General features: G+C 38.2%; 8 protein-coding genes across 17 annotated transcripts; 4 read left to right on the forward strand and 4 right to left on the reverse strand.

Annotated features, from left to right (window-relative positions):
• Positions 1 to 1254: 1254 nt before the first annotated feature.
• ksr2 (kinase suppressor of ras 2) lies at positions 1255 to 131900 on the reverse strand. 3 transcript variants are annotated; one of them, XM_084947452.1, is made up of 22 exons: positions 131200 to 131900; positions 118664 to 118804; positions 117689 to 117839; positions 102940 to 102975; positions 100668 to 101169; positions 72535 to 72707; positions 57429 to 57498; positions 56133 to 56216; positions 55705 to 55790; positions 54596 to 54616; positions 54258 to 54367; positions 49807 to 49975; positions 49339 to 49380; positions 41283 to 41352; positions 29273 to 29321; positions 27935 to 28296; positions 24042 to 24138; positions 23814 to 23947; positions 18566 to 18700; positions 16859 to 16988; positions 14374 to 14507; positions 1255 to 5831 (listed from the first exon to the last, which is right to left on the reverse strand). In XM_084947452.1, the coding sequence occupies exons 1-22, from the start codon at positions 131371 to 131373 to the stop codon at positions 5825 to 5827; spliced, it is 2877 nt and encodes a 958-aa protein (XP_084803578.1). In that variant the 5' UTR covers positions 131374 to 131900; the 3' UTR covers positions 1255 to 5824. The 3 variants fall into 3 exon arrangements, with proteins under 3 accessions (XP_084803578.1, XP_084803577.1, XP_084803579.1); XM_084947451.1 differs by lacking the exon at positions 1255 to 5831 and having other exon boundaries at positions 11246 to 14507; XM_084947453.1 differs by lacking the exons at positions 1255 to 5831; positions 102940 to 102975 and having other exon boundaries at positions 11246 to 14507.
• Positions 39278 to 40146, forward strand: LOC146376587 (uncharacterized). Its single transcript, XM_084947466.1, has one exon. It carries the CDS (start codon positions 39293 to 39295, stop codon positions 40133 to 40135), a length of 843 nt encoding a protein of 280 aa, XP_084803592.1. The 5' UTR covers positions 39278 to 39292; the 3' UTR covers positions 40136 to 40146.
• A 31-nt stretch (positions 131901 to 131931) lies between the features above and the next one.
• On the forward strand, positions 131932 to 138875 carry rfc5 (replication factor C (activator 1) 5). The gene is made up of 11 exons (XM_084947464.1): positions 131932 to 133574; positions 134116 to 134180; positions 134493 to 134629; positions 134742 to 134821; positions 134955 to 135028; positions 135530 to 135689; positions 136328 to 136409; positions 137304 to 137433; positions 137694 to 137771; positions 138182 to 138236; positions 138374 to 138875. The coding sequence occupies exons 1-11, from the start codon at positions 133528 to 133530 to the stop codon at positions 138471 to 138473; spliced, it is 1008 nt and encodes a 335-aa protein (XP_084803590.1). The 5' UTR covers positions 131932 to 133527; the 3' UTR covers positions 138474 to 138875.
• wsb2 (WD repeat and SOCS box containing 2) lies at positions 138834 to 145736 on the reverse strand. 2 transcript variants are annotated; one of them, XM_084947461.1, is made up of 9 exons: positions 145155 to 145736; positions 144770 to 144938; positions 142883 to 143085; positions 142659 to 142790; positions 142044 to 142144; positions 140599 to 140795; positions 140211 to 140300; positions 140007 to 140123; positions 138834 to 139423 (listed from the first exon to the last, which is right to left on the reverse strand). In XM_084947461.1, exons 1-9 carry the CDS (start codon positions 145192 to 145194, stop codon positions 139210 to 139212), a joined length of 1263 nt encoding a protein of 420 aa, XP_084803587.1. In that variant the 5' UTR covers positions 145195 to 145736; the 3' UTR covers positions 138834 to 139209. The 2 variants fall into 2 exon arrangements, with proteins under 2 accessions (XP_084803587.1, XP_084803586.1); XM_084947460.1 differs by lacking the exon at positions 145155 to 145736 and having other exon boundaries at positions 144770 to 145143.
• A 1791-nt stretch (positions 145737 to 147527) lies between these two features.
• vsig10 (V-set and immunoglobulin domain containing 10) lies at positions 147528 to 162245 on the reverse strand. Of its 2 annotated transcripts, XM_084947463.1 has the most exons (9): positions 161871 to 162230; positions 161486 to 161791; positions 157175 to 157480; positions 153712 to 153963; positions 149629 to 149913; positions 149275 to 149391; positions 149092 to 149101; positions 147741 to 147883; positions 147528 to 147654 (listed from the first exon to the last, which is right to left on the reverse strand). In XM_084947463.1, the coding sequence occupies exons 1-9, from the start codon at positions 161920 to 161922 to the stop codon at positions 147560 to 147562; spliced, it is 1566 nt and encodes a 521-aa protein (XP_084803589.1). In that variant the 5' UTR covers positions 161923 to 162230; the 3' UTR covers positions 147528 to 147559. The 2 variants fall into 2 exon arrangements, with proteins under 2 accessions (XP_084803589.1, XP_084803588.1); XM_084947462.1 differs by lacking the exon at positions 147528 to 147654 and having other exon boundaries at positions 147867 to 149101; positions 149275 to 149388; positions 161871 to 162245.
• A 1878-nt stretch (positions 162246 to 164123) lies between these two features.
• pebp1 (phosphatidylethanolamine binding protein 1) lies at positions 164124 to 165802 on the forward strand. Its single transcript, XM_084947465.1, has 4 exons — positions 164124 to 164352; positions 164649 to 164758; positions 164980 to 165080; positions 165466 to 165802. The coding sequence occupies exons 1-4, from the start codon at positions 164218 to 164220 to the stop codon at positions 165681 to 165683; spliced, it is 564 nt and encodes a 187-aa protein (XP_084803591.1). The 5' UTR covers positions 164124 to 164217; the 3' UTR covers positions 165684 to 165802.
• A 1212-nt stretch (positions 165803 to 167014) lies between these two features.
• Positions 167015 to 229983, reverse strand: taok3a (TAO kinase 3a). 5 transcript variants are annotated; one of them, XM_084947454.1, is made up of 21 exons: positions 229744 to 229983; positions 204832 to 204945; positions 197772 to 198011; positions 195320 to 195391; positions 194471 to 194572; positions 193800 to 193845; positions 192673 to 192769; positions 192073 to 192186; positions 191284 to 191375; positions 190995 to 191088; positions 188690 to 188771; positions 184592 to 184759; positions 183217 to 183414; positions 180819 to 180956; positions 175543 to 175779; positions 174540 to 174668; positions 173475 to 173678; positions 172637 to 172876; positions 172015 to 172227; positions 171360 to 171542; positions 167015 to 168403 (listed from the first exon to the last, which is right to left on the reverse strand). In XM_084947454.1, the coding sequence occupies exons 3-21, from the start codon at positions 197901 to 197903 to the stop codon at positions 168242 to 168244; spliced, it is 2703 nt and encodes a 900-aa protein (XP_084803580.1). In that variant the 5' UTR covers positions 197904 to 198011; positions 204832 to 204945; positions 229744 to 229983; the 3' UTR covers positions 167015 to 168241. The 5 variants fall into 5 exon arrangements, with proteins under 5 accessions (XP_084803580.1, XP_084803582.1, XP_084803581.1 ...); XM_084947456.1 differs by lacking the exon at positions 229744 to 229983 and adding an exon at positions 229466 to 229706; XM_084947455.1 differs by lacking the exon at positions 229744 to 229983 and adding an exon at positions 229278 to 229459.
• Positions 229984 to 233360: 3377 nt separating this feature from the next.
• Positions 233361 to 243078, forward strand: suds3 (SDS3 homolog, SIN3A corepressor complex component). Of its 2 annotated transcripts, none has more exons than XM_084946777.1 (12): positions 233361 to 233577; positions 235176 to 235245; positions 235373 to 235428; positions 236025 to 236096; positions 237286 to 237305; positions 237439 to 237595; positions 237813 to 237908; positions 238025 to 238086; positions 238184 to 238205; positions 238417 to 238522; positions 239330 to 239414; positions 242197 to 243078. In XM_084946777.1, the coding sequence occupies exons 1-12, from the start codon at positions 233466 to 233468 to the stop codon at positions 242293 to 242295; spliced, it is 957 nt and encodes a 318-aa protein (XP_084802903.1). In that variant the 5' UTR covers positions 233361 to 233465; the 3' UTR covers positions 242296 to 243078. The 2 variants fall into 2 exon arrangements, with proteins under 2 accessions (XP_084802903.1, XP_084802905.1); XM_084946779.1 differs by lacking the exon at positions 233361 to 233577 and adding an exon at positions 234130 to 234359.
• The last annotated feature ends 45280 nt before the right edge of the window (positions 243079 to 288358 follow it).

The raw sequence follows: 288358 nt of genomic DNA on the forward strand, positions 1-288358 counted from the left end.
ATATTTCTTGTTTTTTTGTTCATATTTCACACACTTTCTGTCATTAACTCTGTGAGTGGTAGTGGCTGTGTGTACCAGTTTGCTCACATTATCATAATGAATATTAAGCAGATGCAGTGTTTACCATATTCACAATTGCAAAATCAAGAGGTACCTTTTATTCTAAAGGTAAGCTAGCATTTCTATCTTTAAATACCTTATTTAAAGCACATTTCATAGATTAGATTTGACTTGCATTAATAAGCAAAAAACATGAACTTAATCTAACATTTCATCCTGTTGTCAATCTCCAAAATAATGCAATTTATGAAAAGGTTTATTGGGAACCTTTGGTCAGACACAGACATTAATTGTCCCAGTCTTAATAGCCTGTATGATGATTTCTGTCCACATCCATCGTTATTCTCCTTATTTCCTATCCATGTACACTCACACTTCTAATCCACTATTTAGTAAAAACATATGTTTAAAAAATGGGCTTTAATGTTTTCTTTTAGCTGTTTGAATACTGACCAACAAATTAAAGTTGCCCCCAACCTGCCCCCAAAGACTGAAACCTAGTTCAAATGGCACTAAACTAATTAGTATGGATGTATTGAGTTCTGAGGTTTTAACAAGCTAATAGATTTCATCATTACTGTTGCCTCACAGCAACAAAGTTATAAAGTAAATACTTTGTAGATAAACCCTTTGCATCCCTACGATAAATGAAAGGGTATCCTGTAGGTGATGGAAGAACAAATAGACCGTCAGGACTTCTGAACGTGGACAACAGCTTTTAAAAGGCAGCCTCGTAGCTGTAAAAATCCAACAGATGATTAACGAATTCAACAAGACCTAATATTAATAACTCAGCTTGTAAATTGCCCTGTGTGTGTGTGTGCGCACGTGTGTGTGTGTAAGTGTAATCCTTCAAATTACTGCCACGAGCTATAATAAAATAACATCAAATAAGTTCAGTTGGCCTTCCTTGGTCAATATCAAGAGAATAATAAATGAGCTTTCTAACTCTAATGTCAGTGCAACATAAGCTGCATTAATAGCAACGTTAATGATGTCTTGGGGCCTAACGTGAGTCATACTGTTTGCTCTTTTTTTTTTTCTCTCTCTTTTCCATCAATCTATTCTTGCAGAGCAAACAAGACAAAAACTTGAATAAATAAAGTCAGTGGACTTCAGTGGTATTCTTAAGGGCAGGTGCTTCGTCATATTTCACACTTTTAGATGTCAGATGCAAACTTCACACAAACAGCATGAACTTATCACTTAAATTTTTTATTGACTTTTTTTTTCCTCTTATGAACAGTAGAACAAACCCAAATGCTGCACAAAAAACACAAACTTTATATCAAGGCCTGCAAATGTATTTTTTCTTTGACATTCAGTTGAACAGCAGAAACTAAATCATTTTTGAAAGGGTAGAAAACTTTTATAAACTTTACTGTACAAATTATACAAATGAAGTTCCATTACAAGCTTGAATGATAGATAGGCTCTTTTGAATGAGGACAACATTATGTGTTTTTGCTGATGTTGTTATGAGGATGATAACGCTGATGACCACAAACAACATGACGGTGACTTTGATGATGAAAAAATGTATGATTTTTTTTTTTTTCATAATCAAAATCAGAAATCTGGAGGGGGGGGGGGAGGGGGGGGGGCATCAAAGTGTTGCATTATGACAGTTGCAGCCAAGCATTTTAAGGTAATAATGGCAACAAAAGAAGCAAAAAAGATATGCTTTAGAGTGACATGAGGCCTGGACAAAAATAATACTCATATACAACAAACAGTATCCACTCAAATGCTAAAGACAGATTCAGAGTACATTTGAATCAGCAGTATGAGCAGTTGTCATCAGAAAGGAGGTTGTTGTGTAAATTCAGGATAATATGTTCTCTCCTTTTGGAAAAGCTGCTTGTATTTGACATCATCCTGTACATTCTCAAGTTTGACTCATTTGATGACAGATAGTTGAGTTTAAATCTTTCCAAACAAAACTCTGGGAAAAAAATGACAGAAGTATTGTAAGAAGCCCTTTCAATGCACTCCCTGGTATAACAGTCAGATTGAAACACTTTCGTGGTGTTTCTCAGCATTCCTCATCACACTACAAGGCTGCATCATTCTCACATGTTTAGCCTACACATCAGCCTTATATGTATCCAGAGTTCCACTTCTCTGAGCCTGCCTTGTTTGTCTGTCCTCGATGCTCTCGACAGTGAACCATGAACAGTTCTCAGCAGCAAAATAATCACCTTCTCATTTTCTCAACTGCATGTACTCATCTGTATTTGTCATGGAAAGTTGGTTTACATGGATCACTGTGTTTTGGGTCACCTGAAAATATTTCATTGATCAATTAGGCATGCAGAGGAGCTAAGAACACCTCATTTTGCAGTCTGGTGCTGCCTTTCTTCTTCTGTGAATCATTTTTTGAAGCCCTGCCACAGTGTTTGATCTCCACGGTGCCCTATTAGCCAAGTGCATGTAGGAAGATTAAGAGGAACTGCTGAGAAATAGGTCTAATGGTGGTTGTCCTCTGACCACATTGTGTACACTCACACAGGATGCAGAATACTTCATTGTCTGAAAAGCACTATGCTAAATCAGCTTCCCCCAGCTAGGACTTTCAGACTTCTCACTAGTGTGGCTGATGTTCGCTTCACAATTTAAATTAATACCAAAGACATGGTGGAGATTTTTACATGAAAAATGGAAAGTATATAAATTGGTCTTTTTTAAAATCTTGGATTATTAAATAAAACTATTACCACAAGATAGGGAAGTGAGACTTGAACTAACAAGTATTTTATTTCTTGGAAATTCTTGATTGCTAGAAAAATAGACTCACCACATACATCCTTTAATGCCAGGACACACATGGAACAGAAAAGTTGTCATTTCTTTAAGAGATCCTGTTCCAGGTGTAAAACTAAGGCAGTGAAAAGGCAGTACAGCTCCAGGCAGGATGCACATAACATAAGAGCTTGTTTGTGTCTCTTGGTTGCCACTGCCTCAAGCTTTTTAGTGGAGCATACTGAAAAGAAAAAAAACAAACCAAACCAACAAAAAAACTTGCCCCTTTTATGTTCAGCCATCATTTCACTTTAACACACACACACACACACACACACACACACACACACACACACACACACACACACACACACACACACACACACACACACAAACATAATACATCAATCACAAAAAAGATTTCATTAATTGGGGAGGGGTGGGGGGTGCTGTCACAGTATGAAACCACGTCAAAGGCTTAATCAGGCTCATGCTTTGCTCACATTATTGGTAATAATGGCATTATTGTGTGCATATAAAAGTAGCCATTCAAACAAACAACTGCAAAGCAATTTCAGGCAGAACAATTCTAATTCATTTTGTCCAAGGACGGACAAGTTTACATTTGAATTCTTTGCAAAGGGAACAATAGAGCACTATGCCATATTTAGCTATGTTGTGGCCATGAACTGAGCAGTACAGCACCAATCCTTAAAAGTATTCTGCAGGCAGCCTCTGTAGACACTTATATGTTTCTAGTAGTGAAGCTTATGGTGGATGTGGCTTTAAGTGTTCTCACTAAAGAGTGCACAGGGAGGTCACTGAAAGCTCCATCTTAATTAGCAAAACATCATCCTTTGAGGATATTTGGATAATTGGATATAATCCAATTTTCTGCACTATGAAAAAAAGTGACACCATCCATCAGTTCTATGTAAATGTTACAGGTGTACTCAAAGACAAAAGTTGACTCTGACTGCTAAATAAATACAAAACACAAAACTGTCACTGATGATTATTTATGTCCATTGCTTTCATTGCATAGCTGTGAGGTCATTAGACACCTGCATGTGTGGGGAAAGTTTCAAATATTGTCTTGTCTTTCATAAACACAAATATAAATATTCTGTCCAAATAGCACATTTTTTGTTTCTGTAATATGCTCACATAGCATGTACACAGCTTCAAAAACATCTCTCATCACTCACAGATTCGAATATTGTAGAAGCAAATCTCTCAGAGAAAAGCAAAAACTCACATTCATTTCACTGGATGTGAATATCAGCAGAGGTATTTTAACATTCGTCTCGTGGGTATGGAGTTTTTGGAATTCATTCCATTCTTCTTCACTCACTTGGAAGAGATTAATTTGTCACTCCAGACAAATGGGTGTGTCGATTTCTAAGTTAGTAGACCATGTAATGGAATCAATTAAACTGAGATGCTCTCATTGGAAGGTTTGATTCCCTCCACCAGCACTGCACCTCTCCATTTTTTTTCAAAAGCAGTGACTTGTTCAAACTTGCCTGGTAAATTTGAAAATCTTGGATTAGATTTTGAAATGCAAAGCTTTCTTTCAATCTATAATTTCTCTGTGCAAGAAGAGAAATAGAAAACTGTCTGATGTGATGATTTCTGGTTTGTACAACCAGTAAAGTTCTCACATTTGGATTCAGATAGAAAAGCCGAAAATCAACTGGGACAATATGAGTGACAAAAAAGAGTCACCTTTTTGCTTTCCTAACCCCTGCTGCTGAGATGTCCTTGAAAAAGGCACTTGACCTCCCAACTGCACAGATACAGCTGCTTAGTGGCCACAAGTTGTGTGCAGAATGTTCAGACGTTTGATGTTAAGAATCACATCAACCCAGCCTCTTAGAAATTTTACATATGGGAACTTATGAAGCCTGCGTACAGGCAATGTCAAGTGTATGAAGCACTACATTTTGTAGTAGTGCAACATGTATGTACTGGCATAATCTGCAAGTGCTGTATGGCTGGGGTTGACGGTGGGTTTTGTTCTATAATTTATATTGCCGTTGTGATGCCAAAGGCAAGCATTTATGTCTGTATTTTAGCAGTGACAGCATGTGTGGTTAAATAAGAGCAGACCTTACAGTGGTTTTTTAAGACATTTTGCCCTTAAATTAAAACAAAACAGCGATCTTGAAACACTGACTAAAGCTTTGTGTCATACTACATCTGAGTTATTCATTCGCTGCAGACATTCTATTTCATTGTTCTCAGTATGTTTTATAGAAATGCATTTTTTGTGGCAAGTTTGAAACATGTTATTGGTATTTCTAGAGGCCAAGTTTGTTAGCTTAAGTGTGGGACTATTACTGGTTACAAGCACAGAAATCCAGAAAAAAATGAAAAATCAAGTGGTGCAGTGGAAATTATACATAATTTGGGTAGGGTTAGGGCCTTCAAAAATGATTTACAAATCAGTTTAAAGTGTCAGAAATATCAAAACAAAACAAACAACAACAACAACAACAAAAAACAACTTGCAAAATGAAATGTTGCAGTTAACAATTTTGTAGCGAGCTGCCGTGAAAATGTCCCCCAAGAGCAAAGCTTAAAAAGCTAAGAAGGATATGTTGCACAGTTATGATACTGGAGAACATACTTGCAGCTGAAAATGAGTTGCAACGTAGCATGAATGGTGGTGTATGGATTGTTGAAAGTGTTCAACAGAAAGACACAGGGTGTTTTAGGGAAGGGCTTCAGGCATAGAGCGGAGAAAGGCCTCTCTGTTTGAAAGTCTGCGGTGTGTTTTGTCACCCACTCTGGGAAAGTGGGCCAATACTGACCGCTAAAGGGTCCATTCAGGCATGAGGGGGAACGTGTAAGAGCTGGAGCAAGAAGAAGGAGCAGGAAAGGTGGGGGTTGTGGAAGCAAGGTGGGACAAGAGAGGGTGGGTAGGTGGGTGGCAGGGCAGGCAGGCAGGCGGTGGAGCAGATGTGAGCAGAGCTGAGGACGAGCTTCACACAAAGACACTGTCCCATCGATGTCTCCATTACAGCCTGGAGCAGGAAGGGGAAGGAAAACAAAAACAAGATTAAATTCAACGTCTTAACACAAAGCACAACAGGAGTCCACACTGTTAGATGTCAAACTGCTGTCATCTAACAATGCAGAACACATGGAAATCAAATTAAACACATCCTAGAACTGTATTCCAAACAGTCTCTTTCAAGTTGTCACATACTGACACTTTTCAGAATTGATGTAAGTCTTCAGATCTTGATGCACTGTCAAGATGTGAAGGTTTGTGCCTTCAGACTTGTAGCAGATTTAAAGCAGTTATTTCTATATGTTGTGCAGATAAGACATCCAAACTTTGCGTCCATGAAAGTGACAATGGATCTTTGTGAGAAGCACTGTTGTTACACATTATCAGCCAGATGGGCCAGCATAGGGCCTGCTGGAGGGGAAGACAGGGTCACATCCTCCATCCTTTGGATTATGTAAGATTTATTTTTGGGATCTACAGTTCAACCAGTGTGGGTTTGCCAAGTGGATGTCAGGCAGTGAACCACTCTCAGGCTCTTGAGCATGATGTGAAATTACCACAGTTTGACCACCAAAAACTTCTTCCCCAAACATGTCACACAGACTACCCTGCTGGTTGCAATTATTTAGATATTTTCACCTCATTTGACGGGAATATTTATGATAGAAGTTTTAAGTTTATTTCCCTACTGAATGAGTCCCACTTTTGCATGGGATTTAGTGCTTACACACAGGTGTTGCCAGTCTGTTTTGTCTTGGGGGGGGGGTTAAGCTTCAAGGCTTAATGAGTATTTTCTAACTGGCACGACTTTTGGCTCAGGCAAGCTAAACCTTTAGGACATCCCCATTGTATGGCACACTTTGTAGCTCTTCTGCTCTCTTTCTCTCTCACTCTTGCTCTCTCTTTCTGTTTGACTTCCAAGCCCCTGATCTAATGAAATACATCTCCAGCATAATAAACCATGTGGGTGTCTTTAAATGAATAAAGAGAGCCCTGCAGTCCTTGGAGGCTGTGTGACAGAGCTAATCTAAATTTGCTATTTTCGAAATATTTATGCTGTGTGTTTTTGTAGACCTATATTATATTTGCAAAGGTGAGCACAGAGTTGGCATAATTAGCCTCATTAAGCCAATGAAGTGCCAAGAAGAACATTACATGACAAATAGGCTTTGACGCAACTATGTTTGCACGTTTAGGTGCAACGCAACTGGTGGCTGGATCAATTTCAGTGGCAATATTTTTACTTTTTTACCCCTATTTTTAATGATTGAATGGGAAGAGTTTGGGGTGGATCGTATACCATATGTGACTATGTTTAGCCAAGAATGGCACGTTGGTTGAGGTTATGGAGAAATTGTTCTTGGGGCTAAATATAAATAAACACATTTTGCAAATAACTTTGGATTTCTTCTGCATTAACCCATACCACAGTTTTTCTGTATCCTTCTATGATAGCCAATCATTTAGGGAGAAAAATTGTTTTAGCTTATACACCAAAAGAGCAGCTACCTTTGCAGTGATTTTTGTGTCATTTTGAAACACATTCAATTCTCATAATACATCTTTGGTTACACCCTCTAAATCACTCTGCAATTAAACTTCATTGAAATTCTGCTGAGAATATAGTGTATAATTTTCCATTCCCTTTATTATAGTGCATGGTTCCTGTTTTGTGCTGCCATGAGGACCATCAATATTCAGTATATGGAAAGTATTTTTTAGTTTTATTACCTGCGGCCGTGTTGCTCTTACAGTATATTTTCCTTATGATTACCTCTGAAAGTACAACGATCTCAAAATGGAATAAATAAAAAATGAAGATGATGGACAAAATATTACAAAGACATGATCAAAGGTATCAACCCAATACAAACATCAGAAAAACATTTTATTTTAAATGAAATAACTTTACATTTATAGCAGGAATGTGATTTTTTTCCAATAATAAGGAATAATTTCCTAATTGAATTAAATTAAAAGTATTATTTTAATATGAAAGCATCCACTTGCTTTTATACAGTCTTGACAATAACTTTTTCAAACCTCAATATTTTCAGATCTTATTTATGAAATGTTGAGCACAGAAAAAATTACAACTTAGTATTTACAAGAACTTGCGTATCACTTTAGAAAGCTGTTAAGCCTGCAAATCCATTGTTCCTTTAGGTTTTGTTAAGGAGCTGTGTTATTATTGTTTCTTTTTTTTAATTAGGATTTTATCATGATAGCCATCAAGTGGATTATCCACAATAATCACAGCAAAGGAACATATTTAATTTAATGACCTTGTGAATCCCTGATGTTTTTATTTTTGCTTCTTATGTCAGTATATACTATAACAAGAAATGCACTGAACCTTATCAGGTTTTAACACTTTTAAGAATGTCGACAGAAACCAAACATTCATGCTCTGGTGGGCTTCAGGCCTTCCTGAGATTGGTGATGTGGATTTTTTACACTTCGGTGACTGAGGCTGGACTTTAATGTTGGATGTAGAGGAGGAGGGCTGGTTGTCCACCTATCTATCATTTCATTTTTCTGCTCCATGCCCTCACTAACTCATTCTGTCTATTCAACCAGTGAGTCACAGGTCTGACACTGTATGACACAGATACTTGCACACACATGCACACACTATCATCAGTATGCCAGTTTGTGCACGAAAGACTGGAAATAAATGAAAGAATTTTTGTACTATTGGAACAGCTTCACTGATGTGAATGCCACGATACATGTTCAAAGTAATTCTGACGTATATAAAGTTGATATATTCAATATTCAATTCAATTCAATTCAATTCAATTTTATTTATATAGCGCCAAATCACAACAAAAGTCGCCTCAATATCCTTGGTTTCCTTATGTTTGTCTAAAATGTGCTATGAATAAGCTTCTAACCAAGGTACACAAAAAAGTATCACAGAGATGTGAAAAGTTAAGATAAATGTTCATTGAAATCAATGACCCCATTTTTGCACATCGCGCATTGTTATATGATTATTATCTTGATATCTTCATCAAGAATTGTTGAAGTCAGATGTTAGTGTCGATGGGGATCTTTCATCATTGCCTTCCTACACCCTTTGAAATAAATGGTTTCTTTTCATTTTAGGGGACAAAAGACTTCAAGACAAGGACAAACTGATACAGTCTACTGTCCTTTCCCCAAAAAAACCCTCGTATTTCATTCACAGTAATTATAGAAAACATCAAATATTTCAGCTGAGAAAATGCACCAATATAAGAAAAATATTAGCTCAATTTAAATTTAATGTCAACCCTACATCTCAAAAAAGTCAGGATAGGAGAACAAAGCACTGGAAAAGTAAGTGGTACTAAAAAAGAAACAGCTGTAGCAACATTTTGCAACTAATAAGGTTAATTGGCAACAGAATGATGTGCCATCTTTGAGAAGAAAAGTTTCTCAGATGTAAAAACAGGCAGAAGTTCACCTATCTGCAAAAAAGAAAAAGAAAAAAAAAACCAAACAAAAAAAAACAACAACCCCGAACTGCATTACAAATTCTGGAACAATTTCAGAAAACTGTTCCTCAACATAAACTTGCAATGACTGTAAATCATAACCTACAGTACATAATGTCAATGAAGGATTTTGAGGATAGGGATAAATCTATGTGTACATGGGATAAGGGACAAATTAATACCAGATGCTCTTGAGTTTCAGTTCCTCAGTGGCACTGCATTAAAAACAGGCATAAGCCTGTCATGAAAATCATTGCATGGGCTCAGGAACACTTCCAGAAAACACTGTTTGTGAACACAGTTCGACATGGCACCTGTAAATGTTAAGCTTCATCATGCACAGAAGAAGCCATATGTGAACATCATCCAGCAACACTGGTATCTTCTCTGGGCCATATATGCTTGTTTAAAATGGACCGCAGCTAAGAGGAAAATTGTTCTGTAGTCAGACAAATCCAAATTTGAAATTAGTTTTGGTAAGCATAGACACTGCATCGTCTGGACTGCAGAGGAGAGGGATCATCTGATTTATTATCAGCACTCAGTTCAAAAGTCTGCGTCTCTGGTAGTATTGGTGTGTGTTAGTGCCTGCCTGCTGTCCACACATTTCACTAACTGAAAACATTTGGTGCATTATGAAACACAAATACAAAAAAAGACCTACGACTGCTGAATAGCTTGAATCCTAAGACATATAGGACAGCATTCCTCACCCAAAATTCCAACAATTAGTCTGCTCAGTTCACAGGTGTTTATGGCTGTTAGGGGATGGTAAACATGACCAAATCCCAGCTTTTTTGAGATGTGCTGCTGCCATGAAATTTAAATTGGAGTTTATGAAATTTGCAAATCACTGCAGTTTCCTTTTATTTTTAGTTATCTGAGCTCATTTAGAGTTGGGGATGTACATTATTTAATAATGGATTGCATTTATGTAGCGCTTTATAATTCCACTATTCATTCATTCACTGGTGCAGGCAAACCACAGCTGTAGCCAAGGCTGCCCAGGGGCAGACTGACAGACGCGAGGCTGCTATATCGCGCCATCAGCCCCTCTGGCCAACACCAGTAGGCGGTAGTTGAAGTGTCTTGCCCAAGGACACAACGACCAGGACAGAGAGAGCTGGGGGATCGAACCAGGACTTTTAATGAATTACCCATTTATTTTTGATTTTCTAAAAAGGGCAATGGATTGTGTTGTTATCTTACTGCATGCAGGCTGAGGCATTTCCACATGACAGACCCAGCTAAACTTAGTTTATGAGTGTCATGGAAACAGTTCACCGGTAGAAAAAGTAGAAATGAACCTGTAGATTTCAACTGATGTCTTTAACCTCTTAAAATAACGGCTCATTTAATAGATCTTGTTGTGGATGTGAAGTTGGTTTTAGCCTATTCTTACAAGATTTTCTTGAAAGAATATCACTTTAAATTTGTTTTCACTCCAATTATGTGCTGCTGATTGCTTCAGTTATTTTTTTTTTCCAAAGGATGGACAGCTGGGAACATTCAACAACTAGAGAATTCATTTAGCTTGTGAGCACCTGCAGAGTGGCTGCGTGCTTTGGCACTATCTCACTGCACAGCATCTTACAATAAAAAACAGGATGTTAAGAGTTGCGATGGTTCATTGGTATTTTATCTTCATCTCTGTATTATTTTTCCACCATAGAAACAGCACATTGACTAAAGCTACTGTTCTATGTGACTAACAGCCATCTTATAAGCCTGCAAATTATATAAAATAGATATTTCAATTTTATTATGACAGTTTATTAGAAATTGAGAGCAGATCATCGAAATCTTCATTTTACTTTTACTATATATGACTGAATTTTAGGAAGTGCATTTGTTTGTGAAGATGTGTTAAAAAATTGAACCAACATAAAATATGGATAAGGGTCGACTAAGATAAAAGATGTCATAAAAGAAAGAGAAAACGTCCAAAATGAAAACATCTTTTTATTGTCATACACTTTTTAAAGGATGAGTGCAAATAAAAGAGCTTGTGATCAAAATCTACTCATCACTAAGCCATGGACCATAAGGCATCATTAAATACAAGCTTTTTGGAGCTATCATCTACATTACAGGGATGGAATCAAGGAAAAGAAACAACACAGCATCAATGCTTATGCAATTAGAAGGAAAATGAAGGAAATAAATTAAAATGAACAGATAACAAAGGCAACAAAAAACACAACACAATTTATACATTCAAAAGAAAAAGTTCAAAAAGTTCACAAGGAATATTATTATCACGGCAAGTGACGATAAAACATTGTCTACAATCTGTTATGTACACTTGGCACTAATGTTATATCTTTGATTGTTGTCCAGTCGGTTTGTTGTCAACTTTAGCATGTGCACAGGTCGTAACTTTTTAAATTTTAATTCTAGTATAATCATTTATATAATCTATAAATATGCTGCAACAATCATTCTCTCGAACAAAGCTGTTGAAAAGTTTTGCAAAGCCTGATGTAAAATTTGAGATCAAACTGCTCAATGGACAACAGGTCATCAGAAAAATGCTCACATACTTTTTATATATAGTATTGAAGGATTTTTTTTTCTTAACAAGAATCAATCTTTGATAGTCCATCTCATGCACTTTAAAGTTGTAAACAGTACAAATATAAATGATCCACTTACAATATTTGAATCTGAGCAATTCCAAAATAGACAGACAGACTCCCAAAAACAGCAGCAGATTGTTTGTATGCATTTTCCAACACTGGCAGATGTGTATATAATGAGGTGAAAATGGCTATTTAACATGACTGGATTGTCTCCATCTATTCAACGTGGCTAGACAGAATCAAGCAGTGTACAGCTCAAACTATGCCACAGCTTCCAATTTCATGGTGATATGACTTAGCTAGTTCTCTATAACATACATTTAAAATATATTTTGATATACAGTATGAAGTAGAAAAATGGCCAGGGGTGGTCTTCAGCATCCTGATATGTTTTATTTATTTATTTTCCTGATATGTTAAAGGGAAAATTCAGCCAGATTTAAGTTACATGATTGCAAGTTTCAGATTATTTTTGAATGTGCTCCACAGTCAGCTTTATACCAGTGTTGTTGTCAAAAATAACCCATTCAAAGCCATCATCGTAGACGCAGATGGAAAAGCTGTTATGTCTAATTAAACAATAAACCTGGCAAAGAAGTTAACACTATCAAATCTTGCCAATTATCACAGCAAATAAAGACATATATTCATTTTCTACTGCTCCAGTTTTTCTTATCCTTTAGAACTTTTATAGCATCTGATGGCAGGTATATTTAAAACAACATCTAAGGGCAAACAAAGATTTTTAAGTCACCATCAGAGAGGAACATTACATTTTATCTTCTTGCATTCACAAGGAATGCCATATTTCTGTTATATTCATAAGGAGCAGGTAGCTAAAAAAATCACACTGACTCTGTATACCAGCTGAGAATGAACTAAAATCTTACAAATGATAATTTTTTTAGCAATGCAAAGAGCGGTGCAACCATAACTTACGGTGGCTGATATTAGCAAAAAGCAGATTTACCAATTTATGCAATACTGGAAGAAGTAGCTTTAGCATTATCTCGTAACTCCTCAACAACAGTTGCAAAGTCCTGCTTTAATTACCTACATCTTACAAGAATGTATCATTTGTATGCATCTCTTCTCAGATATGGATGCAGTCAAGCTGCCTGTAAAATTCATTTTGAACACACAGCTGATTACAAGATTATTTATTCAGCTTGGAAGAGTAGATCTTAAAACCTGCCATCCGAGAACAGTGCAGAGGGAGGGATTTCAATAAATATTTAAGATTAGGAAGAATTTATTTGAATTTTATTTTATTTAAATTTTATTTTGCTATTCAGAAGCCACATTTTTCTCAATCCATGTCCAACAGTCACTTCAGTGCAGAGATGGGGATTTTAAGCTTTTTAAATCTTTCCCATTGGATACACATATTGAGAAAACTAATGTGTAACTTGTAAAACTTTGTGATTAGGGTCTACAGCTTTAAAATAACTTAAAATTACTGTACCGACTACACTGTAACAAGCTTTGGATCTATATTATACTGTTATCTGCCATTATCTATTTAAAGAAAAATAATATACAATGATTTATGGGAACTGGGGAATGGTTTTGGGGGGGGGGGGCTCAGTGATAGCACTACCGAAAGGTAATTAGTTCAGCTGACGAAAACTACATTTCAAGTGTCAGCAATTTCACAGAACATCGTCAAGTAGGGGATTCCTGGTCTGACCGGTGGCTTTTTTTTTCTTTTTCTTTTTTTTCCAAAGGCTGTTATTGTTCAAACATCTAGCTTATGTTCACAGGCAATATTCAAAGCACAGGCTGATCAGAGAACAGTCTCCCATCAAAGAACTGGGCCAACACATCCCCACACAAACAGGGATGCTGGCTTCTTCACATTCAAATGGTACGGTGTAAATAAAAGGGCATTTTCAGTTAGACAAAACATTTGAGACAAAGATGAAACCTGGACATCCACACATGAGACAATGAGGTAACGCTGACAAAATGGTCTACACATTTGACAGACATAAGGAATGGCAACATAATGTTATGAATATATACAATATGTGATGTACAACGTTTACACTCATTCGAACCAAACGAGAATAAAACATGGAAAAAACACAAAAAACAACATTTGTTCAAAACTTTTTTTTAAGTCCAGGATGACGTGATCTGTTTGAAATTACAAGCAAGATACAGCCAAGAAATAAATATAATGACGGGAACAAGTCAATAGTAAAAGACAAAAAGATAAAGGAAATATATCCAGTATGGTGTGAATCAAACCAAAGAAAATATGAGTCCCGACTGCTTTGAGAAACTGGACAGTCAACGTATCTGTACACACACATGCCAACATTCCATGAAAATACACACAGCACGGGCAGTTTTCATCACTGGGCTGGCTTTTGGATTCAGTGCATTCTTTAAGGAGGTGGGTTATTTATGTGGAGTTATGGCGGCTGCTTTTTTATACTTGCTGATTGTTTGCCGTTTTATGTCCCTAACTTATTTGACATACTCAGCTGACTTCCAGAAGTGCCCTGGGTGGGAAAGGCGGCGGTTCCTTTTTGGCAACTTTTCCAGTAAATCTACCAGCTTGGAGAAGCTGGGTCGCTCCTCTGGCTTGTACGCCCAGCAGAGGAGCAGAATATCCTGGAAAGCAAAGACACAGAAAAAAAAACAACTAATTATTTGATCTTTTTCAGATGCTTATGTGATGAAAGAAACAGGTGTGTCCAGGTTGTCTAAAAACTTCATGAAGCTAGTTGGTGTAATTTGGCCTGATTATCTGATAGTGAACTGTAACACAAGCAGACCCAGCAATGGTTTTGATTACATTTCATACATGCAAACAAGGCTGGCTGGCATATGAGCTAAACCAAGAAGATTGAAATTTGTTCCTTAAGCTGGGCTACACAACCTAAGTGTGCAAACTGTAAAGAAATCTTTTCGTTCAAATGGCATTTGACAAACTTTACAACCACATAAGGGACTATCAAGACGAATGCAAAGACAAAGCCAAATAAAATCTTCAAACAAAGACGGACAGTGTTTCCAACCTGACTGTGAAATCTGACGTGACACCCTTAAAATATTAGCACACTGTCCTCTTTACAGAGATTTTTCAATTTCAATTAAAAGCATTCTTCAAATACCTTTTGTTGGTGTCATGTGAAAATCTACTTCAGGTGAATCCAACCTGCGATTGCTTGAGCAGTTTCTACACATAAACTCATTACAATGTGAGGAGAATCAGGACACTGTCTCCGGTCACCTTTCTCACATTACTGTAAACCCAAATAAGATGACTGAACTCAGATAAATTAAAGCAAATGATTGCCTTTAATTTTTCAAGTTGATGAACTTGAAAGTCAAGTGTTTATGCTACATGTAGTATTTAATTACCGTTTAATTTAAGTATTTACAAAGTCATAAGCTCTTCTCGAGCCCAACATATAACATTTCTCCCACATTTTGCAGATGGGAGAAATGTGCCTTTTAACATATGCTTTATATATGCTGGGAAAGACCCGAGTCTTAATTTATTGACTAAAACCTAACAAAATAGCAGCAGAAAAAGCAAAAGTAAAATAAAATGCAAAAAAGAGGGGAAAAAAAGAATAAGTCATCCCAGTTGGGACTCAAACTCTGATTTAAAGTCCATGTGATTAAAGTATCTGCCACCTCACCTGCCTCCTGAGGCAATGTTATGACAAGTTTAGATTTCCCTCACATCAGAATACTAAATGGATATCCCTAATCATGGAAAGGGGCTAGCAGCTGCATTAACATTTCAAACAAAGTGTCCATACATGCTAAGCTGGGAGTCAGAATGTCATGGAAGTCAACATTAATATACTCGAGTCAATAAAAATTTAACCTCATATATATATATATATATATATATATATATATATATATATATATATATATATATATATATATATACACACACATATATATATATATATATATATACACATATGTGTGTGTGTCTTTATTTTCTTTCTTTTTCTTTTTTATCTATTTAGTTTTTTACACTTAAACAATGTAATATTACAATTTCACTGCTTTAGGTAGACAAAAGTAATGTTAACTAATTAACTTCCTAATAAAATATTTAAAAAGATGCATTAGTCCTTTGACTGGCATGAAACTTTAATGGTAAGCGATGACTCATGCTTGACAAGCATCAGCACAGCAGCTTAAGGTTCACTTCACAGGTCTTCATTTTAGCACTGAGCAGAGTATCACTCTGTACATTACTGACTGTGCTAACATGGGGACCGTAATTAACCCAACAGCTCACTTCATTCATGCTACCACAGCATCACTATTCTAACAGGAAGAACTAAAAAACACAATTATGCAAATGAACTGTAAACATACTTTGCTCCGTTACAACAGAACATCTACTCAGGAAAATCTATTATTAAGAGACAAGTGCGGACTAGCAGACAGATAGCAGAAATGGTACAGTAAAATGAAGTTATACTTGGAGTTTACTTAATCTGCAAAATCACAAGTTCATTTACTTAACAACAACAGAAAAAGTGACAAAAACGTAATAATTAAATTCAAAGAATGTTTTGAAAATTTTTACACTACTTAATCTTTTTTCTAATTTAAACATTTTGGTTTACAATAGCACACAGCAGGAGAATTTTCACACCAAATGCATTCTCTGAAAATAGTCAATTTGGCTAAGGCAGGGGTGCTTCATGGGGAGACAATTACACTAGACAGCTACTTGCTCTCATGGGATCAATCACGCATTACATAAACTTTGCAACTGGGAGCCAGAGGAGTAAAGACATCTACACTTTTACATAAAGCTCTGACAGATGATGTACCGCATGTGTGAAAATAACCTTCCTGTCTTTATCAGGCAAGGTAATCTTTCAACGAGTGCTTAAACACGAAAATTATAAAGCAGCTGATTTTGAAGGAAAAGGTGATTCATAAATAGTGAAAAGTTAAAAAGAAAAAAAAGAAGCTCTTACTAATATCTCCTTCCCCATGCCAGTTTGTGCAAGATTGGGTTTCATCCCACTGCCGATCTGCCATATGATCACCTCTGCTGGTTGACTCTTGTAAGGCCATTCACGTGCGTGTAACTCGTACCAGATGGTGCTGAGAAGACAAAGAAGCAAAGTGGATCAGTGTTTTAAACTATCTGGTCATAAGAATAACAGCGTCTTCAAAAAACACCTATGGAGGATTCTTATCCAGGCAAGAGCAAGCACAACTATAAACTGACAAACTTTATTTTTACAGTTGAATAAGCAGCTGTAGATGATGCATAATTGGATCGTGATACGTGCAAAAGCATGATTTTGTGGATTACTTTTTGTCAGTTTAAATTTTTGAAAAACAATTAAGCTAAAAAACAGCACATTTTTAATTACTACTCATGGAAAATTAGCATTCACTACCTTCCCTGTGCAAATAAGGTGTTTTCATTCTGCTCCTGCGTGTCGAGTTTGAGTAGAATAAAAATAGCTCTTTGCCAGGAGTAAGGGGAAAAAGATGATGGCTGATTGGTGATGAATATGCAAAAAAGCCATGAGGGTCACCTCTAGGTAACACAAATGCTAACAGAGCAGCTGGACATGGTGCACCAGTGTTGCACTCTTCTTCCCTTTAGAATAATATAGTGATGAGACCTCCATATGGGGAACCATCTGAGAAAGCAATTGTGTTAGGAGTCAACAGAGCAGGGTCCACCCCCTCAAATGAAGCAGTAATGTCACTGGAGAAAGAACAGGAGCCAGGGGGGCTTTTTTAATCAAGTTAGGATGAATTTAAAATTGGGCTTCAGAGGAGGAGCTGGAGGACACCTTGGTTTGAGAAACCTAAGTGACACTCAGACAGGAAATCTGTATGTAATAATGGAAAAAATCAGTGAGATGTTTTCGACCAAAAGGAGCGCATGGAAAAATGCATCATGCGTCTGAGCACACCTTCAGTCACAAAACTTGTTTAGTTTCTCTTCTATTCAGTCCTCCTGCTTAGACAACTCCTTTAGTTTCTCACCATCACTATTGCAATTATTCAACCTGCAATTATTCAATCACTTTTGCACATTTGCAAAGGCAACCCCCTCTTGGTTCGCATTATTTGCTCAAATAAGGTTTTAACACACACGGGTGCACCAGTCGCTAATCAGTGTGCATTTTATACTCCAATTAGCTTCCCCAGTGTTCTGCTGTCTTTCAGCTGCTATTGCTTATTTGTGCATTACCCAGCCCATCTTTATCATAAATATAGATCCAATCACTCAGTATTTCAGTTAAATCACATAGATTAAGTGTTTATTAATCAGGTGAGCAATGCCAAGTGGAGTCTATGCCAAAATCATAATTTTACATAATTAGGTTTTAACACTGTTAATCCCATTTCCAGTAAATGCTTATGAAATGGATGTATAAAGACTGGAAATAGCATAAAAAATTCATTTATTATATCAGATCACTATATTATACATGTCTTTGTACACTAGTCTTTGTACAGCAGTAAAAAACCTCTATCTATAATGAGATCTTAAAAGTGTTAATGAGAGTTGCCTCATGTGGTGCAGAGTATTTATTAAGTTCACACACATATTTGGAGTTTGTAAACCCTCTTTGTCAACAGTCTGCTATAATCCTCCAGGCTCGGATGCCGTCTGGACAAACAAACTAGGGGGCATCTGGTAAGAGGACTCTCACCCAAAAGCAAAGACATCTGACTGCTTGGAGAAAGGAAGCTTGTCCTCTTCTGTTTCTGGAGAGAGCTGCTGGATGATTTCAGGGGCTAGGTGGCACAACCAGCCGTTGGGGATCCTCAGTTTATCTTCTCTGCGGCTGTAGAGAGAGAAAATGTGCAGATGGAGACTTGTCAGGGCTTACTGATCTACTGTATCATGCTGCCAAGCTATTACACTGATTCATTTTCATTATAGTACACTGTAGATACAAAAACCACCAATAAGATGAATCTGTAATGCTTTTCAATTACTGTTTCATATAGCTATGAGCGTTATTGTTGCTGTTGCATTACTGGTAAGTTGATGTAATTGCCATTCTATTTTATAAACATCATCTTTTACTTTTCTGTTTAACTGTTACAGTGGTTTTATCTTTGAAATAAATTGGTGATGTGTAAATGACAGTTTTCAAAGTTTTTGCAAGTCACACTGCAGGAAATTAAGTCTTGATCACAATCTGTGTTAAAGTTTTGAAGCGCATCAGATTGTGGATTTAAAATCCACTGAATTGCAACGCTACAATATAAAAACAAGAAAAGGAGATAAACAAAGACTTGTCATTGTCTTACTCTCAATGTACAGTTCTTATGTTTTAACAACACAAACAAAATATGCACAGCTCTTACCTTATTGGTGTCACTTGAATTCGTGAAACTTGTTATGATTAGTGTGTGCGTTACCCATGTTAAGATTGCACACTTATGTTACGCTGATAATGGCAATATATCCAAATGTCAGCAGATGTTGTTAGAATGCTAGTGAGTGAAATTTGATCATTATTCATAGTCACAGTGGTCAAAACTACATAAAGTGCTCTGGCTAGTATTTATCATAATTGTCCAAACAGATCAGCCAGCTGTGAGGGTGACAATTTAATAAAATCAGTGCTTCAAAACAAGTGACAGGGAAATAATCTTACTTCTTTTCACCAGTGTGCATTCTAGATATGAAGAATTTCAGCATATCTAAAGCTCAGAAATTAACTGAATCTGGCCTCCTTAGTCTGCACACAAACAGTGTAAAATTACTTTGCTTTTAAATGGGATGTTATGTATTGTAGCTAGTGACTGGCTGCAGTGTCCATGAAGATCTTTCACCACAAAAAAGCTCTAATTACATTCTATAAAACAAGATTATAGGTATTTGGGGGGTTTTGTTAACTTTGGGAATGACCAGCTTTCTCCAGTTTATGCCAAACTAAGCAGCTACAGATCGTAGCTTCATATTTATAATGCGGATGTCATAATGACATCATTTTGCTTCAAATGAGATGCCAAATAAGCTTATTTTTTCAAACAGAAAATGTTGATGTTGTTGCTGTTAATATATTGGCATTTGGTCTGCTTTTAAAAACACTAAATGTAACCACAGATTAAAAATGACTTATCCCTTTCAACTAGTGCAATTACTACAAGTGCAAGTACATCGTCGTAGTTTTGAACACCATATCTGTTTTAATGATAATGATCTCGCAGTAAGCTTCCAGTATTTATGCTATACAAAACTCATTAACACTTGGCTCTAGTGTCATGATGAATTGCAAATTTATGAGAGATGAACATGCAAAAATCAATATGAATAAAATGCTTTCATACACTCAGGTGTACGAGGTGGACTGGGAAGTTTTGCATAAACTTCTGCATAAACTCTGCTGTGATCAAATGTGCTCTACACATAAGTTGTGTTAGAACAGAATAATTTTTCATAAATTTAAAACTGTTTTTTTTTTCACTAACTACCCTTGAAACTTGGGTTCTCTTTCAGAGGCCTGGGAACATGAGGGTCCTTTGCAGCATTGCTGTTCCTAGGACTGTGCTCTTCTGGACAGAGATCTCAGATGTCATTCCTGATACCTGTGTGAGCCACTTGCCCAGTTTGGAGGCCACTGCTTTGGGTGTTCTGAGTACCACGAATACCACTGTTGATTTTACCCTCCTCATTTCCTCTAGCTCCTGTCTGTGGTATTTCTCAAGCTTCTTGTTGATTTTATGTTCCTTCTTCCTGGTATAGTAATCATTTGGTATAGCAATATCTATCTACTATGTCCAGTTCGTTAGTATCACCTGTTTGTCCGTCTGTATCTGGAAGTCCCACAAGATTTTAGCTCAGACATTCTTAACTACCCTAGGGGGCATGTCCCATTTTGATTTAGGGACTTGTCACAGATGTTCTTGTATAATATTCCAGCCTGGTGGTCTTGCCTGGTGTGGTAGACCCCAGCCTTTATTGACCTAGTGCTTAGAGCTTGTTCCTGCACTGCAATAATTATTTTTCTCAATTTTCTGCTGGGTGAGGTATTCACTAGGCACATAATCAGGTGTGGCCATCTTCCTGATTAATTCATAGATCTATGTTGTTTCATCATGGATAGTGGCCCTAAGACTTTCTCTAGTCCTTGGCCTTCTTCTTTCTGCTTAGCCTTAGTCTCAGAGTTGAGGGGTGACAACTTCCTTGGAGTTTTCTTGTCTTGATGTCAGTGGCTTCTATCTGCTGCTTTGGCTAGCAGGGTATCTGATCACTGGCACTGCTGATTGCCCAAATCTTGTTCTTCCCATTCAGCTAACTCCTCAGGACTTGCCTTACTCATGGGAGATATTTGGTAATTACAGCTTTCCTAGCAGGCTCTTCATGACTCCCATTTGCTTGTGGGATTCCCAGGTACTTGTAGCTGTCTTCAGTGTCTGCAATGTTCCCTTCTGGTAGTGCAATCGCCTCCATTCTGATTGCATTTCCTCTTTTTGTTACCATCCAACTACACTTCTCCAGTTCAACTGTAGATAAAGTATTGCAATTTCAGGAGCAGGAACATGCCTCCAAACATGCTCCTTCCAGTTCTCATCTATATAGGTTCCCTCAGTTCTACAAGCTGTTCATTCTCGTTTACGTGCCTCACCCTCCCTCCCCTTTTCAATCCTTTAACTTCTTCACTTCTATTTAGTACATGGGGATCTGCCAGGCCCTGGAGCCGCCGCCACTCCCCTTCAAGGCCTTTCCCAAACCGCAGCTCAATTCATGCCCAAGCCATTCAACTTTACCTACTAAAACGTTATCAAGCCTAAAATGAGGACATGGGCCCAGCTAGTGAAATGGCAGCCCAAATTCTGTAGATCCTAGTCGTGTGCATCGGTGGTATAGAGCTTGATGTCATCGATATAGAGAAGAAGGCTGACATTTGCTCTATGCAGTAGTCAGTATCCTAGTTAATGATTTATCCGAGGTTATTTAAATCTATGCAGAACAACAATGGTGACAAAATATAAACACACTTATGCAACTAGCTTAAGGTTTACCTCCAGTGTTTTTCGCCACATCCCCCACTGAATTCCTGTTGAAGGCTCTTAGGGTCCTGTTGATCAGTTCTAAGCATTCCAGGATCCATGTGTGAGACACTGAGTCATAGGCATTCTTGTAGTCAATCCAGGCAGCCCACAGGTTGGTCAGTCTGGTCTTACAGTCTCAAATGACTGATCTGCCTACCAGTAGTTGGTGCTATGCTGATTCCTTTCCAGGCCAAACTGATGAACTGAGCCATGTGCTTGTTCATCTCAGCCACTATGATGCCTGACAAGGCACTAATGCAGATTATCGGCCAGTAGTTGGATGGAACTAGGCCCTTCTGGGTATCCTTGACTATCAGGACTGGTTTTCAGTTAGCCATTCCAGGTGGGTCTCATCCATTAGCAGCAGCCAGATGTTCATGGACCACAGTTAGTTTCTTTAGTCAGTAGGTGTGAATCATATCAGGTCCCGGTACTATCCAGCTTCACACTTGAAGTTGTTTCTTTTATATCTGCCACTCTCATGGTTACTGGGTCCTGTTCAAGGAAGTTGCTGTGACCTTCTCTTAGATTTGCAAGCCACTGAGCATTGTTGTAACGTGTTGCAATACAATTCTCCCATATGCTCTTCCAGTATTGCTCTGTGTTCAGCCTTGGTGGGGTTGCTCTCCTATTGTCCTCCACCACTGAGAGTACACCTTGGATGGTTCAATGGAGAACAGCTAGTTTATTCTTCCGGCTTCTATCACTCTGGTATAACTGAAGATGTGCAGAGGTCAGTCTTTGGTTGGGTGTTTCTAAGGCCTCAGGTTGTTGCACTTCTTAGGTAACCCTTTTTTCATCACACTTTTACTATAGTTTTAATAATTTTGCTAACTTCCCTTTACTACCTTAAGCTTATAGCAAAGCATCTAAAGGACCACTGTTGGGATATATCAACTAGTTGGTTTTAGTGATGGTCGCAGTAGGGATTGTCTATAATGCTGCATTCACATCTCTTAGTAGACTTTCAGAGGGTACTTCATGTAGTCATGTAGTCAGACTCCAGGTTTCCAGCTTAGCCATGATCTTCTCTTTTAGGTCAGCTCCATTAACACCTCCAACCCACCAGTTCTTCTTGGGGCTCTGTACCTAATTTTGGAGGGTGGTAATGATGATATCTCCCCCTGGATCTGATGTCCTGGCTCACCAATGCTGTAGTATAGTATGTGTAGTAGTATGTGTTGTACCTTGTCAATCTCTAGTTACAATGCAATTGTTTCTTACAGATGTTGAAACACTGAGCTACTAGTTGTTTCGATGTTAGTCTAGATGTTGGGTGTCATACATATATATTTTTTCATTGGCATGGGAAATAATTTTGAGCATTTTAACCATTGCTGATGATTCACAGAACAAATAGTTCTGCTGTACTGTTTGTAAGGGCAAATTTATCCAGCCATTATTGAATTTATTTGCTCCTCCTTGACCTGGTTACTCATGTTTTCTTTATATCTTGGACATTTCTGTTTAACACTGTTTGAGTTCTTGAGGGGACAAGTGTGAAGCTTTTATGGGAACTGTAATTACTTACAGAAAAAAAAAACAGTTTTCAATTATTTGCGCATGAATGTAATCTTAATGACAACCGTTATGTAAATTAGACATGTTGCAACAGAGGTTTTCAAAAACAGAAAAGGAAGCATCACCATTCATTATAATTGAACAGTGTTAAAAAATGTATGCAGTAATAATAAAAAAGTAGGGTTTAAATACATAACAAGATGACATTTTCATCACACAAATGTGCAGCGTATCCACTGCATGGACCAAAGGTTTTGTTGTCTCTGCACTACACGTGTCAGAACTTTCAGTTTCTCTCCAAGACTAATTCATGTATTGCAAATGCTAACGAAAGCGTTCCTGTCCCATAAGTGTATTGAACATAATTACCTGCCAGCCTGCAGAACTCCAGATATGGTGAAGAGCCCAAAGTCAGTGATGACGACTTTGCCATTGTCATAAAACACATTCTTGGACTTCATGTCTTTGTGTAAGATCCCCTTTGCGTGGAGGTAGCCCATCCCCTGAGGACAGAGAGAGGGAGGGAGGGTGGGACACCTTGTAATACGTGGCGTTCTGCTGAAGTGTTTTGGAGAAATCAGTGCAGAGTTATTTTACCTTGACCATCTCTTGCGCAATCTGTCGTGTCTTGTTAACATCCAGGACAACTTTGGCATCTCGCACTACAGAATAAAGTGTCCTGCCTTTACAAAAGCTGGAAGAGACAGTAAAATTCAGGGTTTACAACAATGCCAATAGGTAATACAAATTTGATAAAATCACTACATGATTTAGATGTTACAAGTCAATCTTAAAAAATTCCTTTCGAAACTTTTAAATGAGTATTTTCAGCTTAGTTTGTCACTGGTTTCCTGTCATTCCAATATGTCTCAATCATGCTTTGTACATCAAAGTTGCAAAGAGAAGTGATTCATGAAGCTTGTAAAAAGCAACTGATAAGTGCAGGGCTAAAACCTCATATACAAAGAAGTTAAAATAAAGGACTCCTGTACTGCTCTCCTAAGAATAAAAGAAAAAAAATCATACAAGATAAGTGAATATGGTAAATGGACTGATACTTATATATTGCTTCTAACAGAGAACTCAAAATTGTTTTGAAATCATATTTTAAATGAAATGGAGCAAAGAAGCAGAAGAAGCAGGGAACTCGAGCTGCACTGTTTTACACACATATCGTGCCTTTCTGTCCTCATTTCATATACCAAACATGGCCTCCCATTTTGGTGGTCTAGTTAAGCTACAAAAAAATCTCCAATGTGTCCCTCTTACATGTCAATGTCCACTACCCAGCATTGCAGCCTACAATTTAAACCCCTCCACTGCCCCAGTATCCACCTGTAAACTCAGGGGAATAGTTAATTATAAACCCCCAATTTTACTTACATATTGATGAGTGGTGAGCTGGGTGCCTAGACTGTGAACACACACTATGCTGTGCTGCTGTAATTAATCATCAAAGTATCAACAAGCACCTGACATGTTTATAGTCTGAACAATGTGATGTAAACTTAACTGCAGGCTTGAATGAGTCTCTTTGTCATCCCTAATAAAAACAAATACATAAGAAATGAGACCAATACTCAAACAGTCCACAAAATGGTTAACTGTTAGAGTGCTCAATTTTCACCTCTCTCCACTTCATCTAATCCTCATCTTTTAAATGTTCAGTGTTACATAAAAAGAAAAAATACTTGTTCAGAAGTTCACGAGTGTGAATGCATTACTGGAGTTTGAGACACTGTTAGAGGATAAAATGCCATCCTATGAACTAAAAGGGAAGTTCACTGTAAGCCAGAATGGAGCTAGACTGTATTTCAGCTAGACAGTGTGATATTTCTGGAGGGGTGCCATCAAAATGGCATTTTAATAGGCAGCTCAACAAACACCCCCTGCCTCACACTTGAAGCCCTCAACCCCAACTGTGCCATGCAGGTGACCAACAAAGGACCCGAAGCTAACAGCTCATACATATTCATTCCTGAAACAATCTCATGACAGCCTCATTTTTTATATTTAAAACCTCTCTTTACACGTCTTTTATTAAACACAGAAATCTAACTAACAAATGCTGGCTGGTTAAATCTAAAGCCAGTTGAAATTTTTATGCAGACATTATGTCTTATGACAGTTACTTTTATACCTACGGCAAATATGATATGGATAATCTAGTCTAAGAAGAAAGGGTGTATTTAATGGAAGACAAGATGATGGAAAACTAATGAGTCCACCTTAACATTCTGAAAATCACCTTTGTGCTTCAAAATGAATTATGCAATTTACATGAATAAAATCCAGCAGTAATATCACTGTATCCTCTATGCCCAACAAAATCAACCAACATAACGGAAACAGTTAAAGGAAAACGTTTCAATCAATATTTATGTTCCTATTAATGCAGCCTGAAATCTTTAATAAACCAGTGTACTTCGTTTTGCACTTTGGTCTACATGAGTAATATCAAGACTATTTTGTAGTAACTTTTTTTTATCCTTGTGATGTGAGAAGCAGAGTATTAGTGGATAACAAAGCCACCTGTTGCACTGACATTCGCTATTATTTTCAGCAATCACCAGCGAGGATTTCTGAGAAGCAGCCAGCTCACCTGTTAGCTCCCCTGTGCATACAGCAATTTCAACTGGCATCAGATGCAATATCTCAGAAATCATACAACTGGTCATTTAAAACAGCAAATATGATGGAAGGGATTAGTGCATTTGTGCATGTAGCTTTGCTTCCCAAATCATATTTAAAGTTGTACATTTAGTAAGAGATAGACAGTCCCTTCAAAACAAATATATGCAGAGACAATGTATAAAAATTGCAAGACTTCCTTGTTGTTCACAGCCTATGTAGATTACAATAGGACGGGCAATAATTTCCTTCTGAACGTCATTAGCTCTGCTAATTAATTAAATGAGAGTACTCCTCGTGATGTTCTTTAACAAGAAAACAACCTTTCTCTTAATTGTTATAAGTGGCAAAATACTTACAGTACTTAAATCTGCCTAAATGTAAACACTAATACATGAAATAATTAAAGAGAGAGGAATCTTCAAGTCCACTCTAACCTCATATTATCTGCTGTTGCACTGTAGTGAAGACAAATGCACTATTGCAATGGTGAGTGGTTGGTTCATCTATTCAGCAACAGCAGCAGCCTGCTCTAATCATAACCTCTCCACATCCCATTGTCAGACACTCTAAACTCATATTTCTAAAGGAGGGAAGGTCTGTGGCTGATCTAGAATGAATGCTAGGTGACCAGGACTGACTGTCAAAGCCATAAAATGGTCATTCTCTCAAGTTCAGAAGCAGACCAAACTACACATTTTAGAGCTGTGAAAATGATGAACTCATGACCAATATTACCATACAATGCATAATGATTTTTTTTTTTACTGGAAAAGTAGTAATTCAACAAGCTATTTTCAACAGTTTTGACACTGTTTCAGGCCTAATCTACATTTGTTATTATACCACAGTAAAGTCCTCAGTCTTCCTACATTGTTTTTTAATTTTAATTTTACTGTTTTTATTTGTGTTTCAGTATCTTATTGTATATGTAATTAAACAAGTTTTACTTTTGACACTCTGAACTAAACACATATCAGACAGACAGACAGACAGATAGACAAAGACAGATGGATGGATGGATGGATGGATGGCTGGATGGATGGACAGACAGACAGACAGTTACGCTGGTTAGAGTTATATAATTTTTTTCCCTACAGATAACCCATATGAACATTTCTGCATTTTATCTGCGATGATCCATTTATGGAGTCTCATTATATTGCTTTTTATAATTGCACTGCACTTTCATTTGTTTTATGGTCAGCATTCTTTTCATTGCCATCTGTATATTATTTTTGCAGCCTGCTCAAACATGAAAGCTCAAATGAACCATTATGTACTATAACATATTCTAATATAGGGCTATTGACGGACACCATTATGACTGCAATTATAAAGAACAATAGAGGTCGTTTTAAAAAGTTCTTCAAACTCAACTTGTATTATTTTAAAGTGGCACTTTAACTGACCTTTTAGGCCATGCAAATATTGTAGTTTCCTTATTATTCAATATTATTTCTGGACATTAAACTATAAGACATGACATGTTAATTCTTTAAGGTACTCAGATTACTTTCTCGTTAATTCTGAAATTCAAGTCATTTTTTATTTAGTTTCTAAATTAAGTAATCTGTTGCTGGTAAACTGTTTGCTTGTATCCCTTTTTCTTTGCTGCCATGTAACAAAACAAAATATAAAATCCTCAGTGCATTTGTTCATGTTTCTCTCCAAGTCCTTGACAGGTAGCTACATTCAAGTGTTCATTAGCTGCTTTTTGTAGTGAAGCTCAGCTTGTGAGCCGGTAGAGAGGACAATCACACAATATAGCAAACAGTACTTAAGTGTGATCAGTGTCTGTCAGAGGTGTAGAGCTTTATCAGGGACACCTTAATTCAAACTTAGATCTTTATCCTTACCTGGTAATGATGGCCAGATGTGGTGGGCTCATGCAGGCCCCCATAAAGAGCACCACATTTTCATGGCGAGTGTTTCGGTAGGCCATCACCTCACGTTTGAAGGCCTTCAGCTGGTCTTCGTTATCACGCTCAATGTCAATTAAGCGAATGGCGACCTCGCCGTGCCATCGTCCATGGAAAACCTTTCCAAAGCGACCCTTACCAATCATCTCCCCAATCTCTAGTTGCTCAAAGGGGATGTCCCATTCCTGCAGGAAGATACTGGTCTGACTGGCCTTACGTGGGAAGTTTCGAGCCGACAGGAGCGACAAGTTCATCTCCTCAAACTCATCACCAGAGTCCTCATCATTGCCTTCCTCATTCTGTGATAAAGCAAAATTGAACTGTGGGTAGCTTGAATTTCTTACACATGTATGGAATCAAAATGCCATTATACACAAAAAGATAGTGTTAAATCATTCCAGCAAGATAGCAGATGGATGTTTTATTATTTTTTTTATACAAGTGCCATTTAAGAGAAGCATAATTATCGGCAAAAAGCTTCTCCAACCCACCAAGCTTTAGATGTAGCAAAAGCTCTGTATTCCCAGGATGAACAGTTTTTATCAGATGGTAATGTCAATTTTTCATTTTATACATACATAAATACATAAATAAATCATCTTTCCCTGTAACAATATATATTTTACAATGAGTATAGCATATGATGTGATATATTTTAGCTTAGAAGTGAATGTATTTAGTACTATTTTACTTATAAACAGGATTGTATATGAAAAAAAACAAACACATACTGTATGTCTGTGTTGCCTCTATATATAATGATTTTTCTCTGGCTGTTTGCACTTGAAATACTGACTGTTTAGACTGTTACCAATAAAAAATAGACTGATAAAAAAAGGGAAAACAACCACAGGGAAAAGTGGTTGATTTACTCTGATTTGATTTTAAATATAATGCACCGCAAGAGAGAAAATGACCTACTCCAAGGCGCCTGCTGGAATATCATTCAACGCAATCTGCATCACATTTTCTCAAATGATATCATTGTTATAGAAATAGCAATGACGAGCAGCGAAGATGTCTTTTCCTTCTTGTTGCTTTTGACGCATAACTTACCTAAAGGCTCCTCACAGAGCTGAGACAAATTATGCTAAATGAGAGAACAACGCAAATGACTGTGACAAGTGTTGGTGAGAGTGGTATTTAGTCTTCATTCGCATTCACCAGCAATTACACACTGATATTACTGACATAATTGTCAGTACTATCAGCAATGCAAGGACTGAACAAAACTAGATCCACACACGCTGAAAGCACAACAAAGGTCATACTCACGTCTGATGTAGGTTCAACTTCGATTTGAAGCAAAGGGTTGCCCTCATTGCTAAAATAAAAAGGAGGAAGAGAAGAAATATATTCATAAGGAAAAATATCTTTGCAGGTTTTAAATTCTTTATTGAGTGTATACGTTGATTGTGTAGTATTAGTATTAGTATAGGCATGTTCTAAAGCCATCTATATGTATGTGCATCTGAAACCAAAGTATTTCCATCTAAAGCGCTTTGAGATTCCGTGCTATATAAATAAAACTGAACTGAACTGAGATGGTTTTGCGGTAGATATCAGTAATGTAGCCTCTACACAGAGATGTGGTACTCACACGTATGATCAGACAGGCTGATTTTTATCTGGACGACTATTGTGTGTACACTGATGTGTGTCATTCCATATGATGTGTCACCACTATAACCTCTAAATCATTTCACAAACAGATAATGAATATGTCTGAATACCATCTGTGGATGGCAATATACTAACGCCTGTGTCATATTAAGTCATGACAAATGTTTAGGTTCTCACAATAGTTTCCAATTATTGAGGAAGCAGAAAAGTAAACACAAAAAAGAATCAAAGATTACTACAAAAACTACAACAAGAACTGCTGTTGCAGTTTTTTGTCTCTATGCCCAGTTGAACTGATTGCACCTGCACCTGATATATTCTAATTGGCAATAGATAACTTCTCTTGACACCCTTTCCCCTGTGTGTCTGTCACAAAGACTGAATTGCACTCTGTTTTACAACACCTGGTTGTCTCTGACTAAAAAGTAGGAATTTTCTTTGTTTTGTTTTTTGCTTTTTGTTTTTAAAGTTGCTATTAAAGTAGAAATGACTGAATGTCATTTGTGATGCCTTTTGGGTGCTGGAGCCCTCTCCATCGATTAAAATGCTTGTCCAGGGTTCACTGCTGTTTTGTTTTGTTTGTACTTCTTTGTACCACTTTCACAACATTTTTTTTTCTTTTACTGTGTGTTACTTTGCTGTCAGTCGATTCAACTTCCTACAGAATAACAGCAATAGATCAGTCTCGTGTTCCTGAGAGATTTTGTAGAGGCAAATGTGCATATCAGAACCAGTGATTTTGGCCAGTGTTCAACCAATCTCGGTACTTAGCATGAGAATGGCACATGAATATTTTTAAAAAGGTCTGAACCCAGAATCATTAAGCACCAATGAAGCTCTGAAGGTCTGAAATATTTGGTTTTAGTGATACTTTTTCTGCACTTTTAAACAATGCAATAAATATCTGCAGGCAGCTCTGAGACCTGCAATTTAAAAGCTGCACGCCACCTTATTTTCTGAGCCGGTAACCTTTCTATTGTGCTTTTACCTAGACACCAAAGAAGAGACATGCTGTAAATTCAGAATCCCATTATAACACATAAGGTCTTTTATAGAGGCCATTTCAATGACTATGAGATGAGCTGGTCTTTGTGAATAGCTATTTTGTTATTAGATTTGTCTTATTTTAAACATTAAAAACCAATATTTCTTTTCTGATATTTCAAAATACTAGATACAGATTTTTTTTTTTTTTTTTTTTTTACCTCTCGCAACTAGTCTATCTCGAGTGTTATTATTAATCGTGTTTCCTTTTGTCAGTGTGTTTTTCAGGAGTTACATTTTATTTTTGTATTTTTTTTTCATTCTTTAGCATAATTTTTCTTGGCAATGTGTCTTTTTTCACCTAAAAAAGCTATTATTTTTTTGCACACAATACAATAAAAAGAATTACTGAACCACAGGCTTTTATGCTGTGAATCATCTGCAATGTCTCAGGTGGCAAAAACACAATGATACTGAGACCATTTAATAGATAAATAACTACAATGTGAACAGGGGGGAATGTAAGAGAGAGGTCTTCTCATTAGTGGCAGCCTTTTTCTGACCCTAATTTTTATTTTCACATTCATTTTACGAGTTTTTAAGTGCATTTGCACCCTGTGCCCTTATTAATTTCTGACACAGGCGTGTACATTGTCACCTACAGCCACTCACATGACATAAATGAACCCGTTTCCCTTATTCCACTCAACCCCCACTGTCCACATAATCGTCTGTGTAACATCAGTGTATAACTCCCCACATTCTATGGTATATTAACACTTGTTCGCAGAGCAACCCTTGACTGAAAAGACCATAGGTGAGGCAGCATATAAAATAATGTGATTCCTGTGGCGCCAAGGGCTGCTACCACCGGTTCGATCTCTGCTCTAATGAGGGAATCCTGCAGGGCGTTCGGGTCTAAAACAGGCCCTCATTAACCCTGAGATGAAGCTATTAAGGGCAAAGAAATCTGCCAGCTGCCACTGTAAGAGCATACAAAGAAGGGACAGGAGGGGCGATAGCATTAATTAAATCAGAAGAATGTGGGTTTTATAACCACGCTTATGCGTTCCCATTTGTCAAAAAGGCAGGGAACGATGAACGGGAGTGAGAAAGGGGAAAAATGGAGAAAAGGTGCCAAAGATATGGGTTTTTAAATGAGTTTTGTCTTGCTCTTTTCTCAAGAGATTCATGATTCCTAAATATTTAGCTGTATGTGAATGCCCAAATCAAGAATAAATACAGATATATTATATGTTAAGAATCCAAGGTAAATTATGATGCATTTATTGACTGAAACTAATGGAGAAATTTTTTGGGGGCATTCAGGTCAGAGTGTGCAGCCTTATGAGTCAGCTAGCATTTCTCAGTAGTAGTTGTACATTTTGTTTTCTTAATTTACTGTAGTTCATGCCTTTTCATAACTTCCTACAAGCTGGCTCTGGTAGAATTTGTTCCCAAGTTATGAACATATTTCTATGAAAAGCAAAAATAAAATACAATGTCTCAAACCTTGAATGGTTAATATTGGGGGAACAGGTAATGACTCTTATCTATTTCCCCAAGAGAGAGTGCAAGGGGCTTTTTTTTGTCATTTAATTAGTGTTTTATATACAGTCTCCTGCTGCTCTGATTTCAATAAATGTTAAAACCCCGTTTTTCTTATTGACAAACAAACTAATATCCAAAGTGATGGGTTTAGATTTTATTATTGTCATTTGTATTAGGAAATATTTAACCATATATGCTTAGAGGTGTATAATCAATTGTGTAGTGATAGGATGTGTGATCTTTAACAGGCTGCAAATGCTTGGTGTGCATTCCACGCTGGAATGCACACCTACATCCTGGGAGCATGGGAAGAGATCGTACCTTGTTTTATTGTTTTACGGTAGGATTAACGTAGCTATGTCTGTTTTAGTCTAAGTGCTTTTTTACATATAGATGAACTGTTGGATTTTCCAGACCAGCAGGTTAAGGGAAGTCGTTTATGGGGTCACACTCTGACCCCCCCCCCCCCCCCCCCCCACACACACACACACACACACAGTATTCTTTGTTCACATGTATACCTATGTAAGATGTTATATGTTAATGACCCTATGCATATTCATGTAACCACAATAAAAGGAGTGCTATGGGGAACCTGGCTGAGAGTCTGACAGAGGTCAAGTGGTGGGACGACACTTGGCTCCAGGCAGGTCTCCCTCATGCATGAGTAAACCAGAGAACTTTGGTGCCTTGTGTCTTGCTTTTTGCTGCGTAGCAAATTGTCTTTAACGTTCCAGCGAATAGGTTTATGTTACAAACCTATCATTAATTGGTCCTTCGAGCCGGATCCCTGGAGTTGACGTTCACCGAGGGGAAAAGAGACACGCCGACAGACTGACATCAGCCAGGACTTATAGAGGTCCTGCAGCAAAGTCCCGAGGCGTGAGAATTCGTCATCGGGCCGGTGGATTAGCCGTCTGTTTTTTCTCCTCGATGGATGACGATTGACGGGATTCGGGACTGATGCTACACGCAATGAGCAACACCAAGTAAGTTTAAAGAGCCCGACTCTATAACCGTGTGGTTGTGCAGTCTCCGCCACTTTGTGAGGCGTTGAGAAGTTCGCTACTTTGTGGAGCGATAAGTGAGTTTTTCGCTGCTTTGTGGAGCGATAACTGGGTTCCTCGCTGCTTTGTGGAGCGAGAGGTTCCTCGCTGCTTTGTGGAGCGAGAGGTGAGTTCTCCGCCACTTTGTGGGGCGTTGAGAAGTTCCGCGGGGTCCAGACTGTGCTGGACGATAGGCCTATTTTGTGTTGTTGTCGTTGTCGTTGTTGTTTTCGTTGTTGTTGTTGTGTGAGTGTGTGTGGAGCAGAACACGTGGTCTGTGACGTCAGCAGCGGTTGTTGTTATTATGGGTTCCCAAGCAACCAAGAGTGTGTCAGAGGGTGACGAGAAGTTTATGATGAAATTCGCTCCCGGTAGCGCAAAGTATTTAGGACATTGGCGGAAGAAATATGATTTTGAAGGTAAATTGGTTGTAGGACAATGTCAAATGTTAGTAGACCAGTTGACAGTAAAGGCAGCTTGTGTGAAAGGGAAATTGAAACAGGAGAGTTACAACTGGCGTCCGCTAAATTGTGGTTAGAGCAGGCGCAGAAAAGACAGGAGGCAGTGAATGCGAAGAGAGCAGCTTTGCAGGCATTAGCTGTGAAACCTGAAGATGAGACGGTGCGGTCTACTTCAGTGGTGCTGACGTTAAAGGACCAACAGCGTAGAGCAGCATTAGAGAGAGAGAGAGAGGCCAGAGAGGAGGAAGAAAAGCAGGAGCAGGAGAAGAGAGAGAGAGAGGAGGAGGATAGAGTACGGCAGGAGTTTGGGGAGGCCGCAGCACGATATTTAAGCCCTTATAACACTAGATCCCAAACTAAAAGGGATGAGGCGAGTGCAGCTGGTATGCCTGCCTACCCTTTCCATGATACCTTTCCCATGGTGGAGGTTGCGAATCCCCATTTTGGTGTTGAAGATGACCGAAGCCGTGTTATTTGTGTTTACAGGCCATGGACTGAATCTGAATGTGCAGAGGCATGTAAAGATTTAGGAAACCCGTTGACTAATGTTGATGAATTTATCGCCCGACACAAGCAACTCTGCTCCTCGTACCGCTTAAACGGTCAGGAAACAGAAGCCACCTTTAGGAAGTGTCTCACATATAACTGGGCTCGGGTGCGAGGCACCTACACAGGGAGGGATGGTAATACCGTCCTACCCTATGGCCATGCAAATTTAAGAGGCCAAGTTGATGGGGTTTATGAGCGTCTTAGAAATACTTTTAAAGCTTCAGTAGATTACAACAAAATGAGTTCAGGGCGAGATTAGAGGAAGTTTTCAAAGAACATAGCGGCCTTGAAGAGAGTGCAGAGAAGGCCAGCCCATATCAGCAGCAGTTAAAACATGCTCTGATGAATGGCTTTCATTCACCCATTGCTGATTTTATTAGAAAACAAAATGTTAGTCATAACACTGACGGGTCCGTTGAATGCATGAACTGGGCCCGCCATGCACAGGAAGTCATTAAAAATAAAAAAAAGAAGTCACAAAGCTCTGAGGCCGCTGCTTTTTTAGCAGGTGAAATTTTGTTTCAGGGACAGGCTGGAAGAGAGCAAAATAGAGGCAGGAATAGGAGAGGTAGAGGCTCATGGCAGTTTGGGAGGAACCGTGGGAAAAGTAATGATAGATGCTATGCATGTGGGGAAATGGGCCAGCACGCAAGGGAGTGTCCTGATCGCATGCCTGAAGAGTATAAACGCCCTGATCCAAGAAACCCTTATTATAATAAATGACTAGCACCTGTTGACACTGCTAACACACATACATGTACAAATGATCCCTTAGCTTGCCAGAATTTACAACAGCCTGTGTTTCAGACTCTAGATTTGACTGAAGTATTGTTAAATCTGTCAGGAAAAGAAGTAAAACCAGTTCGCACGTTAACTGTGCAAGGTAAAACTGTTCAATTTCTGTGTGATTCAGGTGCAGATAAAACTGTTTTAAAAGATCATGTGTCAGGAGTTGATCCTTCAAATGGCACAATTTATGTGAAGTCTGCAAATGGTCAGTTAAATCAGCATAGAATCTCTAAACCAGTGTGGATTAGAGATCCTACCACAGGAGAGGCAGCTCAGGGTTCAGTTGTAATGTGCCCAACTTGTCCGGTGAACCTCTTGGGAAGAGATATGATGATGAAACTTGGAATTTCAATAATTCCAACATCCATTGGGATGATAGCTGCAGGAAAAGGTGAAACTGCTGAGACAATGGTTCATCAGGACAGTGGGGATTTGCATTATTACTGGACACTCGACCTGTCGGCCTCCAGACCTGATCAAATAAACTGTAAACTGTTAGCTGCAGCTGAGGAAATGTTGACAACTAGCCATGACATACAGCCACCAGAAGACTTGCATGTCACACTGAGATTTAAGACCATGCCTGGGCCTGATGAGGCCTACACAGATAAAGTGCTGAAATTAGGGCCACAGAGAATCACCATAAAAGCAATATATACTGATGGTGAAACCATGGCTGGATGTAGTGTGATCCTTTCTGAAGCTGCACAACAACTTTTTACAGGGCAAACACCACATATTTCACTGACAAAGAGTGGCACGGCTGAGTGGACAGACTTAACATCTTTGGTGAGACAGGGGGAGAGTGTTGGAATGTGGCAGCAAGCTGGAGGGGGTTGGGAGACAGACATGCAGCACAGCATCTTTCGTAAAAAACTGGGATGGGTGACACATACTACACCACAAACACATTTACAGGGGAGTGAGAATGACACAGCAGAATGATATGTTGTAGATGTCAAAGATCACCCGGAGCTTAAACAGGTCCCAGAGAAGCTCTGGTCTACTGGGAAGACTGATGTGGGGTTAATAACGACAGCGAGTCCAGTAGTAATAAAGCCCAAAACGTCTTTTAGGCCAAGAGTGAAACAATATCCCTTGAAGCCTGATGCAGTGGAAGGCATTAAACCAGTAATAGAGGATATGATTAAAGCAGGGATACTAGTTGAAGCTCCACAAGCAGTATGTAACACACCCATCTTCCCAGTTAGAAAGGCTGATTCACAGTCGTGGCGCATGATTCAAGATTTAAGAGCTGTAAATCAGGCAGTGGAGAGTATAGCTCCATGCGTCCCCGACCCCCACACCTTGTTAAATCAGCTTAAGCCAGACATGACACACTTCACTGTGGTAGATTTAAGTAATGCTTTCTTTTCCATACCAGTACATGAGAATTCACAAGGCTGGTTTGGTTTCACGTATCAAGGCAAAAAATATACATACACCAGACTGCCGCAAGGTTTTTGTGATAGTCCTACAATTTTCACACAGAATATTACAAATTGTCTGTCTGATTTTGTGATTCCATCACATTCACAGATGTTGGTATATGTCGATGACATTTTAATTGCATCCAATTCAGAGAAGAACTGTAAAGACATATCATTGGCATTGCTGACTCACTTAGCTGAGACAGGTAACAAGGCCTCACTTTCAAAGCTACAGTGGGTAAAGACAGAAGTGAAATTTTTAGGACATCTGCTTAGTGCAGCAGGGAAAAGCATACATCCAGAGAGGAAAACAGCTATCTTGGCAGCACCTAGGCCAGTGACAAAGAAACATATGATGCAATTCCTAGGGTTGCTAAATTTCTGTCGATCGTGGATGCCCCATTACTCTGAAATTGCACAGCCATTATTAGATATGATGTACAGTAAACCTTTGGCTATGTCAGAAAGTTTAAGTTGGACCCCTGAGGGGGAGCAAGCTCTGTGCATGCTGAAACAGATGCTGACAGGAGCATCGGTTTTAGGACTTCCAGATTATAATAAGCCTTTTGTTCAAACTGTTGACTGTAAAGGATTTTATGACATCCATGTTAGCACAAAAATGTGGAGGTGGAATGAAGCCAGTAGCTTATTATTCTAAGAGGCTGGATCCAGTGGCTTGTGCCTTACCTCACTGTGTGCGATCTGTGTGTGCAGCCGCTGAAGCCGTAAAGTGTTCTGGTGAAATTGTTTTGTTTCACCCTTCGACCCTGCTAGTTCCACATGAGGTGGATGTTTTATTGTTGCAGACTAAAATGACATTCTTGTCACCTGCAAGACACTTATCTCTAATGTCACTGTTGCTCTCCCAGCCACACATAACTATTAAGCGGTGTACAACTTTGAATCCCTCTACATTGTTGCCCACAGAGGAGGAGGGTACACCACATGTGTGTAGTGAGCATGTAGAAACACAGTGTAAACCTAGAAGTGATTTAACGGACATACCACTCACTGAGGGCAAGGTTTGGTTTGTTGATGGTTCCAGTTTTAAAACAGCAGAGGGAAAGACTAAAACGGGCTTTGCTGTTGTGGATGATGTGCAGGTCATCCGTGCTGGGCAGTTATCACATTCCATGTCTGCCCAAGCAGCTGAGATAGTGGCTCTGACGGAAGCCTGCAAAGCAGCTGAAGGGCAGGCAGTGACTATATATACAGACAGTCAGTATGCATATGCTACACTTCATTTCTTTGCCGCTCAGTGGTCAAGACGAGGCATGACAACATCAACAGGGAAACCTGTGGAGCATGCGACACTTTTGCAGGCCCTGTTGAAAGCAGTCTTACTGCCTAGTAAAGTTGCGGTTTGTAAATGTGCAGCACACACACGTGGCACTGACCCCATTGTACTAGGCAACGCCTTTGCAGATAAAATTGCAAAGGAAGCGGCCCTTGGAACACATGGGGTTCATATTTTGGCGTCTCAGGAGCAAACTATGCCCATCACACATGATGTGTTAGCAGACATGCAGTCACACTCACCTCCAGCTGAGAAGCAGCTGTGGCTCACTAAAGGAGCAAGCCTGCGAGGTGATGTCTACTATCTTTGTGATAAACCTATATTGCCTAAAAACTTATATAGGACTGCTGCAATTTTGAGCCATGGGCTTTGCCATGTCTTAACAGCCGGGATGGTAGCAGCAGTCGAACGGCAGTTTTTCACACTGGGATTCAATGCTTATTCAAAACATTTTTGTAAAGCATGTTTAATATGTTGTAAACATAATGCTCAGGGGAACCTCAGACCTAAAAGAGGAAGGTTTCCCAGACCCAGCTACCCATTTGAAGTAATCCATATGGATTTCATTGAGTTGTCTAACTGTAACACCTACAGGTACTGCCTGGTAATTGTGTGCCCGTTCTCAAAGTGGGTAGAAGTTGTCCCCACTAAGAAAGCAGATGCTATTTCAGTGGCTAAAGCGATATGCAAAAATGTGATCCCAGAGCATGGGATCCCCCAAACTATTTACAGTGACAATGGTCCTCATTTTGTGAATGAAGTAATTGAGAAAATGTCACAACATCTGGGGATAACGCTGAAAAACCACTGCTCATACCACCCACAAAGTGCAGGGCTGATTGAAAGGACTAATGGCACAGTAAAGCTGAGACTCAGGAAAACAATGGAGGAAACAGGCAGAACATGGGTAGACTGCATTGAGCTAGTGAAAATGTATATGAGAATCACGCCAACTGATAATGGCCTAACGCCTTTTGAAATAATATATGGCAGGCCATTTAGAGTTCCAGTATTCTGTAATGATAATGATAAAGCAGAAGAAGAAAACACACTAGCAGACTGGATGATTAAAATGCTTAAAAGCAAAAAAGTCATGAGTGCAAATAATCTGCCAGATGATTCTGTTTCTGTACAGGAAGAACGTCTGAAGCCAGGGGACTGGGTGTTGATAAAGGTCATAAAGAGGAAGTGCTGGTCGAAGCCACGGTGGGACGGACCGTACCAGGCTCTGCTGACAACACCAACAGCTGTGAAGATCGCAGAACGACCCACCTGGATACACCAAAGCCACTGCAAAAAGGTGACACACATCCAGGCCAGCTCGGAGTAAGTGGCAGGAAGACCGGGTACAAAGGGGGGGGAAAGCCTCCAGGGCCCCTCGTCTCAATCCGGTGAAGAAACCAACTGAGCCACAGGTACTCATCAGAATGGCTGGTAAAGTGTGGTCTACCCTGCTGGGTGTAATGGCTTTGATGTCATCATGGTCGGCTGTGGAGACCCTGTATGTCCAAGGAAACCACACCCAATACCCTCATGGCTATTCTACAAACTTTTGGTGGCAGTTTATGAATACAACTGCTCACTTGAACAATAGGACGGACTGCTATGTGTGTGCTCATATGCCATTATCCGCATATACATCTGGACTGTGGCCGTACAGCATACCAGAGGACAGGAGTTGGTGTCTGTTGGGCTTAGCAACTCATCCTGGCAACAGAGTCCTCTGGTCCAAGGCCAATTATAGTACACCTCTGAACATCACCTGGAGTAAGTCGCCACTTCTAAACGTGAATTGTTCTGGGCAAACTGACTTATTGGCCTGGCCTCAAGTGTCAGACCCACTGCCAGACATAATATTGCTGAACAAGCTGAACACAGCTCAACTGCCGCTGTGTGTGATGAACAATGGATCACTGTCAGTGGGGGAGCTGCCGCTTCGCTTATGTGGATACATATACACCTACTGCCCTCCAGAGAATGAGAGCAGGTGCATGAACTGCTTGACCAGTGCGAAGTGTGCTGAGAACTTGACATTAAGGAGGACTGAATGCAAGTTCAACCTGGCTTACAGAATACCAGTAAAAGCAAAAAGTCAGAAGTGGACAGGATGTGCAAGGACGGTGCCGAGCAGTAAAGGAACAAGAGTTTTGGCTGATTGGTATTTCCTGTGTGGACATAAAGCCTATCTATCACTCCCTGAGGGATGGGGAGGATTGTGTGCCGTGGTGAAGTTATCAGATCATGTCTTCTTCATGGACAGAGTTGAACATCACCCTAGCAACCGACGGAAGCGTGAGGTGAATATAGCCTCACCTAACTCTTTTGGAGTGACAGTAGACACTGGAGTGCCACGAGAATTCCGCATTTGGAGTGGAGGAGCTAAATTCACAAAGTCTTTTACTTCTTAGCTGTCACAGTCACATGGGTGTTGTTAATTGTTAAAAGCCTAATAACAAAATAGTTGGCTTTTCATTGTGGGCTGTACACATTTTCCTTTCCTGTATACCCTTTTGGCTGTGAATAAATTCAGTCTATTAGTCTCAATAAAAATGAATATTTTGTCCTCGGTGAGATGACAAAATTTGCCAGCTGCAACTCATTCACAATCAGCCCCGGAGTGTACACAGAGACCAGTATAGCAACAAAACAAAACAAAACTCATATGCATGCATTTGGAGCACCTTGTGAAAAACTGACAGTGAAGCTTTACCGCTCAACGCCTGAATGTGGTTTCAAGATACAGAAAACAATATTTCGCGTCACATTATAATGATTATGGTAATGAATGTAATGCTAAATGCTAAACTATCCCACACATGGAGTCTATTGTTATGTATGCATGCCATTATTTTTGTATGATTCCTATTATTTCCAGACTTTGCCTTCCTGTTTTGTAATCTCAAATCTGGCAGCTGCTATATAAATGAGGCATGACGACATCAAAGACAGCTTGTACATGTACAGCCCCGTACCTCAGTGTAAAAGTCATACTTTAGATTTTTTCCCAGTCTTACTACCATGTTGATTTTTTTAAAATAAAATTATTTGTTCTTGATTAATCTACTCCAGTCTTTCAGCATGACCTGTATTTCATCACAACTGATCATCTTCCTATAGATTCTTACCCCGTTTCATGCGATATATTGAGATCTGATTTAATTAACATCTGGGTCGAGAGGCATCTCATCACTAATCCGTCTCTTCCGGTTGTCTTCCTATGACCACTGGCTTCCTCAAAGAGCTAGTGAAAATCCACTTGGCATCCCAAGTGTAGCGTGAACTAAAGGCCATGCTAACATTAGTCTCTGAGTAATCATCATGTCGTCCCTCGCATTGAAATTGCCACCCAAATATCTGTGCTCCAATAAGTTCAACTTGGCCTCTGACCAACTACCCCAGAGAGAAAGGGGGAAGAGGGGAGGAGGAGAAGGAGAGAAAGCATGCAGATGAGGAAAAGGCAGACTGACAGAGAGAAAAGATGATTGGTAGTACTTTCTTTCTTTAAATGTATTCATGTGGTTCTACTGAACTATTTCTGTCATTGATTTTACTTACCCTGGTTCAGAAAGAACGGGATGCAGAATGACCTGCGGAGCTCGGCTGGGAGGAGCCTCGGGAGCAACATCTGGAAGCATTCGAGTTACAACACATCAAATTAACGAATTGAAACAAAACTGCACTCATTAAAAGTCATTTTTAACATTGGTGGTGCTGCTTATCATGTAATAGAAAAGCTAGGGAACACCAGCTACAACAGAGCCACAGTGGTGACCGAAATACCAGCTGTGTCAAAACTGTGATACTATTACACAAGGCAAAAGAGTTTTTCTTTCCCAGTAAAATGCAGTAGTAGCAATGCTATCATCATTGTAAGCCTTCTGTTTTCAGCTATCATTGCTAACTATCATAATGGAAGAAGGAAAACTATTATTCCGACTGTTGTTGTGATTTGGCGCTATATAAATAAAACTGAATTGAATTGAATCATGGTGTAATATCCTACTTAATGACACAAGGTAACTCTTCCTACTGTACTTTGGAAAAAATAATTAAAGCATGATGTCATCTACCATAGGGCTAATCCTGTGGCATTGCTATGAATAGGTGAAATCTGATGCCAAATTATAAATTAACTCCACTTAACCTCTCCCATTAAACAGGATTTGAAGACTTCCAGGGTGCCTGTGAGTACATGGAAATTTTCAAACACACTTGGCGTCTACAATACTTATTCACACAATGAAATTATGACCTTCATTATGTCAACAAAGAGACTGACTGCCATTCTGTTTAAAGAGCACCTAAAAAAAACTTATGACTTTATAGATTCTAAATGTTTACACAGACTTTTTTCTTTGTGTGTAAAAGCTGTCTATAATGATATGCAGTGAATTGTGACACAAATTATGAAAGGCAACACGCATTCTGAAACTCTCACATAAATACATTCTCCTTTTACATACTCGCACTGTCATTTTTATATCATTTTCTTTTTAATTCTCACATTCACCCCTTTTACTTATATATTTCAATGCACATATTCATACATTTTTATTCTGACATTTTTCCTCATATGTAGTTCTCATGCACATTAATTTAATATGCATTTAATTCTATAAAGGATATGTGGACGTAAGAAGAAAAAGTGTAATTTATTTGTGTCTAACAAAAGAATACACTAGATGCTTAAAAGCACTGGACCACCTACATATGACACCGACAGGAATTGCCTAGTCATGCAAATGCATATTTAGTCAGCAGAGCTTGGTGAGATTGGAATGTAACTTTACATGATCTATCACTTCTTGGCTAGGTTCCTATAGTTCCTAAATGCTTTGCAATAATACCACTTATAGTTCCAAATGGAAGAAATCTCATGAACTGACTTCTTGCTCAAATTCAACACAATCTTTAGAATCTTTATTAGACCCATTCTTCTGTTTGCAAAGGCAGATTGTATGACTAGGTGCTCGATTTTATACACCTGTGGTAACTGGGGACTCCAAACACAAGAAACAAGGAATACAGTGGAAATGGAATGCAGGTCATCTAATTAGAATTTACATATTAAAAGATGAGCTGAGTGTAGATCAGTTATCACGTTGAGTTATTTTTTTACTCTAGGTGATGGTTGCTACATTGGCCTAAGCAAAGCTGACTTATTTTATTTTAGGTTCTTTATATATAAGATGTATTTTTTTGCAGGCATATGTTTGTCTTCCTACAATAAGAAAAAAACTATGTGATCAGCTAATGAAAATTACATGTTGTCTAACTATAGCTAAATAAGCAATACTGCGATAAACAAAACTTGTGATAACACAGCTCTGTGTGAGATGTTACTTTAACCACTGACAATAAAAGAAAGCAGTAAAGACATTTTTTAACATTTACACTTACATTTTATTATATCCAGGCTACTGACTATAAGGACAACACAGGTTCAGTGGGGCATGTGCAGAAGATTGACACTCATATCCATCTTCAGACAGTTTCACCAGTTCAACAGCTGCCTTCCTACCAGACTGTACTCCAGATTGTGGTTACTCCTCATCACTTGAGTGTGAGAGTTATTCATTCAAACTTCTGCCTTGAACCATCAAAGCTGTATCTCACCCAAATACAGCAGCACTTACAAAGCAGGTTCCTTTAGCCAGCAGCTAGTATGCTCATTGGAAATCTGCCCTTCTAGTTTCCAGCCTTCGATGTCATCATTTGGATGTACAACTTCAGTAGTTTTAACTCTGGCACTCACATCTCAAACTAGCTCAAGTTCACACTGCCAGACTCCATTAAATAAAATTGCTTTGACAGTTTGATTTTTAAAATCAAGGATAATTTTTTAAGATGCATTATTAAACTTCATTGCAGTATTTTTCATCATAAAAAAGCTTCCCACCATAAATTTGTAGGAAATTTGCATGTATTTATTCTTAACATATGACTACAGGAATAAAATTATTTTTCCCCACATTAATGGTGTAGATTTAATTGCAATGTTTGATTTGTCATCATTATGCTGTAATGTTTAGCAGTCAAATATGACTATTTTACTGCTGCAAAAGCCTTTAGGCAGATACTTCATGACACTGAAAACCATAATCAAAGGAATTAGAATATTTTTGGAGGAAGCAGTATACTTATGATAAACACAAATAGAGCAACAAAAAAATACATTTGTGTATAAAATAAAATGAAGTCATAAATGGCTCCACTTCATCAGTTTTAGTGTCAATATCAGCTTGGTTGTTTGAGGGTTAAAGTGTTTCACTGCAACTGCATCTGCAAAATTCTTTTCTAGATTTGTACATTTTTTGTGCTTGTTTTCTCTCATGTGCTGCTTTTACGTTGCTTCTTTTGCACCCCTTAAAAATCAACCAGATCACAGATTCCCCTTTATTAAATTTGATTTTAGTTTTAGTCATCCTATTTTAAAAAGTATCACCTGTTGAAATAACCGGTAGTTTAGTCAGTTTACTAAATTCGTACTAACCAAAAAAAAAAAAACCTACAGTGTTACATGAATTTCAATGTTTTTTGGTTGCAAATTCCATTCCATCCATCCATTCTCTTCAACTTATACTTATTAGGGCCATGAGGGGGTTGTGACCTATCCCAGCAACCACAGAGAAGAGGCAGGATACACCCTGAACAGATTGCCAGTCTGTCGCAGGGCTAACACAGAGATACAGACAACCATTCACACTCTTGTTCCTATAGGCAATTTAGAATAGCTAAACCTAACTAACTGCATATCTTTGCACTGTGGGAGGAAGTCAGAGTACCTGGAGGGGACCCAAATAAACACGAGGAGAATGTGCAAACTTCTCCCCGAAACATGGCTGTAAAATGAGGTTTGAGCTTACAGAATTAAAAAGATAGATCCCCAAACATATATTCCTATCACAACTTTAAAGTACCATAAAATTGATGACAATCTTTGAATAATGAAAAATCAAGCTGCATCTAAGATCTGGATCTTTGTCTGGTTTTCAGAAGTCACTAGAAAATGAATTCATCTAAGCCCTAATGTATTGATAGCGTCTGTATTTCTTGAACCATGAGATTCTTTGGGAATATGTAGCACCTACACTGAAAAAAGTCTAACATGCAGTCATTCATTCAATCTAATAAGTGCCATTCAAAACAGAATAAAATCATTGATTTGATTGTGAAACCCTTTCTTTTTGCATTTTAAAATACCACTTTTGATTTGGATGAAACTAAATATCTGTACAAAGGACACAACGCAAAGTTTTTGATTTCTCTCAAAACATATATTTCTTTTCATGTTGAACAGATAATATCTTTAATTTGAGTCAAAGTGATTTGCACTTGAACACGCCCACCAGAAATAGACCGGGACCCATTTTTATTCTGCATGGCTGCTGGAAACATCGTGTCACATCTTCGATTAATTTCATCTGAAAATAAACGTAAGTAAAGCCAAGTGTGTTACAAAAGCTTTTATAATTTGTATTGCCAAAATTGCAGAAAATAACCCCATTTAAGCTGGGTCGACAGCCAACCCCAATTTTTGCATGATTGTAGCTGCTAGCTACGAGCTAGCTAGCTATCCGGCGCGACGTTAGAACTGGTTACCAGCAACCGACCATCACAGTCGGGAATGCAAGTTAGGCAAAAAGCCGTTTTTTACCAGTATACTAACTAGCTAGCGTTACCACGATGCATCGGTGGTGGATACAGCTAGCTAGCATAAGTTCATAGTTCATAACATTCATAGTATAACTCCGTGTTCCGCTTCGTTTGAATTTTTCTGGTGAGCTCGCGGTTTCTAGACACAAGCTTGTGTTTGTGCGCGCACGTTTGTCTCTGTCTCTCTTCATATAAATATCTGTTCACTTTAGCCCCCTGCGGAAGCTTTTCCGCCGCCTTTACACCTGATTGGCCCGGGTGTGTGTGGTGCCCACGTGATGTGATATAGAAGCGCTCCCACAAAAGGCTTTAAAAAAAACTCCCAGCAACCATACTCCATTGACTTTGGACAATGGCGACTTCCTCCACAAGAACCAAAAATCAAACCAATCAAAATGAACCACAGACAGAGCAAAGTACAAAAACACACATATATCGCGATTGTTGTTGTTCTTCGGGCTGTGACATTGCGGACAAAGACTTTTGCGCGTGACTTTTCATAGCCAGATGGGTTCGCCCCTGTTCCCAGTTATGTCCGCTTTATGTTTCCACCGCAACAAGCGAGTTCATCCGCGCTAAACTGAACTGCTCTCAAGCGCACCGTGCCGATTTGTCGGTGGAAAAGGGGCATTAGTCACCTCATGAGGATAGAGAGGTGAAAAAAAATTCCTCTCACGCAGCATACTCTCCATATTGCATAGTAACAATTTTAACTGTTCCTGCAGGATGCTGATGCTGACATTAGGAGGGAGTGTATACTTAAATCTCTCATTATCTACCTTGGAGAACGTGTTGAGGACTTGATAAAAGAATACATGGTATGTCCATATCTGTTCTGTCTCTACATGAGATGCAGTCTCTTGATGTAAATTTGACAACTCTGCTATTAAATGCAGTGATTAATGTAGGACAGCAACGATTAATCAACTCATCAAGTTAATATCTTAGGGTTCTGTATTGTTTTCTTTTTTTTCTTGGGCTTTGTGGAACATTTATGAAAATGTTCCACCATTGATTTAATTTAATGATTATGCAATTCACAATCTGATTAGTCAAATAATTGTTCTAATAGTCTGTGACCAAACAACTATCAAAATAGTAGTTTATTATGGTCAAAGATTTATCAGGTGTGCCAGACTTCAGTTCTTCACTTGTACATTTTGTTCCATATTTTACCTCAAGATATCCCAGAAAGATGAAGCTGAGGAAGAGCTGCAGAGTACCACCATGGCACTCTTCGTCTTCAGGGACAACTCAAGCCTCCTACATCAGCCTTGAGACATCGGGATAATCATTGATGGTGTGGAAGTCCTGAATGAGTTGCCTTCTGTGGCAGCAGGAGTGGCAATGGTCTTTGGACTCTGTTATGCTCTTAATATGGAATATCCACGAGGATTCAGGTTCACCTTTGAGGCTCTTCAAAAGATTATGATGGAGCTTGACTTTAACAAGATGACCTCTAAGATTCGCAAACTTAATTGTGAACTTAACACTGCACAGTAGTGTGTTTGCATGCATGTGTGCATGTGTATGTGCACATGCATGTGCATGTGTGCTTGGTTATTTTGCTTGGTTGGCCTGCAGTGGTATTCTACATTCAAAAATTATAAGAACACCCATTTGAAAGGGAGATTTAAGTTGATTTCATTGATACATGTGTAGATTTTTTTTTTTACATTGTACAGGCACAGTGCACATATAAACATTTTTGAGTACTTGCAAATTGGTTTAAAAAGAGTTTTTATAATGGTTTTATGCCAGTTTTAGACAGGTTGCAGGTTTTATACCAGTTCTAAAAAGATTGCAGGTTTTATACTGGTTTTCAAAAGGTTGCAGGTTTTATAAAACAAACATTTCTCTAATCATTTCTGCCGTAGCACTAAATCTGTATATTACTAATCCTCTCTATTGATTATAGTTAAAATGGTTTGGAACAATAAATAATTTTGAAATAATTGGTTGGCCAACTGTCTTGTTTTTTATAGGAAATGCAGAGCATTTTTGAACTGAAATAAAATGAAATGTAAAAAATATAGTTTGAATATATGTAAATCAATTACCTGGCTTCAACACAAACATATTAGTTCATGTTAATTTGGTTCGATGTGAATACATTAGGTTGGTTAAATTTCAATATATTAGCTTGGTTCAATAATTAAAATATGGTTCTATGTAAAAAAATCAATTTGGATCAGTGCAAAATTTAAAGTTTCAGTCAAGTCTAGTAATATTGTTTATATCAACATAAAAGTATCAGGTCATATCAAGTGACTCAATTTGGATTCTATGAAGTCAAATATTTTGGATGTGACAATTGGACATCATTTTTTTTTTAATTTGAATAGGGTTATTCTTTTTACAGTGTATCTGCTCAACACATTTTAATACATGAATGTAATTTCAGTTGCTACTTAATTCCTGTCAGAAACCTGTATGTGTTAAATTGAATGTATGTATCTTAGAACAAAGAATGTATAAGCATGGGAGTCCAAAGACTCATACGTAAGAGGTAAAACTATGTATGTATTGAAATGATTAATATATATATATATATGTAATTATGAGTCAAAATATATGCATGTGAAAGGAGATTGAAAGTAGCTACAAGCAGAATCTACACATACAATATGTAAAATGAGAATGTGTGTATGTAAGTGTGACAATTTATAAATATGAAAGGGAAATGGAAATATGTGCGAGTGAAGATTTATGCATGTGAAAAGAGAATATCTTGATGTGAGAGCATCAGAATGGCTTATATGGGCTCAAATGCTGTATCTAAAATTATATTCAGCATTTATTTTCAACTCATCTGCTGTTTTCACTTAAATGCTTCGAAGATAGCTCTACAACCAAAATTCCTGACATTCTAATAGTGGTGATAACACCATATTCTGCTGTATGAAGCACATAGAAAATAGTTTGCATAGCGTGTTATATTGGTGGAGATGCAAACAGGTTGGATTCTCCCAACTATTTTTTGCAAGCATTGATCTTCAACATGCAAGACAGAGTAAGGTCAGCTGTGCTGTTGTATCCACCTCTGAAAGACATCAGAGGATTCACTGCTAGACTTGTTGTCTGTATTGGCACACTTTGACATTTTTTTTAATGCAAAAACACAAAGAGTGAGCCACAGAAACTGTTCTCTTTGTAGCATGGTGCATTATAAGCTGGCACCATCTCCTCACAGCGAGGGACATGTTTTTATTTTCTGTGCGGAGTCTGCACTGATGTTGTTGTGGATTTGCTCCAAAGACCTGCAAGCCAACAGGGCTGAAAGCTCTAAACTGTTGGGAATCGGAGGCCCTCAGATAATGATATCGGTGATCCATTTGATATAATGTCAAATTTTGTGTATCCCATGCCAGCAGAATCTCTGCAGATATATACTCAACCCCACCAAAGTGAACACTTGTATGAAGATCACATATTACTACACTTTTGTAGTCTTTTGTAGAATAAGAGAGAGCAGTAAATTTGAGAAGACTAAGACATTACATCCATGTATAGATTTTTTTGATTGATGGTGAACAGTAAGAAGTAGATGTGTTGTTACATAGTTTATAAAGGTAGCTGAAGTAAAGAGCATGTGTGGCAACAATAATCAGAACATGCTGCAGCTTGCTGAGCACTATAATTATGCATTTCCAAAAATCTGTCTCTTCAGATTTCACTCTTTACCTAACACCACTCCAGCTTGTCTCAGCTATAATAACCTGCCAAATGAGCAAAGACTGTATGGTACCAGTGTGGGCAAGAGCAAAGCGTCTGGATATTGACAAATCATTAGGAAGCCCAAATGAGACAGCATGAGTGGGTGTAGAGATTTTTCAAGCAAGCCAAGGTGAGGGGATGAAAACCACCAACAACATCAAAAGGGCCTTCCTTACTCATCCTTGGCTGGATGCAATGCATTATAGGAAGGGGAAATAATCAATTTTGAGGTACTTACCGGGGAATATGAACTGTTGCTTGTATTTGAAATAACTGGAGGCTGTGGAAGGCAACAAGAAGAGCTAGAGTTTGATAAAAGTTGGGTAGACTGTCCAAGTTCACATGGCAATTTGTTAGTTTAGTATTCAAAGTCAAATTAGTTTGAACAAATCTATGTCGCAATATCTATTTATTTGAGTTCATAATTTCAACTCAAGGTTCGGTTCTCAATCCCTTCTTTGGCATTTTATTTACTTTTCGCAAAGGAAAATGCTTCTATGAGAAAAAGAAATTAGCTCACAGTTGCAATTACTTAATTTTGCTTCAGCTCTGACATTCACTTCAGTCATTAGCATAATTCTTGCATTGCCAAATGCTAAGCTAAAAGAGCCAACATACCTTCTTTTAGCATTGTTATTGTGGGCATGTTCCTATGCACCAAACTTTTAGAGGGGAATAGGAATTATATGTGTATTAAATAAAATACCTGTTAAGTTGAACTGTTTCTGTTGCCTTGCTGACTGTGGGGAGGGGTGCAGAGGGGAGGGTGGCGTGGCACTGCTGGGCAAAGGAGGAGCTGGGGAGGAAGGGGTGGAGGAGGTGGTGGATGAGGGGTTGCTGCTGGAGTCCGGTTGGTATGGGACGGGGATGTGATCCTGAGAAGAGACAGAACAGATAAAGATAAGCATAGGCTTTATTCAGACTTAAGTATTTGTAATTTTAAGGTGAATTTGTAGAGTCAAATTTACTAAGTGGGGGCAAATTAGTGTGAGGCTGCAATCGCTAAAAATGCCCCCATGAGAGACGATAGCTCTGTGGTTGCTCTACGAACAATGAGCTCATTTAAACCACAGTTGAGGTAATGACCAATGTAATCTACCAAGAGCAGCAAAAATTAATGGAACAAAAATGAGCAGAGCCGATGAGGGAAAGAGTAATGTACTAACCAAAATAATATAGTGTGAGTGCAGGTTGCACACATGTGTTTCTCTCTGGAAACAGCACGGCAATTAAGATAAACGAGAGGCAGTTGAAGAGGAATCAATATGTTTTTGGCAAACTCTGTGGTTAGAAGTTCACAGGGACAGTATGAGTGTATATATGTGTGTCATCGCTGGGTAAATCTGACAACTCAGGTGAAGCAGACAATTTATCAAGTGCATCGCTGACTTACCGCAAACTCTTCTACTTAAAAAATTTGAAATGTGTGTGTTTGTGTGTGCGTGACTTGGGTGCATATTAAAGAAGTTGCTGTTTCATGCATCGTTTTTGTTTTCTCTACACAGCCAACTCAAAATTTTGTAAGATTAGACATTCATATAACACACGTAAGTCCCTTTCAGCCCCATTAACTGTTGTTTGGCATTAATTGTAGACATGCAATAGATCCCATGAAGATCTAAAACAACACGTGGCTATAAGTGTGTGCGATGCAGAGAAATACAACACACACAGAAACTGTTTTTATTGTGAGTTTCTCTCCAGAAATGTGACCTAAATCCCCAAAACTGCAATGTACAATGTTGCAATCTGCAATGAGGCTGTCAACACCTTTCAGTTGCACAATTGACACTGCACATATTTAATAAACACCAACTGTAGCTTTTAAAATCACTAAAAGAGAGTTTTATACTGACACAGTTACCAAATCTGGCCCTCAGTTTGTTAATTGTAAAAGGCTCTCACTCTGCTTTATTGTTGAACTCTCTCTCCGTCTAACTTGGAGCCTCTAGACTGATTTTCTACCTTCAAGGCAGAACTTTTTATTCATTTCAGTACAAAGTAAACAGCAGAGACTTGGAACTTGCCTGGCAGATGTAATCCATCACAATGAGCAATGTAGTCAACTTTACTTTTCTGTAAAATGTTTCTCATCTTCTCATCTCATTTTCATTACGTCAGATCAGTTCTTCAGCCGAAGATTTTGCAAAAATCATTTCAGATCTAGATGACAGCCCCTGACTAGACTCCATCTAGTTTAAATTCAAATAGTTACTTAATATAATCATTTCATACTGAAGTCTAGTCATCCCATCCCATCACAAATAATTCAATTCATTTCATTTTCAGTGAAGTTCCTCCTGACTTTACAGACTTAAAATCAATTTATAAATTAAACAATTTGGAAATTTAATCCAGAAAACAAGTAAAAAAAAAAAAAAAAAAAAAAGAAGTACCTGATATTGATGAAAAATAGATATTTTTTTGCTCAGCAGCCAACTGTTAAATCGCAGGTGCCCTTGAAATGCACCAACACGTAGAGATTTCAAACTGTTATCCAAAGAGAATACACCAGACAAAATTAGGCTTTTCAATATGATGGCTCATCTTCCTCAAGCAAATTTATATAGTTTCTGCTACTTGATTTTGAAAGTGCACTGGATAGAGAGAAATCAATGGCTGCCTGGAAGGTGGTAAAGCAACCTGAAGAGTTAGGGAATACTTTGTAAAAACAAAAAGAAAAATAAATCAGAGCATCTGTAGTTTGTAACAAATTATCAAAGTCTATTGTATAAGCAATATAACAATCAATCAAATGCAGGTTAGACTTTAGCAAGATATCATCATCTCCTACAGAAAAAGATCAACTCTGAAAAATTATATTAAAAAGTAAAGATTGTATCAATGTGGTATGTGCAGCTCGACTGGTGCACAGCAGATTGTGCACTTCCATATATTTTGATACCTAACGTCATTAATTTAAACTATGATAGAACCACAGTTTGAATTTGCAATTTGAAAGAAACATACAAACACAAGAAAACTAAATGAATTTCGTTTCTAATTCTTTAAGTAATTATGATACGAACATGAAATAAAATCCAGGGGTTAAATGGTTATTTTTTAATTATAATCACTCCACAAGATAATTGTTCCTAATTATACTTTAAACTTTAAATTACATTTATCACATCTGAAGAAATTAACAGAATTTAGTGATACCACCATTTTACTTTACTTAATAATATTTCAAAGTTTATAACCAAGATTTGAGTTTTGGAAAAGTGAATCTATGAGAAACACAAAACATATGTGCGTTGACAAAACGAACACACTCCAGTTTCTGAAAACCTGAAACTGTTAGACAAAGGCATACATAAAAGCTGTGGCTTACTCACATGTTCACACCTGCCCATTATTTCCTAACAAGCGTGTTTGTTTCACATTCTTTCCAGCATGGTGTTACCACCATGGGAATTTAGTGATAAACTTTTTTCTCTGGAACTGAGCTGAATTTGATAGATGTGCTGGCTGTAAAATATCCAGTGTAGGAAAACAAATCCATCTGTGTAAACATCAATATTGCTGAAGATATTTTCGTAAGGTTTCCTGATTCCAAATACACAATGACTCACAAAGTCATTGTTTCTCATCTTCTCATCTCATTTTCATTACGTCAGATCAGTTCTTCAGCCAAAGATTTTGCAAAAATCATTTCAGATCTAGATGACAGCCCCTGACTAGACTCCATCTAGTTTAAATTCAAATAGTTACTTAATATAATCATTTCATACTGAAGTCTAGTCATCCCATCCCATCACAAATAATTCAATTCATTTCATTTTCAGTGAAGTTCCTCCTGACTTTACAGACTTAAAATCAATTTATAAATTAAACAATTTGGAAATTTAATCCAGAAAACAAGTAAAAAAAAAAAAAAAAAAAAAAGAAGTACCTGATATTGATGAAAAATAGATATTTTTTTGCTCAGCAGCCAACTGTTAAATCGCAGGTGCCCTTGAAATGCACCAACACGTAGAGATTTCAAACTGTTATCCAAAGAGAATACACCAGACAAAAATTAGGCTTTTCAATATGATGGCTCATCTTCCTCAAGCAAATTTATATAGTTTCTGCTACTTGATTTTGAAAGTGCACTGGATAGAGAGAAATCAATGGCTGCCTGGAAGGTGGTAAAGCAACCTGAAGAGTTAGGGAATACTTTGTAAAAACAAAAAGAAAAATAAATCAGAACATCTGTAGTTTGTAACAAATTATCAAAGTCTATTGTATAAGCAATATAACAATCAATCAAATGCAGGTTAGACTTTAGCAAGATATCATCATCTCCTACAGAAAAAGATCAACTCTGAAAAATTATATTAAAAAGTAAAGATTGTATCAATGTGGTATGTGCAGCTCGACTGGTGCACAGCAGATTGTGCACTTCCATATATTTTGATACCTAACGTCATTAATTTAAACTATGATAGAACCACAGTTTGAATTTGCAATTTGAAAGAAACATACAAACACAAGAAAACTAAATGAATTTCGTTTCTAATTCTTTAAGTAATTATGATACGAACATGAAATAAAATCCAGGGGTTAAATGGTTATTTTTTAATTATAATCACTCCACAAGATAATTGTTCCTAATTATACTTTCAACTTTAAATTACATTTATCACATCTGAAGAAATTAACAGAATTTAGTGATACCACCATTTTACTTTACTTAATAATATTTCAAAGTTTATAACCAAGATTTGAGTTTTGGAAAAGTGAATCTATGAGAAACACAAAACATATGTGCGTTGACAAAACAAACACACTCCAGTTTCTGAAAACCTGAAACTGTTAGACAAAGGCATACATAAAAGCTGTGGCTTACTCACATGTTCACACCTGCCCATTATTTCCTAACAAGCGTGTTTGTTTCACATTCTTTCCAGCATGGTGTTACCACCATGGGAATTTAGTGATAAACTTTTTTCTCTGGAACTGAGCTGAATTTGATAGATGTGCTGGCTGTAAAATATCCAGTGTAGGAAAACAAATCCATCTGTGTAAACATCAATATTGCTGAAGATATTTTCGTAAGGTTTCCTGATTCCAAATACACAATGACTCACAAAGCTCCCAAAAATAAATGAAAGCGATATGTAGGACAAGAAATACGCAGATTGTAATACACGGTTTATTTTTTACCCTTACCTTGTTGATTTTGTTGGTTTTGGGGAGCGTCTGACTTATGTGCAGGTCTGTGTACCTGAGCGGGTTGTTGATGTCACATGGCACTGATTCAGTCCGTACCAGACGAGCTACTGCAGAAAGAAAAAAGCATAAAGGAACAATGAAGCACTACGGGAGATTGACATTAAACAATAATTGCCTAACAGCTCTAGAAAAATTAGACAAATTCTTTATCAGACACAGCTTTTAATGTGAAAAAAATGAACAAACTGCCTCTCCTTTCTCCTCCTGGACTGTCATTAATAAACTGTCATTTTCTCTTACGAAGGCAGAGAAGACATCTAATTAGTGCTCTTTACCTTGAGTTGTTCCTTGATGATCTTATTTTGAGAAGAAGGAAAGGGGGAAGGCAGAGAGAGGACAAAAGAAAAAAAGAATCTTAATTCTCATTGCAGATAATAGGAATTTCTTCAGTGCTGTCTGTGTCAGTATAAACAGCTTGTGACGCACATTTGTCAAACCTATGTGGCTTAATTAATCAGGAGATAGCCTATACCTACAGAAGCAGTTTCACTTTTACAAATGAAAGCTGAAAAAATATAACTTCATTTGCTCAATGGAATCAGATATGTCCAAATTTAGTTAATCACGAGAGCTGTAGAGCCATGCCTTTGGGTTGCCTAAAACAAGCGAGAGCTGGATAGCTTCACAAGGCTTGACAAAGGCATTAATCCTGGCCGAGCTGGCTAATAGTTAGGCCTCCCGTACTCTCACACAACGGTTTTAGAAGTCTTGTTAACCATTTATTTATTGCTTAATTATCTGTTAAACATAATAAAATAAAAACTAATAGTCAACAAGTGTAAAATAACGTCTTGATGCATGCTCAATCATCCAGATAAGTAAATCCCAAAAGGTTGATTCTGTTCATCTGGACGTCACGTTTTCAGTGGGACAAATGTTTCGTCACTCATCCAAGTGACTTCTTCGGTCTCAGCTGGCTGCAGGTTTCCCCAACCTTATAATAGTACATTGCACAATTACTGAAACCAGCCCACTGAATGAACAATGGGCTGTAAAGTCAGTTCCTTTATCATTAATATGCAAATTCTCATGGCCATTGATCAACAACTACTGATCAAAGCCCATTGATCAATGGCCATGAGTACCATTCACAGAGAGTTGGGGAATGGCTGCAATCACAGCATTGTAAGATGGCAAAAGATGTACCCTTAGGCCCCCTCCTTGATTCAGAGATGGTCTTTCCCTTTTCACGTAAATGGCCTCCTTGACTCCGCATTCAAACCAGCGTTCCTCCCTGGAACGCTTTCGCCATCTTACAATACTGACAACTCTCTTTAAATGCTACTCATGGCCATTGGTTTTTGATCAATGATCAACAAAATGTGAAAGTCTGTCAATTTTGTATAAACATAATATCAACATTGGAAATTACATCAAAAAATACCTTTGAGGGATTCCCGTCCGCCTCGCTGAATGATCAGTAAATGGCAAGGTGGGGCTTCTTTGGTGCATTTGTTGTGGCACTTCAGCCTGAGTATGCACGAAACAGAGAAACTTGATTAGTGTGTGTTTCGTTGTTATGTGGTGTTTATTACACAGCAATAACACCTATGCAAAGTGGGTGGAAAAAGAGACAGATGCAAATTGGAAATTTATTCAAGTAAGCTGAAAACAAAAGGGGTCACTGATGTGTGTCATGTCGAAAAACAATCAAAAGAGACAAAGGGATATAATTGAAAAACAAGCGGGATGGCACACTAATTAAACAAAGTAATGACAGGAATATAAGCGAATGTGTGGGATTAGATATTAATTACTAATGTGGACACTGACAACAATGGGTACTCAGCACTGACCAGTACTGATACCTACTTGCAGTTTTTACATTTCAGTCCAAACAACATTCCCTTTCCACATACTATGCATGTCTGGGACATCCAGTATTTCGTGGAAAACCTACAAGTAAAAGAAGAGAAAGTGAGATTCCGAAAAAGGGCATCGATTTTTCACTTGTTGCACATCTATATGACATGAAGGAGCTGAGGATTACAATGAGAGGAACACGGGTTCTGACCTTTTGCCTTTCATAACGTTCTCTCATTCTGACAGAAGGCTTTTGGCAAACATATCTCATTCCCTGCCTAACCTTTCTGCAAGGATAATAGATGCCTGAAGAAGCTACTCCTCTGAAAGTGTTTACCTTCCTAATCTCCCTCACCTCCTGATTTAATTTGTGGCCATTTCATTTTCATCTTTCAGTAACACTGTGCGAACGAATAGGCTGTATGGTGTTTACATCAATACAACAATCAGTTTGAGTAACGGGGGTTCACAGGCCTGTGTCGCTGCTGAGGATTCCAACACAGTCTCTTCTACAATAAACAAATCCACAATGTACTTTGGTACCAACAACCAATTCCCTTCACACACTAAGTGGTCTGAGCACATATGTGACTATTGGCTGATGCCAGGCCAGCAGTGTGGCTGGCTAATGGCAGGTGACTAATGTAGTCTGACAGAATCAAAATCTCTTTATTATGCCAATCTTTTTTATCAACTGAGAGGCACAACTTACTCCAACCAACTCCACCTGACTGATTTCTTTAGTAGGCTGTCAACTATGAGTGATAATATGAAATTAAGAGCCGATTCTGCTTAAAAAAAATTATCTTTCAGCACAGGAGAGGCTCTAAAGTGGTGGGTTATTCACTACTTTCCTAAATACATTTATCATAACATGCCAACAATATGATCAAGGGCACACTTCTGAAAACTGCAAACTGACATCAAGGAGGCTTCTGGATGGAACAATGGTATTTCTTAAAACCATTAATCACCTTAATCTTCAAATAACAGCTATATACATTACATTTGTGCTCAGTTTGGCTCCGTATAAAGATGCTTAGCGCTCCTCTTTCCACCTCACAGACTTTCAACAGGAAAAACACCCACGATCTCGAGGTTGCTAAAATCCTCCAACTAATACTGTAGCTATTGTTTTACTTTTTAGATCATAAGCACCCTGCTTGGAGTCAAGCAGGGTGAGAGAGAGAAAGAGAGACAAAGAAAACCGAATGAGTTACACAATTTAATTGGACTGCCATTCTATCACAGATGTGAGCATATGCACAGAGGGAACCTCATCCACATATTTTCCTTTAGGCCTACCTGTGTTTTATTGAGTTTCCCAGATCTCTTCGGGGAATCTGTGGGGACCAGCGAGGCACTGAGAGAGTGTCTACAGATAGAGTGGAAAGGAGAGGGCAGAGGCATGGTTTTTACTTTTTTAAGTCTGTCAGTATGTCTTTCAGAATTGACTAAATGTCTGGTATTGTGTATCACATTTAGCATGTATGGCATTTCAAGGAATAGACTGTTTTTGTAGCAACAAACTGATATTTTGGTGTCAGCTTTAATTAGCTGTAGAGAGTCAGGTTTAATGAAATGCTGTCCTTGTTATCAAGATAGAGTAGGTAGGTAGGTAGTAGAGGCAGAGGGAAAAAATCAATAGAGCATAGCGTCATGATATTTTGCATGGCAATATCTTATCGATATACTGACACAAAAAAATCCATATCTTATTATATAAATTGCAAATACAATTTGTTAGTACAAATGCTACAGAATGCTACTCTTGGCTGCTCCCTTATTCACAAGGGGTTATCACAGCAGGTGGTGATGCATGTTTGATTTAACAATGGGTGCTCTTAATGACACAATCCCAAATAAATTTGTGTCTCTTCCTGGGGGGCGTTCGCTTGTTAGGATAAATATAGTATTTAAACCACTACACCATAGATTAATAAAATCAATTAAAGTCCACCGGATGGCACTGTTAACTTTTTTCTATTAAGGTTAGCAGAGGTGACAATGTGCCGGATGAAGTTGGTAAAACAATATTATAGATTGGAGAAAGCCAAGAAAGCACCGTGCTTTAACAGGGACAAGACAAAGACGATGGATATGACACATCGCATTTACAAAGTCAAATCTCCCACACCACCATCATATGATAACAATAGCCAAGGACACCAAAGCAAACTTTAAATGAGCTCAAGCAATATGCAGTGAGTATTAAATGAAAACTAGTTTCTACAAAACCTCCTTAGTCTAATATGGATCTCACTTTTTCCATAAAAAAAGGAAAACCTTATTGTATCAGTGGATGATTAGCTGGAAAACCTGGATTCAAAGCAGAAGAACAGCTATGTAAATAAGTGATAATCTGATTGTTCTACCAGTTTTCCAGACAATTTAAAAACAGGCAGAATGCTGATGGGGCACCATCTTTGTGTATGGGTGTAACAACAACTGATTTCCAAATACCTGTGTCTCTCAGATCCTTCGTCATTATTGTGCCTATACCAAAAAACATCACTATCTCTGGAACGTGGCAATAATTTAATAGTCTTGAGAACCTCTAACCCTGAAAAATACCCAAATTTAAAGTCTGGCTCCACTGTTTGATCTGAGTGCATACTGATGTCACTGACTGCAAATCCCTGAACAATCGTGGCTACTGAAATAGAGGTTAATAACCTGCATTACTTTTACCAAACTATGTATTAAGTTTCCATTTATTTGAATTTTGAAGGGTTTTTTTCTTGACAATATCATCCTGTCATTTTATTTAACTGATCCCAATTTTACTTTGAGTTGCCTTCTCCTTTTTTTTTAATTAAAGAAATCGGGCTTTTCCTTGCAACTCCTTTCTCTCTCCTGTAGCTGTTGTAACCAGGCACATTTATTGCAGCACTGGCGCTATTTTCATTAATCCAGGTCTCATATAAACATAGGAAGTCCAAATAGGGGCTGGGGATGATAAACTCCCCCACTTTTACACTTTATGCTAGTTATATTCAGATTCTTCCTGAAAGATCCTGCGGCTTAGCTTTAGAGCCGCAAATAACTTTGGAAAAATTTTCTACTAGCAGTATTAACAGTCCATGGTTTACTGATGCCTGGAGCTGGCTTTGAATCTTGACTTCTGAAACCAGAAAAAGTTGAACAATGATGTTTTAACATCATCTTCAAATTCAGTGGAGTTTGCAATTGGCATTTGAACACTGTTTGACACCGTGCTGACCTCCTTATTTTTGAGTGGCTGCTTTTCACTGGAAATTCTTCATCCTCAAAGGCCACCTCCAGTCCTGCCACAGAGTTAATCAAGTCAACACCACACAGGTGAGCCAGGTTATACGCCGGCTGCTCCATTTGTGCTCCCTCTTCTCCAATAACTTATTCTTAAGCGGTCCAGGAGATGGATAGATATCCCCAGGGAATAGCAAGCAGATTGTAATGATCAGCACATTGCTCTGATGCACTTTGTGTTATATTTTAGCATATTACTTTTTCCCGTTGTTTATGGAAAACAAAGGTTTGTGGCCAAGGCATGCTCTCCATATCCAACACTCTTAGCTCCTTTTAATTGATGGCCGACTGTACTAAGTATATAACAGCTGTAACCACATGAAACAGTATTACCGCAAACTTGAAATTGTTGTAATAGATTAAAACATACTGATGATTAAAAATAAACCAGTAGAATCACAACCAGAACTGATCCCCCCTGTAACAATCTTAACATCTGTGCTGCACTGTGCTGAGATTTTTAACTGTCTTGAATGTTTTCCATGTGTGAATAATCTCTTGTAGAGGGGTGGACTTCAGATTGCTTGGTTTTATAATCCTTCTCAGACTGAGAAGCAGCAATAATTGCTTCATTGATCAGAAACCATTGCTGATAGAGTTCCTCCTTAGCTTCACAGGCATCTGAATGCTCCTCGACATCCTCCAGCAGTGCTTCCACATGTCTGCATTCAGTGAAATTAGACTAGACTAATGCAAACACTTTAGTTTGTCAGGTGCATGCCAAATTTATGACACGTTTTATTAACAGCGTTATTCAGTTGGTCTGTTTGACAGACTGATAAAACAGGTACTGACAAAGTCTGCTTTTGGAGATACAATTTCCAATTGAAAAAGCAATAAATTGCAATATATGTTATTTCAATACTTAGTATATTGCAAAATTTTTTAAACTGCAATAATATTTTAATGATAAAACCATATTGTGGAGTCTCTGGTGATTCCCACTTTAAGCTAGATTGGTATCTATGTAGGCAGGTACAGTAAATAAACAGATGAGTATATGAATAGGTATAAATAATAAGTATTGTATGAAACGAGTGAGACTACACAATGTAATACATAATAAAAAACTTCTCTCTAATGCCCGTTGCAACCTTTTGGGATGAAAACAGAATAAGCTGAATCAGTACCACCTGTTTGAATTGTTTGCTGTAGATATCCCTTGATAACCAAGCTACTTTAGTGTTATCTGTAATCTATTATAAAGAACTCTGGCTTAAAAAAGATTTTTACCACGAAAACCTTTCACATGGTCCATTAGTGCTTTCAGTAACTGAGCAGCCCGATTCATTCATAAGCCACCTCTTAATACCAGGTGAAAACAGCATCCAACACTGAATTGCCTGTGAAGGCGGCTGGATGTGGTAGATATGCATTGAGATGATATCACACTCTAAAGACGTGCTGGCTGCAATAATTCAGTAAGAAAAGAGCAATGCTGAAAAATGCTGACATAGTCAAGGGTCATGGTGGAAAAACCCATAATAAAAGCTCATTTTTGTGTGTTATTTCAATTTCTGCAGAAACTGCACTACAAGTCCACGGGTAATTTTCAGTTACACTTTTACCAAAAAACTAAAGAGGAAAAAATATCAAAAAAACCATTATAACACTTACATATTTCTCAGAAGAGTCTATTTTTTTTTATTAAAGATGTTATGTATGTTATGATAGGAATGCTAGCTAGAGCAGTCTAAAGCAGACAATAAGGAGCAGGCTGCAGATAGAAAGATGCATTCCTAATAATTATTTCTAATTTTCAATATTATTTTCACACTTGGCTCTAATAATTCAGCAATTATAAACAGAAATCTGTCATAATGTGTCACAAATGTACATGTCCCACATTGGGAGAATAAATTTGTTTCATGAAAACACCACAACTGTATATATGCAGTATTTTGAGATACACCAAAACACACTCCCATCTTTCATAATGATTAAATAATATTTTACACAAATGTAAAATACATATATTTTTCAAAGAGTTTTATGCATGTATTCATGATTACTCTCTTTCCTGTGCAATACAGAAGACAGTTAAATCAAATAGGCTGAATGGAAGGAAATAAGCTCGGTTGGTTGCAGTATAATTTTTAACTCATATGTATACTACTAAAAATAATCAAGTTTTCATCTTTTACACCCCAAAATTAAATATTTGTAACAACATGATGGGAAGAGAGTAATTGTTTCATCAATCTGACAGGTGTACACCAAATCCCAAAAATATGTCATTTTTTACATAAGCTACTGATTTTCTATTCTAAATTCTTAGGCTGCCTATAAAATATATATTTAGATACAATGTTTCCTAATAGTATCATGATATTTCCCATTAGTTAAGAAAGTCCTGTTATGAAGCCTCCACCTGAGCATTGTTGTTGTTTCCATCTTGGTATTGTAAAACCAAAGCAATATATTGCTTTGACACACACTCAGTGCTTAGTCAATGAGAATACCCTAGATAATCCACCTTTTTGACTCTAAAAACAATCACAATTCATGAAAGTTTTATTAAAAATGACTCCCAGAAACTTTTGCACAACTGCAAATGCTTGTGCCACCATAGCACGAAGAATGCGAGTTTCAAAGAACTTCCATCTTTTATACTATTTATAGTTACAATGCTCAACTTTTTATGCTCAACTGACTACCAGAATACACATAGTATTTATGGTTTGATAAAGATTTGGGTTTCTACTATATAGCTAAGTTCATCCAGTCTTGCTAATAACACTTGCTAGCATTAGCGGATAACATAGCCCTACACCATCTCAGTCAAATACGGTCACTTTTGGCTTAAATAAAACCAACGTGGTGGTAATCAAATTTCTAACATTAAGGCATCCACATGGAGTTTTACAAAACTCTGTCCTTATCCATTCAAATCTAGTAAGGGTTTAAACATATTGGCATAAGCCTGATACCCAAGTCATTAGCATTGAAGCAAATTAAAGTAAAAAGAAGAAGAAAGTTTTATATTATGTTATTTTTATAATGATTTATATTTACTAAATTACTAGGTTTTCTTTAAGTACATTAACAATTTTCTTAGATTTTTGTTACTCGAACAAGGTGTTTATCACACAAGTTTCTAAATGGCCTAATGTACTTTTAGTAACACTTTTTCAGCACGAGCGACTGGTGTTTGAAGTTTTAATAACTGCAAGTAAGAAAGATAAGGAATCTTATTTTTTTCATCTGTTGAAAGGCACAGTCAGTTCTATTAATTCATTACAAGGCAGCAAGTAATCAGCAGCTGTCGACAGTGCTAATGTCATGGCCCTGGTGCCTTGAGCATTTCCTGGTTCCTGAAACACCCTTCCTCCACTCCTCCTCCACTCTCTCCAGGGGCTTGGTGTCTTCTCTCCACACTCCGATGCATTGCTCAATTACACTCGATCAACCTGATAACTCAATATAAAGGGAACTGACATCATCTGCTTCTTGTCCCCTTTGTTGGCAACTGGCAGATGATTGGGCTTGTCAGTGGTGGGGCCAGAGAGGTTTGTGTGTGGTTTTAACAGCGATGATTTTCTTTAACAAAAATCTTACATGATCCTGGGACTCCTACAAGAGCAGGTAATGAGCATTTATGTCAAGAGAACACAATGAAGGCAGTCAAGTAAAAGCATAAGCTTAAGACATGACAGAATATTCTGTTTCGAATATGCTTTGCCCTCGACGAGCTGGTGCAGTTGGCTTATGTCTACTAATGTTATAATTTTTCAGTTTCACATTTGATTGTGATAAAATTAGGTATATATTAGATACAGATTAACTACATTAGCATGAAATCCACAGGAACTGTCTCATGATAACAGCCCCCCCTTTTACTCTTCAGAAGCTGATCATTTTAAAGGCAGATGCCCTGTTGGTGTTGCTTCAAATTCAACAAAATCTTTAATTACACAAAAATCAGTGGAGAAGCTTGACTCTTATATTCATTTTTGTTTTTTATGTTAAGAAATACATGGAATAAACATGACATGAGCCTCAGCAATGAACTACAGGTGGTTGGGTACACACCTTCATCTCTTTAACAAGGTAAACAGCTTTACTGACCCCTGCTGCTGGGTGGAATCGACAGGTGGCATGTGCAGCATGAGGTCGTTGTGTGGCTGCTATCACTTGTCTGGCTTCTTTCATACGACAATATGAGGTTGCTTGACTGTACTGTTATATATCAAATATATCAGCTGCTCTTGTATTGCTCCATAAGGACTTGCTATACCATTAAGTGTACTAACTTGCACCATGCCTGAGAACCATTATCTGCAACACTACTCCCCTGCTGCAGTTACAATGTCCTAATGATCCAGGTCGTATTAACCTAAATTTTGTTTCAGCATTACAGTTTTTGTCCGGGTCTAATGTCACAACTAAACACGCATTTGTTACACTTAGAAGTAGTCGTGCTATCTCACGACGAATGAAGGTGAAATAAATGCAGTGGAGTTTTAAAGACTCACACACAAACAGAACACTTGATCAGTAAACAGAAAATTAAACTAATTAAAAACTGAAATTGAGCATCTGCGGAGGTGCCACTATATCGGTTTAACAGTCCGGGGAGGAACAACAAAGTTGAAGCAATTTGACAGGGGTAAAAGAGCACATGTCTGCGTACGTGGTCACACATGGGTGACATCTAGTCACCTGCCGAAACTATCAAAACTTTGAAAAATCCAAAACCATCATAGAAATATAAACTAGGGTCCATTCTTTCTAAGTGTTTGCTTGTGTGTGCTTGTGTGTGTGACAGATGAGCCTCCAGGAGCTGACAAACCCCAAGGCGCCAGACAACAGTGTCCTCCTCCATCTTCTCTTATTGGCCTCAGCCTAATTAAGCTGAGGCCTTCCGTCCCCCTCCTCCACTTGCTTGTCATATGACACGCGTCAGGCCATGGGGTTGAGCGTGTGTGTGTGAGAGAGAGAGAGTGGATGTGTATGTGTGTGTCTATTTTTATGAAAGTTAAAAAGAAAAATCTAACTATACAGAGTCGCAGGGATACGCGTTTCTCTTTGTCCGTGGGTTAAACAGATGGGGCGGGTGTGTGCATGTGTGCAGAGATAAAGAGACTGCTCAAATCTAGGAGCCTACTTACAGCCAAATATAGTTTATTTGACGTTAGACTGAGATGCCTCTCTACCTGATTGACTGAACGCTAAACACTATTCCCCATAGAGAAGAAATTTGTACTGCAGGTAGGAGAGAAAAGTGAAGCGAGCGACAATTGAAAAACACAGAACACAAACAACATGAAAAAAAATCAGACACAAATTCTAATCATTCTCATTGTCAATGCTATTACCAAATCATCTCACCCACACCTACTCTCATCATTTTCAGAATTATCAAGGTCGAAGAGCTCAATGGACAGATTGCAGCACTTTGGCAGTTTGGATAAAAGCTTCAATCAAATGGTTGAATGCAATCAACGGCACACATAACTGGCACAGTACAATCAAGAGATAATCAATAGCTTACGTCTGGAATACCAAACAAATACAGCAGAACACACCATTAGAACAGATAGTTTCTATGAGAATGTGAAGCATGTTTAACAAGATAAGGGTCTGACATGAGGGTATACATACAACAGACTGGGCAGAGCAGCAGAAAAAGTCAACGGGACTGTAAAACTGTGTGGGTGTTTGCTGCATAATGTGCTGCATTATTGTACATGAGTGTTATAGGAGTGACATGTTGCACACTCCATCTTATTATTCTTATTGTTCCCCAAAAATTACACAGTTGAACAAAGTATTGTATTTGTTTGTGGAATAGCACAAGACATAAATGAAGGAAGGGGTGATATTTTTTTTTCCTTTTCTATTCCCATGTGACAAAAAAAAAAAAAAAAAAACGAGGACCAGGAGAAAAGCAAGGTTGCACAGTTGCTATGACAACAGCAACACGCCGATCTGGCTTTTTTTTTCTTTGCAAAAAAAAACATACATATACATACATATATATATATATGAGTGTGTGTGTTAACATCTTTGATAAACAAGAACACACAGATACATAACTGCAAATAGCATATATGCACATGCACAAAAGCTGTGATACACTGACAATAGCAATCACAGCGCTGGAAAAACAGCAATTATCTTGAATGAAACAAGTATCTCAACACTGCCTTATAGATGGTGGGAGTCTTTTAAGATTGCCGGTTTAAGCATGCCAGTGAGGCAGAGGGAGGAGGGATGGGAGAACAGATGATGCCTGGAGGTCTTATGGCTCGGTAAAGATTTCCTCAGTTGGAGAACTCGAGCTTCTTGGAGCATGCAGACAAGCAACCCAACCAACAGGCACAGCATGTTTTAGTAGTGAGGCAAATCTTAGCCAACAAAAGGCTTTCAGGTTCCACCTTATGTCCCTATGCACACATGTTAAGGCCCATTGCTTTTGGAAAACACTGACAGCAACAGCTATTTATTGGAGTAAATACAAAAATTTGCTGAGCAAACTGCCCCCCCACGTGCCACTCCATCTTATATAAAACTGAATAAACAAAGTAAATTAGGGGAATGCTTCTGTGGTGCACATATCACTCTGTAACTTAAGATAACTTTAGAGGCTTTTCTCAATTTCTCAAAATCTGTTGTTTTTGTTACATTATCCTGCTGGCTAGTTGTCTATTAAACCATTTTGTTTAGATTAGCTGAGCTGTCAGTGGGATCTTTTGTACACACAGTGTTAAGAAAGACTCCTTGTGGCATTTCTTTCTAACACCTTTGAGCTAATATAAAGCAAGGATCAGTCTGACACTAACTAACCAGTGTTTATGGACCCATCTTCAGAGTTTCAGGGTAAGACCTCGATTAGAAAGTTTTAAGCCAGATTGAAAGAAAATTAGGTCCTGCTAACAAACTTTTACAGTCTGGAAAGCAGTTTTTACTTAGTAGTCTGATGGTACAGGACAAGACAATTAAATGAAAAGTTATTACATAATTTTAAACAACAAACAAACAAATAACAACAAACAGTAGGGGAGCATTGGTTGAGAGGCCAAAAACAGATACACATCCACACTTACAGCAAATTTTAGAATTACCAGTTAACCTTGCATGTCTGCAGACTGTCAAAGAGAACATACACATGCAAAGGGGAAACATTGCTGTCAGGGAAACAAATATGTATTAGGGCAAAGGGCAGTGCACTACTACCTTCTTTCAATGCTGCATTTATTTATTTTATTAAAATATTCTGATTTTGTGGTTTTGATCAAGAATAAGAACAATTGTTATAAAAATGTGGTTTAGTAAGTTTTACTAGCCACAAAGCAACAAAGTGATGACTCTCCAAGCCTGAGTCATCATGTCAACATCTGTCTTTTCGGTTTCATGTACTAATGGCTGTGTATCTTTCCTAGAATACTGAACTGAGACCGACTAAACTGTTCTTCTTAGATAGCCAGTTTTCCTCACGCTGTTTTAATTTCAGTGGTTATTTAGAGCCCTTATCTATTTGCCAATTCTCAAAGGGACCTCCATTGTGGTACCACATTTGGTTGCTAGGAGATCTGTGACGCAACACGCAACTGCAAAGCATCTATGCAAGGTTAGGCAGAGTGGGTGACGTCACTGGCAAACATGTAGAATTAAAAAGAGTGAGTTGTGTACCAAGCACATGAACATTTAAGCCATTTATATCCACAAGCACACACTCTCAGACTCCCACACTCTCCATCCCTCCCTCTCTCGTTCCATCTTACTCACGCACAAATACACACATCAGTTTTGCAGCAGGCGTGTGTTTTGGTCCGTTGCCAGCGCTTGTACTGGATCTCCAAGTGGACACAAGGCATCATCACAAGCTAGGGAGTCTATCTAAGCCAACTGTGTGAACTCAAAACAGCCTGAGGCACTAGAGGTGAGCTGCCCATACAAAAATGTCCCTCTGTGGCTATCATAACTTTTCAGATTGGACAAACAATGACTTATCATACCACCTGGAGCAAGAACGAGAGCTCAAGAAAATGAACTCTCACTGGCATAGCCATTCTAATGTTTATTGCGTGTAGGTGTTTGGTTATATGTAGTGTATGTGTCAAAACGTCAGTAAATAGTTTCACTTTTTAGAAGCAAGAATTTTCCCCTTTTTTTCTTGTTTCTCTGTTTTTTTGAACGGGCATCGGTGGATAATGAAGTTGCAGAACCCTGGGCACAAATTTTTGCTTGGCAAGAGCCACTTGCTTTCCAGTAATTAGACATAATTTAGAACAGGATAAAATAGTTCATCATCAAATCATTATAGAGAGCAATTTACCTCACCGGATAATGAAAAGAACCCATCACAATACAACTTCAAATGAAAAATAAAGCAGACTTTTATCTTTTTTCCCCCATCAGGAAAACTTTCTGCAACAAGATAAAAAAAATAAAGTTCTTTAAACCAGCAATCACACTTACACTGTGTTCTCCGGGTCCAAAGAAGCAACATTACACTTTCACAGCTGTTTGTTATGTTGGCAGTTCAGCTATCCTGGCGATAATGTGAGGTTACAGGAGTTTATGCGCTAATAGAGCTTTTTCACAGCAGACATTTTGGCATACCATAGCATGAAAAGCACAGCTGTGATTAATACTATAAATGATGAGTGCCTTCCATTTAGGTGAGCCAATTCCAGAGTCCTAATAATGACCATGTTGGCATTGCTTTCTGACTCAGTTACTAAAACCCGACTGCTTTAAAAAAAAACATTTCACCTGCCATATTCATGCTCTGATGAGTCAAAATAGCTCCTCTTAGAGTACTGTGCAGTATCAAGCCATCCCTCATTTCTTTATGTTTTACATAAATGTAAATACAGTATATAAGGCAAAAACAGTTTGCACAATTATAAAACGCTTGAATGTCATTATTTAATTCTTCAACAAAGCCTGAACTCTCTTAGGTAAGCCGGTTTGTAATTTCTTTAAGTCGTCTTCGGGACTAGTTCTCCAGGCTTCTACAAAGCTATTCTTTGCATGCTGGCTGCCTTTTGTTCTGTTCTCTGTCAAGGTGATTCCACATTGCTTCAGTGTTGATGTCCAGGCTCTGAGCAGGCCAGTCCATGACTGATAGTGTTCCATTGTGTGTTTGTCTGACTAGGTATGCTATTACTGTATTGGCAGTCTGTTTGGGATCCTTGTCATGCTAAAAAAAAATGAAGCCGCTGCCAATCAGATGCTTTCCAGATGTTATTGCATGGCAGGAGAAAATATGATGGTACTTTTCTGTGTTTATAGTCCCATAAACTTTGATGAGATCTCAGCACCGCTGGCTGAAATTCAGGCACAAACCATTACAGAGCCTCAACCGATGGTGGTAGACTCAGACTATTATACTCCCTCCTTGCTAGATTTTTGCCTTTTTTTATTATGTGACTTTTAGATACTGTATATTTACTCTAGATCATTTTTTAGGCCTCTTACTTCTTCTTTATCCTCCACTTAGTCAGTTTCCAAAAGTGTTTTAACCTCCTAAGACCCGAACTCTTCCACAGCATGCATTTTAAATTTTTCTTTGATATTTGGGCTGATTGGGTCCCGATGAGTGTAAAAACAAAGAATTACCAGATTTTTTTTTTAACCTGATTTTTGTTTCTAAGAAAAATGAAAGCCACATATGAGGATATTCATTTAAAATTTTGATAGAACAGTAGCAGTATAATGTCCTCGTAAGTGGATATCAGGCCCTTGTAGAGCAAAATTCAGTATTTTGGTCTAAATAACCCAAAATGTGATGTCCACATATGTGGACGCCAGGTCCTAGGAGGTTAAGGACATACCACATGCTATACTGAGATGCCACGTTTTTTTCTAATAGTTCTTTGGGAATCAACTTTTTTGTGCAAAAATACTGTGTTATCTTTGGCATTTTTCCGAGATTCAACTGAAGAAACTGGAGCATATTATGTGTTTATTATGTGCTTTTGTGACAGGCTGCTAGGAAACAAAAACAAATCCTAAAATTAAGCTCAAACACATTTCTCTAAAAATGCACACGTACAAGGACCACACTAAAAATAAATGAAAAAGCTGCCAATGTCTGAAGAAAAAGTCCTTCAGAAGAACTATTGCTCAAGGCCTCCTAAAAATGAGAAGGAAAGTCCAGCACCTAGGAAGCAAAATATAAAGAAATTAGGTCTGACTGAAGATTTTTGCACAGTTCTGCATGCGATACACCAACGTGTACATGTAAGATAAATCAATTTTATCGCATTTAGGACAGTCATTTAATTTCCCAGCCAAGTGTGGATTTACCATGTGCAGTGCATTTGAAGTGCATAGCACGATGGTATTATTTTTACTGGGGCTTTTTAACTCAAATAGCTCCATTAGAAACTCATCTTACAAATATCCTCCCTTAGATGTGATGCATCGATTGGAATCATCCAGTAGGAATGGTAGAAATGTCAAAATGCAAGCGAAAGATGATTAATAGATATAATATGATAGAATAATAGACTTATTATTTTAAATTGAATAAAGATCAACACACACAATAACCAATAGCTGCAGATTAAATGAGAAGCTATCTGCAGCTTGTCTCCAGAACCTAACAATGTGCCAAGGAGTCCCTGAGCCGAAATACACCACTGTAATGGAATTATATTTGTAATCATAACCAGTTTCTCAAGGTGGAAAGCCAAACAAACTGCTGACGTCTCAGCTTCAACTGGGCACTGACTCATCCCTGGCAGACAGCGTTTGGTCCTGGTTACCTCAGCCAGTCTCGTAGCTCCTCCGCATGTTTTGATTCAAACGACTTGCAAGATAAGGAATAACACTGCTGGCTGGAGGGCCCTGACGTATGAGATGGCTGTGATACCATAAACCCAAACATAGACACGGGATGGATGTTTAGCCTGGCTGACCTGGCAGTCGTATACTTGCCCAAATGCTCACACAAGCGTTCACACACACAAACAGATTGCTGAACTACTATTCCTCTGGGCAACTTTGTAAATATTGTTTTTTCTCTGCTCTGTTATTTCTAATGAAACACAATGAGAAATTAGTGATCTGATGATTCACGCTGTCTTTTTTCGTTAAGCACAATTTTGCCGTGCCGGTCATTGTGTCAGCTATTGTGTAAAATTTTGTTTGTTATTTTATCAAACAAGTACATTTTTTCACCTGGTTATCAATATGATAAAATAGATTAAGTAGATTTTGTAAAAGCTTACAGTTAATTTAACACAGATAGACGTACTCCCTTTTTTTTCTTTTGCAGTCAGTGCTCGAGTTGTAAATAAATAAATAAAGTTCCACATAAAAACAGAACTTGGATGTTGCCCTTCAGCATTTAGTGTAATTGACACCGGCACAAACAGTCTTTCTAACAGTCAGCTGTACTGAGGAAAACTGCAAAGCACGCCTCAAGGAAATAGCTCACATTAAAGTGAGAAATCACAGGTGATATTTCAGAGCGAGCAAGCTCAATGACTCCTCCCAAAGAGCCTTAAGGGTGTATGAAGCTGTACGACTCCTTCAAACTTGTCCACAGTAGAGCGCTTATTTTGGATTGCGGGTATAAAGGCAGGTCTCCAAACCAAGCTGTGATACCCACCGTGTCTAATAATGCTTTCTAGTACAACAGGATAAAAAAAGGCAATGTGTACTTCCTCCAACTCCAAAATTCTTTATCTACGTAAGAAGTTTATTTGTGCTATAGCCTAGAGCAGACCGTGTTAACTTGGACGATGCAGTTTGGTGGTTTTTCAGTTCGCACTCCCATGACACATACGGGAGGGGACATATAGAAGCATTTTCAATGAGAATAAAACAGTAAATCCATTCTCTGATCGATTTCTTTGTGTTTTTACGGACCGTGCTCACCTTACAGAAGCCACCACTTCTTATTTGGTCAAGCTTAAAGCTCACGTTGCAAGTTCTGATTTGCACAGTGTGAAAAAAGACACTTTTATTGTGGGTATTCACAGTCGTTTACAACATGCTCACTTTAATGTTCTCCAGCTGCATAAAAGGATGTACTGTGAGAGCAGATCTGTTGCTCAGGTAGCATGATGAGTTGACTAGAATCATCATCAGGACAAACCTACTCTGCAACATGGTGAGATAATTACTTATTTACTTAGAAAGAAACACTGCATCTTTTATATATTATCTGTGGGTATAAGCCAGCATCTCTGGCTTAAAATATCTGTAAATAACTCACAATGGAGGCACCAGTTTTTCCATCTCTTATTAAGCTAATGGAAAAACAAATCTGAATTAGAAATAATAATTCATACATCACTGTTTTTCCTTATATGATTGTAAAACATACTTATTAATATTTTATTAATAATTTTCTATCAGAAATCAAGTATGAACCTCCTTAAACCAGAGATTTTTACAAGCTTGGTCCTTTTTGTGTTATTAAATAACTGATAGTTTTGGTCCAAACCTTGGACATCTGTACCCCGTTTTGCCATACTAAACACATTAGCATTTGAGACTATTCCATTAAATTCACATATATCAATTTCACCTTTCACCTCCTTTTTTTCTTTTTCTAAATGTGTGATTATTCCATGTCATGCCTCAACCAACAAGTATGCACAGCTTTGTCCCTTATACCAGTTAGTGAAGTTTTGCATGGATTCCGAACACTGAGTGTTATCCATTCATCACCCGTTTCATTGACAAGACTTCCATTACTTTGTTTCCCTGCATTTCCCCCATCCCCATCTCCTCCTCAATCTAATGGCTTCCGCAGAATGTCTTAATGTATCAGCCAATAAGGCTGCCAGTGTGCAGCCACACACAACCTCCGGTCATTATTGTCACGACCTGATTGTCTATTTGTTGCATTTACCAGCAGAGCTGTACTTAAGCATTTTTTAACAAAAATAATTACTTTCAGCAGTTAAGTAAGAGCAGTTAAAGCAAGTGGTTTCTGCAGGTGGCAAGGCATAGTGACAAAAAACTGATGAACCAACTGAGACTTGACCCAACTAAAAGCAGAGCAACATCCCAGGAATGAAACATTGCCAGAGAACTAAATAATCAGAGTAGCAGTAGAGTAGATCATGAAAGGGATACGTTCAAAGTATTAAGAAAAATGTAATTTCATTTAAAAAAATCAGTGTGCGATATTAAAAAAAAGATGTTCACTTACTTGCAGACGGTGTTTCGGCATGAACAGGTGGTGTAGAAGGGATGAAAGAGGGGAAGAAGAAGGATCGCAGAGATCGTTCAGTGTGGAGGGGTGAGCGCTGTGTGGGCAGGTTCTCACAGCTGCCCACACTGCTGTGGATCTTAAGGTTCAAGGGCTTGGTCTTCTTCTTGGCTCTGGTGGACAACAGACAAGAGAAAAATATAAAATTGAGACATTAGAGGTGAGTGCAGCAAAACTAAACAAGAAACCAACATGTTAAAATGATATTTACTATAATTAAACAGTCTGGACTATTTGTTTTTGCAAAAACGCACAACTTCAAAGCTGGACAGGAAGGCTGCACAGTTTTTGGGGTACAGCTATTCCTGTAGTCACAACCAAGGTACAACCACTGCAGTCACCATCATATAGAAGAGAAAACAGAATTCTACACCAGAATCGTTCACATATGGAGAACATAATACAGTTTAGTGGCAAAAAATGTTGCATGTTAAGTAAGGGAAATGAAAATGTACCTATCAGTCACCATCATTATTATTCTCACACCTATATATAATGTACACCCTACACCTGAACGTAACAAGAATGCAGGTGGACAAGTACAAATAAGGCATATATATTAGTTTACGTTGCATATTGGGTATTATGCATTAGAGTAATATCAATAATGTACTTATAACACCGAACAACAAACACTTAGAACTTCACTGTATGTTCATTGTACTCCAGAATTTGGAGAATATTTTTTCTCCCCATCACAAGTCTGCTAACTTAGCAGAACTCAGTACAAAGTACCAAATATATGTATTTCCTGCACAATCACATAAACAAACAAAGAGGTGCGACGACATCTTGAGTCACAGCAAGTATGGTGTACCGAAATACCAGATCAGCATCATTAAGGGCTCTAGTATTAATGATAAAGTCAGGAAAGCTGGGAGTCATGTTCATAGCATGATAGCACAGCCATCGCTGTCATGCTAGAAGAAAACACACTGCTGTCGGGGTCAGAAAAGCAAGTAGGATCGAGGAACAAAACATTAAACAAGACACTAATAAGAAAAAGAAAACCAGCCTTTTTTACTGCGATTTTATTCCAAAGTTTGGCTCCGACTCAACCATTTGTAGATGTTGGAAAACACTGTGGTACTGCTTTTTAAAATTGCACACCTCCATATGGACATTTGCCACGTAAGTATGTAAGTGGGTTCAAACTGATGTGAAGTATCTTCATGCAATGCAATAAAGGTTACCATCTTGGCTATAGCAGAAGGGGTGGGAAGAACCGATAAATATAGGTTACAGACAGAAACCTGTAAGGTGCTTCAAAGACATCCTTTTTTAATTGACTAGTATTGAGTATCAAGTCAAAGTGAAAATCACCAAAATTTTCCCATGATCACTTCTGTTTGCCAGCCTGCTTCCACTGTGGAGGCTTGTCATTTCAGAGCTGAGGTCTGAATAATTAAGCTTGTAGAGCAATTTGTCTTTGTCAGCTGTCATTGTGATTTTTTTCTAACAAAACTTTTGTGTATTTCAATAAGGTATTCCTTGTAAGTACACAATTCCCTGAAATATGAAAGACAGACAGCTGTGAACTGAGTAAACTAAGAGACAAGCTACACAGTTTGGGCTAATTACAAGAAAAGTGTGTAATTTAACTAAAAATATCTCAAGTGACTTGCAGAACAGACTGTTCTAGCTACTGGTATATCTGGGTTCTAAAGTGGAGCCACTGGAAAGTCTGGAGCCATTGCTCATATTAAAGCATGGTCCACGGTTAACCTGCTCTAGAACTTCAAACGATCACATTAGCCTCTTATCTAATGTACTCAGTCAGGCTGATAAAATGAACCATTATTCCTACAGGATCCTCAATACACTAACTTATGTTATTATTGCAGCTCAGGAGAACACGAGGTGACTTTGTGGGGATAATTGGAAATAAAAGTCGTCCTTCATTAGAGAAAATAATCCACAGACTGTTAATTACTTCCCTGTAAATTAGAAATGCAAACATTCACTGTGATAGACGTTATCGGCCATTTTTTCTCATTTTAATTTGTCTACTTTTTTTGATGTGAGGCTAAATTTACTCAGGCTATGGAAAAGATTTTGCCCGTTTTGCAAGAATATACTGTACTGTGCAAATGTCTTTAGATTTTTGTTCAGTGAGCCAGGAATTCTTGTACTTTCTCCAAATGGTATTGAGCAATAGTTGTCCAGGCTTTGTGAAAGTCTTTCATAGTTTTTCTTTGGGCACTGGCTACTTTTTCCACCCAAACTCTTAGACAAGTCTGTTTACCTAGCCATTTTTAGAGAAACGTGTTTAGAGTTTATTTAGTTTGCTTGTTTGTTAATGCTGACCTATGAATCATTCATGTGTCATAACAGAACAGACAACTTAACAGAAAACCAATTTTATATTGTATATTTGTCACAGAAATAGCAGAAATTTGACCCGAAGATAAACTCAAAATACACATTTTAATGATGGTAGAAAAGTCTTTTTAAAAGTACAAAGTGCATGAAGCAAAACAACAAAGAAAATCCAACTCCAAATGGCAGGCAGTCACAAGGGAAGCATTCAGACAAAGACCAAAAGACTAGAGCAAGTCTATAAACACACACTTGAACAGACTGAGGGCTAATCGGAGGAATGAGACACAGCAGGGGAAATGAAGCACAGGTGAAACTAATTAAGCCAATGACAGGAAATAAAATTAAATGCAAGACCCAGAAGATACATGATTACCAAAACAATACAGGAAAATAATAACTAGAAGACTGGACACAGGAGAACTTGACACAGTAGGAAAAGGGGGGAGGGGGGGATCCAAAAACCCTGACAAAAGAACCGAGAGGTAAATCAGGCCCTTTAAGCTTCTGATCTTTCTGAGTTAGCTTTGATATTTTGATACTTCCAAACCATCAACATGTCTGTTAGACCTCATTCTTAAAAGACTGCTCAAAGAAGTCCTACTATTAATAATTCTTTGATCTTAGGTATGATCAAACCATATGTCTTTGAGGTGGTGGTAATTAAACCATTACTTAGAAACCATCACTTGACCCAACTGTCTTAGCCAATTATTGACCAATCATCACATTTCTTTGATTTCTGAAAGAGTATTAGTAAAACAGCTAACAAGTCATCTTCACACGAATGTTTTATTTCCATCATCACATCATAGAAACAGTAAATATAAAGCAAAATGAAGAACTTTGCACAGCACTGTAATGGACTTTCAATTTTTGGGATTACTATACAGCAGCTTTAGAATTTCTTGGTCTACTTTATTTGTTTAGTCATATTATATAAAAAAGTCATTGTACTACATGTGTCATTATTGTAGGGTCTTTACCTTAATATAACAGCTGCCTTGAGGCAACTGTTGTGATTCCATGCTATATAAATGAAACTGAACTAAATTTAAGTGAACTGAAATTCAAATGTTTGTTACTGAATTAGTCAAATTTCTTCATAGTTCATCTCATATTATGAAAGAATGAGAACTTTTCACTTTCATATGAACAACCTCTTTGGTGTACAGTAAAGCAAGCCATATGTTAATGCCAGGTACCTGCTAACATAAGAAAGCAGAGTAACACCCCCACCCCCTGGTACCCCACTGTGCCCCCTCCAAAAGGAGTGCACAATGTCCCCTCGTTGCTAATTTTGGAGTAATAATTACTGCTCCAGTTTCAATTACTCTTTTTCCTGTTTTTTCCCCCCAATCTGTCATTTAAATATTGTCTAGTAAACATTCTTATATTTGTAGGTGGATCAAAAAAAATTAGCGGAAAATTAGAAAAAGACAAAAATGATTCTGAAAATGCCAACACTGGCATGTAGGTGTGTTTGGGAAACCACTGTTATTATAATTAAAGCCAGCAGAAGCAGAGACATCTTTGGTGCTACTATTCTTTTAAGTACTGAGTCTAACTGTGAGAGTTTTTTCATATTTTTAATAAGCACCATTAAAAGAATGCCATATTAGCTATTAGCAGTTCCTGACTGCAAAGTACCCACTGCTGTACAAACAACAGTCCCTGGATTACTTTAACAATGTGACAAGTGCCAGGCAGGTTCAACAAAGACTTTTTTTTCCCTAAGATTTTTAAGCCGATTTATCGGTCACAATGAAGTTTGGAGATAATGATATCCAAAGGAAGAGTAAATAACACCAAATGGCATGAATATGAGATTTATGTTTGTGTGTCAGGCCTTAAGAACTGCATCGGCAGTGGGTTAAAGACTGCACAGTCCTTCTCTATGTAGATGTAATTTACTTTAATTTGCTGCCAATACTCTTAAGCCCCTTGATGCTATGTACCACCGTTCTCTTCAATGTATCACTGAGGACAGTTTCAGCACCCTTCATTGTATTCTCCATGCAACGAGAACTGTCTTTTTTTAATTTACTAGGCTATTTTAAATAAACTGTCATGTTATTCATCATCCACCTTGTATGGGTTGCAGAATACACAAAAATGCATTATCTTTAATGGCCAATTTATTAAAAAAACAAGGGAAACTGCAGTCTGCTGTTATGCATCTCATAGGATGAAGTGTTAGTTTAAAAACGTATTACTCCAGGGCAATTTCAGCTTCTGTTGGTTGATGTTTTATATAATAAATGTCCCTGCTTTTTGTAACTGTTTTTACTCTAGTATCCATCCATGCATTCATCCAAAGAACAAGGGAAATATGTGGTTCTTTATATCCTCAAGTAATGTTAATCCTGTTTTAGAACTGCAGAACTTGAGCTGAAGTAAATGAAACAGTCATGTAAAAATAAACAACTAATCTCCATCCATATAAATCCCTGCAGAAACATAAATAACCACACTGTAACCGGACATATCCTCAGGAATTTTACTTTTGCAACATTGGATTCATAATTCTAAAAATTTGATGTAAGACTGAAATTTAGGATTTTAAGTGACACCGAGACTGAAGTTGCAGACTGATGAGCAAACGTAACCAACAAAAACAAAACAAAAGAGTTGCACTTGCACATAGAAGACAATGAATTTTAAGTGTCCAAACAAACACAGACCACAAGGAGACAGGTGAGAAAAGGAGACATGAGGAGAGTCTATCTGTGAAAAACTGACTTGTAAAAGTAGTAAAATGAATGCTGAGTTCTGACTTATCATGGAAAGTGTTAAATCCCACAGGAATATTTCCTCCCATGTCAGTCTCCCACTCCCTACACTGAGTCATGCAATTAGACCTGTAAACCAGCCCGGCACTTCACTCCCATCTCCTGCAATAAGGAAGCAGCCTGCAGGTTATCACTTCTTCGTCACAGAGCTTTTGTCAGCTATTCCGATTAGCCCACTTTATGCAATTTGAATCTAAATTAAACCATTCATCTCCCTGCATGCATGCCTTTATCCTCTCCCCGAAGATGTAGATGTTCAGTGAGGGAAAAGTGAAAATGAATGTGAAGAGTAGGGAGAGGATTCCCAATTTTCATTTTGAAAACGTTTGTCAGTGAAGGCAGGCGTGCGAGAAGGAGGGGGAGGAATTTAACTCTACGGTGGTTAATGCATCTATTCAGACGCCTCACATATGAAAAGTTCAAGAAAGGAGAAACTTAAAGAAAGAATACACAAAACAGAGAAGAAGGAGGAGGTGGGTTACTTGTCAACTGTCAAGAGAAATCAGCCACAGTGTGAATAGTTGAGATGTCTTTTGATCTTCTCGACAATTGTACATAGTGACGCATAACTCACAGATGGAAATCACTGCGTGTTTGTGTCACATTTCAGGTAGCATTTCTGAGTCTCTTAATCCTCCTAGATGCTCCGTACTGACAAAACAGGAACACCAAAGCTTTTTTTTTTTCCCAAGTACCATTCAATCAATTCGCCTGAAATATTGTAGTGAATAAGTTATCGTTTGTGTCATGTTTATTACCTGCTAATTTCTTATTCACACACTTTTTTCCAGTTACATCCTGTTATTATCCATCCCTGGGATCATTAAAAGGTCATTTGCATGTGTTTTGAAGTGAGTGAAAGCGCAATCGTAAGCTTCCCTAACATATTAATAAAGACATCACAAATTATGATACTGAAATTGTACGCAATGTTTTTTGTTTTTTTTGGCTTATACTATGCATGGAATGGACTTTGTCTAAAGTGTTTAAAGGGAGTTAAAGTAATCAAGTAACATTTGGAGTACACAGAGTAAAAAATAAAGTAAATTCATCAGTACAACATATCCAACATGTACTTTGGCCATACTTTAACTTTTTGTTTTTATGAAATTCACTTTAAATTTCCCTGATTGCTCACACGTTTTAGAAATGTGATTTGCTCTTCATAATATGAAAGCTATGGGGAAAAAAATCTGACATTCATGCACACGCATTCATCCACCCACACCCTCCACAGTCCCTTTCCCCACACTTGCAGAGATGCTAATTACAGTGACACCTTTAAGCAAAAGTTCCATTTGATCAAGGACAGAGGTGAGAGCAGGAGAGCAGTGATCCATCAAATGGCACGTTTCCTTTATATTCTGACATATCAAGAGGGCTTTAAAAATGCAGAATATTGCAGAGCTATCTGCCTAACTAGCTAGCAGTTGTTCACTATACAAATTATATATCTAAGTGATGCTGTGATCCTGCAATTCATTTGAGCTCTATCTAATTAACACTTGTGTCCATCTAGAGGGGTAATTTACTTGCAGGGTTCCATCTGCATACCTACACTTTATTCATCAGAAATATGCAAGTGAGCTCTGCCGAGACTCATACGACACCCTGTTGCTTTTTATGCAAATGGAGCTGTGGAATAATATCTGTGGCAACCACTGCTCTTTGCTGCTTTAATAAAGTTGGTGGAAAATGAAATAAAGGTGGCTAGAATAATGATTGCAACAGAGAATTACTGTGAGCCCTTAGAGTCATCCTAAGAAGGCTGTATTGTTTTCAGACGTCTGCAGAGTCAGGCTTGTGTGGAATAAAAGCAGGCAGTCTGGCATGATATTTTTTAAAAGAAATGTTGCAAAGCCAATGTCCAAACTTAGCAGAACAAAGATTTACAGTTATTATACAACAAAGTGTGACATAGGAAACATTCTATTATAATAATACATTTTCAAAACAGTAAAGTCTTAAATTCGTGTGATTAAACACCACGTACACAAAGGATTTAAATGATCTCAACACCAAAAGACATAAAATGATGCACAAATTTCAGTTACACTTTAAAGTATGCATGTTACTTATTTTGTATATTAGGGATTTATTTGATTTTAGAGTATAAGTACAGGGGAAACAAAACAGCCTTCGTGATATTCAACACAGACTTTGTTTTGCTTTTTCGAAAGGGAGGAGGTAGCATTTCACATCAACAAGAGTTCACAAAGTTTAAGCTGTGCGAATGTAACAAACAGCTAAAAATAACTGAGATAATGAAAAAAAAATCAAGCGGTGAAATGATCAGATGGGTGGTAAATAATATCCCCAGGTTAGCTAAACTTATGTGGAAGAGAAAACAAAAGTGAACTGCATTACTACATTATTATCCAAACTCTTGCACTGTTATTGAACATACCCTGTGTGCATACCCAAAAAGTTTTACGACAACAGTTCCAAGAGAACCGTGTTCAATTTTAATAACCCAAAATCAATGCTAGTGAGAACAAGTGGACATGTTCTTAATATACAATTAGAAAAGAACAACACTAAATGATAATTGTTTTCCAAATTCACAATATTGGTTGGTTATTAAAGCAGAAGCTGGACGTAAGACACTAATGTTACAGTAATTTAAAGTAATTTAAAGAAAACTCTCCTTAAGAACAATCTCAGCTTCAAATGTGAGGTGGCAAAACTTTCTCTCAAAGATGATCAACAACTGTGCTACCACTATTGAAGAAACCACTAGACACTCATGTGGTCTCATTTCAGACATTATTATTAAACTTAACAAATGTTAAGACAAGTCTTTCAAGGACAAAAAGAAGCTATGAGTGTGTTTGTGTGTGTGCACGGATGCGTGTAGTTGTGCATGACCACAAATTATGTTCTAGTTACCTGATAATATCTGTTGAAATGGTTGGATGATGATAGCGCACAAGTGTTTGAAATCCCTCTCTTGTTATGTCCACATTAACTGCCAGCATCTCCTGCTAAGATATGGGAGGGGGTGTCATTTCACTGTCAAAGGCCAGGGAAAGCACAGTGCTCTCAGGACAGAAAGGTCATGCGTGTGGTCTGGGTTGGAACGTGAACATGAAGCTGAAGAGACAGCAAGACACCCAAGGCGAAAAAGGCGGAAAGAAACAAGGGGTCGTAAAAAGAGCAAGCCCGTGTGAAGGACAGAAAATGAGCAGGAGGAAGAGAGAATTCAGGAGCCAGTTGCCAAATGACAAGAGAGAAAAGCTGACAGGAAGGTGGACCGTGAGATTCTCAGCAGCTCATCAGGAATGCATTTTGGTACACAATGACAGAGCAGATATTTTCTGGTTAAAATGTGCTATTTCTGCATGTGGTAGTATCACGAAAGCATGATATTAAATGTTGCTTATTTTTTCTTATACAAGCTTATCTGCTGCCATACCAGTAAAACAAAAGTTTGTCTGCATTAATAATCTAACATCTCTGTAAGCATAACAGGTGGTCATGGTATGATGCCTCTTTCTTCTTTCTGCTGGTTCTTTTAGGGATCACCACAGTGGATCATTTGTCTCCATCTCACCCTATTCATGCATCTTCCTCAGTCACACCAACCCTCCTTCACTACATTCATAAATCTTCTCTGTGGTCCACCTCATTTCCTCCAGCGTGGTAGCTTCATATTCAGCATCCATTGATGAATATATGAACTATCCTTCCTCTACACATGTCCAGACTATATCAGCCTTGCCTCTCTAAGTTTGCCTCCAGACTGTTGTCCATATAGTTGTTTCAAAGTGGCTCGCTGTTCCTTTTTCTAAGCTAGGGGCAGGATATTTTCCATAAACCTGGCATCTTTGATGTTTCCCATTTCCATTTAATTTCTGGAATCTTCAAGTGGTTTCTATCTCTTTCTTTTAACATTACTAGTACTCTATAACATCCATTTTTCTTGCGATTCAAGGCCAAGTCTGAGCAGTGTCATTCTGTCTCTATAACCACAGAAAAAGGCCTCTCGATCTTACTGTAACACTCATTTTTCCTCTTTGTAGGATGCACTAAAATACAGTTCCAACTAATGGAAAAGAAGACCAAGTATAAAAATACAGGAAGGAGAAGAGGAGACAAAGAACATAGGTGATCACAGTGGACAAAGTTTTTCAATAAGATGAAACTGAGAGACTTTCAGTTTTCTAGTTGTGAAGGTATTTTTTTTTTCTCAAAACAGCTACGTGGCAATAGTACGTGATGTACAAATTATTTAAATCTTCAATTTAGCATTACTTTTTCAACCATCGCTTGTCTGACACCTGGAAATAATTTGCTGCTTCAAGAGACATTTTGTGGTTCTACAAAAGAGCCTATATTGAACGGATAGAACAGCTCAGAATGACAAAAACCAAATAGTAATTCTCATGTGCTGAAAGTTTCAAGATTCAATTCTGATTAAATATTCCTGGCGCTCAACTTTTGGATGTTTTCCACTAATGGACTGGATTCAAAAACTGTCCTCCTGTCTTTTGTACATCCAAATTCTCTCTAAGTGTGTCTCATTTGCCACCAAATTGTTTGGGATAAATAGGAATTAAATGCAACTTTATTCTCTGGAGCTGTAGGATGTAAACAGGTGTACAAGCTGTCCTCAAAAAGTAATCACAGTTTTATATTGCTGGAATATTTCCTGTCTGATTTGCAAGCACGTCTTTGATTTGCACACAACAGAAATTACAACACTTTCTGTGTATCCTGCATTTTCACAACTCAAAGAAACTGCAATCTTATGTAATTAGAATTGTTCATGGCACTGTTGTAGTATGTCATATTTCCCTGAGGTAATATATTTAAAAAGAACTGCATACATGTCTATTAGCCATTATGCAGATGACAATCAGCTATAATTATCTATGCAGCCAGATGAAAAAAATGAGTTGTTTGAATTTAAAGCCTTAAAACTCTTAAGTTGGATTTGGCTATGAAAACCTCAGAAACAAATTGACTAGACCTACAGGAATCTTTGAGTAATTTTAGTGTACACTAATATCATTAAAATCACACATTCTCCTCATGCAGGTGAAAGACTGCCTTCTTCTAGTCTAGTTTTAAAAACCCTAAGGTGATGATAATAAAGACTAGGAGGAGTTCTTATTTTTGTCTTCATTGTCTCCCTATTAAATTCCTAATTCTTCACATGTAAAGCCTTAAACAATCATGCCCTATCATATCTTAAAGACCTCATAGTGCCTTTTATCATATGTTAGAAGTACAATAGGAGGCAGAGCCTTCAGCATAGACACCTTTAAACTTTAGCTTAAAATATGCATTTCTTTTTATAGCTAGGTCTGGCTCTGAAATATAATTTTAATGCTATGGACTTGTGATGCACTGATCACCATCTTCTCCCTTTCCCCCTCACTTATATGCCAATCTGTTCTCACTTTGTCTTTTCTTAAAAGGGAGGGTTTTTTCCTATTGTCCATGTAGTACTTGCTCAAAGTAAGCAAATTTTGGGTTTCTGTTTAAAGTATAGTAAGGACCTTTTCTGTGAATTGGCACATAAAAAGTTGATCTGAACAAATTTTTAGAATCCAAATGCACAGAATGACTGATTGAAAAATAACATCAGTAAATCATTTTATGATTAATAACATTTTTCATTAATGCAATGCAATTAGATCACTTTGTTGTTAGCAGTTTATGAAGCCTTATAAAGTATACTCATTTTCATGTCAGTGGTGGCAGAGCAGCCAGGCAGTATCTCTCATTGCACTGTGCTTCCTGAGATGTAATGGAAGAAATATAGACATAATTTTCTCGCAGAACTTCAGAGTTTAATTCTGTTAATGATTACTATAACAGTTTCACCTCATTTTTCATCTTGGTGTTCACTTCTTGGGAGAACAGTCTTGACATATTTTTCATTGCTCACACATTCAGAAAACTTACAGTCAACTGCTTTATTTCATCTAACTTGGGTCTGAACTTTAAATAACTTTAATAAAGTGTAAATGTTTTGTTTTTTAATATAGTGAAAACTACTGCATGACACCTACAAAAAGGCAACAACTTTTCCGTGAGAAGTCAGCACAGTGTTCTATTCTCCTCCTCATTACCTGCTCGCCAACAGGGCTGTGTGTGTGTGTAAGTATGCTGTGTATATTTATTTCAGCTTTAAATTTAATCTGAATTTATTTTCTTAATTCAGACAAAATGAAACCATAGATCAAACTCTAAACTTTGTAATACAGGTATGAAAGAAACAGTGCAAGATGCACGACAGCTGGACAACAGCTGTGCAGGTTAAGTGGTATTTCTGAAAAAGAGAGAGCTGTAAAGGGCAGCAACACTAAAAAGTAAGAGGGGGTCAAGGGCAATGTGGGACCTGCAGCAGATATTATCTGTTTCATCTTTAACATCAGAGAGCAAAACTGATATGAAAGCCTTCATTTGATGGTTAGAATGATAAATGATGGTAATAACTTCCTTTATGGTTGTTGGGCACTAAAGCATTCATACTCTGCTATTTAATAAATCAGAAAGCAGCTGTCAATTCACCCTGCAGTAGTTGCTTTGTCTCTGTCAGAGTGATGTTTGACATAATTTCCGCACAACAAACTTAGTATTAGATCTTCCCATATAACAGATTCAAATGAGACTTTAATGATCATGTCAGGAAACTTCATGTAATGAAAGGAAAAGCGAAACAAGATTCCCACAAAATTAACTAAATGCCTTGAGCACAGCGCAACTGCAATAAATCTTTCCTTTGTACAATGAGGTAATTTCTCACATATGATTTTTTCCTCTTCTTAGAAAAGAATTACTTTTAAGGATAACTTCTAATCGCCTACTTCAATCCTGTTATCCGCCCCAACAAGCTCCCACACGTTCACAAATCACCACAGAAAAACTATCAGCCTAAATAAATCCATTTTCCACAAGCAACGGTGGCATTTAGGCTCACCTCCACTCCTAAACACTCATATAAATTCATAATCATGACTCCAATTTCTGGCCGCTGGGCGAGGCTGGGGTGAGCACTCATTATTGCCAATAGACGTGCGAATGGATGGAAAGGGTGGGTGGGGGCGTCTAGCTTTTAACAGCTTGGTGGTGACATCCCCTCTCACCTGAATTATCATTAATGGCCAAGGGGCCAAAGACCTGATTAACATGGAGGAGGTTTTGTCCACAGAGAAAAGCATCTTCACCCTTATTCCACACACATACATATTTTATTTCACAGCAGTGACATATATAGCCTTGTGGAGTACACTTGACACCACAGTGAATGTCACTCGCCGGAGAAAATGCAGAGCCAATAATCCTCCGGGGTCAGAGGTTATTGGTTATTGCTGTGTTCTGGATTTCTTATTGGATCACGTGGAGAGCAGCTGCATTGATTCGATCTGAGCTTAAGTTTCAGGGAACACTCCAAAATGTATTCTTAAAGTAAAAGCAATAAAATTGTCTTCATTGTAACAGATCGACCCATGAAACAAAGCAGTAACAGGGGGTAATTTCACTTCAATTACCAAAGCAGTAAGGTTTCTGCCTTAATTGTGAGGTGCTGTACTTTTTGTACCACTGGAGTTGCTGCTGCAGTAAGAGTGTTGTGGTTTAACATGTGAACAGACAAATCCAAAATTCCTAACAGACCATATAATTACATCATAGCTACATACCATACACTTTTGTTCCTGATTGGTTGTCTAATCCCATATTGGACAGTTCAAGCACAGTTCTAGTCAGTGGTATAACCTCCATTTCAGATCAGTGCACAAGATGCATTAAACTACAGGTAACCATAAAAAGTGGCACTTCTGCCTCAATCTGTATTACCAGATTAGCCTGGTTCCAGACCTCTGAACCATCACCCACATTTACGGTTCGTGTAGCAGCTCTGATGTTGTGCCCAATGACGGCTCTTTCATTCGGAGAATCAGCTGACCAGTCACAGCTTAGCAGGCAAAGATTGCGAATGGAAGTGTCACTTTGCTGGGTAGCAAGCAAGAGATTAACAAAGCAATATAAACTGGCTTTGTTAATCCAACTTCCAGGTATACCAACTCTGGAAACTTAGTTGATTTCGTTTTTTAATGACTGAACTCATGGATTGTTCCCATTTAATTGACAATGGTTTATATGAACTCTCAGCATGAAAGCAGATCTGAGATTTTAGATTTGTTATCATTGTATTTCAGAGAATTCAGCTGAGCAAAACTTAAATTTGGGGACGGATGCTATAAAACAGAAAAAAAAAATCACTATATTAACATCAAAGTTCATGCACTGGCACGTTCCAGCTGTTTTAATGGTAAACGACAAAGGCAGGGTGCAATTTGTGGGGAGAAAAAAAGCATCAGAGAGGGGAATATTTTTAAAACTTTCCTCCATCAAAACAATTCAGGAACCATAGTGGTCCCTACAGATTATGATGCCTGCAAGTGGGATGAATAATGTTGCTACTGTCATTAAAAGAATTTAGATATAAAAGTCAAGGCACTATTACCGAAAAAAGATGAAGCAAACAAAAAGCAAGTAAAATAGCTAAGCTGGGTTAGAACGGACTAACAGAACAACCTGATGGAGGCTACAAGCATCATGTGGGAGCACACAGAGATAGAACAGAGGGAAATATACACAAGAGGAGATACAGCAGAATGGACACACATGGGGAACACAGCACAACACACAAAACACACATTCTGAGGAATAGAATTTGACGGACGAGACAGGGGAAGCAAAACTGAACATCGCACGCATGAAACAGACTATCAAAATAAAACGGGAAGTAACACATTCACTGAGGCCCACACTAAGACATGCAAAACTGACAAAAAGGTAAACAAACATGGAGACCATACAAATATAAAGGGAACAGAAAAGGATAAAAAACAGAAGATATCAAGCGATATTTGAATAACTCATTATGTTCTCAATATTAATGGTGCTTAATGTTGTGGGGCCAAAAGGAATAAACACAGGGACCAGAACTAGAGATGACTGAATTTGACAAGACAGGGACAACCACGGAAACAGAGACAGAAGGCAAACAAATATGGAGACACTGGACGTGGAAATGAAACAATGGCAACAAAACAACATATCATAATCAAACAATAAACCAAGAACTATATATATCAATAATAAAACTACATGGCTCTAAGAAATACTAAACTCAAGCAACTACAGAACATAAACACTTAAATCCAAAAGAACGAAACATTACCAAAAACAAAATTCAAAATACAGGATCAGAGAGCTTGGAGCATGACCATTTCTGTAAAAGTATTTTAAATGTAATAATTTAATTTGCAAGAATATTTGACCTCTTTTAAATGTAACTAATTAATTTGTGCACTATTCTCAGTCCAGTTTGTCATTTCCTCTTAATGTGGGTACAAGGAAACACATCAATTTAAAAGTTTTAATGCAATTTCAACCCCTGGTTTTCCACAGCACCTTTCCATAATGTAAGCCACTTAACTTCAATATTATAAAATAATCTCAAAATCCAATAGCACATGATGTTGGCCTGACTTCATAAATAATAAATGAATTAATAAAGAGTGAAGGTTTTCTGTCAATGAAGTTCCATTCTATGAATATCATTCTGACTTTAAATCCATTAAATTGCAACCACACCAGAGGAGATCATAATGTTTTGGCTCAGGTAATACAATTGAGGTTCACTCAGTTGTATAACTTGAGCCTGACCTGAATATCAGTTTGAAAGAAAGATTATATTTGAGCCCTCTGCAGGGGTTATTTGTTCACAGAGCTGGTGGTGCCGCAAATAAGAGCTTAAATGTCCAACTCAGCTGTTCTGGACATTAAAAAGTCCTACCAGTTTACCAGAATAGAATCTGTGAAATGCCCAGTATAGAAGCCAGGGTAGAATACAACAGTTACGTGAGTGAATGAGTGAGTGAGTAGTACATGTCTTTTCTCCTGCATGCCTTACCAAGGTGGCATCTTCATGTACACTAGGCAGAGTCTTTCTAGATCTCATCTCTGACGTTACCCAAGGTAGTGTGCAACAAGTGAGACAACTTTGGACACATCCCCTCCTAATTCTCATAACATTTTCAGGAGTTCATGAATGAAAAAAGCTTTTAATGTTCAACACTTGATCATCACAACTATACTGCAGTTTTCTTTGAACTGCAGATAGAACTCAACCCAATAAAACATTATTTTGTGACAGGATTGGTACATGTTATGGATGGCTGAAAAATAACACATTGACAGCGGTTCAAAAGGGAACCATAATGAAAGGGGTGAAGAGAGAAAGAAAAGGAAACAGAGAACGAAAGGGGAAAGGAAAGGGGAGCGAAATATATGGTGTGTACACCAGTTCAGTGAAAGCAAACAGCTAAATTAGTCATGGAAAGGATGCAAATTTGCTTCCCCTGAGTGTTGCATGGTAGAATTACCCTGAGAGAAGCAGAGGGTGAATCATGCCAACCCCCGGCACCATGTGATTTATTAGCAAACATCCAATTCAATAAGAAAGTGCTTAACATTCAAAAAGCTGTGGAAGTCTCATAAGGTGGCATTAACTATAGGATATTACCATTTCTACTGGCAGTGGGAAGGCAAGACAAGAGACATTGGAAAAAACAAACACACCCACTTTCCAGAGTGATCTTAGTATGACGCGCCAAGTGGGACTGTGACAGACGAACAACTCACTTGGCCTTTTCCACGCACGAATGTTACTACTCATTAACATAGACAACGAGGTTCATTAATTGACACTCCAGCCCAAAGAGCCTCTCTGCTTTGAAAGGGCATGGAGAGGAGGGGAGAGAGGGAGAGGGGGGGATGCTGTAAAATAACTGTGAGGAGAGGAAGAGAGATAGACAGGGTGCTACATAAGCAAAATGAAATTGCTGTTGCACTCCTGCATAGAAATTAAAGTTTAAGTGGTCCTGGATATCCGGCACACTTATGTTTTCTAAGTAAAACTATTAACAAGTCTCAAAGAACTCTCAAAAAAGTATTCCACGAGCACGTACATTTACGTGGTGAGATATAAACAATTTGTGGTTTCTAATGTCTTTCAGGAGGTGTTTTGTAAGAAAGTGTATTTTCCTCTCAACTGGTACTTTCATTGTTTACCAAAGGATTTGCAGACATGAATAATTAGAACCCTAGACAAAAAAAACAACAAAATTTGGCAAAAAGTAAGAAACTACTTTTTAAAGTGTTTTGTAATCTCTCAAGTCTCTCTCAATGCTCCCAAGACACTATCTTTTCAAAAAAAAAAAAAATCCTGTCAGAGCAGGAACCCAAGAACTCTTACAGAATCTCAGAAACTTTTTATATGTATTTCACAAACAGTAAGGGAGATAAATAAGAATAAATAAGAATAAGTCATTTGCTCTTGGACCCAAAATAATTCCTGTTCTGGCCTTAATGATTGAAACAACACTATTAAAGTGGTCAAACATTGGCATCAAGGCTGTTGAAACCTTCATACAGTAGAAGCAAAATACTTTAGCTCAAGCAAAACTGTAATGATCTTCACATAACATTTTAGCAGAAATTTAGGTCGGGCTCTAATAACAGCTCATGGTCATACACTCGACAACAAACTTTGTTAGGTACAACGACCTCCTGAACTTCAAATCAAGTATCAGAATGGGTAAGAGGTTTATTTCAGTTACTTTGAACGTGGCGTGCTTGACGTGCTGCTCTGAGTAGCTGCTCTGAGTAGCTACTCAGTAGCTGAGTAGAAGCCGCTGAGGTTGTGGGATTTGTCCACACAACTGTCATACTGGTCGCTGAACCTAAAGAACAAAAACAGACTTCAAGATATAGTTACAATGTATCGTAAAATCGCACATGTGAACCTGAATGATCTTCCTCATCTGTACAAGGCTGACACCATGAAGAAGGCCCATTGTTTCTGGCTTTCCTAGGCACCCTTATAAAAAACAAACAAACAAACAAACAAAAAAAACTTTTCCTTCCATCTTGTTGCAGATACTTGTATGCCAATGCACAGGACAGACTCAAAAACTCATTTGTCCCAACTTCCAATGTTACTTGAATAACTCGTTATGTTCTCAATATTAGTGTTGTTTTTTGTCTATATTTACCACTTTTATTATTGCATTTTGCTTGATGTGTGTGTGATCTGGCTGTATAAAGAATTCCTCCTTGACAGATATCCTTGAACCATCTCTAGGGTTTACAGAGAATGGTCTAAAAAAGAGAAAGCATCCAGTGAGCAGCAGTACTCTGGGCAAAAATGTGTCTGTTGATGCCAGACACTAGGGAGAAATGGCCAAACTGCTTCAAGCTGATAGGTAGGCGACAGCAAATCAACTAGCCACTTAATGTAAAACCAAGGTTTGCAGAAGAGGATCTGTGAATGCACGACACATGGAAGCAGATGGGCTACAGCAGTAGAATATCACATGAGTTCAGCTGACAGCAGGAAACTAGGCTACAATTCATAATAATCAAAACTGGACAATACACATGGGAAAAAATTGATGAGTCTCAATTTCTGCTGCAAAATTCATATGGTAGGATCAATATTTGTGTGTGCATCTATCCTGCCTTGCTCAAGCTGCTGATGGTGGAGTATTGTTGTGGGAGATGTTTTCTTGGCACACTTTGGGACCCTTAATGCCAACAGAACACTGGTTAAATGCCAGAGTCTTCAGGAATATTATTATAGACCAGTTCCATCATTTTATGACCACAGTGGACCCAACCAATGTACCACATCACAAAGCTTAAATCATCTCTGAGTCATTTCTTGAATAGTGACAATTTAGAGTTTACTGTAGTCAAATGGCCTCTACAGTCACTAGATGTCAGTCCAGTAAAGCAGTGGTCCCCAACCACTTTTGCGCCACAGACCCGTTTATGTCCGACAATATTTTCACGGATTAATGCAACAAAGTAAAACTACCAAAAAAAGAAGATTTATTCATAACACACAGGAAAAGACCCAAGGAAACCGAGTTAATGATAAAACACGATAACAAAATAACGATAAAAACCCTGAAAACCATAAATTTCACACCGGAGCCTCAACTCTCGTGACCCAGTACCAAATGATTCGCGGACCGGTACCGGTCCATGGGCCGGGGGTTGGGGTCTGCTGCAGCAACACACCTTTGGAAACAGGAGACTGGCATCATGGATGCACAGCCAAAAACATATCGATCAACTCTGTGATGTTAACATGCCAGTATGGATGAAAATCTCTGAGAACTGTTTACTGTGACTTGTTGAATCTCTGTCACAAAGAACTGAGCAGTTCTGAAGGCAAAAAAGGGTCTTTTCCCACATCCCCCCTTTTATCCAGTATCTCTTTGTAATAAATGCAAAGATACTATAAAATATAATCTATATTATCTTTAAATCATTATTATTTAATAGCGGTAACAATTTAGGTGTCTCAATTTAACAGTGACAACAGGAAGATCCAGGTAAAAGACATTAAATAGTGATTAGAACACTTGAGATGTGTGTGTAAGCATCACCTACAATGTTTGTGGAAGTCTGTGTTTTCAGTCAGGTCAGTAGAAACTGATTGTAAAAACCAGCTCTCACATTTCAAAGTCAGATTTGTATATGAAGGGGCAAATGATGGAGTCATTAAAAAATGATTACCTAGCTGACAAGATGTTAAGTATGCTAACACAAAAAATGTAATTATCTATGTCTGTCTCTCTAGGATATATGTGCACGACGAGGCCGATTGAAAAAGAAAATTCAGAAACCTCTGGTGAGCCACTCTTTTTGATATGTAATTTAAAATTGATTTTGATGCTGCACATATTCAATCATGTCACGTAAGGTTAACAGTGGTTTGATGGCAATTTACCAGCAACACTAGGAGTCATTTCAGTTATCACAGCAAAACAAACAGTAATATTGCCACTGTATTGATACAGCTGTGCTCTTTAACCCTCTCCGTGCAAAATTCTGTCTTGAAAAATGGGTTTCCAAGCTGCATGTGTTGACATCAAGTACACATTATTTGACAGACAGGCAGAATATTATGGTTTCTACAACCCCAAAGCTAAAAAAAAAAAAAAAAAAAAAAAAGTTAGGGCATGAAGAACAATGTCAATAAAAACAGAATGAAATGATTTACAAACCTCATAAACTCATATTTTAAACATAAAGGAACACAGAATACATTAAATGTTTAAACTGAGACATTTTACTATTTCATTAAAAATATTAGCACATATTGAATTTGAAGAGAGAGATACGTCTCAAGCACATTGGGGCCCTCAGGCTGCACTGCATTAAAAATGGGCACGGTTCTGTCATGGAAATCACTGGATAGGCTCAGGAGCTCTTCCAAAAATCACCACTGCTGAAAGTTATATACAGGTTTTACAGCAACATATGCTTTAATCCAGATAGTAGGGGGAAGGCCTTGCATAACATATACCGTATGTCTTGCATGTTTCAGCAAGACAATGCTAAACCACATACTACATCTATTACAACAGCATGGCTTAATAGTGGAAGGGTCCACATGCTAAAATGGTCTTCTTGCAGTCCAAACCTTTTACCAAATTAAAACTGTTTGCACATCACAAAACAAAAATTACAGCAAAGAAGACCCAGGACTGAGCAGTGAAAATTCTCTATCAGTAAAGAATGGGATAATATTCCTTTCGCAAAAGTCCACTGGTCTCTTCATATCCCAGATGTTCACATAATCTGAAAGAACAGGGGATGCTACACAGTTGTAAATATGGCCGTGACCCAACTTTTTGCAGATGTGTTACTTCCATCGATTTCAAAATGTCTTGCTGGACTGTCTTACTGACATAAAATTGTGGATGCTGTTACATTTTTTAAATGTGAATCAATGAAAAACAGAAGAGGTACTCTATTCAGACCTTCTGAACTTCACTCCTTGTTTAAAGATCTTGGCCCTCTGGAAAATTCCCAAACATCCTTGCAAGCGTGTGAGGGTGCTTTTTCACAGCAGTTTCACATTTGATAAACAAAGAAATGCTGTTTAATATAAATTGTGAAGGATAAGAAGTTTCTCTCCTCTGCTTACTTCACTTCATCCACCAATGATGAAGCTAATTGGAATAGCCTCTTGTCCACAGTTTGTTCAAAATGTGGCAGCTCGACTCCTGACAGCCACAGGCAAACAATACAATATTTTGGCCCTTTTATACTGGCTCCCAGTGTGTTTTTGAATAGATTTTAACATTTTTTTAAGTGACTAAATGGGTTAGCATCTCCCTATCATTCTGATCTTTTAACCAAGTGTGCTCCTTTAAATTAGGACCTCACATCTTCAAAACTATTTTTCTGAACATAGAACATGGGTTTATGAGATATGCAAATCACTGCATTGTTCAGTTTTTATTTACATTTTACACAAGTCCCAAAGTTTTTAAACTGATAATGTATTTAGCTGGGAGGTTAATTCATTTTGTATTTTGATCATTTATTTATTTATGTCATGTCTAAAGCAAGAAACTTGCAAGGAAACATCTGCTCGTGATGATAAAAAGCAGCATAACAAATGAAAATTAATATAACACTGTATTCTTCTACTCTATATGCATATTTATTGTACACTATTGTACATAGTGTACACTGAATGACTCCGACAAATTTCAAACTAATTACTTCCCTAATTCCCCTAAACTTGGCACCATCCCTGGACTCAGCATATTTTTTTATGCTAAGAATAAACTCATTAATTATTGGAGAGGGAATACGTTTTGCTACTTTGTAGTCATCACAAATTAATATAGAAGAGAAAAAAAAGCTGTAAACAGGAGAGTTTACTGTAAAACTAATAAATCTACTTGAACTCTTCTTGCTTCAGGCGATTGTTTTCAGCTTGAACAACTGTTTTGGTTTGCTCACTAAGATATCTGTTTTCAAAAAGTGAAACAAATGCAAAAAATGTTTTAGGGCTAAATATGATGTCAATGTAGATCTGAACTTTTTCACGGTAATAGAAAGGTCACTTCTTTTTAAGTACCATGCTTATCATGCATTAACTGTCATGATTATTCTACTTGTTAAATTCATGCCTGAAGATCTATTTGTACATTACACTGATAAAACAGAGCCGTAGCCGTAGATACAAAAGAAGAAAAGGTATCTGTTCAACATCTGTCTCCAAAGATGTGAAGAAACATTACAAGATTTTCATTATGTCTTCATTTTCCATTAAAGCAGTGTTTCTCAAATGGGAGTAACATACAGTCTATTTGGGCTGCTGGTACCACTCAGCACCCCCTATTTTATGATAAATACTGAAAAAAAATCAAACATAAATAGTCCTAAAATATTCAAACTTTAATTTGTTCAATGGCTTTTAAAGTCCCTGGTTTCAATTCAACTCTTAGGTCTCATAATCTGTCATTTACTAAAAAACCTCGAAGAAGAAAAACATGAGCAAGTCACTTTTTAGTATTTAATCACCACAGTAATTGAATTTTCATTCAAACGAAGCAGCAATACAGGTGAAAATACAAAGAAGTAATCCACATCTGTGTCCTTTTCTCTACCCTGTGCCTGGAAAAGAGTTTGATTGCTCAGTTACCTCCCTGCCGTAGACTGTGACAAAATTAGTTCGAAACATGGGCTTTTGCTTCACTGCAGATCTGATACAAAATCTTTGGGCACCTGACTGAAGGTCAGACAGACCGAAACGTAATTTAATTAATACTCTAGCAGTAAGGGAGACAGTGTGTGGGAGTTCCATTTGATTGCTTTTATGAAGTGCAACTTATCGGAAAGACTCATTTAAATGCAACTACAATGTCATCTTAGTGTCACTGCATGATGCCAAAAGACTGGTTTCAACTGAATTTAGTGACGTATTTTAAACATTTTCAATGCAGCATTTAATTGGGGGTTTTTTTGTGCTTGTTTGTTTGTTTTTTTTAAATAAATAATATAAAGGCTTTTTTTCTCAAAAAAGCTTTAGTAGTTGGAGGAAGTTCTTTGTATTCACAGAACAATTATTAAATGTCTGTGAGCAGTGCCTCCCTGTTCTTTTATTTGCATAATGAAATTATTACCTTAATTAAGACGTGTTTCTATTTAGCTTGATATCATTTACACATTAACACATCTGCCTGTTTTTGATACACGCTTTTTCATTTTGTGGCTTCCTTTTGCCAAACAAAGGTCTCTTCTTGGAGACAACAGCTGCAGCCGTATTTAAAGACACAACATTGTTGTTTGTCCATGAACGGCACACATTTTTTGATCTAACGGCCTATTAGCTGAAAAACTATCTGCGGAATGCAAAAGTGTTGAATCTGTTAAAATGCAAAACACTTATTTTCCCTCCTTAATTCTTCTTGGAAGGTAATGTTTATATCACTGTTGAGCCATACGTCTTAGCAAAACGATTCTCTGTAATGTTAATGAGTTGGTTTTCTAATAATTCTGCTTTGAATCGACACCTCATTAGCATCCTTAGAGCTTTCTGTTTTTTAAGCTGCCAAAAATGACCTTATTACCAGTTGAAAACGCCTACAAATAAACGCAGTGAGCAGCTAGCAAGCTATCTACATCAAGAGACACAGGACAAAATCACTTCTACACAAGACTGAATATATTTGGACTAGCACTTGACAGGTGGTGAGAAAGAAGACTCCAATTTCCCCAAAAGGAGAAAGTTTCCCTCTCTTATGCATTATGACTTGCAAAATTGGCAGCGGTTTCATTCCAGGGTGAGAGTTTCTTGAATTCATAGATACACATCGGTAAGGAGGCAATTTGCTCATTATTTCTATGGAGGCATAGAAACCATCCTGTGGTTCACTGCAAGCTGAAAGGAAAACACATTATCACACAGACAAACACATTAAACCAAGAAGGACAAAGCTATCAAGCAGAAGACGAGCGTCCACACCAGCAGACCACAGTATTTGCTGAGCTTTTTGATGAAAAAAAGCATTCGGAATCAATTTTCAAACCATGATTGCAAAAATGTCAGTATCTCAAACCTATCGTGTGAAAAAATTAAAAACGTGGAAATGGAGGCTAATATACATTAGAAAGGATATCAAGATGCTTCGAAAGCCAACTTTAGAGAATGTGTACAATGCAAAAACATTTCTAAATGATTTTAGATGATATATATGCCAAAAAAGAATAACACTAAACATATCTTGAAATTGAAAGCACTCAGATAATTTTTTTTTTTTTTTTTGCCTGTCCCGTTTGGCTCTTTTGCCATCAGAATTATTGTCTAAAGGTAAAGAAAGATGCCCAACGGATTTACTTTAACAAATTGACCATCCCAGCCTTGCCGTAATGGTCCATTTGATTCACCTTTTATTGTTTATTTTATTTTCACTTGCTGAATACGGGACAGACTTGACTGGGGGAAAGAAGGGGAGAAAGAAAGAGGGAAAGAGAAACAGCTGAGAAGAGGGACAAGGGCAAAAAACAAAAACCAACAGAATGGGCAGAAAAAAAAAAAATGCATCTATCGATGCATCTATTTTTCCCCCGCTGACTCAGATATTAATATAACTTTGCTTTCACACTGTGATGACGACAACACAAGACGAACATGAGAGGAAAAATGCTGAAAGCCGAATATGATTACTTTCCATTCATATCCATGTTTTATCTCCTTTTTAAAATCTTTATCTCTGAGTTAATGGTTATAGTTGATTGCATCCAAGATAAAAAAGATAGCAAGAGGAACTCTTCACATTTTCACACATTGAAATCCCCCTTATCTATCATATCATATCTGTCAAAACCAAACTTGATTTTTCTTTCAACAAAGTATGGGGGGGGGGGGGGGGGGGGGGGGCAGTCTTGCACATTCAGCTGCACTGTCTTTGTGCAGTGATAATGAGAAATTAGCCCATATCTCATTAAGATGAAGGGAGAATAATGTCTCTTGGGGTCAGAGGGTAATCCCTGCCTATTGCGTCCTGGCCACATTGCCAGGAAATTAAGCACAGGAAAATGAGAACCCAAGGAGCACTATGCACTTATTAAAATCCTAGTAACAGGGGGCAATGTGGGAAGTATGGAAAGAGCATAGCAAAAAGATTTTTTTAAAAGATTTTAAAGCTTTTTATTTAGCTTAAAAAAAAAAAAACTTGTGTGATATTTTATGTATTTTTATCAAGGTTTTTCCCTCTGGTGGAATATTTGTAAGATTCTCATCTTCCCAAATCTTTAAGTTAAAAACCACATGATGAATCGTAATGCAGCATTTAAGAAATAATCAAACTGTATGATTCAGTCTTCAGTCTCCTTTGCATCAAGGAAAAGAAAAACAAACTGATACCTACTACTTCCTTGCACATACAGACATAAAAGAAACAAGTGCCAGAGACGAAAAACCAACCTGATGCTTGCCAGCACCATTCTGCATCCAATTATGATGTATTAGGAGAGGTACTAAGCTATCAGAGAAGCCAGCAAATCTGCCCTGTCTCAATGAGTTGCAACATTTCCAGGCATACATTTTCCATTGATTAGAGTAGCTCAATTCACAGTCTGCAGTTTATCACTGCTTTGGGACCGGTAATCAATTCTCTAATGCCGTTTGAGCCTATTCACTGGAGCTATGATCCAGTCGTCACCAAGCAGATACACACAGCCATGCCCACTGATATTGTGGATGCAGCCCTGTCTACATCCAGGCCCACACCACATATAACCCAGATGGCCATCATAAAAGCAAACGACAGCTCTAAAATATTAACTTACCAAGTGTAGCAGTGATGGGGCACTGTCATCTAATGGTATTATCAAAATGAGTGCAGCTCTCCTGAGGCAGACTCTGGTTCCTGATTACCAAGCAGTGGTGGACCCTGTTTGTGACCAAATCTGATCAGCATAGCACCAGACATAGGGAAGGCCAGTCAGGAACTCAGCCCGAAGGCCCCTTATCTCTACCGACAGGCCGTTGGTCCTTTATAGGCAATGATGTCCTCCCAGGAATTAATCTGATTGGGGTCTGGTGGAAGATTAAGTTCCAGTAAAACTGCTAAAGGAAAGGTATGGTCCTAACCTCCCTTCTAAGCCATTCCTTTCTTGGATCAGATGGAATTACATTTTGAGACTTTGTACAGAGCAGAGGGAGGACAGGACTGCATCTCTGAATGTTTGCTTCAGGCAGGGCTTCAACTGAAATTAACTGACCACCGCTACCTTAGACTATTATCACTGAGATCATTTTTACACTGAAACAATTTGGTGAAATAGGAGCCATGAAGCTTCAAACCTAAATTAAAACAAAGCCTTACCTAATTCTGCATTTGATTCATCGTCATCTGCCTTGCAAACAAAATATAATATTAACATTCCTCTCCTGGTACTGATTAAATCCCTAAAACCCTATCGCAGGTTTTCACATTTGTGAAAATAAATACTTTTAAATGGCTTAGATGTAACACTGCCCCTCTGCCTTTATCAGTTTAAGTAGATGTGTGAATATGCAACATTATCAATTCTTTTATCTCCTATGGCATCATACAGCTTCAAAACTGCTGTTTGCATTTTGACTGTCTGTAAAACAGCATAATATAGTTTTGAAACCCATATCATTTGTATCGGTGAACTATATCTGACAATCATAAAATCACTGAAATAGGACCAAGTGAAGTAGACTAAAAGATACTCAAAAGCCAGACATTATGGCGGGGTCAAAGGAAATTCAGGAAGAAATGAGAGATACAATAATTTACAGCAATTCTGCAAAGATGAGTGGGCCAAAATTCCTCCACAGCACTGTAAAAGACTCATTGTCAGTTGTTGCAAACAAAGGGCCATGTAGGTTTGGATTTTTTTCCCCCCTTACTAAATAAACATCTTCATTTAGAAACTGCATTTTGTGTTTACTCGTGTTATCTTTGTATAATATTTACATTTGTTTGATTATCTGAAACATTTAAGTCTGACAAACATTCAAAAAAAATACTGAAAACACTTCAGGTGCCATATAATGACACATGTAGGATCTTGGTCAGGCTTTCAAGATAGACAACTGCAATCCATATGTTTTTGACTAGTAAGCTTAGTATATAGGTTTGGATGCGCCAACTGTGACTTCACCACAGCCTCATAAGCATTTAAACTGGCGCACAGGGCACACTGGACTCTTCCCCTGAATGATAGGTGTTGCCACTCGGAAACAAAAAATAGCAGTAGAAGAAGTTAACACAAAGCAAAGCAATCACAAAGTGGCTCTTTGCATCTTCTTTGCAATCAGTATCTCGGAGTCCTTATACTGATATACATTTGAAATGGCCATAAAACACAACACAGTCATAGACTCATATTGCTTCATGAAGGTAACAAGAATCAAGAAGTGCATGACAAACCAAAACAACACCAAAATGCAGTGTGCACCAGCTGCAAGTGTATACTAGGTGTAAAGTCCCTTCTTTTCATGCTGTGCTGAAAACTGTTGTGTAAAAGTTTCAATTACCGTATTTTCCGCACTATAAGGCGCACTTAAAATCCTTTAATTTCCTCAAAAAAAAAAAAATCGACAGTGCACCTTATAATCCGGTGGGCCTTATGTATGAATTCTGTGCTTACAGACCTCGAACCGATTTTATGTGGTACACGGCGCTTAAAATTCTGTCAGAAAATGTTTTAGTATGACTTTGGGAAGCTACGAAGCTGCACTGCTTGATGGATTGTCGGAGCATTACGGCTCCATAGTCAAGAGCCTCGCAGAGTAATCTGGGTCCAAAACTCAGTCCCAAAGTTAAACGAACACTGCGGCATCACTGAGAGTTAAAAACTGTCTAAATTCTTTCATCTTTAACAAAATGATCAGTGTTGCTGCTTTACCAGGTGTAACAATGAAGTTTAACATCCAGGCATCCATGAAAACAGAATTTATTAAATTTAACGGAGTTAGAAGTTAGCAGAAAGTTAGCTCGCTAGTTTCCACCTAAACATGATCTGACTGAGAGATTTCTGAAAAAATTAAAACGTACAGCTCTGCTATCACTTCCAACATAAATGAAGACAGAAAACTAAACAGCAGTGACTTTTGTAGGGTTACTGAAGTTGGACTAGCTGGTATATAATGATGTGCTACATGATCGCTCGCACACAGCTATGTTAGCATAACATAAACAGTGAAGCTGGAGGATGAATGCTAACTTTTTTCCACTCAATAAAAGTTAACGTGAGGGTTCCCGATGGTCAGGGACAAATGCAATCGCATGGCAAGATACTGTAAATGGACCAAACTTCAGTCAAGAGAACAAGTGAGATAATCCATCCACAATACGAGGTTAGTCATAATATACAGCAACAACATGGGAATAGGGCAGCTGCGAGAGAATTCAACATTAATGAATCAATGGTACAGAAGTGGAGGGAGCAAGAAGAATGAGTTGAGTAAAATTTGACTTGTCTGACTGTTTTGTTTTGCTTAATGTGCCTTATAATGCGGTGCGCCTTATGTATGAAAACAGTGCGTCTTCTAATCCAGTGCGCCTTATGGTCCGAAAAAGTAATTCATTCCATAAATGTGGTAATAATAGCTCATAAAGGAATTGCCTATTTGTGTTTTAATCACAGATGGTTACATTTTGTTATTGTCTTTATGTTGTTTCTGCTACTTTCTTATTTTTATTAGGGTAAACTATAGTGTCTAAAGTAAAGTCACAGGCAAAAATTATATATTTAATAACAGTTTCATTCAGTGGATTAACTTGACATAAATCAGCCCTTAATTGTTTATTGCTTAGTCACAGAATTCTTTAAATGATATTTAATCCTTGGTTCTGATGCCCAAAACTTCCATATAGATCTCATTTGCAAACATTCCAAAAAAACACTTTGGAATACATTAATAAAATTTAATTTGTTTTCTCCCATGGTTTGGGAATGATAAACTTAAATACCAACTTCTGAAGCCTAGAAGTAAAATAACCTCTGTATTCACTCAAAAACACACACAGTGCTCCAAAATGGCTGCCACTATTTGCCATTAAAAATCCAGAGAAGCACAAAACTTACTTTGGTGTCTGTGTGTCATCCAAGCGGTTCCCCAGCTGGAACTCATGGGATTTGCTGCGGTGCAGAGCGGTGAAGCCTGGCAAAAGATGGATAAGTTTGCGGCTTGGCGGAGGTGGTGTTCCTGGGGCCTTCACCTTATTCCTTCGCCGCATGGGAGGAGTGCCAGGTGGGGTCATGGTGTTGACCACCAAATGAGTCCGAGGAGGGGTGTGACCAAAATGCCTCTGGCGGGGTGATGGGGGCAGGGAGCGATGACCAGAGTCCAAGGGAGGGAAAAGCCCTGAAGAGGGGCTGTCGACAGTGAGTCGATCGGCATACAAAGGGGGGGCCAGGGCCTGTGGGCTGTGGCACATGTGCTGGTTGTACTTGGACTGGACTTTGGGGCTTTGAGAGAGCTGGAACCGAATCCACTGACTGGCCTCTGGCTGGCACACCGGAGTGTTTTCTTTGCCAGATTCTGATGTTGGCCACTGAATGGACCAGTCCTGTTTGGTCTGGCTCCCTGTTGAAAGTCCACAAAGACAGAGACAAACATCTGGTTGTGACATGTTGCTAAAATACATTTTTCACAATTTTACAAAAATAACAAAATAACATATTTTAGTTGCACGTAGTGGTTTCAACTCATGCAAATAGTTTTGGTTTAGTTTGTCCAGGTTTGGAGATATCCGTCTACAATTCAATATCCACCTACAGTACTGTACGAAAGTCTTGAGCCGTCCCTCAATTCTTTATTTTTTGCTGGGAAAAAGTGGAATAGGTGCAGTGATACATTGACTCATCCAACAACAAACATCAAAATATAAGATATAAGGCAAAAACAGAGTTTGTACAAATAAAACAAGCTTCATGTTCATTCTTCAACCCAGCCTGAACTCTCTTAAGTAGTTAGTCTTCAGGAATAGTTCTCCAGGCTTCTTGAAGGACATTCAAAGCTCTTCTGTGGATGGTGACTGCTTTTTGCTCTCACACTTCTTCAGTAATGTTGAGCTCTGGGCTCTGGAGAGGTCAATCCATGTCTGATAATGTTCCATTGTGTGTATTTCTATCCAGGTATGCTTTTACTGCTTCGGCAGTATGTTTGGGATCACTGTTATGATGAAAAATACAGCTGATATATAACAGCTCTAAGGCCATGTTCAGAAGGTACTGCATGTTGGCTCAAAATCTGAATGTACTTTCCGCATTCATAATTCCAAAAAACATTACATACACCACTGGCTGAAACGCAGCCCCAAACCATGACAGAGTCTCCAACATGTTTATAGGCGGCTGTAGACACTCACTCTTGTACCTCTTTCTTGACTCGCTCTGTACCTCTAACAATTTGAGTTAACGTGTTCAAATTCTGACTCATCACTGTATATGACCTGTTGCCACTGAACTGATGACTCTGTCAGGTCTTGTGCTTTGCTGGATTTTTTCCTATTTCCTTACATGACTGTATGTACTTTTGTGTACTTAAGTACAAGAACTTCACTGAAAATGAGTGAAAAAAAAAACAGCCAATTTAAAGATCTTCAAATAAAACCTGAATAACTATTGCTTAAGACCATTCTTAAAAATCACTAAAAACTCTTTGGAAAAAACAAAGGTTTGAGGGGTGACTCATGACGTTTGCATAGTACTGTGTGCAATATATTTTACATGGAATAATAAGTTCATGTTTCTCACAGCTTTGTAAAAGACTACCCATGAAAAACTAAAATGCAACATTGCTCTGCAAAACAAAAAATACTTACATTTTTTTAAATGAACCCAAAACTAAAACTGTCTGTATATCAAGACACAACTTAGATTAAAGGAAGAAGTTATTTTCTTGTAATTTGAGCCTGCAATAAAATGGTGCAGTTAAACTAACCACGTTCTTCGTGTGCGTGTAATACTAAAATATCCATAAGCATTTTTTGTCTAAATTGAAGCATTTGATGAAGTCCCAGGGCAAAGAATATATTTACAACAAGTTAACTGCATTAATCTAAGCAATGAAAAATACATTTTTTCCATTATCTGATGTGAGCACACGAGCAGCAGTGGTGTTCAAATATGCTGGCGTGGAGCAGATTAAGCATCGCTTGATGAAGGAAGAGAATGAGAAATGGAAAAGTGCTCAAAAACAGAACAGGGCAAAGCTGCATGAGTCAAAACACAAGCTGACTTTTACTAAAACTAAACTTTCAGCTGAATGACAGAGAAAGATCAACAGAGAAAAAAAAACTTGAAAGTGAGCAGCCAAAATGAGTGTTTTTGAGTTCAGATGACAATACTTTACCTCCATTATTGTGCAATTTATCCTCCTCAAGTTGTTCTTCAGAAAGAAACAAAAGAGGAATGTGTTTATTGATCTGGAAGAGAAACGACTGAAATAGTGTGCAGTATTCTATCCGTCTATCTACACAACCAAATGCACAACCAAAAGGCTATTTAGAAAAACAAAACATAAAGTACAATTGATCCTGGGTACATCGAAGCAGATGCAGCATCTCATGCATGACTGAGTGTGCACAAACTTGACCTCACAGTTTAAAAAAAAATGTTTTTGACCGTCAAGCCACCATTAATGCAAATTTTCTGTCAACAACCCCATACTTTCTTCTTTTTTGTGTGCCATTATTTTTTTTCTTCCATCTGACATTGTCTCTAAGGAACTATAAGCAATGCAAATGCACAGACTTTCACAATGGCAACATCAAACGAACCACGAAAATATCAGCAATAAAAAGTCCCAGAAGGATTGCAAAAGTTAGAGGAGGGTGGGGGCGATGGGGGTAGTGAGCAGCTTTTCTATAATGTTATGAAGAAGATGCTGGAAGAAATGATGAGTTATGGGAAGAGACAACTGAAGACACAAGAGTCCTAATATATGGCAAGTTTCAAGGGTGTCGTTTTTTTTCTTTAAATATTTTCATTTGCATCTGCATCTGAGAATTTTTAATAGTTGCTAACACATCACCAAAGACCCTACAGAGAGCTGGTTCCACAGGAAAGGGATCTGGAAGATAAAGGCTCTTCCTCCTATTCAACTCTTAAATACCGGTACCCAAGAAACGGCAAGTAAACCAGCAGCAATCCAGAGTTAATATCTGGTTAGTAGGGGTGCAACGATACTCGTATCGATATTGAACCGTTCGATACAGTGCTTTCGGTTCGGTACGCATATGTATCGAACAATACAAAATCTTTTATTTATTTTATCAACTTTTCTTCTGACGATGCTGTCTGTGTTGAGCGCTCAGTGGATCTGCGTTCAACTACTCCGCCTAGGCTGCACTGTCAAGCGCAGTTCCACTGAGCGCAGCGCAAGCTAGCAAGACAGAAGCTAAGCTAAGGTCGTTGCAACATGGCAAATTGAACCTCCCCCACCCTCATTCAGATCTGGCGTTTGGAACTATTTTGGTCTTCATGTGAAGTATGACCCTGAAGGTAAGCGCGTCATGGACAAAAGTAAAACAGTATGTCAGATGTGCCACGCAATGCTCAATTACATGGATAGGAACTAGTGCGTTAGCGCAGTTAGCTCGTTAACGTGTTGACACCGTCCAGCCCCACGCACGGGGCGATCCGCGGTAGTTTGTTAACGGAGATTTGCCGTGTTGTGGCGTTAACGTCATTTCAGATTAACGCTGACAGCACTAGTGGGAACAAAATGAATATGACTGCACATTTACACCGACATCATCCTAGTGCAAAGACAAGTGGAAGCAGAGAAAAACAACAAGCACGCATGCTACAAACTTTACCCGAGTCATTTAGACAGCCGTTAGCACATGATTCTCCTTATGGGGACCTGATATGTTTAATATGCTGCTGAGAGTATACCCTGTATATCATGTATGATAGTTTAGGGGTGCAACGGTACACAAAATTCACGGTTCGGTTCGGTTCAATACTTTGGTGTCACGGTTCGATATTTTTTCGATACAAAAAAATGTTCATGCTTTTTTAATTTGTCATTTATTAAAATTATAAATATATATTTTAACTCAAAAGTACAGTTTTTAAATTTAATGTTGCTGAAACAACAAAGTAATAAAAAAATAAATCTATCTGATCGAGAAATCACTCATCTTTGGAAAAGGGAGTTTATTACAGAGAAATGGCTCTTTCCAAAATAAAAGCTATACTATACGCTTCTTCTGGGGTATACTCTCAGCAGCATATTAAACATATCAGGTCCCCATAAGGAGAATCATGTGCTAACGGCTGTCTAAATGACTCGGGTAAAGTTTGTAGCATGCGTTCTTGTTGTTTTTGTCTGCTTCCACTTGTCTTTGCACTAGGATGATGTCGGTGTAAATGTGCAGTCATATTCATTTTGTTCCCACTAGTGCTGTCAGCGTTAATCTGAAATGACGTTAACGCCACAACACGGCAAATCTCCGTTAACGAACTACCGCGGATCGCCCCGTGCGTGGGGCTGGACGGTGTCAACACGTTAATGAGCTAACTGCGCTAACGCACTAGTTCCTATCCATGTAATTGAGCATTGCGTGGCACATCCGACATACAGTTTTACTTTTGTCCATGACGCGCTTACCTTCAGGGTCATACTTCACATGAAGACCAAAATAGTTCCAAACGCCAGATCTGAATGAGGGTGGGGGAGGTTCAATTTGCCATGTTGCAACGACCTTAGCTTAGCTTCTGTCTTGTTAGCTTGCGCTGCGCTCAGTGGAACTGCGCTTGACAGTGCAGCCTAGGCGGAGTAGTCGAACGCAGATCCACTGAGCGCTCAACACAGACAGCATCGTCAGAAGAAAAGTTGATAAAATAAATAAAAGATTTTGTATTGTTCGATACATATGCGTACCGAATCGAAAGCACTGTATCGAACGGTTCAATATCGATACGAGTATCGTTGCACCCCTACTATAGTTAACCTTTGTGTGTGAAGAGTGTGTTAGATAGATATGGTTCAAACCACAGCATCACTGTGCCTTTAATCCCTATGCCGTTAATGCCGTTTCCCTATTGTAATGAGCTGTGAACCCTGATTGAAACTTTTCCCCCCAAAAAAATCCCCTGCTAATGATTAGTTAGATGCTTTAATGATTACGAGTAGTTTTTTTATGGTTAATACCTTATTTGTGAAAAAATTCATGAGGTCATTACTAGTTAACGTTAAAGGAATGGTTGGCTCAACTGTGCTCTAACCTTTTGTCAGTGGAGTGGAGTTGTTCTTTTTTCTTCAATCAATGATGAATAGTGAAATGTTCTGGCTTTACACATGGCTTTTTTTTATAGAGCAACAAACTATTTTACCAGGCTTAATGAAGATCTTCTAAAATAGTGAGACACCATTTCCTCTCCAGATTATGAGTTAACTGCTTTAAGGTGTGTGTTTGAGAATTATATGTTTGAAAGAAATTATATCCATAAACTTAGTTCACACTTTAAGAAACATCTGCTGTGGTGAAATTTATTTCCCACTGCTGAGTAATCCATTATTGTAAATGTACATGTTATTAGGAAATGATCAGACAAAAGCGGATTTTCTGGGAATACTGTTAACTTTTCAGTTTCTATGCCATATCTCAGAACAAGATCTAGAGTGGGATTAAAGTTATGGGTGGCTTCTTTTAAATTTTGAAAGATGACTATCTAGATGGATGTTAAAATCACAGACAATAATGTGTTTATCTGAGCTGACCCCTAAATCAGATAAAAACTCTGAGAAATCAGATAGAATCTCTGAGTAAGCACCAGGTCAACAATACATAACAACAAATAAAACTGTTTTTTAAGTTTTCCAGTTACGGTGGACAAGGCTCAAAGTCAGGCTTTCAAATGAATTAAAACTCTGTCTGGGTCTTTGGTTGATTAATAAGTTAGAGTGGATTGCTGCCATGCCTCTGGTATGAAAACTTTCGGACCAAAAGTCCAGTTAATTACATTTTGAGCATGATTATCTTCTAGATTAGTGACCAACAAGTATTAAATCGCTGACCAATCAAATCGCTGTAAAATAACTTCACCATTCCAGGAAAATCCCTTGGACTTCTGTGTATGGACAGCCGGAAAGTTTTTCAATAGCACCCAAAGTCTTTATGTTTCCCTAATGAACTTTGGTGATAAATATAGCTGAAACTGTTTTTTACTGTTAACTGTAAACAACTTTATAAAAATTGTATTGTTCTATAAAGATTAATCTTTGGTCCTAAAACAGGACACCTATATGTACTTGCTGATCTTACATTAAATTTACATTGAGACTAAGTAAACATTTGAATTCTGTTTTTTAGATTTATTTTTTTACTTTCTCTCGAACTGTTAAACACCACCAAAGCTGCAGGTGAAAAAAAACAAAACAATATTCTCCTGTGTTTGAATGATAATACTGTGATATTGATACAGTAAGTCTGTTAAATAACCAGCCAGCCTTTTTCTTGGCTTTGAATGGGCTAGGCTTTACTATAGTAGATCTTTAGCGGTCGTACTGAAGAAAACACATTCTTGCAGCACTTTTAACAGTAAACTGCTGCACACATTCATGCCACTGCTTTGTTTGCAGGAGCTGTTGCTTTCCGTCTATATTATTTGTGTTATCTTTTCATATTTTTCATAAAATATAGTTTTATCTTCTTCTGCAAAATCAGCTGATTTGCTAAAAATATAGATCTACATTTGTATGGATTGGTCAGATGCCACCAGTGCCACTTCTTTCATGTTACCACACACTGAGGTACCTTTTTAGAAAGTCATGGAGAGGCGGACGGAAATAACAGTTATTGGTTGTATCTTGCTTGTTCACAATACAAAGTTCAAGGTTCTTTATTTGCCATTTGTGCATAAAACCCTCAGTCAAGGTAAATGGAATTCTTGTGCAGATTGCTCTCAGTCTGTATACTATAAACACAATAGCCAGTGTACACATATATAGTTTTCTTTTTCACAGTTTCAGAGTTCTGACAATCCTTGCATAGACTGAATCAGTTCTAAAGATCTCTTTTCCTTTTTATTGGTCAATATTTTTTTAGCCGTTGCGTGCTTTACTACTACTGCTATTTAGACACTCAGCATAGTGCTTTAAATCAAAAGAACTAAAATTCTGCACAGAAAAAATAACCTGGATTGTTACTGTTCTGGTTCATTCATAGTTATTTTAACCAATTAAACTGGAGATAACAGAAGGTAAAGGCTAAACAACCAGTAATATGAATATATATATATAATAAATAATAATTTTATATTATATTAAAAAAAAAAACAGTGTCCCTGATTAGTTCCTGCTCTCTGGCTGACAATTATAATCAGGGAACCTGGTATTGTCTTGGTTGTCATAGAAACCAATTGGTTGTCAGCACTGCCTGGCACGTGGTTATGCATCTCCTGCACAGAATATGTTTCCGAGAACAATGGCAAATCCAAAACTATGATCAGAATACTTATCATGCTGTAGCTGCCTTTCTGCCCTCAGTGAGGCTGCCTGAAGATCACGCTTACATATATCTAAAGCCACAATTCATAGCTGCAAAATCCTTTAGAAAGACAGGCTGTAAAGGAGTGCTCATCCACAGATGTTCCTCAATCATCCCTTCTTTATTAGCAGAAATAAAACCATGACAAGCCACTCAGAAGTGTAAAAATTCTGCTTGACCCAACACGAATAATCAAAGACCACCGATAGGTTTTATAGCTTACGGGTGAGAGACATTAGATAGCAGACTGGGGCTGATTGAAGGGTGTTTAATACCTTCGGACTGTCCAATTACCAAATAGGTAGCTTTTGGATACGCCAACATCGATGATTTAAATTACAATATTCCTTTTGGCAGTTATACTCTTGTATAAGCCTGCCTCACTTAAAAAATACTTTTGACAGTGTTTATCAAGCTGATACCCGAGTGAAATTTCTCTGCATGAGAAGCAATGAACTTGAATCACACTAATAAAACTGTTGCTTCAAGTCCTGAGTCAGTCCATGAAGCACACTAGTATCTTAGCAACAGCTTTAGCAAAATAGTAACAGGAGCTGACTGATGAATTTCTTGTTTCAAATCATCTCACCTAAGCAAAAGCCTGAGGCAAATCAAAAACAGCTCGCTGCTAAATTAGATGAAGAACACATACTGAGCGTAACCCCTTTGAGATCTGTGATTTAAGTTAATTTGTGTGTCTTGTGCTCGTTAGACAGTACATTTTTGAAGTTGCATTTCATGGAGAGTTTTGATATTAAAAATGCTCTTTATATAATGTGTAATTAATAATTTAAATAACCCTAACTTTATGGGGCAAAAGGCATATCAACAAGACAATAACCTGCTGACATCAATGCTTTGCTATTCAATCGTTTTTCTGCTGAGGCTTTCTTCCAGTGCCCTTAAAACTGCATTATTTTATGGGTTTTTTTTTATTATTTTATTACTAAACAAAATTATATTAACTGTGTGAAACTGTAAAATGATCAAAATATACTTTGAGCCACTTTTGATTCCCAATTGATGAAAATGAATTGATGATGATGATCTGAGCAATAAATCAGTGTCCAATTCTTAAGCCATCATATAATATGAGAGACAGTCCTGGTTGATTTCTGCTTTCATTAGCTCTGAATGTCATAATGAGATAAGATATTCTCTTTCATTTGAGGCAAAAAAAACAGGGTAAGCTTTAAATGTGATTTGATTAGAAACTCTAAAGCTAATTAATAATTCTCTTCCTGGTTCTTTTGTTTTTACATGGTGCACATTCTCACACTGTAATAATACTAAGGAGAGTATAGACTTATAAGTGCGGGTTGTTAGTGGCACTAGATGACATGAAGATAAGATTATTCAGTGTGAGCAAAAAAATGTTTTACCATAGAATAAAAAGGTTTTTTTTATTTTAAGAATTATAGCAATTTCTAGTACACATGGCCCCATTTTCTCCATTTTGCTCAAAATTAACTGGACAAGCCTACTGGACAAATTTAAACTCAAGAATTGTTTTTGATACATGGAAGAAAATCCCTAGCAATCCATGGACACCCCTAAATGCTCTGTTTCATTTCTTGAGACGCTGCTCTCTTCCCCTCATTCTGGTACAAGTCAATCTTGGTCCTTCAAATTATTTTTTCAAAACTGTGCAGGTCTTTTTCGATGCTTTCTGATAAAATCTGACCTTTTTCTTGGGTGGTCTTCTTGTTCTTTGCACCTTGTAGCAAACTATTTGCAATTACATTCATGAAGACATCTCTTGATTGTAGATTGTGATAGTGACAAGCCAGCCTCTTCAAGCGTGTGCTTTACTTGGTTAGACATTGTGAATAATCCTGTCATTATGCACTTTAGCTGTCTTCAATGGTCTTTCAGGCCTTTCACTGTTGTAGAGTTGGCCAGTTTATTATTTTTTAAAACGGTCTTATACTGTTGATTTGGCCACTGCTTTGATACATCTGACAGGTTTATTTTGTTTTATCAGCCTCTGACTCTTTATATCTTATATTTAAAATTCCAATGAAAAGCTACAGATTAAAGCCTTTAAATCAAGCTCAGATTTTGTTAATTGAACACTGCCAATCGACCAGTGCTCATCAGACCCAATACCTGTCATGATGCTGGATCTGTAACCCAGTGGTTCAGTATTTGGACAGTTTGAATCTGGTTGAAGTTGTGAATTCTGAGTTTAGTTATACTCTGAGTGACTTATGTTTAGTTTTCTTGTGCTTACAAGCTCTGATTAGATCGTTTAGGTCCTTTTGCATTTCCACTTTTGATGTCTCTCTGTCTCCTTCCTGCGTTCTTTGTATTTGGTCTGTCATGTCTATCATGTAGGATAAGTTCTGTCTGAATGTTTATTCATCCGTGTTCCAGTCGTGTCTCTCGCTCCCTCTATAGTGTATTCAGTTTTGCTTCCTCCCTTTCTCGTTATGTCTCGCCTCAGAATTGCTATTTATAGATAACAAATTCCTAAAAGGTGTATGTAAATGCATAAAAAGACAAAAGGCTCTTCCATAAGATTCCATAACCTTCTCGGGTTTAAAAAACAAAACAAACAAAAAACAAAACTTTCTTTATGGTCAGACCTTTAGTTTAATGAGCCCTTTCTGTGTTTCACCCCTTTATTAGCAGATGTTGGCCATGTTTATGCATAACTTCAGATGTAATTCTGGAGCCACATCATCATCAATCTTCCATTCTCTGCTCTCACCTGAATAACCCTGCATCTCCACATCAACTGTCAAGAAACTGCAGTGATTAATGCAAATAGCACGCACCAACACCATTAATGGTGCGAGCTTAACACGTGGCGAGGCTTTGAGAAATGCAGATAACAGCCTCATAATTGGACTAATTACCTCTAAATGTGTTGCTTCTTTAGGCTAAATGGCAATGAAATGCCACTGGGACAGTAGCTGGTCTATCTCACCGCCACTGTAAACAGGATTTGGTGAAAAGGGCAATGGCTGTGTTCAATATATGCAGTCTCCCTTTTTAATCTCGACTCTTTTGAATTGGGGGTTTGTGGATGTTCTTGCAGTGTAATCAGTGGGACTCAAAGTTAGAGTCTGCTAATTAGTTAACAGCCAATAGGGACCACCTATGGTTGTCCAGGAAGACAGGTGTTGGGGGGGGGTTGCATCTTCTGGTCGCTTTCCTTTCCCGATGCGTCTGCTTTTTTTCTTCGCAACATGAAGACGCTTCTTCTTCACCTCCCGTTGTCATCACCTATGTCTCGCCCTAATTTTCTCTCCTGATATTGCGCGCGCACCCCCATCCCCATACATACCCTCTTCACTTTCCTGTCCACCTCCGATTCCTTATCTCGCATCTTCTGTGCCTCCCTATCCACTGCTTTTACTCATCTCTTTTTCTTGCTGATGGCATTTGAAGCCAATTAGGTGTTTTTATGCATGTAAAGCTGTCTGAAGACAGGGCATGAGGACATTCCTTTCAGATGTCAAAGATTACAGAGAAAAAGCACAGAGGAAACCTGTCGTGCTGAGCAAAGATTAGCAGTATAGCTGATCAACACAAGGACACGAATTCAAAAAAAAAATTCTTCACGTGTACGAGAGTTTGTGTGTGTGTGTGTACTTGTCTGGAGGGGTAGGCTGGATAATGTGTGTATATTGCAGCACAAACGACTGACCGGCTGCCTTCAAATTGTATGACTCATCTTCATTGCAGCTCGTGGACTGCAATCCCAAGAGCCAGTAGTGAAATATTCTATTAACTTGCATTAGTTTCCTTCCTTCAACACTACATTGCAGAGGAACGTACATTCACTTGGTATGTTTTGTACTTGTCTGGTTATGTGATATATAAGCTGGCAAGACTGTAAAGTATATTAATGTCCGTGCCTGCCAATTTTAACATAATTCCTGATGACTCACAAACTGGAGCAACATATTTTTTTATTTTTTTATTTTATTTTTTTCTGCTTTCATTCATGGCAGTTAAATAAATATATATATTTATATGGATTTTTGCAACAGCCTACAGATTTTTAGAAGAAATATATAACTATTAAAAAACACGTAAGAGCATCCTCCACTTCTTGCCTCGTGTGCTAAATGTTCTCATGGGGCTCATTAACCCTTAAAAAGCTTTTGCATGTGCTCTATTTATACAGATGTTCTGACAAACAGGTACTTGCACAATACCATTAAAATACAGAAACAAATACAGATGCGCAAATGTGGCAGTGTTCTGAAGCTATGACACATCTCCCAGCTTGTATTCTCAGCAAGAATATGAAGAACGCTTGTGTAAAACCAGGTTTTTCTCTCAGCCCAAAGTGCCTCTCACTACTTTGTGTGGTAGTGGTGGTGGAGTTGCTGCTGCGCATTCACACATCTTTAGCTTGCCCCCCTGTTAGAGAGTCCATTAGTGGCTCTGTGTGGCCAGAGCTTGTCTTTGGAGAGCCAGGGAGAGGCAGTGGGGGAAGTGGAGGGAGGTGGAAGCAATGGACAAAAAAAAAAAAAAAGAGAGGCAAAGAAAAGAATGAGGATAAAATATGGAAGACAAAGGAAAAGATGTTGATGATATAAACAAAGATCATCTAAATCGTCATAATAGACTTTGGTCATGTGACATCTGGTGGGGAAATCTCTATCAGTGCTCAAAGATTTGCTCGGGTTTTCAGGTTTAGGGCTGCTGCTTTTGAAACTGGTATTACATTTTATATGAGAAAAATAAGACTGAACCTATCATACCATATTTTAAAGTTATGCACCAATTTTATTTTCTCTGTTGAAATAATATTAGTTGGATAAAGTTAAATTAATGACATTCCTGGTTTCATTTTTTTAAGCTGTAAAAAAAAAAAAAAAAAAAAAAGCTACATCCAGATGAACAGAATCAACTTTTTGAGGTGTTTTTTGTTATCATTTAGTGGAACTCCCAGTTTTAGGTTTGTTTGGGTAAAACAAATTAAAAAAAGTTGGAGACAAGTTTCCTGTGAAAGAGTTCCAAAACACAAAAAGAAAGGCCAGAAGAGATACTGATAAATCAGTGGGAAACACTACAATTATCCCAGCGACACCAGGGTGTTTTAGTCAAACTTTGTACAAACCATTTAAGACATTAAGGGGACTACTGGTACAAAGCAAGACCCTCAGAGAGGAGCAGCAGCTGTACTGAATACTTCATGTGTGACCAGACGAAGAAGACAGCCGACCTTCAATTAAGGATGTTTTCTGTTATGGCTTGGTTTGATTTATATCAAAAGCAGGTTTTCATTCAAAGATTTCTCAAAGAAAGACATCAAGTTGTAAATGTGTAAAAACATTGCTGAGCTTTATTTGTGTGTGTGTGTGTGTGTGTGTGTGTGTGTGTGTGTGTGTGTGTGTGTGTGTGTGTGTGTGTGTGTGTGTGTGTGAGTCCCATTTTTTTTTTTTTAAATAATCAATATAATTGTTTATTTTTTAGGACAGAAGATATTTACAGCCAGACAAACATCTCCCAGCTGGCAATAGTCATCTTGTAATGGATGACACTAAACAAAGGTCAGGAATGGCTTTTCACACAGTGGACTAACACTTGGATCTATGCCACCTCTTTCAAAAGTATGTGTACTTTGTAGCCTTTATATGTACTTTTACACAGCTATTGTTAGGTTACACTGTTCCCCAGTTATAACATTTTATGTGGAAATCGTCATTAAATTGTGTTATCATCAATGTTCCACATGTATCCTGGCTATGAATGCAGCCCAGCTTCCTCAACTTTTGCATTTATTCAAAATTAGATTGAAGGAAGTGTCATAGACAGTTATGACAAAGGTGAGTTGGTCTCCATGGTCTCCAGTGATGTTTAAAGCCTTGTCGGTGTGAACCGTGAAGGACTGAGGCATCGCTGAGTGGAACCCCCTGATGGATTCTGCCATCAGGCGGTTCCACTGCTCTGAAACTGGAGTTGACAGTCTTCAAGTAAAATATGTAATGGTCTACAGCACAAACTCTAGTTTTGGTGCCTAAACCTAAATGAAGAAAGAGTTCAAATCAAAGTCGGTATAAACATACCAAAAAGAAAAAGGCAAAAAAAATTGACATAGCTAATAAAAACTAATTTAAACACCTAAAAACGAAGCAACATCTAGTAATGGGACTTTAAATATAACACTCGGGAATCATGTGACACTGCAACCAGCTAATAGAAAACAACAGGCCAGAAAACACAAGTTACAATTTATCAGCCTATATGGAAAATTCATGTGTTTTGCAGTGTGGTACAACATAGGCATTACTGCTTGCTATGAGACGGGGTTGGCCTGTTTGCCTTTCTGGATATTATCTTTCCCGGTACCCAGTCGAACTGATGAGGGAAAAAGAGAAGTTTGAGAAGCACACAGGAAGGTGGGCAAGAGCAGCAGACTGACTGAAAAACAAGCAGAGAGCATGAATATTTCGAGGACAGCCAAGCACCAGCAGCCTAACAAAGAGCTGCAGTAAAAGTCTGAATGTCAACAGCAACTGAATGTTACACCTCCTCTAATAAAACACTCTTTTAATGAAGTACAGTTTTGCTTAGGGCACACTGAAGTAAAACTACTCATCAAGTTAATTTGCTTAATTATTCAGCAGAGTCTTCTGTCTGAAAGGACATCTGTTACAAAACAGAGTGTGTGTGTGTGTGTGTGTGCGTGCGCGTATGTTCTTACTGGTACGTGGGTGTATGTGTGGGTGTGTGTGGCTCTGTGTGCCGTGCGTGTGAGTGGGAATCGAAGAGAACCAGATATGCTATGTTAACGGGTGTACTAAAGGTTGTTACTAAAACGACCACCCTAATTTTAGTGATACTCTACTGCCCCCTTCTGGTTCAGCTGAATCATTGCAAAAGGCATAGTTATGACTGAAAACAAAATGTGGTCCGTTTATGCCATCTGGGGGCCAACCATGTAACAAACCAAACACACTTGTTGCATCACAGCACATACCTATGCATGTAATTCTGTTACCAACACCCACATTTGATTTTAAAATAAATAAATAAATAAAATCAATAAATAAAAAGGGAAAAAATATATAGAATCTCAGTTTATTTTACTGAGACAACTACAATTTTTACAAAATGTCTCTCCAAAATGGGAGATAAAAAAATATTCTTTTAAAAATATATTTATAATTTTAACCATAATTGCATAGATTTATCATTGTTAAAGGTATGTGAGGCCCCAGTAATAATGTAATGGACAAAATGACATTTAATACAAGGGTTTGCCTTTGAGATTTCCTTTTTCTATTGCTCAGCTGGAGGCTAGTGGCTTCACAATATGCTCTGCTAAGAAATGTGTACTTCCATTTCTAATAACAAATTAGAACAAGTGGATGAACCATGGGAACCAGTTCTTAAAAACAGCTATTTTAAACAAATGCATCAGTGCAGTAATTTTGCATATTTACCGACAGTGTATGATATGTTAATACCACAAAGCAATGATACACATCTGACTTCCTGTTTCATTTTTGACAGTCTGGCCCGCTGAGAACAGAAAATAAAGACATAAACATTTTACCAAATTAATGTTGCACATGACTAACTGACAAGAACACACTGCTCTCTGTATTGATAATTTACAGGAATACCATATTGTTTATACATTTCAGAAAAAGTGTTATTCTAAATATTTTGAGTCAGAATGTCTTATCATATTATCTATCATATCTATCATGTCTTTCTGAAAACAGTTGTAAATGGTAAAATGGTAAATGGCCTGTATTTGTATACCGCTTTACTAGTCCCTAAGGACTAAGGACCCAAAGTGCTTTACACATCCAGTCACACACACATTCACACACTGGATGTAGCATAGAAGCAGGGATGGTGTTGTATTGTATATGTAGTGTTTTAGTTCATTGTGCTATGAATAAATTAAGAAGAGGCTGAGAGGAAAGGCAGAGCTGTTGGTAGTGAACAAAAGAAAACAGCACCACCTGTAGAAACAACAGCAATTTCACTAAATATATTGAGGCTTGAATGTCACTTCATAAGTGAGTTTACTTTTAATAAGTAATACGTTTCCCATTCACAAAAACAGCTTTTCATCATCACCCCATGAAACACCTCACTACCCAGGATATTAAGTTAAATACAACTAAACTAAAACGATGTGTGAGAATGTATTATATTCAATGGAAATACTAATAAAAACTATACTTAAAAATGAAATAATACTGGGTGTTGGCAAAAATAAAAATAAAACATACAGTAAACCTTTCCATTGTTATTTAAGTGAAATTTGTCAACACAACCAATCTGAGGAAGCTTTGGTGAATATTTTTACTGTCTTAATAATGTTTGTATTATAATACCTGTTCTGACCTTCTTAGATTTTGCTGCTTGACAGTTAACCTTCAAATTATAATACTTAAAAGACAAAAACTAACATTTGAAACTGATGACAACTGAGAATATGGAATGAAAGATTAAAAAAAATAAATGTGAAAATCTGTTTTGGAAAAAAAATCTAAATGGGAAAAAATATAAAAACAAATCTTTAAAAAAAAATAACTGTAACAGTTTTTTTTATTCAGTGAATAAATGATTACAAATTACCATATTGTCTTATCTTTAGCTCATGTAATTTGCAATCATTTAATTAATTCATTAAAATCTCTTAATATTTAACCCCATAAATCCTAAATGTCACTAAAAGCATCAGAATTTTATGGTCAGCGTGAACAACATTTGCATTCTTTGGATAAATGTCCTCATCATTATCAGTCCAAAGTGAGATTTGAAAAAAATAAGTCCTAATCTACACTGCAAATAAAAGCGTAAATTGCAGCCATGAGCCATTTAGTCAGCAAATGCTGATTATAATAACATTGCTCTAATAATTGTGCACAAAAGCTCTGGTTTGTCACTTCAGGCATTGCCCCTATCCTTGATAACCTTAAAAACAATGGGACCTCCAGGGTGGAACCAGTATAGGTTTATAGATCAATATCAATAATTTTAGAAGTCAGCAATTCAGTACTGTAAGTGATATGTCGTAATTTGTGTAGTGAGAGCACATTAAAAGTAGTTTTTATTGATCTGTTATGTGTCTGAGAAAAGTCATGAATTTACTGTAAAATCAACAGTCTATTGTGAATGTGGACAAGTATTATTATGTATGTCACCCCCTCTCTATGTGCCTAACGCCCTCTATAATGCACGAGTTCCTAACAAACCAATCAACAAGCAATTCAACATAACTAAAGGTGAACATTTGCTCCCCAAGATGTATCATCCAATTCAAGCAAATCACAAATCAAGTTCTCCAGACAACTCTTTTTGTCTGGAAAACAGAAATATATACTCGGAGAGTATATAAAAAGAATATTTAATCTGGGTGTAGTTATAAAAGCTATAAAAAAAATTGAAAATTTTTAAAAATACCATATATTCAGTATGCACCCATACAGTCTGAACGTACTGTAAGTGAACTTTCTTAGTGTGCACAGAAAATAATTCATAGTTTATTTCATTGGTTAGACACAAATATCCTAATTTCTAGTGAACACAAACAGTGATAACGTTATATAAAGATTAGTATTTTCCATGTGTGTGAGCGTATGAGCTCATCTGTGAGTGTTTTGAGTGGACTCTCACCGAGCTGGTGGGCCTTTCTGAGGCAGGAGAGGGAAGCGTTGAGACGGGCACATTCCTCTTCACTGGCACCAAACTTTTGCAGCAGCTCACACACCTGCTCCTCGCTCATCTCCAGCAAGCCCTCCAGGGTCACCTCACCTGGACTCATTTCCTATCAAATATACACATGCAACATGCATGCAGCTTAAAGACCACCACAAATACACATCTAGCTCAAAAACCTAGACCGATCATATTTAGATATACATTTAATGGAATAAGTTACAGTGATAGATAATTTTCTTTATTACACAGTGTAACAACATTAAGGATGATCAGGATTTTCTATAATGAGACCATCAAACTTACAAGTAATCCCTGTAATCCAAATCCTCATGAAACAACTGATCTATATCAGCTCAACATCAGTTGTTTCCACTCATGACTCTCCACGATGTCAATCACAGTGCATATGTTTATATGGACATCTCCGACACCGCACATACTGCTAAAACCTCCTGCTTAAAGCAATAAAGAAAGGGGCTAAAATAGCTCCTTTCTGCCAGTGGATGAACTGAGGTGATACACAAAGGCCCAGTATGAGATGCATAGAGACTCCACTAGTACACGAAAACTTCGAAACTCAGTGCTATGGCATTTACAGCATTTTAGTAAGCTTTTAGCCAGAGGGTGATATGAGCTGTCAGATTTCGCTCTCAGTCACCAGTATGGAAACCTCAACTGCTAAAAGCTACAATCTGATAGTGACCGTGAAATGTTTAAATGTTAAGTATAAAAACTTTATTCAAATCTGTACAAAACATATTTTTAAAAAAAGAGAGAAAGCAGAAAAAGGCAATGTGTTAAAAAGTTCTTGGAACAGTTTGTCAAATACACAAATCAGAAAAATATCATCTGAAATTTTGACTTTGAAGCAATGATCATGAGATGTATTTTGAGTGTAAAAAATGGTTACTACGTGGTATCACGGCTTACCTGTGTGACCTCTTTCCTCAAGTTGACAATGCGAAACCAGTGGCCGAGGCGAGGAAAGTCCTCCAGCTCGGCACTGCGTTCCTCTAAGGCCACTTTGCACTTACAGGACAGCTGGCGGCTGAAGTACTTTACCAACTTCCCCTAGGAGGAAGAAAGACAAAAACAGTGAGACGATGCTTCTCCTGACCAAACTCCTTTCACATTTTTAACATATCTACATACAAAAGTAATTCTCTGTGCTGGAAAAAGTAAGTTTCACCTCTCGGTTTCTCTTTCCTTTGTTTTCTATAAAATTCCTTTAAAACTGAAGCACAAATAAGACAATGGAAATTGTTTTAATATTACTCCGAAACCACTGGAAGAGTGGAACCTACCTCAGCTGTAATGGGGTTAAAGGCAAGGTATATCCTGAACAGGTCAACAGTTTGTGTCAGTTTTGCAAAAATCCTGCCCGGTGTAGTGCTTTATAAAACAAAAGCAAACTTTACATTTTAAAAACACAAATCATGTGTTTTTAAATCCTATTAAAGAATCCTAATATGTTTAAATGTGCAGGAAAAAAGATTTCAATTATATTTTTAGCCTGTTGTTGAAAAAATCCCAGAAATCAAAGCAGTCACATAAGGTCGTGCCAGTACCATAGTCATGGTAATATCCTATCAGTCAGTTAGGAAGAGCCTCTGGTGTCACAGAAATTCCAGGACAGCCTGGTTAATCAGCTCAGGCAAAGCAAATGAAACACTGTTTCATCATTTAACCCCTCTTCAACTCGCTGCTGAGTTATTATTGGTTGAAAGCTGTGATTATATCAGAAACCTCCTCTAAACTGAAAAATGGTGCTGATACAAAGACACACATACAAGTGGGCAGATGCATGCAAGCTTTTCCTTTGTTAGAAGTCATTCTTCCTGCCACAGACACGTGGCTTGTTAGTGAAGGAGGATCTCATTTGCAAAAATAATAAATCAGCAATTGGCGATAGCTCTGCAATAAATTGTAATAACTTTGCATGTGATGTTGTATATTTTTGCAAGACAACATACAGAAAAAAAAAAAAAAAATACAGTTCGTTTTTTTTAATTGTATAATTTAAATTGACTGTTTATCACAATAGAAGTCTGCATTTTCTCCCTGTGCTTGTGTGGGATCTCTCTGGGTACTCCCGCTTCCTCCCACAGACCAAAGATATGTAATTGGTGGGGTTAGGTTAATTGGAGAATCTACATTGCCCATAGGTGTGAATGTGAGTGGTTGTCTGCCTCTCTGTGTCAGGCTGGCGACCTGTCTGGGGTGTGCCCCACCTCTTGCCTTATGGTATCTGGGATGGGCTCCAGCCCCCCGCAACCCCGAAAAGGATAAGCGGAAGCGAATGGATGGATGGATGGATGGATTTACAGTTTGATTCCAAGTGAATTCTGTAGCTCACTCTCACACCATAAATTTATATTAATATCTACACAATTCTAAAATAGCTATAAATAAATAAGTAAATATTATACTGGTTGATTTTTAATTGTTACATTTTTAGCTGTGTAGTTTTTAGTCAGTTTTACAGGTGGGGCCCTGTTCACCTAATATATCAAATGCACCTGATGACAAACCGGTAGCTCTATTCACACCTTGCTCCTGATTTCATATTACTCCACTCAAAACCAGTGGTCAACACCAAACAACCAACAAAGAAGTTGTGGCAATGTAAAGAACAGCAGTGCCAGTGTTATATTTGCCATGTCTGCCAGTATACCACGATCCACTTGGGTCCGAGTGACCTACATTTTGTCATCAAACGGTGAGCCAAAAGGCTCTGTGCAAACATTCACACACATAAAACACTATAACATGCTAACCACGTATATAGGCTCCAAGCAGGCTCCAAGCAAACTTGGGGGGGGGGAGAAGAAAAAAAAAAGGGGGGGGGGGGTAATAAATGCAGCTACTTGTCTGTGGTCTCATTAATCCAACTTATAGTAAATAACGCTAAAAAGCAGAATTTTGACTGAACTATTCTATTTTTCTAAAAATGGTTTACAAATGCTCAATCAAGAAGCAGTTTTATATTTAAGAGCCTATGTATTTGCAAGTAAGCATAACATTTATTCAATACATTGGTGACAGTATTCACTTTAAAACATCCTTATTTACTTACTTATTATTAACTAAACTACACTGCTAAGTTGAGTGCTTTTCCAAATTAAAGCAGTTTACAGTCATGTATACAGAGTGCCCTATCCCTGCAGGGAACTCTACACTGAAAATATTATTTAACACAAGTTCACTCATGGGTCAGATGTAAGCATGTTATTTAGCGACAGCAAGAAATTTCATCCATAGTGAGTTCCGTCTGTCATTTTAAAAGTTGTGTGATTTATCACAGTTAGATCACTACACTTTTATTTTAGCTGTGCACACAAATCTCTAAGATATACAGGCAACTATTCAAAAAGCTGGCTCTATAGTTTTGTGGTTTACTCGTTTTGGGGTTTTTTTTGCTTTCTCTTTTCTTTTTTCCTTTCTTTTTTCTTTTTTCTTTTTAAAAAACAGCAAAAATATAAATACATTTTTTCAAATGTAACAGTATAAAAGCGCAGTCGAAGGAAGCGTTGCATAATTCTTGTAAAAAAATCGGAATACATATTTGATAAACTATTTGCATTTGTCAAATACATGCATTTTCTTCATATATGACAGATATGTTCAAATGCTCTAATATTATTTCTGGTTTTCAATCAATTTTACCTTAAAAAAAATGAACAAAACAACATTCATTTAGATACTTAAAACTAAAGTTCTGTATAATATACTGGGATCATCTTATAACTAAGATGTAGCTGTGCTGGTGACTCCAAAAATACTACATATCAGGAAGTTACAGTGAAGTCATGATATTGGGTATATGTCCATCATATGCTACTTCCATGTTTCTGTTTAAAACAAAACCTAAACAAACATCTTATTTTTTTGATGTGTAATATTTAAAATATTCAAAACACCTTTGCAGATTAATGAAATATCTGAAAATGGTTACCATCAGAATGTTTACATTTGGACTAATTACCAACAAATTACAATAAAAGTAATACCTCTGAAAAATATATTTCCAGTGTGATATGCACTCACCAGCCACCTTATTAAGTACACCCATTGAGTTGATCAATAACACAGATATTTATTCAGCCAATTACATGACAGCAATGCAGCATGTAGCCAAGCAGACATGGCCATGAATACTTGAAATTCAAACCGACCATCAGAATGGGCAAGAAAGCTGATTTAAATGATCTTGAATGTGGCATGATGTTGATGCCAGATGGGCTGGTATGAGCATTTCAGAAAATGCTGTTCTACTGAGATATTCCCACACAATCATCTCTAGGGTTTACAGAGATAGATCTGAAGAAGAGGAAAAATCATGTGAGTGTCAGTTCTTTAGGTGAAAATGCTTAAAGTGACAGAGGCCAGAGGAGAATGGTCAGACTGCTTCACGTTGACAGCAAAGCAATAGAAACTCTAATAAACACCCAAATTAGGCAGAAGAGCATCTGTGAATCCACAAGAACATTGAAGCAGATGAGGTACAACAGCAGAAGACCACACTGGGTACCACTCTTATCAGGAGAAAGATGTTAGTAAGATGTTAAGCTATTATGCCAATATGGACCAAATCTCTGAGGAATATTTCTTCCACCTTGTTGTATCTGTGCCTGAAGAGTTAGTGCAGTTCTGAGGGCAAAAGAGTCCAACCTCGTACTAGTAAGATGTCACTAAAGTGGCTGGTGACTGTTTGACCCACACGTGATTTTTCCATTACCCAAGATGCTAAAAGTTGCAGAAGAAGTAGATCAATACATTCATTATAGTCAACATTTTTATGATTTAAAAAAATATGACAGTGTCACATATAGAAACATAAGACTCGGGGATATAAATCACCCTACTTGGTCACTTGAAGGTTAAAGGAAAGTGCAAAATAAAGAAAAGGATAATCATTTAGATGCAAACATCTCTGGAATGAGATATTTTCCCTCATTCCAGACTCTGCTGTGAGACACTTTGTTCTGACTCTATCGGGCTGCATAAAGCCTCACACCACTGAAAGCGGGACATACAAGCATCTTTGTTACTACGCAGTTTCGAGCTGAAACAGTGGGTGACGTGATGCTTGAAGACTTAAGGATGATGCATGTAGATGGCCCCATTCCAAAAGTACACCTACAAAATGACTGCTAGAAATTAGAGAGTTCTGTCCTACATCAGTGCATACCAAAGTAGAAACCAGTGGAGGAGGGACCAGCAAGTCACCTCTGAATGCAGAAAACCCTACAGCAGCTGCCCACGGCTGCTAACACTGCCTGATAAAGAAACTGAACAGTCCACACTTACAAAGAAACACACATGTACCCTGGCTAAATCAGTTAATAGTTTACTGTATGTCAGAAAATATATCAATAAGTTGGTAAGCTTATTTTTGAACAACATACAGCAGCGTTAAGTAACCAATGAACCAGCACAATTTTTTTTAAAAAGAAAGGGGGCAAACAGGCCTAGGTGTGCCAGAGAATCACATAGGACAGACAGAATCAATAAAACTGAGATCAAAGTGCATATCATTGAAAACATTATCCCATGTGTTGGAATCTTGAATGCGAGTTTGTTGAGCTGTCATTCATGTCCACTTTGGCCTAGGCTGAGAAATTTCTGTGAATAATAGATGTATTATTTATTTATTTATTTATTTATTTATTAATTATTGATGCAGTATAGGCTATACTCTGCTGTGATCGATATTTTGGTTGTAAACACATGCTAATCTAATAACATCCCATCAGCTTTACCCGAACTTTGCTTTTTAAATAATCTCTTTAAACAGATATTATATGATTAATACTCAACACTGATATACCTCGTTATTAATCTAAAATTAAGGTTTGACTTGAACCAGCTTCTTTTGACTGCTCCCTTTAGGGCCACCACACCCGATCATTTGCTTCCATCTTCTTCTGTCTCTAGCATCCTCCTCTGTCACGCCAACCTGTGCGTTTTCGACTTCACATAATCCACAAATCTTTTCTGTGGTCTTCCTCTTTTCCTCCTGCCTGGGAGTGTCATCTTCAACATCCTTTGTCCAACATATCAGCTGTCTCTCCTCTGCACATGTCAAAATCATCTCAGCCTTGCCTCTAACTTTGTCTCCAAAACATTCAAGCTGGGCTGTCTCTCTGATATATTTATCCCTAATTTTGTCCAATCTGAGACTAGAAACAAGTATATCAGATGGACTGGAAGTATAATGTAACGTGACTTCTTTTAGGTAATGTACACAAACTCTAGGCAATGTCAGGAAAATCAAGTCAGAGCATTGCATGAAATTACCCTTTCTCGCATGTGTAGCAGGATGATTTAAGCCTGCTTTCGATGATTAATCATGCCCGTTTTGAATCTGCTGATTTATTGCTGGCAGTGCCGCTGTATATAAGGAGGCTCTGTCACCTGCTTGTTTATGGTCCACCGATGGTCACATTACCTGGCGTCTTTGTCCGCCCGCTGCCTGATCGGCTGCATGTGTACAGGTCCACTGATGCAGCATGTACATTCTGCCTGTTCCACAGAAGCTGTGGACTTAAAAGCCTCTTGCTTGTGGCATCTCCTGTTTGTGGTGTGAAGTTTACCACTCCTCCCCAGGCAAGCATAATATAGTGTTGGTAGTTTTTTGGTCCAAAAACAGGTCTGGTATATAAGCTGCCCTTTCCTCTGCATTTGGCTTTGAATTTAAATTGCCGATTTATTAAAAGCAATTTGTCATTTTTCAGATAAGCTGGTGCCGCTCTGCGGGATGCCCTGCTATTTTGTTTCTCTGTTTTGTTCATTGGCATCGTTTGGGTCAGCTGCATTCAGCGTTGCTTTGCGCACCGCTTTGCAACTCCTTAATTGGGGCCTTAATTTTAATGTGTGTGTACATGTCTGAAGTGGGGTTAGCTTTGGATTATGTTTATTTGATCCTGCATTATTTAACTTGTGTATTTTTTGTTTTGTTGTTAAAACATTTTGCTTATTTAAAATTACTTTAACCCCCTAGGACCTGGCGTCCACATATGTGGACATCACATTTTGGGTTATTTAGACCAAAATACTAAATTTTGCTCTACATGGGCCTGATATCCACTTACGAAGACATACTGCTACTGTTCTATCAAAATGTTAAACAAATATCTTCATATGTTGCTCTTAAAAACAAAAATAAGGTAAAAAATAAAATAAAATCTGGTAATTCTTTGTTTTTACATTCATCGGGCCCCAATATGCCCAAATATCAAAGAGAAATTAAAAATGCATGTCGTGGAAGAGGTTAAGGCATTCTGTTTTTATTTTTAATAACCCTGCTGATTTCATTCCCTTTGTGTCCAGGCTGAGAGCTGAAGGTGATGGAGGGGCCTGTTCCTGTGTTGTGTGTGGTTGGTGCCGGGTTCCCTTCACGATCGACTGCATGTTCACAAGTGCCTGGGGTGATCCACTTATGTTTATTTTTATTTGTTGAGTCTGTCTCCCCTTCATGTTGACTTTTCTCCTCTGCTGGTGAGCCTCATTCCTGAACACTCCTAACCCTGATTCTCTGCATGGTTGAATGTGTAGAATTTTAAAAATGTATTTTTTCCTTTTTAAAGAAAAAATAAATGGAAAGTTTTGAATTGTGGAACCATGTCTCCTGTCTCTTCTTTAGTGGAATGAACCCGTGTACTTCACTGGTGTTTTTACTCATTTCCTTGGGTGAAAATCCCAAGGTGGTGTTGGTGACAACTTTTGGCTGCCCTAACTATAGTGGGAATAGTGAGTTTAAGGGCCAAAGCACTAACTTCATAACCTTGTGCTGTCACAAATGCTGTCAAATGCATTTTCACCACTAGAAATACTCAGTTTGATTTTGGTGAGGGGTACTGGTGGTTACAGCTAGGTAACAAAACAGTAAGAGAAAATATAACTATTTAACTCTACAGTGTAAGATTTATTGTTCAAAACAAAGAGTTTTGTTTAGTTTGTGCATTCAAGCAGGACCCTCAGTACACCTTGTTACATCTCTTTAATGTTTCTGGCTTATCATTTAAAATATTACAAAGACGCATAACTATCATAAAGCCACAGTCTGAGCACATTTGGCAAACTAAACTAATAACAAGAATGGACAGCATACTGTACAGCAGGTGCACAAGCATAAGCTGCTTGGTCTAGCGGACTAACAATAGCACGCCACAAACTGAAAATTATCTTGGATTTTAACACTTCTCTTTTTTTTCCCCCCTTCTGTCTGCTTTCTGCACATATTGCTAAACAAGTTTAAATCTTCTGTTAGTGCTGCTTATATTTTTAAGTACCTGGACATCAGTGCATCGCTAAGGCTCAGATTGGAAAGGTCATAAGGTTTACAATAGCTACCATCAGCTTTACTGAATTAGTTTCTGAAGTGAAGCAAGCTGCTTGCATTAGCATAAACTAACATTCTTTAAGCGTCATGAAGCTGGCGGGTTTTTTTGTTTTCTTTTCTTTTTTTAAACACTAGCTGATATATGATAGCACCAGATAGCTGCACAGCAGAGGCCTCTAAACTATAATGATCAGCTGTGGTAAAACAGAATTTTTCGAAAGCAATATAATTTTGGCTAAAACGACTAAACCAACATAGCTGCTAAAATGAAGTGCTCTTTAATCAGATGAGCCTATATCATGCTATTCCCATTAGAGACATGAGCTGCACTGATCTCTTCACAACTGCTATACCGTTAATCCAGATGAACTAGAACACTTGATGAAGTTACAGCAGAGTGTAACTTCCACACCAGCTTTACCTAATCTCCTTAACTAGAGTCCAATACTTTCCAGCATTATAAATGCCAAGCACTATAATTTAAGCATATTCAACTGCATAAGAAAGAGTGGTGCAATTTCAGACTTTTTTTTTTTTTTAATGCAAAATTGCTGAACTTGTAATGCTGAATTTAGCCCACTGGCAAACTGTAGTACATTTTCAACCATTCTATGTCTAAGGAAAAAATATATATACATAAAAAAAATAAATTATATGAATAGAGCCATTCTTGTTGTATTAACAGACACAGTGAAAAAACAGGAACACAAATGAAGGATATTAAAACAGACTATAGTGATTTCTTTTTTTTTTTTTTGGGGGGGGGGGTGCACACCAAAAAGGGAGTGTTGCATCCATAAAAAGAGGCTGGGGGATGAGTTGAGTAACAAAAAATAAAAAAGAGAATTTTCAAACATGAGTTTTTTGTTTTTTGGGGGGTTTTTTTAAAGAAAAGAAAGAAAGCTATTGAAAGATGACACTAGCTACTTACCAGTAGGTCAAGCACACCACTAAACTGACAAATACTGTTAAAGCACACAATCCTCTGCCATCCAAGAAACACAGCTATTCACTAGCAGTTCTAGCCTGTCAGCACCACAACACTAAAACTGGCCTAGACTGAGAGTGAGTAGCGCTACACCTGCTTTTATACTGTGGTGAGGCTAATTCCTGAGTAGAGACAGCTGTGCACTGGCACCTCAAGAGAAATGGGTGGCAGTTGAATGTGTGGGGCAAACAGGACATACCCACACAACATGCGGGCTGTAACAGTGAGCTTAAACTGCAGAAGTCTATGTGGTAGATGCAGGTGGAAAGAAAGATTTCTCCAAATGGAAAAAAATGTATACAAGCATCTTTTTGCAACTGTGGACATACAAGTTTGAATTATCACCTTAAAAGATAATAACATCTCTGACAGACTGTCCTCCTTTTCCTTTTGTTTGGCAGCATTAAGTGGAAATACAGTTTGACACGGTAAAAAGAGTCTTCTGTGGTCATTTGCAACAGGTATAAATACTCATTCTGTTGCGCCTGGTCAACACTTGGTGTGACACAGTTTTCTTCAAGCATAATGACGTCTTTATCCTTCTAAGCTACAGTGCTTGAACTGTTCTTCATATTATTTAATCATCTGACTCTATAAAAACACCATGGTTCCACCTCTGAAGGAAAAAAAATAAACAGCTGATGCTACATTTCATGTTCAGACAAACAAGTTAAAATGTTTTTTTCATCTGGTACATTTGAACATTGATGGATAACACTAGTGACCTAATTTCTACTAGTTGAAATGCAAAATGTAATTGTGTGGCATGCTAACAAGCATGCATCACCCTTCATTTTAAAAAGTAGAAAATAGAGCCTTGCTGAAAAATTACTTGGCTGATATTATTAGTCAGTATTGTCATATGTTGGGTTATGTATATTATATTAATAATAATATATATATAATTAATATTATACATAATGACCAAGTCCCAAGGTATAAAAAACAACATTTTTTAGAATATGAAGCAAGAATATATGATCAGTGATTTGAGAAATGGCGTCATCACATAGTTTGCACTACAATAAATGAGTCTCAACAAGTGATGGTATACAGGGTTAAAGCTTTATGTTTCTAACGATGTGATGGAAAATCAAAACGTTGTTGAAGATTCTTGCTTATGTACAGACCAAACTTAGTTTCATATGACTGAAATAGATTTATTCTCAGAATATCTCAGGAAGCTCACACAGTTCTCACTTCACTAACTTCACTAACTTCACTTCACTAACTTTCTGAAATAACACAACAAAAAGTGTGTTTCCCTTTATTTGCAATAATTTCTTACTGATGATAAAGTCTTTCTTTCTAATTCATTAAATTTCTGTTAAAAAAAACAACAACATTAAACCAAAATATCTACACAGACTTACAACTCGTGGCTGTCAAACTGCTGAATTTGTACTATACTACTTACTTTAACCGATTCATTTAAAGCTTCCAGACATCACCACTATCGAGTTCTATGACTTAATATGGAAAAAGAGAAAACAACCCTAAACTAAGAAACTGGCATCAGAGCTCTTACTTAAAAATCAGTTATGTACTACAGGTCACAGTATAATGTTAAACTTTTGAAAACATAGCCAAATAACAACCCAAATTTTTGTCCTAATAAAGAGGACATACACATGAGCTCTAATCTTTGCCTATCAAAAGCCACAGGTCACATTGATAAAGTCAGTGACATAATTGTTTGTTAACTATATCAAAATTGGTGAATTTAGGAACAGTAATGACTATCATGTGATTACAGAAAAGCATTAGTTTGTAATGTGTTACCTCCATCAGAAATTGATGAACCATCTACGAGACTAACTTTTTATTGCTGGACAACAGGAAAACTTGATCCATAATGTATGTGTGACATTCTGGCTGTAGCAAACAAGGGAGTGGCAACAACCACTGATAGTTGAGTGTAATGAGCTAAAGAAGTAGAAATTCTTTCTCCGAAGTTGATGTATACAGACAGAGCTTTAATGGACTGAAAAGGCTATCAATGTTACTTTAATCAATAATAATTTCCCTATAACTCTGCTGAGCAATTTAAATATGACTAAAGTCAGCAACCATGATTTCCTATGTTCCAATGTTCATCCTAGTTTTGAATGATAAAAAACTGATAGTGACTTCCTTTTATTCAAAGCTTTTGCTGAAAATTCAAAATGCTAACTCTGATTGGCTTATTCCATTGAATAAGTAATACTAGTAAAGGGTATTAGGTGTTCAGTAAAATTGTGAAGAAATGTTTCCACAGACCAATGTTTGCTTCAAAGTTCAAACAGAATAATAAGTCATGCATGTTTTGAACCTGCATTGTAACCACCTTCTTGTCTTTTTTTTTAGCCTAAATTTACCTTGGATTACAACGCCATGCAGAAATGGCTTACACTACCCCTGTTGCTTGTTGCATTCCTGTTGAGTAGAACAAGTGATACAAACTACACTAACAAAGCAACAGCATGAAAACAGTGTGTAGCACCAGTAATGTTTAAAAATTTGGAAGATCCCTTTAAGGTGGGAATGTAAGTTTGTGCATGCTTTACAGCAAGCTGCACTTTGAAAACTCTTGTTTTAAAGGATAATGTCTCTCAAATTCAGCGTCAATATGAAAAACCTCTGTCTTTGTAATGTAACAACCTGTCTAACAACCTGTGGAAGACTGAAGTTAAGCATAATTTTAAAATGACAGAGAAAGCGGTGCTCCTCTCACTCCAAATACAATCCTTTAACTCAGCTACTGAGAGAAGATTATTTTTCCTTCAACCAACGTGTCCGTTTTATACAGGTATTAGCCATGCAGCACAGTTGCTACAAACATGCTAATAATGTATGCCAAAATTTTCTGAAAAGAACTGAACACATAGCTTGGGTATATCCTAACTTTTGGTTTAGGCAAATTAAAAGGATATCCCTACCCTTCTTAAGTTTGGAGAAATAGGTCAAACTATGACACAATCAATAAAACCATTCTGATAAATCCATTCACAAAAATTTGTCAGGCTAATTTTACTGGTGAAATAAAAATAATACCCCCATAATGCTTATAACTAGTAATCCAAAACGCTTTGCAAAGCATGCAGGGAACATAGTGAACATTTATCTTCACAGTGTAGCCCGCTCATTGCTGGCAGAGCATTTGCACTTTATATATTTAGTTATCTCTTCACTTGGATTACATTCCTGTCCCCTGTCCAGCACTTGCAAACTCCGTTTAACAGCTCAGACATCAATACTTTGCAATATGTTTATGTGTTATGCACAGTCTCATATTCCTGTGGGGATGAGATTAAGTATGTGCCACTCACAAGTGATTTCTTGGTATTTTGTTAACATAGTATCTTAATTATTTTCCCACTAGGACTTAAAGTCTGTTGATGGCGCACACAAAGACTCAGTGGTGAGTTTATGGAGACCTTATCACTTAATGGTATTTGTTTCAATCTCATGAGACATCACAATAACATTCTTACAGGCCCTAAATGCCGTGCTGTGTCTGCAGTGCTCAATAGGCTATAGTGAGTTTTCAGTGAGCTTATCGCACTTTATTGCATCTTTATGTCCTGTAACAGGGGTTTGTTCGACTGGTCTAAGTAGTCTCAAAAAGGGCAGCCTGATATCTCAACACACAACATGACCATTACGTAACGCAATTTACGGAATACCCCACGGGCCAATTAACGGATAACGATATTTTGTAACAATTTCAGTAATCTGCCAGCCTTGCATAACGGCAGGGCCTGGCTGCGAGAACAGATGCGCAGGCTGGCATATTGCTAATGGATTGTAAACACGGGCTGCCTATAGGCCTCGGCTGCCTCAGATATTATTCTGGTGGAGAAGAGCCACCTTCTCTCCCCGCCACCTGCAGAATGCGCAAGTCTATAACAGCCCACTGCAGCCCCGTGGCCTCTTGATTTATTGCACTGCACAAAACAGATAGCAGTGGGCTTTAGCTGAAATCATTATATATTTATGCAGTGGCAGCAGAAAAACAGTCTGCCGTAGAAAAGACACATAAAAATTATGCATAGTGGCCTTGAAATAAATAACAAACGGCGGCAGCCCCCCCCGTATTGATTTGAATGTAGATGCACAGCAGAAATCCGATGATTCCGCTCAAAGGGTGCTTACCTCAAGCGTTCGTATCTCTTTTTGTGTCAAGTCGTTGGATGTGGCACATTTGGTCCGTAAACCCTCCAAACTAGAAATGCTTATGTCTATCATATTTTGCACCAACTCGCACTGCTGCAAGGCTTTCTGCAAACTAAGATGCTGCTCCTCGCTTTTTGTCATCTCCTCGTTCATAGTTTTGTGAACAGTGGACGTTATTTTTCCGTTGCACTTAACAAAAAAGGAATGAATTAATTCAAAAACAAGGGGGAAAAATATTGATGATTATTCAGGAAAAGAGCGTGGTGAAACCCACGGAACGGAGCAACCTGCAAAACGCCATGAAACGAGATGTTGAAGGTTTAGAGACGGGCTTTGAGCCGTGAGAGAATCGACTCCATTGCAACAACAGTCCTCGTAGTTCCTGCTGTTTCATCAAGGTGTCTCTGGTTGTGGGTTAAATCAAACACAGTATGAAGATACCAAGCGGGACTACGCGGTCTGCATCCACTGGGTTCCACTTCTTTCAAATGTATGTTTTGGGAAAAAAAAAAAAGAAAAGAACAAGAAGAAGCTGTTCAGCGCACCATAAGTAGACGCATCGGGGAAAAGCCTGCTGGTTTTAAAGGTGCTGATGTGCGGACTGGATGCAGGTACTCCCTGTCTCCCTAGGCAGCAGCTGCATCCCGGTTCTCTCCCACCACACCGACATGTTTCCTGTCAATCAAACCCACAGCAACAGCATCGCATCGCCCAGGCACCACCGTGAGGGGCCGTTCTCGCGAGATTACAGAGCAGAGCAGAGAGCTTACTATGCTTGGAACGCCAGGCTAGAGTTAGAGACAAAACTATCCCTTTTTACATGTTTGAAACAAAGATGTCCTTTTATTGAATATGTATGATATCTATTAGTTTACTACAGGCTCATGCTGTGTGCACACTTATATAGCCTGCAGTCCACAGCCACACACACCCCTTCAAAATATTTCTAGAGAATGATTTAAATATGCTTTAAAGTTAAATGGAAAAACACATATTCTTTTCCACTGATTCATGTGAGACATTTCATTTTGGCCTAGTGAGACAACTCTGTACTATGCCTGTTGATGTTTGTATGTGAGTGGAATCTTCTGTTTTTTATTGTGTGCCTTATCTCATTTCTTCTTCCTCTGTGCTCAGGTTTAATTTGCAGAAGAGATCTTGATCACAGTGAGGCTCCTCAGTTAGAATATAGGTTATAACGCAGACATTACAAATAGAAACTGGATTGTTCAAAAACAGCAGTTGCAGGGAAAAAAATATAAACCAAACATTAAGGATTGAATGCTGTCAAAATGCAGGCTGTGATATTAAATCGTTATCCTTGACTGATGCAGTATAATGCAGCCTGGGAATCAGGATGCTTTGGAGGTTTCCAGCAACAAATCTGAGAAGTCAAGATGATTAAAGAGATAGGAGATGGTAAACAAAATTGTGTGTACTTTACTGCTCACAACTTTTTTTCACTAACCTATGATGATCAAGAAAATGTTTCAGAGAAACCTGTCGTGTAAAGTATAGGTTAGGTAATATTTCAAATTCAGGCTCTAGATAAATATATGGGCACACTGCACTTTTTGACATATGGACAGATATGTGTATTTTACTGTCAGCACCATTACCAGAAGAAAATATTCCACATGTAACAGAAAATAAATGCAAAAAAAAATGTAGAAACATTTGTGACACTCTTTGTCACTTACAAAGATAAACTATAATGAGATTAAGATGTCAGTGTCGTATAAAAGTGAACAAACTACATCTAAGAAGGAAAGGTGTAGACTTTCTTTTTTTAAAATTTAACAAGACGTTTAGTGACAGGTGACTTTTATTTAAAAAAATCAAGATAGCCAGAATACTTTTTTTCTTTTATTTTGGTGATTCAGACCTCAGTACCATATGCCATCTTTAAAGACTTGTAGTTCTTGCTGTTGGGAAAAAAACCTACTGCTGAGTTTGATTTTCATTTTCACTGAATAGGGAAAGGAATTGTTCAAAATGGGAGAGACAATATTTAAAAATGAAAGAGGAGATATATACCTTCGTTGTTATGATGTTTGATATTGTGTATCTTTTATTGTTACAATTTCTAAATCCCGTTATTATTATTTTTTATAGCAGAGAACAAGTCACCGATACTCCGCCCATGAAAATGACAATGTGATTCCATTGGTTGTACGTGGTGACGTGTGACGTACGTTTTGTTTGCGGAGCGCGCCAAACAGGGCCATCAACAGTAGTAATCGCAGTGGCTTAAACTCTGGAACCCTTTTGCTCAGCTTGGCGTAATATTCACGCTTGGTAGGATACATGGCTTCTACAAGTAAAGCGCCGCTACAGACCAGAAATTTACCATGGTGAGCTGAAAGTCGCTGTTTATCACAGAATGGTTCAAAAAGTTATTGCTAGCTAGCTAACATGCCTACTGTCAAGCTAGCTGCTCGCTGCACTGAGTAGACTGATGCATTCTGTGAATTGCTAGCTTTATATACATTTAGAAATGACGTTAGTTATTACGCATAGTTGTAACATGGAAGGAAATTAGCTTGTCTTCAGTTCGGCTTACGTAAATCTTATCAGTCCATCAAGCATTAACATGGTGCCACTTCAGCAACAGGTTAACCGAAAACCTGCAGCTTCTGACTGCGGTGAAAGTACTGTAAGGTTGACGTTTTGTTTATAATAAAGGGTGATATTACGAAAAAAAAATATGGATGCGGAACTAAAAAGTGGCCATATGTAATGTGATATGTCAACGTTTGTCAGCGCTTATCATATGTGTCCGTACACGTTTCAATAATTTGCTTTACAATTCTTTCGAGGTTGCTTATTTGCCTTGCTGTAAACGCAGTAGTTATTGCAAGTATGAATGCGTGTGTGTGCGTTTTCCTGTTTCAGGGTTGAAAAATACAGACCACAGACACTTGATGATCTGATTTCACACAAAGATATTCTGAGCACTAGTAAGTATGTGGACTGCCAGAATAACAATACTATAAAACTGTATAACATGACACTTGTGGATAATCAAACTACTTTTAAAACTTAATAAACTGATAAACTCAATGCTATCTGCCAGTGTTTTTGACTCTTGAGCTTGTTTACTGTGGTTATACCGTCACTGTCATTAATGAGTCATGGTACTGAGTCAGCTGGCTAAAAATTTTATGTTTCAAATTTATAGAACTATTCAAGGGGGGTGCATATGTGGATTGTTATAGAAATGTTGGTTACTTGTATTTAAACTGATTTTCATTTGTTCTTTTTATTTCCAGTCCAAAGGTTTATCAGTGAGGACAAGCTTCCACACCTTTTGTTCTATGGCCCACCTGGAACAGGAAAAACCTCAACCATACTCGCTTGTGCCAGGCAGCTGTACAAAGAGAAGGAGTTCAACTCTATGGTGTTGGAGGTATGTTACAACTCCTCATTAAAAGAGATTTGGGTTTGCTGAATTGTAAAGGTTTTTTTTAACTTGTAACTCTGCCATTTTACATTGAAATATAACTAATTTTGGTTTATAGCTCAATGCATCTGATGACAGAGGTATTGATGTAGTACGAGGTCCCATTCTGAGTTTTGCCAGCACCAGGACCATCTTCAAGTAAGACTAAAACACTTATACTTGTAGAGATTTTGACCAGAAATAAGTGTTCTCAATACTTTTATGCGCAGTTAAGAAGTGCAATGGAAATGTAAGCTGCTGCCTTTGTTTTTTTATATATCTTGTCCTTCAGGAAGGGCTTCAAGTTGGTGATACTGGACGAGGCCGATGCCATGACCCAGGATGCCCAGAATGCATTGCGTCGAGGTAAGCCATCTGTTCGTTCAGGCATTACCCACTGTGAGGCACACGGCTCAGTGAGCAGGCAATTTGGCTGCTGCTGACTTACAGTGTATCTACTTTTAAACCTGGATATTTATTTAAAAAGCTTTACTTTGCAGAAGAGTGGAAATAATTATTGAATTCAACTGTGAGATATTTTGTAAATTTAGTCCAACCTGTGTTTTTCTAATAATGTTTCCATATTTCATTTATAAAGCATCTATTGCTGCTCAGTGCAGTTTTATATTTCTAAATAGATGCATGGTGAAGGAAGAGTGGATGATATTATTGGTATATTACTGTCAATTCTAAATTCTCAGTGAGGTGGTTTACGAGTGTCCTGCACAATCTTAGCAACATTAAGCAAGTCCTTAGGATAGATTATTCAAAAAAGTGGATTTTTTTTTTTATTTACTAAGATGTTGCCAGAATTTTCATTTTAAACTTGTTTCCCTGCTTTCATCCTACCCTTGCTCTCTGTCTCAGTCATTGAGAAGTTCACAGAAAACACTCGATTCTGTCTCATTTGCAACTACCTTTCCAAGATCATCCCCGCCCTGCAATCTCGCTGCACCAGGTTCCGCTTTGGTCCGCTTTCGCCAGACCAGATGATCCCTCGGTTGGAGCACGTTATCCAGCAGGAGAAGTGAGTTAATGTGTGAATGCTTTCTCTCCACTTACTGTTGTTGTTGTTTTTTTTACATCTCATTGAATTATTCCCAGAATTGCTAATGAACTTGCCAAATGTATTTGTACCCGTTGGCCTCCCTGGGCTCCGCTAATCTGCGTATAGTGAGAGAAATAATTATTTGATCCCCTGCTGAATTTATAAGTTTGTTCATTTCCTTGTAAGTGAGCATTCTCTAATTTTTATGGTAGTTTAATTTTAATAGAGACTAACATAATACCAACCACATTAAAGATTGTTTGAAATCCAGAGTCTTTGTTCTTATGTTACGTTTCTGTTGGGTAATGTTTAGAAGTTTAGGGCTTCTGTGTGTGTTTGAAAACAGTTTAAACCAGGGGGCAACATCAACCCTGTCCTCTCAGCTGTATCAGACCCTGAAAAACCAACAAATACCACAATAGGAAATTAATTTTCTCATTGTTTCACATTTATTGCTACATGCAACTTGAGATAGAAGAAATTAATGAACAGACTTGGAATTATTTTTGATTTCTCTATTTATTAAATGTCATCAGTTATGTGTTCATGTCGTAAGTTTTAATTTAACGTTGATATGATTTAAAAATAGTTGATTATGTCATTACTTTTTGTGACAGTATTGACATCACGCCAGATGGAATGAAGGCTATCGTGACCTTATCAACGGGTGACATGAGAAGATCGCTCAACATACTGCAGGTATGGCCAGAAGTTCATCATCAGCGTTGTTTAAGATGTGGATGTCATATTCAGTGTGGCCGTTTTTAAACAGTGAAAATATAGCCACTGGCCACTTCATTAGTTGCGTCCCCCCTTTTGCCTTCAGAGCTGCCTTATTTCTTTGTACCATTCCTTCGAGATGTTGATCCATATTGAGATGATTGAATCACACAGTTGCTTCAGATTTTTCTGCTCCACATTCAGGATGTAAATCTCCACTACATTTCGCATCCAATATATCCCAAAGGCTCTATTGGATTGAGATTTGGTGAGTGTGGAGGCCATTTAGGTACAATAAATTTATTGTCATGTTCAAGAAACCAGTCTGAGATTGAGTTTGAGCTTTGTGACACAGAGTGTACCAAGAAAATATCTCCCACCCATTACACCATCGCCAGCCTGAACTCTTGATACAAAGCAGAATAAATCCATGCTTTCAATTTGTTCAAGCCAGATTCTGACCCTGTCATCACAGTGTTACAGCACAAATTGCCTTCTGTTAAGCTGCACGTTCTCCTCTAACATCCAACAGCACATTTTCTCCCAGAGAATAACCACATACTGGATATTTCCTCCTTTTTTTTGCACCATTCTCTGTAAACCCTAGAGACAATTGTGTGGGAAAGTCCCAGTAGACCAGCAGTTTCTGGTTACGTTTCTTCCCCATTCTGATGCCCTGTTTGAACTTCTTCAGGTTGTCTTGACCATGTCTACATGCCGTAATGCATTGAGTTGCTAGCATGTGATTGTATTTGCATTAACAAGAATTCAAACAGGCATATCTAATGAAGTGGCCAATGAGTAGTATATGTTATATATCCAAACTGCAGATGGGTAAACTGTACTGCATGTCATCCATCTCTGTGATTTCAGAGCACCAGTATGGCCTATGGGAAGGTCACAGAAGACACAGTGTACACCTGCACAGGGCACCCCCTCCGCTCAGATATAGCCAACATCCTCGACTGGTGCCTCAACAAAGACTTTACTTCAGCGTACAACCGTATCCTATATTTAAGTTCTGACTATGCCATTTTATACTTTGTACATTTCTTATGAAGTTTAGCATATTCCATATTCCAAGAAAGAACATTTCTTTCTTGCAAATAAAACTTCAGGTTAATAGAAGCTAGCTGTACCTAAATGCTTTGCAAATGTTTTTAAGGATTTGGTGACTTTTTTTTGAATGCTGGGTTAACAAACAAAAACTCATATTAGTAGTACAGGTTATGATCTTGCATTTCTTTAACACATGGATGAAAGAAATCCTTGAGCTGAAGACTCTGAAAGGTTTGGCTTTGCATGATATTCTCACTGAGGTTCATCTGCTTGTACACAGAGGTAAGGAACATGCAAGGGGGGAAAAAATCACACATTTTTATTTCTTTCTTTAATTTAAGCACCCCAGCACAAAAGCCACCCTCCTTTTATGCCAACATTTGATTGGCTGCTTCTCGCAAACATAAGGTTTGAACAGGTGGATGGGGTTGCTGTGCTCACAGACCAGCCCTAACCATAAAGTATTTGGAGCAGTCTTTGGCCACGTGTAACATGAGTGTCAACCATAGTAACAGCACATGTTAAAGAAAACACGCAATGGGGCCACTTTAAAACCCACTGAAAGGTTGGCGGTTAGTGACATGTTCAGTGTTAAAGTTTTAAGCTCACAAGTTTGTGCATTAATGAAAGGTTTTCTGTTTTTACTATCAAAAGCGAAGTATCTAATTTTTAAAAATGTTTTTTCTTTAAAGTGGATTTTCCTCCCGCTATTCGGATCAGTCTGCTCATCAAGTTGGCCGACGTAGAGTAAGTGTGATGGTTTTTCAAAAAATATTTACAATGTAACAAGTCATGTTAATATAAATAAAGACGCCAAAATGTTGATTTCCACACGTTGTGGCAATTTTTTTATTTCCATTATTGCTCATGTTTCATCTCTTCAGACATCGGCTTGCATCGGGAACCAGCGAGAAGATCCAGCTGAGCTCAATGGTTGCAGCTTTCCAGGCAGTGAGAGAGCTCGTGGTCAGCGAAGCACCTTAGATACAGTAATGCAACGATAGTCTTTTTCCACAGTGGGGGGTGGGGGCATCAGGATAAAAAGGATAACCAGTTATTTGTTTATTCGGGAAGAAAACTGTGTCCAGTGCATAATTGCCCACCACTGAACCTGCTGTACAGTGTAAAAGATGTCTGGAACAATGCTAGCAGCTATCTGACTCACTCAAATCTGCATACAGAACCAAGATGGAAGTCGATCAGCACAGTGAAAAAAACAAAACAAAAGATCCTTTTGGCACTTTTGGTTAAAAGGTGGACTTGAAAAATCCTATTTTCAGTTTAGTATCACTGCAACCAGGTAATCAGTTCATTCTTGTCCAAAAAAAAGTCATTGAACATGTGTATGTTTTAATCAGTTTAATAAAACCCTTTCTTATAAGTCCAGTTGCTGTAATATTAATGTGCCAGTACATTAGCAGTGCATATAATGGTAAACACAGGAATTAGAAATTATATATATCTGATATTTACACAATAAATTAATAGTATAAAACTGTTATTCAAGTCAACAATGTGAACACTGAATGTATGCTTTGTAGTACCGCAGTAGTGCAATAAATGAAATCTTAGTGCAGGAATGTTGCATCTAAAGTATCTTAAAATATGCTTAATCTGCTTCATCAAGCTTTCAAAGCATGTGTTATCAGAAAATACAAGGCGTTTTTAGGATCATAGTTAATCGCTGAAAATGTCAGTTATTTATTTTTAAAGTTCCTATTTAACTTTCCCACTCCTCTTCATCTGAGGAGCAACAGGACTTGAGGCGTTCGGGGATGTTTTTGTATGTGAGGTACTCGAGGATCCTCTTGGGGAGGGGCAGCGCCTCAATCTGGTGCGTGGAGATAGAGTGGCGCAGGATAGATCGACACAGGTGGCACAAGCTGGGCACCGCACTGGGTGCCCTCCAGAACCTCACGTGGCCATCTCTGGTCCTGCCAGAAGAGACACATTTGCATGTTTATTCAGGGGCCAGTTTTCACAAAGATACTTTAGACTGGTGTGTTCAGGGATGGTCCTAATTTTGCTTGTAGATTTAATGCGTCTAATGCAAATCAGATGGTGTCAATGTAAAGACGGGTCTCATTTTCACCTTTAAATGAATCAAACTTCCATACTAACTCAAGCCTAAGATTGATGTTACCATGGTACCGACAGGTAGCTTTGACTATTAGTACTCGAAAAGACAAAATCGTTGCTTGTAATTTACCAACATTATGTATTAGAACAGAGTTTTAGACACTGCATTGCTTTCAGCCACTTTTGTATTTTCAAAGGAGCCACTGCACTAGATGGATCTGCATATCTGATCCCCCCACCAATATATTTAACATAACATTTAAAATGAATGTTATGAGAGCCTAATTTCATGGATAAGTTTAGCTGTATAAATATACTTTATAAAAAAAATAAAATAAATAAAGCTAGGAAGTGGGGTAAACTGAATTTTGGCATATAATGTCTATCGACCACCCTCTGTAATATTGTGAATCTATGCTGAAATGAAAGCATCCTTACCCCGTAGCAACAACTCCCCCTTGTGGATGGTACTTGCAGCACAGTCCATTAGAGTCTCTGTCTCTTTTCGTCTCCATCACCATCCCTTTCTCCCCCAGCTCCCAAATCCTAAGAGCTCTGCAAACGCAACACATCTGTCTGAAAGCATCTTTCCAGTGTGTAAAACATTTAAGTTATATAATATAGCATTTTCAGATAACTGACCTGTCGTCTGTCACAAGTGTCAAGTGCAGACCGTTTGGAGAGAACTGTATTGCTGATATTTGGTTTTGCCCATAATCTTCAAAGTAGTCACTGTGCAGAAGAGAGAGTGATGACTTTGAACTGCACCAAGTCAAAGTCAGACGTTCCACATAGTATACATATAAAACAGATTGCAAAAGACAAGGACACTAGGACATACTTTCACATGCCGTGTCATACGCAAACAGAGATAATGACAGTGTGGGCTGTTTGGTTCACAGATTTAAGCTTCTGTACTTAAACTCAGTGGTAACAACCCGTTTATTTGAGTAATTTGCGGTCTTCTTATGTAACCCATAAAATGGAGTCTTTGTGCACAATTTTAACCCTCAAAGTTGTACAAACTCACGCCAGAGTGGCCAGTTTCTCTGCTGTGTATGGGTCCCAGAGGTCGATCCACCAACTGGAGCCGCTGAAGGCTGCAGTGGCGAGAATTGCCCCGTCAGGAGAGAAGTCACAAGAAGACAGGAGGTACACGGTCTTGTGGGCCCCTCCTGTCAGGTTCCTGATGAATGTATATGAACGTAGACTCCACAGACACACCATCTGATCAAAGTATAATCATGCAGGGTTAATGAGACTTTATACCTTGCTGGAAGGGCTGTTTTTAATTTGGAAAATTAATGTAGGTTTAGTCGACGCTCAAAGTAGCTTGTCCCTGGGGTAATTAAGTGCTGCAGAACTGAAAAAAATGTTTTTACAAAAGCTAGTAATTTGTCAGTGATGTACTTGCTTGGTGTCAGCAGGACACCCTGAACCACGCAGCAGCGAGTGACTATGCTCTTAAAGTCTAATATTACACAACGTTATGCTGTCTGCTTTCCTTTGAAAATGAGAATATGTGAAATTGCCAGTTTGACTGGAGTGTTAAGACTTCCTGGTGCTCCAGAAGTTTCTAGAAGATGCTAAATGGCCTAAAAACATTTTAATAGCAGGAGCAGGTAAAACAGTCAGACCACTACAATAGATATTCAGAAGCACCCACTAGCAGATTTCACTGAAAATGGATATCTCCTATAGGTGTTTAACTGGGTTGGTGTCAGCTGACTAAAGACATAAAATATAAGTCTCTGTATTTTCATACTCAAACCAACCAGTGCCTTTAGATAGTGATATTGTCATCCTGTGAGAGACCACCCCCATGAGGACAGAACTGTTTCATCACCAGATAAAGATGATTACTCAAAACAACATGTCCTAAAATAGCCCCACAGCATAACAGAGCCACGCTCAGTGGAGAGATCAAGCATTCAGGTTTTTCCTATAATTTGTCTATGACGTATGCAACTCATATCCATCAATACTGGTAGCTGTCAAAAGAAAACACCACTAAAATAACTGAAGTTTGCAGAAGATTAAATACTTTACATAAGCAAATATCAACAAACTTGTTAGGAGCAATAATTCAAATAGGAAAATATTTGAATATACCTTCAAACTAATTTCATTGTCCTAAAAAAATTAATGTGATGCAGGATTGCATTTAAAGCTGCCCTTTTAGACAATTTGTATCACATACTTTGAGCCATTCTCCTGATTAGACTTGTGGACAAACAACATTAAATTTGACACAGAGTTGAATGAACAGGGTCGCCCAAATCCATGTTGATAATGTTCATTTAAAAACTGATAAAAAGAAGGACAAAAGGACACATTGAGCAAGCTTAGAGACATTAAGCATTTACAAGTGTTTGAGTTTTACATGCACAAACAAATTACTTAAGTTATCTTTTACAGTGCTCAGTACTTGATGAATATGACCTAATACGGTACTTTTGCAATGAAAGACCTCACCCTGTCAAATCTCCCGACAGACGCAATCATGCTACAGTCAGATGATACGCAGCAGGAACTAATCCAGTCTTTATGGCCATAAAGCACCTGCACCTTTTTCCCTAAAACAGACAGGAAAAACATGGACGTAAATGTAGACGAGAGACTACAGAGCCTCATTATTTTTAGTTTATTTTTTAAAATGACAGCACATCTCAGCTCCTGATTCCTGAATGTGTAAGCACAGCCATCTGCTAGCTTTAACCTCTTACATTAGAACAGAAGGTTTATTTCAGCTGAGTTTCACAAGATTAAACAGGGGTGAAGTAATGAATAGACAGCTTCAGTCATTAAGACCCTGTCTGCAAAGCCTCCAGAGTTGTTTGGTGACACGTGACAGTTAATATTTAACGTTTTTTTAAATGGGTGATCAGGCAGGCTCGAGGTGTACTTTGACATTTGAAAATTCAGCTGAAAAGCCTTGCAGTTCTAAGGTTATCTGCAAGAAAACAATTTGAGCCCAAGTAAAAAGGACGCACCAAATATGTAGATTATATTTTGTCCAAAACGTTTTTTAAAAATAAGACAGTTGTGACTGCCACTCACAGGTATTTTTCATAAATATCTGAAAAATACCTTTATGAGCCAGGTCCCATATCCTCAAAGTTTTGTCCCGAGAGGATGATATGAGTGTGAGCGTCCCATTCTGAGGAAACACCAGGTCCCTTACAACCCCTTCGTGGCCGTGGAGATCAAAAACAGCACTGCCTAAAGGAAAGGAAAAGAAAAAACAAGCGATTTGAAAATCCATTTAATTCAGCCAATCAAAACTAACCGTCACAGAAAAATAAAAATCTCACCTGTTAAAACGTTCCAGATTTTGATCACCCCGTTCTCCAAGCCCGTGGCCAGAAGCAGGCTGTTTTTCCCTTCTGATCGTGCTGTAGCTGGACACGCTGTTGCATTTGATTTCGGAGGTCTGGGCCCGAAGGCGAGCCCCCACACTGGGTGACCACAACTGAAGCTTTTGTCTCCTCTGTCAGTCTCTCCATTTTGACTTTCTCTGTGGGTGAGAGGAGCACCAAGAGTGCAGATGCCATAAAAAACTCCAGTGTAGGCGGTGTGAAGCTAGAGTTGGTGATTAAATGATGCAGCTTTCAAGTGTTGCTGGTCACAGCAGATCTAAACAACTAAACGGTAAACTGAGAGCTGAAATTTGAGTCTTCATGTTTTGCTTTTTTCTTTCACGTTAATCTAAAATAATAGCTGGAATGAATACATCCACTTGCCTCCTTCCATATGTTTTATCAAATGTACCAACAAAATCTACTGAGTATTTAAAGTTGTAAGTCACATTTTTTTGCCTTATTTAATTATTTAGGCAAATTCAAACATTGTTCATGGAGCAACAATTCTTTACTGCAACAAAAATATAAAGAAAAAAAAAGAGTACTGTTTTGTTATTTTGTGTGGTATTGGCAGCAGTGCTGAGCATTTTTCAAACAAATTGGCACTAATGAACACTGCTGAGCCGAAGGGAAATTCTTTGTGGGCACTAGACAGAAAAATACTATAATTTCAGGGGCCTAATTTAGAGGTAGGGGGTTGGGGGTGGGGGTGTAGGGCATAACAGCAAGACCCAAAAGTTTAATATTAAATACAGAAAAATTAGAATTTTTAATAAATAAATAAATGAAAAAAGGAATAAATGACATTACTTAAAGCTATTTTTAAAATCTATATCTGGTCTTACTTTAAACAATAGCTGCTTTTAATGCTTATTTTCTGGAGTTTTTATCGCATTCATGCCTTATTTCCAAACTACTGCTCAGTTGCATGAGGATATTTTCACATACTGATTAACTTTCATAACCACACATAACACTAAACACTGGATCTTTATAATACAAAAGCCAGTGCAGAAATGGACTGTGATCATTATTGTGGAGTTGTGCAAGACAGAGACGGGTTATAGAAGCCAAAGGATATTATCATAAGGTTACATTTTAACTGTTTACTCGGTCTAGCCGAACATGAAGTAATACTTTTTCCCAGGTGGCTTGATTTCTTACATAAATACAGGCGTGTATTAAAAGAGAAAACAAGGGGTTAAATCTGATTGTCCACCACCATCCCCACCCCACCCCACCCCTGCCACTGTTAATCTTACAAAGCCCAGCGTCATTGTATAAGAGCAGTTTGGACATTTACTCGAGTACACTTTTAATGTACCTATGTTATTCGTCTTTTTGATGCGAGTATGGTACTTATTTTAACGCTTCAGTTATTTATTTTGTAGATTTTGTAGAGTAACTGACACATATTGTTCGGTATTACTACAGATAAAACTACACACATTTTACTTTAGGTAAAATAAAATATATTTTTAATACTATTAGACTTACCGATATATTTTAGATTAAGTAAAGATTCCGTCACTTTGCATAACAGTTACTGTATATAAAAAGATGTTTACACTTTTTGTGTAGTAGCCTCTGTAGAAGGAACAGGGCTGTACTTGAGTGTCCCCGGTATTTCCGTCACTGTATTCATTTCGAATCAAGTGTTCTTGCTGCCTGCTGGCGCCTCTGTGCCACAATTAATAAAAAAAATAAAAAAAATCAATCAATTATTCGAAAAGCCCGTGGAGGACCTGCCACCACCACCTTCCACCTGACACGGAAACCAGAATCTTCGAGGGCGACCTGAATGCATCACGTGCGGATTAAATATACAGTAAAACCTACTCGGAGTCGAGAGGCCAGGCGACGACCCAGACGATCCCGTGTCCCATGGACCAGGCGAACCAAGCTCCATCCGGAGAGAAGTCAACACTCCAGGTTTCACATCCAGCTCTCTCCACCAAGGACGGAGGTCGCCTGGTCTTCAGCTCCAGGAGAAGAGCCGGGTCGGACGCTGAAGGAGGATAGAAAGACACCACATAATCAACGTTTGGCACATTCATCCTCTGACAGCGCTTGCAACTCTTAACCCACCAGCGTCCCCTGCTCGGTTGTATACGGTGCCTCTGGAGGTTTAAGGCCATCTCCAAGTAACCGCTGCCTAGTTTCTGATCGTTGCGATGACAACGTACTCACCGAGCTCGGACGACAGTCGCAAATATTCACTTACATGTCGGCTGCAGCTCTGGGTTGTTTTCCGTGGAGCACATCCTTTCGCTTTTCACATTCTTCGCTTTGTGACCGACTTCCTGAACGTGTCCTCCCCGGTTGACCGCAGCATTTAAACTAAAGGAGCTCACACTTTTTACGTCCGCAGAGAGCAGAGGCTCGGCGACAGAGTGCTGTCTGTCAGAGACAACGTGAGAAGAAGAAACAAAATGTTCAGTGAGTTCCTGTTATCTGACTCATTTGTACCATTGCCCAACGTGATCACGTCTCCTTTCATGACGTAACCTTATTATAACCCTTAAACCACACCCCCCATGAGATTAAACAACAATCCACTTGTTCCTTACACCGTATCCACTCGTTATAACGAGAGTTGGCTTTATTATACCCAAAGTCAGTGATTCAGGGACGTGGAGGGACTTTTTTTGTTAGTGGGGTCTCTCTCTTACACACACACACACACTGACACGCCCCTATTATGATAGTGGAAAATACCCTGGTACCTTTGGTCAACTGTTTGGGTTGAAGTTCACATTTAATATGCAAATTTCTCACTAAAATATTCATAAACAATGTTTAGTTTTTTATTTGACTCAGAGCAACAAAAAAAATGTGCAAAACAAAGTGAAAAAGCTGCGAAAACTAAGCCTTCATGTGAAGTTCATTTGCAAGCTTTGCTCTCTTGCATCATGCATGATTATTTTTGGCCTACTGTACTTTGGCCTACTGTACTTTGGCCTACTGTACTTTACTTGCTTGTTTTTTCTCTTGCTGTATTGAAGAATGTTATCATTATTAGTTGAGATCACTCTGAATAATTTTGACTTAAGGACATAAAATTGTTCAAACTGAATTACAGGGAATGAGTATTTATCTAGTAACAACAGAGACTTCTAAATTTGTGAACTAATTTGTGCCATTGAGAAATACAATTTGTGGGTTATTTCTTGTTCATGTAGATTGTGTTTTATCTATTCCTTTTTGAAAATGAGTCTATTTAGCATACAGTGATCGCCTTTGGGTGTTTGGGTGCAAAAAAGAATTTTTGCACCCAAATTTTATACTGGAGTAAAATGTTTCTCGCTGATATAGAGGAGTACAGTAATGTAATATTTCTGTAGACGTACACAAATATTCACAAAATATTTGCTTATATTTTTATCCTTTATTTTCCCTTATGGTTCTGTCCTGCAAATCAAGTATCAAATATCTGTACAATAACAACAACAAAAAACAACTTTCAGAACAACTTTCTATACAAAGTGCATGAAAACAGTTTAAATACCTGATGATCCATAACATTTTTTTTAATTTTAATTTTTTTTTATACATGTTCATTTCATGTCGCGTTGTCTCCTGTTGTTTTTCTAACTGGTAAATTCTTCTTTGACATGTGACTATTCTTTTTAGGTTTGTTTTAATGTAAAAGAAAAATGTACAAACTTGATGTGATCATAGCCATAGAATAACATTATAGCTGCCTCAAAAGCAGTGAAAAAGTCTCTGTACTGTGTACACGTCATCTTAAATATGTACCATGAATTATTAATATATCAGAGCACCTATTTCCAGACAGTTACGTGTGAGGCTGGATCTCCCTTTAACAGCCTAATGCATTATTAAAGCCTGCAGACCGTTTGGATTTAAAGTGCCATTCAAATGATCCATCTGTCTCCTTTAAAAGAAACACAACAGCATTACATTTTTTATATGATTTTGATGGTTTTACACAGTGAATTATTTAGACTATTAATTATCCAGTAAAATCTTCTTTATAAAAACTGAGAAGGTGAATGAGAGACTCAATTGTACTTTTGCATTAAAAGGACACTAATAATAAATTCTAATAATATTGAATAATTTTGTGTAAATCAACAAATTTTTTGTCAAACCCTTTAGAGTTTTTAATTTCAGTTTTCCCTCTCACGTAGATCTCATGTAAATATTTTCAAGTGAGTGAGTCAAGTTTGTTTCACACGTAGCATAAATCCCAGATGAGTGACGAACCGACTCTGCTGCATTTAAAAAAAATAAATAAATTTAAAAAAAAGTTCTGCAGCAGAGTTGCATTCTAGACCGAGATAGTCAAAGGTCACATATATTGGTCTGCATAGTGTACATAATGAACACCTTTAAAAATACAAAACTCATAAAAACATGCAAAGAATATTTGTTCAAACACATTTACTGTATTACATTTATTTATTTTTACATACACTATAAACAAATCAATCAAAATAAATTTACAAAAAAATATAGAATCTTAAAAAAAAAAAAAAAAAAAAAATAGAAAGGAAGGACAAAAAGGTTTCTGCCACCGATTCTGTTCACATTCTCTTCAGGAGTAAATTTACCTAAAACTAAACATTGCTCTAAAAAAAAAAAAAAAAAAAAAATCCCCAATACCTAAAATTCTACAAGTTGCACTGGCTCTTCCATCTGTACGGTATCCTCCTGCTGCTGTGGACTTGTGTCAGCAGTTTCTGCATCCTCGTGATCACCTGAATAAAAGAGGGACGTTTTTATATTACAAAATATTTTTACACTGAAATGAGAAAACTTATAAATTGCTGTGATGAAGTCCTACTCGATGGGATTCGATGTATCTGCACAAGTGTTGTGTGATGTCCGTTGGTTATTGGAGGCAGCCGGGGAACTGCATCTTGGAAGACTTGTTCGTCATCCGACTCCACCAGACTCAGAACGTCTCCACTGTCGTCATCCACTTGCCTGCAGAGGTGAGAATAGTATGACACGGGTGCACACGTGCAGCCTAAATCTTTAAAACTGATCTTCGGCAAGTATTTGTTAGACAGTTTTGTTCAGTCCACATTCCAGAGATGGCTTTGACCAAAACCAAAGTCACCATTTTGGAGTTTTTGGCCACTAAAAGTCCTTTGGAGAAATGTGTTTAATGTGAATGATCATCATAAAGACCACAAGCTAAAATTCTTCAGTTTAGCAAATTAAGTTTTATATGTGCTAGTCCTCCAACTAAACAACTGTGATAATTTAGCTGAAGAACTTGTTTTACGCAGTTCTGTCATGTAAGGTGAAGAGTTTTAAAGAAGCATTTTGTTTTTAAACAAGATTGAGGCGCCAGAAGCAGAGCACACTTTCAATCACAAAACTGGAGTTTGACCCCCTCTGTGCAAGCTAAAATGTGTGGGCAGACATCAGTGACAGCAAAAATCAGTTAGAAGCTCTATGAAATGGAGCAGCTGCAGTAGAGGTGAGTTGCAAAGCAGCTTGTAAAAGCAGCAGCAAGTGTGTGCAGGCTGAGCATGGTATCAAGATATCGTCTACTGCTCAGAGGTGGAATTACTCTTAAGGGTGCTGAAGATGTATAGATGGTAGGATTTACTTTTTGTCCTTTCTCTGAGATTCTTCCATATTTGTAAAAGCACAAATGCTCATAATTTTAGATTTCTTGTAATCTAACTTAAAAAGAAAATAATGGTAAGATTTTTAATAGATACATCTATGGTATCAACTTCAAAATCCTACATCGCCTCGTGCTCGAGTTATTACAATTACAAGATTGACCTCTGACCTTGACCTGAGAATGAGGTCACTGAGATTGGAACTTGTCTGAAATTTTTAGTAGATACACCTATGGTATGAACTCGATACTCCTATTTCGCGTCGTTCTCGAGTTATCACATTCATAAAGTTGGGTGTACAAATGACCTGCCCACCTTCCCATCAGGCAGTGTGACCACAACATCCCATCTGCCTTTTACAGCCGAGGGGTAAAAAGAACTCCTAGAAAATAATGGTACTACTTGATGATTGGCTTGCTTTTAAATGGAAAAAAAAACCAATGCATTTCAAATGCAACACAGATGTGCATAAAGTACTTTAACTCAATCTATATGGACTGAGCAACTAAAGTAAGCATTTAGTATATATGACAAAAGCAAATATGAAATACTCACCCAAAGCCACCTATTGACACAAAAACACAAACACAAAGAATGGCATCAGTATTAGTAGATTTTCATGTTTAATACAGTTCCTATGAATTTAAAATGCAGATACAGCATGTGGATTGTTATGTGATCAGAGGCTGACGCTATTATTGATGCAAAATTTATTTATGAAAAGAAAAAAAAAATTACCCAGGCAAATCCGGTCTCTGCTGTTGTAGACAATTTTGGCTATGATGACAGCTGACCCCACAATCAGTGCTGCTATAAATATGCCGATGACCGCTCCTGTGTACGCGGAAGAGGCTGCTGAAACCAAAAAAGGCAACAGGAGAAGCTTATGAAGTACAAAAAAGGGTGGAGCAGCAGGTTTATCTGGATTCCAGAGGCGGAGTCAACACCTGTAGTGACTAGCATGCTGTTTACACTTCTGCTTAATGTCTATTTGTTATCTCACGCAGACATTGAAAAAAATGCAAAGACATGCAAATGATCTATTCTGTAAAACTACTAATGCCAGGATATTCCTCTTATTCAAAACTCAACTCTTCACAGTGAGCTCCACTTCCAGCTCACGTAGTCCGAGCGGGTTCTCACTGTGGCAGAAATAGAAGCCTTCGTCCTCCTTAGTGACGTTTACTATGGTCAGCTTGAAGACCGGGCCTTCCAAAGACAGGATGTATTTTGATCCAGATTCAATGTAGTCCAGTTGTAATCCCTTTCTCCATGTGGTAATTGCAGGGGGCTTGGACGTGGTCTCAGTGCATGTGAGTGTTACGTTGCTTGCCTCCAGAGCAGAGACCATTGGTTCGCCTTCGGGGAAGGGAAGCTCTGACAGAGTGAGAGAGGAGGAAAAAATAAATAAAAATCAGACACTTTATCATTTCAGTCAGATATTTTTAAAAAAGTCAAATGTATTTACATTTACAAAACTTGATTTATGTGGGATATAAAGCATATGAGGAATCTTACTTGAAAAGTATTTGCCCTACTCCCAAATTCCTATTTTTTGCACATTTGTCACACTTAAATGTTTCAGATCATCAAACAAGTTTTGATATTAGACAAAGATAACAACTGCACTTTACTTGGGTTAAATAATTTCCAAGCCGACCTGGCTTATGTGGAAAAAGTAATCGCTCCCCAAACCTAACTGTTTGTACTACCCTTGGATGCAAGAACTGTAACTGATTGCATTGCTGTGGAGGAATTCTGGCCCACTCTCCTTTCCAGAATAGTTTTAATTGAGCCACATCGAGCATGAACGGCCTTTTTAAGGTCTTGCCAAAGCATCTCAATCTGATTCAAGTCTAAAAACCTTCATTTTGCCTTTACTGAACCATTCAGAGATGGACTTGCTGGTGTGTTTCAGATCATTGTCCTGCTGCATAATCAGAGTACGCATGAACTTCAGTGTATGACGGCTGGACATTCTTCTTCACGATTTTCTGGTAGCAGAATTCATGCTTCCATTAATTACAGCAAGTTGTCTAGCCACTGAAGCACCATCGCACTACCATCAATGTGTTTGTCTGTAGGTACGATGTCCTTTATATGAATGCATAATGTAACGGGACACAAGCCTTGCAGAAAGTTAAACTTTTGTCTCATCAGTCCACAGAATATTTCTTTCTCTTTCTTATTGTTGAATCATGAACACCTCTGCTGAACCTAAGTGAGGCTTGTAGTTCTTTAGATGTTGTTCTGTGTTATTTTGTAACTTCCCGTTGAGTCATCCGTGTGTTCTTTGAGTATTTTTGGTATGCCAGCCACTCCTGGGAAAGGTTCACCACTCTTCCAAGTTTTCTCCATTTGCACTTAATAGCTGTAACTGTGGTTCACCGGACTCCCAAAGCCTTAGAAATAGCCCTGTAACCCTTTCCAGACTTTAAATAACTTTGTTTTTCATCTGTTCTTGAGTTTCTTTGGATCATGACATGATGTGTTGCTCTTTAAGATCTTTTAGTCTACTTCACTATGTCAGACAGACTCTGTTTGGTGATTTAGGTTTGGCAGTAATGAGGAATGGTTGTGTAATGAAATTGAACTCAGCTTTCCAAAAAAATAAATAAATTAAAAAAAAAAAAAAAAAATAAAAATTGGTTAATCAAAGTTAATTTGTGATTTAACAACTTTTTCACAATAGCCAGGTAGTTTGGATAGCTTTTTAGCTTCATCCTTGAGTTATCACATTCACAAACTTGGGTGTCCACATCACCCAAGTTTTACGGCCGAGGAGTGAAAGCTGCACTTTGTATTTACCTGGGTTTCTGATCTGAAACATGCAAGTGTGATAAATATACAAAAAAAGAAGAATAACAATCAAGAGGAGACAAATATTTCGGAGCAGAAAACGCCAAGCTGTGGCCAGGAAACATTTCAGCACAACATTAACACTGTAAATGAAAATGAAGACCAAAAAACAAGCCTGACCACACTTAAAAACAAAATGCATATTTCAGCTCTCTAATTAACCCTTACTTTCAAAACTAGCATCTTGTGGTTTACTGAGGTTTGAGCCAAGATCGATAAATAAACACTGGAAATAAGCTGTCTTCTTGCAGAAACCTTACATATACTGTACAGACATGAAAGCTGTTGATCTTCTCGTCTTCTTATCCAACTCTTACCAAGAGAGCAAAAGAGCATATGATCATACTGATCATATGTTTTCAGTAAAAACAAAAATGCTGCTTTAAAAAAAAAAAAAAAGATAAATTAACACAACATGTTTGGGGTTTTTTGGTCTGTTATTAAGACCAAACAGTCCCTTTCTAGGAGTCATGCTGGCTGATGAGGACAAAAATACACCAAAATAGCTTGCTACATGGCTAAGCTCAGAAGTGGAATTTTATAGCTTCTTCTTCCTCTCTGGTGACAGTTTTGGTGCTGCAATAATATCACTGTGTGTTTTCATGCAAAAGCTCAAGGTTTGTTTGTATTTTGGATGAATTCCAACTTCAAAATAAATGTGTTTTCAGTATTTTGACACTTTTCCACACCTTTTCTTGTTTTTAAAAATTTTAGTTTTTACATTTTAAAAACACTAATATCTGCTATTTGATATATCAACCAATCACTCCAGCTCTAAAGCTGACACTGTTCATACTTTTTCATGACCTCCAAACTGGTTGGACTATTGCTTTGTTTGTTCAGTAAATATCAATTGCAATTTGTAAATAAAATAAGAATATTTTGGAATTTTACTCATTTTGTTTGACAAAATGTCATTTTTGTTCAGTGTTTCTGATTCACAGAAGAAGGCTGATCAGAGAACAGCAACTCACATCCTGCTGCATCAACTCATTGTTTGAATAAGGCATTCATGTGATGATAACCTTTACACAACTGGGTGACTCACTAACTGCCCACATGCCCTGCGTTGTGTTCTCATGAGCACACTGCTAAGTGTTATTCTTGTCAGGGCTGGAAAGCTTAATCGAATAAATATTATGGTACTTCATATGAATATTAAAAACAATACCCAATAATTAGGATTAGTCCTAATCAAGTTACTTTTACATCTATGACGAGTATGGCAATGTTAGCCATATTTCTGGAGTAATGCTAAACATAATCAGTTTTCCTGGGTTGTGACTCTCTCACATTATGACCAGAAATTTTTGACCTGTTGGCTTCAAGGGAGGGCGCAATCATTCTCTAAGTCAAATATGCATTGCTCACATAGTTCCTACTCCTGCAGCACATATTTTTCTCACATACGTCACATGATATCTGATCATGTGGATGGTTTCAGTTTACTGTGACGTTTTTACAGAAACTCTGTCCCTGAAGGAAAAACTGTATGTTAGACAAAAGTGACATCGTGTGTGATATCTTCTAAGACTTTTTTCACACACTCTTATTTTGAAAATATTATTAAATTATAGGTAATGTTCCTGTTAAGAACCATGTAATTTTATAGGGCTGTACCATATAGCTGTTTCATCAGATTTAATTGGATTTTTAAACTGAAAGATCATCTGACAAAATACCCACAATGCATTTTACAATTTTAAAAAACTTGAGACAAAATAATCTGGGTGTAGACCTGCACTAATTTGTTTTTTGTTTTTAATTTGAGGAGTCTGTGGTGGCCAGTGCCACCCACTGGTGTGCTGGGGCAGCAGAGGGTGGTGTACACCAACAGGCTCACACTGATCTGGAAGGCTGGTGACGTTGTGGGTGTGGAGCTTCACTCTGTGAAGTCAGTGTGAGAGAGGAGGATGGTGTTCAAGTTATGGACGAATCCTATGACTAATCAGTGATTACAGACCGATGCCTGAATTATTTTCACTTGTCATCATCTAGTAAATGTTGCACGTGATATTGTTTAACTTTTATTTTGCTTTGAGTGTATATTTTTAAATACTACAGTGTTTATTTATTTATTTTTATTTGTACTTCATGCACTATTCTTTTCCATAGTTTTTGTTCTTCGTCCAAATGGAGAGAGTATGTAATTGATTCTATTTGTTTGTTTGTTTGTTAGCATTATAGTGTCCGCAGTTTTCAAGCTATCATGTTGAAATTTTGTGTGATAGTAGATACCAGTAACAGCTTGAGCTGATTTGATTTTGGTGTAAATTGAGGATTGTTAAGAGGCTCATTTCCCTACAACAAGCTTACCGAGGGTAAACGAACACGACTTCTCTTTTTCTGGGCCGAGGTGCTGGGGCTGGGCTGTGCAGTTCACGGTCTGCCCGTCTAACAGCGTGGAGCGGCTCATCGTAACATTGAGGCTGTCCGCCACCTGGAATGGTCCCATATCCCAACGTAGCTTTGGGGTGGGATAAACTTCCAACCAAGTGCAGGTGAACTGGACTAGAGAGATGTTCTGTGTCAGTGTCCATTTACACTCAGGGTGTCTGTCTGAGACATCTAATTAGGAGAAAAATAAATAAAAATAAAAGCATCAGTAATGAGCAGTAGGAATGCTGTCATTTAAATATTTCGCCTGAATGTTCAGGAAAGGATATTCAGATAATTTCAGTTCCATTTTATTTATGTGGAGCCAAATCACAATAACAGTCACCTCAAGCTGCTTAAAGCAAAACTCAAATTAAGAGCAAATTTTAATTGAGATTTTTCTGTTAGACCTTTAAGTGTTTTTTAATGTTTTATTTACTAAAAATATTTTGTTACACATAACAATATTACATACATCGCTTAAGAATTCCCTCGCATCAGGTTTGCCTTTTTTTCCTTAACAAAAGCTGCACTTGAGCTTCATGAGCGCCACAAGTTGCTTCCAACTTGTGGAATGTGTTAACCCACATTATCAAAGTCCAAAGATGTCGGGAATGTTATGCCAGGAATGCTTGGCTTAATCAGGCCTCAAGATCCCCCATAAAGGGTTAATCACAGGTCACTGTGTGGTACGTCTATGCCAGTTAGTGTTCTTTGATGTTCAAATTGTTTTTGAAAAGCTTTGAGGTGTTAGCACAAAATGTTAGCTTGTTTCTGCTCTGAAAAGCTGCTTTAGAGACTACAAGCTATAAAGTTCTGCACTTCTATCATTCAGTTAACACGTTTTTATGTATCGATCATTCAATCATGGGCTCACTTTTGGTCTGTCTGATCCTGTTACGAATTCTGTAAAGTGTTTAGAGTGCCATTGATTGAGGATTGATGATTTTGTACTAAGAGAGCTTATCTTTTCTTAGAATAACAATTTCACTTTTGATACTTCACTCTTATGTCTGGGGTTGATCTAGGGTCAAGATGCACGAGATAGGGAATAGAGAGAGTAGGCATGGTGGAGTGGCTAAAAACGAGTGTCGGGGGGGAATCTGATAGAAGGAGTGAAAGGGAAGATTTACAAGATAATAGTAAGACCCGATGAGATGTATGGTATGGAGATAGTGGCTCTAACAAAAAGACTGGACGTCGAGCTGGAGTTGGCAGAGTTGTTGAGAGTGACCAGGAGGAACAGGATTAGAAAGGAGTACATCAGACAGCCCAGGTTGAGCAGTTTGGAGACAGCATTAGAGAGGCAAGGCTGAGACAGTTTAGATATCTGCCAAAGAATGAGAACAGATATACTGGATAAAGGATGTTTAAGATGGAGTTGCCAGACAGGAGGATAAGAGGAAGAAAACAGAGGAGATTCATGCAAGTAGTGAAGGAGGACATGCAGAGGGTTGGTGTGACAGAGGAGAATGATAGAGATGGGTTAAGATGGAAGTAGACGCCTAAAGGGAGCAGCTGAATAAAGAAGAAACCCATCTCTGATGCCATATTTTCCACTAATTACTAAACGTTCTGGTGAAACTTAAAGCATCTGAGTGGCCGTTCCTCCCTGAGCCTGCTTCTGCTGGAGGTTTCTTCCTGTCACAAGGGAGTTTTTCCTTCCCACTGTGACCAAAGTGCTTGCTCATAGGTGGTCACATGATTGTTGGGGTTTTCTCTGTATTTTTTGTAGGGACATTACCTTACAATATAAAGCACCTTGAGGCAACTTTTGTTGTGATTTGACACTATATAATGAATTGAACTGAAGTGAACTGAAACTTCAGTTGTTTCATTCAGTATTAATTATAAGTAGGAAGAAGAGAGAAAGCTGTTTGAGCTTAGTTATCCTGTGTAACCTTGATATAAAGCAGAGTAAGTAACCATTTATTATGATTTCATTAATGAAAATTTCTTCTTTCAAACACAGCATAAAAACCTGTAAACATTTGCATACTGTCGAGCAAAGACTGAAATAATTTGCTTAAATGGATGTATATTAGTTAACCTCTGTCTGTGCTGTCAACACATTTACATAACAATTGTGCTCAAACAAATTTTAAGAAAATACTGGAACTGTAAAACAAAGTGTTACCTGACATATAAAACAAGCCTATTATTTCCAAACATTCAGTAAAAATGGATTTGATTTTTCCGTGTTGAAAAGCGAGCTGCAGGAAGTCAGTGAAAACAGGGAACAAGCTGCGTGCAAACATTTCAGGAAGTCAATTCAATGTATTGTTATCGCAGTGACTCAATAAACCGCCACAGCCTCCTTACCCTGCACATAATATAGTATTTTTTTTCCTCGTAACAGAAGCCACATAGATAAAATCATTCCACAGTTACGCCACGATTAATCATGACATTCACAGTGTTTGAGTGTAATATTTTCAGTGAGGCCTGGATAGCATGTTTTGACCTTTCCTGGCATTCATTTTCCCCCATCTCAGCTGCTGGTGGGTACTGACTCAGCTTTTTTTCAGTCCATCAAAACATCTCTCAGTATGCATTTTTTGTTCCCTCCACAGCCTTGCTTGCCCTCTATCATATTCTCTCTTGTAGTACAGCAAGAGGTTAAGAAGGAAAAAGTAGTCCCCACGCCACTCTGAACTGGATTATCTTTTAATGCTCAGCTAGCAGTTTTACTGATAAAACTGTGAATAACTAAATATTTTATTCAGCTTTTCTGTCCAGGAATGTCTCCGTGCAAACATTTCAACATGTCTACAGTTTTGTAGCTTACTGACTAACATTCATTATAAACCTAAAACACTGTACTAAGTTTCTTTTTGTGGATTTGACCTCAAGTTGTACTTGAAGAGCCATTTAGTTTTTTTTTTTATTCCCACTGAGTGAATTATAAACAAAAATGTATCTAAAACACATATTCAAAATTTAAATTATGAAATGTTTTCTGCTTTTAAGCAATATAACCCATTAATGTATAAGAAAACAGGTTTTGGTGAAGCTTACAGCACCCAGGAGTGTTTCAGCTCCACTCTCTGGCTAAATTGTCACATGCAATCTTCTAGATTTTCCTTTTGTTTCCTCTGCTAAATAATGACACCACTTTATAGGTAGGCATGCTAAAGTGAAGGATGTGTTTTTTAAATGAAAAGGGGAGAATGCATAAACAGTGGGTGTGTTTATATGAAAATTATCACATTAATATTAGCACTAAAACTCAGTCCTGCATGTCAACAAACTTAAAGTTATACAGTATTCAGCCCTGCTGCATTGTCTTTGCCATTAAACCAAAGCTCAGTCTTTGATTCAAACACACATAAACATACATAAAATCCCACTTTACACTGTCAAGCTTACAGTCACAGCAGATTATCCTGTTCATGATACTTACAGTACACTAGCAGCTCCGTGCTATTGATTACTGTCACATTTGAAACAGGGTTGTGGGCCCTGCAGCTGTAAACTCCTTGAGCGCTGGGCTGAATGTTTTGTATGGTGAATTCCAGGGACGATCCAGAGCCCGAAACCAGCGAGTCGTTGCTTGACGAGTCACCTCTGAAGGCCCAGGTCAGGTGCTGAGACGGGTAGGAGGAGCCGGAGCACCTTAAAGTAACGGATGAACCCCGATATGTGTAAAGGGTCCCATTGGACAGTGCAGTGGCAGGACTGATGGATGTAGACACACTTTCTGGTCCACCTGAGAGAAATGCATACAGTGCATTAAAACTTAGTATAACCTCACTCAGAGTAACTTCTGAATTTATGAGATAACTTTAAGAACTTATTATTGATCAGTAAATACTGTAAGCAACTTTAAAGATATGTTTGTAGAGGAAAATATAACAAGTGTCATTATGAACCAATAAAAGCAAGAAAAACACATTCAGTGGATCTGTCTGTCTTATTATACAATGTGTTCTGATAGTCACCAAAATATAGCCCATAGGTTGTCTTTGGCATATAAAACAAAAATACTCTTAAGCTAATTTCAGATTTTGATCCGAGTCATTCTGCAGCACATTTACTTTGATGTTTCAGTTTAACGTCCCGCTGTAGAAAGGTGCAGACACCTTGAAATTATCCTGCAAGATTCCTTGATAAACACATTTTGCCCACCAAAACTATTCAGGAGAGAAGCAGCAAAAACAGCAACCAATCACACTTCACCTTTTGGATGATGTTTTCATGCTGGCGCCCAAGACACACAAAGTGGATGTTATTTCTGAATAATTGAGCTTCACTTTGTTCACAAAACATTTTCCCGGCAGAAGAGTGGAGTGTCAAGGTTCTCTTTAGCAAACTTGTCCTGCAGTGGTTTCATTTGGTATTAGAAAGAAAACCTTCTACTCTTAGTTTCAATTTTAGCCTGGAGCAGTACAGTTTAAATATGGATTTTAGGTTTGCAATCAATTATGAAAACCAGAAAATCAAGATAAACCAATGACTGTTACAGTCTGTTTCACAGAGAATCTCTTGTACTTTGTGTTACAACTCCACCACACCCCTTGCCTTTAACATTTGTACACACCCATTCCTAAAGGTCCAAACTTACTCCTCATAAGGCTGTGGAAGGAGTGTTTTGTCAGACAGATATTTTCCATATCTGTCTGACAAAACACTCCTTCCACAGCCTTACTCAACAAGTAATCATATTAAATAAACTACATTTGCCAAACTCAGCATGATGACGATTCTCTTCCATAATCAAGTAGCCTGATATCCAACCATGATTCTATCTAGTAAGCTTCAGAGCACAGATGTTAACTGGCTCCCATTACTACTTAACACTTCAGCTGTTACTCTCTTTTCTGAATGATGTCGCACTCTTGAAATTTCTAATATATCGACGCGTGATCACAGAACCATCAAATGTTTTGTTGCCAATAGCCAACAGTGTCAAAAGAAACCTGAGAAAAACTAGTTGCCAATTAACTGCGAATCAAACGCTGACCTGCCAGAAACCAATCATCCACCACTGCTGTCCATAACAGCAACCAGTGTTGGTCAAGTTACTTGAAAAAAGTAATCAGTAACTAATTACTGATTACTTCCCGAAAAAAGTAATCCTGTTACTTTACTGATTACTTATTTTTAAAAGTAATTAGTTACTTTTTAAAAACACGATTTATCCCCTAAATAGGTAATAAAACAATAGATCTTTCAGCCCAGTTCTACTTTTTCTGCATAATCCATCATATAAAATGTAATCAAATGAAAAAGTCTCTTTTTAAAACTTGTTTTATTAGTTTTAATCTTTTAACTTTATGCATCAAGCAAACATTAAATTATATGCACCATTCTCTGACTGGAAAAAAATTGTTTAACATTTAAACCTATTTTCTGCATATTCCAGCATATAAAATAAAATAGTTTTTTGTGTTTACACTCACTCTTTCAAATAGATGCAAGTAAAACACAGCAGAAAATAAATAAAATCAAAGACTAGCGGTCCTGTTGCTCAGGGAAGTTTCACCTGTATAGCAGGAGTGGGGCAGGCGGAGGTTTGCCCTGGTGCAGGTGTGCCGCAGCGGTCAGTGGAAGGATCTGGGAGTTTCTCTGTGAATTTCACATTCCAGCGGCAGCGTATTTGGTGCTTGCTCGGACGTTTAGGGGTTTTTCGCTGTAAAAAGAAGTTTTCTTCCCACGCAGTGAGCAGCGGACGCTGATGTTTTTGTCACTTTTTATGGAATCAAACTCAAAGTAAGGTCAGTACTTCCACGCTTTAAACGCTGCACAGTCATACTCTGCCGCACTCGTTATATTATCCATTTTTGATCTGCACACAGCTGTTGCCACGGACGTCGCACTTGCTTACGTCATTGTCATGAGCAGAGATGGGCAGGTAACGCGTTACTGTAATCCGATTACTTTACTCGTTACTTGAAAAAAGTAAGGGATTACTATTGCAAAAAAGGTCATTAGATTACTGTTACTTTACCGTAAGCACGCTGCGTTACTGCGTTACTAAAACCGTGATTTTTTTTTGCGAGAGTGTCTCATGACAATGATGTAAGCGAGTGCGACGTTCGTACGCTGCCGCTGGAATGTGAAATTCAGAGAAACTCCCAGATCCTTCCACTGACCGCTGTGGCACACCTGCACCAGGGCAAACCTCCGCCTCCCCCACTCCTGCTATACAGGTGAAAATAGAGCAACAGGACCGCTGAGTCTTTGATATTATTTATTTTCTGCTGTGTTTTACTTGCATCTATTTGAAAGAGTGAGTGTAAACACAAAAAACTATTTTATTTTATGTGCTGGAATATGCAGAAAAGAGGTTTAAATGTTAAACAAATTTTTTCCAGTCAGAGAATGTTGCATATAATTTAATATTTGCCTCATGCATAAAGTTAAAAGATTAAAGCTAATAAAACTAGTTTCAAAAAGAGACTTTTTCATTTGATTACATTTTATATGATGGATTATGCAGAAAAAATAGAATTGGGCTGAAAGATCTATTGCTTTATTACCTATTCAGGTTGTAAATCATTTTTTAAAAAAGTAACTAAGTAACTAAGTAACTAATTACTTTTGAAAATACTTTTTGGGGGAAGTAATCAGTAATTAGTTACTGATTGCTTTTTTCAAGTAACTTGACCAACACTGGTCATGAGACACTCTCGCAAAAAAAAAAAAAAAAAAAAAAAAATCACGGTTTTAGTAACGCAGTGTGCTTACGGGAAAGTAACAGTAATCTAATTACCTTTTTTGCAATAGTAATCCCTTACTTTACTCGTTACTCAAAAATGTAATCGGATTATAGTAACGCATTACTTGTAACTGCCCATCTCTCACTGCAACCTACATGGAGTACCCAGAAGTACAAGGTATTCAGTGTATTCAGGACCAAGAAATATCTCAAGACAGATTTCTGAGGTTTTTGTGGACCAGTGTGACTCTTGATGGACTAGATGAGCGAGCCACAACTGGACCAGTAACAGCTCCACTTCAAATCAGGCACCAGGAACCTGCATGTAGGGTACTGGTGTGGGCTGATGTTTTAAAGGTGAGCTAGTTGGATCTTTTTTTTTTTTTTTTTTGGATGAAAATGGACTTGAAATGAGCACCCACGCCTACTGACAGTTTTCAGAATCTTTCTTCAAGCAGCGATAGAGGAAAAAGTCTGCATTTTTCAAGAAGACTGTGATCAGGTATTGCAGTACTGAGTGGTTAGCTGATAAAGACCTTAAAGATCAAAGAACGATGACCATAGCCGCCTTCTCAAAGTGTAGCTATAAGCGCTTTACAAATAGACCCATCCATCTTCTTAACCTCAAATTCAGGGTCACAGGGGCACGGGAGCCAGTCTCATTTGTCACTGACCATAAGGCCAGGTACACCCCTGACACGTCAGCAGTACATGACAGGGCAAACACATGGAGACACACTTACATTCATGTTCACTTACATTCACACCTATGGCTAATTTAGACATACTAAGTAAACAGTATGTATGTCTTTGGACTGTGGAAGGAAGCTAGAATACTCTGAGAGAAGCATGCAGCAAAGTGAAGGCCTGGCAAACTCCACATAGCACATTTAGACCCATCTACAAAAGTCAGCCGCTGTCGAGAAGTGGCCCACATGTTACGTAGATGAACCAGTTTGCATTTGCTAGAAATGTTCCAAGAATTCAGGCAAGCAACACCTACATTACCTCACCGTGAAGAGCTCATTGTTCAAAATGTGCGCATGCACTTACTTGTTACTTGAAGCAGCACACGTGCCAGGAAGGAGCTGTTGTCAGATAGTGTGGAGTTGCACAGGTAATTCCCCTCATCTCCAGGCATCGTCGCGCTGATGTTCAAACTCCCATTAGGGTTCACGATGAGGCGCCGAGTGGGATCTCCGCCTGTAACGATTTCCCGTCCATTTTTGGTCCATGTCGTTACCACCGGTGTTACTTTACCTGCTGTGTAACACGGAAGTACAACGATGTCACCCGGTGAAGCTGACAGGGCCGTTTCGGTTGAGACATTACCCGAAACTTCCGCTGTAACGAGATCAGCTGAAAGGAAAAGAAAAAAAAAAAGATTGAAGCGGGGTTTTTACACTCACCTGTGTTTTCTGAGTCGATCCAAACTCACCTGTTGCAGAAATATACAACTGCAGAAGCGCTAACGTTGCTACTACCTTCATGATAACTTTCCTACATTGCCTTCAGAAATGAGTGAACAGTTGCGACTTCTAGGTCAAACCTGTCTGACTAGTCCACCTGCGGGAGCACCTCGGTGACACGCAGCAACACACCGGGCACCGGTCTGCCCATTATACACCACAGCACACGGAACCCAGTGTCGGCAGATAGCAGCGGTCTGACATGATCCGACTTCTGTCCTTCTCTTAGCCTTCACCAAGATTTGGTAGAGGTGCTCTGTTTACATGAGCATGCCAAGCCGGAAACTTTACCAGGACAGAAACCACACCCTGAGCTCACCTTCTTAAAGGTGCAGTAACACCACAGCCATTTGTTTTACAGCCATTCGCAGGTAATAAATTAGCTCCTTTTCTTGCCTTTTTTAAAGGTAGTATAAGAGATTGTAGTCAGAAAAGATGGATGTCAGGCTGTTATTGTAACAAACTGACATTATAAATAGGGCTAAGATAATACTAAAAACATAGATATCACTGATAGATATCATAGATATCAGTTGTCAACCGTTTATTTGGTTAAAATTCTGTATTTTTAGGAAACAACAATGTATCTATTTCTACTTCTTTCTCTTAAAAATTCAGTTTTCAGTTGTTTTTATAATCTTATTAGGTAATTACTATTTTAAAAATACATCTGTTTTCATGAATTTTTTTTTCATAAGCCAAGCCTTTGCATTTACGATGGCCTTTGATTTCATTTTCATTCAGTTCCCTGAGTAATTCCACGAGCAACCAAAATGATGCCTCAAACTCCACAAATACACAACAAAGTATGCTTCTCTCTGCATGAATCATCTGAAGGGGGCGAGCTGCCCACGTTGTGCCTTTTTCCAATATTAATAATATTAATAATATAGGGCAGAGTTCATTCTCCTAATGACTTTATGGATAAGCAAAATTTGTTGGATTCGTGAAAACACTACACAGCCTTATTGTATATTGTAACTATTTTATGTGATTACAGTCCCAGATTTTTTATTCTAGGCAGATTGTGGTTCTCAGTAGGACTACTATCTGGTGCAGCTGTAATGTCACACAGACTAAAATAACAACCTAATTACAATCATGAGCTTGCATAAGGATACTAAAAAAAGTTTGGCCTGCAGGAATAGGAGTATTGCATGTGAAGAAAGGGAGCGAGAGCTTTCACGGGAGTCTTACACATCACAAATCAACACAGCCTAAGCTACAACCATACTCTAAACTAATTTAAAATTGTCTGTAGTCAGAAGGCTAAGCATTTAACATATGCTTACTCATTATTTCAGTGTGTTTCATTTTAATTTCTTTTCTTTTCATTTATTAAACTCATTTAATCTGAAATGCACTTTCCTACCCTTTACAAATACTAGGACTGGACTGTCAGACTGTGGTTAAAGTCAAAGCATGCCCTGTTTTTTTGTCATTTTCTGCAGGCTGCTAAAATTTTAAGGAGGGCTGACTGTAGGATGTGCTTATTCCTGAAAAGACAAAAAGAACATAAAACAAAAAAACAACAACAAACCAAAAACAAAACATACCCTTCTACCACTACCCATAACTTTAATAATAATAATAATAATTTCTTCCTTTTGCTCAATTGCTCAAGTGTCTTGAGAAAACGTTAACGCCCATTGCTTAAAACAGTGTATAATGTCACCGTTTTAAAGATGGAAAAGTCTGGAAACATTAAGTTTGTTAATGTAGCACGTAAGGTGGAGAAGGGAGGAGCTCAGGACGGGTGATGTGATTGACGGAAAATTTAGCAAATCACAATCCACAAAAGAGTAACGGGGACTGCGCCCTCTGGCGGCGTTTCCTGTAGGTTTTTGTTTGTGCCCTTCAAATTAGAATCAGATTACTGGGAAAACCATGATTCATCATGAAGAGCCAAATATAGAAAATAATAATAATATGTTAATTCACGCCTCAAATAAGGGCCATATGCTGGAGAAATGCCGGCATTGAGCACCATATATTTATCAATAGTATGTGCAAATGGGCAACATTTTTCATAATATTAAAATACCAATGCCAGGAGCTAATAGAAAAGGATGATTGACAAAAGAGTACAGTAATGATAGTTTTTGAAAATTTTGTTTGTTGAGGGTTATTTCAAAATTTTAAAAACGGAATATTTTTCTCTTTGAAGCGTTTAAGTGTTTTTTTCTAACTCTTAAACACGCGGAGTCATTCCATGTCGCACATCTTCTGCTGGTCATTGAATGCAGCACCGTTGGCAGTTATCGTAGCTGAAAGTAGCGTTTCAGTTTGAATCGTCTGCAAAGCAAACGCCTCAAAATGCCTGTAGATTTGAGCCAGTGGACCGGGTCTCTTGCCCTGCAGGAGGTCGAGGAAAAGCCTGCAAAGCCCCTGACTGTAAAATACGGATCTGTGGAAATAGATGAGCTGGGAAAAGTGCTTACTCCAACACAGGTTTGTCAGCTAACCACTGTCTGTTAGCAAGGGTAGCTACTAGCGTCGTTTCTTGGTGATGCGTTTATATGCTGTTTAAAGTACTGTGCATTTCTCTAAACTAACACTGCATTATAAATGATTATGTGGGATTGGTAAGATTGGTAAGTATTGTAACAGTCTACCACAAATGAATTGGGTTACATAATGTTCCCTGGTAGTATGCCTTTAGTCGATGGCTTTTAGCGCCCCCAAACGGCCTCAAACTCCGGCATAAAAGTGAAAGTTGACGCACTTTTGTCCGCGTGTTGCTGCAGGTGCAGAATCGACCCACCTGCATCGAATGGGAAGGATGTGACTCCAGTAAACTGTACACTTTGGCCTTGACCGACCCTGACGCTCCCAGCAGGAAGAACCCCAAATTCAGGTGAAAGGAGCATGTTAATGGAGCACAGACAGGACCTACTGGGAGGCCACTGTAGTGGGCCTAGGCTTTTCATTTGTGCTGCTTACATTTGACTCTTGATCATGTTCAAAAACACAGTTTCATAGCTACATTTTTTTTGCACGAGGGCAATGACAGCTCGAACAGTTTCTGTACAGTTCAGATTTTCAATATCAAACTGATTATCTTTTCTTTCACTAAAGGGAGTGGCACCACTTTCTGGTAGTCAACATGAAAGGAAACGATGTGTCCTCTGGCTGTGTCAAGTCTGACTATGTGGGCTCTGGTCCTCCTAATGGCACCGGTAAGAATGAATGAAGTTTTACTCTAATAAACCTTTGGACAGTGCTGGGAGAATCCAAGTTTCCCAGGTGGCAACTGCCACAAAAACGTCCATTAATATTCACTCTGACTCGCTCTTAAATTTTAGCAGAAGGCTCATGGCTGTGGTGCATGTGTGAAATTAGATTTCAAAACACCAATGATGCCCTGATGCACATGCACTGCATCAGGGCATCAAAAAACAAAGTTAATGTTCTCTAGTGTGAAATGTGGGGAAAAGGTTTAGACATGCAATTTTCTTTTCATGGTATCTGCTGCTCACGCTCTTTGGAGTTTAAAATAAACTAATTTTTTCTTTCTTAGTGTGTAATTCAACGTTTAAAATCCTGTGTGCTTGTCCGACTCAGGTCTCCATAGGTATGTGTGGCTGGTGTATGAGCAGTCAGGCACCCTGTCCTGCAGTGAGCCTGACCTCACCAACCGCTGCGGAGACAACCGCGGCAAATTCAAGATCCAGAGCTTCAGGGAGAAATACAGCCTGGGAGCACCAGTGGCGGGAACTTGCTACCAGGCTGAGTGGGATGACTATGTCCCTAAACTGTACGAGCAGCTGTCTGGAAAATAAAAAAAAACAAAAAGGACTCAACAGAATCACCCCAGCAGCATTAATAAAAACTATTATTTTCCCCACTGTTGCCTACTCATGCTGTGACAAAAATAAACAACTTCTTGGCATAAACCTGACCTGTACTCAGCTGCAATAAATCTGATGGACAAAAAAATGGTTGTGTTCCTTGGAGAAATGTTTTCTGTGAGATCTAGAACACCTTGCTGTCTGTCAGTCAGCAAGATTATGCCAAAACTACCAGGACAAATTTCAGAGGAAGCTCTCAAATCTTTACAGCTGATTTAAGGGAGCCATTTTTTTAGCTGAAGGGGCAGCAGAGGGCGCCACCAAGAAAAGGAATGAATTGATAAAATCATTCCTACTTCTAAACAAAAAAAAAAAAAAAACCTCTTTAGATTTTGAAAATACAATATTGATATTTCTAAGCTGAAATAAAATATTTTGACCATGCCCACAAAATGCCTCTACTAATAAGTTCTGATTGGTCAGTTAAGAATTTACAAAAAGGACATCCTCTGATGACACCCATTTAAAAAAAAAAAAGAAAAAAAAAAGCACATACTAGAAGCAAAACAAACTTGTGTGTGAAAAAGACGGTTGAAGGTGACTGCTGCTAGCCATTCTGTTACTCACTTCCCGTTTTAATCGTCTGTACAGTAGCTCATGGTGCTGTGACATTCTTAAGACTCACAGGAATGTGTTTGACTATGATCGCAACCTGTATAAAAAAATATATCTGAAACAGGAAGTCCAGAAAGAGAGAGTACATAGGGCGTCTTTGGTTTGTGCCAGGAATGTAAGGCTTGGGTAAAGGACGCATTTCTGTTCAAACATTTTTTTAAATGTAAATGCAATAAATCATTTTAGGAATTTTTCCTTTGAGACCTAAAGTGTTCTATAAAAGTTTCATTTTGGGAGGTAAACTATATTTAGTAATTTATTTACAGCGAGGAGAAAGTGATTACCATGAACTTTGAAAAAAAAAAGAAAAAAAAAAAAAAAAAAAAAGATCACCAGGCTTTTAGTGACCTTTGTCCATGTAAACAACTACAGTAGTAGTTCCCGCTGGACCATGCAGATGAAGCTTAAGATAGAATATTAAAGTTGTAGACATGGTTGGTTTAATTCAGCCCAACTTGGTTTTTTAAGGCCTGAGATTTGAGTTCAAATCTTCAGTGCACTTCTCAGGTAAAATGCCAAACGTCCAGATGGTTACAAAATTAAACAATATGATTAAACTGAGTTTTTTTCCACATCTAATCTTTTTTCCACGGTTTTTCACAGTAAATCCCCAGACTTTACCTTAGACATGTAAAACACCTTTTCAGTTTGTGTGATGAGCACTTTATTTACAAATATAATTAAAAGCTCTGACAGATTCATGCCTTTATTTTAACCTGGAAAAAAAAATTAAAGTGCATGCAATAATAAAGCATCATACTGGTCTGGTTTATAAGAAACTACACAGCTCTAGAGTTGTGTAAAGCAAGAAGTGGGGGGGAAAATGAACTGAAAAATCCATTGATAGATACCTGGATTTGGAATACTATCTGAAGAGAGGGGGAGGGGAAAAAAGCGCTTTTAAAAATTCTTTTTCTGATTTAAGTGACAGTTAAAATACAATACGAAAATAAGTAAAAGCTCTCCATAAATCCTTCTATACACAAAGTACAAGTCCCCCTGCCCTCCCCATGAAGCCCTTTGTGCTAGCTGGGAGTTCACATCTCACGTGTATTATATTTCACATTGGCTGCCAGTGCAGAGAAATCAGTACAATACACATGTTGAGTACCATGATTCACCCACCCTGCAGTAATCACATGAAGGAATCACATATACTATAAGTGTACCTGTATGCACATTGTGAGTTTTCCGTCAAAGTATCAAATTATTTAAATTGGTCCTAAAAATGTCTGCGTGAATAAATACCAAAGCAGCAGCCCAGACGAACAGCTGCGGAAGGATCGGTTTGATTTTTCGCTTTGAGAGATTATTTTTTGTGCTGCTCGAGACCAAAACACAAAGTAACAAATATACTTATCGCCTCTGAAAAAGCATGGTTTTGAAGCGATTTTTGCTCATCCTACGACCTTCAATTTTGTCTCCCTCCTTTTTCTCAATTTCCACTTTTAGTCACACCAAAAGTGTCATCATTGCACAAGAAACAAGAAACACTGTGACTATGTTATTCTTACAAAAACATGACAACCACAGGAAGTTATCCAGCATATTTTTTTGTCATCTTGTGACACCACAGAGGCAAGGAGGGGGAGGGAGTATAGGTTGGTTTGTCAGGGAAGGGTGGGGGGACACTCAAACCTGCCATCGACCCTGACTGACCGGCCCAGAAAACACACCAGAGCTGATCTCGAAGCAGTTTCTTTCTTTCTTTTTTTTTTTCTCTTTTCATTTTTTAAAGTGTGTTTGAGGAAGGGCATCAGCAGCTGTGAACACCTGTACTGTCAGGTCAGGTCAAAGGAGAGGTGGGTGTTCTGAGGCAGACGGTTGCCCCAGGGGGACTACATGAAGATGGCGGCGGCAGAAACAACGGCCCCTCATCTGTAGTCGTCCTTGGGAAAGTCCAAGGTGCCCAGGTTGTTGAAGCCCAGACGCATGCTTTCCATGTCAAAAGTGTCGATCTCCCGCTCCTGGCGTTCCAGCAGGTGTTTGATGCGGTCGGTTCGCTCCTTCTGAAGGGAAACCAGCTCCTCTTCAATCTGCAGGTGACATGGGAACAAGAAATACTCAAAGTTAAATGTAGTTTACTCATTTCTAAGATCCATCAGTGTGAGAGTTGAAGCGATATATGACACATTTCATGGATGTGTGTGACTGAGGGGGTAATGCTTGTAGTAAAAATCTCTTTGAGTGCTTAATTTACCAACATATACAATTAAAATATAAATATAATAAACATACTCCAGTGATTATTTTCAGGCAAGGAAAAACCTAAACTGGGTGACACTATAAAACGTGACCTACGCACCTTAGTTATTCATTAAAAAAAATCAGTTTTTCTTTAAGTATAGTGTATTTGAGTTTTGTCATAGCTCGACTTGTAAAAGCAGAAATGGCGTGGAAGCATTAATGACATCAATAATGCCTGTTCGCAGAGCTGAGAATAGTTTTCTGGTGATGTAATGCAGGACCTCTGAGTAACTGGTGAAACCAGTTAATTTATGCAAGAAAAGCAGAGATTTACAACAATATTTTTCAACATTATTCTTGGGTTATTTTTTATTGTTAGATTGTTCACTACTCGGTCACTGGGGCAGACCTTTTTGTTTTCAGTTGATATTTTTAATATGCATACCCAAGATTCTTTTTTTTTTTCAAGTCTAGACAGTGAGCATGAGGTACTTTGCTTCCTTGATCAAATGTGTCTTAAGTGAGAATGACAACTGCAGAGCTGTTCATGCTGGGCATTTTTTTTTTTTAAATATCCTCACAACATTACGATGAGTATAACTGCAGGCACACTTCATGAACTGCTTTCGTTACCTCAAAGGTGCAAGTCTGTCAAGTTGTACTCACCACAAACACAACTCAGCACACACGTCCACAGGTGAGGACAAAGCAGTGTGTGGCGCAATACGGCAATCTTGCCAACTACTGAGCATGCACAGAAAACTCCAGACTCTGACCATGAACCGAACCGGAGGACAATAGTGCTTCTAAAACCATGACATCATCCGTCTCGGTGTGCAGATCTGGATGCTGCCAGGAGATGGCAACAGACCACCACAGCCTGCACCGGCTACACTGGATGGCAGGCGGCATTTCGAAGGTCCCTTTCTTTGTTGTCGGAGTGCTGTCTACTAGACTGTATCAATGACGTAGGCCACTTTTGAAGGAGGCATACTCTCATCTTATTACATGTCATTGCTATACCATACAGGTTGTATAAAGGCTCACGTTAAAGACAGCAGATGTCTATCAGGAGTGTCTTGCATCACATTACGGGACAAAGACTGATAAAACTATCAAATGTTTGGAAAATTCTAACAAAGGTGATAAAGCCCCATGACAGCTGCTGATATCACAGGTGACAGCAGGTTGCACACGTTTTAGGCACTTTAGACTGAACGCATACAGCAACCTATTATGAACAAGCTTAATAATAAGCTACACCACATAAACTGTTAGCTGTTAAAAATAGAGGATGATGCTGTAATAAGGGCTCAATACTGTTGTCTAGAGATTTCACCATCATTACGAGTGTGTGGGAAAGAAATGGTTGTCTGCGCCCCGCAGGAAGCCATGCCACTGTCATCACCACCTATGGTGAGGGAAATCTGTGTGTCTGTGTGAACTTGTGTATGTCTGTCGGGGTCACCTTTAATGCCCATGCTGCTTGCTGATGTAGATGCAAATGAATACCCCGATCTGTTTGCTTAAGCTTCAGGCGAACTAGTTGCTTTTCAGCAGATTATCGCCTCTAGACGAAGCTTTAAAAAGTCTCCTTCCTTCATGGATTAATAGGAGTGACGTCAAAGAAGGATGCAGAAAAAATTTATTCAAAAATTAAAAGCAATGCAGTATCAGTCAAAGAAATGGACTTCTGTTTGCTTTATATTTTATTTTTTCATGTTTTGTTCCTTCTAATAAAAGACGGCATGCTACGCTGCATATCAGATTAGGCTGTATATAAAAAATGGACACAGAGTTTCTTGATTTGCAAAGTCAGGTCTTTGAAGTCTGAAACTGAGATTTTTTGTTGCTTTCTCATGTTTGAAACTAGGTGTGATGCATTAGAAAAACTGCTAATACCAACTTGGATCATAATTAGAAAAATGAACCTTATATTTTATTAAACAACATTTAAAACTATTGATTGAGATACTATTTTTGCCAGTATGAGTAGTTGCCCCCTATTGGCAATGAGAAAGAATAACGAATTAAAGCGCTTCTGCACTGGCTTCAATTTTCAGACCTGAAATCTTTTATATAATGTCTATGGATAAGTTAGATGATGTCTGGACAATCATCACTATTTAGGTCTTTAAAAGATTTTACAGGAGAAATAGCGATAAGAGCAAAAACTTTTTTTCCCCAATTTAAAAGGCACTTAATACAGTGCAAAACATTTGAACTATGGCGGGCTCCAACTAACTTGCAATATCATACTTTTATTCTGCATTAACCCAACTGTATTTTTAATTCTTTTGTTCTGAAGCCTTATGTTGCACTGGAGCAGTTGTTGTCTTACAGGCTGTCAGTAATACAACTTTTCTTTTGTTCTATTCTTGCTTATGTTCCAGCTCTGTACTGAAAAAGCACATTAGGTAAGCTGTATTTTCTTTGATGATGAAAGTCACAGATTTAATTAAATTGATGCAAATATTCTCTGTTTGTTAAATCAGTGGGGATACTTTAAGTTGATCAATAGACTGAGGCCAAAAGATAATTTGTTCTAAATGTGAGGGGAAATAGCACATCCCTATTGCCATGTCAGTAATGGTGTTTTATTTATTAGAGTTTGTCTTGAAGTGTTTGACGAATTCATTCTCTGTTTTAAAGACAGTACAAAAGATGTTCTCCTTCTGCGTTTCATTTATGGTTACTAAACTGACCAATTATGAATGAACAGGATTATAAAGCATGCTCTATGAAGGCTTGAAAAACCCCAAATGTATAGCTCTCATTTAAAATAAAGTGTTTATTTCACAACACCTTTTGTTCCAGGTGTGCTCGGCGCAGCGACACCTTCTGCTCCAGCTTCTGCTGCTCACGCTCATGCTGTGCCTCGGTCTGCATCTTGATCTTGCTCTGGTAGGCATTGAGCAGCTCCATCTCCTGCTGCAGCTGCTGCCTCAGGGCCTGGCACTCCGCTTCCTGGGCCTCATCCAGACGCAGCTGACACAGCCGACCATGAGCGGCAACACGGGAGAGAGGTACAAAGACAGAGAGAGAGAGAAGTTGGGGGTTACATGGACAAGGAACACACAAGAAGAGAGTAGAGAGAGAGCGGGGAAAGAAGACACAGAGATGAAATGAGGCGGGGAGGTGGTGACGGAGGGATGGAAGATAGTAGAAGGGCAATGGGGACAGACAGGGCAAGGAAAGCCAGTGGAAAGGGGCGGGAGGAGGGAAGGTTGGAGTAAGACATGAAGGGAGATAGTGAAGGAGTAAAAAAAGGGTGTGATACGATGGAGAAAGACAAAACACGAGACAAACAAACAGGAGAAAAATACAAGAACATAAGCAACAGGTGGAAAGAAAGGCTTCATATACTTCATTCATTTAACGTGACCACCTGCACTTAAGTAAAGAGAAATTCTTGTTTAGCAAATATGATGAAACATGAAATGAACGTCTCTCTGCTCACCGCCTGTGAAGCCATCATTTCGTTGATGCTCTGCTCATACTGCTCAGCCAGAATGGCCAGCTTGCGTGTCTGCTCATCCTTCAGGGCCTTGAGCACAGTCTTGTGCTCGGCCTTAGGCGTAACTTCCATCTGGTGGTGGCGTAGGGCTTTGTACTGTTTGGTCTGCACCTTACATGTGTCCTGAAACTGCTTCTTGATCTGCAGCTCCAAAACCTGAAGGATGGGCCAGAAAAACGGTGACAGTGAGAATGAAATCAAGAGTTAAATAGAGCACATTTTTGAAAGGTTAGAGGTCTAATGTCCCAATCAAAAGGCACAGTTCGAGGCTTTGATACCTTAAAGGCAAATTCAAATGAAATTCATAGGTGACATATTTTGGATATTCTTACACCATTTCCCCCAAATTAATTAATTTGTTACATTCATATTGCATCACAGTTTTATCAAAAACTAGATGTTGCTCATCACTTGCGCAATCATAGAAGTGGGATCCCAAAGGCAAGGGATTTTTTCCTTTTAAAGATGATGGGAAAAAGGGATTTGAAATATTTCAAGCACTTATATATCAATCCATCAAACAATATTTAAAATATTAGATCGACTGGTCTCTGCGCTGACTCACTTTGAGATTCTTGGGTTGCTGCCGGAGCTCCAACACATGCTTGCGATGAAGTTCACGCTCACGTCTGTTGTTGTACTCAATCTGGTTCTCCAGCTCCGTCTGGTGCTGCAGGCGGATGAGGTCCATACGCAGCTTCTGCAGGGTCTTCAGCTGCCTCTGCTCCAGTTCCTGCGTGGACTCATCGTGGCGGATCAGCATGGCATGCTCCATCTCTTTCTGGGTCTTCTTCTTGTTCAGCTCCTAGGCGGGCCACGAGGAGACATGGAGGTTACAGCAAGGGAATAGAAGGATGAATCTCAGCAAGTACTATTGATAAGCATCAATTTGACATCAACATATTCCCTTGCAGAAATCAATTTTACTGTTTTGTGCTTACAGCATTGATTACAACTAGTAACAGCTGAGAGGAAAAAGGAAGAAAAAAATCAATAAACATCACATATTTACTTTTCCCCCCTCTTGCTTCTAGTTTAATCACATTGATTTTGGAGCATTTTCCCACAGAAAGTTTTTGGATTTCCTTAAACTCACTCAACAGCTTTTCAGATTATGGCATTGTTGGCTTGTTTTGTTGTGGATTAATCCTGCTTACAGTTAATATAAAACACCTGACAGATCTAAATAACACACTACTGTCTGCTGTGAAAACATTTGTGGGACTTTTGTACACCAAGATCATAAACACTAAACAAGGGTTTAGTATTCAAACTCGTGATGTGGGCATATATGGTTTGATCAATTCAGTCAGAAGTTTACAGTAGTAAAATTATCCAAAAGCAAAACATTTATAGATTTACAACTTGCACACGAGTTTTAGAAACTTGTATGTCCTCCACACCTCTCTGATCTGTTCCTGTTCCAAATCGTGCCTCTTGATCATGACTTTGCGCTTGAAGGCGCGGCAGTTCCTGTCGTAAAAGACCCTCTGCTGGGACAGCAGATGGGCCTCCTCCTCGGCCTGGGAATGTTGCATGTTCTCCTTGTGCTTGGACAGACGCTCCTGTTTCTCCTTCTTGGGTGTGCTATGGTCCTCGTTCATCTCCTGATGAGAGGTGGAAATTCCAAGTAGAAGGGGGAATAGAGAAAGGAGATTGTGTTAACATACACAAGACAGAAGATAGAAGTATTACTAGTAAAGCCTTCATCGCAAGCAGTCAGTGGTGAACTGTGTAGTTTGGGATGTTAATGGATATGTGAAAAACAAATGTTGCCTAAACAAGCCATTTGTAAGCCATTTTTTGCTGGGGAATAAAATAAAACTTCGATTCAAATCAACTTTATCAAATATTTTTAGTAAGGCCATTTGGTCAACTCAAGGTGACCTTTTATTTTGAACAACAGTTTACTTTTAAAGCCAAAGGAAGAAAAAGAAAATCTTTTTCTTCTAAGTAAAGGAATTTTCTTTCTCTTTCATGAGCAATCTACAACTCGCGCTGATGCACTTAACACATGAGCCTGATCCCTGCTCTCTGTGGTGTCTAATTCCGTTATAGCCCTCAGTTGGTGGGAAATATCTCTCTCTGCCAGCGATGCTTTCTTCTAACTGTGCTGACCTAATTTTGGTCACTTATCATGTAACTGAAAACACAGTGTATCACACTGCCAGCCCACAAGAGTATTCTCTGGATTCTTTTACAAGGTTGTGGTGGTTCACAAGTGCTCCGGTGAGCATATGGATTTCTGACTTTTCTTGTTTGTGTGTACATACATGTGTAGGTACACAGTTGGTAGGCTGAGTGACTCAACACAACTTCCAAAAGACCATGCTGAAGTGGAAGTGTATGTTTGTGCGTGGGAGCCTGATTCTTCAGCACAGAGCGCAGAAGGTCACGTGTCACCCATGAGAAGGCGTGCGAAGGAGCGCGCCTGAGAAGAAAAGAGGAAACCAACGAGCCCAGCATACCTCCTTAATCTTCTCCTTGCAGAGTTTGTACTGCTTTTTCTGATTATCCAGAAACGTGGTTAGCTCCTTCTTCTGCTGGGCCACGATCTGCTGCTGGAACTTCTTCTCATCTGCCAGCGCCGTCTTCATCTGGACAGAATAGACAGGGACAAGAGCATGGTTAGATGCCCCTGACCAGCAACAGACAACATGCCACCAAACTGTGGACAAATACATTCATGCACAAACCTATATAAGAACATTAAAGTATATTAACATATATTAACTAAAGTATATTTGAAGACAATAAGTTGGTTGATTAAAATTCTAACACAAACAATGTCCTGCTTAATTATAATATGACCAGTTAAAAATTCTAGTCTGCACTTCAATTCTAAATCAGATGTTATAATTCCGATAAAATTACCATAACATTTGTTCTTCTAGATGATAAAACAACCTTTTTTTTTTTTTTTTAAAGAAAAGAGACATTGCAGTTATAGTTATAGAATTCTATGTAAATATCAAGTAACATGTTGGTTTGTGACAGCCACATGTCACCTATTCATGACACCGTTTAGATGTACAGACTCGTCTACATAAACAGATAAACTATCTCCTTGACTGTTGCAGCACGCACACTGGGTGCTAATCACAAAGATATACAACGTGTTTTTCAGAGCGTGACACTCTGTGACCCAGTTCTGCCCCTGTGTTTCATCACATGTATCATTGGGTGGCAGCAGTGGGTTAAGTTCTAACAAAAACGTCCTCATTACTCATTGCAACACTGAACAGCTTTAAAATAGCAACACTTTAGAAAAGAATAGAACTTTTTGACGTGTTTTTCTTCAGCAGCATTAGAAATGTCACAGCTTAAATATTATTCCCATTTTTTCAAAGCTGACCAGGTCCACCAGCCAACTGTTGCATCGTACATGAAAGTCAGTGTGATCATTTGTGAAATAACCTAACAGTTACTGCACTTATTCATAATGTCCTGTAACCCCATCAAAAGTCCCACCTCTTTCTCAGAATGCACAGCATGCCGTTTTGCCAGCTTCTCCAGTTCAATGTAGGCGTTGTTGGCCTGCGTCTCCACCTCTTTCTGCAGCTTGAGCCGATGCTCGTCCATCTCGGCCTTTAGCTTGTTCTCCAGGGCGATCAGCTGCTTCTGGTGCTGCCGCCGCATGCGCTTGTAGCCAGACATCTGTTCTCGCAGCTCACTTTCCTGCTCATGCTCATGAATCTGTTTGGTCACCTGTGGTGAGAGAAAAGTTAGAAGATGCAAATCAAATTACTTCACAAAAAAAAAAAAAAAAACCCCAAACAGTAATGCCTAACTGATTAATTCGATATGATCAAAGTATCTCGGTTCATTTACGAGAAGAACCTCAAACAAAAACGTTACAAAACAAAACAGTTCACCTGTTGTAATCAGACTACATTACTTGCTAGTTTTACATGTACAAGAAAGAATCTTCAACATGCGAAATGAAAATAATGACATTAAGAAGCAAATAATTTGAAATCCACCACTCCAGCTGAACAAAAGCTCTTTCATCTGACAATCTCAGATTCGCAGACACTGCACAGAATAGCCGACTTCAAAGTTCCTCAAATGTATTTAAGTCAGATCGTGGGAAAGAAAACAAAAATGCTGTAAAGACAATAATAAACATCTACTGTATGACTAAATTTAACCTGAGGCAATGACCTTACTGGTATTTTTTAACACTTTCACTTATTCTTGCTTTTAACCCAAACCTTGACCTGACCCACCAACCTGAGGACAAAAAGGGTTCTCCACATCTAGGTAGTACTCGCTCCGCATCTTCTCATAACTTCCACCTGAACTCCTCAGGCCAAACATGATGGCAACTTTAGCCAAGTGCACCAGCATCCAGGAACCTTGTGCAGCATCCTATGCCCGACAGAACCCTGCCTGAGCTCCGATGCCACCCTGCCCCCCCCCCCGACACACTTTACTGGACGTTGAGCCCCCTCCCTCTCCTTGGTTCGCGCCCTGGGCACGCAGCGGCCAAGGCAGACGTGTGAACTGTGAATGAGGCAGTTGGACACCGCGGGCCAACAAGAGCACAGAGCGGCTCTTTAGTCAGGCTAACGCTAAGCGGCGGACAGCAGGTGGGTCACATGAATACCTCATTGAGAAAGACTGAGAGAAGTTGGAGGGGGGTGTTAGAGAGGAGCAGGCCGAGAGATGAGGGGAGGGAGGGTGATTGCAAAGGAGAAACAGCAGATGGAGAGTGGCTGGGAGAGAGTTAAACAGGAAAAATAGAAATAATCAGCAGTAAAATAAGAGCATCTACATGGAGAGAAAAAAAAACAAAAAACAGGGTGGGGGGAAATGGGGTGGAAATATGTGGAGGCTGAGCTCCCCTTCTCCTTAATCTGCTCTGAATCAATACCTCTACTGTAATAGAACCTCCCAATCCTAGTCACTTGCTTCGCTGCCACCATGCATACAGCCACAAAGGGCCAAGTCAAGTCATGTGACGGCTTCTTTCACACAAGGCTTTGGGACTGGAAAGGAGATCATATTCAGGGAGAGGAGGGAGGGAAGGCATGCAGGCTAAAGGTGAATGTTCGAGTGAGTGGGAATTAAGCGCCCAAACTTTAATTTTTGCTTATTTTGCAGTTCAAGATGATCCGTCTTCACAGAGTTTAACTTGTGTGACCGTGCAAGCCTACTTAAATAGAATTATTGCTGGTGGTGACTGATGCATTTTTGTTTGCAATAAATTAACTACAACAGTCCACTTAGTTTGATCTCTGTGTTTGCAAGGCATCTAGTGTCAGTGAATATGCAATATCACAATTGTGACTTTATGATAACACAACATCGAGGGCAAGAGCCAGACCTGCATCGATATCAAGAGCCTCAAAACGCCGAAATCCAAGTAAATATTTATGCTCCTGGTAGGTAACAGAAGAAGACTATCCCCTTGTCAAACCTCCATGATTCTTCTTTATCGCTTCCTTATTACATTAAGGAAAACACATTTCAACCCTGGTAGGCACCACATAGAAAAAGCATGGTTGTAGTTTGAATGTTACTGCATATGTATAGTAGCATGTAGCAAAGACATCTGGTTTACAGGAGGAAGCAAAAGGCCTCAGACCTTTGTATAGCATGCCTTTTTCCTATCAAATGTGAGGAGATCTCCCTTCTCAAGTCTGATCACAAAAATAGGACTCAAATGCAAAAGATGTCCATCTAGCTTATTAAATTCTGACACTGACCTGTAAAGAACAAACATTTTAATATATATATATATATATATATATATATATAACTGCATAACATGAAAGTTAACAAGTACAACCTTAATTCTGCAAGTTGCAAGAAAACTGATGGGGGAGGAGCACATTTTGATATGCCTTACACTACACATTAATTTCCCATCAGCGTTTATCCTGTCAGGTTACAAACTGCAACCAGCAGCTAAAGAATAGATGAAGTGAAATATTTTACAACAATGTTGTCTCTCACACCAGCTTACACGTCAGTCAGTGGCTTCATCTAACCTATAATAACCCCTGCCCTCGCTCTCACTCACTGTCTCACATTCGTTCACCTTCTCACTTTGCATCCATGTCTTTCCAGTTTTCCTGTCCCCTCATCATTTTTCCTTTTCCACACATGTCCCTGGATAATTTTACATCCTGCTCTCCTTCACCTTCTTTTCATGCCTTTTCCACAATACCTCTCATGTCTTTGGTTTTACCCCTTTCTTCTCTTGTTTCCCCACTGCTACATTTGTTCAGACTCCACACTTCATTTCACCAGTAAATGTGATGTTCTTTGGGGGTTTTTTTTGTCAGTTAAGATTTCAATCAGCACTGCTCTTAAGTCTCACCTTTGTTTTTCTATCCTTTTCTCTGCCCTTCTTATCTCCCCAATATCTGCCATCAGTGTCCTCTAAGATGCCTTTACTTCCTCTTTCAGTTCACTAAATCTTTAATCTCTTGCCTTTTCCCTCAAATCACCATGACTTTTCTTTTCAAAATAATAGTTTATAATTATTTTTATTTTAGCTAATAATTCCCCCCTATTTAAACCTTTCTTAATTGTTTATGTTTTCTCACTTGTGTTGCTCTCCATCTTCCTATCTGGTTATCAATTACCCCTTGCCATCTGGACCCCCCATACTGTCCTACCTCTCCCTCTTTGTCTACCTGCTTCCAGTCTCAGTGAGTCGAGGCCAATGTGAGGATGTCTGTGCTTGGAAGAAAAAGATGATGTAATCTCTTCCAGTGCCGGTGGGCAGGACCGGCACTCTTACGCTACAGAGAGGCTGCCTTTTTTCAGTTACACAATGTGTAATCTCAGCTGCCATTATCTAAAAGTTTAATCCACCACAATATGCATTAGATCAAAAGTATTTTCAAGTATGATTAGAAGTGTTTCTTTAAAGGATAAATGGGAGAAAAACAATTACAAAGAGTTAAGGTGAGGAAGGAATACTTTTTTTTCCCTTTTATGGTAAATTTAAGTGAGAAAATGATCCAGGATACAATTTTCCATCTTTTGTGGCTAAGAACAAATATCTATAAACTCTACAATCCCTGTTTTCTGATGAAAAAGGCATCTCATCATCTTGTGAGGAGGTAAAAAAACAGCAGGCTTATTGCCACTGTAATCTTTCATGTCAGTGGGAGAACATGTGAGGTTGTTTATGTATACATCAACTTCTTTCCCTAAGTGCCATAAAGGGAGGACTTTAAAAAAGTGTTTTTTTTAATTGTTTTTTTTTTTTTAAATTATATGTGATTAAATGATATTAAGCAAGTCATGATCAGTTTGTAAATCACATTGTTATATTTCCTTCTAATGCAGTACTGTAGGGGTTTCCTAAATTCAGAAATCACATTAGTTACAAATCAAAATATTACTTGCTCCTAATTTTCTGCATAATGTGTGTACTAAAAAACAAAACAAAAAACCTCAACAAGAATAGATTGACCTACGGTTTTGCAAGAAACTACTTTCCAATGCTGTGAAAGTGACAATAACTCTTTCCAAGCAACTCTCTTTGGTTTTAAAAAGGTAAAAACAGCAGAGCTAAACAGTTGATGATGCATTTTTCCTAGGCTGAAACGTCACCCACATACTGCAATGCATGGTCAGCAGCAGTCGGAAGACTACATCAGTTCACAGTTATGCGAGAGGGTTTTCAAACTACAGTTCCCAACTGCAGTCTTACATATACCATGTATCATTATCATCTGTTAATCTTCTGCAAATCAACAGAGCCCATAAACTTATGACATAGAAAAAAAAAATCAAAAACAAAATCATGTAACCTTCAGTGCCGTGGAACTACGGTTGCGGTCAACAGAAAACACACAAAGCATCGGACGGTCACTGGTTCGTGCTCTCTTCAAGGACAATATGAGGACACACAGTTGCTTGTGCACACAAACACAAACACACACACTTCTTTACTAACATTCTCTTGTATGTGACAAGATTTCTGGTTTAAGACCTGGCAGCAGAGGGGAACTCACAATTAAAACCAGTGGGTCACGGTTGGGTAAACAAACACACACACACACACACACACACACACACAAACCACCACAACTACTTTCTAGTTACTAGAGCCGGTTTCCATGACAACAGACAGCGAGGGAGAGAGAAAGAGAGTCATAGAAAGAAAGAAAGCGCAAGAGAGAGAAAAAGAGAGAGAGAGGGAGAGAGAGAGTATTCCACCCCCTTCAACTCAGAATATTGAGTCAGATCTGAGAATGATGTATTATCAAATGGAGGCCAGGAAGAAATAAAGGAGAGGGTGGGAGGATGGGAGTGGTAATGCGAGGCGTAGTACAAGAGGAGAAAACAAAAGGAGTGGGGTGAATGAATGGAAAAAACAGCAGAGAAATAATATAGTAGACAACGATCCAAACAAAGTGAAGACCAAAAGATGGGAAATAAATATTTCAAAAACATCTAAACATGGAGACATACAATAACATTACACCCACTGAGACTGAGGTCATTCACGCACCACATTCAGTAATCTTTTTAACAAAGACAAACAAAAAAATGACCTTTAATGCCATCATAGTGCTGTGGTGTGAACATGAAACTGAGAGATTTGAGCTTCTTCAAGAAGTAATTTTTTAAAATTTGTTTGGCCTTCCAAACAGCGGAACTTTTAAGTCAAATAAGTAGAATAAATTAATGACACTGAAACATTTACAGCATGCAGAAAACATGCTTTAGGACCTTGAAAAGAAAACACCAATAGAAAGAAGAAAGTTTTAGGTTCTTACCAGTGAGGCAGACTTAATGGTGGCAAAGCGGCCCTGGTTTTTGTAGTTTTGAGCCTGGCTGCTCTTATCAAAGGAAGCTGGCGTCGGCTCTGGCCGATGGTCCCTGTGGATCCCGTCATCCCAGTTGTATTGATGGTCCTGTTTGAAAACAAAGGAGAGAAATTTAGGACTGGTAAATACTAAAAGAAAACAGAATAAATAACAACCAAGTGACCAAAGTTAAAAAAAAATGATAGTGTAAACTATGCTGCACTGCAGGGCACTCAACTTTTTTTTTTTTTTTTACTTATTAAAACTGTGCCAGTATTGAAATTCGTGACTTACAAAAGAAATACTCCCCACTGGTTTAACCCATACAACTTCTACACTTCACAAAGATTCTTCATCATTTGATAAAACTGTGTCAACTGTAAACTTGCATGTCATGATGAAACATCACCACCCAGCACCCCCAATAAAATCTGACTGACAAACATGCAGGGAGGCCCAGGGACCAACGAGTGCTTTTATGCGTGGAGGGAAATTCACCGCCATCAGAAAACAATGTGTGTCATTTTTAATTGTTCTCATCACAGCCCCTGAACTTGAAACAGCACACTGGTTGCCTGTTCATGAAGTGACAATCTTATTCAAGCTCTGTCAAAATACAAAGAGCAAATGAAGAAAGAGAATGACAGAAGTGACAGCCCTCTCTTCACAGAGTTGATTTCCAATGAGAATGTAAAGCACTGTATTGACCTGTGTGTGTGTGTGTGTGTGTGTGTGTATATACAGGATGCCACATGTGCAAGGGGAATTTGCGCTGCTGCTAGTTCTGCTAGTTAACATGTACACACGGCCTTTGTTCTCAAAGTGTGAACGGTGTCAGTGATGAACTTGAAGCAATCTGCAAACAGTGAGGACTGTCAATGGTTTCCATGGTTTTGGGGGGAGGGGTTTATGCATACTCTTGAACGGTGCGAGACACCAAAGGATGCTTGCACAGAGCCATGTTTCCTTTTCATTTGTTAAGTGAGACAGTTATCAACCCAGAAAAGAAGTGAGTCAACCAGTAACATGGCATTTGTTGATTACGATTGCTGTCTTTGTTTCTTCTTCCATGCACTGAACTCTGGGAAAAGTGTTTAAGACTGTTTACTAATACCATTTCAAAAGACAGGAAAAATGTTGGGTACAAAGTTGTCATTGTGCTTAATTCCACTTGGCTTGACTTTTTTGTCTCTCTTTCAGTGGGGCATCTCAGAAAACAGACTACAAATCTGATTTGACCTTTGTTGTGACTTGGATTTCTCAGACTTTATAATCTTCTTTATTTTGTAGCAGTAAAACGATAAATCTGAAGTACTGTACAGGTAACATTGACTTACGCAAGAGATATTGTATAAGGAAGAGACATGTCTCTAAAACTAAATGTTGCAGTTTTGTTACCCTTGCCCCCAAAATCCATGAAATAAAAAACATACTCATCAAGTTAAAGCGGTGTGGTGGCAGGAATAGCTCTCTAATCAATACCCATAGCAAAGGTGTGGCTATGTGTAATTTATAAACTTGGCTTGCTGAGTTCATATTTGTTTGTTCCTCCCATTGGAAGAGTGCACTAGGATGATGTTTATGTCAGCACTCTGGATTGAGCAATTAATGGAGCTGTAGTGTTGTGACATATGTGCATACACAGCTGAAGTAACTTGTAGATTAAAGAAAACTTTAGCTAAAATAAGCTAGAATGATGGCAAGTTTCCAAAAGTTGTAACTTTTTATTTATTTATTTTTAAATTAAATTGATGGTGATGCTATAGATTTTCTTTTTTATGTCTCAGTGACCACTGAAATGAAAGCCATGGCTCTCTTTCCATTCATTTAAATAGGGGCCTCAAGATAACCCCCTAATCAATTCCAAGATGGCTGTCAAGTTGTAACACTTATTTCTAGAAGGAATTTATTTCTCCATCTAGATTTAAAGTGATGAACACTTTGTAGTCAACAACTGGTTGCCATGGCACATTTCTGGGTCTGTTTGTACACGGCACCAACTTGCACTACATATTTCCCACTTGGTTATATATGAATCGAGTATCATTCACACCCTCTGGTTGTCACTGCAGTAGCTGGTCTTAGATGAACTCAGTATTTCAGTGGTTGTTTGGACGGTTGTTGCTAGTAGTTGTTGAAATTATTCTTTAATTATTTCATAGTCTCTGGCTGTCACAAAACTGTCTCCAGTTTTATATATTTTTTTAATTAATTAATATTTTAAATTGTATTTAATTTAAAAAAAAAATCAGATTAACACTGTTTGAGTATGATGGCTGATGCTCAGTTAAAAGGCTTTGGGAACTCCCAATAGTGGTTTCAAACTTTCAGCCTTAATCACCATCCCGTCTTCACCCTTAATTTTTACCTTCTTGGTGTGTGGGGAGGAGTCCAGGGTGCTGCTGTAGTCTTGGGGATGCATCATGGTCATATCAGAGCAGCTGTCATCCAACACCTCCTGCATGCTGTTCACACTGCTGCTCTGGCTACCCGTGCTGACCGAGGTGCTGGGAATAGAGTGGTTGCTGCCCAGGCTGTTCATCTTACAGCTGGCTGCCTCGCTGTCCTGCAAGTGCGCACAACATATACACGTGTTCAGAAACACAAATGTACACAAACACTCAAGGAACATGCTACTGAAATATACAAAAGTCACCCGTGACCTTCGCCCAATTATACCCAGGCTTTCTTCAAACTGTACCACTAAATGGAGTTGCCTCAATACAAAGGGGGGGGGGGAAATCACTGATGCCCTATAGATTGCATTAGAGTCAAAGTCATGCTAAATTGCCTATTAACCTCTAATTGTTAAGATGTGTGTGTCTGAGTCATTCAGTAGCGTCTGAGCTTATGTTAATGGACAGTGGTCAGACAGAGGTCTTCAGATTACAAGTCAACTAGAAGGTGTACAAGACAGATATGGGATGAAACTGTGTAGCTTTTAGAAGCAAAAGCCAATTCACTTAGGTCTAAAGCAACAGGACAGGATATTTACTCAGTCTTTGCACATAAAACAAGGATTGGTACAGCAGGTTTTTCAGGGTAAGGCTTTCAGCAGTGTCTTGTTGCACTAAGGTCTGGTGGCTGCTGTGAATTGTGTCACATGGTGTAGGATGACATTACTGTCGCTACGAGCTGTCCATAACTGTTCACTTTACTTCAGGCCAGGTCAGCTAAGGGACATTTCATCTCAATGTCAGGCTACCAAGACTGCATGAGAAAGACTCCCATTTGTTGTGATTTCAAAGTGCTGAAGCAGTACTGACTAGTGTGGAGTCACCATCTCTGAGACTTAAGTGTCATCCTGAGGATGCAGATAAACTATGCTGTCCCTCAACCTTTTGTCTGAAATCATCTGTTGGCCTACAGATAGAGAACTGTGTGAAATAATGAGCTTAAACTCTGTCATTGGTGTCAAGTACAAGCACTTATTTTATGTAGTGGTGATGGAAATTTTAAATATAATAATTATTTCAATTACTTTGTGAAAATACTCTGCAGATTAACTGAATCCAAACCTTATTTTAGTGCAACTCTGCTACTTAAAGACTGTGGCTACATATATGCAATTTTTCATCTTCATATTAACTATTGTTAAGAATTGAAGAACTGCCACTCCCTGTGATCATGCACTCTGCAGAGTTTTTTTTAACATTCATTTGTCTGTTTAATATTTAAGTTTGATTCATAAACTGTTTCCCCATTAACCTCCCTTCTCCCTTTTTATTTTTTCTTCCTCCCACCTCCTCCTCCTCCTGGCTCTCTCCCATGGGCCCGTTGTGTTTCTCCTGGTATAGGATCTTTTTCATCTTTCGGTACTGCAGATTGTCGAGCTCACGCACTGCATCCTTGGTCCTCTGGATGAGGTCAATGAGAATGCGTGGCGAGCGTTCCCGACGTACAAAATCATGCTGAAGAGAAAAAGACAGACAGTCAGTTACTTCGTTCAAGGTTTTAGTCAGACTTTATTACGATACAAGGAGGAAAATACTGGGTTTAGAAACTAAAGCTAATCTTTCTATTAGGGTTATCTTTTTTATTTGCATTTCAATTGCTGTCTTCATGTCATACAGTTTAATTTAAACTGAACATTATGGATGTTTTCTTCCCAGTTTTTCAATAGAAATTCAGAAAGTATTGCCTCAGACTACTTACAATATTGGCAGTAAACATTTATAAGGGAAATAAAATAAGCTGAACCGGAATGAAGATGAAAATTTTATATATTAACTACTTTCTTTTGCATTATCTTAAACATTGGCACCATTTACAGATCTTTTAAGTTGTTCGTAAATATTTGGAAGTCATTTAAACATGTCTAAAATTTTATTTCAATGAGCACCACAACTCTGGCAATCACTAGAGGGCGCCTGTAGGTTGTTCAACCCATTCTGGTCCCAGCACTCAATATGCTCTACTACAGTCTCTGAGAAGGTCCATATAATCGATTTTTATAAATACTCCTAATCCTTCTCATTTCAATAAATACTGTTTGAAATGCATTTGGCCTTGCACCAAGTTAATGAGAACTTTAATTAAATCATGTCATATAACAAAAAAATCGCACTAAGCATTGATCATTGAGAGATTTTAGTCATTTAATCTGTATCCTTTGCTTTTGTGCTTTTTTTTTTTTTTTTTTTTTTTTTTTAAGAATGAGCTACACACATTAACCTCTGGAGGAAAAACAAACATACTTAAGAGTTTCTTCTATCAGGGGATAGCAAAGCAAATTGGACCTTGTTATTTACTAAAAGAAAGCAAAATCATTCCAGAAGAAAAAGAAATATGTGAAAGGTCAGACTTCCCTTTAAAAATATGATCAGTGAATGATATAATGGTTTCACACTTCTATGGAGATCATTTAGGTGATTATCATTGCTGAGTCTGTCCAGTGCTAGTGAGATGAACCTCTGTAATCTAATGTAGGTGCAATTTGGTGGAGGTTGGGACATTGTGCATTTATGTAATTATTCAATGAATAACCAACGGGTCAGAGTGGGATTGGTGGGTTGTGGGAGAGAAGGTGGGGGTCGAGTGATAGTGGATGGCTATTTTTAATTTGTGGGTTTTTTTTGTTTTTGTTTTTGTTTTACAAACAATTTAAGGGGTGTCAAAAAAAAAAAAAAGAATAAAAAAAGCAAAACAAATAAAAACAGAACAGATATTTCTGCCCAGCACTTCCTCCCACTACAACACACAAACATGTTCACACCTCCTCTTAGTCACTGTCATTCATAAAATATTGGCTGCATAAAAGGCTAAAATGTATTCAACCTAAAGGTACGTGACTAAAATATTATATTCTGCATGAAAAAAATACATATATTTAAGTGTATTTTTAGCCATCACTCTCTGCACACCTTCCTCTCCATGTGACAGATGCCGGTGTAATGGGTTAGTCAGGACACAGAGGAATGACATCACACACTGAAAATAGAGATGAAAGTGATTTGTCCCATTTTCTGATTGACCTACAGCAGAATGTGGGTGGTTGGCCACCCCCATCCCATCATCCAGTGAAGTTATCTCCAGGATTCCTCCTCATTATGAGGTTAGTGTAAAGAAGAAGTGACAGCAAATCTACAGCACCTGGAGTCTTGTCTGGTACATGTATTGTGGCATCACTATTGCATTCTACCAGAAGTACTCATCCATACTCAGTTTTAGCCTGTTCTTTTAGGATAAATTTGTTTTTGACACATACTATTACTAACTTTTCAGGCTACCGTTACTACTTTAGACCAGTCCACATCTACTACACTGATAGCAATAATAGCCACTAAAGGAAAAGGCTAATATGTTGGATGTATTAAAATAATAGTTCAACATTTTTGGGGAGATTATACTTTTTTGGCTTTCTTGAAAATAATTAGATGAGCACACTAGTAAAAATCTCATATTTGCAGGAAAGTATATGGATGAAGCAAGCAGTCATTTAGTTAAACTTTTAGCATAATAACAGGAAACAAAGGGAATTCTGAAAATATTAAACACTTCATGAACACATCATATTGTATGTTGTTTCACATACAAAAGATAAAACAGGTTGAGGTTAGTGGAATTTTGCAAGTTGGGCAAAGTGAGAATTAGTAGACTAAGTAGTCTAACCAGTTACTCGCAACACATCATCTTTGCAAACCTTATCATTTCCTGCTTAGTCTAAGCTACATATTGTATTGAAAACAATCACAAAATACTCATTCATAAATTGGTTATTGAAATCATGAATTCAAAAAAGCAAACATTTAGATGATTCCATCCATTCAAATATAAGGAACTGATTTTTCTTGTAAACTAGGGCAATTGAATTATGCTATTAGTTTTAGATGATTAGTCAAACACAAAATTAAATTTGAACACTTCCTTTCATGCTCTGGGAAGTTACTGTTGTGCTGTAAATATCTGTGGTTAGCAAGAAAATTTATACAGCTGAGAAACTCAGAGTTAGTTTCAAATTTTTAAGTGAGTATGTTCGTTTAAACGAAGTGTACTTACGGGGGGTTGAGGCCACTGAATGGTTACTCTTTTATTTTTCGTAATTACCATTATTCTGAATGAGGTTTTAAAGGACAGAGAGTGAATTTAACCTGAAGCCAGTACACTGGTAGCTCAAGGCCCACAGATTAGTGACCTGATTTTCCCTTTAAAGCGCTTGGAGGGGCGTGTGCCTGTGTGTGCGTGTGTGTGTGTGTGTGTGTGTGTGTGTGTGTGTGTGTGTGTGTGTGTGTGTGTGTGTGTGTGTGTGTGCGCCTGCACTAAAATGAAGAGTAAATTTGTGTGCGTCTCAGAAGAGAAAGTGGGGTATTAATCATAAACTAACACCCCAACCCCCAAGCCCTTCAGTATAAAGCAGGCCCTTGGACACTGATCCAAAGTCTGTTTGGTACTTATCCCTCTTTAATGTTTTTTTCAGTAAGGATTTGGGTCAGGGGTGCTTGGAAGAGTGCATTCCAGTCAAAAGCCCCATCCTATCCAGACAACAGTCCAGATCCCTTTAGTTAACCACTTCCTAACCTCACACCTTCCTCCATAAAGTGAGACAGGTGTGAAAAGTCCTGGTTGGGATTCAACACCACTGAGCGTGATCACCAAGAACTTAAAACTCTTAGTGCACCAATAGGATTACCTGTTGGTCACACAAACAAAAAGATCATCTCCTCAATCACAGGGAAACACAATGGACATGCATGGATTATCAGCGTGTATGCTTATTGTGGTTTTGGAGATACATATGGGCTGTCACTGGCAGGATGGCTTTAAAAAAAACAAAAAAAACCCCCAAAAAAACCAAACTTGCAGCTTTAAACGTTTAGTTTTACGAGATTATTTTATCTGTGTTTGACAACAGTAACATTTTGCGTTTTAAGGGGTTAGATGAGTTGTATTATATATGAGTTTTAAGGTAAAATAACCGTTGCGGTTCCACATTCATACACTCTGAAGAGCATGGAGGACTGTGCCAACACGACTGGCACATCAGTGTTCGTCAACATCAGTACTCAAATGCAATTATTTATGTCCAAAACAATAAATTTATTTTCTTTGTCTTTCTACTCATTTTATCACACCGTATAAAATGTCACAACAATAAAAGTAATGAGATGCAGCTCTGTGGAGCTCAATTGTCTTCCTGTGTCTTATCCCTTGGCTGTGAGGCAACGGGGGGAATAAAAAAAAATAATCTCAGTAGGATGCTTGATTCCTGTGCTTGAAGAAGACAGTGTATATATGCTTGCGTATTAGGGAGCCGTGGGTGGATGGGAGTGACTCATCCTCATGACTGACTGAGACAGGAAGTGAGGTCACAGCTGGAAAGATTACTGAGGAAACCCACTCACTCGTAGCAGCTCCCCCGACGAGGGTCTGTCCTGAGGAATTTTCAGCAGGCAATAGTCAACAAAGCTGCGAAAGAGGTCAGACCTAGGTAAAGAGGACAGTGAGAAAGAAGTCAGTCATAGTCCTTCTTGGACTAATATTTTTAAAATTAGAAAAATCTTAAGTAGAAATGACAGTGACAAGCTAAAAAGCCATGCCATCTGTCCTTTTTGGCAATTAATGACTAATGTACAAGGAGGAGCAATCCACAGCTCTTTGGTGTTTAATATATCAGTGACTTAAGTAGAACAATCTTGCATAATCTCTTAGTGTAGCCCCGAATGGGAACTATATATGGATTATGTAAATATGTGGAGCAATAAAAATATAGGCCAGTGGAGCTGTGGTCTAAATATCTAATCATGGCAATATAGCACGGTAGATATACCACCATATGTTTTGTTTGCTGTTATGAGTTGTTAAGATAAAATAGACTGGAATGCTCTTTAGGTTTATTAAAATACACATTGAGGGTATACGACTGAGATCTCCCTCAACCTCTACTTCTCTCTCAGTTGCTAGCATAGATCCATGCCTAGTCTTGTAGGTCATGCGAATGTGTTCACAGTCTGGCCTTGTGTTTGTGTATGAAGCCAATGTCTCTACTTGTCTCATCTGGATGTTGCTAATGCCTCGGGCCCCTGGAGCTCCTCCGAAAATACCACAACCCTGTGCTGTCCCACACAATCGCTCACCTAAAGCACGATACTAGAAATCAACACTAATTTTACAACAGATGTCATAGGCAGCAAGTTTTAACTTTAAAGAACTGCCTTGCCTCACGTTTCTCATGACCTGCTCACAATACTCGTGCCTACTTAAAGGTTTAAAAAGAAACATTGTTATTTAATGAACGCTTGTGTGAAACTGATGCACATGTTCTACAGTATGAGGCAGGTAAACGGTTGCATTCAGCTACTCCTGAGGAGCTGTGTGACAGAGACAAATTTTTACAACATATTACAAGGAACTCCTGCACGACACTGCATACCTAGGACATCACATGCATACCATGGCAGTCACAGCATGGCAGAAGTACACAGGAGTAAATTACAGGGAGAACATCAAGCACAGGGTTAATATTTGATGAGTGCCGTTTCCCCAATGACAATCATACCACACATGCTGTGGTTACAGCAACTCAGAGGAGCAGTAGCATATTTGTTCCTTTGCTAAATTCCTGCCAGTGTCTTGCATTTTTTGCTAATTGAGATCACCTAGTTCTCAGTTCATACATGCTGCTGAATATGTATCCGCTTTTCTTCTGTTCCCAAATTATTCCTTTACTACCAAGATTGTGCTAGCTAATACTGAGCCCATTGTTCATACAATAAATATAAAGATATAAAAATATTATATAGCTTATATAGCATTTATTCATTAACTGAGAATAAAAAACATAAAAAGCTAAGCTATGGTGGCTTATGTAGAGTGCTTGGATTATTCTACTAACTAAGTCAACTGCATATTGAATAAATGATTTCACTTCTTATAGTCCTCCAGATAAAAAAAAATGTATACCTTTTATGATGAGATTTGTTTTTAAACAGTAATTCATTTAAGCTTTTTTCTTGAATTTACAAAAAAGCATATCAGTTTTAAATGCTGTTTCTCAGTTTTTTAGATGACATAAACATTTCATGACAATATCTAGCAGCTCCGCTGGTCTTGTCTGACAATGTGGGATATATTGGTGATGTAAAGAGACAGCAAAGAGCTGTTTAAAACCTGCTGGCCTAAATTAAATTGCTAAATTTTTTTTGATGTCTGGAAGGACATTCCCTAGAGAATCTATTAGCTTCCGCAGTCATGAGCTGTGAGGCTGAAAGCTGCATAAAATAATGCATAAAGCAAGCTGTTTTCCCATATTTAGAACACCTCATACGTGCATGGAGGAATATATTTGTATGTTAGTATGGCAAGCTTAAAGTGTGAGTTAAATTACTTGGAATAGCAGGAGAATATTCGTGCTGTTTTGTTTAGATGCTGCCTTAAAGCTCAGCAGAAATGGTGTGGGTAGCTGCAGTGTGTTTCTTTGGTAGCTGTTTCCCAGGTAATTACATAAGAGACTTAGAGTGTGCCCTTGCACATGGCCTGTCGCAGGGATCACAGGTCATGCAGATTAACACAGGGATGTCTTACTCTGGCTGAACCCTGACTGGAATGGACTTTAATGTTCACGGTTGACTGGGTGCATTATATCAGTGGTTATACTGGATTTTTTTTGGGTGTATGGTAATTTTGTAACATCAAGGTGCTAAAACTTACCACTCATTGGACTGCAGTGTGGGAGAGTCGTTCTGGGCAATGTGATATAAGGCACTCATGGCATTCATGTTGAACAAGGGTGGTTTACGTTCCGCTAAAATGAGAAAAGATGTGAGAATAACATATACAGTGTGCACATTTTCGCATCAGCTTCTCCTTGAATGAGGGAGAAGCTGAAGTCTAAAAAATAAGTAGTACAAACAAATAACTTTTAATCGGCTTAAGTCTGCTGAATTTCAGTCTGAGCCAATAAATGTATTATTTGACCAGTGGGTAGGTGTTTGCTCACCCAGTTCAATACAAGTGATCCCCAGTGACCAGATGTCCACTTTTCCTTCATACTGGCCCTCATCCATGGCTAGGATCACTTCTGGGGCCATCCTGAATACAAAGGCAGACACACGCACACACGCGTATGCACACACTTTATCAAGTATGGAAAAAAATCCATGAAAATGTTATAATCTTCTAAGCTTCTCAGAGTTTTTAAAGACTCTGGTATGCTGTGATAGCAGCTTAGTTTTTGGAATATATGTTTCTATACTTGTGTGACAATTTTTCATATGCATGACTACTAGTCCACCAGTATATGGGATGCCTTTGTTTACCATTAAAGCTGCTGTGAATATGTGAGTGAATATTTTATTTTAGTGCATAAGCAATTGAAAGCCAATTGCGGAAAACTATCAATATGAATTTAAAAAAATCTTGTCAGTTCTTTCTCAAACTGAATTAATAATGACTAACATGTTGCAGATGCAGCATGTTAGTCACGTTAGTCACTGCTTCCAATGTAATGAATAAACTTTCTCATGGATTTTATGAGAACTGCTATTTGCTTGTTTAGGCATATAACCCACATATTAAACTGCTTTCACGTTTATGTGTCTATCTAGGTGCATGACTCTAGAACAACAAACATCTGCCAACAACAATGTTTAAATAAAATTGGCAGAAAAACAGAAAAAAAAAAAGACATAAAATAGCTCATTTGTACTAAACATGTGCAAGATAAAGAAGAAACTTAATCTTCTCTTCTCTGAAGAGGAGGTTCCATGTTTGTCTTGTGTGTACTGACCAGTAAGGTGTGCCCACAAAGGAGTTGGCAGGTGAGGCAATGGAGGCGGAGCCAAAGTCAGCCAATTTGACTTGACCCAGCTCAGTCAGCAGGATATTACCAGCTTTCACATCTCTGGATAAGGGAAAAGAGCATGAAGACAGCAAAGACAGAAAAGAGAAAAAGTCACATTAGCTCCACTTATATATTATGCATATGTGCCAGGTGACTGATATGTGCCAAGTTAGTCCTACCTCCAATGAGGCAGTCCAGTTTTTATTCACTTTTGACCAACACAACACAGTTGGGTATTTAAAGATGTCATGTTTGATTTAACATTTTAAATCTATGCCCTTTGAAACTTAAAATGATACAGAACAGTAAAAAGGATTTATTTGATGTGGTTGTTGGATGCCAATCATATCTTCCCACCTTAAAAGATACAACTGTGTACAGCAATAAGGTGGGAAGGTGATGTCCAAGAGTGAGTAAGTATAGACATGATGTTTTACAACTTAATTAGTAAACACTGCAATAAATGAAGAACATAACTGTCTTATGTTATCATGTTCCATGTTTTCACTCTATGTTGCCTGTAAGCAAGGAAAGAAATAGACTCACCTGTGAATCATATTATGGGAATGTAGGTAAGCCAGTCCTAGCAAGGCACCATGGGTAATGGCAGCAATTTCCATTTCTTGGAGTGGTTTTTTATGAACTATGGAAGAAATAAGTACAACGAATGGATTGAGCGGAAATAACATGAATGATTCAAATAGTTATTTCTATCCAAGATTGTGGAAGTGCAGACTTCATGTGCTCAGCTCTGGAAAGCACAGTATCATGGCTTTAACAATTAAGACCAACTGTACTGATCTGTCCACACACTGCAGTAATAAAGTAATCCCAGTAAACAGTTGAGTTTCCTAAGCTGGCACCCTGAGTCCTGCTGTTCTAAAAATTGTGCCAAGGCAAAAGGTCACTGCAGAACTACGACTGAGAATTTTTATATAAAGGCTAAACTCCCCAAAACAGTCTGGGAACGACTGTCACAACTGTGTACTCTGTCAGTAGTGAGTATTCGCATGGGTGTTTAAAATAAGTCAGTAGCTTCAAGAGTGGTTAGAGGATGGGGAGTTCAGGGAATTCAAGCTCTTAAAAGTGATATAGATATTTTTTGCCAGGCGCTGAAATCTAAGAAACAAATATGTTTTCCATCTGCGATAAACAGTGGTTTAAAATGTAGTACTATTAAAGCAGATTACACATTTACATTACATTATCTTGCTCCAGTATCCAAGGACGCAAATGGGGAGAGTGCCCCTAAGCATACAATCACAGCAAATATTTAGTAAGGCCCACAAAATGAACCAAATAATCACAGAAAATTGGAGAACATGAGGTTTTACAAGTTTTTAAAGATAACTACAGTTATCTGATAGCAGGCAGTTCCTTATTTTTTGGTAGTCCAAAAAAATCCTCAATAAGGTCAAGCAGTCATAGTCTACTTCTGCTCCTAAAACAGCTTAAATTAGCTAAAGGGCATACTTTACAGTGCACAACCAAGCTAAAAGACCAAAGTTGCTTTTCATTAGTTTTGTTTTGACAAGTTTGGGGTTTACAAAAGTTTCAGGAGTGACTTCCTGGAAAAAAAATGTTAACACTTCCACCCTGTTACTGACAAAAAAGCCATTATAAAATTATGAAATATCTGAATGTATTGGCATATCAAACACTGATAAACATACCCTCCAGTAAATCTGATGCAGAGCCCAGACAGTACTCCATCACCAGCTGAAAGAGAAAATAGTTAAACCTCAAATAAAATGGAAACTAATCACTCACATGGAATGAGCACCGTCATAAATTTTAATTAAAGCTTTAAGTCAAGTTTGTGAAAAGTCCTAGTCTAAAGAATGTAGAGGAAGTGGGCGTACAACAGTTAGCCACAACATTAAAATCAAACAGAAAAGTGAAGTGACTAACACTTATTATCTTGATGGCAGAGGTCTTGCGTAACAGGACAGTGTGTAGAAATAGCTCAAGCCCTAGCCTCTAAACTCTGCAGATTCAAAACTGGTCAAACATCAGTGGGATCTACCAGAGCAGGCACAACCCGCAGAAGCACCACCCAGCAATCTGCAGCCAATGTTCTTATGACAGACACCAGAAGCCCCAATGGGACAGAGTTGATTTGGCAGTGCACTGTAGGCGGTTTTGATGTTGTGGCTGATCAGTGTACACAAAGAAACATAAGTACACACTAGGAAAACATACAGAGCAGGACATGAAAACAAAAGAATGTAAGTAAAGAATGAGAGAGCAGAAGAGAGAAAGATAAATCAAGTATCCTGCCAGACTAAAAAAAAAATGAGGAACTTGAACAAAAAAAAGAGGATGTAGAAAAGGATCTACAAACCCAGGCAGTGTTGTCTTTCAAGTAGCAGCCTTTGTACTCAATTGTGTTTGGGTGTCGCAGCTGTCCCAAAAACTTGACTTCCTTAATGATGTCCTGCCACTTCTGCAAAAGGAAAGAATGATTCCAGCCTTTAGGTACTATTAAACTAACACTTAACTAAGACTTTAAATAAAATGCATTAACCAGTGACAGATATTTTACATCTGTATCTCTCTATTGACAGAAAAGTTTTCTTTAAAGGCACTGCACCAATATAAATAATAAACAAACTGAAAGCTGGCTCCACTTCAACTAGTATGGAAAAGTTTGACAATAGCTTGCAAGTGCCCTCACACAAAACCATCACTCACTGTTTTATAAAAAGATACAAGTTGACTAAACCACTGAGATGTGGGCTTGAGTTCAGCCGAAGTACAAGCTGTGATCCCATAGGATGCCTTCTGAAATATGCTTCTGCCTAAACATTTCCAGCAGTTTTCTTGAGGTAGACACATGTTTGTTCCAAGCTTTGCATCTGGTGTGGGCAATTATCTTCCATTATTTTCACATTATTTCTGTTCCTTCAGAGTAACTAACCACCACATGACACATCTCACAACTTCACAAGCATAGCATCAAGCTGTGTGAAGTAGCAGAAAATGATGTAATGCTGCTTTTTGCATTCTGAGCTATACCTCCCACATCATAGAAAAAAAAAAAGGTTATCTGACCAAACCTAACCAAATGCTCACTTGAGGTTTTTCTTTTTTTGGTCCTTCTGATATGGTTCCACAGACAAAATCATCTAAAACTGGTGCATTCACATTGTATGTGCCATGTCTACATTTTCCAGCATGTAGATTTTCTTACTTCAGTAGTCTGCTTGCCATTATAGGACATCTTTTTGATGGCCACCACCTCGTTGGAGTAGGAGTTCCGAGCCTGAGAGAGAAAATAGAAAAGATCACACTCTATTAAGGTCTTTAAACACGAGGTCTAAATGCTTAGGAAAAGACAGCTCACACGAAGACAAATACAGTAAACCTCCCACAGGATATAACAAGGCCTCATGTTTGTTTTCGGTACCTTTAGGGTACCTTTTTGGTCCCCTAGCCACAAAGTTATATTGGCATTCCACAACATAAACATACATACAGATTCAAAAGTGATCTTAATGCCCACAGGGTAACTTTTGGTCTTCTATTAAAATGTGAAAGTTAACATCAAAAGGTCACTACATAAATATTATAATTATAGAAAAAATAAAACATAACATGTACTGTACCTAAAAAGCACGAGCTATAGCAGCCTGTTATTGGACAGTGGTGGTACATATTAGTTCAGGGACCAATCTAATGTAAAACATCCAAGTGCAAGTAAAACTAAATACTTACTTTAATCTAAAATAAATATCCATCTGAACAACGTAAATCAGGTGAGGTTTATCTACAGCCACTTTAACTGTTTGAGTTATCTGTCCACATTTACATGTGCATGTTAAACCCATAGTGTTAACCTCTGAGGCACTTTGCCTCAGGGACAGCTAGGCTGTGGCTCAGCCTAAGCCCTTATCTGAGCTTCATCCCACTTACAATTGAATGGGAAATTCATGTTGAGATTCAAATGGAATTACAGTAACAGGAGGCAAGAGAGTATTCCCATTTGACTTTTTTTCAGATTAATTTGATCCCAATGATTGCCTGTCAGTTTATGCATAAGAGCATGCATTCCTCTTATGATAGGATACAGATAGATGGCATTAGATATGAGGAAACAAAAATCAATCAAAACTAAGAAATTTAAATAGGCTAATTGTATTGCTAATTGCATTAGAAGGGAATGTATTACTAATTACAATTCTTTAATTCAGCAACCATTATCAGAGTGTGTGTGAACCCCTTGTTGGTGTTGGGTCTGTGTTCTCGGGAGGTAATTTCCCCTTGTTTCCTACTGTAACGGGAGTTACTCGTTTGTCTTTAAACAAGTACAAAAGCAGTCACAGTTATAGTTAGGGAATTTATGTATTTGACAATGCACATTTACTGTGGTAACTACTGTATTTTTTTTTCCTATAGTCATTACTTTTACAGATTCAGACTAACTTCAAAAAGAAAACAAACAAACAAAAGGTGTCCTTTGAGTATCCACTTTCTAAAAATCAGGTGAGAGAAGCTCCGATTAGCCACTAGTAATAGATAACAGCAAGTGATTCACTGATGTACTGATTCATCTCTCAGGCAAAAATTCATACTAACCTGTCTTCAGGTTGGAGTGTATCAGAATGGGTTAAAAAAAACAACAACAAAAAAAAAAAAACAACCTTACCTGCTTTGAATAGAAAATATTGTGATGTTTAAATAAATACTGTTCTTAAAAGATATAATAAATTAGCATAAATGAAACATAAGGGAGTAAGTAGTAGTAGTTTTTGTAAAGCTGTAAACATGAGTTGCGATTGACAAAGATTTTAGAGTATCGTATGTATCGATTTTGTATAACACAATAAAAACTTTTCTTTTTTTAATCATAATGTATCCTTAGTTCAATCACTGAAAAAATAAAGCTATTAACAACATTTACAAAAACTGCCCTTGCTGACAGCAAGCACTGTTGTAATAGGGATAGTGCAAGTGTGTCAGTGAGCACAGGACTGACATCAGGGCAGGATTTAGACACACACTTGAGATTGTTAGCCAGACGGATATGGGCACTAGGACTACTACTGATGTACTGGTTGTGTGTACGTGTACATGACATGGGATAGTAAAGCCCTGGCAGTCAAGAAAATCCTCCTCCTTCATTGACTACTACTTTGTATTTATATATCAACAGAACAGCTGTCTTGCAAGGCAGGGAGGAGGCTTATCGCCCCTAGTCCTGCATCTGGAGGAAAAGGGAGAAAGGAGGAGAAAAAGGAGAATACAGGATGCGTTTCATTCCCTCCTCCATGCAGCTTTAATATCAAAGCTTGATGAGTAATTAGTGATGATGAGATTAATAAGAAACAGAAAAAGTGCTGAGAGAAGATCTGTCTCCACTTAACTGCTTTCAAAGAGCCATAATGTGGTGCACTACATTTACAGCATATAGTATGTGTATATGCAACTAGCTAATAACAATGATAAGCTGCAATATATAATGTTAAAAGTGTTTATGCAACTTCTTAAATGATCCAACCACTTTTGCTGTTCTTTCAGATCTGTATCGCTAAAGCTGCAAAGCTCAAATTAAGTGCTTTAAATCTATCGCAAAAAGAATAATTTCTAATTTACTTCAAGGCCTTTGAAAGCCAGAGTTACCATAATTGTGAAACGATACTTACAAAGTAGACGGCCCCAAAGCTGCCATGGCCGATCTCATGCAGGTCACAGAAAACGTCCTCTGGGTCATCTTTGAAGAAGAGGTCAGCCAACTCGGGGTCCTTCGGTACTCCTTTCCGTGTGGACGACGGCATTATGTGCTGGACATGGGCTAGGCGCCAGGGACCGCACTCACATACACGCTACTTCTGCTACTACCACCACCAAATATCCACGACGGGTCCGGCATTGGCCAGCTAGACCTGGGAAAAAGAAAGGTCAAGAGAATAGACTATTAGGCTGATATTTACTGCCATGCACTGGATAACAACACATTTGTTTCCTAGCATATATGCTAAAATTAGATGCATTTACACCCAAGGATGGTTGTTGATACTTGTGAACATCCAGACACTGTTTGATTTAATGTCACTTCACAGAATATCCTTATTTCATGTGCAATATGCAGGGCTTCTTTGAGTATTTTCATTAGTGCTTCTCATTGACAGCTGATAGGTGATAAGACAGGAAAAAAATAAATAAAAAAATGTTTGCTAATAATGACGACGATAGCCGTCTAGTCCTGCTGCTCATCACACACAGTCACACTTACATACACAGTCACACGCACATGTTTGACAGCAGAAGTTGAGTCACTGATGCATCATTTCCACACATGGACATAGTGCCCGCGCACACACACAAACACACTAATGCTGACTCTTTTGTATCACAAGGCTGCAGCCAGGCCATCAAGCGTGTATGCATCCTGGACACCCTGCTCCAGTTAGCTTCGTTGAACATGCAACACACATTCACACCCATGCACGCAGGCGCACAGCATCTCTCTGATACCAGTGTCTCTCATTCTCTCCCTCTCTCTTTCTTTCTACCATGAAATCTGTGTGCACATCAGCCAGATGCAGCAAGTAAATCTGGCTCCAAAGGCCAGCCCCACACAGAGAAAGATGACATACAGGCAGAGGCAGCAAGACACACAGGCACCCAGGCCAAGACACTAAGCATCAGCATCATCCTAATCCTCTGCTCTTAAAGGGATCTAAGCCATTGCACCCACTCCAAAAATATCAGTCTTAAAGGCAAAGTCCTGAGCCCTCTGTTCCATAGCACCAGATGCATAATGATTCCAGCCTTGGGGTTTTGAGTATGGACAGAAATATGTGTCACTAGGCTTCGTGTATGTTTTGGTTATTGGAATTTCGTTTGAGAAACATGGATTTTTTTTCCAACACGTGGCCACAAAAAGCTAAATAACAGCTTTTATTGTACTTTAAACTGTCCACTTGATGTAACCAGGAAGCTACTGTCAGCTTCTTGTGCTACTCTTGATAAGTTTTTCCACAGATATACTGGGCTGATGACACTACCCAATTCAATGTAAAGGATATGAGCTTGGACATAAGTAAGTTTTAAAGACTTTTGAAATATCAAAGTAAGTAAAGTGAGTGGTTTGCAGCAAAAAGACTTGCTGCTGTGCTTCATATTCCAAAATATAAATATAAATCAAACTATACAGTGACACTGCCCACAGTCTATTTCAGTGAATGTTAGACATAATGATGAAGAAAACCACAATGACACACATGCTGCTTCTTATGAACTTCTGCGTATAGAAAGGTCTCATGGAGCACTGTGACAGCCTGCTGCCATTTAAAAAGCTGCCGTAACATCTCAGCTTTGGGTAAATCAGTTGTGCTGTAGCTTGACTAAAATCAATTTCATGGCATTTAGCCCTGCCTTCTCTTGAAGAATGCTCCACAACATTCTTGTAAGTAGCCACAGATTTACACATAAACAACGGCCATGGTTCCAGTTTATCAGCCTGTATAAGGTGAGAGATCATACATGCAGGTTTACAAATTAGTTTAAGGCATCTATTGGTCATAGAGGGTTTTTTTCTCAGAAACAAAACCCTAATATGGCTTCTTTATGACTATAATAAAAATCTTACAGTTGATGAAGTGTGTACAATATAGCAGTGTAGCTGTTTGTACACAAACTTATACTGCGCACAGTTACTGTTGCATAATGGTTCAGTAAAAACTTGGTTAAACAGCTCGAAGCTCTTTGTGATCTCATCAAATATCCAATCAATGAGCTTTTTCAATAATGTGGGTTGTAAATTAAACATTAGTACTATTTTATTAATGTGTATGTTATATTTATTCCAACATAAAAGTGCAATAAAAGAATATAAATCAGTTTAAGAAACTTGCATACATCGCCTTATATCTGGATGCATGTGTGTGCAATGTTTATTCTTACATAAACACATATATACAGCAGTAAGTATTTAATTTGTTTTTTCCTAAGTGCACCTACAATATGAACCTGTGTGTGTCCATGTCTGTGTTAGTGACTCTGAAACATTTGTCTGTGTGTCTCCTGGTTGCATCAGCCCCGTCTTTCTCTCATCTCTCCTGCTTAAGCTCTCTAACATAACTACTAAAAAAAAAAGCCTGACACAACCTCCATCTCACCTTTCTCCCCACACCCACAGCATATAGTGCACATAAGTACAGATATACATGTACATACCCTCACTATGATGCATTCATTACTTGGTACAGGGTAACAAAAATGAGAGGGGGGAGAAAATAAAAAGTCCAACAGAGTAAGTGGGCTTTACCCGAACTCTGAAAGCTGATCTAAGCCACAAAGATGGAAACAGTCAGGAGATTGTTCTAAGAGACAAAAATGAAGTAAATGAACACCGAATTCATGTGATCACTCCAGAGACTGAACACCTCCTTCTCTCGTTCTTTTCCATTCTTCCTCCTCCAGTCTCCTGAAATGTGTGAAGTGATGCAATGTGGCAACAACAGGTTGTAACTCAGGGGGCTTCGTAAAGCTGTTACTAGCCCAGCAAAGCCCAGTGTTTGGGGTGTGTGTGTGTGTGTGTGTGTGTGTGTGTGTGTGTGTGTGTGTGTGTGTGTGTGTGTGTGTGTGTGTGTTAAGGATCTATGAATGGCATTGTTCTGAGAGAGCTGATTAGGCAAATGGCTTAGACAGATTAAATGCTTGTGTGTGTAAATTTTTTACAACATACTCATAGCCACATTTTCAAAGAATGTCACTATACATATGCGTAGGTGTGAATCTTTTTGCATGTGCAGAAATAATGTACACCTAGTGTGTAAATGGGATGTGTGTGAGGCGCAGGTGGGTAATTAGGCTACCGGATTTGCTATATACAATAAGCTATACATCATAAATATAAATTATGTGCAAAAGAGATTATGTGATTTATGCTAATCTGACTAGTACTTACACAAACACAGCTTCACTAGAGAATTTAATATGTTTTGAAGAGCAATTAGAAGGATTTTCCACTAAAATTCTTGATAGTGAGTTCATACATGAACTGGCAGTGTTTGGTCCCAAAAAATTCAAAACATACTGTTTCCAGGCAGGGGTTAGCATTGACAAGCTTTTATCAGGTATTACCAGTAAAAAATCCTGTCATGATATTTACAAATGTAATGTATTATCTTTCTAGTGCACATATTTGTTAAAAAAAAAAAAAAAGAAGTTTAAAACAACAACAGTGCTTGTATCTTGATACACTACACCAACAACACATTTATTCTAATGTCAGTAAACACAATCAAAAAATATTTATGGGAGTTTAACATTAGGCATATACAAGAAACATACATGCAGAAACAAAGCATATCCATAATACCCTTAGGCCCCCTCTTAGCATTGCTATCACTAATTAATGTGCCAACGTGTTCTTAAGGACCACTCAAGCTGACAGATATGGCTCTATACCATCTGCGGCACTGCAAGTATTTAAATGGGCCGCCGCAATGTAAATTCTTGGCCAGTTATATGAAAATAAGCTACATACCATAAAATGGTCCAGAAAGCCAATCATACCAATACTGTTCAAATTGAGCATTTAGAAAGGTTTTCAATACAGGATTTGTATTCATTATTTTTTTTAAATGATTATATTCTTTTAAACAATACCTGAATAACAGACTGTGCAAGGGCATAAGAATTAACTGGGCTACCACATAGACAAGAGAGAAAAGAGGAAACAGAATTGTTTTGTATAATTGATATTATTGATAAATGAAAACAGACGACAGCTTCACAGAAATATTGAGTGTCTTCTGTGCAAAAGGTGAGTAAACTAATTCTGAAACCCATTGTATTGTACAGGAGTTATTAAAAAAGTTTCTAAGACCGTATCAATAATAATTAATAAATGACAGTATCAATAATTGCCTGAAAAAGCTTCTGAGGTTGTTTGTGTACATTTACATCACAAATGCAGGTATGCACTAATGTATGTATGTTCATGTTTACACATGGATAAACAGGGTACTGTACACAAGCATGTATCTGCACCAATACATCAATGAGAGCACACAATTGCCCATATGTTTCTGTATAGCCAGGGGGGTTTAGCAGCTTACTGGCCCTCCTCCCAGCTTTAGACAGGAACAGGAATTAGACAGACTGTGGGAATTCTTACTGGGATTCAAATCACCAGCTCTAATCAGAAACGGAAAAAAAAGAAGCAGAAAATCCACCAAACTGTACGCTGAGGCTAGTCCTATGGTGGGTATGTGTGTGAGAGTGAAAGAATAAGAATTACGTAATAATCCAGTTCTCTCAACTCCTATCATGACATTATAGAAAGCGGGCTTAGAGCCTTAGTAGTGTGTATTAGTGTAGTAGTGTGCGCAGATAGAGCCTCACATCTCACCGGAGTAGGAGAAGGTCCTTGGAGGATACAGCATTTGTGTGTGTGACATGTGCATGCATGTGTGTGTTTATGCCTCTGCATGGCATAAAATGGGTCAACCTTGTTATTGTATGAATAATATAAAAGCCTACTTAAATGCACAATCCAAGGTTGTATAGTGATGACAAGCCAAATTAAAGCTACAGATGTGATAACACTCTTTCTTATTGTGGAAAGTCTGTGAAGTGTATGTTCTGAATCAACACAAATGGCCATTTAAGGATAGACTACATATATTTGGCACAACCTCAATAGTGTAATAGCTTAATTTGAATGGTAATTCTCCAGACTGCTGCCTGGCCACTGAGTTCAGGCAGATGTAGTGAACTGATGACTCTAAAGCACTCACAGGCAGTGGTGGAGTCCCCACTGAAGCACAAGCCTGAGGGTCATTTTGACCTGTCCTGAGGTTGAGCAATGATATTAAAATCAGGAACAAGTAGATAAAACTCCAAATGCAAGCATCAAGCAAACTGCCACCATAAACTATTAAGTGGATTATCTTTCTGCAATTTCCATGGTGCACGGGTAGACTCCACAAAGATGCACACATGCAACCTGCACCCTTCTCTCATCAAAGGAAGCAAAGTCTACCTGCTTCTATATGCATAATATTAGACAAATCACCCACCATAACATAACATCAATTAATAAAGGATTGGTGGAGAGAGCAATAATAAAAAGGATAGATAACGTATTTGAAGAAATAGGTGTCAGGACTGTCAAAAACAGGTATATCAGTATTATTGGAGCTTTCAGTTTAAGCTCAAGGGTTATTTTTTTGTTTGTTTTTTAAAGGACAGATTTTGCAGTTTGTAGCCCTTATCTGTGTACTACAAATAACCCATCAAATTAAATTTATTATGGGCATGATATTCAGTCAAACAGAATCTAATATGACACATGGGGTTATCATGCAAGATTAGCAGTCTGTTGGTTTGGTGAACAGAGTGGCCTGGAATGGAGTGAAATTCGAGGCCTAAATTATTGTTGCAGTCTGTCTCTGTTCACAGTTAATTCATCTTCTTTCAAATGGTAGCCACACTCATGAGGATGTATGCAGGAAGCATGAAGAGTTAGGCATATTATATAAAATAAACACAAAAAAAACACTTTCATTTCTTTGACAGATAGATTTCCATTCTCATATGAAGCCATGACACAAAGCTGCTAAGGGCATTAACATTTAATCAGGTGGCAGAATCACTTCAGGCCATGTGAGCCCCTGTTTTCCTATGAAGAAAGTGAAGACATGAAACATTTGCAGCTAAAGTCAAAAGTTCACTCCGTTTCATCCTCGACACCTTGCCAGTTACATTTTTAAGCAGTATTTGTGACCTGTCTTATGGACCTGATTGTGAAGCAGCTCTCTAAAGTGTGAACTTAACAGATTCTTTGCCCTTGAGCTCACAAGACTGACAGTGAGGGGAAGTCGAGACATTTCAAATAAGTCTTTATCCTTGCCTAGAGAGGCGTTCTGTAACCAAAATCATTCCTCTCTACCACACCCAATCCCCACAAGCTTTTTTCCTCCCCAATCAGGGTGTGACTCAGCAGCAAGCTTTGCCTACGGCACAGAATGTACACTCACTCACACACGCTTTCCTTTTCACTGATTCCAATGATGGCTGTGGGCTCTCTGTGTAAAGATGACAAGTTGGCAGAAGGATTTACATTTTTGCCTAATTCATAAAAGACTGCAAACCACAGACAAACCTCAAGTTCTTCAATCGCTACAGCTTAGTGGTGCCCGAGCAAAATGACTTTCTATGGAAAACTGAAAACAACTATGGTATAACAAAGTAAACCAAACAAAAACGTTCCTTTTAATGCAAAACTTGTCCACCAAATTCAACTGCAGTACTTAATCCGAGTCATTTCAAAAACACAATCACAATGACTATAGAAAAAAAGAACAGTGATGTAGCTGTGACATAACATGAACTTTCATTTTAATTTAAACTGCTTTTAACTTCAAAACTGGTCCAGGCAAGAAAGTTTTTTTGCATGTCACAACCTGAGGAAAAATTCTTGCAAATCAGTGTGAAAGAGAGGTGATTGGCTGTCAAGTACATCAGAGAGCCAGCAGGGCAGAAGCTTTCAATATTGACCCAGTTTGCATTTGGCTGATCCCTGTGTCGTCTGTCTTAACTGTAACATGAAGGGGATTTCTGACACACAAATGAATTCATTGTATTAAAAATAAAATAAAACAAAAAATAAAAAACTGCTCATAGACAGATCATTATAATATGCAAAAACAATACATCAAACAGCCTCAGAGAGTCAAATACATAACCTACCTGTAGAAATGTGTTGAGGGGTGTGTAGGACTAGCCTGTCTTCCCTCTCTCTTCTCGGTTTAAATCCAGTGTTGCATTTTTTCAGATGCCCTCATGACTGGTGGAATACTGCTCCTGGGATTTAAAAAAAGAGAAGCAAAAATAAACAAATAAAATTTTGGGTGGGATATTTTAGACACTATGATTATCAATTTGATCTCATATCATTAGCTTCACTCTGAAAGTGCCTACTTTGTCAACCATTTAGTATTTTTTCCCCATTTCACAACATTTTACAGTCTCAACAAGCATCTGAACTACATTTTATATCATCTTCCTTACCCTAGAGTACCAAAGGGTTGTTCATTGGCTCATAAAACAAGAAAGGAGGAAAGTAATATTTACCGGTAAGAACCATAAGGAATTCTTTACAGCCATAGGTGTAGTGTCACAGAGTGTACGGTAACAAAGGTCACTAAATCATCACTGAGCGTAAATAATCAAAAGTGTCATGTAAAAATTTAAGTTCCATTGATTGAGTCATCAGTTCAACAGCATATATATGAGATACACTAAATTATAACTGTAACCATGTCATAGGTGCACTCTGGAACTGAAACAAATAGCATGACACATCTGATAACAGCAGATGGTGAAATGACTCAACAGCCAATGAAAATCATTTTAGTGATAGATACTTAATATGTTCTCAGTTTCGGGAAAGATGGCAAATTTCCATAACAAAAACAGAAAATTTAGCGGAAATGTAATCTGTGTACATTTTCTCTAAAAAGGCGGGCGTAAGATGTTTTTTGCCTTAAAATGCTCATTGGTATAACTTTATTCAGTGCAGCAGTAAAAATACAGGCACCATCTTCATGGATCCACAGTCTACCTTTATGCAGAATGACAGATACAAAAACCATGTTCATGTTGAGTGATTTTCTACACCCACTTGGCCATGTTCACAGGGAGCTCGAGGTCTATGCCAGACTACAGTCAGCTGACAACATCTCAGGCTAGATATCCGAGCATTTTATATGAAGAAGTGCTTCCTATTTTGCAGACAAATGCATCTTCTTTCAAATACATGAGTTCAAGGACACTACATACAGTGCTTATGGACACAAGCTTTTGCAAGCACACCCACAAGCAAGCATAATATTTTGTTTTCATCTACGTACACACACACACAGTATTACACATATAGTCGATTCACACATACACATCAAATCTGAGAGAGTTGTTCTGACAGCAGAGCGCTGTCAGCTACTGGCCTTTATTTCGTTCTGACAAGCAGGTGGAACAGCATCAACTACCAGTGAATCCAACCTCACCCACAACTACATAATCGTTTTGAGACGGGCACACAATAAAAATCAATTGTTGTCTCGGACAATCAAGATTTACAGTAGATCTGTTATTTAGGACACAAATGACACTGTGACCTTTTCGTTTGAGCAACCGAATTCCTGTGTCTAATCAAACTGGAATGAGTCCTTTCCTAATCTCCTCCGCCTCCCACATTACAGTCATTTTTACCCTTCTCTCTCTCTCTGTCTTATTGGTTAACCCCACTACTTCCTCCTCTCTCTTTTTGATGGTGCCGAGTGGCAGATTGGACGCTCAAAGGAACCACATTCAATAATAAAACAGGGAGAGGGGATTCAGAGATGAGAGAAGAGAGATAAAAATGTATTGTGCCCCTTCTGAGTGTCCCTGAATGATTTATAACACAACTGACGCTTGCATGAGCCTCTGGGAAAGTTGTGGCTGCACTTCTCCTCCTCCTCGCTTACTCCACCCGGCTTGGCATTTATGACCAAGCAACAATGAAAAGAAAAAGATGTACAGTCTATGTAGTGGGAATAAGTATAACAGTACATGTTTATTTGCATCTTTTATTTGAGTCTTCGAGTTCTTGACGAGGTCAATTTTATTTGATGGACTGATAAGAACATATAGGCAGCATTGTGAGTGTTTTTAAGAGGTTTCGATTGTCTTCACTTTGAAATAAAATAATGCATTTTACACTGATGTACTGTACTGTGTGAGCTATATAAGGGCTTTTAAAATACACTAATTTGAAATGAGTCAAAATCTTGTTCAGTTAATTATGTGACATGGCTGTACAAATTGTCATAATTTCATTGAAACAATCTTTTATCAAATTGGATTGATGATTAATTATCTGTTAACTGAGCAATTAGTTAATGGATTAAGGGTTAGAGGTATAAACACAGAAAAGCATGCAGACTGTAAAGATACTTCATTTGAATAAAAAACATGAATATTTTATGTACAGTACAAAAATGAAGAATAAATCAGCAGAATGAGTTACAATAGATAAACCATGTTGTCACAAGCAAACATAATCAAGTCTTAAGGCAATTTTGTAAATACTGGTCCTTTACACATTTTATGTGAATGAAACAGAAAAGAGGTCATATTAAATTAAAAAAATGAAAGTTAAACTGGAATGTCTCCTGGCCTGGTGGCTTAGAAGCATACTGCTGCAATGCCAACCAAATGTTTCAGAGCATTCAGTGGGTGTGCATACATGTGAGTCGTGGTGTTGGAGGAAAAGAGAAGGTTATAAAGGTTAGCGGGCCAGCTGCAGCATGACATGATGAAATGTGCTTTAACAAAGAAAAGAAAAAAACAGAAAAATGGCTGAGACTAAGGCACAGAGCATGTGGTCATGCCTTAAACAGTAAAGTAAAAAAAAAGGGATATTGTGGGTTTGTAGAAGATAAGTTAAAGAGTGTGACAGCCCATGTGAAAAGTTTCTGATTTTAAGGCTCTTAACTCGTCCATGCTCACCATGTACAAACATAAATGAGTGAAATACTAATCAAATTACTTCTTATTCCAAGTTCAGAAGAATTAAGGTAACGTATGCTCTGAAAAACATGCATAACACCATCTCTGACATTCTATGTTAACATTCTTTCATAAACTTCATTAGTGTATTGCCTAGAAATCAAAATCCTGAAATCCATCTCTCACTTTCTGTTCCTCCTGTTATGACACACTGCGATATGAATCAGAAATCTTGAGTCACATGTTGTCAATTTCCAAGACACAACTTGGCCAACAAAAACTGCTTCAACCGCCTAACATTGCATTTCTTGTTTTTGGTTGGAAAAAAAAAAAGAAAACAAAAAAAGAAAAACTGCTTTCAAGGGGATTGGCCAAACAATTCATCAAGTGAGGGTGTCAAACATGGACTTTGTCCAACTTTAATCCCCTTTTAGTTTCAGTTTTTAGATGTAAAAACAAAATGTCACAAAACTGGTTGTAGACGTTATAAACAATGACATCACTTCCTTCATGGAAACCTGGGGAATTTTGTGCAATCTAAGAACTGAAAGCACAAGAAATGGTGTCAGTAGCGAACTTTTGAATTATGTGCATAATTGGAGCACTAAAAACCAGTTAGGCTAGTTTAATAGTTCATCCTTCTTTTTTGAGTGTTGATTTTCCTAAATTTAAATGAATGACACTAAGACTCAAAGTTTACAAATGTAATCAATGACTCCCAGTGTGGCTGAGGATGACTGAGGTGGGTTTTTGATGAGTCATTTTGGAGTTGTGCTTAAAATCATGTCCCATAGTGACACACCGCTTTAAATAAAGCCGAGGCAACCAAAATATGAGGCTATTTCAACAACACGAAAAATTCTTCCCGGATGAAAATAAACTAATCCAGCGAGATAGAAAGAAACTAAACATTATGTTCTGATTATTCTGCCAGGGTGGCATGGTGTGGATTTTTATAGCAGTGACTCATTTTCACACAGTGAAGAATACACACATACACATACATAGTTTATGCTGTAAAGCAGGATTTGGAGACTTCAGGGCAGCTCTCATCTCAAGAGCTTAGTGGCACTACTGAGACATGCATGCATACAAACGCACACACGCACACAAGACTGTTACCTTCTCAGATTAGTTTTAAGCCTAATGCCAACATAAATGTAGGCGTTGGTGGATTGAGGGACAAATACTAGACAAATAAGTGGCCCATCCACCGACCTAAACCCTGGGCCAATTCTTACTCATTAGTTTATTTGAAGTGATTCGCTCTTGTTGCCTTAAAGCAACAACAGATCAGAACCTCACAGTGGGTACTTTATTTGTGCTTTAGATGACTTATGATGAACTCTGCACAGATTACTTTGATGGACCTCTACATTTCTATCTCGCTTAAGCACCGTGGGGATGAAGTACAGATTAGAGATGAGCTAGTGTGCCTACGATCGTGACTTAAACTAATGCAGAGACAACAAATGTAATAGGCAGCTTTATCAGCAGAATTTTTTTTTTTTGTTTTGGGGGGGGTTTCCATTGTGTGAATGGAAAAAAAATGTGGAAGACTTTTGGTCAGTAATCACATCCTTAAAGAAAAAAGGGAAAAAACTAAGTCCCCGCTCTATAAAAAACTATGTCTGGATCGCCATAACTTTCACAGGAAACATTTTAAAAATCATGCATAGAGCTAGAAAGGGCTCCGTGGCATTTGTCAGCTCTAGGTAAGAGTGTCTGTTTACTACTGTGTGAGGGGGAGGGGAAAAAAAAAAAAAAGAAGAAGAAGAAGAAGAAGTGTTGTTACGCTTCCTACCACTGATTACCCTGAAAATTCTCATAATGCAAAATAAGGATGCAAGGATAGGGGAAAAATATCTGCAGAAGTCTTGATTTGACTGGCCAAAAACCCTCACAAAAAAAACCCAACAAAAAACAAAGGATTCATGTTCCCTGTAACACAAACACTAAATAAGAATGGTGTTAACAGAAGCGCAAGATGAAAACATTTTTAAAGTATACTCCAAATAATGTCAGCTGGATGTTCCACAACACTTGTGGATGATATTCTGCAGTCAGATTATTTAAACTATTTAGAGGGGGGCAAAAAGGCATCGCTCAACAACAAAACTGTATTCCAGCTGTGAAACATAGTGGAGGCCAATATCATGGCTTGCTACCCCAGGGCCTGGATGCTTTGCAATAACTGAAGAAACTTTGAATTCAAATCTGAATCAAGAAATTTTACAAATAAAAATGTCAGGGGAGCAGTCCATGACCCTAAAACGTCAGAGAGGGTGAGTGATGCAAGACAATTACCCAAAACTCAAAAGCAAATGAACAACACGATGATTTAAAGAAAAAGAGAGCACAAGAGAGACAAATGTCTTGTTTACCAATGGCCGCTGTGCCATGACCTGAAGAGAGCTTGTCAATCAAGTCATCCAATAAGTAAGCCAAACCCATATTTTACAAAGATGATTTCTCATCAAAACAGCTTGGGTTCACTATATTTTGTTAGTAATCAATGCCAAAAACTGGTTATTCCAAATGGTAAAGGATTCAAAAACTTTTGTTCTTGCAAATACACTGCCAGAATACATAGCAAAAACAGGTTTAAGAACCAGCATTTAGACAGTCACTGGGTCACTGATGGTGGTGTATAAAGTGCGCTATACTGTGTCTCCAGACAGCTTTTTTGATCATTCAAGACAGAAAAACTTTGAATAAATCTCTAATTGTAAAATAATGCCACATAATTGTTCCCGGTCACTACTGTCATTAACACATGTTGATAATCTTAAATTCTTTCAGCCTTTAAAGATATTCACTGTTAAAATGCATTTTCAAAACAGCCATGAAAGTCCCTGAAAGACAATGCTTCAAAGCGTCAGACTCTGTGCTGTACTCTTAGTGAAGTGAAATTGAAGGCTCATACCCGTATCTTCCAAAAGGTCAAAGCGCAAGTATGTGTAAATTGTGTGTGACATGGGTCCAGTGTTTTGAGTGAGTCTAGTGCATAAGAGATAATGTTACCAGCACATTGCTGCAGCTACTGTGAAGTACATGCCGAAAGGGGTGATTAAGTTACTGTAATCAACCATAAAGTGCCAAGACATGCCAATTCACTGTAACCAAAATAAGGTCCTGGTTCATCCAATATTACCATAGTGTTACCCAGTCCCTCTATTTAAGCAGAATTGGTCAGAACAGAACCTAAGACTTTAGTTATCTATTAGCAACGAATACTATGAAATTTATTCCATTGCTTCATTTATGTTTATGCTCTTACACAATACTGAAGTTGAAATCCTGCCTCTGAAAGAGGCATATTGTACTTTATATAAGCCTGCAATTATTGCAATTTCAATAATTTTAAAAATTCGGATTCAGGGGCACCTCCAGCAACAATGGCCCTAATGTTACTCGCAATGTCTATTACAGTAGAACGGCTCTCAATAGTCCCAAGTTACACAATGCACACTTGTGACAAAGCAGAGGAGGACGGCCCTTTTGTGTCTTACAGCTTTGTAGGTCAATGGCAATTTTAATCTCCACATTGATGTAGAAAAGCCATTTTCAATTATGTAGACCTACAGAGTGTTATGTAATGAGAATGGAACAAGCACAACCAAGACGCATAAAAGCCTTCACACATGAGAATGATTTGGAGGCCTATTATATCTTTGGCTTTAGGCCTCTTAGACTTGAGAGGCCTAAAAACTTAATCTAATCTGAGATGTGGAGAGAGTAGTGATGAAAATGTATTGAAAATTTCAATAAACAAATAATTAATTAATTTATAAAGTAACTGAATGAAAAATAAAAAGATGTTCAGATAGAAACATTTTGAATTTAATGCCATGTAAATTTAAATCTTAAATTTAAAAAAAAGTTTAATTTCTGTTTGACAATGTGTATTGGAATAAAAAAGTAAAAGCAAGACAAAAAGATTTCTGTGAAGATAGAAATGTTGGTTTGCTAAAAATAAAGTCATTACTTCTGATTGTTTGCACTGGAAAAACTGCTTCTATCCATCTCGGCACAGTGAAAGATAATGCCAGCAAAATCAAATCACACAGATAATCTAACATAAATCTCAGCATATACAAGGATCATCTTTGAAATGTTCTTTCCAAGACCTAAAAGTTCAGAGGAGATTATTCTGAGTTGCTTTAAAACATTTTTCCATCCAAGAAGCTACAAAAGTATTTTATCCTAATTTGGAGTCTTGTAAAGCAAATTCACAGTACCCAAGCCTCTCTATACGAGTGATTTTCATTTGTACTGAGGTAATGAAGTAGCCAACCTGTGTGGTACCTAAAACATCCCCCAATTAATGCATCGCCAGCATACCTTGTGCGTTGGACACATGTGCACTTGTCTGAAAATGGTAATGAAAGCTAGGCATACTCACACATATGCAGGCACACAAACATACGCACAGCACTGGTCACACTCATTCTGCTGCACAAAGACCATCCTTCATTCACTGTGAAAGCTTTTTCAGAGAAATCCCATGAATACAGAGGGGTCGGTCTGTGTGTCTGTCCCTCTAGAGCAAAGCCTGGAGTTTTCTCATTAAAGCCATTCATCCTCTCTGGCAACTATCTGTGCTAGTGCCTTTTCAGCTGAACATTTTCTTCCAACCCTGTCAATAGTGTGTGTGGTCTACTGTCTTGTTTTTTTCCCAAACTCACAGTCTCTCTCACACACTGTCTTTTTCCAAACCCCTCCTCCCTAAATAAATACAAACACAAACACACACACATACACACACACACAATGAAACAAGTAAACACACTAAGAGCAGTGTCACAGAGCCCCATCACCAGGCTGCTAAATTATTCAACAGTCCCTCACAGCCAATTTTGCACATAAGAGAAAGTAAAAGGTGAAGAGCAGGAGGTTTATCTTTGGGCACGTCTGGCTGGGAGCTGTAGGATCAACAGGTTACAACCACACACACAACAAAGAAAGAAGTAGAGATGACGAGCAGGAGAAGAAAGCATTTAACTACAAAAGCTCCAAATTATTCAAAACAGGGAATGAGATGCTGTTCCACTTGTGATGAGAGTAGGCCAAGTCTCCCTTTACTTTGAGCCTTCTGCAGTCCACTATACACTTAGTACAACAACTGTCAACAATGCATATCAGCCTTAAGTAGCAGAGTCTCTGAAGCAAATTCTTTAAATGTTTAGTGGTTGTTTTTGTTACAGTGCATACATTTGATCTGGTTAGTTTTGTTAGTTCAAGCACAACAAATAATTTCACATGATGTGCAGTTCCCTGTAACCTATAGCAGTGGTCACAAGTTAACATACATGATAATTTTGGTTTGTAATTATTTTATTGAACTGCTCCTTTTTCCATGATGGAATGATTGTTCAGCATACATCTTTAATGCCTTTAAATAAAATAATTTAATAAAAAAATTTGAATATATACAGCCTCAAACACATACCCGCTAATATTTGGTTATATATCAATTGCAAAAAGAACAAGAAAGAGGGCAGTTCAATAAAAAATAAATAAATAAATAAATAAATAAATAAATAAATAAATAAAAAAAATAAATCACTGAACGGCCAAATTACCATGACATTCATCTATATGGTGTGTGTGTAGACTTCTGACCACAACTCTACATGCGCACATCCCTAGAAAAATGGCCATCCTATGTTGCAAAGGAAGATGCAATTTGTTCTGGGTATATTACCAGTTTGGTGGGCAGCACAGTATTGAAGCTGTATTAATGAAAACAAGAACAGCAATTTAATGCATTTAATTGGCAATTTAAAATGTTGCCTCTCTCTCAGAAATATATGGAAGGTGGTGAGACCACCATTTTCATTGGAATAGGTTTTGTTCTGAACAGATTTCTGGTTTTAAACTTATTCAATCCTAACTGAACAATTCTAAAGTTTGCACCAAAAAAGTAAAGAACCACCCCAGCTGCTTAAAAAAAAATCCAAGCAAGAGTTAGAAGTTCTCTGTTTTTTTAATTCCCAACAGAAAACATATTTCTAAATGTAAACTGCAGCACAGGATTTTTAGTTGCTTTTTTATCTGACAGCTGCAGTCACCACTGTTATCTTGATAGTTTTAAACGATAACTATGTCATACTGTGAAATATCTGCATAGATAATCTAGAGTTCAATAGTTAATTTTCCCCTTAATGAGGAAAAATATACACAGAAAATCTGATCTCAATATGGTAATAAAAACTTATTAAAGTATCAGAAAATATGTGTGAGAGCTCAGGTAGTATATGCACATTTCTACAAGTGGATAACATAACATTCAGAGGAATGGAAAATTAGGACCAAAATTTGTGACTGCTATGAGGGTAGGGTGACTGCTCCTATAATGTAATGGCCTTGTAAATATTTTACACCTAGACAGACATTCATTTCATAGTTGTGGTGCTTTTTGGCCAGTGTAGGCACACAGCAAATCAGTGTACTTGACTTCTTTATGGCACTTTTATGTTTGTCAGACATTCAGTTTGTCTGAGGATCCCACATCAAATATTTCCATGTAAATATTTTATCTACAAACTCTAAATCAGAACATCTCACACTGGCTTTAAAAAACTGAACAGGCAGTAAGCACATTTTTTTGTTTGTTTGTTTGTTTGTTTGTTTGTAAGAACAAATTGCATCTTCCTTTGCAACAGTTTAAGTAAAGGTTTCTATTTACTCTACAGTTCAAATAAACAAAACTGATATGAAAAAAGCAAAGGGATTAAAGAGGTTAAAGATAGGCTATTAAAAGAACTGAGAACAGAAAAAGAAGGACAGGGAAGCATGCAGTCAACAAGGCCAACAAAGCACGAGACAATAGAGTTATTGAACTTTGACATCAAACACAGACACACCTTTGTTCCACTTTAAGGTGGATGAAAACATAACAGGATTTTTACGACTCTTTTCTACACATACAGACAGTGCCAGAGAATGAAGACTGCGTTTTGATATTTATGTTTTTTGAAGTAAAAATCTTCAGCACTTTCAACTTTGTTGTAATTTAATATTGATTTTGGTGTTTAATAAAGTATAGGCTCTAAAATTTTAACTAAAGAGAATAAATCTGTTTCTTTAACTGTTAAGATTCAGTATTAACACAGACATATGTCAAAATATAACCGTTAAGGAACTGGTATTACCATAACCAGTATAAAAATATTTTGAATCTTACCTAATCTCAGAAACAGTTAAGCTCCGGTGTGCTATTTTATGACCCTTACAGCTGCGTCATGGCAGCTTTCTGTTGTATATTTTATCTTCTATGACGTACCTGCAATTAAAACATGTCTAAATGTGGGAGGTCCATGTTTATGTAATTCCTTTTCTCCTGGGCAATCATTTTGGTCAAACTCTATTTTTTGAAAACCCTCGTAGGCCTTGCACAGGATCAGTTCATTATTTTAAAAGCACGAATCCACCAGCGCCACCTCCTCTAAGCTGACTCACTGAACAAACACCAACATGCACATGTTGGATTTATGCAAATTATATCCAAAACATTCAATTAATCTGAAGCGGTTTGCAGGGTTTGCGCGCACCTTAGCAACAATGACTTACTCATGGTCCCCAGGAGAACGTGATGTTAATAAATAAATATAAATACAACCATAAAATAACACTTGAATTAGCCCCAGGGCTCACACTAACCTAGATATTCTCTTTTTAGCTTGGACAAAATTTGTACGCTGGCTTTGGGCTGTGTGTCAGTATGAGTATGTACAGTATGAGTCAGTAAAAGTACACTTTCCTGTATGTGTATACAGACAGAGGTAATATGTGCTAATAATGGGTCTTTTGATTAAAATGAGAGAAAGATTGATGGCAGATATTAAGAGAGGATAAAAGAGGTCTCTGTCTCTAGAGCTCATAATAATGTTTAGTCTTATTGAAGTAACTGGTGAAATGAAAGTAATTGCATCCTTCTTCAGAAATGAAGAAGCCTCTTGGATGAGAGGTGAAACCATTTTTCAAACCTAAAGTCCATTTGGCTTCTTTTGTAAAGCTCTTAAGACTAATTGCATCTTTATTTGATGGACTGTATTCATCTATGTTTTTACACAGCATTTTGGCTTGAGACCCCTTCAAACAAACAAATTATGATTAAGAACTCAAGAACTCTTCGACTTGATAACTGTACCTTTGTGGTCTGAAGTCACAAGTGACTTAATTTATGGCCCAGAGTAATTAGAAAAATGTACCTCTCAAAAGTATTTGTTTTCCTTTTTTAATTGGCACTTTCCAGACACTAAACAACACAGATCAAATTCCTTTAAAACACCATTGCCTTTTAGGGAAGTTTCAAAAACATCACAAGAGTGAAAGCACAGATGGTATTAAAATGACTGCATCACTTTAAAACTGAAATAAACAACTTTTCACTGATGGGATTAGTTACACCTGTGTTTTTCTTGCTGTGAAGTGTTAGGATGTCCAGGAACAGATAATAAACACACAACAGCTGTAGTCCAAAACAGTTTCTCCACAAAATTACCATTAGTAGATTGTTGATAAAGCCCTTTATCATTTGCAAATCCTTTCATTTTATCTTTTACTTAGACACTTTTATCTCTTTTAATATGTTTTGTCAGTTGTCTTATATAATTAACTTTACAATTATGTGAACTGAAAAAAATTATTTGGTTTGCCTCAGAAGCATTTATATTTCTGTATGAAACTCCTGAGGGTGGAGAGCTGCATCGATCAACTGACAAAGTCCTCCAGCAGCTCTTGTAACTATAATGGGAGCAAAGGATAAAGTAAGGTGACATCATTACAAAGTGACAAAGTGTGGAGTGGGAGTGGTGCTTAAGGTGAACCAATGGCTCGGGCAAAACATTTGACTGTAACATGAGTCTTCTTTCAATCCTGGCAATAATTGTTCAAGTTCAAAGCATGTTTAAGTTCCATAACAGTAACCACATGTCACCATGACCATAAAGGTCAAGACACAGACAGATGATCGCATCCTGCTGGGGGCATCAGATCAGAAAACAGTTCACTATGTAGCCCAAAAGGGCATGGACTAACAATGGCTTGGTAAGAAGAAAGGGATGGGAATTCATACAAAAGAAAACAAAAACAAATAACACTTATGTCAGCCTACTTGTTGTTGCAAGAGATGTGGATTCCTGCTTAATAAGATTTAAGTTCTTTTTCCTTCACTGAGCCATATTTGATTCATGTTGTTAGACAGTTTACAAACAGCAGAAGTCAAAACTCTGTCATAGGTCTTAAATCAAGAATGCTATCCTTTCATTGTTTTGTTTAATGGATTTCTGTGTCCTGAAATGATCTCCCACTCAATTACATATCAAGATACCAGCATTTTGCAAAACATTTTGCTTCATCTTCAAATTTGTTATGACCTGCTCAGGTGATAGTCCAGCTAGGTAATGGGCCTGCACTATAGATATTAATGACAGGGTTGGGTGACTGAGGCCAGTCAAACAGAGCAACAAGGTGTAACCTGCAATCATCATCCCACAGACAAGCCTAATTTAATCTGTAAAACTCAATTGTGTGTCACCAAGTTTAGAGTATTTGTCAGACTCTGTCTACATACTGTCGGGTGATGACACCTACTTTCAACTAACAAGCACAATCATAGCTCTCTAACCCTGGCAAATTACTTTTTAAAATTATTAAGGTATTAGTGTCTTTGCATCTTTTACAGTTTTACAATGGAAAAAACCCATCTACGGCCATATTAATAGCTATAATTACCTGGTTGGAATATTCTAAATCTTAATATTGCAAACATTAAATTTTCTACAGTAAAACAGAAGCTACAACATTTTTAGCAGCTTCTAAATAAGCCATCAAAACTTTTACATCATTTATGTTTTGAAATTTAAACACTAAATTGATTTATAGATTTTCACAGGCAAAATACATGTATAATGTGGTAAGTGAGGGCAAGCATAATTTAAGAAAAAAAAATCCTTCCACATGTGCAACCTGTAATTTTTACGGTTTTGATTCACCTAAGACAGGTCCAAGCAAAAAGCCCAAAGACAACCTTAAAAAAGGGTATGGAATGATTGCATGCTATGCCAAGGATGATGGCATTTGGTTTTGAACCACACTGAATCAAATTTTTAACTGGTTCTTCTTCTGCACATGCTCCATTCCTCTCCCTAGTTTCAAAAAATTTGTTTTTATTGTAATCTTTTAATGTATTCTTGCTCATACAAATAGATTGACAAACACATAACTGCATACATATATCTGCCCTGTATCTCACCTTGAAACAAAAAAAGCATGTATTTCAGACGATTTCCACTTCACTAGGCCTCTACTGCTTTTGAATGCTTAAACAAAAGTGGCATAATCAAAAAACTACAGTCACATGAGCAGAGCAAATTATTCTTTCAGAGTATAGTATGAAGGACATTTACTGCAATGATGTCATGACTAAATATATAACCATAGTTTGCCTACGATAATGGGTGGGTGAAAGGCAAATCATGGGGCTCAGCACGTTGATATTTTTCCACCATAATGTTTTCACACCTAAAGAAATCAACTGAACCAAGACCCATAGTTTTCAATTTACACAAGTCGAAAATGATATTACAGGTACTGTGTGAAATGCTTAAAATGTTCATTTTAAAAGCCATTTCTGGTGCTAATGTAGTTTAGGTAAGAAAATAGGAAAGTAACAAATTTACTTTGAAGTAAAACCAGGGCCTCGTGTGTCTTTACATCATTAGGGGAAAAATCCCTTTTTTGATTCACAAAAAAAGGAAAACAATTAGGCGTAAATGCCCTTTGGTCAAAGAGGTCTCAGCATTCAGGTACCGAGCTGTTACTGACACTCTGTGACACACTGGACTGCTTTTGGTTGTAAACTGGTATAAACGTGTGTAACATCCACTGCCATTGGCCATATCTATGCAGGCTCAGCTGGGGCTGGATGACTAGATAGGCCATATCGACTAGGCAATAACCATGGGACTGTTTATGACACTATCAATTCTCAACTATATTGATTTTCATTGTGGTTGAAAAAAATATTCTTCAGTTCCACACATAAACACACAAGAGCTGTGGATAGTTGCTCAGGTGGTAGAGTGGATTGTCCACTAATTATTTGATACCCAGCTCCTTTACATGCCAATGGGCAAGATACTGAACTCAAGATTGCTCCAAATAGCAAACCGGAACCTTTCTCTGTTGTCAGTAATGTGTTTCAGTGTTTCAATGAGCAGTCAATAAAGTACTTTCCAGCACTACTAGGGCTAAAATGAAACACATAATTTGCCTTCTGTTGAATAAAACACCCCCCATCAAATCAAGTTTTTCAGATGGGCTGTATTGTTGCATAATTCCAATAAAAAAAACTAAGAAAAAACACACCCACAGCACAAACACAAAGGAGATATCCAGTTCACTTAGGCGAAAAGGCCTTACAGACGCCAATAATATTTAAAGGAATATGATTTGAATTCTTTACTTAAAACATGACATGGCAAGTACTGATAACTGAGGAATTTTACACAGTACTGTACTCATCAATTTTAAGTTCTTCAGAGACTTGAACACTCTTTGCTCTTTGAGTCTTTTAGCAATAGCCTTCACTAGGCATGTCCTTGAGACCACAGTAACAAGTGGTAGTGGTCAGATGCCCACACCAGACAGTGAATCATCCAACTGCTGTAGCCCCATTCTGCTTTCCCAAAAGGCCATGCAAAATGCATGAGCTTGAACGTATGAGAAAATGCTCACACACAAACACTTTGTACATGAACAGTCACACAAGAATACACATAGTCACTACATGAAAGTATAGTCACTGAGGAAGGTGCACGAAAACACACAGACAGGGATTTTAACTTGTGGAAGTACACATCAGCTGATCTAGTTTCAAATGTGTGCATGCACATGTATAGTGAAGGGCTGAGTTGAGTGAAGTGCTACTCTAAAGCCCAACAGGATTTTCCAATCAAGCAGCAGAAAGATTAATAGAGGCCTACTGCATGCTTTATGGTGAAAGCCGTGCAAAAGAGAAGTCATTACACTGAGTAGGACATGTAGCCGCTACTTGCTGAGTTTTGTTCATAATGAAATTTTAATAAGAGCAAAATTTAATAGGCAGGTTGAGCTGCCATTAGCTGGGAATGACTGACGCTCCAGTGCCATCACTGGAACTCAAACTACTACGGTCTTTGCATATGAGCATTTGCCTCCAACAGGGTGAGTGAATCAGATTTCCCTAAATTCTGTAATCTGGTGCAAGAGACTTAGAACAAAGATTCAGATTCCTTGCCTGGAGAAGTATCTTAATCTTTTCAGTGGCCTTCTTTTCTTAATCTGCCGAGCAAGGTTTGTCGAATTCAGAGCAATACTGCCTTCTCTTCAGACAAAGCCAAAGCAATGAACATGAGTCTACACTAAATCTCACAGCTCAGTGAATGGATTCCATTTAAGACTCCTATGTGGGACAGATGAGACACCCTTTCTGACTTTCTTGAAGGCCGTGTTCTTGGAGGAATAGCGATGATGTCATGCAGTCTTTTGTTGAGCCCTCATGGGATGTTGCATATCACAGTTATACATTAATGGGTAGGTCTCACAAAGATGTCAGCTTTATAATAGACTGAATAAAGCCGTCCTGCAAGCGCTAGCGTACCACTGCCGTTTTCTAATGGAGCCTGTGTCTGTCAGTTAACCGTGAAAAAACCAAAATAATGATTAAAAAAAAAAATTATAAGGAGTAGGGCCATAAGAGGTGTGTGTCAAAGCCTGCATGTTGTTCTAGACAAACACAACAAACTTTGCTTGCTCATGTCACAGTGCCTCAACTGATTTAGTTTTATGTTAATGAGAATCAAAGGGAACATGTATTTTTCTTGATTGATAATCTGTCAAAAGTATGTCTCAGTGCATACAACACTTCAGGAGAAACAGAACCTATAACCTTTTTTTCTTTACTCTGCCTTTTAAAAAGAAAAGACAGCATGCTAAAGTAAAATGAAAGAGAAAGATGAAGGGAGGAAATTAAGCAGAGGAAACCCCAAAAAGGAAACATGCATCTAGGCCACTGAGTCATTTCCCGTGTGTTTTGCTTTTTCCTCTTCTTTTTTCAAATATACACTGACAGTATAAATTATGTACATCATCATTGGAGTTTACACAGAGTGGGAGAGGGCCCATGGGTTTTAAGCTTTAGGATTTCAGCTTTTATCCCCTGTAAAGTCTGCCCGCAATTAGTCTGGGAATTAATTCAGGCTCAGAACTTAGCCTCCCCCCTTTCCTCTTTTAGATCTTTACTGATTCATCCAAGCCTCTTTTACTCACACTCAAAAAAAAAAAAAAAAAAAAAAAAAAAAAAACGACATGGGGAATAAATGTGATATCTTCCCCATGGAGGCCAGATTTTACCCATACAAATAACTTAAAGGTAACACCAATGTTATAGAGAATTTTATTTAAAAAGTTAGTGATTTGTATTTTTATGCCATGTTGTGATGAGGATGGTTCTGCATATATGTGCATCTGTTAAGGAGATGTGGTTGGTCTGGTCAATTATGAAGAGTAATAAAAAATAAGAAATTCCGTAACACTTCCTGCTGCACTTAAATGGAGCATGGTTCAGTGATCCAGCTGCAACAAGTGCTACCAGTAAATATTCTAAGTCGAGATTTTATGAAGTGCCCTCGCAGTATTCAAGACTCAACAAGGTAGATGAGATCAGGAGTACAACCAGAACCACGCTCAACAGTTTCATCAACATTCACACGGTTCTGCACTTTGATTCTGTTCCCCAGGGCCAGAATGACAGTGCTAAGTTTAACTATAATGACCTAAGCCATCCGAGGGAGGAGATTCATTGCAAAAGTCCTAATCTGTTGTATGTATTATTGTGCCAGTGCATGCCCACTCCAAGCTATTTCTATGTGGCTTTTTTTGGCCACACCAGCAAAATTATGACTCCTAATTTGCCCTACATGCCAGAATTGAGTCCAAGTATATTTGTTCTGATTTTTACATAAATTATGTCCACTTTTCAGCTGTCTCTCAGAAATGAAACGACTGCCATTTTGCTGTTCTCAGTTTCACTTTGTATCTGCTCTTCTTGGAGGTGCAGGCACACACAAACACACATAGTGTAACAGAGTGCAGAGGAGAGCAACAAAAAAGCAGTCAGATACTCATCACAATAGGGGGCATCAGGTGACTCATAGCCTGTAAAAGCTACCCAGTGGGTTTTTTTTTTTTTTTTTTTGTAAAGGCTAAAAGTGTTAACAATCTTTTCACGCTTGTGTTTCATGTTCAAACAGTAAGGTTGGAAATGAAATGTGAAAGGGGGAAAGGTGTGGCTATATATTCCAGTCTGAGATGGTCATGCTCTAGAGCAGCGGTCCCCAACCTTTTTTGCGCCACGGACCGGTTTATGCCCGACAATATTTTCATGGACCGGCCTTTAAGGTGTCGCGGATAAATACAACAAAATAAAACTAGTACCGGTACCGAAAAAAAGAAAATTTATTCATAACACACGTGAAAAGACCAAGGAAAACCGAGTAAACGATAAAAACGATAACAAAATAACGCTGAAAACCGATAAAAACCATACATTTCACACCTGAGCCTCAACTCTCGCGGCCTGGTACCAAACGACTTACGGACCGGTACCGGTCCGAGGCCTGGGGGTTGGGGACCGCTGCTCTAGAGCAGTACTCAGTGGTCCTGAATTTTGTATATAGCACTTCTAAACTTTTATTTTACGAAGTTATATCTAGAAAAAAAAAAGGAAATTCTCCTTTGATTGATGAATTATTTTAACAACTAATGTATTATTAAAATGTTTTTATCATTTAATTTTATGCCCACAGATTTAGTTTTAATTAGCTGTTAACTGACAATCAGGTAGTTCTCGCAGCAAGATCTGTAATACTAACAATCTCAACTTCATTGTACTTTTTATGTGATCCATTAATAGAACCAGATGAAAAACGCTAAAAACCATTGTGTGCAGCCTAGCTGTATGCAACTTTCTTTCCTATCACAATTTTGAAGGTATTCAGCCTCATTTCATGCTCCAGGACACATGTAGAAAAATAGCAGTGCTAGACAGATTTTAAGAACAGTGTCATTAATCAGTAAATTGGTAAAATTGGTAAAGTCTTACTATCCCTGCATCTCTGCTTTAATTGTGCACTGTGATATCACTGGTACACACTGATAGAAGGTCATGAACCATGTGGTCAACAAAACTCTACAGTTCTTTATGTGTTGCCAAATCAATAATTAATCATGTGCGTTTTTGTATTGCAAATATTTTTTGATACAGGGAAGTGGCATAAATAAATAACAGGAACATTTTGTAACAAATAGCCAAATATATCACAGTCAGAGAAAGGATGTTTTCATGTTTGAAGAGGAATAAAAAGGAGTGGCAGACCAACAGAAGCTTTTAGACTTGATGAATATCAAGTACTGACCAATGCAGTGCCTGCAGCTGATCCTCTGTTTCATTTATTATCAGAGCAGTCATGTGTAATGGAGTACCAATGCTCAGCACAGCTCATTTAATTTCTCTATACAATGAACAGTTTGAAAGCTAATCAATGAATAACTTCTTAATTATACTGTGTATTATAATAATCACAACTTAAACAAGCAACTTGAAGCTTGGCATCTAATCCAGCAGTAATATTGGCTTGATACTTCATTCTAAATTGTTTATGAAAGCACAATAGGCTTTCCTATCTGACATGGCTCCTGTATCATACCAGGAAACAATAGCTGGACGTGGGTCAGGCTGGCTACCGTCTATGACAACCCAGTGAGGGCGTGTGCATGTCGGCTTCTTTGATACCCTCTTGGCCTAACAATGCAAGTACTTCCTATCTAGCCGTCTGGGACGATATCATCCTTGCAATTATGCTAAGGTTTGCAGCCTTCTGGGTCATGATGAGAACCTGTGTGTGAGAGAGTGAGTGAGTAAACTATAATGACTGAGGGAAGCAGTGGGGCTGGGTGTTGACTGGTAAGTCACAGTGTAATTGGACAATTGTTCAGTTTAACCCCAGGCTCTCAGGGTTCATAAAGGCATCAAAAGCTCTCCTAGTAAACACTATTAAGCAAGAAAGGGGTGGCTGAAGTACTTACTTTGGCTGGCCTTACATTTTTTTTCCATGAGAAACTCCTATGTTCCTCATTCATTATGACACACAACAGTCCGGTTGATGAATACAGAGATAACACAAAAAGCTTAGCTGGAAAGTAGCAACTATGGGAAGAGACGCAAGTGCAAGAGAAATTCAGTGTTGTTTCTTAGTCCAACCTCCATGCCTTGTTTGTCCTAATGTTTTCTTGCCTTTTAATGAAGTGCCTGTGAAAGAAGCCAGGCTGAAATACAGAGTTAGCTAAAAATGAAAAATAAAACTCACATTTATCTTGATACACTGCTGGCTGGTGACAGCACGGCACAATCTCCCCCAGCTTCATCAGAAACAAATCTCCACTTGACCCAATGGAGGCTGTCCAGTCACAGTATTAGAGCTGCACAGAGCTTGGGCAGAGGCCTAGATTCCCTTGGGACTAGGGCGTTTTTGGCATGCACTTTGGTAGCTCACATGATGAGAAGTTATCAAACATTCACATCATGTTAGGTAGCACTACTTATCCTAGATGCTCTATAGATCTTTCAGAAGTGCTATGGAATAAAAGCAATTATAATGGTCACTGCTGGTCACAGTTGACCACAGCATCCACAGTTTTGCCAACATGAAGGTTCTGAACCTTCACACCAATGAAAAGTGCTTTGAAATAAATGAATGAAGTTTGGAGACATGTTAGCAAAAGTGCTGAGTGAAAAATTATGGTGAATAACTGTGTGACACAAAAGCGCTTTGAGCAGCCAAAGGAAGCTCCCAAAATAGATGTGGTGCGGTGTATTACCTCACCCCCACTCACATCAGTAAATGTGTCCATCACATTCATGCATCCTAAGCCCTGCTGACATGCCCCACTCTATGAAGCTCACGGTGCATACTAGAGTTTTCCCAGTTGGCTTGCATGCAGGGGAGAGTCAGCAGAACAGAGGCAAATGGTAGGCCTATGACATGACACTTTCAATTTTTTAAAGACCCATATTACAGTGAACCATGTAGTTCTAAAAATAGTCCAGTCTGAGTCTTTTCCGCCATTCTGCCAGGCTAAATTAAGCCTTAGGCCCAGGAGGGGTAGTGGTGGGCAGAGATAAGACAAGTCAGCCATCAGCATTGGTAATGTCTCTTTGGGTGATGGTGATGGCTCCTCATAATTCCTCAGCACTTCAACTTGGCCTAGTCATAGAAGAGCAGGGATAGGCTTGCACATTTCACGAAAAAAAAAAAAAAAAAAAAAAAAAGGGAGACAGATGTAGTTGGACATAATAGGGGTTGAAAAGAGGGTGAGTGGGGGGGGGCTACTCATAGTCACAGCTGCAACTTCGCCAGGGGATTGGATGCGCACTTCTAATAAAGCTCTGTAATCAAGTCACTCGTGCTAACCTCCCACACCCACAGAGGCTAACTTGCCAAAATGCCTATCTTGTGACACAATTTGAAAGAAAAAAAAATTAAGGAAACAATGGACATGTAGTACATTAGGAAGAATGACGTATTTAACAACCAATATGTGGTGCATAATAGTATGCAGCACATACATTATTGTGCTCAGTGAAGAAATTGAGCCAGATGCTACACTAGTGAAAAGCCTATAAAATCCAATTGGAATTTCCAGATGAATAAGCACACACATACTTAGATCAGAACTGCTGCAATAATTACCTTTTTAGGTGTGCAATATTTTCATTGTGAAAACTTCAGTGGGCAACAGCTGAATACTTCTGCTCAAGATCTAAAGTGGTTGGTCTGACTAATACAGTTTTCAGCTGTGCAAGGTGGCAAGTAAACAGCAGAAGTGGCACACTCACTGGGGAGGCATTTGTTGATGAGACATCTGCTGGGCCGTGGCTTCCCCCCTCTGAGACAGCTTTCAGTAGACCAAGGCCATGACTCAGGTCTGCACCAGCTGCTGGGCCTTGACTAGATCCATTTCACATTTTTCCCCATGATGGTCAGTGGTGCAAATACACCATTGCCATAAAAATCCAGAAGTGATGCCGATAAAAGAAACTATGAGCTGGACATGAATCAACAGATGGTTTATAAAAAGGGCATTTGCTTTGAGGAACTAACCATCTTCACATTTAATTAAATAGACACTCTTAGTTGGACACAAACACTGCTTTAATGCACACCAAAAGAAGATTTAGGAACGCACCCACTGTGAACATGCACATGTGTACCTTAGGTAGTTCTGACTGGCTAATCAAACAAAGTGCTTCTATAGATTAATCCTGCTAACACATATCTGTGCTGGTACTCTCTCTTGCTGGCTTCACAAGACTATGATCGTGCAGCAGTGCAGAGTTTTGCTGTCAACTGAAATCATCATTAAAAGCAGTACGCATGAACACATCAGTGGAGGGGGTAGAAACGGCATAATTCTCCTTACCATCTGAGACAACATTCCTGTATCAGACATCCTAAACCAGATCACTGCATAACATTAAGCCTGACAGAAGCCCTTTAATATTGATGTGCCCTGCCACTGTAGCATAAACCACCAAACTGCTGTGGCACTGGATAACTGACAATTCTGTAATATAGGTTTCAAAAGTCAGCCTTTCATCATGTGAAAGGAAAAAGCTTTTCACTTCAACAGGTTTCACCTAGAAGCAAATTCAGCTCTTTCTCATTGAGGGGTTAAATTGTTGTAAAATATCACAATTGCTGTTTCAAATATGTGGATATGACAATGCCAATAACCTTATTACATAATTGTTTCCAAACTGTAAGAGGCCTACTAGTAGGCTTGTCTAGGTTTTTCAAAAGAACAGGTCAACTCGATAACTTTAACATTCACATAGGGGGACTGGGAGTTTAATTTCTCGATTATAGCTGATACAGTTAAACTCTTCCCAGTGATAAGTTTTTAGGTTGTTTTTTTTTTTAAATCCCAGCTTCTGTAAAGCTAGTAGAGGGCTTCAGTGGCTTCTAGTTTCTCTGAAATAAAACAAATCAGGATTTCACTGAGACAGACAGAGATTGCATTAGACGCTGCAGCATATTACAAGACCTATAAAGGGCACATAGAGGTCAGGACAACTATTATAACTAATGTAGCCTGTTTTATAAGATGGCAGTATCTGTTGTACAGATAATCTGCTGCAGCCCATTGTACATCCCAATGACATGTGGACAGACCCAGAAGAAGCAAGCCACGTCTGTCATAAAAGACTGGGAACTGTGGTTTCCATTCTGCTGAGTCCATTTCTTCTTTGTGACATTAATGCAATAATTTGAAGATCCCAACAGAATAAATTCTCTCATTAGGATAAGGGATTTGGCTATGGAGTAGAACAACAGAGTCAGAGCACACTAAGCCATCATGTCTTTCACTCTCTCTCTCCAAAATGTTGAATCCTTGCAGGTTTGAATTAGATTACTAATTTTGAGGCTGTCCTTCCCCATTGTTCTATTTCATGATGCCTTGCCTTCTTGAAAGCACTAACTGATTTCCTGAATTCATGAGAATACAGACACACACACACACGTGCGCGCGCACACAGACACACACGCACCTCTGTCTCCTCTACATCTCTGCACTGAGTATTTGTTTAAATAGTTTAGTTTTTTATCAACAATTAAAAAAAATAAACAAGATAAAAACAAATAAAAATGCAAACAAAAAAACAGGAAAACACTCATTTTGTTAATATACAAGGTAATTCATACCCAAACAACTTTTTTTTTTTTTTTTTTTTTAACATTAAAGACAAAACATTCTGTGAACATTGTAAAAATGGGTATGGGATGGCTGTTGCTCACTTCACACTGATTTCCTATTAGATCCACATCATCCACAAAAATCAAAATGTTACCCAAACCATTTCAATTATACTTTGTGTCTTTTAATATATGTGTTATTCTATCTAGTGGAAGAATTGACATTATTTATCTTATCCTGTGGGTAATATTTGGCCTCTGAGTGTTTCCCCCACCCAACAAACACGTCACAATTAGCTCTTTGGCATTCAAACAACTGAGGTTCATTAATTGTTCTTCATTTTAATTGTAGTCGTGTCCTCCTGGCTACAAACAGAAAAGAAATAGCTTGAGGTTTAGTGGAATTTCTTTTGAAATCATTTTAGCATATATCACTCCGACCCATTCCAAAAATGTTTTAATCTTTCTACACTGTCACGGTAAAAGCACTTCTTGAGCCTCTTTTAGTGCATAGATCCCTTTTCACTTTGTGGTTTGATCTGAAATGTGAACTAAAATGCTATGTCCATCATTATCTGTGCACCATTAAGCTACATGTACCTTTAACATCTAGTCTATGTTGGGACTGGGGTTGAAACATTCAGAGAAAATGGCACAATCAAAATCATAAAAGGAGATACCAATAAGGAAGTGTGACACTTTCTGTTCCCTATCTCAGTGGAACTGCGATTGGGTGGTCGATGAACCGATTAGATATGAATAATGTGAAAAACGGACAAAACACACTTGCACAACAGTGACGTATTTGCCCTTTGAACAAAACCGAAGTAGGGCACAGAACCTCGGACATAGCACAGAAAGACAAACTTGACAGATGTTATAAAGGGGAACTGACATCAGTTTTACAATACTCACTTAACATTATCTCAAGATGAGTAAACCACTGTGTAAAACTACAGTGTGCAAAATTGATTCACACAGGGTTTTCATCTACAGTGCATCATTCCTAAGCTAAATGACATAAAAGAAAAAAGAAAAAAAAATACTACAAATCGATGTGAATGGCATGCAGGTGCAGTGTCATAATACGGGATTAAATTCCCGCGATCCATGCCTGAAATAGAGTGGGCAGGCTTCTTAAAATAAATCTTTACAAATGACACAGTTTAGCAGTCAAACACGGGTCTGCTTCCTCTCACTCATGCGCTCTACACACAAGAGATGACATCATATTGGGTCAGCTTGGGTTTTAGTGCTCAGCTTGCTATCTACATCTGCCATTTCGAGCGCGTCGTATTAGCCTACATTTACTTTTAACTACTGCCCATTTAATGGAGCACCGTCTCGTGTGCAGGTGAAGATGTCCGGTACAATTCAAGCTATGAATGACTTATATAATAAAACAATGAATGACGTACCGTTGTTGTCTTTGCATTAAATTAGTGCAGTCTAATCCTACAATCTAAATCCTAAAAAACCCCACAAAAACAGAACAAAACAGGGTGTGCAGATCATGATCGCCTGTGTAAAAAGGCTTCAGACAGACGTAGTAAAAGTATGCGTAGTGTCATGCATAGTGGACGTTACACTGTCTCAACCGAAAGCCATTGTGACCGTGCGTTGATAGTAAAAGCTCACTCACAACAATGTGCAATGGAAGGTACCACAGTCATTTTGGACGTGACAGATTCAAACGGACTGACACTCACACTGCGTGAGACTGCTAAAATAACACCAGGGACAAGTTTATACACCACCCAGCCACCTTGTCTGTTGCAAAAAAAAAAAAACCCAAACGTTCACTTCACTACAAGCTGTCATTCGTTTGCTCAGCATACTCACCCCCCGAGGAACAAACCAAACAGCAAAGCTTCTTCTTCGTCAGTTCACAACGTAAAAAAAATATCCACAATTCAGCCTAGGCTTAAAAAATGTGCAATAACGAGCAAACGTGCACACTTCGTTAAAGCCGTTAAAAAGCAAACCTACGCACTTAACCCCAGCGAGCTGATGCTTGTCTCCGTACTCACCACCTCTGAGTTGCGTTCAAACAACAAGCCGAACAACGTCGAAAACAGGCGATGATAGTCATTACCAACTTCAGGTGCAACCTAATCGACACTACTACTCCTTTGTATCCACTTTTACCGCTTTGACATTTAGCTACAGTAGCTCAGCCGTTGAGCCAAGAGGAAGTGTCATTTTCAGTTCTCAGCGCGCGAGGCTTTTAGCACGAGCTGTTAACCGTTACAGTGGACGGGGACAAACGTTGACAGCAGCGCAACAGCAGAGTGAAAAAACTACTCACCTTTTGTAAAATTCGTCCTTGGTGAAAAGCGTACGCACTTCAGGGTTATTTTGTCAGACTCTAGAGATTTCGCTGTGACTTCTCGAAGTGCTGTCAGTTGGTCTAGACTTCCTGAATGACGGAGCAGCAGGAGCACAACCCCTAGCCCGTGTTTGACAGCCACTCTGACAGACAGGCGGAAATAAAGTTGTCTCGTGTTGGGAACCGACCGCTGGAGGATGTGCGCTCTGCGCGCTTGGTATTTTCCACATAATATATATCTGACTGATTGTTTTGCGTGTACTTTATGCTCAGTTGTTTTGTCCGAATTCAATACAATTTTTTTAAGTATGAATCATTCTTACAGTGGCGCAGCATTCAAAAATAAAGATATTAATAAAGATATTATTAAAAGTGAACGACCAACAATCCTTTACCCAATTTCCTTTGCAAATCATTAAAGATGCATGGACTGAGTCATCCCGATTCTGTTGCAACTTCAGAGATGGCAAGCCAGCTAGTCTGCTAAATATGCTCAGTACGATGATGCCACCTGCTGTTGTACTTTGGAAGTTTAACTGTAAAATTATTGAGTTTATTCTGCATCAGGGCCGTTTCCAGGAGTTTTTGCAATAGGATGACCGGGGGAGCGGGAGACCAATGAAAACCAGTGGGGGAGTAAGATGGGGCACAGGAAACCACAATATTTGATCCGAAACGAATACCGCGTATTCACTAGCAAGGACCTCAACCTCGGATGCAAATGAAGAATATTTGCTGATAATGATTACTGGCTCCTGGCCTAACAGATTCCACTGATACCTTTTGGATGACAAACAGAGGAAAAATGGGGAGGGAGGGTGCGGCATGGAAATAAGGACATGTGTAGGCATAGATGTAAGGTGAGGAGAATGTGTGGATTGTAGTTTCACTCCTTAATATGATAATAAAAATGAACTCAAGTATTATCATTTTCAGGCTTATCCAGACCTGTTTCCTAATACAGACATTATGCCAGAAGTGGCACTTAAGAGTATAAAAATCTAGATCTGTTTAAATTAATTCCATTCTACTGAATAGCTGTTTTGTAATGTGGAGAAACAAGTATTCAGACCATCAATAAAAAAGTTGTATTCTTACTTATTTTCCCCAATAAATCAAAAGTTTTACTTTTGATTGTTTAAAAGGAACAGTGCATGTTAATGGACATCATATAGACATATAAAATGTAGACATGCCAGATTTTTTGACCCAAAACTACTAATTTACATCATTACTACTTGGGCAGGTAACATGAAACCATTAAAAATATAGTAAAAATACAAACAGACCTGAAAACACAGATTGTCAAACAATACATCATGTTAAGTTAAAAGCAATCACAGATGTGGTTTGCCATCAGCCATTGCTTGAGTTATGCCCTAAACATAGGATCTTTACAGTGTCTCTTTGTTGTAACTGGTAAACTATTTAAACATTTCTCTTTTCTCTTCTAGAAATGCGAAGTGCCTTTCTCTTCTAGAGGTAGGCCTAGTAACACTCCCAACATCAATTCTTTGTTAATAAATTCATTTTAAGGCAGAATTAATTTAATTAATGTAAATGTATTTAGCATTACTGCCTATTAGTGCAAGCAAAAGTGCTTGCAGAATCATATGCTTTGTAACACTCATTCACAATTAATAATTTATTACCGTGTCACTTTGGTGTTGATTAATTAATCATATTCTGCTGGGTTTATGTTTAGAAATCTGAAAATATAATAACTAACTCAAGCTTTAAAATACATTTTATGGATTAAAAAATACACTATATGTATAAAAGTATTTGGGCACACCTCCTAATTGTTCTTAATTCAGATGATTTCAGTCCCATAGCCACAGGTGCACAAAACTCAAGCAGCCACACTGAGTGCACACAATGGCACAGCCTGCCTTTACAAATATTTGTGAAAGAATGGGTCATTCAGTAAATTTGAGCATGCCTCTGTGGGAAGTCCATTTGTGAATTTTCTTCCATTCATTTATACCACTAAATGGTGTTGTTGCAAAGCCACACTAGCCACAGTAACTCAGCCACACAGTGGTACACCATGTAAAGGTTACAAAGCAGGGTCACAAAGTGCTGAGGCACAGAGTTGCAACTGTCCCTTAGTATTAAAATCAAAACTGTGCATCAGGAATTTCGTGGTATGGATTTCCATGGCCACTTACCTCCTGCAGGTGCAGGTGGCCCAGTATTTTTGTCCATATAATGTATCATATTTGAATTCAAAATATACTGGAGTAGAACGTCTCATGCTTTGATAAAGTTAAGTACCAAAGTGCATTACTGAAGTGCAAGCTGTCTTCGTGTAGAACTGGGCATTATATGATTAACAGTATTCTCGTCCACTGGCATCACTGGGGTCAAACTATCACTTTTTATGTCTGTCCAAGTACAACACTGAAGACACCACCTGATAAATTTGCTGTTAAAATGATAACATTTCACCAATTATTTGACAGAATTATTTCACTAATTTAGTCAAATTCATATCTAATGACCAAAATAATGCCAAAATGATACCAAAATTAAGGATGTAAATGTCAACGTTAACCAAAAAAACAAATTTCCATAGACTGTCAATGAAAGATCGTTACTGAGCATATTCTGCTCATATAAAGTAAACTGCATTTTCCTAAAGTTTAGGTTTTCAACATAATACACTAAATACACCAAAAAAGGTTAATAGTAAACCATACGTTTTTGTTTCTTTGAATGCTTTTGTGATTTTTTTTTGTTTTGTTTTATCTGTTTATTTTTTTTAAAATAAAGCATACTAAATCTGCCTTTTTAAAGGTTTTGCATACTTGATTTTTTCCCCCCAGCTTAAGCAGTTGTAAAAATTCGAGATTGTTTTGTTTTTTCTTCAGCTGTCCGTAGATTTTCTGTAAAATTACTATAGAAACACAAACACATTTTGTAGTTCTTTTGGTCACTACTGTTTGAAAATGTTTCTGAGTTAATGTGTGAACACTGGGGCGGGGAAGAGGCAGCTGGCAGGGATCAGCAGGGGCATCAATGAAAAAAACTGGCGTTCACCAATCACCTTCCGATGCTAATCTTTAGAGCAGCGGTCCCCAACCTTTTTTGCGCCACGGACCGGTTTATGCCCGACAATATTTTCACGGACCGGCCTTTAAGGTGTCGCGGATAAATACAACAAAATAAAACTAGTACCGGTACCGAAAAAAAGAAGATTTATTCATAACACACGTGAAAAGACCCAGGAAAACCGAGTTAACGATCAAAACGATAACAAAATAACGCTGAAAACCGATAAAAACCCTGAAAACTATACATTTCACGCCTGAGCCTCAACTCTCGCGGCCGGTCCGAGGCCCGGGGGTTGGGGACCGCTGCTTTAGAGTAGTGAAAAAAAACAAAGAAACTTATTAACTATCCAAATGTGATAGGAAATGTGCCTGTTTAGATGTTTTACCATATATTTCAAATCACTCATAGAAAACTTGGCCTCTATTAATTAGCGGTGACTGTTTCAAAGTTTTTGTGCTAGTTCTATTAAAAATTGCGATTAAATGTTTTATACGATTCGTTTATTATCGAAATTCTACCCAGGCGTATTCTTGGACAGCTTGACACCCGGGGGTCCTACCAGTTGTAGGCGCTCTTCCAAGCAAGCTGCAAAACACAAATCGATTGTTTATTTTGTGTTTGTTTACATTTTTCGGAGCGCATAAATGACTTCGACTTTGCTGTCGCCCATGGTGGATTATTACAATGATGAAGAAGAACTCGATAGCGTGGATGACGACGACGATCGGAGTTTCAGGGGGAGAGACTCGGAAGAAGGTAACGTTTTCAACAATATCTTCCCCGATTGTCGGGCTCTGTCTAGTTGTTGGAAAAAACGGAAATGCGCGCTTTATTGTATGAATTTGGATGTGTTTTCTTAAAATGCAGCATTTAAGTCGTTTTCCCCCTTCCAGTGGAAACCGTTTGTCCATGTAGCGTAGTATGCGCAAGTACAAACCAAGTTAAAATGTATTTCTCGCTCCCAAAACTGGAAAGCTACTTCAATGCAGCCACACGTTACTTAGTTAGCTTTCTAGCTACGTTTAGGTACACAGTACCACGAGCAAAGAGTCTGCCTGGTGTGGTACTGTCTCAGAAGTGTGTGATTTAAGCTCAGTAAGCAAAGCAAACCGTTCGGTTTTTTCAGAGTTGGCAGCAAGTCGAGCGAAAGCAATAATCATTGATAAACACGCTAAGATTGCTAGCATTAATTTTTAGCGTTATACACAAGAGCATGAAAACCGCAACGAAAACACCACTGACCACAGTGCCTTGACGTACACGTGCGCTTAAAACAGTGCTCCCGAAGCACAGCTATAATTTTCAACTATTCGTTTTTTTTTTTCTTAAAAAAAAATTTATGGCAGTCCAAACGTTAATTAGCCAACTTGCTACGTAACGTTAGCTCCGGGCATTGACAGGTCGGCAGGAAGGCAAGCGAAATCCTGCGTGCTGTGTCCACTGCTCTGCCCTTTTCACACACTTCACTGAGACAGAACGGATTGCAGGGAAAGGGAAAGAAAGACCGGATCAGAGGAAGGCGATGACAACACTGCAAGGTTAGCCAATTCCCTGTCATTGACCTCCAAAGCGAACAGCTGGACTTATTTTTCCTCTCCTCTCCGGATATGTTCTTCTAAGCCTAACTACGTAAGCTAGAGTCGGGTTACACTCTTTATCAGCAGGCGCGGCTAACTTATGCTAGCACATTAATGCTAGCCGAAAATGAAAGGTGCTGTGTCAGCTTGAATACAGAGAGGGGCCTTAGTCTTTGCTCGTCTTGACGTTTCAACGTAAAGCCGGTGAATTTTTTTCGTCAGACATATGTGGTTATAACTTGGTTCCCGAGCTTCTGACATCAAACCAGGTTTGGTGAAACATGCTGGCGTTGTTTCGAGAGAGTTGCTGTTGGATTGACAGCACTACCAAGTTAGCCGGGATCTGTACTGGTAATTACACCTTGCGAAAAGTGCTTAAAAATATAGATCATCACTCTTTCTATAAATGTCATCGAGAGAAAAAGGCCAAGGGCAGTTACGCAGATGTACCCACTTTAGTTTGGTTTAGCTGAGCGTTTTCTGCGGTCGATTCAAGAATACGTAGAGGTATCAGCTGTTATCCTGGCATACGTGGATTTCCCACTGTCTACATTATCAACCCCAGGGCATTCCCAAGCAGGGTGTAGACCATTACTTCATCTGTGCCACGCACGTACTTTCATCTGCAGATATCTCTGCCATCTGTGCATCAAGGTTGTTTTTGAAAACTTATGCCTGTAAACATTCCTGATATGATCACATGTGAAGTATTTGGGGAAAAAATGTTTTTAAATTTTAGCTGAGAAAATCCTTTCTTTTTTCTTCTTGATTTTCCAGACACTGAGGATGCCAGTGAAACTGATCTTGCCAAACATGACGAAGATGACTATGTGGAAATTAAGGAGCAGTAAGTTTCTTGCCAACTGTGGATCAGCAGCTCTAACCTTTCACTGAAAATCATTTTTGGTGATGAAAGTTTTAAGTTACTGTGCTATTGTAAGGGGATTGGGACTTTAGCTTTTCTTTCATTGCAGAATGTATCAAGACAAACTGGCCTCTCTGAAAAGGCAGCTGCAGCAGTTACAAGAAGGTAATGATTTTGACTTATTTTCACATGAATGGAGGTGTCAGGAATTATCCATATTTGAAGGACTGCTGCCTTTTATTGTGTGGTACTGTGTGTGAGCATGAGGATTAATTTTGACTTGTCAAGGGCATAGCCAAAACCTTACTTATTAGTCATGGTGCTTAGTGGTTAGGAATTACATCATCAGGCAGAAGAGCAGTTTAAAAGTGCTCGCTTGTCATTGGCTAAAAAGATAAAACAGTGATGACAAATGGCCCTCTGCCATGAGCTCATTTTTATTGTTAAGACTGTCTGTTGTTTACTGATGCAAACTGCTTCTAAACTGCTGAGTGAGCTGTTTGAAAGTACTGTCAGCTATCCCAAAAGGCTTTTACTGCTCATGCTGATGATTGTAGAAACTGCAGAATGATAAGTTATGTTTTGCAAATCCAAAAGTAATTACAGTGTCAGTGTCTTCTAGTCTACCCTGTGGTTCAGTGTAAAAGGTGTGGCAAAAAAAAATAAAAATAGTAGTGGGTAGTCTACAATACTGGATGGTGTGTTTTCATGAGTGAACAACGCCCAGCATTAATATCTAAAACACATTTGTGTCTTTTCAGGCACACTGCAAGAGTATCAGAAGAGGATGAAGAAGTTGGACCAACAGTACAAAGAGAGACTTCGGAATGCAGGCAAGAACATGAAGTGCTTTACTTCTGATGCATCCATGCCAACCAATGTTGGGCACGCTGTTTAGATTTGGCTTGTTTATTCAGGGAAAAGCACAGGGCTACAGACGACTGTGTGTACCTGAAAATAAAAATAGCCGCTACCATGGATTTAAGAAGAGAAGTATGGGTAATGAAAGAATCAAGCCAATGTCTTGGTTGGACTTTTTAAACAGCAATTTTTCCCACACACTTAAATTGACCTTCCCATAAAGGCCTTCTTTTGAGGTGGTCTTCAGTATCATTAAGCTGCTTTGTAAGAATAATGGTAGTCTTTGTTCTGCTCTGGAGATCTGCTGTGAGCTGGATAATATAAACCTGCATCTACTGCAAACTGATCCTACGCTAGGCTTAAAAAGATGACAAGATATAGTTCCAGGTGGTGGAGTTGGAAGTTTTAGCCACATTATCAGAGACTCACTGAAGAGACAGCTGACGATATTGCTCAGTTACTTGTTCTAAAAGCTATATATGTATATATTTTAAGTTATTTGGTGGTTTACTTCACACAACATGTGTGCCTTCTTCCGCAGGGCTCCTTCTCACACCCACATGTCCCAAACACATAAATCCATGCGATGCACTTAACTGTATTGGGTGGAATGAAAGCGCACACTGTCTACTCATTTAAACTTACAGGATGCTGTTTTGTAAAAGACTGAGCTTCTTCACTCTGTTTCCAACCTGTCCTCTAACCATTTGGCTGCTTTAATTATATTGGATACTCTGCTTTTGTTGACTCCGTAGCTTGTCTTGTTTGTGATCAGCTTTCTCCTTTGCTTGCTGTGTGCCAGAATGGAATATACTTAGTTTTTTGCTGATCAAAATGAGTGTTTATTTAGTTAGGAATGCAGTGCCAAATGGCTCTGGTAGTACACTCATAATCACTGCAGTGGAGAGTAGTAAGTATGTAATTACCAATGATCAGTTAATTTCTAACGCTAAAATGACTAAAAGATAAACAGTCAGTGCCTTATTGTTCTCAGAGTTTTACTTGAACTTCAGTATTTTACTATAAGCTTCTGGTACTTTCTGCTCCTGTGATATAAGCATTCTCTTTTATGATTTTTGAGGGTAAATAAATTGAATTTAATGACACCGAACAACGGTTTTCTTCATGTGACCAGTTGTGCTTTATTTTTCCCATTTACAGATCTATTTCTCCAGCTTGAGGTAAGTACAGCAGTATCTCAGACGGTCTGACGCTAATGTAAAATCAAAATCAACCTTTTTTTTTTTTTTTTTGTACTTTTTGGACATACAAGCATACATTTCTTCTTGCTTTCTGGCTTTGTACCTTCTGCAGACAGAGCAGGTGGAGAGGAACTACATCAAGGAGAAAAAGGCAGCAGTGAAGGAGTTCGATGATAAAAAGGTTGAGCTAAAGGAAAACCTAATTGCAGAGCTGGAGGAGAAAAAGAAGATGATTGAGAACGAGAAATTAACAATGGAGCTGACAGGCGGTAAGGGAGCCAGAACAGGATTATTAATCAGGGACTTGCTCAGCAAAAGAGAGATGGGGTAAAAAAAAAAAGTATGTGGGTGGCTGTATTTTACTTCTTCCTACATATTTTAATATTAAGTCATCAAATGAAATCTGAATTTTCAGATACAGTTAAGATGCTGATCTCTATTCATCTATGCATCTGGAGCTCACACTCATATTTCTTCTATTCATAGACTCCATGGAGGTAAAGCCTATCATGACCCGGAAGCTGAGGAGACGGCCCAACGATCCAGTCCCAATACCAGACAAGCGGCGAAAACCTGCACCAGATATCCTTTGCATAAACTTGTGTGTATTTATTACTTGTAGAATTTGTTCTTGAGATACCTTAAAAAATGATTTTGTGTCTTAAAAAAACCAAAAAACTTTCTTTGACTCTTCAAACCTCAGCTAAATTATTTGCTAACAGATGAGCAGATAATGGAAGATTTAAGAACACTTAATAAGGTGAGTGCTTCTAAATTTCTAGATGTGATGTGTTTTTGGAAAGCAATATAACTCAGCAATTCCTTGTAATAAATCTTGTCAACCCTGCTTTTTACAGCTGAAATCACCAAAGCGACCAGGTATGATTGCACGTGCCTTCTACTAAGGATTTTTATAATGAACATTTATGTGTGTACTGAGTTACAGTACAAAATTAATACCTCTCAGACGAAGAGAGTAGCATTGGTCTTCTGCTAGGAGAAAGGGTCAATAAAATGCATCACAGTAATATTTTGTTTCTTACATGTATATTAGCAGGGGGATATTAATCGGGTGTTTCTCCCTCCCTAGTGTCTCCCTCATCTCCAGAACATGTCCCCTCTGCTCCCATGGAGAGCCCCACCCAGCGTTATGAGGCCCGCATCGAGGATGGGAAACTTTACTATGATAAAAGATGGTGAATTTCAAGTTTTAATCTGTGCATCTCTGACACGATAGCAATTCATACACAGCGTCGCCACTAGATGGCCACATTGTTATGCGTTGGATGTTAGCTCGAGCCTGTAAAGATATTTTACAACCACTGTGATAGCAGCCTCATTTTTTTCTGCGCTACAGAAAGAGAGATTGCTTAGGAGCTACTGAATACTATGCTTAAAGGCACTGTTAAAAATGCATATTTGTAGAATATGTCTGCACAAGAACCAGCAACGCACTCCCTGCTGTTATGCCAAAATAAGAGTGAAAATCCCCGAATAGACACAGCCCTCCCTTGCCCTTCTATTTCAGAGCTGAGTTGTGAATCAGACACGTCAGAGCATAAGGTCATTTGAAGATGGGTAAAAATAATAGATTTCTGTCCTATTAGCCGCTCATATAGACAAAGTAATTTGAGAAGACAGAGCTATGTGCACTTTTCTTTCAAGGCAAAGTCTCATTTATTGATGGCTAAAGAAGATGCCACCACTGGAAAGCCTTCTCAAAAAGCCACAGGGAGGCACATGCGTCATTATTCTTCAGTGGGCCCTTAATAATGAAGTACCTTCTGTCAGTCTCTTCCTCTAGGTTTGTTCTGTCCTCTATAAGGTTGGAGCTATTAAAAAATAACAGACTTTTTGTTTTGATTTTTCATTCCAATTATCTACTTAGTGCCTTCTCAGGAGTAATGTGGTTTATTCAGCTGGGTAAAATTATTCATAATGAACTTCCCTCCAGTCTGCACTTGTTTGTTTGATGTTTAGTCTGTGTGTGTTTATGCTGACAGGTACCACAAGAGTCAGGCCATCTACCTGGAGTCAAAAGACAACACAAAGATCAGCTGTGTCATCAGCACAGTAGGAACCAATGAGGTGGGTTTTAGTTCTCATTCCAAGCATCAGCATCTCATCCAATTGCGTACAGAACTGTATAATTAATTAAGATTGAAGTATTTTGTGTATATAGTCTTTAAAAAAAAAATTGTCATTCCTATAAGATGACCAGACAAGAAGACCATAAGCATTGTCCTTCCCAATAAGATAGTCTCTCTAGTCAAAGCTCGACATCGTATGTTTCTCCGTGGCATAGCGCTCAATTGTTTTCCAAAAAAACATTAAAAAGACATCAGCAAGACACACTGTTGCACGGGGCAACATATTCCATCATTACCAGACTCTATGCCACATGTACTATCCTGCTGCTGTGAATAGTCACCAGAGCACTAAATGTTTATTGATAAACAGCTGAAAATAGTCTCTGAGTATACAATTCTGTTTGAGGAACATCTGCTAAAAAGTATGGTGCCCAGCTGTTTTAGGATATTAGAAAACAATTTGGGAGGGAAAAAAACAAAGGAAAAATCAAAATGACATTTGAGACCAATTGTGCAGCAGTTGTACTTCTGGGTTTCCACAAGCACATTACAAGCTTGAAAATGCCTTGCTTTTTTCTTTCTTTCTTTCTTTTTAAGTTAATATATTGTATTGATATCTGATAGGACTTCTGATAGCTTTTACAATTTACTAAAACAACAATAACACATCCTCACATAAGAAAAATGGTACACCCTCTATTAATTCTAAGCTTTTTAAATACAGAGACATTATAAAACTTATGACTCCCTTTCCAGGTTTTAAAAGTTAGATGAACAAAACAGGAATGTTGAACAATTTCATTATTTATTTAACAAAAATAAAAACGCACACCCCATGATTTACCGTCTTTTAGCAGCAGTGACTTTAAAGGTATAGTAAGTAATTTTTTTGTGATTATTTAAGAGAAAAAACAATGTTGTAATAATAAATGTCCATTGATGAGTGTGTAATTGCACTTTTCAAGAAATTAATAATCTCACAAAATACATAGGGGCATACCCTGGTTTGTGAAAGTCACCATGGAAGTTACTGCCCACCCATATGGAAAAGAAATAGTAAAAACTTATAAAAGACTTGCATAAGATGTGGCCTACTTCATATAGTGAATCATGTAAGGCTTATATGATTTACTCATGAAAGTGGCCACTTTCTCATTACTTTCATATATTGTTTTAGTAAGTATCCAAAACATACGAGTTTCATTTATATAATTTTTCTAGGGATCTTATATCTGTTTTCACTCTTGTATGCTTTTCATACAAGTTTCACACAAGACAGATACAAACTTTATAAGATTCATATATATATCTTTTCCATATGGGCAGTTCCATTTTTATGTATGTGGGTTGAGACCAGCTACATACATAGTTAGTCTTATAAATTCCTTATAAATTAAAGATCACAAACAAGTCTTCCAAACTGTACATGGCCATTAAAATTTCTACATGCATCCTTTTGTCATCTCTTTCTCATTATGCCTTTCTCCTCCCTCATTTCCACCTAATCCTCTTCCTCCACAACTCAGCCCTCATCTCCTGAACTGAAGGCAGGGAGCTAACACACTAAAATGTGCATAAATTAGCTTATTGTCACAGTTTCTTATTGTCAGCAGATTACATATGCGACCCTCTGGACAGCTGACTATGAGCTGGCTAAACAACAACAGCTGGTTGTAACCTAACATTTTGACAGCTAATGTCAGGCTTGAGTGTACTTAAAAAAAAAATAAAAATAAAATCGCACTTTCACTCTGGTAAAAAGTTTGATTATGTTCTCACATTGTATGAAGGTTTATTTTCCAAAAATATTAGATTCAGAGAAATTTTTTTTTTACTAATGCCGGGTAACAGCAGCTAATGTGCGTGAATGCTCACGCCATAGATTTCCAGCAGTATAAATCAGACTTTAAAGCCAGAATTCAGTTGAATGAAATCTACTGACATCAAGTGGTTAGACAGCTCTCTTAAGGTCCCGCCACAGCATTTTAATCAACTTGACGTCTGGAGTCTTAAAAAGAATCAAGGTGTTGCAATGGCCATTCAGTCGTGCTCAGAGGAGTTTATGGTTGACACAATGCCTGTAAGGTGCTCAAGTCCTGTAGGTTCAAAACAAACCCAAATCAAGCCTCTCTGTAGTTCTTGGGGTTTTGGCAGTTTGTCTGAGCACTGTATGGTGGCCTCAGGGTGAATTTGCTAGAACATCTACATTGGAAAAACTGTTAACTGCTTTGTACTTGTGAATAATCTTTCTCATTGTAGAATAATGAACTTCACTTTGTTTGGAAATTGCCTTTTAACTCAGGCAAATGTTACAACTCACTACGGTTTTACCTTTTCAGCTAACCTTTCCTTTATGTTTATTAATAACGATAGACAAAGTTATTCATTACTGATTTTTGAATGAGGGTAACTTCTCCCTCTGGTATAGCCTACATTATTTGTTGTCATGCTTGATGTCTTTGTGCAGCTCCCTTTTTCTGTTTGTGCCATACATTATGCATTATGATGGGTGAATACCATTACATTAATGAAGTGCAACATTAAAGTTTTGCTTGAGTAGTTGAATGAAAACGGATATCATCAACTGTTTCATTGCACAGATTTGACTCATTTTTTTTGATTCGCAAAACAAAATTTATTCAAATGGAAGGAAAACTGTTCATTTTTAATGTTAAATGTGAATTTATTCATGAGGAACTTTTCCAGCTTCCTTTTAATGTGCACATGCAGAAGAAAGCAGTTTGGCTGTATTGAGGGTTTCTTCTGTGTGTGATTTCCAGATTTGGGTGAGAAAAACAAGCGACAGCACAAAGATGAGGATCTACCTGGGGCAGCTGCAGAGGGGAGCGTTTGTCATTCGTCGGCGGTCGGCTGCGTGAAACATTACCACACCCAATCCCATCTGTGCGTTTACCCATCCATCCAGCCAGTGGCTCATTCATCCAGTTTTGGAGTCTAACATGTGGCCTCACATTCATATTTCATTATCTTATATACACTACCCCCTAAAACACAAATATACACAGACAAGGTCTTCTGTGGCTATGAATATCTCATCCAGTTTTTTCCCCTCATTAACCAAATGCTACTGTAGTGAACATGGCCAGATATCCAACTGTTTTCCAGCCTTATATTTGTCACTATGTGGCATGCATGTAAAACTGGTTTGTGGTCACAAAGATGACTTGTTTTGATTACAGATCTTTCCAAAGCAATCTTATTTACATTTATCATTAAGTTATTAAGTAGTTCTCAAACAGCCTGATTTGAATAACAGAAAAACTAGCGATGTGTGACCGATCAAGTACTGGAGGGAAAGAAAAAAACTATACAACCGAGGAACTGCTTCAGGTTGAACTGAATATAGAAATCCCTCAACTAAAATTACAGTTACTTTATACAGGAAGCAATGCCATTTTCAAGAATATGCCTTTTTTTTCAGTATCATTATGAAGTAAAAGTTTCTTCCTATGCTGATCTGATGATTTTTTTTTTTTTTTTTTTTTTTCATTTTTTTGTAATTTGTTATTTGAGAAATGTTTTTTGTGACATGACCTTCTCCATATGTGAAACTCCTGGATTAGTTTACCAGTATTTGCATGTGGAGCATTATGTTGTGATTTGTACTGTATTCCATTCTATTAAAGATGTTTTCTGCTTAATTTCTAGCTTCAGTTTTATTGTTTTTTGTTTTTTTTAACTTGAATATGAAAAGCACCAAACCACAGTTGACAATCTAGAAAACACAAAAACCATTATTTATGGGTATTTAAGACACTTGAATAACACATAGGCCTGTATTTACTGCTGGCATATAAATTAATGACTTGTTAGTTTGGTGTCGCTTCAAACAACTGAAAGTAGCGGTTCTTGGTATGATTTGAGTACTGGCCCTCATCATGAACTGGGAGCCTCTGGCTTTTGGGCTATATTTATTTTGAGAGAAATGTTCAGGTGATTATTTTGTACAGGGACCTCATTGCTGTTATTTATGCAGAGACTAGTTCTTATATAGTACTTTTCTAATGCAGCATGTCTCTTTCACACATACATTCAGAGAAGCAATTTTTCCTGCGTCTTAAGCGCTTTCTAACATTCACAAGCATTCACATTGTAAAAAAGCATCAGTATTTTCCCCAGGGATACTTTAAGAGACTTGGTAGACTTCCAGCCTTCTGACTAGCAGATGACCTGCTTTACTGCCATAGGCACCCCTCACCATAGTAGCACATGTCTTATACTGGTCCTTTATAGGCCCTTTATGGAATCCTTAAATTTATTTTGTCTGAAAAATGTCTCCAGTCCCTAAAAGTCCCCTTACTTCTGATTGGCTTCCCCTCAAAGAACTCTGAACTTCCACTTTCAAAGGGGAACAGTGCAATGAAAATTTATGAAATTACGTGTATAAAAATATTTTACTGCAAAAGTGGTTAAATTGATATTTGTTCTGGAACACTCTTTCAGTTATAAAACCTTTACATGCCTAAAAAACCAAACAACAACAACAAAATAAAACCCAATGTGAGTATCTTCATGCATTAATTAAATATTAAACTTCATCAAACTTGGCACAAAAAGTGAAACATTTGTTTTTGATTATTTCTTTGTTACAATAATGCTTGTGGGTAAAAAATAAAATAAAATCTTGCACTCTTGGAAAGCCTGTTTGTTTCCCCATAAATGGTGTCACAGTAGCGAGGAGTTGAGTACGTGGGTTGTGCTCATAAAAAACGTGTCAAATCTTCACTGCCAATGTCAAACAGCTTGTTCGGCTATTGACTCTGGGTTGGTGTCATTTTGTCTAAGAAACATGACGTATTGGTAATTTAACAATTAATTAAACAAACAAAGGCCTCATTAGCATGTGGAAGAATCATACACAGTCACAGAACCCTGGCACCTCCTCCTTGGCACACATTCACTTGACACCAATTTTAATTTACAGCACGAAAAAGGTGATGTGTTGATATGCTCCAACAGTCCAAAAAGTTCTGTTGACCTTTCACTTTGTTTTAAAAAATGACCTTAATAATAATTCATAAATTAGATAAATTTGACTTAAAGACTAGTTGCATTTGCTCTGGTGTGTGATGCCTGTAGCACATAAAGTTAACATTATATGACTGCATCACAAAAAATGAGAATATTGCAAATGCAAAGGACTTTCTTGAGTGTGGAAAAGAGAAGCTGTCAAGAGCTGCAGAGGCATATGCTATTTTTCTGCTGGTTATTAGGAGTGGCCTCTGTCACATGTAAGTAGTTTTTTGATCCGTTGATCATAGCTGCTTTAAACGCTCTACTGACTGCAGACAAGACCCCCAGGGGATCCCTGGACCATTTAATGTTTTAACATGTTTAATAATACGCTATTCATTAAGCAACATGGTATAGTAAAGACAAGCATTTCAATTGCTGTTTATTTTTCAAAGTCAGCCGAGTCTGTGTTCTGTGTCCAAATCATCTGTCTATTTTTTTCCTGAATATTTTTTCACATCAACTTGCCAATGTATCCAAATAATCAATGTGACCGTGTCACCTCCCGGTTCCAGTCCTCTCACAGAGTGACTCTCAGCCATCCTTACACTTTGTAAACAGCTGAATTATTTGGCATTCAGCACAGATCTCTGTTAGCCAACCAGTCTGCCTCTTCCCTCTTGTGTGTCCTATCACTTTAACCGGATGGCATGTTTCACTTTGCCTGACTTAATGACACTGCCTGACAAGGAGGGCAATTACAGTTTTGCCATGCTGCACAAAATGCAAGGCTCATCTGAAAGGGCTTGTTGTCCACAAGCCCATCAGGTGTGATTGCTCAGTCTCTTGCAGGGACATGAAATGAGCTGATAGTGAATGTGATGCCTGTCTGCTCCCTTTATTGCACTGCATGTCTGACTTTTGGTTAAAGCCACAATAACATACACTCAGGCACTTAATGTGAGATTTACAAGGCTTGGGTTTATTTTAAGTGTGGCATCGCATACAGCTCATTTAAAGTGATCAGCAATCAGGGGCAGAGTACATAGCCTTCTTGGTGTATTTGACTTTGACTTGGTGTATTTCCTGTAGTTCTTTTTCAAATATTCATTTTGGTGTCTCACTGTGGGTATATGCAGACTCCCGTATTGCCAAATAACCTCATCTGAACAACCATCTGTTACACTACGAAGTCCTATGTGGCCCCACACTCAGGAAAAGGTCAGCAAGAAATGGTGCAGGGTCAACCAAATTATAAAACCTTGCAAAGGTCAAAAGTGAAGTCCTGCTGCACATATTTCTTCTATAGACACGCCCCTAAAGACAGCTATTACTGTAGTGCGGGGGGTGTTAAATACAGGCCCGGGGGCAAAAATCGGCCCAGTAAAGACTACCATCCAGCTCACTGGAAAATGCGAAGGAGGGCATAAGTTTTAGACTAAGTTTTATAGTGTTTTTTAAAGTTTTCCTACCGATAAAGACCTTCCCCATGGGCATTCATACTACATCAAAGTAATTAAGGAATAGGTAAACAATTAAATGACAGAAGTGCTCCTGTTTTTTCATCTGCTATCAAAATTTCAGGGTTTTGTTTTTCAGTTTGGTCACAGTAAAAAAAGGTCATAGCTACTATAAAGAATTATTCCATAACTATTCCACTAGTTTACTGTATGAAAATAAGTGCAGGGTATTTCAGGAGTGGTATGAGAAATCTGTGTACTCTGATCACAAAGTGTAATTCTAGGGTCACAATCAGGTCAAATCCAGCATTTGTAGCCCAAAACCCTTCTCTCTGATTGACTCCTTTAGAGTTAGGGGCATGAGTGCGTGGATGCTTGTTGTCTAGTGAGGAATTTATATCCATTTATATTGAAATGAAAAAGACCTTCAAGAGGTCCACAAATGCATGCTATGTTGAAGTCCCAGTGGAAATTGGGACATCTGGGCTTCCACAGTATTACAGAGTTTTTTCAAATAAAATGGACGTTTCTTTCTTCTAAATAAATAGACTGCACTTCAATCTTGTGGCAAGGTTAAAGTAACTTAAATACCGTGCCTCACTGGGGCACACATTAGTTAGCATATACTTACTTCAGAGGATGTACAGTACAACCATGGTAAGCTACGCACTGACTGACTTTTCAAAGCAGAACAACATACAGCTTGTAGCAGCAGCTTATTTAAACAATGTATTAACCTTAATGGGCTACTCTGTAGTGTTTGTAATTGGTAAATCTATGTTTTTTGGTGAAGTGGTGACAAAATGATCAAATTTTTGAAGTTGAACTTAAAATGTTCAAGTGCATAAATGACTGCTATTTATTCAGTTTTGGATGAACGCATTTGTAAAATAGTTTAACATGTGATCAAATTGCTTTGTATTTGTGTGTGGATTGGAGTATGCATTTGTGAGCCCTCAAATGGTCCACATAAAATCAGTGTTACATTTTATTGTACACTTGAAGATCACATCATAGATATTTTGTAACCATTTTGACTAAGATTTCTAAAACAGCAACATACTGAAGAAAAACCATAAGAAGATAAAACAGAACAAAATAATTGTAATGTAATGAAATCACCACATAAACAATTATGACCTAAAATGACAGTTTCCAATTTATCATATTTAAAATGTGATTATTACTCTGTGTCTGCCTGAACTGATTTTCTTAACTGATCAGAGTAGTTTACTCCAGTGTTTTGTTTTTTTCTTTTTTTGCACATATTCCATGTTAAATAGATTTCACACTTTTTTTTATTTTTTTTTTGAAAATATTTTTATTGAAAAAAGAAAACAACAGTACTTGCAGTTACCGAAATACAATCAACCTTTCTTCATTTTCCTAAGTAAATAAACTTATATATATATATATATAGTTTTAGAGACCCTAGGTGGCTTCCCTCCCCAAATGAAAGAACCAATAATCTTGTCCAGTGAAACAAAAAAATGTTTCGGCAAAAATAAGGGAATTGACTGAAATAAAAAAATAGATTTCACACTTAAGTGATGAGTTGATGATCCATTCATCTACCTTATAATCTTCATATTTAACCAAGGAGCAGCTCTTACCCCTTCTTGTCCACATTTATGACTTTCAAATTGCTAATCTCTCACTTTCTGGGAATGTATCAGTCGCAAGCTTTCACTGCAGGTGGCTGTTTATTCTGTTTTAAATCAATATGCTGAGTAAGCAAGGGAACGAGTGGGTGCACTTAAGCACGTAGACACTTCTCCGGTGATGGATCAATTTTCCTCATGTACCCCATCTATTCACCAGAGTGTGTAAAACACCTGCTCACACTCACCATGCACAAAACAAAAGGAATATCTCCAGCTTTCCATGTCCAGAAGCCATTACAACACTAACTGTGGTTAGGGTTTGTTGGTAAGTCTCACTGGAGCTGTAATACTCTTTGGTTGTTATTGCTTGTACCTATGCATGAAAATTCACCTAGGGCATCAATACAAAATCCTCCACGCAATCTCCCACCAGCCCCAGCTTCAGCACCGAATTCCCACTTTTATCCTCTTCCTCCTAATTTGAGCATTTGCTCCACTGCCTGTTAGCATTGAGATACATGACTACAGGGAGGAGAGCTTCATCTTGCTCTGCACTATCTGGTGGGAACTGAGTAGGATCCAGGCAGATTTGCCTCCGGTGTTCAGAGGAGAGGACGGTAGGTCCTCAACAACCCTGTATATGTGTGTATACGTGAGTGCGCGTCTATGTCTGTTCCCCCAGTTTATCACTCTCCTGCAGGTCTGCAGTGGGAGCAAAATTCATTTACAGTACAAGCTTCTCATTTGACTGTTGATATTTGACTCCAGGTTATAGGACAGAGTTGGAGCCTCACTGAAGCCTCACTGCATTTTGCAACATTATTCGTTTTAAACACTAAGCCGCTATTGCTCATTTGAAAATCAGGTGATCGGCTGTTTTTACACACAGTTGTGTTTAGCTGCTCTTTTGATATTAGACAAAAAACAAAGTATGTAGGGAAGTGCTGAAAAACACCTTTCTCCAAGGTTAGTGTGTGAGCTTTGGACAGGGTATTCTCCATGTTAGATAAGAAGTTTATGTATTGAGAGGTTCATTAATCTTTTGCCGGTATTACTGTTGGATGTTGCCTGTTTCTTCTACTTATCAGAGTCAGGAAAATTTAAGCTTATATAAAATTAAACTTTTCTCTATATTCTTTTCCCTCACGGCCTTCTATTAGCAATGATAGTTTCATTATCGCCTTTTATGCCTATCACTTGTGTCTTGCAGCCTTTTCTTTAATTTTGATAGTGGATTTACTGTTAGAGGTTGAGATAAGATATTTTCTAACACTGCAAAAGGAAATTACCAAACTGAAAAGTTCAGTGTAGCAACTAATGTATTTAATAGTACAATTTCACCAGTTTAGTACAACTTTATGAAACTCACATTTGAGTGATTATGATTTAAGCACATTATTGATACCCATGAGAAATTTTTCTTTTTATGTCAAAATTCGAATGCAAGACTTTTACTTTTAATGGATTGGAATTGGAGGAGTGGAGTGGAGGAGTTTAAGTATCTCGGGGTCTTGTTTACGAGTGATGGGAGATGGGAGAAGGGAGCGGGAGATCAACAGACGGATTGGTGCTGCACCTGCAGTGATGCAGGCACTGTACTGGTCCGTCTTGGTGAAGAGAGAGCTGAGTGTAAAAGCGAAGCTCTCAATTTACTGGTCAATCCAAGTCCCTACCCTCACCTATGGTCACGAGCTGTGGGTAGTAACCGAAAGAACGAGATCGCGGATACAAGCAGTAGAAATGAGCTTCCTCCAAAAGGTTGCTGGCCTCTCCCCTAGAGATAGGGTGAGAACTTCAGCCATCTGGGTGGGGCTTGGAGTAGAGTCGCTGCTCCTCCACATCGAATGTAGCCAGTTGAGGTGGTTGGGGCATTTGACAAGGATGCCTTCTGGACACCTCCTTGGTGAGGTTTTCCGGGCATGTCCGACTGGGAGGAGGCCCCGGGGCAGACCCAGGACACGCTGGAGAGATTATATCTCTTGGCTGGCCTGTTCCCCAGGACAAACTGGATGAGGTGGCTGGGGAGAGGGAGGTTTGGGCTTCTCTGCTTAGGCTGCTGCTCCTGCAACCCGGCCCCGGATAAGCGGAAGAAGATGGATGAATGGATGGATATTGCTAATTTATTTCAGTAGAATAGTTGGATTCATTAGGCACATTCTGAAGAGATATACATTTTTTTGTTTTTAACTTAATCTAACATTTTTTTGAATGTTTTCTTCTGACATTAAAGCGGCTAGTTCAAAAGATTTTTTCACATTGCTGTTACAGCAAACATGCTATATGGCTCTCAATATGTCTATACATTACCCAACAAAGGTGGATGTGCAAAAAAATGTTTCTGATGCACTCAAATCTGACAATAATTGATTATAGCACAGAGAATATCACAGGTTGTTGGGTTAATAGGTGTCATGTTTTTGCACGTTCTACCCATGCATTGCCCCGGCTTAAATAAAAGGAATTATTTTTCTAGTACTAGCAACATGTCTGAATTAAATTATCTCCCGCCTGTGTGCTAGATGTGCGAAAACCCCAAGCTGATTCTGACGACATTGTCAGGAGTTTATGTGTGAAAATGTCTTTTATAAAGGAGAGGTGGAAACCTCCTGACCTGCTCAGGTTGTTGTCACACTGCATACATAGACAATCAAAGCAGGATGAGTGCAGAAAATAAGTAAAGCCAAGGCCAGAACAGATAGTTTGTACAAAAAAGGTGAAAGAATGACAGGCAATCCCCATAAGGGAGGTTTTTTCACTGTTGCAGGAACTACCAGTGACAAAATGCAGACAAGCGCTGGAGTGGTCATAATCACTTTAAAGAAATCCCTCCTGGGTTTTTTTTTTCTCCCAGCAATACAGCTAGGCCCTGTGGGAAAAATAAAAATAAAACAAAACAGCAAAGATAAAAAAGGCAGCACCCTTGATACCATCATAGCTATGTTATTTGTTTATCCATATACTCACTGTTCCTGATCTTCATCTTGGTTTCAGGACAGGGATAGCTCAGTAGGTAAAGTGGTGGCCCCATGATCGTAAGGTCAGGGGTTCGATTCCCCTGAACAGCTACCCTGAGGTACTCTTGATCCAGGTACTGTCCCTACACACTGCTCCCAATGGCAGCCCACTGCTTCACTGAGTGAATGGGTTAAATGCAGAGAGCAATTTCCCCGTGGGGATCTTTTTTATTTATTATTAAAAAGAAACTTGATAAGATCTTCATAATATGACAAATATCAAATCAGTCGTCAAGGCAGTTTTTTTTTCCAATTTAAAATGATTTCTAAGATCAAATCACTTCTATTAGAGACTTACAAGTAGCCATGCATGCTTTTATATCATCTAGACGACTGCAAGTCATTTCCACTTGCCTTTTAATCTCATTTAATGACTACATTTTAAAAAACATATATTTTAAGGCTTTGTTTGATTTTTTACCCTTCATAGCTTAACACTTCCACATCTCGGCCACATCATTAAACCAGATGTATCTGGTGACCTTCAAATTCTAGTTACAAATGAAAATAATTGTGCCTTATCAATTCCAACTTTGGAACTAGTTACCATTTCCTATTAGGTCTGCTCTTCATTTTCAAATTATATCTTAAGAGACATTTAATCTTTTATCTTAATAATTAGGAAGAAATGGCTGAATAATTATTTTATGCTTACTGTTCAGATTGCCAGGTTGTCTACTTTACATTTGGTTGCTGAGTGTCTTTCAATAGCAGTAAAGCGCTAAGATTCTGTATTTTGAAATATGCTCTATAAATAAACTTGATTCGATCAGCTTAGCAACTGATTCTAGCCTTTATAGTCCTGCTTTGTAGGTATTTTCAGCACATCTACAACCAATCGGCTTCCCTTTTACTACCAAAATAAATTACTGAAGACTGTGTGAGGCACAGAGACACTATCATTTTGACTTGAATAATTTAACAGGTGAGAGACTAATAAAAAGTTTAGGAATCAAATGGAAAGGGCATAATATACCCCGTGACAGGAAAATGGAAGTGATGTAATATGTATTTGTTGAAAACGTGTCATGTGTTATGCCTATAAAAATGATATTCTGAGGTAGACGCTGCTGGAGATAACAAAAAGCTTGTGTGTAAGGACTGTCTAAGGTCGCCTTGACTTTTTGCTATTTCAAGGTCACTTCATGTATGGAGACGTCTGTCAATGATTGGTGTTACTGTATAGATCTGAAATCATTCCTGACACCATTGATAGCAATTTTTTCCTATTCTATATTATCCTCACAGCAACCTTGTGAACGGATGCTATTAAAATGTTGCTGTTTCAACAGTATGTCTAATAATGGCTTCTTGGCTCTAAGCAACACCCTTCACGCCGACTTTGACATTGAAGTTGGAAAAGTGGGATCACTCTTGCACTGATGATATTTTTTTGAAAAGAGTAAGCCATCTCTACACAAGGTCCTTAAAGGAGTCAAAACCTTGCTCCTGCTGTAACCTCTTTAGAAGCATTTCAGCTTTCTTCACATTTTATTCAGAAGCATTCAGACGTAAAGGAAAGCACGGAGGCTGTTATGGACCTCATTGTCATCTGTAAGTATATAACCGTTTTCATGCAATTTTTGCATTTATAAGCTTCCTCAAGGTGCTCCATCACATCAAGTGAGGTCCTTACCTTGAAAAGATAGATTACGCCTTGCCTTGTGGGAGGCAGGTAGGCATATGGAAGATGCTGGTGATGTACAATATATCTCCCTTTTGAATGGTGTTTTATTTTTGCTACAGGACTGAAAGGAAAGGACTGAAAACAAACAGGGCTCATCCTTTTCCTGAGGTTTGTTAGGTGTGGATATAAGTGTCTTCACACCTTTGAAATAAACTTGTTTTTTGTTCCTGTTCCTTTTCTTTTTTGCAAAGATGAGAACACTGATGCAACTCTGTTTGTTTATTATAAGGCAGATACTAGAAAAATTGAGAAACAGCTAGCACGACTCTGCCCAAAGCAAATACAATTCATCAGTTACCAGCCAGCACTTCTGAAGCTCAATAACTAACTAGCTGTGTCACATTTGTCGACTTCATACAAAAAAAAAGAGGATAAAATGAAGTGACTTATCTTTTCTGTTTCTTGACTAGGTGATTCTGCCTGCAAGAATTTTTTGTTGCTCTTTCTGAGACAAGAAAAAATGGCTGCTGGGTGTAGTATCTTCTTTAAGTAATGTTTGCCTTCTCATCCAAGTCTGCCTTTGGTACATTTAGTACCATTTTGGTATATTTAGTCAAGCATAGTGAGTATTAACTAAATTTATTTACACTAATAATAGTTAAGGAGGCACTGTAACAAATTTCCCTGTTAAAGTACTATTAAATTTACCAGATCTGAGATATTGCATTATAGTTTCCAAGTGCTGTCTTCAGTAAATCTTAGTGTATAGTGTAGTGTGCATAATATAGGCTTTATAGTATAGTACCAGCTCTTTTGTTGGCACTGTACTGCTGTTTCTATAAACTGTTTTTTAAAGTGTAAAACTATTTCTTTGAAAGGCACGTTAGTCCTCCTCACTCATGCACCCACAGCTTCACCACTTATCATCTTTGAGGAAGATGATAATTGGTTAGGAAGAATATCTTAAATGATTGTGGTCAGGACTCACCAAATTGTCTGGTGAAATCAAACTGTAAACAATCAACACAGATGATTGTGGCCTTTTGAACAGTGAAAGTAAAGTTTTGACAAGCAAACCTAAAGTGAACTCAGGCTTTAAGAAAACCACTTAACAGTGAAGCTAATCTGCAAAACAGGGCTTTGTAAGGGAGGATAAAGATGGGACTTTGGAAGTATGGAAACAGATCTGATGAGTCCAGATTTATCCTCTTTCAGAGTCATAGGTGTTTTAGTGTCTAGTTAGGTTTTCTGTATTTTGTAGTTTTCTTTTTTTTCGCCCCCTACGCTGAAGCACTGTTGAAAATGGCACAGGAAGGAGGAACTCATGATTGATGCACTCATCGTGTGTCTGTTATACAAGCCTATGGAGCCAGTGTTACAATCTGGGGTTGCTTCAGCTGGTCAGGTTTAGTTTTGGCAACATCATGTGTGCAAAAAAAAATCAGGTCAGCTGACTGTCCGAATGTGCTGAATGACCAGGTTTTTCCATCAGTAGATCTTTTTTCTACCGTGATGGCACAGGCATATTCCAAAATGACAGAGCCAAGATTCATCTGGCTCAAATTGTGAAAGAGTGGTTCAGGGAGAATGAGTCATCATTTTCACACATGGTTTGGCCACAACAGAGTCCAGACATTAACCCCATTGAGAATCTTTGGGACACGCTGGAGAAAAGTCCAACTTTCTCATTGTGAATGCAAGATGTTGTCAAAAAATTTATTGGGGCTCTGGAGAGAAGTTTTTGGTTAGATAGTGTAACCAATGCAGGGACACCTAGTACAGCAGGATTTTGACTTAACTGAAAAGAGTACAATATAACAAGGCATGGTGTCTGGCTATTTACATTGCTCTTAAAAGGAACAGCACTTTAATATCAACATATAGAAAGAAGAAAGTGTACTTTATTGATCCCCGTGGGGAAATTCCTCTCTGCATTTAACCCATTCACTCAGTGAGGCAGTGGGCAGCCATTGGGCGCCCAGGGAGCAGTGTGTAGGAACGGTACCTTGCTCAGGGGTACCTCAGGGTGGCTGTTCGGGGGAATCGAGCCCCCAACCTTCCGATCATGGGGCCACCACTCTACCTGCTGAGCTATCCCTGCCCCCCCCCATACAGTATTTCTAACAGTGTGTGGCTGTTTTTCTTCAAGGCCTCTGTGTTAAAAATAGCTGATTTTTGTTGTTGTTATTGTGGAGTTTTCTATGTCATGTTGTGCGTTTCCACTACCTTGGTCAAGTGTCTTTTGTAATTAGGCTTCCTGGTAAAATGGGGTAAAACATAAAACAAGTAATACAATGGCACACAGCTGCACAGAAACACATGTTTGCTTGGCAATAGCAAAATTGAGGTGTTGTTCTCACCAAATTCAAGATGAGCTTGAGAGTTCAAACAAACTGATCCAATCGCGAAAAAAGAAGTGAGTGGTGCAGCGGCCCTGAGAAGAAAGCTGAAGCTGAAAACACAGGCAGACATGGCACAGGCAAACAAAGAAAACATCCTCACCTCTGCCAACACAGAGCCTTTAAAAAATGCTTCAGTGTAGTTGAAAAACCCCTACAAAACACATAAAACAGAATCACACAGTAAAACAGTGTGGTTAGTAGAAACTGTTTGGAATAATAGGATTCAAATATTTAAATCAACACCTTTTCAGATAGTTGACTTCACGTGTCACTTCAGTCTGAGGTGTTTCTGTATTTGCTTGGATTTTCTCACTTTGTGGCATTTTTCCTAATTGCCGTCTCTGCACTGTCAAATTAATGACTTGCTTGTACTGCTTTGTGTATTTGCAGTGTGTTAGCCAGTCAAAACAACACTGAAGATACTAACTAATTGTGTGCGATGCAACAAGCCAGGGATATTGGGGCAAACACATGTTCAATTGGAATTCATAAGTGAGCACTAATCAAATGCAACCCCAGTAACTGAGGAGCACAGATTAAAAATGAATGCGTTTGATTAAGACCATCATGCAGCTTTGTCTCAGCGGTGTGCCATTTTAAAAATGAGCACAATGCTGTGGGGCTGATATTTTAAGCCTTGGGTTGTCATAGTTCTTAGAATTGAAAATGCAGGCGAAGTGGGCTACATAACCAAAAATAAACCTTTAATCAGACAGTAAACAATAGTCCAAAAACAACAGTCAAAGAGAAATACACAAATTGTCATAAGGAGCATAAGCGGGTAAGTTACATAGATGCTAAGATGAAGAGTGAGGGGAAGGTCAGGACTATTTACAGGAAAAAAAACAAAACAGAAATTCAGACTTTGATAAATGAAATAAAGTTACCAAACTCAAAACATGGTCAAACATGGGGACTGTGACATGGGCAGAGAGTTATTTTAATCTGGAATCTTGTCACTTGCTTTCTTTCTGTCTCTTTTGCTTTCGTTGCCATGGCAAATAGTGGTAATACTCGAGTCCTTCAGATGCCCAAAATAAGTGGATCCCACATGCTGATACTGAGAGGTTTTAATAAAAATGAAGACGATGCTCAGAACATTTGACTGCAGAAAATATAAATAAAATAAATAATTAGCAAAACCAATATTAAGCAAACCTTAATTTAACCTATTCAGCTCAGCTGCCAGAAGAACAATATTAAAAATCCTTCTTGTCTCATATCAGTCTTGGTCAGTGCTGTATCATATTTAGATTTAGATTTATTGAGGTCCACACCTTTTTTCCACATTTATGTGAGCTTCTTTTTTCTGTTTTTGCTGCTGTAACAGTCATTTTTAATTTTCAGGATAAATGAAGTATATGTAATGTATATGATAAGAATTTCCCGGAGGAACCCACCTGAGGGATTAATAAAATCTAATATAATATAATCTAATCTAATCTAATCTAAGAAATGTTCACTTGCAGTAACAAAGAAATGTGTGATCAGCTCTGCGGACCTGTGTAACACGTTTTTCATTTTAATAAGTCGTCAGTACATATTTGCTTGTTTAGTTGAGCTGTTCAAGATCTTCTCCAGATGTTAGCAGTCTAAACACAGTCTACACTTTAGACTGTCTAAACAGTCTAAAGTGTACAGTGCAACTAGCCTATAACATATCATCCTGTCTGAATGCATCCAGCAACTAAAGTGAGATAAGCAAACTACTTAAGAGACTAGTGAACAACTAGCAATCAAGCCAAAAATCTAGTAGTTAAATATTTACTCAGTAAGCCAAAATTGAACTAAAACAAAAGTTAACTTTCCTTCATCCAATGACAACAACAAACAAATGCTATGTGGCTTTGGTTCTAATGAGAACATTTTAGGTTATTGCGTCATGATAAACTTATGACCCTTTACCTCCCTAAATCCTGTCTGTCCACCCACATTGACATGGTGCTCCTTTCACTGTTATTAGCTTTGATTGAGCTTGAGGCATTTTCTCCTTTTTATTAATGGAGGGGAAAAAAAGAAGGAAAATGGATGTGATTAAAGCCCATTGACTGAGATTTCTTCACAAGGCACTAAGGAGAGCTCTGAGTGCTTGCAGAGGCCTCATTTGGAGTGGGGAGGAAGGGATAATGGATTCTGTCTTGCCATTTCTGCCTTCTTTATGGTTCGTGACAGAGCTGGGATGTCATCAGTTTGATTGCCCTGTCGACGGTCAGTTGTAACACACTCCTCCATTCTGACTTCTTGTTGCAGCTATAGGAGCCTTTTGGTGCTACATATTTGCTGTAAGCCTGAGCTAGTAAATTGGTAACAAAGATGCACCATGATATATAAGAGATATAAGCTAAAAGAGAAATTTGCCAAATGATGACATGATACCTTGGTTTCCATAAGCTTTATTACGACTGAGTGCAGAATGACTTCCGATTAGAAAATCCTCAACAACATACTGTCTATGCATAATAATATTCTTTGTCTCACACCCCCACTTTTGCATCCACTGTTTTTGCACTTGACAGGAAATTGTTTAGCCTCTCTGTTGGCCTTTCGATAATTTTGTGTGCAGCTATGTCAGGGCTATTGAAAAAAGCAATTTGCTTCTTTCTGCGTTCTTCCACATGCAGAGTAGATAAACACATTAAAAAAAATGCATGAAAATTACCACATGAACACAGCTTTGTGCGTGCATTTGGGATCCTTTCTCTTTTGCACTTTGCCTCGGTTAGTGAGTGAGGTTGTTATTTACAACTGGTCCCGAAAGATTATTTCTGGTGTGTAGGAAGTGTGAAGATGAAAAGCAGCACGATGTCTCTCATGAACAACTGCCTGGCAGGCAGCACGCTGTGCTAGAGATGCCATGTCCCATGGAACACAACATCTGTTTCCATTAGGTCTGATTATAGCAACATCCCGCCTCAGAATACATCAACCAGGCTCTGGCATTAGAGGCGTCGCATGCTGATGACTTCACTTCCCATCTGCCACAGTTTGAATAATGGCAAAGGAATATGTCTAATTCATCGGAGAGTGAAATGCAGTTGCATAATCTCTCACAGTGGAAGCACATCAAGCTGCAGTGCTTAATCTAAGATTTTTTGAGGATTGTGACACAGCAATACAAGCAATTTTGAGTTTTTTGTTTGAGGAGGTTACAGTCTTACACAACATAGCAGCGAATTTAGGAGCTCAGCGATGCAATCTTCCCCAAAAATATAATATTTCTACAAGCTACATCATGTGTCATGAGTAGAAGAAATGTTGTATTTACTCACTGAATCCCTCACATAAAATAACTCTGCAACCCAGCTGGGCACAGCATGAATGTCAAGCCCTGGATTTCATTGTGCTCATGACATTTTAAAAATAAGCATTTAAAAGGCTAAATTATGGCATTTTTTGTTAGCCTTGGGACCATAAACTTTAAGTCTGATGAAAAATCACAAACACTGTTATTTTCACTAACAACAGCTAGATTCCACACACCTTAGATATTTAGCTTATTACCTACTTGTAGCATTATTTTCAAACCCAGCATTATTTGACAACCATATGCATGGTCCATCCATGGTGTGTTTATTACCCCACAGGAAACAGGGTAACATTAACAGCTCTGCCATGCTCCTTACTGCATTTACAGATGTTTGCATCCTAGCAACTCCAGATGGTGTTTCCCAAGATAGCATTACACTCTCAGAGTCATTATCGTGCTCATTCTAAAAACATTTTCAATTAATGGGTTACAGAGAATTCCACTTTATTTCAGAATGCTGTTTTCCCCTTAACGTGGCTCCGTTGATAATGTCATCGTCATTCTCCACTATTGTTGTATAGATGCAGGAACCATTATAAATGTCTGGCTTAGTCTGCACTAGGGATCTCCATCAAGGACACCTAGAGTGCTGAAATAAACCAGAATTATAACATGTTGTGTGAAAATAGAAATGTGTGTCTGAGAGTCAAACATGATTCACTCTAACATCAATAAAGAGAACCATGGTTTAGTAGAAGGTCAGTATGTCACTCTAAAATTCTTAGACAAAATCGCTATATATGCATATATATATTTTTTGTAGGACAAAACAAACACTGTCCAGTTATAAAACTCCAATGCAAGGACACAAATTTCCACCACCAGACCCGAGACAGCTGCAGGCTTGAGAGTATGACCAGTGTGGCATTACAAACCTTGGCTTGAGGTTGTCTCTGGAGGTCTGTTTGACTGAGGCAATGTTTAATGATGCTGCTGTGTAATGATGGTTGGCATGAAATTATGCTATTTATATGCAGCGGAAGCATCTACCTTGTGTTTATGGCATAAAATATCAGAGATGCTATTTACATCTAGAATACAAACTGTCCTCCATTAATAAACAAGTCCATAAATCTATCATTGTGCCAGCAGTTTATTACATTTCATTGTGAACACGCCCTCTAGTGGCCTTAGTATTTATAACATTAACGTGATAAGCAAAGACGGCTGTTCGGAGAATTTGTTTTAAAGCCTCGCCGTTTATAAAAGGAGGAGGTTGGGATTGATGGATGGGTGTCACAACTGTGGATTCAACACTAGAGACCACTGTTTGCATTACTCTTTCTGAACAGCATATACCATGGATTACCTTACCTATGATGCCCTCTATTTGAACCAAAACCCTGACATATTTCATTTCTTTTCGTTTTACTTTTTGTTCAAGGAAAATAACACAACACTCTAAGTGACTGATTGGGTTCAAAGGTTAGAAGCAATCATAATTTGTTACAAAGAGCATGCAAGCTGACTTAATAGATAAAACCTGAGCCAGACAGCTTATCTCAGCTCCCTGTGAACCTAATGGCAGACACCTTATTGTAAAGGCTTTCTACAACCATTAGTCCACCAGTGTCTGGAACTAGCATCTTCCTTAATGTGCTCTTCCCACCGTATTGGGAGTGCCAACATTGTGATCGTCTTGATGGATCTGGACCAGATAAGCAGATCTGGTCTCAGTGTGGTGCTAATGATGTCCTGTGGGTAGATGGTTTCCTGCCCGGTGTTTGCTCTTATGACCCTCTGTAGCCATATACAAGCTCCACCTGGTTATTAGATGCCTAATCTTTCCTTTAGGTGAGTGAGAATAATTTGTAGCCTGAAGTAACAGCAAAAAAAATAATCAAGAAGAAAAGCTAATTAGATAGAGTACTTCAAGCTATCTTGTAGGACATTGTATCGTATGAAACAACAACTGAATAGAGCAGTTGCACTGTCTGTATTCATCAACACCATAAAGCAAGAATAGTCAGTCTGCCAGTGAAAACTTCAAGCACAGAATTAAAAAGTTACTTTGAAAAGTGGTTAATAGTGTGGAAGGAATGGGTCAAGGCCGGCCTCTCTTCAAAAGAGGAGAAAACACTTCCATGACACACAGACAGTATTTGTGGAGCCGTTAATTACAAAGAATGAAAAGCATTACTTTCTGGCGAAATTAGAGCACAATGACGTCAAGTCAGCTGGTGTTGATTCTTCAAGTCAAAGTTCTTATAAGAGAGGAGAAAAACTGCTGTTGAGCAGTAAAGCTTCATCTTGTCACTTATGAAAAATAAAGCCTCCTCATAATAACAAATTCACAAACGTTTAGGGGGTTGAAATAAAATCTGTAAATGTGGTTAAAGAAAACCAAAAAATCTTTGGATTTGCAGCCTTTTAATGCTTGCTGTATATTTTTTGTATATACTAAAGAGTAATAGCACACATCAGGAAACAACTTCTAGTACATTATTACTATAATGTTATTATATTATGGTTGTTGCTTTCTCAACTAAAGATTTATTTTTACCTATACAAGGATACAAGTGAGGTGACCATCTTCTTGTTGCTGATTGTTTTGTGTGAAATATCTTGATTTGGGGATCACGGATCAACGATATCCTTCTTATTCAGCTTTTGACTGTTTGTCCTACATGTTGGTGTAGAGTTTCTGTGGACAGATAGATGCCGCTAGGATCAGCCAAGACAGGGCGAGTCTTAATCTTGTATAGGTGAGGAAGGTCAGTCAGGGTCATACCTGCAATTTGGCCGCAAGCTGTAACTACACCTTGATCCTTGAAGTCGCTTCTTGTTTCTTTTTTAGCTTCAGTGACCTGTACCAGCTGACAAAACTAAATGTAACAACAGATTCAATAAAGGAATAAAAGATTTGCATAAAAGTGCTGCTGACATGAAACACACAAAGTTTGCATTAAAAGTATATTCATTGCTGGGCTTTTCTACAGACAATATCCACCTGAAGCTCAATTACAGTGCAGTGGTATGTATACTGTGCACAGACTCAGCAGCCATATCCTTTATTATCTCTCATTTGGCATACACATTCATGTTGCCCTCAGGGTGAATTGTAATAACTCTGGTTGTTTTAAAATGCTCAGTTTTGTAAACAGTAATAAGAAAAAATGGAACAAAAATGATAAAATAATTTCCACTAACAGCTCCATTTAAATTGTACTAAATTAAAGTTATACATTGCTGTTATAGCCACTTTATGTGACAGATGGGTGATGACTAGGCACTTAAGTGTTTTACTGTTGATTCACTTGACTGGACCGCTGGACCAAGTTTGTTGTGTTTGTGCCTTGCTATTTATTTGTGCTGTTATTTACAGTAACAGCTAAAGTCTAGGCTCGGGCCTTTATGAGGGAAATAATAAATATTTAATTTGTTATTTAGTAGTAATTAGAAGTTATCTGTGTGCAGCGTACCCATATTGCTAGCATATGCTAGTGGTGATAATTTAGCAATTCACTCTGCCTTTTAGAAACTGGTCATATGATAAAGTAATATGGTTACTTTTGGCTGAAACATAAGAAAGAGATGGTGAAAGTGACAATATTAAACTAGTGTCTTCAGAACAGGACTAACTGTTTAACTATGTCACTGATTTCTACCTCTGAGACAGGCAAGCCATCACCTTCCTCCGCAGAATGACAGAACACCACTCAGATTTAGATTAGGGAGTGACAAAGCGTTGAAGTCCCTAAGAAGGATAATTGAGTCCAAAGAAGTCTAGGTGCTCTGAACAGTCACAGAAGTGACTTCTATGTCCTGTGAACTGGACATTGGTCTCCAGGCTCCCTTGACTGGCAAGAAAAGAAAAACAAGAAGAGACTTCAAGGTGCACAACCCATATGTTGCTTCTTGCAGATAGTAGACCTACAGGAGGGAGATGATTTAGTAATTTAAGTAAAACCCACTTTTCTAAAGACTCTTGTGTCAGTCTTCATTTTATGTTGTGGCTTATGATCCGGGGTATAACAGCGGATTAACCTGTAGCTATATGAACAGCTGTCAGTATGAGTGTGTTAGCATAATAATGTTAGAATTTCACACAATGTGTGTGCTTATCATGGAAATATTCCAGGAACTGCATCCCCGACTCAAAGATAATGTGTGCTCACTTCAGAGAAAATTGCTCTCTTAGCATGTAGGTGAAAATGTTTTCTAGCTTCTGAGTCTCTTTCCATGTTGTTTGACTCACTGCACATGCCCATTAGTACCCTATTTCCCGTGTTGGCCCTCGCTGTGAGTCTGCTTTTTTGTCTTTTTAATACTGCAATACTGCAAATGTTCACAGGAACAAACTAGCTGCAGTCAAGAGTGTTATGTCCTGCTCTTTTATAGCATATACCTGTTGTTCCAAAGCACATACAGCCACAAGGCCAATAACGTCACCCTAGTCTTTATCTTATTTGAAATATCGCCTCTGTCAGTGCGCCCCAGGGTGGCTGTGGCTACAATGTAGCTTGCCATCACCAGTGTGTGAATGGGTGGATGGCAGGTTGTGTAAAGCGCTTTGGGGTCCTTAGAGACTAGAAAAGCGCTATACAAATACAGACCATTTACCATTTACCATATGCCCAATAATTGCTCCTGTCGAGACAGTAAATAGTTATTAAAGAACTAAAAGAAAATCATACAAAAGTTCTCATTGGCAGAGTAATGATTATGCTGAGACAGATTGGCAGACTGCACAAGCACTACCTCTGAGTCTGATGATCTGAACCTGCTGAGAAGAGGCACTGCAGAGGGTGCATTAATTCAAAGGTTGAAAAGCTGCCTTAGAGGGAGGATTTCATCAGTAATGGAAGAAAGGATGCAAATCAAGACCAAGTCCAGTTGTGATGCATTGAGTGTAGCTCGACTGAAATTACCATACTGTAAAAAAGGAGGTTATTTTTCAATATGACAGCAGCAAATTAAAATTTTGCCTTCATCTTCATGAATACTACATAAAAAGGATGGCAAACACCAAAGATATGTGAAAATGTCTAGAGGAGAGCTGCTTTCCGGAACAGACACGAAATTTTGTGAAATTCACTGAAATTCAGCCTTCTAATAAGTCTCACACACTAGACTGTAAACTCATCATAGGCAATAAAAATAAAATGGATGCAACAGTAAACATGCCATGCTGGTATAAATGATGTCTGCAGCAGTAAAGGCCAGTCAGAAACATGCATTATCTGTCTTATTGGGCCAGTAGTGATTAGGCCTATAAAGGTTTCAAATGTCACCCTTTCATTATACTGCCTCCATGGGGGCCCATCACAGCTGCTTGATAAACCAAAGGAACTGCACTTATCACCTGCACATCACTTAAAGCAAGCCTTGAAGGTCACACCTTCTTTGGCTCCTTTTAAAAAGCAAAACTGTGGAAACTTGATGCACGGATGCCAAGGAGGTCATAACGAGCACATATCAGGCTAAAAAAGGTCAATATCAGAGACTTAGATGTTATTGCAGAGCAATGTATAATTCGACAATGTATAAATAAAGGTTCACGACAAACACAACCCTGCTCTTGTATGCTTTCATGCAAACTGTAAGCACACGCACACATATAGTAAACACCATCTCCTACCTTATAAAGCCCCACAGTGTGTGTTTTCTTTTTCCTGAGATCCCATGCGAGTACAATATTGGATCTTTGTCTCCACTTTAGCAGGACTGATAGCATCTCTGAGACACTACAAAGGTCTTGCTAATCAAAGCTGCTGCTTTATTGGAACATTTCTCACCTATCTGTGAAAAAAAAATCCTTTGTCTGCATCATTCTCTTTGTTCCTTTTGTCCAGGCTTACAGACTGAGATGGTTCCAAGAATTAAGATCTTTTTTTTTCTTGCTTACTGTATCTGCTTTTGTTGGAGGAGAAAAACAAAGGTTACTCTGACTGCACCTTCTCTCTGTATACACAATCAGCAATAACTATGCTGGTGCTATCTGTATTAACAGCTCAGCTTAGTGGAGGCAGGTTTACGGGAATGAATCTGTCCAGTCATCCATCCATGAATCCATGCACTCCAGATAAAATTCATATTTCTTGTTCTAATAGATACAAGTGACGCTTATGTTACAACAGCGGATCTGATTAGAGTTTAGATGGAGTGATTAGCGGGACCAGATTAAGATGATGTTCACATGCAACACAGACTTTGTGTCACGGTGAAAAAAAATAGTTGGAGTTGGCTCCTTTTACAGTGCTCACACATTTTCACTTCACTCAGGTGTTACAGTCTACACTACACTCTCCCTATAGGATCTTACCCAAACTCTGCACCCTTTACACTTTTTTGTTGCCTTCTTAGTATAAATGTATGTGCATATAATTGGTAGTAGCTGATAGGGTGGTTGATGTTGCCTCACAGCAAGAGGGTTCAAAGGCTGGCTAGTGTCAATTTTTACTGTATAGAAACACTGAAAATTGCATTCTTTGATTTGCACATAACAGCACAGCATGCCAGTCAGAACTCTAGTCAGTACAGACGAAATGTTCGGTGCTTTGTTTTATAAATTACACTGACTATACAGTGTAGTGTGTTTTATATATACACGGTTATAAACTTCAAGCCTTCTTCTTGACAATCAAATCAAAACACAAGCAAAAAAATCTGGAAAAACCTCTTTAAGTGTTTGTTTGCTTGCAGACTTTATCTACTCTTTAGATTTGTTTAAAGATTGAGAAACGTGTATGTCCACATACAGTGGGAATGCAAGAAATGTATTTTACTTTTTATATTTATTTTGGTAAATTGGCTAAATTAAGGATCAACAGCTAAATAATTAAAATAGCTGAAAGAAATAGATACAAAAAGTGAATTGATGAAATCAGCCTAAAACTAAAAGTTAAAGATATATTTTAAAAGACAATTACAATCAAGAACTACTAACGCTACAAAGGTTGTTATTAGATAATTAAATAGTTTGAATACATAATAACCATTATGTGTTCCATAATTAGGGAATACTTTTTTTCTGCCCAGTGAGGACAATCAGTTATAGGAAGCCCACCTACTTTGTAGCTCAGAGGGAATTAAGACTTTAGGAATACTTTATGTGATAAATCAGATTAGTCAGTTCTTGTCACTGCAGAGCTGAGACTGATCTCTGAAATCTGCTGCTTGACATTTTCTGGAAGGAATACGATCCAATCTTTTCTCATGCCTCTTATAAATTGAGTAATGCAATGTCTTACATACTGAAACCTGGTTTGGTTTGAATTTAATAATGAATCAGAATGAATAGAATCTGTGACCATTTACCTCATACTCTGCAGTAAGTATGGATAATTCATCCTGTCTGAATAAGACTGCTTTTTCATCTATAGAGCCAAAGATCTGCCAGTCATAACTGCTCTGTACAAATCATCTGCTTCTGGCTTAGCTTTGATGTGCTGCATCCTTCTTCATACACTCTGGTCAGGCTCAGTTTTTTAAAAAAATATTTTTTAAAGTACATTTTGAAGAAATGACTTTTTCCTACTTACACTGTAATGTTACAATGCTCTTGTACAATAGCTCTTGCTGAATAAAATACTGTATAATCTTGGGTCAGGCTGCATTTGGGTCCGTCTTACATCTCAAATTTGGAATGAGTCATACTCATGGAGGAATGAGTCACAAAGATAAGGCTACGTGCTTGACTCTGAACTCATTTTTATGCTATTGCAAATCTCTACTCTGCAGCTTTCACTTGTCCTTGCACCCCTAAAGGGCCCCATAATGCTCATTTTCACCTCCATATTTTTATTCTTGGACTCTTCTGGAGTATCTTTGCATGATTCATAATTGTAAAATAATCCGTAGCCATCTTGTTCTGGCCGTGGAGGAGCCCCTCAGTTATTTTTCTATTCGAAAGAAGCTGTTTTAGCTCCCTTCCATTTAACTCAGATTTTTATTAATTGTCTGCCGCTCACAAACAAAAGGATAGGAGGAAGGAGAGACTTCTGCTCACAGCCATCGTATGTCCAAAAACTAAGAATGTCTGCTTTCACTGACATTTTACAGAAGGTAAAATGGCTAAAACTGAGTGTTAAGAACAGTGTGATGCCTGAGAGTACACTACCAGTCAAAGTTTGGACACACCTTCTCATTTAATGGTTTGTCTTTATTTCGTGACTATTTACATTGTAGATTCTCACTGAAGGCAAAACTATGAATGAACAAATATGGAATTATGTAGTAAAGAGAACTGGGACCAGAGAACTGGGACCAACAAGAGCACTTGCTGACTGTGGAGGCCAGGCCATCTGGCACAGCACTCCATCATTCTCCTTCTTGGTCAAATAGTCCTTATACAGCCTAAAATATAAAATATAAGACATATTCAGGGTTAATTATCAATTTTTTCTTTCCTATAAAATTCCATATATCTTACTTGATATATTCGATGTCTTCAGCATGTACCTACAATGTATAAAGTAGTAAAAATAAAGAAAAACCATTAAATGAGAAGGTATGTCTAAACTTTGACTGGTAGTGTATATATAAACACCTCATGTCGATATAAACTTGGAACATCAGCAACATTAACAGTGAACCTGACACATTGGAAACATCAAATTGAGGTGAGGTGTTCGTCTTCTTTGTCTTGAACAAAAATCTGTATGTGGCTGATGGATTGAAGAAACCATTAGAAATAAATAAAGCTGAATTACATCTGAAAGCGGGTCTGTTTTGAGCTGCCATGTGTTATCATGTGTTTGTTTAAGTGATAAAACATGTGCACTGTTTTTCGTTGGCTTTGGAAAGAAGTTAAAGAGGTGGCAGTGATCGAGGGCTGCGTTGGTGGTTCTACAGAAAAAAGAATAGCTTAGAGCAGCTCACTGAAAAAGTGTAAGAAATTAATATGAACTAGTTCGTTTTGGGAACTGTGAACTCAGTTGGGAACTGTGAATGTGAACAAATTAATTTCCATCTAATTCTTTTGAACTGAACTTTGATCTGGCTCGCGCAAAGCGTGAACTTGTACAACACCGACAGCATTCACACAGTAAGTTTCCCCAAAATAACTAGAAGCATTGATATTTTACTCAAATTTATATATATTTTGAGGCCAATTTTGTGTTCCTGTGAGGGGCTAGAATGAAAACACTCAGAGGTGGAGGAATAGAATTAATGAAAGTAATACCAGTAATGATGGTATGAGTCAAAGTTTTGAAGCTTCCTGGTGAGAAATTCTGCTTGAAAGATTTGCTGCTTTTAGATATGATGAAGTAAATTTGCTTATACAGAACAATTCTTCTTTCATATTTGTTTCTGGCATGAAAAACTATGAATCCCCTGAAAACTCAAGAAAAGAATTTATTTGTAAAAATGTTTATTTAAAAAAAACTGTCTGATGCATTGGAATGGAACTGATCTGAGCAAATGAATCATTGCAAACATGAAACTGGTGGTTTAAAAGTCACTCATGCTTCCACTCCACTGAAGAGATAAAAATAAATCTGATCTCTGTGGGGAAATGACAGCATTGTAATTATACTTTGCATTTTATTGTTTTTGCATTGTTTCAGGTTTGACTGGTGTGCTTTTTAATCAGGTCATCTCATCACACCATTTTCCTCTACAATGGTTTTAATGGCACTTGACTGGTGAATTAGTCCCAGCAATGCCAGCTCGGGAGTAGATGTAAATGCAAATTATTTTTACTTATTTGTTTTTCTGGTTACAGTTTGTGTTGCATTTCTCAGATTTTAATGTAAGAAAAGACACATTTTAAACCTTTTTGAAGGCACATATTCCCGTTGAATAACAATATGAACAATATGAACATTACTCTGAGCACTTGGGCTGGAAGAGGAGGAAAGCTTCTCTCTCAGACGGAAGCTCTCAAAGTAATTGCAGCACCACGGACAGTGACAGGAGTCTTCTGTCTGACGCAGAAGACTCTGCTTTGTGTTTTCATCCTAAGTGCCTGGCTTCCATTTCTCCAACCCTTCTACAGAACAGTGGATCAACGACACATCACCAGATGTTGTGTCAAAGCCTTGAAAACGTGTTCGAGGTGCAACTCAGTCCTCATCAGTAGCTACAATGCCTTATTTCCCTACAAAAAAGCGCAGAAAAATTTTTGCCTTTCGTGATTCTCTGTCATCTTATCATCTACCGTAGTCATTTCTTTTTTATATCTTCATAAATTTGTAGCAGTGATGTTTTGTCTCCTTCCAACATGATTTAAGGTTTAAAAACATTATTTTTTCAATTTTATTGCCTAACAGTTGATTAACTGATATGACTTTTATACATAAATGCAACAGCTGGCTTATGAATAAACATGAGTAAACAGTGGCTCACCCACTATCTTTCCACACACACAGACACAATGCACATGAACCCCCATGTTATACAGTTATGTTGAACATACTGCAACAATGACGACACAGTGCTCTGCTGTAAACAGATTGGCCCTCCGTAACAGTTTCATCATCAGCTATTGCTTTGGGCTAATTCCTCTGCCCAAACCAATAATCATCATTTTCCCAGGGTTATTCATTGGATAATTTGCATTCATAAGAAGTTGGGGTAACATAAGATTGGACTTATTACTGCATATTGACTTAATGAGCATAGAGGCAATCATAAAATGCAAATAGCTATTGTCCTTTTTACCTGGATAAAGTATACCATAGTAATAAAAAAGCTGAATATATTACCAAAGGACCACTGTGCCCGTCGGATGATCTGATATCCTCGTGTTGGTGTTGTTCCCAGACCATCATGAAAATGTTGTTCCAGGTTCAACATTGCAAGTGACCAATCACATTGTTGTGACGTTATTCTTTTGCGCGCCAAGCCATTCGTGCATTTATGAAATTCCAATGTTGCAAGGACAATATCAATTCTGCTTACTGTTTATTAAAGGGTTACGGTTAGGGTTAGGGTCAGGGTCCGTTGATCGGCGGACAGAGGCGGTTTCTCGCAGCTTAAGTACAGTTTTTTGTTTTACGCCGGTTTTTCCCGAAGTCGCAAAAGTATGACGTCACAACATTCTGATTGGTCACTTGCAATGTTGATCCTGGAACAACATTTAGTATGACGATCTGGGAACAACACCAACACGAGGATATCAGATCGTGCGTTGCCTTCACCCTCCTCATCTTCTTTAGCTCCTCGGTCAGCCTGTGGGATTTCACAAGCTTCTTCCTGATGTTGTTATCACTTGGTATAGCTACATATATCACTATAGCCTTCTTCCTTTACTCGCCTACCACTACTAAGGCTGCTTAACCAGTTTGTCCTTCTGTATCTGGAAGACTAATGCGATCTTAGGTTGGTCATTCTCCACCACAAAATAGGCATATCCTATTTTGACCTTGGGACTTTCAGTCGATACTTGCCACAGATGCTCTTGTGTACTATGCCAGCCATTTTGCCCTACCTGTTAGCATCTGCTGTTATGCACTGGACCATCTCAGGGGCATTCTCAATATCAATTTCTTTTCTCTGCCAGCAGTAAATACTGTGCAGGGACCTATTCTTCCATGGTGGTTCATCTTCTGGCTACTCTTCTTTCTCAGGTTTCTTCTGCCTGAGGTATTCACTATATTCACTATATTCACAGGACATTTCATCCCGGATAGTGGTTCTCATTTTCACTCACCACCGAGGTAATCACCTCACTCCTTTCACTTCCTTTTTTTCCTGTCCTTTCAGATAACAATTAAGTCTGAGCAGGAAATAAAACCAATAATATAAAGACTAAAATTCATTACTTAAATAACAAAGAGTTCCACATGGGAACCATAACTCAATAATATCACAACAACCAAAATGCACAATGTACAGGAATGATAAAATCAAAACAGGAATCAGAAAATTTCCGTAAAGCAACACAAGGAGAAAAAGAGTAATGTCACACTGTGTGACAGGTTGGAAGCACAATACTTTATTTTTAGTTAATGTAATTTTATGTTAGTTACAGTATGACATTTATTGGATATAAACCCATAAAAAGTTATTATATTACATGGATTTTATGACTGCGAGTGGCACCCCAGAGATATGCAAAAAGGTGGTCCTGTGTCATTCTTGTAAGATGACAGCATTTCTGCTGACTCCAAAGGCTACCAATGCAAATGCGTCATGGTTGCAGGCTAATGCAAAGAAAAAAGGGAAAAACTGCATGAAGTCTTAGATGAACTAGGAAAACATATTGAATGGATAAAGCAAAGAAGCTTATGTTTGCTAAAGAAAGAGGAGAAAAAAAGCATAAAACCTCCCTGGTACACTGAATAAAGAAAAACACGTCATAACAAAAATAAATAAAAAATCAAAATAACAAACCTTAAAAGTTGACTTTTTCAATATTGAATGCCAGATAAGGTAAAGTCTACCACCTGAAGCGGGTGAGAGCAACTGTGCGACCTCACTTTGTTTTACACAATTTCAGATATCAGCTTTTAGGAGCAGTTTTAACATTAGTGAAAGAGGAGGGGGAGAAGAAGACAACATTGCAAACTTTGCACACTGCAAAATATTCAAAAGAGGCTTTGCAAATGTTTTGAGGTTGGAAATGTGTTTGTTAGATCACAAAATGTGTTTTTCTTTCACATTACAATTCACAGGTAATTCACAGCCAAGTGTTGGCTGGCCTAATGCTTTCTTTCATCACCCAACAACACATAAACTCAAAAACTAATCTTCCAAAAACTGTATTAAGTTAAAGAGGAAACTGTTGCATAGTCATTACACGTGTTTTGGTGATTTGGGGGTTATGTTACTGAGTTTGAGCTGAGGTGCTAGGAAAGCTCGGCTCACCAGAACTAATCCCACGTTGGATGATTCCCAGTTAATACAGACTTACAGTTTTTTTTTTTTTAGAACTCAGGAACTTGGACACAGTTTATTCAGTGAAGATTGAATCTTAAAGAATCATTGATTTGTTCATGAGGCAGGCTGACACTGACCTTAAACCTCTGATCACTGACTGGGATCAACAGTGCTCATCATTTATGCCATGGCATACTGCTTGTGCTGCACTGTGCTGCATCCCCCCCCCTGCCATTTTACTTTGGGCAGATTACTGCTTCTTCTCGGCTGTTCAACAATATAGAATCAAAATAAAGGTTTTTGTGTTCCTCAAAAACTGGAGCCTCTTTTTCATGAGATAAAGTAAGTGCTAAAAGATAAAACTGGTCGTCCTCGTACTCTGTACAGTCATTAACACCCATGAAAACCACCAACAGAATGATGTTAAACTTCCAATGATTGCTATACTACATCAAAGACCTCTGTGTCATGGAGCTTCATTTGCAATAATGTGTAGTTACTTTCCTCGTGCTTCTATCCCCTAAAAGGAATCACTCTAAGCAGCTCTCACCAGGCTCTTATACCAAGGCTGCTGGCCTTCCAGGAACCTGAAACTGTCAACTGATAAAGTCTTAAAAACTGACATCATGAAACCACAAAACCTAAATCCTGTTACAGAGGCTGAGTGGTCTGGTTTTAAGTTACTTTTGGAGCTTGTTGCTTCCAGACAGGTAAAAAGATTTAGATTGGGATAAGCCTCTTTAAAAAAAAAATCGTTTCTTTTATCTCTTGATTCTTGGTAATTTGGAAGGCACCTTCCAAGCATAGTCACACTTTCTTTCGCTTTCATGGGAAAACACATCATTCTAAAGATTGTGACTGCCAGTTCTCCAAATCTGATCAGCAGCTGTAGTATGCATTTGCACACTGGCACATTTCCTGACAGGACTTTAATCAGGCAGTGATGAAGGAAACGCTTGATGAAATGTCACTTGGCTGTGATTTGATTTGTTTTCTCTTGAAACATAAGGGAGGGGGAAGCCTCTTATTGCATTTAATTTGTTTTTCCACCACGTCTATGGCAGCCATGACAAGAGGCATTATTATTTCACTTTTTATGTCTTTCTTTATGAAAGCTAAACATACCTGTCTCGTTGTCTATGAACTTGAGATGTCTTGAACTGCTTAAGAAATATTCACCAGCACTTTTGATAAAAACTCAAGAATTCATACAGCTGACATTTTGTGCAAACATGAAATAGAGAAATAGAGAACAAGAAGAATTTTACTTTTTTACCTGGAATTGCCCTGATTATTTTAGGTTTTACACTGTACCACACCTTCCACTTAAGATTCAAACATCATCCTGTTGCTGACATAAATAAATTGGTATATACCATTAATGGTTCACAAAGAGAGACACCTGCAAGATTGAAATTACATTTTTTTTTTTAGATTTAAAGAGGTTCATAATCTTACTGACTCACTTTTATACCCCCCCAAAAACAAACAAACAAACAAACAAACAAACAAACAAACAAACAAACAAACAAACAAACAAACAAAACAAAACAAAAACAAAAAACAAATCAATAAAAAACAAAAAACCAACATGCTTTAAAATAATAGTGAGAAATAACCCTGTTTTAAAACACTGGTGATATGTTCTAACAATCTAATGCATTAACATGATGTGGCATGTGCCTAAAGCAGTTTTTTATTTATATAGAAATCAGCAATATTACCTATGATTTTATTTGGCTTTTAAAAATTTCTGTCTCTGTTTTTGGCTGTTAAAAGCCCTTTGTCTTATTTACATGACCAGACAACAACACATAATCAAGTGCCCCTGCTGGGCACTTAATGGTGCCCATACTGGGGACTCCATTGTACTCCAGGGGGACTTCAGTACACATGTGGGTAATGACAGTGTGGCCTGGAGGTGTGTGATTAGGAGGAATGGCCTGCCAGATCTCAACTAGAGTGGTGTTTAGTTATTGCCTAACAATGATTTGTCCATAACAGACACTATGTTCAAACATAAGAATATCCACAAGTGCGCGTGGCACCAGGATGCCCTAAATCGGTTTTGTAATCATTTCAGACTTGTGGCCATATGTCTTGGGTGAAGAGAGGAGGAGAACTTTTCAAATGACCACCACCTGGTGGTGAATTGAATCAGCTGACAAGGGAGGATGCTAGGCAGACCTGGCACACCCAGCTGTACATTGAGGGTGTGTTGGGAGGGTCTAGCAGAGGCCCTGTGTAACACAAGCGAGTTAGTGGACCCTGGCACAGCACACATACTGCTTGTGTTATAGGGCAGTGATGTTTATTTACAGTGAAAAACAGTACCATTCTCATGCTCTACGCTCTTGACAGTTTTCCAGTTGACAAGTCTCCAGCTCAGCTCTCCAGGTCCGGAGATGACTGTATGGGAAAGAGTTGTTGATTAAAGGTTAAGAAGTGAGATAATGACGAGTGAGCAACATTATGGCTTCATGCTGAAAATTAAATTACTCCAGTGTTGTTGGAGAAATATAGAGAAGGTCAGAAGGAATTTCACTGAGTCTTAGTGGCTCTAGAGAAAACATATGACTGGGTGCCAAGACAGGAGCTGTGGGACTGTAGGATGAAGTCATGAGTGACAGAGAAGTATGTGTGGGTGGTAAAGACATGTATGAGGACAGTGAGACAATAGTGAGGTATATAGCTGGAGTGACAGGTGGGTTCAAGGTAGGAGTGAGGTTAAATCAAGGTTCTGCCATGAGCCCCTTCTTGTTTGCAGTGGTGATGGACAGGTTGACAGATGAGGTGAGGCAGGAGTCTCTGTGGACTATCATCTTTGCAGACTGCTTTGTGATTGCTAGTGAGAATAGGGATGTAGGAGGCAAGACAGAACACATGTGTGACTGAAAAGGAGGCGGGCGTGGAGATGCAAGGAGTAAAGGGAATGAAAGTGGATGGATTTAAATACCTGTGGTCAACCATCCAAACAAACAGAGTGTATAACTAAGTGCAGGCAGAGTGGAATAAATTCCAGAAGTGCTTTATAATAGAAAGGTAGCAGCAAGTGTTAGAAGGGAAGATTTTTAAAATGGCCTGCTATGAGACCTGCTCTGATGTATGGTTTGGAGATGGTGGCACTGACACCAAAAGACAGGAGACAGAGCCGGAGGTAGTAGAGCTGAAAACGCTAAGATCTTTAGTGCGACTGACCAGAATGGGGTCAGGATTAGAAATGAAGAGGGATAGCTCAGGTTGAGCAGTTTGGAGACAAAGTTAGAGAGGCAAGCCTGTGATGGTTTGGACACGTGCAGAGGACGGATAATGGATGTATTGGACAAAGGATGTTAAAGGTGGAGCTCCCAGGCAGGAGGAAAGGAGGAAGACCACAGAGGAGATTAGTTGATTTAGTGAAGGAGGACATGCCTCTGCACTGTTGGTGTATGGTTTGTATTAAGCTGAATGAATACACCTGTATGGTACCTGGATATAATATTATTCTTGCCATGTATGTAATGTAGACCATCAGTATTGTCTTTGTCATTATCTGTAATTTTCTGTTTATAAATTGTACCACAGCTGTATGTTTAGCATATTTAAAACAACATAATATCTAAAGTAATGTGAGTGAGGTCACTTATACAATTGTCATTCATTGGCTCTGCCTTGGCTTTACTATTTGATGTAGTCTCACTAGTCTCATCAGCTTTTTCAGCAAATAGCTCTGTTAACTTGGTTTCACACTACCAGTGCGGCACTAAACTCCAGAACGACAAGGTTAACGTTTTGCTGATGACCATAATGGAGCATTAAGCACCAGAAGAACCAGAGGAGCTTTAAGGGTTAATGAAGACTGAAACAGACCTAAAGACTGTGTTTGTTCTGTGTTATTATGAAGAAAAAAGAGACAAAACTGATAATAGTCATCAGAGATATTTCCATTTGTCCACATGGTGGGAATTTGTGTATCATGCAACTTACTGAACCCATGTGAGGGACAGTAAATTCAATTAAAAATTAAAAAATCTTAAATTAAAAAAATTCTAATATATCTATATATCTCTATAATGTATCTCCATACAGGACAATTGTCTCTGCCGCAACCTATAAGATGGGTGTACTTTGCATTCAAATCTGCCTACAGCGCAGCCTTTCGTCAAACCACACCACGAGCAGTTGTGACAGGTGATAAGTGTATCAGCTCTTCCCTTCTCTCTCTTAGCATTTGATGGAGTGAAGTTCAGCGCACTAGCGGGTAATATTCAACACAATGACCATGTTTCTGAAATGTTTGTGTCAGACACTTTCCTCACTTAGCATCACATCAGTAATGGCCGCGTCACGTCACAGAGTCGTTTGGGGAGGCTGGGAGCAGGTGAGGAGCAGCAGAGGGTGTAAATGGAGCTCTAATGTGGTAAAGTGAGTGAGTTGCTGTGTTAGAGTCAAACAGACCACTTGCTTTGTGTGAAAAGCTATTGCCGACTATAAGGAACGGGAGAGGTGTTTCTCTTCTGAATAATTGCACAACTTTTCTTTTTTTCATTTTGTTACTTTGCTGTTATTATTTTAAAGTTTGTGGCTCATGCGAGACTGTCTGCACTACTGGTGTCAGCAAGCTATGGAGCAGACTGGAAATGTCCTACTTAATCCATTATGTGCAGTGGCCTTGTTATTTTTCTTTTCTCTTTTCTGTTGCTGTGACTGCTTTGTTTTGCATGAGGTATGTTGTTTATTTCTTTAAGAAAAAAAGAAAGAAAAAAAAACATTTCGATACCAACTAAAACCCATAACCTGTATATAAAAGATGGTAAAATTTGGTCAAGGTATTTTTTGGCCAATTAATAGATCTTTTGTACAGGGCTGTAAATATGCGTGTCCTCCTTATTTCTGCTGTAAATTTGGGCATTTTATGCAAAGACTGTGTAAAAGATGCATCTGCTCTGAGAAGTAAAGATGACATTCAGTTTCACCAACATTGCAATGGCAAAAACTCTCGGCTCGAGTCTTCAAGATGGGTCATCACAGAGTCTACAACAAATTTTATAACCAGGACATTATACTACAAAAAATGCGATTAAATTAGCTATGATTGCTTACATCATTTGGAACAGTCACTCAAAGCTAGACTGAGCACACAGTGTTTTTCATATGCTTTTAATGGCAGAGTTGGGTGTCACAGCAATGCCATATGTGACACAGATAATAAGCAGAGGCAGAAGATGACCCAAAATGACTGACAGCATATAAAACGATTACCCTCAGAAGTTGTTTTTGTGTCAAAACTGCAAGAATTGGAAAAGCAATGAGTGGAAAATATTAGCTGCATATTAGTGTGTAACTGGCTATTAGTGCCATCATGCTGGTCAGTGCCATGGCCTTTATGAAGGTGTTGGATGCTTTTGCACTGAACTTGCAGTAATAAATGTTTGTGGTAAGGTGACAACCCTGCGAGTCACAGTGTGTTCACAACTTTTTAATGAATATTCCAAATGTTTGTCAGGCACTGCAGTTGGCATGCGTTCAGAGTTTTAGTTTGGGAAGCAGTGACAGCTGATAGCAGAGGAGACAAATGACCTGCATCACATTATATCTCTTGTGATCCTTTATGGCCAATCAATAATACAGATTAAATTCTGTATTGTATAACCATTTTTTTTAAAGCAAGTCTCTGGATGATGAAATGGCAGGTCACTGCTCATATGAATTCTTGCATTATTGCAGCATCTGGCTTATTTTCTACTATATCCTCAGAATAACAGTGCTCTTAACTTGCTACTGTAATTCTTTTTACGCTAATGTTAAATGTGTCAATGTGTGTACCTTAAGATCAAATTTGATGTTGTTTTGTGTTTAAACTGTCATTGCATGAAGTATACTTTGTGTTCCCAAAGACATCCATCAATGATAATGTGTGTTCTTTTTTTCAGAGTAGATCTCTAAGAGAAAAGACAAACAATAACAATGAAAGTTACAATGCTACTATGGAGGAGAGGACCCGCATGCATGAAACTCAAGAGGAAATTAAACAAACAAAAAACCCTTTAACCTTCTAGGACCTGGCGTCCACATATGTGGACATCGCATTTTGGGTTATTTAGACCAAAATACTCCATTTTGCTCTACAAGGGCCTGATATCCACTGACGAGTACATTATACTGCTACTGGTCTATTGAAATTTTAAACAAATATCCTCATATGTGGCTCTCATTTTTCTTAGAAACAAAAAATCTGGTAAAAAAAATCTGGTAATTCTTTGTTTTTACATTCATCGGGCCCCAATATGCCCAAATATCAAAGAAAAATTAAAAATGCATGCCGTGGAAGAGTTCAGGTCTTAGGAAGTTAATGTTTGCTTTTGAAAACCAGAAATACACAAATTCCAAGCCTGAAACAAAAATGTGGTCACTTGATGAGAAACAGGTGAGGAAGAAGGCACAATCAGGAGGTAAAACAAGACACAAGAGAAAAGCAAAGTAAGATAGACAAAAAACCCCAAACATTACAAAATTAATACCAAGAAAAGACGATTCATTCTAACCATGATAAAGAGACAAGCACATAGATGAGACAAAGGGGTCACAGACAAGAAAACAGTGGGGAGGCAGGATATTAAAATATCACCAGAAGTCAGAAACATTACCAACCTTTGGACTATTACACATACGTGTATATCTCTACAGCTATAGTGCAGGTTACAGTACTAGCAAACAAAGATGTCGTTCTAATCCAAAACTTTTTTTTCCAGTTAGACACCAATGAGAAACATTTTAGGTTGTTAATCTTTTATCCTACTTTTCCAGAGTGTCAGAACAGCGATCAGGGGCTGATTGCTTGTTGGGAAGATAGATCATTGGATTAAATCACCCATCCTTTTTTTATCTGCTTATCCATCTTTGGGTAACGGCCGGTCATACTTTATATGGTGGCCCTATATGGAGCGGAATGCTGGTCAGCCACCAAGAAACACGAGCAGATCCTCAATGCTATGGAGATGAAGATGCTCAGGTGGATGGTGGGCTTAACCTGTATGGATCGTGTGATGAGAGAAGGTGTTCGAAAATGACTCAGAGTTGCCCCAGTCGAAAAGAAGATGAGGGAAGCGCGCATACGGTGGTATGGACACATCTTGCGCAGTGAGGAGAAATCGTGTCAAGAACACCCCTCCAACTCAACCCTGCAGGTTGCCGACCATGAGGAAGGCCGAAGAAGCAGTGGATGGATGCAATCACTGGAGAAATGCGTGCAGTGGATCTATCCCCAGAGGACTCCCAAGACCTACCCAAATGGAGAACACAGTGCCATGCAGCAGACCTCGTGCTGGGAGGATGCTAGGAAAGAGAGAGATCCCTCTTTGGGTAACAGGGGCCAGTTACATCCAATAAGAATCATTATTTAAACTTACATGCATGTCTGGACTGTGGGAGTAAATTCGAGTAATGCAGAATAGAACGTCCAGACCACCACATCAAAACCAGGAAATTCAAACAGACCTTTTTTCATAGGCAACTTGACAGTATTTTCCACATACCAGGCTGGACAGGAGAATTTATGTTAAAATTAAAATTGTGGTGGGAAAATGGAAAGCAGCAAAAATTTTGAATTAATGACAAGAAACTGTGAAATTTCATTGAAATAAAGTTGGAAATATCAAAAATCCTCATTGCACTGAAAAAAAGACTCATTGAATCGTGGATAGTTTTGCTGGACCCAAGAAAGAAGTGAAGAAAAACCCAGAAAAATACTAAATATATCTCAGAACAACAGCACCCTATGTAGTAGGTTAGCTATAAGGCTGGCTTTCTTCTAGCCTTATCTACTTGTCAAAAGATCTCATGAAAACACAATGAATTTCACCCCACTGAGAAATATTTCCTGTGAAGCCAAAGCCTGGGTGTCTATAAGCTACAAAAACACACCATAATTCGTGAGTTGAGAAGAAAAAAAAGAACGCCAAGCTCTTTTATCGTTAAGAGGAAAATGCAATCACATAGTATTATCGCATTAAAAAGCAATCACAACAGAAGAAAACAGGAAGATGAAAAGAGCTTAATTGCTTGGGATAATCCACTGATGAAGACAAGCAATCAGACTTCAATGGGAATATTGAAAAGTAAATGAAAGAAGAAGAAGAAAGGAAATAAAAAGAAATTTAAAATATCCAAAAAGAGCTGCTAATAACACTGGAACTGTCATGGCCCCTCTATGCTCCCAGTGCTGCTAGCTTATATTTTACCTGCTCATTTTCTCCTTCTCTCTGTATGTGTAGATGCTTTTCATGATGCTACTTCCTCTCTTCTTCAGTGATCTGAAATCGTTCCCTCTCCACCAGCATGAAGTAACCTCTAATGCTTCAGTTACACCTTGAGGAGTAGTGAGGAGAAAGAAACAAATGCATCTACAAGGAAATGTATTTTCACAGCACATAATTTGTAGTGTTGTGCCTAGGGATCAACAGATTTATAGCATGTCAAAGTTACATCTGGAGATGCAACATCACATACTCTCACCCTTTAGCCCATGAATCAAATTATAATATGTAGGGTAATTTTATTGCAGTGTGTTGTAGAATTATGTAAAGCTCCATTAAAAAAAATATAAGCATGAAACATGCATACTGCGTTGTGTTGTGTAATACTGTACAGGTAATACTATAGTGTAATTCATTTTGAATCAATTTAGAATCTTAAATGAATAAATACCTCTTGTATTTCATAGATCTATAAGATAAAACTGTAGATATTTGTGTCATACCAGCTGAGGTAACTGACTTCCTTTAAAACTGATACTGTGAAACCAAGGATATTTCATCTGGAAGCTTTGGTTCCTATTTCTTCCATCTACAGATGCAAGGAAAAGATGCAAGTAAAGGAAGCGAGGAAACACACTAGCTTTCTTTGTGATGATCCCTGGAGGCACAGACACTCTGGTTCCCTCCAGATACTTTGCTGGCACACACCTTCAGCTCTCTGCAGCTCCAACACAGCTTGTTGTGTCAGCTGTTGAGTTAGATAAATGTGTTCAGAGTCCCCTCTTGTGTTTTTTGCACTTGTTTTGATCCTTAGTGTGCCAGCTAGCTTTCTCTGTGCTTTAGACTCCTCGTGTGTGCTGGCCAGCTCCCCGTTACCGCTACTCACCTGCAGACCGAACTTCTAGCTTTCTAGCTAATCCCTTCCTGCCATTCTCTGCTGTCATTTCAACCATCAGTCACCTCTCACATCTCTGCTTGTCAAAGATACTCCGGTGCACATTCAATCCTTGTGTAACAATAAATCCTTTAAACTTAGTCTCTGTGTTTGTTATATTGCGTTTAAGTCCGCAAGTTCTTGATCAAATATTAACAAGGTTGAGTTTGAAAAAAAAAAAAAAAAGAGGGATCACTGCTAATATGTTCAAAAACTCAATGACAAATACCAGGCTAACAGACGATATGACCTTCCTTTGCTCTGACACCAGCCCCTGTTACACGTGACTACACGTGTGACAGCTACAGGTGTTACTATAATACAGGGCTCATTCAATACAAGGTATAATATGAAAATAATTTCTGATTAAATAAAAGAAAGTTTTAAAAAAACTTAACCTACAAACTTGATCCTGATATTAAAAAAATATTAAAAACCTGTGAAAAAAAAGACATGAAAGTCTTCACTTTAAAGATCGAACTGGATTTCTTTTTCAACACACACGCACCAACATACTCACGAGCCAGTGACACGGTTTAATAAACCAGCCTGTCACCTGCAAAATTGATCACTGAGACCTCCTTCCTTTGTTTTGTTTGGTATTAAAGAGTATGACAGCTGTCCCATGGGTACTTGGTATTCAGTCAAGCAGTGGGAATTGAAATGGCAATTTCACCTCTAAATGAAACCCACACTGTCCCAAAAAAATTGAGCTGTTTGTCACTACAAAACAATAAAGCTGCCAAAGAAGAAAAGCAGGTTCCCACCTCTTCTTCCCCTCTATAATTATATATATTTTTTTAACTCCCCGAGAACAGAAAAGCATTACTTATGTGTTTAATTTTCATAGAGATCAATTTCCTGCCCATTGCTCTGCAATTTGAAACCTCCTCTATGGGATACATTATGCACCAAAGACAAAAAACCCCCAAGAAAGTTCTGACTTTTATTTTGTGAAATTTATGGCAATGGCAGGTCTCGTAACAGTTTCTTAAATAGGCTCATTAAAAACACAGTGTCTGCTAAGCGTTTCATTTTTTAAATCAAATTCTTACAACAAAAGCAGCACAGACAACACAGGCCATTTCTAAATCTTTTCCCTCGAAGAGTCCTTATGAAAGCCGAGTAATCATACTCCCTTTTAAGATTTTCTTTTTCTTTTCTTTTCTTTTTTTTTTTTTTAACCATTTGTACATATCTTAAGGACAAAATCATTAAATACAGCTAAGCAGTTGATTTCCCCGGCTGCACAGTTTAAATACCCCATGGTACCTTTATGTAGGCGGTTGTGTTGATTGAGCCCATTGAGCCCTCGCCTGAAGTTCACCCTTAAGAAAGAGAGAAAAATCTCTTTTTACACTCTTGTCTCATTTGCACACCAAAGCACTCTTAATTTCCACAGATGAAAAGGAGGTAGCGTCTGAAAAGGTGAAAATGGTTTTCGAGGAAGTTTTTGAGGATTTTCTCAGCTGGTCTCACATTGTGCTTCTGAAGGTGGATGAAGATCTTTTAATACCAGGCAGACAGGAATTTTCAGATCACAAGACTCTTAAAGTGAGATAACTGATTGAGCAGAAGCGAATCATTTTCCCTCCTGTGAAAAAAACAATTCACACAGACTGCCATCTTGCTTGTTGTCAATATAATCCTTTTTGTTATAGAGAAAAAGGACCTCCTATTATTCTACGCTTGCTTTTTGTTTTTTTGAGACAAGAAATAATATATGTGCAAGTTTGGTGGCAATCATAACCAGTGGGCAGCAGTGCACAGCATGCTCTGTACGAAGATAGAACAATAACAAAGGCCAAAAAACAAAACGCCACACCATGAAATTCTAATGAAAGAACAAGTGAGGGAAGAAAATGGTTTCAGATGTGTGTCGAATACAATAAGGTCACATTATGCTTATAGCTACTTGAGTCATCATACAGAAATAGGTGCAACAACCCGATCAAATTATCTATAACAGAAAATGACAAGATGGTACATTGCAAAAGGGAAAAGATGAACACCATCTCACTTAGAAAGCAACAGAAAAGGAAAACTTTTTTCTTTTTTCTTATTCTTCTTCGGTATGATTCATCAATGTGATGAATCAAGAAGTGTCATGTTAAGAATATCCTTAGATAACATCCGTGACAAAAGACTTTGCAAGAAGAATTGTGGTGAAAAGGTTTGACTTCAGGATGTGTAATAACACTTAATTTGCAGACCATAGCAGTAAGATAGATTATTTGAAGATGACACGGCCTGTCATACATCCATGCCTGTTATTCATGCATTAATATGATCAAGTATAAAAGATTAACTCCACATTTTGGGAAAGGAGCATATTTACTTTCTTTCCTAGAGTTACTGCTAGAAAGGATGCTGATTACAACTTGGTTCACATCTTTTTATTTGGTCATGGTTACTTTTAACACCTCTGAAGATTGTATTGGATTAAGATGAAAATTAATTAATAAATTGAAATCGATTCAGTTTTACTTATATAGCACCAAATCACAACAACAGTTTCCACAAGGCACTTCATATGGTAAGGTAAAGACCCCAGAATTAAACTGATAAAACCCCACATAACAAACTGGTGTTTGTCATCTGGCTTCATGCATAGATGAAGATGGATGTCATCCTCATAGCAATGAAAATGCTATGCTTTCTAATGATACTGCCTAAGGGAAGGTTGTTTAATATAAATAGAAATGGTCCTTGCTTGGAACCATGTGGAACTCCATAATTAACCTTAGTGTGTGACGTGTGCATGAGGGTTCCCAAATTACATGAACAAATTGGAGTCTAGATAGGACCTGCTGTGATTTTGACCCTGTATGGATATGTCCTCCCATGTCTCTTAAGTACTCCCCTTTTTGGTTTTCTTTCTTATAAAGGTAATAGTGGCTTGTCCGTGTGTTTTAGTTTAATTAGTAATACAAATATTAATAAAATCATTTAATTTACTTTCTCACATGCCCTGGACTTTTTAGGGGAATGTAACAAACCAAAATAGAGCCATTTGACAACCAGAACTGACAACCAGATGGAGTGCTACATCACTATTTTAGCATGTACAGTATACTTATTCACATGGATTGCTAATTGTTGGCTGTGTGTCTGCATTTAGAAATTAGATGGCAATACTTTGTAAAGCTTTTCAAAATCCGAGAGTGATTGCAGTCAGTCTAAGATTGAGTGTAATTGTTTGAAGACATGTTACCTGTGCAGTTGTCTTGTGATTAAAAGTTGTTGTCCAGTTGAGGGTGTTGCAGACTTCATCTCTGAATGACAAGAAGTTGGTTGTCACAACGTCTTGCAATCAGAATCAGAATAATTAATCCCTTAATCCGTTAATCCCTATGGAAATTATGTGGTTACAGTTGCTCCAAGACAATATGAACAGTAACAGACTGAAATAAATTAAATAATACAATATATTACAAAGTTACAAAATATAAGAAATAGCTCTAATATTTACAAATAGCTCAAATATAAATATCCAGAATATTAGATTAATTAATTGATTTAGACTGCAAACTGTAAAACTTTGTTATTTTCACTGTAGAGGATGTGCAAAAGGGTGAAACTATTGCACTGTGTACTGTGCATTAGATGGAGGAGTTGTACAGGCAGGAATCATTTTCTGTGTTGTCCAATGGTGCATTTGGGTAATCTCAGTCACTCACTGAATGGTGACTGGCCAGCATGTCATGGAGAGGGTGGGAGGTTATTTCACGCATTGTCCTTTTCTTGGACAAGGGAGTCCAGCTCCATCCACACAACATTACTGGCCTCGCCGATCATTTTATTGAGTCTGTTGGCATCTGCCTGCTGCCCCAGCATGCAACAGCACAGAGGATGGCACTGGCCACAGCAGACTCATAGAAAATCCTGAGCACTGTCTGACAGATGTTAAAAGACCTCAGCCACCACACAAAATACAAATGACATTGGCCCTTCGTGTAGAGTGCAGTGGTGTTATTTAACCCAGGCCAGTTTATTGTCTATGTGTACTCTGAGGTATTTATAGTCCTCCACAATGTCCACATCAATCCCCTGGATTGAAACAGGGGTTACTGTTTTTTTTGGTCCTCCTAAAGTCCACAATCAATTATTTGGTCTTTTTCACTTGAGCTGCAGATGATTCTGCTCACACCACATGACAAAGGAGTCCACCGGGACTCTGTCTTATCACCCTCACTTATGCATCAAACCACCACAGAGCCATCAGAAAGCTTCCAAAGATGAAAGGTCTTTGTGCAGTGCCTGAAGACTGGTGCAGTGGGTGAAGAAGAGAGGGGAGAGGACGGTCGCTTGTGATGCCCCTGTGCTACTGATCATCTTGTCAGAGACAGTGTGTTGAAGATGCACATACTGTGGTCTTCCTGTCAGGTAATGAACAATCCAGGACACAAGAGAGGCAACCGCCTGTATTGCTGTCAGCTTATTACCCAGGAGGTTTGGCCTGATGATATTCAATGCACTGGAAAATTTTAAAAACATGAGACACGATTGAACAGGTGGATGATGAGGTGGGGCTGGTAAGCAAACTTAAGGGGATCCTTATGTGGCCTGACAATAGGTTGGAGCTGGTCAAGGATGAGTCTTTCCGGGACTTTCACAGGAGGCTATGGTGCAATGTGGAGACAGAGGGAGAGACCCTGGTGTGGCTGTGGATTGCAGGCTGACTACAGGTAAGTTAGTATGGCGGTGAGCATTTATTATAGTGTTGAATCTATTCCCTCTGACTCCGTGTTAGTGCTGATAGCTTAAGCCTCCGCTGTCTTGCCGTCTCCCTCCTTTTCCTTCTCCTCATCTGTCGTCCACCTCTGCATCCATGCTGTGTTTTTCTCTAGATTTCAGCCGGTATGTCCATGGGTCTGGCTGACAAGTTGGTTCATAACCTAGAGCAGGGGTTGGCAACCTTTTTGATGATGAGTGCCATCTAAAATTTCCTCAGAAGTCAATGTGCCATATGATTGCAGTAGCAATAAATTTAATAACACTCTATATCAGGGGTAGGCAACCTTTCTGATGGCGAGTGCCATTTAAAATTTCCTCAGAGGTCAGTGTGCCATATGATTGCAGTAGCAATAAATTTAATAACGCTCTATATTAACAGTTACACACTATATAGAACAACTTTATAGAATTATATTTGTTCGCAGATGTTGGCAGCTATCAACGAATAGTTAGCAGCTATTTTGAAACAAAAAAAGACACTTTTTATCCATAACAGCAAATGAACTGTACAACAGAAAATGCAAATGCTATTTATGGTCTCCTCACAACAATGATAAGAAAAATAAACTGGGCCAATATGGCATGTTTGTTAATACAGGGATACACATGTTAATATGACCTCTAGTCTCGCAATAAGAGACACAGGTCTCCAAGTGTCCAGCATTCAGACGACCTGAGGACACTCTTCGTGTGAGAGAAAATCTGCTCACACAGATATGTAGAGCTAAATACTGTCAATAAGGCCTCTGCAATGTTCTGAAGACAGTTAGTGCCATCCAGCAGGTGAAAATGCAAGCTCCATGAACACGCACAGCTATGGATTCCAGCTGCGTTCGTAGTTCTGCAAACTTTGACCCCCACAGAGTCGAGCTTTTCAGTTCAGTCAGCTGCATTTCGATGTCCTCTGTGTCCAGCCAGTTCATGCGAGAGCTGCTCATTAAGGCTTTCTGGTTTGATAAGAAAAGAAAACATTGGTCCATTCACCTGAAAGTCCCAAAAACGCATTCTGTCTCGAGTCTTCGGATGTATCCGTGTATTTCCACGGTGCTGATGCTGCACTGAGCGCAAAGCTCCTGAAGCATTTTAAGTGTCGGAATGTGGAAATTTCAACATCGCTTGAAAAAACTGCCAGCTAGCAATGTCCCTCTCACCGGTAGGCTAAGTTATTTTTAGCCAATTACAAGTTGAATCTGGTAGTTGGGGTTGTTAGCTAAGATACCGTCATTAAGAAGCGGCACAACTAATGTGTCTATGCAAGCTAATTTGCGATGTGCACCGCTAGCCCAGCCATTTATTTTTTAATGCACCTTCTCAGATTAATTCACTGCGTGTCGTGCCCAGGGCTGGACTGGGACAAAAAAAACAGCCCGGGCATTTTGACTAAAGACCGCCCCCCCCCCAGGTATTAAAGCCATAAAGCCTTTGAATGAAAACAAACGCTGTTGTGACAGTGATGTACACTGTCTTGTTGGTATGTGTATGATTTCTATACATTTTACATCAGACAAAAACTTTGGTTGTAAGATTCAGATAATTATTTATTAAAAGCTAGACATTTTAAAGGAGAATAAGAAAGAAATGTATTTCTTTGTGGCCCCCTTTCCCTGTTAATGCCCTACATGGTCCCCTGGCAAAACTTTGCACAGTTACTGTCTGGAGACTCGACTGGAAAGTGCTATCAGGCACCTGAGTTCCTTGGTCTCCACCACTGGGCAGAGCCATCTCCCTGCTGCAGTCCTGCACACCTGAGACTGATTCGGGGCAATCAGGTTGAGGATTTAAGGGCCCCTCAGCCTCTCCTTCACCGCCAGTTCGTCAATGACCTCTCGTTGGTATTGACTGTACGGCTTTTTACGCTCTTGCCACTTTTTCCATTGTTAACCTTGGTTTCATGTGCTTCAGATTTCCTGGACCTTCGTTGTCATCACCCTCAACCCCAGCTCGCCTTGGATTATCTTCATATGAGGAATGCAAGGACCCTCACCTGCCTGCCCTCCAGCCTCACTCACCACCTTGGACACAGCGGAACTCAGGTCTGCCAGCCTTTCCACTACTCCTCTGGACTACCACCGCCTCTCCCTCAAAGCGAGGTTCACGCCGGTCACCAGTAAGCGCTATCAGTCAGTTCCACCTCTGCTAGGATACCCGCACCTGCCGCCTTCCTAACCCTGTTCTCTTTTCTTCCCAGACGCAACCGCTCCGTTCCTGTCACAACCTGCTAAATCCCCTTTCACCCCCCACTGACCCACGGCTACTTCGTTAGCAACTCCTTGTCACGAATTCACTTGTTGACTAAATAATAAACACTGCAAAATGTTTGAGCTGTCTCTGTTTGTGGTTATCTGCAATCGAGTCCAATTTAGCTATCGGCCCGTGGCCATTGTGACAGTTACCAGCTCTCAGCTGCTTAGAAAAGATCCTGGTGTTATTTGTCTCTCAGAAACAGTTCATAACTTCCCTTCAACTCATTCATGTCACCTAAAAGGTAAACCTGTTTCTTCATCACCTGTTCAGCTCTGATGATTCAGAAAGGACATCTCCTGGTTTTATCTTCATGTTTCCCTCTCACCACATATCCAAACCGACATCATGACCAGAGAGAATGAGAGAAGACGAAGCAGCTGACAGCGTAAAGATGCAGAATAACTCCAGCTTTGTTTCATTCTAGTTGAAGTACAGGACAATCGCGTTCGTTTTCGGCTCAATACGAAACGTGTAATATTTACTCTGAATATGGGGCGGTTGGTAACTCTAATAACTAACCTTATGAATAAAATAAAGTTCACTATCAGTAACATCATAGCACCCACCCAGCTGTATATAAACTCTGTCATGCTAGCTAGTACGCAGTACGAGTCAACTGACTGTAAAATGTCAGCACAACGAAAATAAACTACACCTAAACTTGGTTTATATCTGACCCAGATAGACTGCTTATGTTTATACTGTTAACCCCCCCCCCCCAAAAAAAAATCAAAACAAAAAAAACAAAACAAAAACAAAACAAAACAAAACCCATCGGCCCATAAAAATGAAGAATCACCGTATGCTCGATGGCCAGTCCTGCCATCAGTTAACCCTTCCTTCCCAACCCGACCCCTGACCTAGAGTAAGCAATGCATGTGGTGTGTAGCTGCTACACCACAGTCCCATTCCAAAATAAAAGTCACAGTTCTAGGACAACAAGGAAGAAAAACTCATATGTTTGAGACAGAGCTATTAAAACAAACTAACACTAACATTTTTACTAAAGTGTGACTCAGCCAGTACATAGGTATTTTAGGTATTCTTGCCTGAACTGGCTAAATGCAATTGGTGCAACCTCAATGCTTTTGCAATTTGCAACCAATTTTCCACATTTCTAAAACTGTACTGCATAACTATATAAATCACTACTAAGATTTTAGAGTCATGGACCCATTGTTTAAACTAGACCTTGGGTAGCTTACTTTTACTATGCCAACCATTCTTTATAATTGCTCTTTGACATGTGAACACCGTATGCAACACCATGACAGCTTGAAAAAGGAGGAACTCAGTTTCAAAACTATTTTACAAGGACAGAATTGTGTTCAGCATGTTTTGGGGCTCAAGGATAGAGACAATGTGATGTGGCGAAAAATACTGTTATCGTTTTGTTTCCTTGAAAAAAACTCTGAAGGATACCTTTAGGGTGATTTGAGAGTGAGCTGTATGTGTCACACAGCCATCTCTGTATCTGGTGGAGAATATTCACTACTGAATAATTTAACAAATATATCAGGCTGTCCTTTGATTACGTGTGCCATTAACTGCCTGATTATACATGAACCCCATGAAGAAACATAATTGTTTGCATAAATAATATTTATACAAACCTTCCACTGAGAGACTATTTTTTT

The sequence above is a fragment of the Perissodus microlepis genome, chromosome 12 (genome assembly GCF_051167445.1).
Source record: "Perissodus microlepis isolate ML-2025 ecotype Zambia chromosome 12, ASM5116744v1, whole genome shotgun sequence".
In the NCBI taxonomy this organism is placed as follows: domain Eukaryota; kingdom Metazoa; phylum Chordata; class Actinopteri; order Cichliformes; family Cichlidae; genus Perissodus; species Perissodus microlepis.

Coding starts and splice junctions, on each gene's coding strand:
- pebp1 (XM_084947465.1), top strand. CDS start 164,218: ATGCCTGTAGATTTGAGCCAGTGGACCGGGTCTCTTGCCCTGCAGGAG. Junction 164,353..164,648: donor AAGTGCTTACTCCAACACAG/GTTTGTCAGCTA, acceptor GTGTTGCTGCAG/GTGCAGAATCGACCCACCTG. Junction 165,081..165,465: donor TGGTCCTCCTAATGGCACCG/GTAAGAATGAAT, acceptor TGTCCGACTCAG/GTCTCCATAGGTATGTGTGG.
- taok3a (XM_084947454.1), bottom strand. CDS start 197,903: ATGCCGTCGTCCACACGGAAAGGAGTACCGAAGGACCCCGAGTTGGCT. Junction 191,376..192,072: donor TTTGTGGGCACACCTTACTG/GTCAGTACACAC, acceptor CTTTGTATTCAG/GATGGCCCCAGAAGTGATCC. Junction 172,877..173,474: donor AACAGGAACAGATCAGAGAG/GTGTGGAGGACA, acceptor TGGCCCGCCTAG/GAGCTGAACAAGAAGAAGAC.
- LOC146376587 (XM_084947466.1), top strand. CDS start 39,293: ATGAATACAACTGCTCACTTGAACAATAGGACGGACTGCTATGTGTGT.
- vsig10 (XM_084947463.1), bottom strand. CDS start 161,922: ATGAAGGTAGTAGCAACGTTAGCGCTTCTGCAGTTGTATATTTCTGCA. Junction 157,481..161,485: donor TGTGCTGCTTCAAGTAACAA/GTAAGTGCATGC, acceptor CATTTCTCTCAG/GTGGACCAGAAAGTGTGTCT. Junction 149,392..149,628: donor AGTGGAGCTCACTGTGAAGA/GTTGAGTTTTGA, acceptor TTTTGGTTTCAG/CAGCCTCTTCCGCGTACACA.
- wsb2 (XM_084947460.1), bottom strand. CDS start 145,068: ATGGCCTTAAACCTCCAGAGGCACCGTATACAACCGAGCAGGGGACGC. Junction 142,145..142,658: donor ATGGGACCTGGCTCATAAAG/GTATTTTTCAGA, acceptor TGTCTGTTTTAG/GGAAAAAGGTGCAGGTGCTT. Junction 140,796..142,043: donor CTGTCGGGAGATTTGACAGG/GTGAGGTCTTTC, acceptor TACTTTGATCAG/ATGGTGTGTCTGTGGAGTCT.
- ksr2 (XM_084947451.1), bottom strand. CDS start 131,373: ATGAACGAGGAGATGACAAAAAGCGAGGAGCAGCATCTTAGTTTGCAG. Junction 117,840..118,663: donor TGAGGAAAGAGGTCACACAG/GTAAGCCGTGAT, acceptor TATATTTGATAG/GAAATGAGTCCAGGTGAGGT. Junction 72,708..100,667: donor GATGACACACAGACACCAAA/GTAAGTTTTGTG, acceptor GTTGTCCACCAG/AGCCAAGAAGAAGACCAAGC.
- suds3 (XM_084946777.1), top strand. CDS start 233,466: ATGACTTCGACTTTGCTGTCGCCCATGGTGGATTATTACAATGATGAA. Junction 237,596..237,812: donor AACAATGGAGCTGACAGGCG/GTAAGGGAGCCA, acceptor TTCTATTCATAG/ACTCCATGGAGGTAAAGCCT. Junction 238,087..238,183: donor ATTTAAGAACACTTAATAAG/GTGAGTGCTTCT, acceptor TGCTTTTTACAG/CTGAAATCACCAAAGCGACC.
- rfc5 (XM_084947464.1), top strand. CDS start 133,528: ATGGCTTCTACAAGTAAAGCGCCGCTACAGACCAGAAATTTACCATG. Junction 137,772..138,181: donor TCATCTGCTTGTACACAGAG/GTAAGGAACATG, acceptor TTTTCTTTAAAG/TGGATTTTCCTCCCGCTATT. Junction 138,237..138,373: donor ATCAAGTTGGCCGACGTAGA/GTAAGTGTGATG, acceptor TCATCTCTTCAG/ACATCGGCTTGCATCGGGAA.